This window comes from Calonectris borealis, chromosome 1 (genome assembly GCF_964195595.1).
Source record: "Calonectris borealis chromosome 1, bCalBor7.hap1.2, whole genome shotgun sequence".
Lineage (NCBI taxonomy): Eukaryota > Metazoa > Chordata > Aves > Procellariiformes > Procellariidae > Calonectris > Calonectris borealis.
In genome coordinates, this window is record NC_134312.1 from 119961414 (window position 1) to 120225759 (window position 264346).

Below are 264346 nucleotides of genomic sequence, written 5' to 3' on the forward strand. Positions count from 1 at the left end.
TCTCACTGAATTTTTGCCAGCCTGAAGAAATGTCTTCATTCATTAACCTATGTCCCACCTCTGCTATACGAAGCCGTGGAGAGTAAATGGAGTTTCTAATTTGGCAATATAAATTTTGCCCACTTTTCCTATGTATCAAACAGGTGAGCTTGAAAAACACCCTGATTCACCACATGAAAACATTTTCCAGGGAAAAGTTATCAAAACCTCAAATTCTGACAGGAGAGGACATGCTCAGTTGAGCTCCTCCCTCCATCACTCACAGCAGCAAGTTCTCGTCCTGGTGTGTTTCTCGTATCACTGCCATCTCTTAGACATTTCATGTCTTGCACAACCCTCACGTGCTGACCGACCCATTGCCCTGTAGCCAAAGCCACTTTATTGCGCTTCTCTCATGCTTTGTATCATAAGCATTTCGCTCCCTAGCATTTCTGCTTAGGCCATAAGTTTTGTAGTCACCCTAATTCACATCATTTTTTTTTCCACATTCCCTGCCTTTTTAGGTCTATCTGCCCATAGTGTTATGTTGGAACTATTATTATTTCTTACTTGCTACCACAACTGGAAATCCCTATTCTATCTTACTATTTTAAACCTGGGCTATTGCAACTTCCTTCTTTATTGTTATGTTCCTACACTTCTTCTGGCAAAACTTCAAGGAATCCCAAGTATTGGAAATGGCAAAGGGTCTGTCTCACTTTTATAGATTCTCTTCCTTTTTGTTTGGTCTTCTAGAGGAGACGCGCAGAAAAATTAGTTATGAAAACCAGCTGCTGCTTAGTCACAGGTGTGTACAGCGTGCTACAGTTTGAATCTAAACCAATCATGCTGGTCCTGTGGGTGGATAACAACTTACAAAAACTAACTTTTAAATGAGGTTGAGTAAAGGTACCAAGTCATCGCAATGAATAAACAAATACACCTTGGTATTCCACTTAAGGAGACTTTCTAAGGGAAAATTTCTTTCCTACGTCACATTTCTGAACTCCCTACTACAGCCCTTGAAGACAAATAAAAACCAGGAAATCTGGTCTTCTGACAGCAGGTACGGTGTTCTCCCCACTGAGGATGCTGGAAAAGGGATCCCTGTAAAAATGCACTTCAGTGTTGCTATAGTAAAATTATCTTTTAACAGAAAGAGGTAGATCCTGGATTCAGCAAAACATCCCAGCTAAGCCTGACAAGAGAGCATTAGTAGATACTTTTTGATGCCATTTCCCAGGCATTTCTTACCGCTGCTGGTACAAGTTGTGTGACCAATCCATCAGCGCCGAGCACACCGCATCAATCTCTGCTCACTGCGGGCCGGCACGAACAACGCTTTGGCAGCACAAGGCTATTTCACCCCTATTGGAAAAGCCCACAGCCGCGATTGAGCAGCTGCTGAGCAAGCGGTCAGCATGGTGTGGCGACGGTGCTGGCCAGCCGACGATGCCGGGCACACACACAGGTGACAAAGGCAGACGGGGCACGCACAGGTCCTCTGAATACAACTCAGGAGCCTCTGCTGTCACTCCCTTGGTCTTCAGAGGGCCACCACACACCAGCTTGTGGCTTCCACAGCTCCCACCCAAGCAAGGCGGGTGGGAAGATGTCTCCAGATTTGTTTCCCAGTGGCTGGTGGTGGGATTCCTCTCACCAGACTTTAGATGCCCAGCGGGTGTGACTCAGTGTGGAGATAAATCCCCTCTGCAGCCCTCTCAGGTCTGTTGTAGGTGCTCGCAACAGGATGGGGTGAATCTTGCTCTAGGAGGACACTGTCTCCTTCCATTGCCTATAAAGTGAGCCTGGGTGAGTAGGTGAGCTGGAGACACTTACAGTGTAAATGTCTAAGGTCAGGCAGGATGAATCCTCCCTCTTGTCCAAAAACAGGTGAGCCTAAAGGAAAAGGCTTGAATGCACATGTTTTTGTGTTAGGTATTATTATTTCTCTGTTAGTCACATATTTGCACATTTTAGGAATGCATGACTGAAATCAAGGTCTGGTTTTTTGACTGCAGAGCCAGCAGGCACCAAACCCAGCCTGAAGTTCTCCTCTTTTCAGAGTAAATATTTTCAGCATATGGAAGGAAAGGCTGCCAAGTGAGGGGAACATTAGCTAAACTGCCTCACTGAACGGGCTGACAAATACATACAGGTCCCTCGTTCCTCACCTCCTGGGGCCAGCTCTGGCAGCCTTCACTCGCCAGAGCAATCCTGAAGCCAAGGAAACCACGTGCCCGGGTAAGGTGAGCCCAAGGTTGGCTCTGTCAATCAGAGAGGAGGAACACGGTGCCAAACAGCACTCACACAATTATCTGGCTCAGGTTTTGAAACCTCTGCTCAACAACGATGATTCAGCAGTTGATTACTGTTCATTTACTGGAAACTGCTTCTCGTCACTCAGAAGGAAAAACAACTGGAAAAGGCTTATATCACTCAATTTTACATTAGACAAGATCATTATGGTCAATTGCAAGCTTACAAAAAAAACACGTACTGGAAAGTTCCAAAATCAAAACATTTTTTCTTTCAAGAACCTTTTAATTTTCATGTTAACGTAATGTTCCTTTTATTTGCCTTCTGTTTTTCTGGCCTTCTGGGTGTGCACTTCCCATTTTTCTCTGATCTCACGAAGACCAGAAACTTTACTGAATATATAACCCACCCCCACCCCTCACAGACACATACACACATGAAATTTCTTCTTATAACGGGGAGCTGAGCACTACAGGGGTGGAAAAAGGAAAAATAAATACACTTTTGCAAGCTCCAAGAGAAGTCACAAGAGTTTATGTTGTACCTGGCATCCCAGCCAACATGCCAAAGACTAATCTGGGACCCTCCAGAGAAAAAAGCATGAGTGGCTGGCACCTGTGGAAACAGTTTTTAACTGGAGCTGCCACACACATACTGCAACCCATGGGAATGCAGGAATATTCAACAGTCCAGTCCCGAGCTTGACTAAGTCAATGGCCACTCTGTAATTTCAGAAGGTCACGTCCCTGGAACTGTTGCTTCAACAAACAGTGGCATCTAGTCCTGAAGTACTGCACTGAAGAGCAGTGGCTTGATCTAGTATCTTCACTGCACTGTTTTGATGCATAATCTGTCCACTGAAAGACTGACACCTGCTAGGAGTCTGCCCACAATGTTTAACACTGTTTGCGCTTTGGGGACTTAACCGGGGGTTAGGAGCCCGGTGTGCCACAGGTACTTTTTACAGGTGGATGGATCTTCATCATTCAGTGTCACTGCAGTAATCTTCAAAATAACACAAGGCCCATTTGCTAACTCAGAAACAAAAGTATAGATAATATTTAACAAAAATTCTTTTGCTTTAATTCTCTCCTTTCTGGCCAGGTCATCTGAGTTCAGCACCAGCCACCAGGTACAAGTATCTTTCACAGTAGCTGGGAAAACTTACACCAACTATCCCATTCTCATCCATGCTTGCCCTGCCACTAGCACAATGATGTCCTGAGCCTTCACTTGGGCCCCTGGAGGCTGACACAATGCCAAGAAGGGGCCATCCCCTATAGCTGCTTGAATTCCACATTACTCTTATTTCCAGGGCAAGAATCTTCCCAACACCATGCACATACCTTCAGTTTGGCCATAGCCCCCTCCCCAGATCTAACAACTATGCTTATATTTACATAGCAAACTAAAGACTGTGTTGCTCATCACAACATCCCTTTCAACATATTGAGCAGTACTGTGGCTTCATCACGTTTGACATCCCATCAGTGCTGCCTACAAGTAATGGATAGACAGAGATTGCAACTCTCTGGATAGGCAGAGATTTTTCCAGAGCACGTGCCTACAAAACTTCCACTACACAGGGGTGTCCATGTAACCTGCCTCATTCGGTGACACTTAAGGCCACATCCTGCTACAGGCAGTATAAGATGTTTTTATCAGGTGTGTAATGGTTGCTAATGAAGAACTAACCAGTGGGAGTTGCACCAAACCATCCCACTCGCATGATATCATCTTTGCAAAGGGAGGCATCCCAGAGTTACGCCGAGCTCGCTCACAACGACTCTCAGCTTGTGGCTTTCAGTCTCTGTGGAACAAGATTGCTTTGTTTATACGTTCACCAAGATACCGGGACAGGTAACTCTCCTCAGCTCAGTTCTTCCAGGACTCGATGCTACGGTTTGTCAGGGCGAGTAAAGTGGCCAGTCCTAGGAACACAATCCTCTGAAGCTGTAGTATTTCCATGGGTTCAGTTATGGTTTCCACAACTTCATCCTGGTCCTTGGTTACCAGAGCATTATTTATGCACTCATGAAAAAGGTTAATTCACAAGTGCATATAACAAACCTGTGGATTTTGTCCGTGTAATGCATATTCTGAAATATTGCCACATATTCAATAGATGCAATAATAATAGTGATTTGTGCCTGAATCCTCGTCTTCTTTTACACACTTTCCCCACTGTCCTCATAACTGAAGAACTCTTCTCTGGCCAAGTCCATCCCATCCTCACATAAAGTTAATGTAATTGGCCAGGTATTCTCAATACCTGATGATGGGGCAGGGGAGAGTGGCCTGGGGGCTTCCGTTGCCTTTTGGGACCTGCCTTGTTGCTAATGGCTCCAGTAGTCCCACTTCCACCCCTGATATCCATCCCAAAAGGGAGCTCTGGGGAGTCCTAGCCCAGCCTCAGTGAGCATGAAATTAGCTGAAGTGATGGTGGCAACGTGTGCGTCAGCCCGCTCCCCTTGATGATGAGGAGGGAAGGTGTTTGGTTGGTTTATTTTCACTTGTGGGCAGAACAAACAATGCCAGACCCATCAGGTCCCAAACTGATAAATTTTTAACCTCCTGGAAATCTTTGTGAATCCTCTCAGTGGATTCCTCTCATGCACCCTCAGGAACCAAGCCGTTTCTAGGATGTAGATAATGAGCGTGAGCTGCCAGACCACCAGCTCCTGGAAAGGACCTTTATTATGGGACACCTGTCCTGCCTGGGGAAGGAATAAGCCCTCCCCAGCAGTCTCCCTCCAGCTCAACATCTCCTCTCACCCCAGCACATAGCCAGGACTTTGTTCCATCTTCCCTCTCGCTCAGGTTCTCCCATACCCTCTGTGGCTGTTGCGTCCCCATCACCACCACTGACCCTGAGCCTTGAGTTTGGATTATCCTTCCCCAGAGATATACATCTGCCTCCCTGCTCATCCCTACAGTTTAATCAAGCAAGGTGCTTCCTCCATTCCACCTCTCCTTGTCCAAAAACCTGCTCCATCCAGACCACCTCTCCTCGCTGCTGTTGCAACCTCCTTCTCCAGGAGACCAGCTCCCACACAGGCAGATGAACACCATCCTCCTCCCTGCACAAAGCAACCCCAGGTATAACATAACTAACTGCTGTCTCTCTCAAATATGGCTTTTTTCATTCCCCCTTCACTTCTCCCTCTGCACCACTGTAGGGGTCCTCTGCCTCCCTCCTATGGTATGTGATTTTGTATGGAATTTATCTCACCTAAATAATTTCATCATCTAAGAAGAGTCTAGTCTCAGCTAGGCGCCCCAGACCCTCCCTAAAATCAATAGATAGTCATCTAGGAGTGGTAGGATGCCCAGGCCCCTAGAGGTATCCATTTCATCCCTCGGTGGGAGGAACGTGGTATGGGCAGCTCGCTCAGTGACTGATAGTGTTAAGGGAAATGAAGCCCACCCAGGTTACTCAGTCCCCTTCTCCTCAACTCAATGCTTGCAAACATCTCCCCAGATCTCCGGACTTCACTCACACTGGACCTGCCTCCAAAGCTAACTTTTCTGTCTTGTCACTACCTTGTAATTTCTTTCTTCTCGTATCCTATTTTTCATGTCTTGCTCATCCCAGGCTGTAATTACATTACTCACGGTAGGTCAAGCAAATGTGATGTCACAGGGTTGGTAAAACCGCTGGTCAAATTTGCCCCTTGCTAAGCCAGTATGATCTGATTTTTGGCCTCAACCCTACAAGCACGCACATACTTGTTTAATCGTATGCATGAGTTGTGGTGCTACCTGCACTGGGGCTGTGCCCATGTGTGAAGGCAAGCACGTGCCCACAAGCCCAGAGGCTCATGGCCACAGAAAGGGAAGGGGCTGGTTAGACTCCTTTCAACTGCAGCTGGGTCTAGAGGTCTGCTGCATCCCACAGCGGGCTCTGTTGTCACAAACACGAAAAACAGGAAAATACGTAGGGTCTTGTGGCTGGCTCAGGGGACCAACCCTCAAAACAAGAAAGGAATGGAGAACACAGCTGTAAAACCAAGCAGCCAGATGTCGCCCAGTCTCATCCTGGTGCAAAAGAAGTGGCGTGCACAAGGCATGGGATCAAGCTATAAATAAATCCCAGTGCTTGTAGCCACATATTAACATTCATCCATCACCACAGCTATTAGCCAGGACTGAGCTGTAACATTTTATGGCGTTTAGGACAGACAACACTTTCTTCTGACTTAACAGTATCTACTGTGAACTAATTCACTCAGCTACAAACCATTACTATTACTATTGCTATTACTATTACTATTACTATTACTATATTACTATTATGATAAACTGTGCACATAGTGGGTTTAAGTATCAGGCACGGACAAAAGATTTGCACGCACTATATAAGGAATGTCAAGATCATGAGACAGGGTTAGAAACTGCTTAATGCAGGTGTCTACTTCAGGTGCTGCTGCCTCACTGAGGTCTGAGACAGCTGGGTGAGATTTAAGTGAAAGCTAAAGCATCTAATCCAACCATTCACTTCTCAGTGAATACTTCTTCCCATTTGCATAGAATGGCTCTTCCCATTTCTACAGCTACAAAGAGTTTCAAAGGTTTTTGCTTTTGCACGAGTCCAGTCCTGATCCAGTCTGTTGAATTCAAAGAAAGACCTCCCTCGGCTGAAATAAGTGTCGGATAAAGCCCCAGGAGAAGGTATTTTTGTGGACTGTTTTTGTGGATCCTTTTGTACAAGGACCCAAAGAAAGAGCTACAGGAATAGCACACCACAGACAATATTCCCCCATTACAATGCTTCTAGACGCTTTTATTTTGGGACAAAGATTCAGAAGTTCTCCAGCAGGTAACAATGACTTTTCTACGAAAAAGCTCACCAGATTCAGATCATTAGCCATACGCCCAAATTTTCTTTTTTTTCTTGTACACTTTGTTTGTTTTTAACTGAAGCGAAGCCGTGAATGCATGCCAGTCCTTTATCCTCCTCAAAAAGGGGGAGAAACTTAGTCATGATACATCCATCATTCCCAATTCTTCCAACAGCCTGAATACATCAACAAAAAGGCCCAGTCTAATGAAAAAAATTTATTTGGAAAAAAATAGTAAGTAAAACAAGTTTCCATATGTTTACCATAAAAATAACCTAGACTCCACCTTGGGGTGTATAAAAATACAGACTACAGATTGTATATTTTGGCATTAGTTAAAAAATGCCTTTGTAAACATACCCTATTAAAATTTAACTGCAGCTTTTATCATTTACTCGAGTAACATTTGAAAGGGCTAGAACACATTTATCACAGAAGCAGTCATTTTATCAGGGCTTAGTAATAGCAGTGATGTATTGTGCAATTTGCAGTGCATGCCTGGTTTACAATACATTACTGGTGAGTACTATCCATACACATCTGTAAAGTATCCTTTAAAGTGTATCCAGAAACATTAACACCTATTAAAAAAAAAAAAAAAATTATAGGAACAGCAGACTTTTCAGTCCTGTAGATAAGACTTAAGTTAACATATGTGGTTTGTGTCCAAACTGCTGGCCAAGAGAGGGACATGCAGGCAGTACTACTGCAGGAGGACAAGTTTAATTTATACCTTTTTTTAGTGGCCAGCAAGATGAAATTAGGACAAATATCCCCAAATAGCTCTAGATTGAAATTCGGCATCACTTTTTGGACATAGTTTTTATGGTATCAAAATAAATGTCGTAAGAATTCATACGACTCATTGAGCTGTCAGGTCTGGGTCCTTCCCATTCAGTTTTGATTTTAATGAGCCAGAGCCACTTGAAAGACTTCAGATCTCTTAAGAAGTAGCTTATATGACTCACTGAATTTTGCATTACCCCAGTGATTGCCTGGCTAAGCAAACATACCACCCATGGGCCAGTGGCAAACCCTCAGCATCCCTCAGTGCCAGTGGCAAACCGAGATCAAGTGGGAACAGCAATGAGCTCACTTGGGCCCTGCATTTCTGCAAGAAATTCCTTTAACAGACCAATTCTAAGCCTTTCAAAGTAGTCACTGTTTCTACTACGAACAGAGCAACAAAAGAGGGAGAGTTTAAATGAAAAAGTGATATTAAACCATCACAGCTACTAAAGTACAGCTGAGTAATTCCCCAGTTACTTTACCGAAGCAAGAACCATATGGGCACCATATATCATTGCTGCATCTCAGGCTTGATGAGCATACGGATAATAAGGTTTGTGTGTGAGCAACACGTTACAATGGCAGGAGGTGCACACAACCACGTAGTGTGGGCAAGAAGTGTTACACCCCGGTGTTACCACGCAGTGTCATATATTTGCATAGGAACTAGACACCGTAGGGTAGAGGCACTGGCTGATTTCCTTCTTCAGCTTTTCTGAGGTTACTCTGTTGTGTTAAAGAAAGGGGGCTCCTATTTATTTTTAGAATTGAAGGCCTTCTGTATCTTAACTGTATTGCTTGGAAATTCCACATATGAAGGTCTGCAATTAAGTGTAAAAACAATAAATGCCTTTCTGTCCTTTCAAGTGGGAAAGCTTTCATCATTACAAAAGAGGAGAAAGCAGGAGGAAAGTTAAGAAGATCTGCAGGTGGACAGCACAATACCTCTTTTGAGTTGAGGGGCAAAGACAGTTGCTCAATAAACACTCTGCTGTTTATTTTTTTTGAGTGTGTGTGAGATGGGGAATTCAAAGGATGATATTCAGCACAGCTTAGTCTTAGTAAAACACATATTCCAAGACCTGCACACATCGCCAAATGTTACAGTCCATTTCACGAGACTTGAATATATCACTTCTGTTGTTGTTTCTGTCACAGGAAAAATATCCTGAATGCAGTGCAGTGTTTGATTTTGTAGCAAAGTAGACACTGGCAGTATATGGATTAACTAATTATCTCCGTTCACATAAGGAAAAGTTTGTTTTGATGTAGGATGAAAATGACTGGAAAATACAAGTCAGATATTTCATCTTTTCTTTTCCATGTGCCAGGCACACGTGCTAACAATATCCCCCAGCCATTCATCACACGTTCTGTTTTCTGTGGCTTAACCCCATGGAAGAAGGTCGCTCCTTGCGCCAAGCTGAGAATATGCGTTTTACAAATTTGGGCACAACGCGTTGTCGTGCTCCAGCATGGTGGCTTTTTCTTGAAGTTTGGAGACTGGAAAAAGTGGGCATCGTGTTCGTGCCAGATTATTTTTGGAGGTAATTTATGTACAAATGAAAGGGAATATCTAGCAGGAGATGCTGATGAAAAGCATTCAAGTGACAAAGAGCCAGTGGCATTTCTCTGCTATCTGATTACAGGAGAGTTTCTCCAGTCAGCACAACGTCACTGAATCGATAGTAATTCTGCCCTGCAAGGCCACTTTGGGGAATGCTGTGCACGCATGTACGGAAACAGTGTTTGCACTTTAACATCTGTTCTGTTTTATCAGTGCATTTTACAGCCACTGCTGTTAACGGAATTATATTGCTGCCGTGAGGTACCTCTGAACCCCAAGCCTGTTGCCTTGCACGCAAAGAAAACCAGGGCCAGGCAGATGGACGAGAGGGCATGGGGCAGGCATGACAGCCTGTGGCCAGGGTGAGGGCCACCCCCTCCAAAAGGGAGTCGGAAATTATTCTACTTAGTCTAAAAAGCACCTAATGTAAAGCAGCAACCTGTTCAGGGATGCAAGAAACAAATCCAAGTGAGAGCCTTAACCAGTCCACAGGGTTGTTCCCTCATCTTCCAGGACTTTAAAGTCGAATGCAGGTGACACAGGGACCACCGGTGAGGGCATTTTTCTTGGGCACTTCTTTTCCCTGTCAGCAGTGACAAGTGACTCGGGAATGGGAGGCTGCTCCTGCCCAAGAAGACCTGGCCCCCAGCACTGCCCGCGGGGCTCTCTCCTCGTATTCACTGTTGGTTGCCCATGCCCTGGCCAGCTGTGGCCTGAGACAGCCCTTGATGATGGGAAGAGCACCGGCCAGGGACTCTCCCAGGACGCAGCAGAAACAAGGCAACCCTGTTTTGCAAGGGTGCATGGAAGACAGTTAAGCTGCGCAAGCAGAAGTCTTGCCCTGGGCACTGGAAAAGAAGCACCAGTCCATTTTTCTTTGCTGCTGTAGATGTAACCTCCAGCAGTATGTAGACAGCTCAGGTCTTGCTGTGGGTCTAGTCTATTCTGCCTATACATCTCCCGGCGCTACTCATTTGGGTACCACCTTCAGGCATTATTAACATTTCCTCTTATGCTGCTGTGCCAAATCACCAGCACCCTCAACAGGAGCAGGAGCAGGAGCAAGATGTTTTGGGCTTTTTTTTCTTTCTCCTTTTTTTTTCTAAAAGAGGCTGGGAAGTATTTTGGCACACTTTAACACAAGAGATACTGTAAATTCAAGGAACAAATAACACGTATTCATAAAGCTCCGATGACTGCAATGAAGACCTGAGACATCCATGCCTGCCTCTGCTCCCATTGCTACAGAGAGGACCCGTTGGCTTTGCTGGGAGCAGACAGGTCCCCGGCCAAGGGGGACTATGCAGCCAGCCAGCGGCCGAAAGATGTGCTTCAGCTGTGTGCTCTCACAGGTTCAGGGGAAAACGTGTTTTCCAGCATGGGCATCAGCCTGCCTGCAGGTCCTGGCAAGGCTGCTGCGCTGCAGCAAGTCATTCGGTCTCCCTGTGCTTCCTACGGCATCTCATCCCGGCTCCAGGCAGGGAGCTGCAGGGTCCCAGCCTTTGTCTCTCTGTCTGGGTTTGCATTTTTAAGCTCCGCAGTAATGCAGGTTATAAACAGGTAACAGGAGAGGAGCCAATCACTCGTACCACAGATCGCAGAGGTTAAGCAGCGACATCAGCTTGGAGAATGGCCATTTCGCCTGAAATCAGCCCAATTCCTGCCGGAAGGCCCTGGGGAGGTCCCTGGTCACCACCCGTGGTGGGGCCTGGGAAGATGCAATAATTGCTCATACCACCAGAAAGCCCATTGTCTGGGCAGCGTTTAAATGGCTGGAATGAATAATTGTTAAATTACCGTGAGCTAAACAAGGAAAACACCCACAACGAGCAGCAAGAGCATTAAGTGTACCATCTAATGTTTCTGTGGGTGACCACAATTATTCTTCCATCTTTTCTGGAAACAAATTGTCCAGCAAAGCCACACAGCTACAGACCGGTTTGTTCTGAGGGTAGCACCGAAATATCACAAAATAATTCACGGGGGATATTCCTTTCCTCTACCTACTGCGACTGCCTGGTGCAGCACCGAGCTTCGGGGAGACTATGTCACCTCACGACTTCAGCTGGTGCGAGTTACCCAGAGAAGGTCAGCACGCAGCTCGCCCTCCCAGTGGGCGATGGGGCTCAGCGTGGCAGCTGGGTCACCACCACGGCGCTGGCATTTATCTCCCCACTTGCATACGGCAGCGCTCAGCATCAGCGTCCTTCTGGTCACTGGCACCGGACAGCCCTAAAACGCCGCATTGCTGCGTCCCGGTGGCACCGGTCCAACCACCTAATGTGGTTTCCTGCACGCGGCTTTCAAATCACAAACCATGGAAATATTTTATCTCCAGTTGCAGAATTATATCGCTGTGAATAGCATATCCTTCCTAATTAATAATTGCGATATTGCCAAGAAAGTTATGAAAGCTTGGGTCCCTCTAATCGTCTAGTCAGCCTGACGTTTTCCCAAGTTTTCATAAGTCATATTTTAGCAAATAGCACTACTTCTCAACACCTTCTGGAATAATTTAGGGTAAAGTTCTTTAACTTATAATTCTAACTTCTTTATTCTATTTCCATTCTAGGTCTATCCAAAGATAACCTGTCAATAAATTGTAAAGGCATAATATTAAAATTCCAGTGAACTGAGTGAATATTGAAGAGGAAGGGGAAAACCAGTTTGCCACAAAAACTAATTATTTGCTCACATTAATGAATGATTTAATGTAGCCCAAACCTATTTGAAAATAAGAGTTGTCAATTAGAAGAAGAAGAAACACAGAAGTTTAATGTTATCAAACAAAGGCTAGGATGAGATTGCTTCATGTTTAATAAACTGTATGAACCCTGCCATGCATTTTTGGTATTATTTTGGCACTTTCTCTGTCCTGGGGAGTTGGAAATTAGAATGTGTTGGTTTCTTTGGTTAGGTTAATTTTTTTTAAAAAGCCTATAAAAAACCGAACTGAAGTAAACTAACTAATTTGGCAAAAAAAAATTCAAAAAAACGAAAGAAACCCCTAACCAAAAATGCATCACTATTAGAAAATGCTCCTCAGGCCAGCCTGAGCTCCGCTCCCTGCCCTGCAGTTGCAGCACTCACGCGGGGCACAGGGGATCCCCACTGGAAACATCCGACTCCCTGCCTGACTTAGGGAGCCGTGACCCGGGGCTTGCGGCACAGTTTTTTAGGGTTTTATTTTCTGAAGGCGAGTCATATTTGTATTTTCACAAAAAACAAATGGAAACAAGTATTAAACCCTCACAATTCTTCCCAAAATGGAAATCTCGCTCCCTGCCAGCCTTACTCACAGAGCAGTAGGTTGCCATGTCAGAAGCTCAACTATGACAGGCATCGGCAGCCTCTCCGGATGGCGAAGGCGCTCAATATTTAAGCAAGTAGGAGTAGAAATTAGAACCCACATACACTAGGTTTGGGATCAAAAGGGAAAAGTGTTCAGTGATGGAACAGCCTTTTAAATCACCATGTTTGGTGCACAGTGTCTGCAGCACTCCAGTATGGCTGTCAAAGCCCGGCAGATCCACTGCTCGTGTAAATCAGTGCAGCTCTACTCGTGCCGGTGGAGCCACACTGGTTTACGCTGGCTGAGGACCCAGTTCGAGGCACGTGGAATCATTGCAAAAAAATGCAGAGGGAGTGTGGGGGGGGCTGAAGCAGTTCACAAGTTTGGTTTTGTTTTTAAAGGATGCATGCAGCTGGTCAAGATGCACTAAATTGTAGGCTAGCTGCCTTCCCAAGCCCTGCCATCATCATCACAGCCGTGGGAAACAGCTACAAACAAACCCCACGAAATGACAAGGTAGGTGAATGCTGGCGAGATGGAGGTAAGTGTTATGGAAATAGCTCAGCTGTCTGTAGCTTCTCTTATGGGGAAGCTGAATAAGCATGCCTGGCCCAAAAGAGATCGTCTGTCCCCCTCTGTTTTCTGAACAGTGTTTCCATACTAACAGCTCGGAGTCTGCCTTGGGATATGGCACAATATATGCTGCCTATGGGCTTGATATCAGGGGTCAATATCTTACGATAGCTAATTGCGTGACTACTAAATGATAGAAGATGTGCTCTGAAAAGACAATGAAGGTCCTTAAGCTCCTTCTGAATCCTCTGCCTCCCTTCTGAATCCTGCCTTCTTCTCAAATGTCACCAGCAGTGAGTGACATTACCCGCCTGCAAAAATATCGCCCACTTCCTCCCTCAGCTAGAACTAAGCACCGTGTTCACAGTTATCTTGAGGGATCCTGGAGAAGGTAATTCAAGAGAAAACGCTGAGACAAAAAGTGAAACTAGAATTTCTGAACTAAGAAGTTGCTATTTTTCTCAGGACAGGCTGAAATTTCACCGAGGCATGCTGCGTGAAAACATGGCAAGGAGACAACCTTCGCTTTCACCTTTTGTAAATCTCTATTTGTACCTTGTTGGCAACGGAGCGCCTCCTAAGGCTTGGCATATGGTATCATCTGAAGCACAAAATAAAAATATTGCACCCATCTGTACTCCTACATGTTCCTGCTAGCCAATTTCTACACTCATGAAAGCAGATTATTTTAATACTACATTTAAAAAAAGATCCTTAAAGCAATGTCGCAAAGGTGTTTTCAGTTTTCTGTATCTAAAGTACTTAATCAGAAGAAACATTTCCAGAGAGAATCACATTTACTCTTGGGCTCTTATCCAAGATGTTGGTAGGATGAATGGGCCCTAACACAGACTTAAAGGCAATTAATGCCTATGGCAAGGTTCCTTTACATTCCCGTGAAATAAAGGAGAATCCATCTCTCATGTAATAAGCCTATTCAAGATCATTAACTGCATTAGTTACTAATACTCTTAGTCCTGTAGCATCTGTCAGCTCTTTTAATGGTCCAGAGTCCAGGCTAATTAGAGAATAAGACTGGAACAACTAGAGATAAACTTTCTTTGAAAGTCCCAGTTTCTCTCTGCTGTCGCCTTACCGTCAGAAAGTGCTTAACTGGAGCAGGCACGCAGCCAAATCCTATCTGGGGAAATTCCCCGCCTCACAAGTTATCTATTTAATTCCAATGGCACTATTTTATAATGGCCCTTCCTGTTCCTTTCTCTTTGCTTCTCAATCTAGCTGTGCTGAAAAAGCGCCAGCTTTTCTTGTTTGGATTTAACATCCTAGCATTTTTTTTTTCTAAATCACTGGACAGTCCCCAGCCTTTGAAAACTCTGGGTTATTTCTAGATGCGTAAGTCAACAACAACTTCTGGGGAAGGCTTATCTCGCCAGCTATAAACTCTTTTCCTACCTGACTCTTTTGAGAACAAGACGTATTGGCTGCTCATAATTCACGTAAATGTTCAATGTTTCATGACAAAGAGAAACATGCCGAATTATTTTTATCTCCTCTCCCGGAATAAATCCCCGCACAGTTCATTTCCAGGCATCCATCACTTCACACCAGAGGCAGGGCTTTAGTAACGAAGGGAGATCTAAGCGGAGAGGCCTCCGGAGCACTAACCTGCTCCGAGTGGGACAGAAGCAAAGCAGGACTGCATTCCACCTCCAGAAGTCAAACCTTGCCACGGTACCTTTAAAGCGCAAATTTACCAACACGTGCTCGCACCGTTCGCTTAATTAAAAAGGGCCATAAGCAATGCTGTTCTCTGCACTGGAACGGATCTGTCTGGAAGTGTTGGATACCAAGGACAGATAGGAAACACAGCACACATTGAAGGGAGCTATGGGAATAATGTGAAGCAAATATTTAAAATTCAATAAATTTTGCCTCTATCTCCTCAAGAATAGCCAGGAACTGAACTGCAATTTGCTTCGGCATGTCTAATTTTAATCATTTATCATTACATCAAACAATTCTTGGTCTGTAAATTACGACTGTAAACTGTAAACTCAGGTAAATAATGGAAACCCAGGCTGCGGTGACCAGCCCTTAGCAGGAAGTGATATATTGTTGTTGTAGCCCTCTGAAATGAAAGCCTAATCTCTTAAATGCTTTAAGAAAGTGTCCCTATAAAACCAAAAAGTTTTTTTCATTGCTGCAGAAGCAGTTTTCAGTATTTGGCGTTGTTGTAGGGGACACTTCTGTTTACCTGGCTCATCTTTGTATGGGCCATTAGCATGAGCCAGGGACACACAGTTAAAAATTAGCATTATTAGGTCTAAGAGACCAGAGCAAGGAGCAAGACTTGAATCAGGTTGGTCTTATCGTTGCTAAACTTTGAACCGTCAGACAGTGGGAAAGGAGTCATAACGAAATATTATTCAAACCGCACCATTTCATAGAAATAGGCCATGTCAAGGGTGTGCTTTTTGGCTATCAGCCTTCTTATTAATATTGCTCAAAGATTCAGAGGCAAACCTCGATAACATAATAACACGCAAGATAGACTGTTAAAATGTTAACAAGCCAATGAAAAGGGAAAAGTGTCTTTAGCTGGAACTGTGAGTTGAATTTGGGTGGATAAAAGCTTTCAATAGTGTTAGATTACAGAGGGTAACACAATTCTGTCAAAGTGCTATGAAATTTTAGCTCAGGGTTTTTATAAAAAGGCATTTGCTCTTGATCGTTCCAAGTCCCCATGGCGAGAGACCAATTGACACAACCAGTTAGGATGTCAAAATGCTTTTTCGAAGCTGAAATAAATGCACTGATTAGGGGGGGAATCTCTCCTCCCCTCTCAAGATGTTATAATTAAAATAAAAGCAAGGCAAGAGACAAAAATGAGATTGAAATTTGCCATAGGCTTTGCTGAGCTGTATTTGTACAACGTCACGAGCTGAACTACGCTGATTTTGATAAAAGACTGTTCCTGCAACCTGTTACGTGATTAAAAACAGAGCTGCCTTGGGTACAACAGGCAACAGACAACAACAAATCAAGGACTTGAGGACCCAAAGGGGTTCACTGGATGTAGCTCAGATTCGAGGCACTCAGTGCTGAGTCCCAGCAGGACCTTTCCCCTTGCAGAAATGCAACCCCGGCAGCCTGGGGTGGCCAGGGCTGGAGATGGTGATCCCACAGCCAAATGTGTGACTCGTCCAGCTTCCTTAAACCTGGCCAGCCCTGCAGGGACCAGGACCCAGGCTCCCACACTCAGGGGCAATCAGAGACACCAGGAGCCCCACACTTTCTGCCATCACACCCCAAACTCCCAACCCTAGAGAGATCTGGATCTATTTAGGGCTTGACTTTTTCTCCTACAGAACCTGGAAATCCTGAGTTTCAAGGTAAAGGCAGGGCATCAAGAGCTCCCAGGCTCCCCACTGCAGCACGCTGAGCTGGAGCCAGCGTCCGCCCTGACGGCCCCTCACCCCACGAGCGCTGGCAGCGGCCTTGCTCCGGAGCCACAGCTCCCCGTCGCCCTGGCAGCTACTTGTGCAATTGGCACTGTCCTCAGCCTCCCAGCTGCTATTATTTATTTCATTAGTAAACATCATGTTTCAGTACTTTTAAAAAGTAAATTTCCAGTTTCTGGGAAATAGGAATAAAATTAAATTAAATCAAAACTTTCACAAGATTTCCCATGAACCAGAAATCCTGCTTGCTTGCCATTTTTCATCAGTAGTTCAGAAAAAAAACAGGCCTTCTGTGCTAAGCTTAGACAAATGGAAGTGGAGCTTGTAAAGTCAGCGGTTGCACCTGAAAATTTAGACTCAGGTTTGAATTTCACTCTGAATCATTCCATCTTCTTAAATATTCTTAGATAACTTTTATAAGAATGAAAAGTCAAGATTCACAGGCCTTTTAGACATTTAGTGCACATTTTAAAGCAGCATTTTTTTTTTTTTTTTGAACCTGTGTGAATTCATCCTACCATCTGTCAGAAGTATCATAACAAATGTCTGTATGGGACTTTGGAGGTTCAGCACAAAGAAGTATGAAGTTTATTCTCTGGGGACATTCTCTGCTCCTCAAATACAGAATTTGCAAAACCCATGGAAACTGGAAAGAAAGGAAGAAGGAAAAAATATTAAATGAGCATTTAGTTAGGTTTTAAAGACAAACAGAAGTTGTCTAGGGTCCCAGAACCATGAGGAACCAGCCCTGCAAGGATGGGTCGCCCTGGTGGGTACCAGGCGGTGAGAGCAGAAAGACAAAAGGGACCAGACAGGCGAGTGACAAGGGGCATTTAGCCAGCTGGTTGTCCTGCTTTCAGTGGTCATATTTGAAAACTGAGATTGATAAGCACCCTCAGTGTAGAAACAAAGTGCATGCCAGAAAGAAAGAGATAGGCTGATGAAATTCAGAGGGTGGCCAAGCTCATCCTTGTGCTCAGCGTCCCCACTCAGAGGGCGATCGGGGTCTTCCAGTCAGCCTTGTAATCAGGAAAATCGGAAGAGTAATGCTGAACCGGCCTTTTACTCACACACAGATTTACACACCCCTTGGCGCAGGTGTTCCCACGTTGGTAGGGACAGAGGAAGAGTGAAGACGCTCAGCCGAAGAAAATATAGTTCCTACATGGCAAATACCTGCCAGAACACACCTAAATCAGCTGTGCCCCTGGCATACAGCAACGCCATGGCTGGGATGGCATGTGCACAAACAGCGCCATAAGCGCGGGGCAGACACTGTCACTTACCAGGTCGGCTGGCCCCAAGCTGCATCGATTTTGCCTTGTTCTGCAGGAGCGGCACCAGTCAGCCTGCCCCATGGCCGTGGCACAGCCTGGCTGAGCTGACAGCTGTTTTGCAGCTGGAATCATGCTTTAAAACTGCACCAGCCCCTCTGCCGGTTGCAGTCATCCTCCACCCAACCTCTACCAGGAACGGAGAGGGACCCAGACCTCAGTGAGCTGAAATCTACGGATGAGCTCCTCTGCTTACCCATCTCTGTGCATCCACACAGTTTTGATAAAGGTATCACAGTTTATACTCCTCTGTCTCACGGAGCCAAGTTCAGACTGAATTTAAGCTCTGACAACTTGCAGTGCTGTAGTGTGACGACATCAGCTTTGGCCTTGTATCTTGCACATGAGATGGTCATATGGAGTCTCCAGTATCACCAGTTTAAAATACTATTCTATGATCACTGCAATATTGTCTTTTTCTTAAGAGCGATATACATCCCCTCTCAAACAAACAGTTGAAGCCTAGTTTCTAAAACGTTCTTCTAAAGAGAAGAGCACTGAACACTGTCACTGTACGCTGATCAGTTGGTGAGACTGCCCTTGCCAATATTTCCTTCCACATTAATGTATCTAAACAGTATTTTATAGTCTTTGGACATTCAGTGGTACCTAACCCGTTATATGTGCAGATGCATTCATACCAGACGATCCATCAAGAGAGGAAATGCAACTCCCTAACCCCAGGCCAACACATTAACTTCTCTCATATCCTATTTTTCCTTTTTTGATTCAAAAAGTCACAACCTCTGGCAGAAAAAATGTGCGCGAGAAAAATGATAGCACAGCATTTTGACTCTCACCAAGAGTCAGGAATATGTTTTCAGAAGCATAAAAAGAGAGAAGGAAAATCAAATAAGAAACTAAACAACCGGAGAGCTAGAAGTGCAGGAAGCAAGGCGAGGAAGGGAACGGCAACATCAGCTACGAGGGCGAGTGAAGCCAAGCGAGCCGTACCCAAAGCCACGGAGGAGCAACTCCCCGGCCAGCCGCGAGCCTGGAGGCAAACCTCTCGAGGAAAGAAGAGGAAGGAAGACCAGACATCCCCAGCACAAGGAGTACCGGTGGGTGGAGAGGCAACGAGAAATTTTTAAATGCTGATTGTATTTCGTATTGAAGCGTAAAAGAACAGTGAGTTAATGAGAACGGCTGGCTGAGGCCTCTCCCATAAATCAATTTTCTCCTGGGGGGGGAAAGAAAAAGACACCCCTCCACAAAGAAACGCAACAACAACAAGAGATCAAGATTTTTCCCACACTTAATAATGTTTTACACAATTACAATAAAGGATCTCCAGGGAGTGCGGTTGCTTTGTAACGCCAAGACATGTACTTGAAAAGAGCAGTTAGATGAAACTGTAATAGAGCTCTAGCTTTTGTACTCTGGAAAAAAACACAAATATATGTATAGGAGAAGCTCTTAAAGAAACAATCCTTTAAAGAAAGAATGAGGAAAAACAAACAAAAGGGAAATGCTTTTTCAAGCATCAATGCCTCTGAGAAGGCTGCTACAGAATTAACTTATTTACATTATTATTGGGTTCAAATAGCTTGTAGGTCTTCAGCGTGATTATGCATGGTGAATTTTATTTAGTGAAATACATCAATTCTTATTCAGAAAAAAAAAAGACAAAAACCTAAATGATTTGACATCCACACCCAGCCTCCTTGGGGAGACAGACAGTAACAAAATACCTGCCTGCAGTGGATGGAGTTGAGAAGAAACTGTGACAATTAGAGGCAGCTCCAGACTTCAGAAGTTTGTAGTAGCCCAAGCAAAGACTTAAATTTAGGACCCAAATGTTAATCAGAGCTCTGAGAAGCAACTGATTGTCTTTTTGAGTAAATCAGATTTTAGTTTTACAGGTGTTTAAGACATGATTGTGATTAATATAACGGCCTGAATTTCACTAAAACTGGAGAGGGGCCGTTTCTTTCGGTTCCTGGCTCTGACCCAGATTTTCTGTGTAAACAGTATCTCAGAGGCTTGCTTTGCTTTGCTAAAATGGTGATAATAATGTTTCTTTTGTCTGTTTAGCTCTTAACCTTTTCGCAAGTGCTTTCTCCATGTGACCCCCTTGTGACACCAGGTACTGTAAATACACAGACTTACTAACAAGACGGAATCCTTATGATTAATGACAACTCATTAAATGCACTCCATATGAGTTCTGTATTGTTATTTAGACATTAAAACAATAACATAAACCAAAACACATTATGAGGCCACATTGCTTTCTGTTAAAATAAGTTATTTGTAATTTGCATTGAAAACACACTAGCCGAAATGGCAGCGCATGCCACCCTCGCGGGCCAGTGCAGAAACAAACGGGTGACCCTTCCTCTTCTGAAAAGCCACATTTCCACCCCAGTCCCACATCTCCCCAAGCCCCACAGCGGAGCAGCCCCGGGGGGCAAATGCTTTGAAGAGGGCAAGGGAGGGAGCCCTCCGAGCCGGCCTCAAGCGGCCCCCGTGTCCGTAGAGGAAGACGCCAAACCTCAGATGAGCTGCCCCACCACCCCTCCACGCGCAGACGCAAGGCATGGGGAGGAACCAGATGCTATCCCAGGTCTGCTAAGGTATTCGGAGATAGGAGTCAACACTCCTTACATTTCAGTCTTCAGTATAGCCAAGAAGCAGACAACTGCGGCTGATCTTTGAGTTCCCGTGCCCTATTTTGTAAAGCACGGCGTCTCGCTGGGAGTGTAAGCTGCTGGGTTTGATCTCCACTCTGTAATTGAATTTAATGGCAGAGCATCTTGCAGACACTCCAGAAGAGGGGAACTGCATCTTATTGGCATCTGTTTCTCTCCTGTAAAGGGGATTAAGGGTGACTAGTTCAGAGGAATCCTGCCTGATAAGTCTCCTGGTGCTACTCGATGGAAACACAGAGCACTCCCGTTCTGCATAAGAATTAGCAGGTTGTTGGCCCTGTGGGAGAAGATAATTTAAAAAAAAAAAACAAACCACAACACCCTGACTTACTTAGTGCTAGGATTTCATGCCTTGCTCTCTTATTTCTATTTCTAAGACACCAGTAACACACTGAGTCACAGCAGGCATGGGAAACTTTGCTCTTGGTTGCACAATGTCACTGCTCTCCTGCATCATGATCTTATGAAATTCAGAAGTATCGTTAAACTGAACCAACATTGTATTTCTGAAAGGCCATCTTATATTATGTAAACAAACAGCTTTTAGTCCCAGAACAAGAGAATGTTGTGTAAGATTATGCATCATCATTGCATAGTTCAGACACCACTGATCTGATGTGATAGAATTCCTGAGCAAGAAGCAAAGTCCTAATAATACTGTTTCATTTAAAGAAAAAAAAAAAAGAAATTAGCCTGATTTTCACAAAGAGCTCCACTGCTGGTGAAGTCTGGGATCCCACCGTCTCTCTCAGAAGTGGGACATAGGAAGGGGATTCAGGCTTGGATTACTTCCCATTCTTTCAAATGCATCTGCGGCAAGCATAGCGGGGCAATTGGGTATGAATCCCCTGGCCCTTACTTAAACCTCAGTGCTCTCGGGTGCTGGATGACCAGGCTTCGGCCAGGTCATCCCTAGAGGACCCATTTTTCAGAGGGACGCCTTGGTTTACCCCTTAGACAGGGCACTTTTTTTTGTTCGAGTGATCTGCTTCTCTCCAGAGTAAGCTGGGGGAAAGGAGAGAGGTGATGGCCCCGACGTTCACCCCTGGCAAGGAGGTGGCACTGCTTTCCTGGAGGCAGGGCTGTGGTGCAGCTGGAGGAGAAGAGCTGCAGCTTCCTCAAGCCTCCCACAGCCCCGCTGGCACAGGCTGTGCAGAAGACTTGCCAAGGAAGTGTCACCCTCTGGGCGTCCCAGCCAGCTCTCTCCACCTCGGGGGCTGGAGCTCAGCTCTTGGGTACAGCCAAATAAAGGTTGCTCCGGGTGCCAGCAGATTCCAGGCAATAAACCCGATATGTACAGAGGGCTGCCTTCACCCACCAGCTGAAGGGGAACACAGCAGCCATTGAAACTTATTATAAAGTATGTAGTATTTACCCAGAAAGCCTTTACGGCCTTTTGCTCAAACATGCGCTATTTGGGCTCACATTAATACACAGAGAGATACAGGTCTCTTGAGGCATGTGCATAATTTAAATAGTTGGCTCGAATTTTTCTTTCTAAAATACAGAAGTCCCCTGATCCACCTTGGGGACGAGTATCTGTAGTTTCAATTCAAAAGGCAAAGTGTCTTTTAGTCTTCAGCAGCAGCATCTAGCACTGCGGCCAGGTGGGGAGGGGGCTGGCTGCTCCCACTGGGTAAGCTTCCAGTCTGGACTTCAGAGGTCAATTAGCAACTGGGGAGGAAGGTAAAGGAGTTGGAAGGGATATGCATTGGGGAAGAGTGATTGCAGAGTTACAGGGCTCTACCAGGTGTACTTCTGACCAGAACCCATTCATTCACAGGCCCCTCATGGTTACCTTCATCCCTCTGCAGGTACACAGCTCTGCTCACTGGCCCTCCCTTTCTCACCTGCTTTCACCCTCATTCCAGAGGCTGCATCCCCACTCCTTCATCCCTCACCCTTGCTCCATTCCTGGCCCTCCGTCTACATCTCATCCTCCATCTCCTTCATCTCTCATTACTATCACACCCTACCCCTGGCTCTACTATCCCGTTTGCCCAAAGGCTGGTCACTTCACTTTGCCCTTTCCCATCTCTTTCCCCAGATCAGAAGCTTTCCATCTGTTCCCCAGTCTCTTTATGCACAATCTTTCAATCCTTGTCTTCACACCCAGTCACTGTACGTATGTGTTTTTACAGTTTCCACCCTGTCATCACTGACTACTTTTATTTTGCTGGGACCCACTCTCAGCTCCTTCCTCCCTTTAAATCAATGGCATAATATGATTCTTTCACACATGCCTCCAAACCATACTCTTGCTGGCTTCTCCTTCCCAACATGAGGTCTACCCTACCCACTATCAGCCCTTGCTCACATCTGACACCTACAAATCTCCTCCGTGGGCTTTCAATACCTCATGTCTGTGTTCAGACAGCATCTTTTTCTTTAGCCTTAATAAATAAAAACTTCTACTTTCACACATCCCAAATATTGCCGGAGAGATGGTTTTCCTCACCAGTGCTCTCACCTTGGTACACGCTGTCCCTGGTGAGTTCCCCCCACCTTCTCTGCCATATCAAACCATCAGCAGCTTGTCGCCACTTCACACATCATCCCTCATTCGCTGCTGAGCTTCCAGTCTACGCTGTGTTTGGCCGGCAATGTCCCTTCCATCTTCAGCTTGCCACGTTACGAACAAGCACTTCTGGGTTTTCTCCTAAGTTCCCCTTATTCTTCAGGGCAGATTTCCAGAAACAACAAAGAAACTCCCAGGAACTTCATTACCCTCTTCAAACTCTTCTTAAAAACCTCTTCTTTGTCAGGAAGGCTACAATAAATAAATGCAGAAATGAATACAACAATAAATGCTGGTGTGCCGAGAACACCAAATACCCTCCTAACTGGCAGTGTCCTCTTGCTTCCTTATTGCCCCCTCCTCTCACTCCTTCACCCACTGGCTGCTGTCCTGCACTTCTATCACACATTTTTTGGGAAGTGCCCTCTCTCTCCAATATGTAGTTGTACAAGACCTAGTCCTGTGGTGTCCCAGTTTCTGACTGGTGTCCTAGACACAATCTAACAACAAATACCTCTAAGTCATGGCAGACCCTACTGGAGAGTTAACCTTGATAGCAAGTGGCTGCAAGTTGTTTGCATTTGACCGCAACTTGGCACTCCCTAGATTAGCACGGTGATAATATCAGTTCATTTCCCAGTGAGCAAACCTGTTAAAAAGACACCAAAAGTAGCTCTCAAAGCAAGTTTCATGGTATTGGCTGCATGACCCCAAAGTGAAAGGAAAGCTCATTTTCTAAGGTGGTTCCGTTGTTTTAGAAGTAAAATACCTGTGGAGGGGAGTGGAGGGGAAGGGGCACTCTTGTTGAAGGGATAAAGAGAAAACTTCAGTTTTCAAAGCCATTGGACATGGTACTGTCAAGTAGAAAGCACATAAGGGAATACAGCAGTATATCATATATAACCCTTTTTTGATTTCAGCGTGAAACAGTCTGCATTGGTTAGTAACTTAACAATTTCAGAAAGTGTGAATACCTCCCTTCCTCTTGTAGGAGTTGTACTAGCCCTGCACACCTATACCTCTAAATAAAGGACAAAAAGCAAACACGTTTTGAAGAAGGACTTGGTTAATAAGAAAAAGCCCTCTGTATCTAGCAGACAGCTCATAGTAGTGGCAGCACTGGGGATGCTCAGAAGGGAGTGCTCTGTATTCGTGTTTACATATTGATTGTTTTGAAGCCTCTTTCAGTTCCAGGAATGGTAGACTATAAAAAATGATATATATTTGTGGTTTGGCACCCAAAGAGAGCTTCAACTCATGCACCATTGCCAGTTGCCAACATCTGCAAATTATTACATGTTGGTTTTGTTTTGGGGTTTTTTTAAGCCTCAAACTGCAAAACTAACGTCACTCGCTGGTTGCACCTATTGCCGAGTAACAGGGTGGAATTTTGGTATGGGAGTTTCGCCAATGCAGGTCACCGAGTTTACTAATAAACATGATTTTATGATAATACTTCCCCTCTCTGCTGCTGTGCTATAGAGTGAATTCTAACTAAATGAAACTCAGAAAGAAATTTCAGTTTCTTTTCAAAACCTACTAGTGAATAAAGAACACTGAGATTTATTTTTAAAACAATGTTCCACTGAAAATGTACCAGTACCATGGTATTGCTGACACTTGGCTTTGTCAAAGGAGGAAAATAATCTGCGCAGATGATTTTGGAACCATATGTGTGAGCAGTGGGGAACAGTCTGTCAAAGTGTAGAGTCCTCATTCTTGCTGAAATACTTGGCAATGATCTGTACATAGAAAATCCGATGCCAGAAGAGCTCACCACATGCTTACACAAGCCCAGCAGATCTCGTGACTGACACACAGCAGCGAGATGTGTATACAAGGAACCATCCTTAACCAACATCTGTCTCAGACACAAGTGAGAAAGAAAGCACCATCCTGAAGAATTAAGCCACGGCTGCCAGGCAGCAGCGAATACTTGCTCAAAATGCATCACATGGCATCAAGTCATGGGGGCAAACACTGTCAACTTCAGCAGTTGTAGCACACATTTTTTTCTTGCTTCTAAAGAGCAAAGAGGTAGGCAAACAGGAACGTCATGACACTAACTTTTCCCCCCTTCTTGCTGGTCTAATTTCAAGACCACAACAGCAAACCCCACCACTGCATGTGTGCTTCATGGAAAAACGGTACTTCGTGAGACTCAGTGTTTGTTTGCAGAGGGAATAGCCATGCTCGTAGCGCAGACGGATAGCCAGGATTTATTTAGATTGGAGTAGAAAGGAAGATTAAAAAACACTGGTTAATAAACTCAAGTTAAATCCCTTTATCTTAAACTGTTAAATTTCAGGCTCCTTTGTATTCACTGTCATTTTAGCTTTACTTCAAATTGAATCTGTGTGCAGCATAGGCATAATGTTAGTCTGGCATGCCCATGTGGTACACTGAAGCAAAAGCACTGTTGTATTAAACGTTCATGCCCTGGTTGATTTTGTAACTGCTTTCCAGTACAAATTAACCCTAAACCATCAACAGGTCCACAGCAATGAAGATTTTTGTTGCTGTACTGCCTGCATGCAACATGCCTATGGGAAACACCCAAGCCACAACAAAAGGTCCACAAATAAATTAGAAATGCAAGCTTGAAAAACCCATGCTTTGTAAGCCACAGTGGAACAGCTGAATCTGCTGTGGGTGAAGACAGATCTGCCAGAAATAAATATCCCTGCATGACCATGACTGAGCCAACAGAAGCCATAAAAGGTCTAAACATCAAGATGCAGCTCTCCTCTTCCCGAATACCGATTAATTAAACCTGGACCAGGACAGCAGAGCAGTGGTCCTCACCACACTTGCTCTGCAACTGACATTTTGTCCATCTAATTTCAGCGTGGATTTCCCTCTCACATGCAAAATGAATCACAGGTCAGCATGAACATTGTCAGATGCCTTCAAATCTCCCAATTTCTGACTGCTCTTTTTTAATGCTAACACAATGATTTTGCATAATAAGCTAAACTACTTTTCCCAGCTCCTGCTGAAGGTGAGGCTTTTTTCTTAGTCCACCAGTTACTGTGTACATGGCCAGCTTTGCTGCACAGGGCTCTGACTGGCACGCACTGGTCTCTCCACCGCCCACCCCAGGTCAGCACCCCTGTAAGAGAGCTGGCAGAGGCGAGCATGTGCTGCCTCTCAGCTGCACAGGTCAAAGTCCAGCTTATTATTTAATACATAAGCTTGAATGGGTGAGTCATAAGCCTGCATGCTTTTCTGCTATGGGAATAGTAACTTTTGGAGAAAGAGCAAACAACTCAGACTACTGCAGCTAGACTGAATGGAGCCCTTCATGTTTTAAGCATACCAGTAAGAAAATGCACACTCATGCTGAAATCCCGTGTGAGATGGATCGAGGGCATGGTGTAACTCAAAACCATCTTCCTCTCTTCAAAGAGAAGGGAGAAGAAAATAAAAGATCTCAGACCTGTTCATGCACCTTCCTGCTCTCACATGCATCTATTTCTCAATGCACTTGCTCATCTTCTGCAGCCTTGGGTTGCCTTTCCCTTCTTTATCTGCGATCTCAGCTTTAAAAACCACAGAAACTTTTTCCCTCTTAAAATTCCCCATCATTTAAATTCTCCCTCCCACACATGGTCTCTGTAAACAGATGGTAAAATAAGTTTGTATGAGGCTGTGTACAGTAAAATTACCTGTTTGTTGCACAGCTGAAGCCTACCAGAGGATCCCCATAAAAAATCACTTATAATCTGAAATGCAGTGCCAAGATCCAGCCCATGTTTGTGTGGCAAGAGGGTTAGCCCATGTCTCGGCCACGCTCTCTCGCACGGCACTGGGACTCGGGGTGAGCACGTGCGGTGATGGGTGACAACCCAGACCAAAGGGGAACGTTGCAGGCAACAGGAGGACCCCCGCACGGCCGTGGGGTGGGAAAAGGGTGTCGTGCCTGCCCTGTGCACGGCGCTGCGCCCCACAATGGCGAGAGGGGGCCTGGACAGAACCTGGCTCTGCCCGCTGGCCTGTCCGCCCTGCTCAGGGGCTGCTGCCTCTGTCTTTCAGGCAGGGATGGGGGGAAGGTGTCCCTGGGCAGCATTTGAAAAGCCCAGCTGGGACAGCCGAGGAGAGCTGGGGAATCCCGATTTCCCTGCTGAGACAACTTGGAGCTGGAACAGGACGCTCCCAAGGACGGAGAAACCAGAAAGAAACAAATGAAGAGTCAAGCGAAACCAAACCAAACCAAACCAGAACAAAAATAGTCCTACGCACATCTGATATGCTACAAATCCTGTTCCTCATTGAAGGATGGGTATTTTGCAAATCTGGCCTGGCTGTGAAGAACTTTCCCCAGTCAGATCTGGAGGCCAGCCTTGCTCACATAGTGTCCATCAAGAGGAAACCCCTCGAAAACTGGGTCACTGAGGTTCCAGCCTGGAGCCCGGCCACAAGGAAGGAACCCAAAGGCACGTCACCGAGCTTTGCAGTGTGCAGGCAGCCACTGACCTGGGTCACGCAGCGGCACCCACACGGTGACCTGACTCCCTGACACCTAACCAAGGGCCAAGCTGTAATTTAGACGAAGCTAGTGATTTTCTATCAGCTCCAGCAAGCTGAAGGTGTTGAACCCATGAGCTCACACCGCTTGGCGTCATCGAACTAAGCTGACAGCACCAAATCAATGAATTCATGGTACCCTGTGTTTCAGCTATGGCAAACAAAGCTGAAGAAATAGCACAGCAGCACTGTCCTTTAGCGGGGGGATGAGGTCAAGGTAGAGGTCTAGACTTCAAGGGGAGCACAGGTAGGCAGCTGAAGAAGTGTTCCTGTCTTCCGCTTCTTTCGGTTGTGGAGGAGAAAGCGCCTTTCCCTCAAAGAGTGCCCGCAAGCAAGGTTTTGCTCCCTACCGTCCCACTGCATTGACGGTTACGTTTTGGACCATCGTGCACTAGGGTCAAGGCAGATATGAAGTCACGGGGAAGACTGAGCTGCTGAAATACAGCAAAGGAGATGGAGCAGGAGAATGCAACAAGAGGAGAAGTAGCAGATGGGCAGAAAATAGGCTAGATGATCCTGGAAGGGAAGAAACCAGTGAGTTTAGAGCTCTTCCTCTGCTTCCTGGTCAACAATCGTGTTGCTGGGATCAGGTAGGATAATCCTGCTCCTGGGTCCATTTCTGCCAGATGTGCCTGGTCACATTCTCAAGTTCAGTGCACTTCCTTCAAGCAAGCACAAAATAAATTCTCACATTTCCCCCGTGCTACTTTTACACGCACACTCCATTCCATGTTTCCCCAGAGGCATTTTCCACTGGATCTGTTCTGTTGTAAAGGCAACAGATGGTTGCCAAAAAAAATCCAAAACAAAACAAAATAGCCCAAACAACATGGATGCAGTTCACGTAGTTCAGTTGTAGTGCAATGCAGTTCATTGACCGCTCTATCTTTCCCTGTCATTACTGGTAAATTATTCAATCTGTTATCAAGGAAAATGCTTTAAACATGCAATCATCTATTGTTTATCTTGTGTTCTAAAAGTGTGTGGTCATGTCAAATATGTCCTAAATTCTTTCATTTTATCTGCCCAGTTGTACATACACGCCAGCGTAAACAAATATGAGATATACACACCTACAAGTAATGTAATGGATTCAATCCACTTCTGATGCTTCTCTTTCATCTTCAAGGAAAAAGGGGAAAAAGACCCTGCTCCATCTCCACTGTGCTCATGCGATCCCATCACCACCAGCCTGCCCTGCTCCCATTCGAGCGGGCATTTTCCTGAACAATGTGGATCTGGCATGTTTTTTGGCACAGATTTACTGAGCCCACAGAGTGACCTTAGTGACCGAATGGCACTTACATGCTTCAAGGGGTGGGTTTGCAACTGAGTAGGTTTGCAGGGGAATTATTTGTGCGACTGCATCACTAAACCAGAAGGTAAGAGGTGTGTGAATATCTTGGACCTGAATGTGTGTGGCAATATCATCTCAAAACAGAGCATACGCAGAGTGAGCAAAGTCGATAATCCGGGAGTGCCACACGTGGAATAAACGCAGTGTCCTCTGCTCCTGCCACCATGTTCTCCACGCTGGAGACCAGGATACTTGGCTGGGAGTAAAACCAGGTTTCTACTGCTGCAGGAGGCCAGCGCAGGTGGCATTAGACCCTCTTTGTGTTCAGGCAGTTTTTTACCCTCCCTGACTGCTTTGAGCTGTAAACAGCCCAAGAGAGATGTCCTCTTAAGTAGCAGGCATTGCTATCACCCGGGAGCGGCTCCCAAACACTCCGCCATTTGAAATCATTACCTTACTTGCAAAGGTTAATAGGATGGGCCGATCTCCAAGTGGGAAGCTTTGTCCATAAGTGGGTTAGCAAGAGGGCGGGGAGGAGACAGGCCCTTACAAAAACAAAAATTCACTTACCCAGCAGTTGTAACTGGGCAAGGTCACTCACAGTATGCAAGAGGTAAAGCCCAGTGTAACAGATATTTATTTAATACGGGGAAGTGGACCAGGCCACTCATCTCCAGTGAGAATCTGCTGCCCAGGCCCAGTGCTGTTGGGCATCCTGCAGCATGGGATGTCCAAGACAAGACAGATCTTTATACCAAGGAGCAGGAGCGCCCACCAAACAGGAACACGCACTAGCAAATGCCAGGGCTCAATTTTGTTTGGTTTATGTCTGGTGTGAATAAAGTCACCCCATCTACCTTCCCCCCACCCCAAGACATCTTTTTTTCCCCCCTTTTTATTCCTTCTCATTCAACTGCATCAGGTCGCATGCATCAGAGTATATAGGATGGGGAAGCACTGCCATGACCTCTCTGCAGGTCCCTCGCCAGGGACAAACACAAGGAGAAAAAACCATCAGTTCTTGGAAAACAGGAACTGAAACTTTTCTTTTGTGACATGGACTAGCTTGGCAGCTCGCGCTATATATAAAATGAAACATAAAATGTCCTTCTCTCTTTTGACAAACACTGCTGCACATGTCTGCTCAGATCTATTTCAGGCATCAGTACTTATTCGAGGCAAATCACAGCTCTGTGTAGGTGTGTCAGGGATGATTCAGCAGAGAAACACGCATGGCTGAAAATGTACCATGCCTATGGAAAACAGAAATGTTGTATACCCCTTTCTAGCCAGATTACAGAAATCTCCCTTTTCATGCTTACATTAACACATAAGGGGGTTCTGCTCGTTGGTGTAACGAGCTCCTCCTTCCACTGGGGCAGAGGATCAATCATGCAGTCTGTATCAAGCAGAAAGTACCACACAACAGCATGAAAATACTGATGTCTATGTATGTTGTATTACTTTCATGAAAGAGCATCGAATTTTTCCACAGCTAAGAAGGGGGACAACAGCAGTTTGGTGACATATACAGGACAGCTAATGTTTCCTTAGGTGTAGATACATATTTACATAAAGAACATTTAATAGTAATAGGGAAATATACTTAAGTAATGCCTTTTATACTAGGAGACCAATCTGAGTTTGATCAATCTGTTAGATTTTTACAGCTTGATTATTAAACCAAATTAACTCCTACTGTTACACAGAGTTCTTGCATGAGACATATCACACACACCCACATATATACAAATATTTACTCTCAAGAAGAGCTGACCTCTCTTATGCACAAATATTCTGTACTACTCCAATTTAAATGTAAAATGTCACATTTTAAAAGAGCCTTGGGAGAACATACTGAAAATAGACATTATGTCCATGAAAACATCTCATTATCCAAAAGGGACTTATGTTTAAAAGTGTCCTGTTTATTTAAAGCTCAAGTTCTAAAAATAAATTCCACACACTTCTCATTCTGTTCAGATAAATACTTAATTATTTAACATGTTTATGGCACTGGCGCGTTTTGTTGGTTTTTTTTTTTTTAAAAAAAAGTGTTGTAATGACAACCAAAGATTTAGTAGCCATTTTAATTGCTGAAGTTAAGCTCATAGGAAGTGATCTTGGAGAAAGACAGGCTTTTAGCAGGGCAATGATTTAACACATTGAATTAACTGCAAAATAAATAAGCAAGAGTAATACTATTTTTAAATCTCTCTACTTTTGCCTATGTGAGGTCTCCACGAGGAGTATCATTAAATGGATCAAGAGGCATGCAGCTGACTTGTCACGGGGCACTGGAAGAGAAACATGCTCCCCCAGTTCAGTCCTCATTAGGAGATGCGGAGGGCTGATTCTTGCAGTATTTGGATGGAGTTGCGAGAGAAAGTTGCTTTTGCCATTAATTTCATGGGGTCCAGATGCGAGGAGATAAGAAGCAGCCTCCTTGCCACACTGGAGATCTGGCAGAGGCTTCCAGCTGACAAAAAGCCTAAAAGCACACTGTGATGTTTCCAGCATTTCAGGCCTAGCACATCAGGAACTCTACCGAACAGCTCCACGGGTCTTCTGGTCGAACTGGCAGGGAAACTATTGCCATCTTATCTGCCAGATCCTTTTCTGGAGGATTGATAGCACGACATCCCTTTTTCAGGGTTATAAAAGGGATTCTCCTCTGACTTAGATACCGACCTGCTGTAGCTATTTACCCATGCATAATAAAGACATAGCATCTTCCCTCAGGGGGATCGCAGAACTAAGGGTCAAATATACATATGACAATCTGGGCTCCAGAGTAGAGCGTCCCCAGAAGCAGAGAGGTATTTGAAGCCCGTCATATGGCGTATGCCTAAATGTGACGACGTCTCTGGGCAAATATGTTTACTATGAAATTGTGGGTTTTTTTCAGATCCATTTAAAAACCAAAATGCGCAAAAGCAACCAAAACCACCCAACAAAACCACTTACCCTCAGCCTCACATTCAGGAAACTAAATTGCCAGCCTAAGAGAACAGCAGCAGCCCAAAAAATTATCTATTATTCATTATTGTTGATGTTGCTGATAAGATCACAAGTGACCCTACCAGAGCCCCCTTGGGCAGCTGGCACTGAAGGAGCCGTGGAGCCCGGCCGGTGGCTCTGGCACACACGTGTGCAGAAGACGGTGCATCAGAAGTGCCATCGCCGGCCATGTCGCCGGCTGCCGGAAGAAGCAGCAAGTGAGCACAAACTATCTCCAGGCCGCCCTTCCCCTCACTTAAAATTCCAGATTAATGAGCACTTCACACAGAAGGGAAAATTTTTAACTCTGACTCACAGGATTATTATTTTTTGTTTATAAGACACACCTACTAATTTTACGTTGGGTACAGGCATACATCATGAACCACAGGCACGTGACAAACATTGGAAACACTAGCATTGCACATAACACAACTTGATTAATCCATCATACATACCCTTGGTGCTCTCAGGGACAGACCCTTAGCATGCTATTAGGCTGTAACTCAAAGCTGGAGAGAGAGCACGCATGAAAGTTTTCTAGCAGCTCTTTAATCGATGCAGAATCTGCTGCAGACGTGCAAGCGGGCACTACCCTCAGCCAGAGCACAGGGGCACCTCTCACATCTGTGGGAGTCCCACGGCAGATGGGAGCAGTCGGTGGGCCTAAGGCTTTAGCAACTGCAAAAATAAATCCCAGCTGACATTTTGAACCTAGCTTTTCATCCAGCAGGATCAGAGAGGACTCTGCAAGCTGACTCGAGACCAGAGAAATCACAGCCCGTATGACGGGGATGGCTGTCTCCTGGATCCATGCTTTGCAGAGACAAATCCTCCTTCCAACACTCCGGCAGAGGAAAAGGACCCTCAAGTGGGTGTGAAGGTTCATGCTGCCAGAGTGTAAATGAGAATCAGGCCTGACAGCCTTTAAACAGCACAGCCACCCCACGCAGCAGTGCAGAACCAAAGGAGAAGGCTGTCCAACTGAAATAACAGGGATTTAGGCAACCAGAAAGTTTGGAAGCAACAATACGAACAGTTGGACTGAGGCGAGGACTAATGCTAGCAGTTTTGCCAGCTCCAAGACACATAAAAAAAAATACAGTAATAACAAAAAAATCATGACCCACAGCTCAAATCTTGAGTTTTCTAAAACTTACTTAATACTATTCAGTTAATTTGGTTGATTAACTCTGCAGGCATATTCTGGTCATCAGTTTGAGCTTTCTCCCACAAATACAAGGTCTAGAAACAGGCTATGACATATTGAAGAGAGCAGCGGCTCCTGTGCGGTCAATCACCTGCCTGAGCTCCCGGCAAACAAGACCAGCTACGCCGTGGCTCCCAGGATGACCATGGGCGTTGGCCCCCTGGCCGTAGGACTCTTGTGCCGAGTCACTCACGGGCCCCTTTACAACCCCGCTCGCCCATGTTCCCACCGGCAGTCGGAGGGCAGACTGCCACCTAGTGAACCGCTCTTCCTCCTCCTCCTCCTCCTCCCCGCAGCACCCCAACCCTCCCGGCCCTGCCCCACTGCTGGGGCAGCTGTACGGTCTCCCCACGACTGTTACTGCTCTGGCAGCAGCTCTCAAAGTTTCCTGCTCATGAGCCAACTTCCAGGCTTGCATCGCTGCAGGGAGTCACTGCTGCTGGCCTGGGAGCTGCTCACGGCTCTGCGATGCTCATTTTGGCTCAGCTCGCCCACAGCACTGCTCTGCCTCCATCACACAGAGCAGGCAACCTCCCCGAGCAAGGCGGACCCAGGATGAAGGCGAAGGAAGCACACACAGCAGAGCAATTGAACCCCTTTAAAGTGGCATCCCCGTTCATTCAATTTTCATAGCAGGGTTTGGGCAGGTAGAAATAAGATTACTGAAGCGAATGCGAAAAAGTAGCAGAGGCCCACCACTGAAGATGGTGTTCACCTGAAGATGTTTAACGGAGGGCATTCAACAGAAGCAACCCCAGTGCGGAGCAGAGACCATGAAGGGCTGAAGACTCTGGTGCATCACTGGTGAGGGTCCCCGCTGAGATTGCTCCTCTAGCCAGGCCTTGGGACTGCCTCATCCTTGGCATTGACCTCTCTGTCAAGCCCAGAAGGCCCAAAGTAAGGAGGCAGCACATCAGTGCACTCAGTCCAGGCGGGGAGCAACCAGGCTGCAGGCTGTTAGCTCTGAGCACATGGAGGGATGCGGGCTGCTTGACGAGGCCCCATCTAATGTAATCACTGCATTCTTGATATGGATTCTTGATACTAATCACAGGCTGGCTATACTTGGAATAGATGGTGGTTGCCCGCTTTCCCCAAATCCAAATTCCTGCTGGTGATCCAAGGATCCCCCTGTTTTTCTTTCTTCTTTTTGTTCCAAACCCAGCACAAAGAGAACGGTCTCACTGTATTTTATTTCTGGAAGTCAGGGAGATTATTGAAGCCATCATTCACTGGGAAGAAACAAGTTCAGCCAAATTATAGGTATCCCTCCTCTCCTGAGAGGCCCGAGTATAACAGCAATGCAAAAAAGTGCCTCATTGAATATGTCCGAAAATAACGAACATCTCCTAACCAGTCGTTCACCCTTGTCCATTATGTGGCATCATAACGGAGCAAATAATAGCCTACCAGGGGAAGTAAAAACACCTCTGAACACCATTTAACACAGTGATTGGGTGTTATTCTTATAAAATATGCTGGTCAAGCCGAGAAAAGTGGCAGGGTGGAAGCTGCTTGGAAAACCAAGGACAGCCAAAGCAACAGGTCCAGGCTCGGCCAACCTTGCTCCTGTTATTGTAAAATAGGAGTGACACGTTGCACACTGCGTAGGTAATTACAGCCACTTAACCCTCATCTGCATTCCACATAATGCAGCCAAGGAATAAATATAATTACCTCCTTGTCTAGAGCTGTTCCTCAGGTTAACCTCCCACCAGCCAAGCAGCCACCACCCCAGTTAAAAAGATTAATATTTAAAAGCGCTAAATCCATGGCTAAATCCAGGGTTCAGATCTCTGGAGCAACTCCCCAGCGGACCCCCTGCATGCCCAGTTTTGTTGTGGAGGACCAGCAGATCATCCCACATCCCAAACATCCAAACAGCTCCAGCAACCGAGAAAAATGGGGTCAAACCAAGAGCAAAGCAAGGGAAAATACATGATGGATACAAGACAAAGCTTCCCGAGAGGAAACTAAGCTATGCCTTCCATTCCGTAAGAGAAAGCGAGCTTTCCAGTTTGCTTGGGATAGCTCTCTGACTCTTCCTAACTCTAGCCAGGACTGATGTACGGTAAGAGACCAGCTGGCAGTGGCTGGGATAGAGATTGGGCAAACTGATGGTAACTTTCCATCCCCAGTTTCTTGTGCTGATGTAAGTCTGTGCAAGACCACTGAAGCTGGTGGAGGCTATGTCTATTTATATCACCTGAGGATCTGGCTGGTGAATCACCGTATTGCTGTGGTTGGAAAATACTGCCTCACTGGGAAAATCCCACTTTCAGTGACACAAAATCTGAATGGCAAGGGAAAGAGCTCTCTTCCAGCTCCAAAGCAAACTTACTTAAAATTAGGTGGGGCGATGTCCCCGCAACAACGAGAACTCACACCAGTTCCTCAATGGCTGTTCAGCCCAATCGAGACTGTCAAAACATTTCTTGTTAGGTCTTTCCTACTGCTGTTTCTTTTCTTCTGAGATACCCTCTGCCTCTCCTTCCGCCAGGCTCTTATCTCCTTGCACATGTTCTGCCTCACAAGAGAATAACCATAACAAACCGTGATTTATGGCCAACTTGGAAAATGCGATGACGTCCAGGGTTCCATTTGAATTCCTTCATGTTTGCAAAGTTTAGATGCTGTCCTACGAGCTGCCAAAGCATTCAGAGCAGGAAGTCAGCAGAAAAAGAAAGATAAGGGGACTGCTGGGGCTAGGACAAATCCCTACCCATGTGTTTTGCTTTCTTGCCTTCTCATGCTTTAAAACTGAAGAAGAAAGGATCTTCCTCAGCTTCTTTCTCCCTTCTCCCTTTGCCCCAAAAAGATACCCTCAAGCAGAATTGATTATATTTTCTTAATGAAAATTAGGCCAAGGGAAGGGAGGCATCTGGGGAGCACAGACAGTTTGCATTTGATACAAAGTATATTTTTTTAAGTAAGTGATCATTAAACTCGCAAATGGCCTGGGAGCCCTGGTTACATCACATCTCCAACCAGGCTGAAAACTCCCAGGGGCTGGAAATTGCACCTACCTTCACACTTGCGAGGTGCAGCGGGGACCCAGTCCTGGCTGGGGTGGCTGCTCGGTGCTGCTCCAGCCCAGGGATCACCTTTGGCACCGGTACCTTTCACCCAAAACAGCAGAACTGTTTTGCACCGCACCATCTGTGCGAACTGGCCCCCACGCTGGGGAAATCAGCCCTGCACACATTTGGCCCCTCCGCAACGGGGACAGCTGACACACGGGGCACCCGCACCCCACAGTTTCCCCAACCGCAGCCTTGCCAGGCCAGAGGTCTTCTGCCAGGAGAAAGGGGTCACCCCTCAGGTACTGCAAGAGAGGGGAAGCAAAATGTCATTTTTGTCACTATTTTGCACTCAAATAGCAAAAGCTTCCACTCTGTACTCACCAGTAACTTGGTCCAGGCCGTTTTGCTGGTCTGGGACAGTCAAGTGGCTCTCATTTCACCTTGTGGTTGGGGTTTTTTAGGGGGTAGGGATCTTTTCTGAGGACAGAAATATATGGACACTGGGTCTTTTCCCAATGCAAACCAAATTATAACCTGACCTGAAGCAAGGATATCCAATGCAGTCATATTGAAGCACCTACGTGTCCTGCAACCAGATCTGATACCATACGACCCAAAACTTCCCACATCTACGCTGCTCTTGCAGCCTGCACCAAGGCCACCCAGCCCCACAGGTCTGCAAACCCGGCCATGCTAGAGCCTCTACCCCCCACGCCAGGAGCACAGCAGGGCAGCAAACCCTGCTGCAGCAACCCCAAGGGCAGAGAACCCTCAGGAGACCAAGACCATGTCAGGACAGTGTGTTGCTCAGGCTGAAGGCATGTCTGCAGCAATAAGGAAAAATAATGGATCCCACACGGAAGCACCTTGTGACTGAGGCTCAGGAACTTGTCCCAGGGAGCCAACACAGAGAACCATATAAGCATATTACTAGGTTGCACCCACTGTCATATACACCTTTCTGCCCTTGGCTGGCCACTTGCCACTTTACTCGATCTAAGATAGATTACTAGAGATATAGAGACAGCTGCAATTGGTTTCACGAAGTTTTCCATGACCATTTCCATTCCAAAAGTTACTAATTACAGAGTACTTTTTGGAACAAACAAGATTTTCTTTGGAAATACGATTGTTTGCAGAGAGATGAAAAGCATCACAAACATGCTTATAATTTGTGAATATGCATTCATATACATATTTCTAGTAATGCTCACGCAGCCCTCCTTACAGCTCTCTTGCAGGTCTGATGAATCACACTCTACAAACAACAACACTCAAGCAATAGTCATGCTGAATAGCGCATGACTAACCCACAAGCAGAAGTTTATTCACAAAGTGTATGCAAATAGCAAACACATCTGTAAGCAGCAGCCCTTACTTCAGGATAATTTCCAAACAAGAAAAGGGGTTAAGTCTGTCAAGCTGATTGCTTACAGAAAGTAGATCAGTCAGCCTTAGTCATTTGCATCTCTTTCTGGATTGCAAATCCTACTGGCACTGAATACAGCAGGCCCTTTCATTTGTTTTCCTACTCCTCGTCCTCCAGATGTTCAAGTCAGACTTGTTTTCTGCAGTATTTTTTTTGTGACTTCTCAGCCAGATAATGAAACCTACTAAGGTCACTACTTTGCAGTAGAGTAACTCTCCAAGCTCTGAAAACTCATAAATATACTCGATTTATTATTTCCAGCTATCAATCATATAAATACATCAAGCTTTTCCAAAGAAGAAGTTGCCCCATGAATATTCTGCTTCAGCATCAATGCGAGGTAAATACTGGGATTCAGCTGCAGAATGAAACAACAAAGCAAATGGTTTGTTTCTCGGCAACACGAGTGGAGCAGCACTATTCAACAGGCCCATGTCCAGTGGACTCAGTGAAAAGGCCTATGCTCAGACTTGAAAAAAAGAAATTATAAAACCAAGGAATTTGCAATGGGTCAGAAGAAAAACAGAGATATCCACTCCCCACCTCCCTTCAGTGAATAAGTGTTTAAATAACTTATTTGGTGTAATATTGCCCAGAGCACTCCACAACTGGACACACAAATTTCAGAAACACCAGCTCTAATTTAACTTCACCAAAAGGCAAACTCCCAAGAACCCCTTTCATTTGAGACTGGAATGGTAACACCTGCAGTACCTCAATAAGAGATTAATTTAGGCATCAATTCAACTCATTACCGCTGTGCTGAGCTCCCGGCAAATAGCTAGAAAGTGCAGTAGGATTTTTTTTTTCCCCCTCAGCAAGGGAGCAGGTGAGTGAGGAACAGACGCTAAATTTGTACTAGGTGTGGGTGAAATTGATAGACAGAGAGTTAGCAAGCTTTGAAGACTGAATGCATTATCATTTCTTAGTAGACTTTTGGCTGCCTCTCATAACTGCTGAGGTGCTATCTCTTGTTTTATAGCTTATGCAATGTCTTCAGATTATGTCATATAATGTCTGACTGGTAAGCATGCTAGTGTTACTGCTATATGACATCTTTCATGATGTTTTCTCAATGCTTAACTTAAGCATTGACTGAAGTACAGGCTACCTGCGTGCATGCTAACCAAATCAAGTCTCCATGTTCTCCCATACTATGAAAAATATTTTTTTAGGAGCAGAATTGCACTTTATTCTTTGATTTAAACCTGCACTCAGGAACATCAGTAGATAAAGGATGCCTCTAAATACTGCTGTAAATCCCACAATTTATTTTGCAGGAAGTTGCCCCTTTCCCTGGATTTAGGATGTTACCAGGAATAAGAAGTGAGCCACTTCTAAAAGAAGTTGCTGTGAATACTGAGTATCTCTCTTACTACAAGTGCCTCAGCGTACAATCAAAGCCTCGCAACTTGCCCATGTCGCAAATGAATAGCTATAAGCTTCCTCTGATGCTGACTTGGTTAACAATCCTAAAACAGGATGGGATAAATAGTTCCTGGCACATCTCACTCCATCCTCACTCACCATCCAAGGACTTGGGGTTGCAGGGGCCGGGGTCTCCACCTGGAAGAGGAGCGTGGAAAGTCTATATTCCTGATCCCTCGCACTGGATTTCCTTTTGGAAATTTGGGAATAGTAGGTTAATGCCTGACAGCCACAGCAGCCAGGGAATTATTCTTGCTATAGAGAGCAGTGATAAAGACTACTTGCTTTCAAGCCTTTGTATTTTGGGGGCTATGTCTTTCAAGCCGCCTCTCTCACATTGCCATCTTACTTTGGCACATACCATCATCATCAACACATCAGCATTCAAACCGCAGCAATACGCTGCCTTGGCAGAGCTGAGCCCGTGCGCGGTGCGGGCTGGGGTCCCAGGGGGTTATATCCCCCACGCCTGTGAACAAAGGTGCCTGGTGCTCCTCCCCGGGACCTCTGCCCAGCGCTCCTGGGGCTGGTGGGCTTCACCACAACAGGCAGCTTAGCCTGGCTTTTGGAGTCACTGTGCTTTCCATTAGCTGACTTGCACATTTAAATTTCAGTGTGCCCCAAAATCATTATAGCTGGTGTTAGCAAGAACTGCTGCCTCGTCTCACTGAACCTTTCCTAGTTGCATCTTTAAAAATAAGCAATGGTGCTCAAGGGAAGCCTCTTTCTCCTCAAAGAAAGACTCACTTTTAATTACCAACTACTAAATAAAGCAGTTCTCACTCCTTTCAGCTACTAGAACATGTACTGATTTAGTTAATACACCACATACTCATAAATAACCTGGTAATGGAGACACAAGAGGAGAGAGCCGCCAAGTGTAGACATAGATGTATTCCTTTGGAAAGGGTACTACATTCTTACGCATGAGGTAAATGCTACTTTATGTAGTCCAAAAGTGGTAATAAAAGGACTGTATACATACTAAATGTTTTTGTTTACGACAGGTTTATAAAAAATCAGCAAATTAAAAGTAACAGGAACAGAGTTTTTGTTTTCTGCCTCTCCTGATTGTTGATACTCCTGTTTCATTGACATAGGCAGCTTTTCCTACTTCTCTTCATTCCTGACTGATGTGAGTCTTTGGAAATTATTTTGGACTTGTATTATAGTGGCAGCTAGGCCTGATGATTTCATCATACGTACTTCCCTGCCCTTTTTCCTAACTAGACATCGAACAGCACTCCCTCTGGGTGAAGTCCCCCTATTTACCCTGATGTGAAGGTTTAAACAAGTTATGTCCCTCTTACCTGCCACTAATACTGGGCAATCAGGAGTAAGCGGTGCCGAAACAACTGGTTTTGCTTCAGTTCCTTTAATTGGGGATGTATTTATCTCTCAGTAAACGCTGATTATAGGAAAATGACATGCTGAGTGTGATTCGGCGAGCATTAATTTGGGTTCCCCACGCTGCTCAGGCATAGGTCTACAAGCAAAGGATGGGCGAGCAACCGCTCGCTCTGCGGGTTACCCACTGTTTCTCACAGCCAGCCGTCGGCAGAGCCGTGCCCGCTCGCAGCCCCGGCCGCCCCAGCCTGGTACCGTGCGGCTGCCCGGGCTGCCCGGGCTCTCCCTCTCCCCTTGCAGAGAGCAGCAGGCAGCACGCACGCACGGGCACACGCACGCCCAGGCGTGCAGAGGCCAACTCAGCCCCAAGCAAGCCAGAGGCATGGCGGGAAGTGCTCCTTGGGGATCAGCTTGAGCCAGGACAGCACAGCACGGCGCTGGGTTTGTGAGCAGGGAGGTGAAGGGTGGCGGTGGCGCGGAGCTCGTACATGCAGGGAAAGCGGTGTGCATGGCGTGCTGCGCCTGGACTGGCAGATCAGCCACACGCTGTTGCCACCGAGCATCAAGAAGATGCCAACCACTTGGAAAATGGCAAACCACATCTCCTCACTGTTTTACTACTAGTGGGTTTGGGGTTGGAAAGGCAACGGCCTCCACAGCTGTGCCGGGGGTGCAAGCCCCCAGTCACCAGGGCTTGGCTGGTGCCACCTCAGGGTGATGGTGGTGGGAGAAGAGAAGGTTTGTGTGCCCAGGGGACCCAGCAGTTGTTGGTGGTTGCCTGGAACCACCACAGGACTTCTTGGCACAGCTTGTCTGCACCTGAAAGTGTTTGTCAGCATAGCCAAGTATGGGTTCTCAAACAAGGCAGGTTATGCCTTAGGTATAGCTAGTTATACCCTATATAGCTACTATGGCTAAACTTGCATCTCAGCTGGCCTTTCATGGCTACCACTTCATTAAGCAAGAGAGTGACTTTGCTCCACGTTCCTGATAGCTATGCCAATGAAACTTTTACTCACTAACCATAACTTATCGGTATTCATTCTTTGTAAAGGGTAAAGCCATTCACAACTTCACCCACTGGGCAGGATGCGATGGGCATGCACCCAGATAACGGGGATGCTGCTCATGCAGCAGAATGACCTATAGCACTGGCGTCCCCATGCCAGCCCCCCAGCGATGCCCGTGGGCTGTTTTCCCTGGGCATAGTCCAACACAAATCCTGCGCAGCCACCATCCAGGTGACATCCTCACCCAGAAGCAGAGTTGCAACCGTGCTGTCTGACCAGGACCTCCTGCAATCCGGGGCAGTGCTACGGGGATGCAAGGGAAAGTGCAGGACCCCCCGGCTCCAAACCCCGCTTCGATCTCAGCCAGCCTGCTGTGTGCCAGGGAGTTTGCTGGGGCAGCCAGGCTGGCCGCGGCGGCACTCGTGTACGTGTACGTGAGTACCGCGGCGGTACTCGTGTGCATGCTCTGGGGTCTGTGCCGACCCTGTTCCACATCTGCTCCGACAGACAAGCAACCTGAGACTGTCACTGAGCAACAGGGTAATGCAGGTAATTTAGGAAATGGCAAAGCATTTGTGTGTGTCTGCATGCCGGAAAATACATCCAGGAAAGGTTAAATCTGTCTTTGCAGCAGCACGAAACAAATGGGAATGAACATCAAGATGGGTGCACTGCTGCTGGGAGGAGATTGGTGCCCCTGTTGTGGTAAAAGATGCTGCAGTGTAAAATCACATGTTGCAAGGAGACTTGCAATGTGCATGTTTGTCTTTATTTCATGTTACAGTGAAGACTGGGGCTGGGAGTTGTGTTTGGTCTTTTTTTTTTTTTTTAAATCAAAAGAATTCTGAAAGTAAATTTCCTCAGATTCTTCGCTTGATGGATTGCTTGTGATGAAAATTGATGCAGAAATAAAACACCGTGCTGGATGCTACCTGAAAAAGCTGTGGTTCTCTGTTTTCTGTGTCTTCTAGGAAATAATTGGCAGTTACTCATCTTAATTGTCTCATTTCTGCTTGTTTTTAAAAACTAAAAAGTCAGCTCTTACCTGAATTACCTGAAGTTTTCCTAGAAGACTCTCAGTAATAAAGGGAAAACGGTGCGGCTTGTGGTATTACAGGCACCAGCAAAGCACAGTTTCATACAAGCATTGCTTAAACTGTGGTTCTGAGTGTTTCAGTACGTATTTTGAGTATGCCCATCTAGCCAGGGATGGAGACGTATGATTAAACATGAGCGACTGAAGTCCTTTGTGAAGGACAGGGAGAAGGCGATGTGTGCAGCTGCAGGGTGGACCTCCGTGGGGAAGGCAGTGGCCACGCAGCTGCGTGACCACAGCCACAACCCAGAGCAGAGCCACGCAGGCAGCGGGACGCTGACGCCCAGGCTGTTGCCCATCCTCCCTCCTAGATAAAAATACACACGTGTCCAGCTGTGAGCCTGCTGGACTCATCTTCTTGCAAGCAAGTCCTCTGTCTGTGTTTTAAAGGAGGAAAACAAACACGGAGCTGAAGGCATGGAGGTGGAAGCGGTAAGATGCAAGACAGGTTCACCACAGGGTAGATTATTCTTGTCAAATCTGATATCTGATTTTCTAGATATCAGATCTGGGATAAACCTTTCCTCTCTCGCTTCCAAAAAGGCTGCAGGGTAAGGTATGAGTTTACCTGGAGAAGGAGGAGGTTGAGATGGGCAAAACCCTGGCTAAGGGGATAGGGCCCCAGGCATTGGGGAGAAGAGACGGAGCCACAGAGGCTCCTTCCCCAGGACTGTTTCCAAGCCTGATTTTACTCAATATTTTTTCTCATAACCTTGGCTCAGAACATCAGCATGTGCTAACAAAATTTGCTGATGACACAAAACTGGGAAGCAACATCAATTCAGAGGTTAGAACATGTTACAGGAGGACCTCGTGAACCAAAGTAACAGAAAAGGGAGGAAATTCAGTATCACAAAAAACAAGGTCATACATTTGGGAACTACTTATTTTTTGCTGTAAGCAAGGAACTCATCAGCTAGCAGCACCGGCGCTTTTTCCCCTGAGCACAGGGCAGTTATGAATGGTAACATGATGCAGCTGTGAAGAGGGAACTTCAGCTTTAAAATGCTTCTAAAGAGGTGTCTCTGTTGGTGATACCTCAGGAAGCATCAAACTAATGCCACTGTACAAGCCTTTGGTTAGCTCTCATTTGCAATAGCAGGTACAATTCTTGCTCCCAGTTCCCAACATGAATTCCCGAAGGACACAAAATAGGGATGGAGGAGAGTTACCAGGACAATCAGAAGAAAAAAGGCTGTATTACCAGAACACTTTTGTTAAAAGCTTTGGCTTGGGAAACTAGCAGAACAGAAGCTCAGAAGAAAGTCAGCTGCTGTCTGTAAATGTGCTGCGCACAAACACTTGGGAAGAAGACCTGTTTAAGCACCAGGACAATTTCATCATAAGAACATACAGATACACACTAACCATCAATATATTTAGACTATAAATTAGATGAAATGTTTAATCACTGGGAAAACCAGATTCTGGAAAAGGCTTCCTATGGGATCATGGAGTCAAATAATCCACCTACTCTTAATGTGGAGTTGGATAAGTTAGAAAAGGGAGCATATACCTGGACCAGGTGACTCAACAAGTCCTTTCTAATCACTTGTCCTATCCTAGCACGCTTCCTCAGTGCTATCGATCAATAACATAAGTGGTAAAACATAGAGGTGTATGGGTAGCTTTGAAGCTCCAACTTTTTCTCAGGTTTCGAAAGATAATTGAAGGCATTCACAAGCCTACACTCCATGCTCTGCCTGCAAAGGATTCCAGTCAGAGTGTGGACTCAGGTTTCTAAATATAAAGTAGCACACAGAATATGAAAGTGAGATTTCAATGTCCAAACCACTTATTCTGAAGAAAAAAAAAATTTGACTACATCAAGGTCTTTTAAAAACCCCATTGAAAGAAATGGAAGTAGTAAAGACTTCGAATACTTCTATTTTGCATGCTCTTTTTTGTCTTTTTCCAGAGCAAATTTTGAGCACAACATATTTTTCTTGTTTCCCATTCCCCATTGAGACACCTCAATGAGCAAGAGGCTCAGAAAAGACAGGCATTTCCCATCTGTCTGGTCACTGCAGTTCCACAGAGCCCTGCAGTGGTGATAATAAATACATAAACCTTTTGATTTTTAGAAATTTTTCCCCACCTGGACTCACAAAAGCTGAGGTTCTTGGGCTGGCAGACTTGGCAGGGAAGACATTTTTCCTTGCGCAGCTTTCATTTTTTGATGCCTATAGCACCGTCCGGCATGAGGGAATTGCACAGCTTTTCAGGACACATGTCTTTCTTTCACAGGCTTCTATTTAAAACATATAATCACAAAACCCATGAATTATTATCATTTAACAACTGGGACTTCCTGCCCTAAAAGCTCTTTGTTTATAAATCATCATCCATCTCTGTATTAGTGAATTTTCCAGTAACCCAATGTATTTGGGGACTACCTGGAAGGGTATGACTAATGCCTCCCTGTTCATATTTTCCCACTTTCCTAGTAAAGCAGGAATGAGAAGTAACCAGAGCATCTCCATGTGAACACTGTGCACCTCATGGGCTCCTCTTTTCTCTCATGTTTTCTGCATACGGTTCTGCTTCCCTGCATCACGCCGCACCCTGCCCCTGCACCTCTGGAGCCTTGCAAAAGTTCAACAGCGAGAGGCCAGCGGGTAGGTTTTGCACTCACCCTAGCCAAGGGCTGTTTCTGCATGACCCGCTCAGCCACACGACTCTCGTATCCACTTAAGTCCCGTTCACAGACCCACCCTGGAAATATGCCTCCTGTTACCTATATACTACTCCCATGCAAGCTGTTCGCCTTCCAGTCGTCTCTAGCCATAGGTCTCATTTTTCTTTCCCTCCCCCAAGACATCCTCTCTTTCACCCCAGGCTGTCTGAGTCTGGTTCTGACACGTCACCTCAGAAGACTTCCCTGCGCCCATACAATAGCCTCCAGGCCCGCTCTGTTAGGCTAGCAGCTCCCCAGCCTTTCTGGCACTCCAAGAGTGCAGCTTTTGAACGGATACGTCAATGACTTCTTGAAACACATTCTTATTCATGCTCTTCACTCAGCTCTCTTGGAAGCAAGCCCTTCCTTATCTCCACAGATCTTGTTGCTCGAGATCATAGCAGAGAACAATAAACAATTAACAAACTCCCGGGGAATACCTTAGGTGTATTTTCACATCGCGCCTTACATCGCATCCCAGCATGCCCGCACATGTCCATGGCTCCAAGTTCCAAGCTCAAACCCACACTTTCCCAAAAGATTTAGTTCAGATCTATTTTTTTTGCTGTGCCCCATCAACATCGCATGCAACCACCACTTTGCCGATCCTGTTGACTTTACACAAAGAACATTTCTATGTTATGCTGAGAGCCAGGGCTTATGTGGATAGACAGACAGAAGGATCCATCACTTTCCAGATATTAAACCAGCTTTTCTTACTCGTTCCAGTACTCCACAGAGCAGTAACTATGTCCTCGCTGCTTTTCTCCCTCTGAAACGCGCCTCTGTCTTTCTGCCACTGAAGAGAAATTTGCCCCAGGTGAGACTAGCTAGGAAAGCAAGAGCGCGCTGCAGTGACAGTACCAGGAGGAACATTGCCAGAGGTGTAAAGTTGTCTCATCCTTTGTGATCCTCTGCACAGATGGCTTTTGTGCCAGGGCAACACCACCGCGCCTTTCCCTGAAATACCACGGTGTGGGAAGGGCGGAGGGCAGACTTTTCTTGAATGGTTCTTCAGCTGACCCGTCTTATTAATGCTTTCCTTAAATACTACGCAGTGGCACTGAAAAAACAGCTTTTATTCCACACATAGCTTCCTTCAAAGAAAGATGGTTTGTGGAAAGAGGAAATGGCTTTTCTTAGGTTCCTTAACATAGCTGGAAAACACAGGTGAGGTTTTGGGCACACAGCCCTTTTTATGGCTTCTTTCTCCTATAATTGCTTTAGGATGTGTAACGGATGTGCAGCACACGTAAGGCAAAAAAAAAAATTCACTTCAACAATATTAGCATGAACGTGAGCTTTCCAGCAGGACCACCCTTTTCACTTCTGTGGCACTCTTCTGTTGCGATTAGGAACTGCTTAATTATAGCCTGCTTGAATGGTGCTGGGCGTCTGAACTGTGCCAAGGGGAGAGAGGGCAGGCGGTCTGCCCCAGCCTGGCCTACAGAGCAAAGGCTAATAGGCATATAGGGGTGGTTTTCCCCATCTGACTGCCTCAACCACTTTATAGACTCGCTAGGTTGAAATCATTAACAAATCATTTTCAGACATGTCTGACCAGGCAAACAAATCAGCCTAGAAAGCTTCCAGAGGTGGTTCCTAACACAAGCAGCGAAACAGAATTAGTATCTTAGCTTTCTCCTTGAATATTTCCACCTGAAATATTCTGAAAACAAGTAAATCCATTGAATTAAACAGAGGAAAGAAAGGCACTACAGCCCTTCAAAAACACTCTGGGAAAACAATGGCACTTGCAGTGACTTTCCTCCAGCACATCAAGGAGGAGAGAACAAAGGTCTGATTTATCAGACGTGTGAAGAATGGTGTTATTGTTCTTTGATTTCCTACACATACCCACCCAAATAGAAATGAGCCCTTCCTCCAAACAACACCAGCCTGCAGACACTCTGTGGTTGTCTCAGCTGATATGTCTCTGCCACGGCAGGCAGGAACGCAAAGCACGGATTGCTTAACAAGCACTGAGTAAGCAGCTATAACCCCTAGCAAGTATGTAGTTTTGGGTTTTTTTAAGCCAAATTTGCATATAGGTGTAAAGAAGTGGCTCTAACTTGTCTCCACGTTTGAAATCTCATTAATTTTTCTGTTGATTCATTCGTTCAGTTACCTAGCTAGCACGTAACATACTGCATGCTGAAACTTGACCTCCAAGCGTGTTACAAGCCCAGAGAGAAGTACCGCTTTGATTAGCATCTGCATAAACAAAAAATTTCCAGTAAGAAGAAAGATTTCTGCAAGATAATTGTGGCAGGAGCTGCTATGACATCCGTCACGCCAGCGATGGCTGTACAAACTTGGCTATAAATTACCACCCAGCGAAAGTTCCTTTCCAGGTCAGGGCTTCACATCTGTCCCCGATGGCTGCTTACCGAAGAAAGCTGTTGATCCTCTAGGAGTTTCCAGGAGAAAAATATCAAACGAATGATGACCACCAGCAACTGCTACTACTATTGTGATGAATTAGGATAGGAACCGTCTGTACGCTGCCTGACACAGTGGTGTCCTAGCCCAAGCTTACCGGATGGGAAACTACAGCTGCAGCACAAGTAAGCATGGATACCACCCTCATTTCTTTGTACTACAGCTATGACTTGCAGCCTCATGTTTAAAGCCAGTGGAAAAGTAAAAGCAATTGAAAGCAGAAGAATGGTAGCTACCTTTTAAGTAAATTCCTTCACTTTCCTTTGCATTTTTGTGATTTACTGTGAAACTCTTTGCACCAAAATACTTGAAGAATCTTTTAACAGAAAAATCAGATTAACAGGAGAAAGCATAGCAGCATTGTTTTCCTCACAGCTGGCCTTTGGTTTCTGAGCCACTGAATTTCTCCTCTCTTCACACTGAAATAAAAAAGAAGTTACCATAACTCAGGGTTCTCTACATGCTTTCTTGCAGTATGAGTAAAGCTAACTGAAATTACCTTACTTTTGCCCAGGCTAGGGGAGGGCACATCGGCAGCTAACGCTTAGTAACTAACTTGGGATGGCAATTCATCTGACCCACTGGAGGCATCAAGTTCATCTGAGCCAATTGTCCCTTTACAGCCAACGGAAAGGAAGGGGAAAATCCAGAGCAATTCACTTTACCCTAAGACAGAAAGCAAAAATAGACCAGTTGACTCATGCCTAAAACACCCCCATTTCTCCCGTTGACAGAAAAGAGAGCCTTGGAGACAGCCATAGCGTAGACATGTAAAGGTAGATGGGTCAAATCCCACCCCCGCGTGGAAGCCCTCAGCCTCGGGTGCCTGGTCCAACTCCTGCCCCCGAGCTGGGTGTGAAAAGGTGACCGATCTTTTTCCTTCTCACATTTCATAAATAGCAGCCAGCGGGTCTTCGTTTCTCAAAAAGAGCGTTTCCCTCACCTCCAGGAGTCGTGTGGAGAGGAGAGCTGTTTCCTACCCAGCTCTTGCTACTCATAACCCAGGCCATCATCGCTCTTCGTTGCTGAAGAAGACCTGTTTCACCGCAGGGTTTGCTGAGGTGCTCTCCAGTGCCTGCCTGCTGGCACAAGGTGCTGGGGCCCTGGAGCACCGGTCTTGCCACCGGGATTTCGGGTGCACCTGCTTGCAGCTGCCAGCTCGCACCTTCACCTCCCCAAACTGGCCATGGACCATTTGGTGCCCTCGCTTGAGTCCACGGGCTTGGTCTTCTCCAGCTTTCAGTGTCAATGGTTCATTGATCAGGGCTATTACACCTAATTGCTATTGCAACTGCTATCACGCTTACCAGCAACCCTTGTACCCCAGGTAAGCCGGCGCAGACACTGAGCGTCCTCTGGCCCACGCGGCTCGGAGGAGGGCAGGGCGATGGCCTTCCTTCCTCCCCTCTGCCACCCCCACCGCCTGCGTCCAAGCTTGGTCATGGGGAGAAGGCCTCCAAGGGGCAGAAGGACCAGAGATGTCCGAGATGGCACCTGGTGGCACGGAGCCACACGGGATCCCTTGCAGCCTGGGGGCCGTCAGACTGTGCTCCGTAACAAATGCCAGCCCTCGGAGGGATGTAGTAACCCCGGGAGGGTGCCCACACTCACCTCACGTGTGTCCCAGCTCTGCCGGGAGGCACCTGGCGGATACTGGGATGAGGGACAAATAGTACACACTTACACTATTAATTAATATGCACAGTAGGGAAACGAATATTACACGTGTGCACATAGACATGCATTCACTCATAAACTGTGAGGCTCTTCAGGCGAATAGGTGGGATTGCAGCTAAGAGAAAAGCAGAGAAAAGTGAAGGGATATCACCCAGCAAGCAATTGCACCACAATGAGAATTTAACATGCAAAAGTAAAAAATAGCTGCTGCGTAGTTCGGAAATATAAAAATAGTTTGGCTGTTCCCTTACCCTTTCCTTTCAGTCATCACTTCTCTGAAGCCCTGGGGTTTGTTTGTGTCAGTTGCTATGGGGAGGCCGAGCTGCCAAGCCCTGCTAGGGAAAAGCCGTTCCGCTAATGAACCGACCCAGGGCTAATGGCTCTGTAACAACATTAACTCAGACTTTCTCCCTCTCTCTTTGAACATCTGACCTAGCGTATCTTGATGCAATACAGCATCACCGCACCTCCCCTCCTCAGAAAGTATTTTCTGCCCTTTTAAAAGAGCCGCGGTGGTTGGGGTGAAGGCACGTACATATGAACGAGCTGCTGTTGGGGTACTCCCTGCAGCGAGCGCCATCCACCCCGTGAAGTTGCTGTTGACGCTACATTACCCCTCGCGAGAGGAGAACGTGCCCACAGCCATGCCCGACCCGGGTACCCTGCGAAATACCCCGGGTCAAATTCTGCTGCTTCAGGCTGTGCGTGTGCCGGTACCCCGACTCTGCAGAGCCGGCCCTGCCAGGGCAAGCAGGACAGGAGAACGGCGCCTGTCCCCCTCTGCACCCCTCGGGGCAGGCTGGAGATGCGGCGCGGAGGCCAGCGCACCCCACGGGAGCAGCGACATGCCCGCCCCGTAGGGCTCGGCGTTCGGCGGCGAAGTGGTGGCACTTCCAGCGTTCATCAGCCTTGCGGCAACACAAATGCTTCTTGCCTGTGCCTCATAACAGCGTTGACAGGTATCTGCAGGCAAGGGCTTGCAGCACCCGCTTTTACCGCTCTGGCTCTATTCATAGGCGACTTGTAGAAAACATCAGCCTCCTTTCCGCGCTCCTTCACCTTTGCCCGGCACCCTCCCAAACATTCGGTGCCTCAGATCACCGTGCTGGCCAGGTTACGGACGTGGCAGCCTGTGCAGGTTAACCATTCACCTCTCTGGGTCTGCCGCCGGGTGCACTGGTCAGCAGGGGCATGCTTTATGGAGTGCCTGCAGTCCATCACCTCCTAATAAATGCATTTTGGCACCCCCTGTATTTGCAAATTTAAACATTCCTGTCTGCAATAAACCTGTCTTGCTCGCCCTACAATGTCTGAGCGCTGTATTTCCCTTTCCTGCAATGTTCAAATATACTGTTTGGCACCTAGAGGCTTCACATTTTTATAACACCTTCTATGTTTGCAGCACTGTGCAGACATTCATTGCCGTCTCCCAACACCCCGGCGAGGTCGGCGAGCAAATATTATTCTCTTTTCTCAGGTGGGAAGACTGAAACAAAGTGAAAGCGGCTTGTTTCGGACCACAGGGCTAAGCCTCCCTACTATAGCAGCTAGCTCCTGAGCCTCCCTTCCCTTTGCCAGGGCGCTGTGCTCGCACGCAGCCCACGGACCTTCTCACACCTGGAGCCCATCCCTACGGCCGGCAAAGGCATTTGCTCACCGTGAGCTTGGCTGCCAGGGCAGAGTATCATGTGAGCAGAGCATGAGTAAGAAATGTTTCCTGCTGGGGACTTGGGCTAGGACTGCTTTTTCACATCCACGACGCCTGATGTGGAAACATCCAGCTCTTGAGAGCAAACCCGACCTTCTCTGCTGGCCAGGTTGCAAGTGCTGGAGCTTGGCTTTTTAAAAAGGCGAGTGTGAAAAATGCGAGAGCACTTTCCAGAGCTCGTGGGTGGTTGAGCTGCCATGCAGGCGCGGACAGTGAGGCCGAGCAACGGGAGCGGAGGGGGGATTTACAACCTCTCCATCTCCAGTCCTGTGCTCCTCCAGCCCTGCTTCAAAGCATTAGGTGGATCTAGTCCAAAAAAGCCAGGTCTTTGATTGATATTACACAGAATAGATGGGGTTTTGCACGTTGAGTTGCCTGCCCATTTGAATCTTTAATTCTCATTGCCGTAAGGATCAGGTACCAGGTGACTCAATGAAACGAGAAAAAAAGCTGCAGTTGCTGTCCCACCTATTCTTAGGCACTCGCATTTATTTCCGAGCTCTGTGATCTCAACGCTGGAGCCTCAAACACTAAACACGGAGTATTGCCAGCCGCTTCGCAGAGCTGTGCTGATAAGGAAGGTAGCCATCAAAGGGAAGCACAGCTTGAACAGCTGTAAAAGGAGTGCCTCTGACTTTCCCTAATGGCTCGCAGGTGGGGGAAAAAGCACAACTTTATTCTTTTTCTGTTGGGGTCAGCATTTATACAAGCTGGCAAAAGACTAAGGCTCCTATTTCTGGCAAACCCCCTTGGCTGTTGGTCTGGCGCAGGTGAGCAGAGCCCGGCTGGCGCGAGGTGTGCCATCCGACGGCACCGCGGCTCCGACGGCGGCACCGCCAATATTTTCAAGCCATGTCAGGCTCTGAACTCCAAGCGGTTTACAGACAGAAAGTCGGAATAGGCCACATTTCAATGACTTTCTAGGTTTTTTTTTCTCTTCACATGAGTTTTGACTCAACAAACTAACTGAGTTCATTTTCAATTCAAAAGCTTGCTCTGGATCTATGTTCAAGGGACTGGTTTTTTTTTAAAGTGCTTAATGAGCAACAGTCCCACCCTTCCTCACATCACTGCCCTGCAGCAGCCACCCCTGGGTCAGACACAAGTTTTGGACACGTTGCTGCAGCATTGCCACAGCCCTCTCCATTAAAACAAAACGGGAGAAAGAGGGGGATGGACCCAAGTGCATTAGAAAGTTTTTCAGGCATTTTAGTGGTTCAGCAGAAATTTGGTAGCATATCTACGCCAGCTACAAATTTACCTGCACTGAAGTTTAGCATTTCAGATTCCAGGGCATATTATCTAGGCTAGGGCACTGTTTCAAGTTATTAGTTTTATAGCCTGCTTGTAACTACAGAGAGCAATTTAAGTAATTACATCCTTGCCACAAAGAGCTTGAAAACCTAGCCGGCTGGGCGAAAGATGAATGGGAGGGTGTGACAACGCTGCTGAAAAAGCGATCAGCCGGGGAAGTGGGCCAGAAGCAGCTGGGAGACACCCTTGGGAGGTTGCTCGGCGACCTCTGCTGAAGGGGCACCTTGCTTCGGCTGCACTCACCGCAGCCCCCCAAATACCTCCCCACTGGTACCACCAGCAGCCAGGCAGCCTCAGCATTGAACCGGCACATCGAGGGTACTGTCCATGCAGAAACCCTTTTTGCACCTCCTTCCTCTCTAGGAAGTGTGCTCGGGGCTTGAAAAGGGGTGGTGAGAGCTCGGGCAGGGCTCTGCCCGTGCTGGGGAGGCTGAAGAGAGGGGGTCCCCCCACCAAGGATGTGAATCCGCAAGCATTAAGCTTGCTATGGAAAACTGGACACATCATAAGCAAAAGACAAAGATCTGAAAGCAAGAAAGATGGAAACTGTGAGGTGGACGTTGAAAAAACCTGGGATAAATACTAACTAAGGTGGCACAGGGGAGGGCATCAACCTCCCCCAGCAGCATGAGCTGTGCAGCGGCTGCTGCCCGCAGGCTGTGCACCGCACGTCAGGGGAGCCCCAGCGAGCCCCACCACCCCTTCCCCTCCCTCTCGCCAGCCTCTGAAGCAGGGAGCCACTCTTGCTCCGCACCATTTGGTACCCAAAAAATGCATGGGGGCAGAGGGAGGAAGCCAGGCTGTAGCCAGCTCACACAAGCACTGGCCACCTGGGGAGCCCCTGAGCAGGGAGGGTACCAGTAAATAATCCATGGAGAAGAGTAGTCGGTGTTGCGGCTGCTCGCCTGGCTGCCTGGCCGGCCGTGCTGCCCCAGGACAGGAGAGCTTTCCTCGTCTGGCCATTTCTCCTGCAGTGGTAGGGACGGGTGGGAGCCACCCGCCTGGCCAAGGTCACCTGCATTACGCCTCCAGGTACCGCCGGCACCACGTCTGCCAAGAGAAAAGCGCCAGATCCATTCAATGGAAATGATGAGGGTTTATACTACAAATCTCTGTTTAGGGCAGCGTTAGTCATCTGCTGTGGGTGTGATTCAAGACCAAAGTTAGCTGACCAAATTCCCTATATAGTCAAGAAAGAGACCAAGAAAGACAGGGGTGTGATCCAAAGTGCCTACGTTACATGCCTGAAGTAAAACAGCGTCAATACTGCCATTGTATACAGAGTGGTATTTTAGTTTCTGGCTGCACGGAATTTTCTGTGGAATCTGTAAAAGTAAAACAATCTTTTAATACTCTACCATCAAAGTGGTTTCCTTTTTTCTGCCACCAGCAGGAGGTATCGCACATGTTTTGCTGGTATGCACTCACTGCCAATAAACAGCACCATTTTGGATACACTCACCAGGTGTTCTTGAAGGTTTCATGCAGAACCAATCCAAAAAACACCCCGGGAGCGGCAGTTCTCTCCACCGCCTCCAAAGTAGGGCTGGCAAAGACTGCTGCGAGGCAGATCACAAAGAGGAGTTTTTAAAAGGCCTTAGAAATCCAATGCAAATACACAGAAGTGAAAGAAATGGAGTGAGGACAGAGAAAAAATCACAAGACCCCTATAAGAGTTCAGGCCATGGTAAATTATGGGCATGAGGGAAACCCTGGGCAGTTACAGTCACTGCACAGGTGAAGGGAGCAGGAGCCTGGGAGACAAACACACCTGGGAGATAATAAGAGTTAGGATTAGTGAAACACAAATGACAGAATAACTGAATCAAAAATGTATCTGCAGGACGTGGGTCATTTACTGCCAGCTGTCAAGGAACTGCGTAAGAAAGAGTTGCTATCTTTAGTTACCCATCGTCTGAGGAGGCAGAGAAAATGATGCAGCAATGCAGCAGAGCTGGAAAAGAGTAAACATCACAAAAAGTTCATCCATCAGGGAGGAAGGGGCAGGCCAGCTAGCCTAACACTAATATTGGCAAAATAACAAGCTATTCAATTTCTGAGCACTTCTAAGGTTATAAAGAGCACAGCCAAAACTCTGCTGCCAGTTTTCTTATCAGATTTCCCAATTCCCTTGTTTCTTTCCTCATCAACCACTTTGCCTTCACACCGTGCTTCAGATGCTGGTTCTTCTTTCCTCCACATCATCATTAAGCCCACTTCCCCCTAACTGAAGATGCTTGCACGTTTATATCAAACATCTTATCCAGTGACACCATGATTTTCTATCTTTGGAATAACCAACAACACGTCTATTTCCACACACATTTTCGTGATTCAAAGTCATGCAATCTCCCAGTTAGCATCCATCAATTGTTCTTAAACAGTTCCCTGGGACTATTTGTTATTGGCAATTAAGTTTTGTTGGTCACATAAAGTTGTATGCCATTGTTTCCATTTCCTGACTGGAGGACAAGGCAAGTCATTTCAGTGCTAATATTAACACGGCGTGATTTTCCGTTTGCTTTTGCAAATACTTGTACCTGCAGCTTTGAAATAATCATTCTTTGAACCACCATGATACAGTACGATTGAGTTGACCTAGCGGTCATAACAGGCGCGTGCAAATGGATGGCTAGAACAGTTAAGCCAATTTCCTTAATTATATGCACAAATAAGAGTGGGTTTTTGTTTTAATACTGTTTACCCAGTTCTCCATTACAATTGTTGGCCTGTTTTCCTGCATTTGTGTTCTCTTTCTTTCTTCAGCTTCATTTCATGGCCGTTTCCTTTTCTTCCCATATTCATAAGATCTCCTTCTCTATTCATTCCGCTACCTAGTGAGCCTTTCTCCTTCCTGAAATGACTTATCCTTGGCAACCCTTTAAGCAAATCTTCTCTATTATATACTCTGTTATTTCTTGAAATCTAATCTCCTCTTCAGCAAAGTTTGTTTGGGATGGGTCTTGCTTTTCCCTTGGGATTCATTTTGCACACTTTTTAGCAAAACATTTCAACTAGTTGTGAAAGACTTCAGCCGAAAGTTCTAAGTAGGACAGCTGCCACATTAATAAAATCAGAGGTTGCTAAGGAAGAAAACTGTTACTAAAAGTAACACAGCAAACCTGTGGCACTGTCCATTCTGCTTTTGCACGGTTTGGAAGCAGGGCAGAAGGGACGTCTGGTGTGTCACCAAATGACCTGTGCTGCCACCTGGTCAACCTCTGCACCGTCTGGCTGGCTCTTTACGGTGGACTTGACATCTGCCCTCAGGGTAGCAGCAGCAGTCACGCTGCTCTTTTGGTGCCTAGTAGCTGCTCGTCTGATGTGTCCACGCTTATGATCATTCTGACCTTTTCACAGGGGACAATTGTAAAGATAGGACGGAAAAATTTTCCCGGGTATTTTCAAGAAAAAATGCGGAGGGGAATATTAAGAGTTAAACATTACTACAGAGGAAATGTCTCTTTTTCTTAAGGGAAGAGGAGTGACTTGCAGAATGAATGCCCTTCAGATAAACGCCACTGTGATGAGCTATCAACAAGCACTGCCGTTTTTTCCTGGCATGCCCCACCCCAACAGAATTACATTTTCTGCCCATACAACAAGTGAGAGCTTGTGGCATACCCTTCTTCATTCAAATGAGACACTCTCAAAAAAAACTTTATGAGGCAAGCAAACCTCTGGTGTGGCACTATCAAAGGAGAAAGATCTGCACACACACCAGTAAAAAATTGCATTGTGAAATACTCGCTGTTGACATGCAGCTAAAGGAACACACAGCCACCAAATAGAAGGAAATAAAAATCAAATTACCCAACAGTATTTATCTCCCTGTTCATTCAGCCATGCTCCTAACCAATTTTCTACCAATTCCTTTACAGTGAAACTCAATGCATACATATACTGTAACCAGCTCCAGCTATAGCTCCTTTCTGGATTTTAGAGCTTGGCAAGGTAGATGTATTAAAATAATAGTCTAGTTTAAGCACAGTTTTCATACCCTTACTGTCACAGTCACATTGAAATAGTGTCTGGGGATACAACATTATCTCTTTATATCTTTTATTATCTCTCATTATGGCAAACTCAACACGAAGAAATATATAATAGACCTAATAATAGAAATCAGGAACTTGAGACAGCAATGCAAATCCCCGATCTCAGTAATACGATAGGCACTTAGAAGATGCAAATTTGCCTTTTCCTCCTTCAGGCAAGCAGTCAGCCGATGACTCGAGAGCCAGGCCAGGGCTCACAGGCCTGCACCGAAATTTCCAGTTCAACCACAGCTTCCTGCATGACCTTACTCTAGTCACTTAATTAATCCTGTAGATCTGTTTACAGTTGGCAGAAGGAGAGTGCATGCTCTCCCTATCAGAGGGTGATTATGAAGGTAAAATCCCTTAATTGCTGTAAGGATGAGAAGTTTTGAGGGCTCTGGCAACCTCTCGCTGGATTTTGAACACTGATTTCGCTACTGCATCTGCAGGCGCAGGTTAGACCAGCAGGCTTGTGGTCAGGCAGAGCCTCCTGTTTCAGGGCACAGTCGGACACGCTGTTTTGGTTGGAGCTGCTGTGGATTTAAAGGTGACCTTACTCCCCAGCTGCTTGCCACCGTTTTCAAACCGGGGTGGTTGTGCCTATGCAGACACTGAGCTTAAGGAGAGCAGCCTGCAGAGCTTTAGAGCCACAGCTTTAAAATTAACAGTTTAATGATTAGTTAAACTGTTGCGCCATCTATGTTTAGACATCTCCTGTGTTAATAATGTGCTTCCTGGCACTTCGGTTGTGTTCACGTTTGGGTTGGCAAACTTGCAAGTCTCATTGACACTGTGATTTCCATTCAGTTGCCAGGACCAACGTCAGGGAAGGTCCGCGAGGCTCCGTGTCTGGCCATCTGCAAGAGATAAACAACACAGCTCGGTCAGTGAAGGCAAAGCTCATAATAAAAGACCGAGGGAGCTCTGGCTGTAGCTGGCAGGAGAATCAGCTTGTCATTCCTCAAAAACAAGAGACACCCAAATGCGTCTTTTTCTTAAACCACTACCCTTCTCACCACTTGCTTTTTAAAGTAGTGTGGTTTCACGTTCCCTTTTCTAAAGTGCCAGGCGTTGCACGTCAGGTGTCCCTATTTTAGAAGCCCAGTTCTTTTCCTTACTGCTCCCTCTGCACTGTCCTTTTCATAGCTGAACTAATATCACTGCAATAAAGCCATGTCGAAGATAAAGGAGTCACGGCTGCATCACTGCTATCGGCAGAAGTACATGCTGTCCTTCCAACCAGATGACTGGGGAGGGGCGAAAGGGTTTCAGTAGAAGCATTTTGGATACTTCCTTCTTAGGAAAGCTTTCCACTGGGCTTTCACCCTAAAAAAGAGTTTATTCAGGTCATGCTACCTGTCAATGCCTTATTTTAAATGTGCGCAGTCTCTTACAGGCATATACCACCCAAATGCCAATTGCTGCATTTGCACTCGTCAGAGTAGCTCGTTGTCTCAGGCAAGCAAAGGGCTCTGCAAACACCCAGAAATGCCTGTAAACTCCGTGCACACAACTAGTTACCATTCTGCCTTCAAATTAGCAGGCTGAGTGTGAACCTGGCTCTGAATTCAGGGATTCTTTTGCTTTGCCTCCGATGCTGTGCCTTCAGCACTCAACCCTTTGCCTTGCACGCCCCTCCCCGCGCAGCGACAGCACCTCCTGGGAGCGCACGCAGAGCTCTTGCTTATGACCATGGAAGTCACGTCCCCCTCCCTATCACCCCACAGTCACACCAGGGCATTTTCAAGAGTAGTTACAAAAAGGAGAACAAAACGTAAACCAAATCAGCTTCAGCGTGCTTACTGTCACAATGCAGCCTATTCACCAGCTGGTGTCCAACATAGGCACCTCTTAGAAGAGCAGATAAGGGCCAGCTGAACCACTCACCCTTCACTCGCCTGCTCCGAGAAGAGCTCTCTACTCCCCTGTATCGCTCTCCTGGCAAATCCTTGTCTTGATTCCCAGCCACTTTTGCAACCAGCTTGATCCCACTACTTCTGCTTCTTTCTCCGTTTCCCAATGGTCAGGACAGTCATGAAGACAAAGGGAGACCTACTCCCAGATCTCAGCAGTGTCTCTGGTTTACATGCAACAGCCTCTGGATAAAATCCAGAGGAAACATTGGGGTCAGCACAGAGATCCCTGGACCACCTGTGAGCAGCAGCCACAGTGGCTCCCACGCAGGGCACTGCCCCACTCCTCGGGCCCCATGAATGGTGCACACCAGCTGCCTCCAGGCTGAGGCAGAAGCTGAACGGACATTTTCAAGACCACAGCTTCAAACTCAGTCCTTAAATGGATCTGGGCTCGTCTTCTTACCTCTCAGCTTTAGAGGCTGCTGCTGAAGCAATGCCCCTGCAGTCGAGAGCTCGAGTCGTAAACAAGGCAGATTTTCCAAGGGAGTTTCCCCGAGGTCCAAAAAGCTGTGAGATATCCAACCCGCGGTGGCTTTCAGCTCTGCCCATTACTCAAACGTGGCGCATTTCAAAGCATATTTCAAAGGCGGCTATCATCCTGGAAAGGTACTAAGTTGTTAATTATTTGACGTTGGTTGCAGGGCGCGGGGGGAGTTTGCAATCCATTAATGACTGCAGAATCACTCGGCAGCAACACATCCAAGGGAGCTTGGGAGATATACGAGCTGTTTATGAAAACTATTTTATTGTGAAAAGTGTTAAAGGCATCCTTTAAACGGCTCCTCCTTGGCAGCTTTTATTAGCAATTCATTTCTGTCACACCTCAGGTCAAGCTACTGTAGATCTTGCAGTGATTTTTTTTAAAAAACATGTTTTTATTTAATTGGTGTCTCTAAGATTGTTTTGAATCCTGTGCGTGCTCTGTGAGTGGCTGTCTGGGTCCTCTTCCAAGTTGGCCTCCACAGCGAAGCGTGCAACTTAACTGTGTTTCGCTTTGTGTGACTGCCAGTACTAAAGGACCACTGCCACACACTGGCAAACTTTGAAACATATATTTTCCTAAGGTCCCGCTGACGTTTTTTTCCATTTTCCATTTTTCCATCTCTGCTTCCCAAAGGATTTGTATGGAAACAAAATTTCGCTCTTTTCTTAACTGGATTTATCCCTCTGCCTGATTATATCAGAGATGATGCACAATCTGCTCCGCAGGTGACATCAAGATTCATCATCACAAAAGCTGCTGGTAGGAGGAGAGGGCTGGCCACAGCATGACAAACTGAGCATTTACACACAAATACTCCAGTAACAAATCAGCAATGACCAGGAAAGTCATAAGGGGAACGCTGTGACTATGGTGGGGCTCGACTCTGACTTTCTGAAGGTCTCTCTGGGTGAGCAGGTGAGGGTCTTCCATGTCCATGAGAAAGTCCTGGTGCCGTACCACAAGGATGGTACCAGTTCAAGGGTAGCTTGCTACAGAAATCTCCCCAGGCTTTCAGCGCTGTCTCTGCACGACTGTTCCTGGGAACATGATTAAACTTGTCTTAAAGAACGAGACGCTAACACAGATTGGCAAGAAAAACATCACTCAGGCTTCAGGTTCAGCTTGTGCTGACAGTTCTCAGGCATTAGAGAAGGCCAAATCCTGCAGAGATTAGTGGGTCAGACGGATAGGGCCATGATTTCTCTTCGGCGTCTCAGCTCCATCATTTTGTTCTTGCTCCAGCCGGGCATTATCAGTGACACTGTGGTCTAAAACACAGACCTGAAAGGATAATTCGGTTCTCTCTCTTACTAGCTTTGGCAAATGACTTACAGTCATGATTACAGAAGTTTGTTTTAATTGCTTTTGATACCCTGGAGTGTCCTAATGCGACTATTTCACTTTATCAGTTTTCTAGTTGGACTTTTTTCTTCCCTGAAACCTGAGAGGTTCATGACCATGCTTATGTTCCTCAAAGCTGCCTGCTGGCTGCCATGGTCTGCAGTAAAGCTTGGCCATACCTAGTAGAAGTTCACAGGACTGCAATGGACTTCAGATCCATTTTGAAATATTGTCACTTTGATATTTACTTTAAAACATTTTCAGGTGTATTCTGTAGTAGCCCTGGAATTATTTTCCTTCTCCTCAGTGATCTCTCTGAGGCTGAAGCCACTTCTTTGCCCTGATTGGGAGACATTTCGCCTGATTTTTAAAAGAATTTACAAGCTACAGTGCCTCTCCTTTTCTCTGCAAACATGACCAAACAGCACTGCTTAGAGCAGTGCCCCATGTCTGATTCAACTGCCTCTCAGGTAGAAAACATTTCTTCTGTAGCAGTACGTCAACAACTGTTCAAGGCTGTTACTGATGAAGAGGAAAGCTGATGGGAAGAGCAGTTTCAGAAGTCATTATTATGCCCCAACAATTCCAGCCCAGCTGAGTCAGATGCGGAGAAAGACCCCTCTCTGTGCCTGTGTGTCCTCCTGATTCAGTACAAGATATACCGAATTGCGAATGGAATGAGCTCCTAAAAAAAGCTAGGAGAGAAGGTTTCTATCAATCACTCCTAAAGCCTTGCAACGATGAAAATTTATTTCATTTGACTAAAAAGTTGGTGCTACCAGCATCGTTCCAGCCTTTCTTCTTTTTCATATTTCTCATCTCAAACCCTTGAGCTCTACCGACTTGCAACTCACCTGCCACAACCCTTTCATAAACACATCCCGAAAACTGATGCTGGGGCTGAGACATGTTTTTTTGAGCTAAACGGTCACATAAAACTTTTGCCTAATAATTGTGGTCAGTTATAGCTGCTGTGATTTTGTTGTTACAACATTTTTATGGCATCAAAAGCCTTAATATAGAATCAACCCTTCAAGCATCCACAAGATTTGCTTTTGTGTATCTTGTATTCCTCACCATGCCTGCAATATATATTATATATATATAATACATATATATAAAAAGCATTTTTGCCTGTGTGCGCTGCCTGCAACCAGAGGGCTGGACAGGGTAGTTACTCTGGCAGAACTTTTACATCTAAATGATGCCCAAACCCCTCAGCTCCCATAATCACTTGGTGGCGTCAACAGAGCTCATGTGCCTGAACTCTGCGGGTGGGTGCTTCAGAAAACAGGAGCAGATCGGAGGCTTCTTTTCCCCACTGAATTTAGTAATTTCAAGTGGATGCTCAATATTGTTCTGTGGCATGTATAAAAGACAAACAGCACTCCACTGCTGAAGACAGTAATTTTTCCTGCTTGGTTTTTCCCTTTTTTTTGCAAAGGTGGAGGTGGAAAGTAGCAGGCTCATCTTTTCTGAAGTGTCTAGCCTTCAGGGTTTATTGTACCAAGTGTCAGACACTCACTATAGCCCCTTCAACAGAGAGGCTCCTGTGCGCTTTTTTGCCATATCTTGTTTGTGCCATGATTTCTAGGAGTTCACTCTCTCTTTGTACTGAGGGACTGTATTCCTTACTTCTTTTTAGAAGTATTTCAGTTGAAAGATTTTCGTTCATTTGTCACCAGTTTGTGATAATACATGTTTGTATAATAGGTTGCTTAATAATTAATTAGAGCTGCGTAGTAATTTAAGTAGACAATATATGGCAAGTCCATTTATCTTAGAAATCCCTTTAACTTCAAAAGCCAGCAGATAGATAGGTGAGCAGTTTGTCATGGTCATCAACATGATGGGACCCGCTTTCCTTCAGTAGCACAGACTGCATTCAGAGCAGTCTGGATGCCAATGACAGACGTGCATAAAGACCCAAAAGACTTTGGCCCCCGAAACACTCTTAGACCAAGCCCAAGCAGCCTGACCTGTTGCACAGGTCCTGGCCACAAAAATGCCTTTGTTCACATGGCATCAGCACAGTTTTCTTGGCATCACTTTTACGCTCAGTTTGTTGAACTCCACCTGCCACGGCGATGTATAGCTGAAGATCCTTTTCCCAGCTCTTCTTGCTCAGTACCCTTGATGCATAGCAGGAGAGCGTAGACACAGCTCTCTGAAGAGACGTGGGTGTCAGCTTCCCTCAATAACCATGCCACGTGGCAGGAATAATCTCCTCCTAGTCTTCACACGTGAAGAGCCTATCTCCTTAGGTCCTTCGCAGTATGCACATTACTGATACAGGCCAGCTTTCACCGGCTTGGGTTAATTGTGCAACCCTTGGTGCAAAAGTCTTCTGCCCCCGGTGCCGCCTACCTACCCAGCCGCACAGGGTGAGATGGGAGACAGCTGCATCCTACCCAGCATGCGCACTTTTCCCATGTCCTGTGTAGCAACCTGAAACTGCTTACCCTGTTCCAGCTCTTCCTTAACACTTCACCTCTCTCCCCATTTCACTCCATTTTACTGTGGGATTTCTCACTCTGTCCTTGAAAGCATCTGAAATCACTTATCAGAGGAAGGTGCTGGAATAAGTGTTCTGACATGGCATATCTTATTGCAACATCATTATTGAACTTAGCAGTTGGTAAATCCTGCCTCAGTTCTGCGCTCTGCCTCTGCTGTCCGCTTGCCTGCTGTGATAATTTCTAGTCCTTTTTGTAGTTTCATCCTTCTTAGAGCATCCACTTTTCCTGCAAAGCTCAGAAATTCTCCTGTCTGTCTGTGCAGAAAACATTAAAATGCCACGTAACAAATTGTTGTTATGTGCTATGCTAGGACCATCTTTGGCATTTCCTGAGGCATTTTTATGTCTGGCTTTTAATTTACTATACTGAAAACTGCTTGAAGCAGAAAGCACATTTGCCCTCATTTCTCACCCTGGCACCCAACAAGCTCTTGTGTAACCATGAGGGGCCATGTGTGGTGGGAGCAGGATTTCTCGCCTCCTTGTTTTGCAGCGTGTGGCTCTCCGTACTCCACTCTCCCCACGGGTACTACCTAGCAGGCAGATGTAAGCCTCAAACTTCATTCAAAGAGGCCCCCTTTCTGCCCAAGGGAGATGGTATTTCCATAAAACTCTTCTTTGGAAGGGGCTTATTTCTGTAGTACTTTTAAAATTTTGATGCTTTGCAACGAGACGCGGTTTCCTGGAGGGCAACGTGACCGCGGGTCCACCTTTCATCCCGACGTGCCATTGTGCAATATTTGGAGGAGCCTCCTGCTTTTCATAACTCATCTGCAAAAGAGAGCTCTGCACAGCCAAACTCAATAAAAAATATTCTCCTGGGGAAACAGAAGTATTCTCTGGGCTTTGCGTATATTTACAGCAGGCAGATGAAATGCATAAATTAAAAGGATAGGTAGAGGCTCTGAAGAGTTCAAGCCAGCCAGGGTACTCACACACTACGTACATTTATCAAGGACAGTCTTTTTTTCACAGGGAGCATTACTGTTTCACGTCTTACTTTCACAGTTGTGGTAAAATACACGACGGTGTTTGAAGGCGGTGGGACCGCTGTGAAACCCCTCGCTTTGAGTGGTTCCCTGGTAGGAGACCTTGGCACTGGGAGATGGCAGAGAGAAATTCTGGAACAGACCGAGAGCACAGCTAAAGAAAGCGCAGCTAAACACCACAAGATTTAAGTGCTGTGAATAGGGAGTTTGTCTCCAAAAGAGTCACAGGGGCCTTTATCCGAAAGAGATAGGGTTGGAGGTGGTGGGGTTGTTTGGGTTTTCATCCTCTTTTGCCAGCACAAAGCTACTTTCTGCCTACAGGCGCCCCCGATGAGCACCCTGGGCTGCCGGCTGGAGGCCGATCAATAAATAAGTAATGCCTGTCAATACTGTCGCTCGCCCCTCGCCGCAGCAGGCTGGCAAGAGCGTGCCGAGCGCCGAGGTCCCAGCGCCGGGAGCCAGCCGTGCTTCCACACGCGGCCCGCGGGCGAAATGGAAACCAGACGGGAACCTCTCCAGCCCCACCGGGCTCGCCTTCCACCCCGTCTGCAATTAATTAAGACTGAAGGGGAGGTTTTGAATAACCCCTTTGTGGAACAAAATACACGCAGTCAAAACCCAGCTGACAAACACAACAAAACTGACTTCATGGTTTCTTATGAGAAAACCATTAATGGCTAGAGAAATGAAGAAACACTTTGTTCAAGTCACTGGTGTGAATGCAGCATATTCAGATTACAAAGCAGTCCTGCCCTGCTATAATAAATATCATATAGCTTTATCCACAGGTAACCAGGTATATAAAAGCCAGGAATAACACATTAGGTTTTAAGTTCGCGTACAGTACCCGCTATTACATTTTCACGGAGTTCACTCAGAAGGAGTCAGCGCTTCCACAGCAGCCGATGCCTCCGACGCAGCAAGCACCGACGGGGCGGTCACCCGACACCCGCCGCCATGGCTCTGGCTTGCTTTCAGCTCTTTGTCCATGCCCTCCTCTCGTGTCAGCACCCAAGGGAGAGGGGGCTGCGTGCTAAAAGGTTTAAAGAAAGGTCTCCTTTACCTCCGCGGCACGTCGTCTTCTTTTCCACAGTGGCTTACGTTAGAGCCTGCTGACGAACAGTGGCAGGTTGCTCAAACAGTCGGGCAGGAAGAAGTAGGGAAAAAAGATCGTATTTGGGGAAAACATTTACAGTCTCCAGACCCGAGCTGTGGTGAAGTTTAATGGCTGTGTTATGTGGCAGGTCAGAGCAAAGGCTGTAGCAGGCTCCTCTCCCTGTACAGGCTGTGAAAGCGGTACTCACCCTGTTTTACCGCTAGCACCCAAAAGCATCTCAGAGGTGTCCAAGCCTGGCTGTTTCCTACCACAGATGTCTCTTGCAAAGGCTTTGTGCGAAGGCTGGTTACCCACTCCCCATGATGCTTGTGAACCCACCACCCAGGGCCAACCATGAGATGGGGAGTGTCGGTCCGTGAAACACAGACCTAGCAGGTCCTGATCCGGTCTCATGTCGCCTTCTCCCTTTGGGCATTAGCACCTGAAGCCCCCGAAGTCAGCAAGCATCCTCCTGTCTGCACCAACCCCTCAGCTCTGTCTGGAGGCTCCTATCCTAACCTGCAGGTGAGAGATCTGGAGATGAGACTAAAAAACTCATTGAACTTTGAGGCCTAATCCAACCTGGGAACCCAAGCCCCTTGCTGGAAAAGGCAGCCACCATGCCAAATCAGTGTTTCAGGCACAAATCTGGATAATTTTTGGTAATACCATTGCTAACATCCAGAAACACAGCAATTTTTAAGCTTATGTCATAGTCCTAAAATGAAATAAATTCAGATCGACAAACCGTATCTTCATTAGGTTCTCAGAAAATCAGCACAGCACCTTATTGTCTCCCTAGTTTGACAGCAGTTATAATTGGCTGTCCACATTTGTCTCCATCATTCTGAAGACTTTCACACGTCAAGCATGCCAGGTGCATGTTTTACTTCCAGAACGCAAAAAGAACCCACTGCAAGATGAGAAAATCCTGTTTCTACACCTTTGCAAGCCCTCAGAAACCCGAAAGATTCAACTTGCTGAGGTGGTAAGCGTGCAAATTCAACAACAGTTTCTATGGGCTGTATTCCAAAGTACTTAGCCACTCCATAACAAGCTCTCTTTACAGACCTATGATCTGGAGTGATGGGTTACCTTTTGCAGTTGTTACTCAATAATTTTAAACATGAAGTTGGTCCTGTCTCTTCACATCGTCCTGTCATGTTACAAGACTAACTGTTCTCTTCAGGCCCATGAACAATGAGATGATTGTACCATCCTCTGGTAAGCAAGATGTGCTGAAAGCAACCATGACCACATGCTGTAAGCCTTCCAGTCACAAGAAACAGGCTCAACATCTCATACTTGACCCACTGAGATCAGGAGACCATGTCACAACTGTCCCTGGCCCTGCAGTTTGGTACTCACCTGCCCACAGGGCTTTGCTGTCTTTCCTAATGCATGCACAGAGCTCTTCCCTCCACACCTGGTAAGAGGTGTCTCCCTCCTCCCTCTCCCTCATTTCAAATGTGTGATCCTATGGTTTATAAGCAGGCTCAGGTCAGGTCCTCCATTAGGTGTTGTAGGGACAAGGATCTTTGTGTGGACTCCCTGGTCTCAAAACCAGCTAGGACTACTAATATCGCTTGATCAACCACCTTTGGATTTTCAACGCTAATGTCTCCTGGCCTCTCCGACTCTTCTCTTGAGAGACCATGTCAGTTTGATCTAAAAAGATGGCCTGGACAGAACAGATTGGGATCACTGTGGAGAACTGAAAGACCTGACTTTTCCCTCCCCCAAATCACTGCAAAATTAGCTGGTACACAGGTGGCCTTAGAAAGATTTATCACTACAAGCCCTTCATGACTTTAGATACACAGAAATGTTAGGGACGAAATCAAGCTTTTTCTGAAGACGAGATCTTAACTTGAAAGGGACCACTGAAAAGCTGGATGGGGTAATTACCCAGATAGAAAGGCGTATTTCCTAAGGAACACAGACACCATGGTTTCCACTCTTCTCCTCTCCCTAATGCAGGGTTGGTCTTTAGGTCATTTAACATGGATGGTTACAGCTGCCACTCGTGGGCTAGGTGGGACTGTGGCAGGGCCGTTATCCTCCTCTAAATATACAAGATACTTTATTTCAGTGACTTGCCTCTTCAAGCACTTGCTCAAATTGCAATTAACTTAATGCACAAATTTCCTTCTACTAAGGTTTCTCTCACGTCTTCATAACGTGTCACACCTCCGGTCAGAGCTCTCCTCCTTATTCCTCGTAACTTTGGGCCTGAGTTTCACGCTGTGACTTGCTGCTCTCACCCACAGGATGAGCAACCCCTTCTTCCAGTTCAGCTACTTCTTTAGGCTCTTCAGGAAAACTAAGGAACAGGTTGCTTCTTCGCACCTCACTTCGACCAAACCACAGGCTTTTTCTTAAATATCCGCTCTGGCAACCACAACACCACAGGAGCTGTCTCCTCCCTGGCTCTGACCCCAGCTCCTTTGGGCAGATCATTGCATCATCCTCTATTATAACCCACCGAACGGCAAGGACCTGCTCAGCGTTTTAGCTCGTGCTGTAATTTCTTGTGTATAGTGTGAGTCAACAGGACACATGCAGCCCCAAAGAACCTGCCACATTTACACACTCAAAACTTTAAAAAGTTTCTGAATAGATCTTCTTCCAGCTGGACCACATGTTTGATGATCTTCACAAGATAAGCCAAAAGTGATATTTGTGCCTAAGGTTTCTAAGTGATACCCGCACATAAAACTTCTCATCAAGCCCTCTTCAACACAACAGAAAGGATAAGCTGTGTCTGCTCTGCTCAAACTTCGCAGAGCAGAATTTCCCTTTTGCCAAGAGAGACCAGCACTGAGCATTTTGCTCAAAAAAATGAGATGGGCAGAGCTAGGAACAGATGGGGAAAGGGGGGTACGACTGGAAATTAAACCTCAAGCTCAATTACGTCCTCCAGTAACTATACTTAAGAGTCATTTGGACTTTTGTCTATCATAGATTTGTTAAAAGATCAACCGCTTCATTAAGAAGACAATAAAAATGTCTGTTCAAAAGTAAACCTCCACTGTTTTCTTTCTACAGCTCACTGTCCCCACAAACCAGGAGAACGAAATCAGAAGGAAAAGGAAGAATCTAATAAAAATGTGACAGATAGAAAAAGAGGAGAAAAATAAATGGTTCTTTAACTGAAAAAGCTATCATAAGACACAGTAACCTTTGCAAAAAATTAATAGTTTTACTCTGATCAATCATTATGCATAGGCAGCTGTTGAGCCAGGATAAAAACAGACTGTAACTTAATCACTTCGTGGAGAAAAGTGGTGGATAAGGACTACTTTTTAAAGTCACTGTTTTTGACGAGATCAGCATAAGATGCTTTAACAAAATCACTCTCAGAAAGTAAAAAGGTAATTAGAAGTTGCCAAAAATCAGGAGCTCTTCCAAACTCTCAAACACAAGATCATTTAAAATTAGTATTAGTACATGGGTTTATTTGCGACAGGCAAAGTTTTAGCCAACAGCTTGTTCTTTCTCTGTGTCGTGTTCTTCCTCCACTGTTATTTTTTTTAAACACAAGCCCACACATCGATTTTGTCCAAAGTACTACCAATAGCACATAAATACTGTTTACATTTCTATAAACGGAACAGTTTATTACAGCAATTTCTGCGTGATTGTTGCTCTGCGCAAGAATGTTTTCAATGTCAAAGCAAGAAGGTTGCTGAAATCCTGCTTGAAAGCATTTTCTATTGTCCGTGGAGTATAAAAAGAAAAAGCCCATGTTTCATAGCATTTTAACGATTTGATAGAGTACTGAAGCTTAGGTCTGAACGCACAGCAAAGTACGATGACTCTGCCCATTTGAAGCCACGTGAAACCGCGGGGTTGTTAAAGAAAGAGCTCCTGAAACCTCCGCATTAAAAGAGATTAACAAGGTCATGAAAGGGTCCAGCTGCCCATGTCAGGCCACTCCTCGGGCCTGGAGGCTCTGCATCGTACAAAGCGCCCATCCAGGGACAGCAGTCACGCACCTGACGTTTCATCTTGTTTTAGTTTCGGACGGCTGTAACAAACTCCCCTGCAACCTCCAGCAGTCTCCAACCTGCAGTGTCAAAACTCAACTGGACAAACGCTCGAGCAACCTGGCTTTGCAGTTACCCATGCTGGGATGTGCGGACAGAGGTCCCTTCCAAGCCAAATCTTTCCATGATTCCATGAAAACGTTGCATTTTTTCTATTGAATCAATTAACATTTGATCCCTATTCAAAGGGAGCTTCCACTATGCTCAGATGTTTGGGTTTTTTTTTTCCCAAATCAACCCTAGAAAATTGTCTCTCGGCCCTACCTGTAAAAAAGGGGAATACAACATTTGACAATTATCTAGTTTAACTGAACACCTGCTGCCTTATTATAATGGAGAGAGAAGTACTGTGAATTACATGCAACTCTAAAAATAGGAAGGGACTGAAGAAAACCCATAAGAAATCCTCCGTGTACAATTTCTGAGAAATGCACTCATTATCTGGCTAGAAACGTTAGCTGTCAACTAAATGCGACTTGGGTACATACAGGAAAAAACAATTCAGAACATATTCCTTCGAGTATCTAAAGATGAAATTTCCACACCTTTGAGAGCTGAATCATATTGTGCTTCCATTTACAAAGCTCCTATTCACTTCGGTAGTCAAGTATCCTCAGGAAGAGCATATTTAAAAAGAAAGGAACTTTTGCTAGACAGGCAAACAGCAGAATAAAACGCTATCGTCTTGCAACTTGCCAGCAGAGCAGAGTGAGGTGGACTAGAGACCATAATGAACATAGAATCAAATGAAAAAGCAACAGAGAACTTGAATCTTCTGCCACCATCTTCTGCTTTGGTGTTTTGGTTTTGGTTTTTTTTAAGAGCCCCTGCAACAGAAATGCATTCAGAGATATGTTATTTTGACCACTCTTGGTAAGTTAAGCGCACTGTAGTTATATTTCCACTTGGACATTACAGTAGACTATGGGCTGGTTTCCACCCCTCCGTAATCTACTCAATATTAAATCAAATTCATCTCATACACACAAAAGTAAAGAATTAAATCTCTCCCACAAGGTGTTAAATGTGGGTAAGTTGTTTTTGTTTTTAGCACAACTAACCTCACTGCTTCCTCACTGCTAGCATTCAGATTCCCTCTGAGGTGCTGCTAAAAGTGCCTCTTTCCAGCAGACACTGCCTCCCGCTTTGCCCTGGCCCGGGTGGGTGGCAGAACAGGAATCCTGTTCCTGGGGTTTGTTTCATAACTACAGATATGGTAGCAACAGCCTGCAAAAGGCTTCAGGCATAAATGCCATGGGACAGGTTAGGCACACGGTAGAATAAAAACAAGGGGAAAGGATCTCGTGCCTGGAAAGCCTCTGGGCTTTTCTCCTATTGTCCCTCTTCCTACTGAAAGGTATTACTTCTCCTTACCAGCGTCCCTGCGCCATGCCTACGGCACTGTTAGGATGACCAGATTATTCGTCACGTTGCTATTAAAGCGGGGGGTGCTGGCGCCGAGCGACTCGCAGAGCGGGGCGCAGCGCTGCGCCTGCTCCGAGGCTGTGCTCCGGGGATGCCGCCCCTACCCCCACGCCCCCGCTTCCTCACTGGAAAGAGGGAGCAGAGCATGGGTTTCCTCTGCAAAACGCTTGCAGGTCTCCGGACAGAGAATACTTTCAGTCGCCCTGAGCAGCAGCTGCTTAGCAGTCAGGTTTGAAATACGGTATTTTCAAGATTCAAGCAAACCTGGTTTTATAACACGCTCAGGGAGCAGGAATGACATACACTGTGTCACCTGCTGCAAAGACCTTCCTCAGCAGGTTAAACCAACAGACCAGATAAATGTATCTATTATTTAGTGCCGTTACTCATCTACAACACCAGATGAGAAAATTAATTAATTTACTAAACATCCCTTACAATTTTTCAAAGATGGGGGGGAAGAAAATCTGCCTCTACTTATGAGACTCTCTTGTCACCGTGTTACTGCCATCTAGCATTGAAACAGGAAGAAAAATCCCTTTTTACTGAATGGCAGTACAGCAAAGAGGAATCCCACGGCTCGCCATGGGTTCAAACGCAGTCGGAGAACTCTGCTGCTGAAGGCTAGGCACCGAGTCGGGCGACGTCCCGCCTTTGCCTCCACCCGATCACCCACACCAGGAGCGGGCTCAGCAGAGAAGCAGCAGAGCAGGACGCGGTGCCGTGCCGCTGCGGGACAGCCGACCTCGTGCCCTCCACTGCCGCCGTCACCCTGTGAGCAACGGGAGGACTGATGTCCCCAGGGTTGCCACCATGGGATGGCCGAGGCTTCCTGATGCCCAGGCCAAGCCCGCTGCTCCGTCACCCCTTTAAATACCCGTCAGGTCTCAACTTTCGCTCACCCCGCCATTAAGCAGCCAACCCTCGGCCAGGATCCGCACTGCCTTTCTGAAAGCAGCCGCAAAGACATCAGGTTTCTGACATCTTTTACAGACAAATTCTGCCTGGGCGCTGCGCGTTGCACTTAGACGTGCTCCGTGCAAACTGAAACGCTGAAGTAAAGCGGGCTGTTTACATCAGCCGGCCCGTGAGTAGAAAAGATCAGAGGGCACTGCAAGAAGAGAACCTGGCTTGCACAGTGCAGCTCTTCCCTCTTTCTCTGAAAGAAATGTTATGATCCTGGAGAACTGTGACGTCTCGGGTATTGAAACTCTCAAACAACACTTATCAAGCACTTGGATCAATTTTCTTCCATGTTATAAGAGGGAAGAAAAATGGAGATGTTGCCTTTTTTTCTCTCAAATCACAAAGTAACGTTTTAAAAACAGGTAGAATTACTTTCATATTTCCCTTAATTTTTCAGCATTCTTTACCTCCTTAAAAAAAAAAATCTATGTGAATTCTGCTAATCTGCACAAAAAAGGAACCCACCCTTCCCAGGTTTCTGTAATGGACTCGTTACCCATTTTAAGCCCAAATGTACCCTTCTGGAGGTACTTGCTGTCTCTATTTTCAGGAAGAATGATGAACAAAGACAGTTATTAAGATTTTGTTACTTATTCCACAAACATGGGACCAGATTCCCTTGAGGAGACAATAACCTTTCCATTGTACGTCCCACTGAGCAAATTACAACCTTGACATAAAAGAGGAAGACATAAAACCATCTCATAGAGGGAATGAGATCTTTCTGGTCCCACGTTTGTGGGATAAAGCAACCAATCTATCTCATCTCTTCTCATGTAAGCTGGAGATCTTGATGGCAGAGCCTTCAATGGAGAGAGATAAACAAATCATAGCAGATGAACCATCCCATCCTGAAGTCAGTGTCTAAAACAGCTGGGATTAATCACTCTCTGGAAGTTCCTGGCTCTCTCCACTGACTAGAGAGGGGTTTTCATGTGAGGCATGATAGTAAACAACGGCCTTTCGTTGCGACAGCACAGTCCCGTTCAAGACACTACCAAAACACCCCTTTACTGCAGCGACTAGAGGGTTTCACCCAGTGTTGCCAGGGAAACCGTGGGGTTTTTATCACAGCCGGTCCTGAAGGAGGGTTGGATGGCCGCACTTCTGAGGAACTCCTGCAGGGCTCCAGCTGAGTCAAAGAGTTGCTCATCAAGCGGTTCCCCCACACCCCGATGGCCAAAGAGGCACTTTCCTCATCCTTTTATGGGTATAATCTGCACTTCCCATCCCACTCTCCCCAGGCCTTCCTTTCTAGGCAGGCTGTGCGGTGCTCCCACCACCCACCAGCTCAGCGGCAGCGCTGTCTTTCAGCGTGCAGGGAAGAGAGAGAAATGCCAACCAGAAGAGTTCCTCCACCGTTGGGTAGAGATGCTGACGGAAGAAAAGCAAGAGGACTAGAAGAAACACTTACTCCATTCACACAGCCTGCACTTGCTGCCTTTTTCAGGCATACAGGGATAGGGTGATAGTTAATCAGAAGATCCGGGCAGGAATCCCTTCTTCTGGAGGGCAGATACCTCCCTCCGGTAAGGCAGTGGGAAAATTCCAGCAGGAGTAGGGTCACAGGTGGGATATTCCAGGTGCCCGAGCTCAGATGGCTGTGTCAGCCGCTTCGCAGAAGCTTATGCTTTGTATTTAGGGAAAAAATGCAAAAAGAAAAGGCATTTTCAAACAGAAACACCTGTTTCCCGCAGGACCACAAAATCCCCAGGGCCGTTCTCCTCACAGAAGCTGTAGCTCATTAGCAGGGACAGCCAGCCTTGCAAAGAGCATTTGAAAACACATTAGCAGATGTAACAGCAAGCTGTTAAGATATTTAAAAAACACATCCAGAAAGGTGCTGGTTATTTGAGATTGTTCATAGAGAAAAAAATAACTCGGCTCCTGAAGCCTGTGAGCTGCACCGCACATGCCAAACACCACCCTCTGCCTCCTCCAGGTGCACCACACCACACTCTGCAGGGAAACCAAAACACGCAGCACCCCGCAGCGTGCGGGGAAGCCCGAACCAGCGCCTTTGGCGGCACAGTATGTGTGCAGAGACAAGTAAAGAGAAGAGACGGGAAAAACGCCTCCCAGTTCCACCAGAAAGCAACTGGTAGCAGCACCTGTCCTGAACCTCCTCTTTTTTTTTCATGTTTGTTTGCTTTGCTTTTTAATGAAAGGTGTCACAGGCATGTCAGCAGAGCTTGGACTCCACCACAACCAAAGCAGCGGCACCCTGGAGGGATTTCACCAGGGCAATCGTCAAACCTGGTGAGGAAGAGCCCCTCCCCAGTGCCGGCGTTGGGGGACCCATTTCCCCAGCTTGCCTCTGGCAGTTTAGTCCCTCGTGCACTGCAATGTACATGGGGCTTCTGCCGGGCTGGTGGGGAAGGTGACCCACCTCTGTCTCCTCTGGAAATCCTGCCCGCGCTGACCTCTTCCCAGCCCAGGGCACACACCCCCAGTGCAGGGCCCCCATAGGCAGCCCTTACCCCTCCTCAGCCTAAACTCCCAAAGCTCCTCAACCCACGTCATGGTGGGGTTTCCCACTGCCTTGCCCCCAAGATAACGGGGTTTCCCCCGGCACACCTCCAGCTGGCTCCCTGCCCTCTCTCCACCACCCCGCTCTCCTCCCCGGTGACCCCGCACAGCCCGTCCAGCCCCCTCGCTGTAGCTGTAACCCCTGGGGCTTCTGCAAAGCCTCGTTAAGGACATCACGAAGTAGTACAGACCCTTTCCTGGGGTGCCCCAGCATCGGTCCCCCCTTGCTGGGACACAGCGCCTGCCTCGGGTGCTGAAAACTCCTGTGGTCCAACGGCCCGTGGAGGCACCGACCTGCGAACGAGCAGGGCCAGCCACCCGCCTTGCAGAGGAAAACCCTGGAAACGCCACCTCTTAGGGGGTCAGCCCAGGCAGTGAACTAAATATTCAGGGAAATTTTTTTTAAATACTATGATTTTTGAGGAGTGACACTATTGTATAATCCTGATCCCACTTCCCCACCAGGTATATTTTCATCTTGAAATCATATTATCCTTTGGGGGATCTCCCAGGAAGATTGTCCTTAAAGGAGAGAAATGTGCAGTGGAGAAAGACCAGACCCAGACCCACCCTCAGAGGAACAGCATATGCAGTACTTTATCAGCCTTTAAAAACAACACGTTTGAGAGAAACAAAAAATAAGGTATGCTTTTTGGGTTTTTTAAGAGCCAGAAGAATTGAGCAACAATTAAGTCAGCTCGGCTAATGCTTACACAGAAAGCATCTGAAAAGATATAAAACCAGAACACAAATAGACTCCTCTACCTCTAAACCTGCAAACACTTTCACACCAGTAACTTGAATTGGTACAAGTCTCACTCAAAGTTTCCAGCAAATGCAAAATATTATGTGCGTAAATTATCCAGTGTAAAACAAGTATACTATTAGATATCACACACTGAAACACAACACTTGTAATGCGAAACACGACATCAGAGAGCATCCCAGCACCGTACCCACTGACAGATGAGCTTTCACAACGGCTGTATTCTCTGGGAGACATGGGAATTGTATAATTGAATAATAATTCTATTCTATTCTGATTCCCATTCCAATTATGGGAATGACACGAAATTTTGCTATTTGTGTAAATAAAGGGAGAGTGCTAGAAGAAATAGTTTCTCAAGAAAGGGAAGCATGGCCTGATTTTGCAGAAGAAGATAAGAGTTTCTCTTTCAGCTGTAGCTTGATGATAAAGAAAGTAGATGTAGCAGAAAGAATAAGAGCCGAGCATCACACTGATTTGTGTCTCTCTCTTCGTACCTGCTCACTGGCAAGTAAGGAAAATATTACAATTTACCTCAACACAGGCACTTCAGTTTAGACATACAGTGGTAATCTGCAAAAAAAGGGCGAGTGACGTGTGTGCTCGTGAACTGCAGAAGAAGGAGCCGTTCAGCGAGACACGGGAGAAGCAGCCACGTTACGCGCCGGCATCGGATGCCAATTCGGTCACCGGGCTGGGGAGTGTGGAGCAAGAAATCACACCTGAGCCCTTACACTTCCACCAACAGCCAGAGGCTGTGCTCCTCCATTAGTGTTGCGTCCTGCACAATGCTCCATGCAAAAGAAAAAAAAAATTTTTTTCCCCTAAAGTTTGCCCAGCTGTGTACAGCATAAAACTTTCCAGGAAGACATTTGGTACCGAGGAATACTGTAGCCTCATTCACTTCTGTTGCTTTCCCGTCCAAATAATACGTGTACAGCTTTTAAATTGGTTAAAAGGAGTTAAATGGAAAAGAATAAAGGAAGGAAAAAACCTCACTCCCAAAACCCTGGGTGAAACTTCAGCAATCCAGCTAAGACGAAGACGTGCACGTCTTTGTTTCAAGCCATTGAAACCTGGGCCCATTGGGTTCTATGGATTACTGTAGCACCCAAATTTTTCCAAAAATGTCAGACAAGTTTACCACAGCAATTAAGCTGTCTACCATCTGTAAAAGATTTGCCCAAGAGTTTTCCTAATGTTTTTTCCCCCCCGAAATACATTTAACTTAATTCTTTCAACATTTTGCCTATCATTCAAGTCCATATACATTAAATATTGCAGAGTTGGCTAGATTTTTGAGGGCAACTTTTCCTTCTAAGGATTAGTTGTGCACTGGTGCACTGAAATTTTATATACAGAGTAACACTCTGAATATGAATTATTTCTTGAGGAACACTGCGCCTATTCTTGGGAATGAAGAAGTAAAAACTTTACTAGGAATTTCAGCCAAGGAGCTGAGATTAACACCCTTTATTCTCCTCCCAAATGGTGAGTTATTTCCAGAATACTAGACCAGGCTCAAGCTTAATGTCTCCATCACACTGTATTAAAAGTGCCCTACAAGTAAATATGTGCACTCAGCCAGTGACAATGAAAGACGTGGATCCGAATTCTTGAACACGTTGGAGAAAGTTTTAAGTTTTCTCAGCAACATTTAGTGTACCTTGCGGTCCAAGTAAAACAGCGGTTAGGAAAGCTGAAGGGTATTCTTTATGTTTCTCCTTCTAGCTTGCATATAAACTGTTTTTTCCCAACTGCCTAACACTGGTGGGTGTTCTCACTTTTCACTATGGAAACTATATTTTTTATGTAACTCTCTAAATACAGATTACTTATGTGACAAATAATCAACCAGTCTACAACACGTTATTTTCTCTCCCTGAGCATTTATGCTTTTATTGCGACTTTTGTTCTTCCATCCTATATCCAAATACTGAGTCTCCTAAAATAACCTCTGAAAAAGTGATCCATTAATGATTAAAAGGCAGGAGGGTTAGGGGCACAACCTTGTTCTTGTCACATAGATGTGGCGTCCCCTTTGGAGTCTGATTTTGACAGAGTTGGGAACAATTTTATGCTGCTTCTGTGTCTCTGCAGAAGCATAAGATAAGGTCAGGCCTTAGAAGAATTGAGAATAAGGACTGGAGTTTTAACGCCCAATAAATGACTACGTAACTGAGAAGAGTGGCAATTACGAAAAGAAATAGCTCAATCCCTCACCTGGGTTCAGCGTAGGGCCTTTGAAATCCTTGAATGACAAAATCTATCTGTAAAATACAAAATGCTCCTTCGCTGTCGAAAGCACATACTGAATTTTGGGACGGTGATTCTGCACGGTGCAAAACCATCCATCAACTTCAGTGATTTTATAGCTGATGCTTCATATTCATAAAAAAAGGTAACAATGTAACATTCCTGGTTTCTTCCTCCAGTTTCTTGTCGTGTGTTTTTTCTGTTTCTTTTTCTGAATTTCATCTGAATGACGAAACCCTTTGGAAATGTTGCCCATTTCCTAGGGAAGTACACGAAAGCACAGAAAGGGCTGATGACAGATGAGTACTGGTCCGCATGACCGGTCCCACCACGCTCGCTGGGAACACCGAGGCAGCAAAACGCCGTGCACAGCCCTCGAGCTGGGGCTAAAACCCCAAGCGCCATGCAGCAGCGCTCGCAAACCCTCCCAGCTGCAGGGCTCCTTACCCCTCCTTCCCCGTGTCCCCCTGTCCGTCACATGGCATCAGTCCGCACCTCGCTGCAAAGCACGTCCCGTCCTCCTCCTGCTCCGGGGCTGCCACCTCCCCTGTCCTCTGTAGCTGCAAGGTAGAGCCCCCCCGGCACCCTCCTGTGCCAGCCTGAGGGACTTGGCTCCAGGCTGGCCGTGCTCAGCTGCTGCGGGCTGGCACGGCCGTGGCCCTGCTAGCCAAGCCCGCCGGCCGCCAGGGTTGGGGCAGCCAGATTGCTCTCCCTTCGGAGCCATCACTCACCACGTCTCCGGCAGATTTACTGTCACTGACCCCTGTACCATGAGGTAGCGTCTCTGACTCGCAGGTCGTGTGCCACTGCCGTACAGGATGGCAAGCGGCGGGGTGGTTTTTTTTTACAGGCTGCTTTTCAATGCAGTGAAGAGAGAAGCACGACTGATGTTTATTTTTGGTTGGGATGTTGAAAGCCACCCAAACAATACATCGACCGCTATTCGGCTAAGCCTCAGTACTTGCTGTGTCAAATACAAATGCTTCATGTTACGCCTGTCCTCCGTTGCTGCATCCTAGGGTCGTAGTACAAATTCTGGTGGAAGAAGAGTCGACACAGATGCCATAAAGTTGCACTGATTTAAACCGGTGAAGAGTTTTGCTGTTTGTTCTTCTCTCTATACAGAAAGGCAAATTTACAGCATTAAAATGAGATGTCTCCCTGCCCACTTTACACACATTTTCAAAAATATTGCTGCTATTCAAAATAGCATGCGTTAGGCACTAAAAAATAATAATAATCAACAGTGTGGAACACATTCTTTCCATTAACATTTTTTTACAGCCCATGGGCCCAGCGCTGCTCACACCGAATAGGGGACACACAAAAATACAGCAAAACCATCAGAGAGGCCATAAGCCCCTCGCAGCCCTGCAGGGGAGCCCGGGCTCTGGAGATGAGACGATGGGGCAAGCACTGCCATTCTCCAGGCTTAGCAGCAGGGCTGAAAAAGACAAGACAAAAAGGGCAGCTGTAAGGATTGGGAATAGCACAGGGAACCAAGGAAGGGGATGGGGAAAAAGGTGGCCAGGAGTGTCACCGAGAGGAGGCCCGTACCCCGGGGCGGGCAGGGCCATGCACCCTCCCGCCCCCAGCGCCACCTGGTTCCCACTGCCAGGCGTCCCTCTGTCCTGGCAAGGTGCAAGGGGCACAAGTCGACGCCTGCACTGCCGGCCTCCCCCTTCCTGGGCTGAGGGCGGAGGGCTGACGATGCCGGCGTAACCTTTCCTGGGGCTGGGAGTCCACGCCCTCGCTTGGATGCCTACCCCTCGCCCTGGCAGCGTCCTCAAAGCTGGCGGCTACTCACAAAGCTGCGGGGACAAAAGCATCCCTCTGCTGCGTGCGTCCTCTTGGCTCTGCCCTCTCCTCTCTAAACTCTGTGGCTGTGGACTACAAAAGCCCAAGCAATTCCTTAGCAAGCCTCTCTAACACCCAAAACGTTCAGGGATAGTATTTCTGAGATAGTTTGGCCATAGCCTTCCACCAGGTCACTGCTAGAGTATTCAGTCCAGGCAGCAGGGACCGGATCAATTTTCACAGATCAGGCTCAGGCCCCTGGGGCTGCAGCCCCTGCGCACCCTCTTCTTTCATTCACTCCTTTATTTGTTCATTTGTTCATTCGTTCATTCGTTCAGTGAACACGGGGCTTCCTTTTCTTAGTCACTTTTCAGAAGTTACTTCTTAAAATTACCCCACAGCTCCCCAGGGGCCCATCGACATCAGACGGCAACCGCCTGCGTGCCACTGGCAGCCTCCCCAGCAAGCCCAGCCGCCCACCGCCGGAGGCGGCCGGCTCTGCCGGTCACCAGAGCCGCATCCACGAGCCCCCGGCTGCCTCCTTCGGGGCCCCAGGGACACCCACTGCTCCCAGCGTCCGCCCTACCACAGCCCTGCCAGGGCTCGGGGAAGTGGCCGGTCGTCCCCCACTCGTCTTCAGTGGCGCCAGGGACACCCGGCCTCTGCTGCTCGCTTGGCACTGGCGTAAATGCCTGCACAGGAGACAGTACATCACGATATTTGGTGTGATACGAGTCTATTAGGATCCCTTGGTGCTGTTTGTCCGGCTGTCCTAACAGCTGAAGACCCCTCAGAAAAAAAAAAGATCCATAACAGCCCTTTCATTAAAGCAGCTCCGGCTCATACATCACTTTCACTTGTGGGAGGAGGTGCTGTGACCAGAAGCCACAGGAACACAACCAAGAACAAAACAAAAGTTTGAAAAAAATAGATTCAGAACCTTTCTATGATTTCTCCTGTCCTTGTCGCACAAGGAAGGTGCTGAACACCGAGCCCCTCTGAGCGAGTTCAGCTCTTCTCCCCTGTCAGGACAGGCTACCAAACGCACCGTCTCTGCTGAAAACAGTTTGCGTTCTTAAGGATCCCCTTCAAATGCTTCCACCGAGGAGGCACGATGAGTACACTGCCAGGATCAGGTTTACCTTCTCCCAGGGGTGCCGATCCCCTTAGACGCTTTCTGCAGAAAAGACAAGAGCGAGCCCTCCCCGGTTTTCCAAAACTTTTCACTCGCTTGCAAATGTTAGAAGGAACGATTCAACAACCGTGCGACCGACTCACCCTTTTCTTACAGTTTGGGTTCACTAACAGTAAGTGCAACTGCTACATCCTTACATCCAGGGACAGACGACCCCTGAGTCACTTTCCTTCCCTTGCCCTTGCTCATGCTCACGCCATTTGTTGTTGGCCAGGCCCTCACGGAAGGAGACACATGATTTGTGCTTTACTCCAGCGTGCAGAAGAGGGAAGGGCTACACAAACGCGGAGTGCCGCCTGCCATACCTCAGACAGACCCTTTCTTGCAACAGTCGCTCCTTCAGCTCTGCGGAGCCACCCCTCATCTCCACCATGGCCGGGTCCCAGCTCACCAAAGCATCCGGACTGTGTTTATATCAAATAGCAGCCAGGGGAGACAGGGGGAGACGGCAGGACCCTAGGGGAGCAAGGAACCATGGGGTTACCATGAAGACTGTGCTCTTAAAAACAGAGGGGGACAATCGGGGGAAAATTAAGACAAACCATCTTGTCTGAGGGTCTGTAGGGAAAGGCGGTGCGTACAGCACAAGTGCCCGGTCAACAAAGGCTGGAGCTCAGCTGCTGATCCTGACCTTCCGATTAGACCTTCTTCTGGCTTGAAATGTCCCAGCCAGAAAACCCAACTGCCATGGCTGGCTCTCCCCCTCTCTCCTCCGCTCTGTCCGCACCTGTCATTTTAATGGACTTCTGGTCTCTCTCTATATATCCTGCATATAAATTTCCCGTTCCCCCAGACAGCTACGTTCTGCCACAGCCTTCATTGGCCCTGCTAACAGCCCCTGGCTGGTCACTCCAAAGTTCTCACCACACCTGCAAAAGCAACAACCAGAAGTCCTGAACTCAGGCAACCTCTGGAGTGCCAACACCCCCGCCAAGCCCAGAAGGACAGCACCCACGGGGGGAAAAGCTGGTGCTGAAAATTACCTTTTGCCACTTCAACTCAGAGTTGATTCTTTGTGCTCACCTCAAAATTTGCTCACCAGGTACGGGATTGGTTTGCCTGTGTGGCGTGAGCGCAGCGATTACATCCTCAAGCATTAAGACGCATCCTATCTCAGGGCTGGGCCCCAAGAAGGTTTGCTTGTTAGTTTTATATTTCTACTCAGTGTGCACCTTACACACTTGGAGGCACTAAATAAGCTGTAAAGGTTTCCCAGGTTTTACTGTTATCCCATTTGCATGTGTATTTTGCTCTGCATCTAAATTTGTGGGACATCCAGGTCAAATATCAAATATATCATGGACCCATTTGAAAAAGGAAAATATAACTAGAGTCAATGCGACCTTGAACGCCCAACCCTAGATCATTTGGTCAAACTCAAAGTTCTGACCGATTTCACCAGTACTGAAGGGAATTTAAGCAGGAAGACAACAACAATAATTTCAAATACTGGCTTTCTGTTTCTCTATGATGTGAATCATTGTAAAATTGACACTTTGCAGCAAGTAAAAAATAACAAAACAATTCTATAAATCAGTCTAATATGCCTTATCATAATAGGTATGCACAAGCGTGCTTAAGTATATGCTTGCGCACAGGCTGGAGGCCAGCTATTTGAATTCATATATTATTTTTAGCGTGAGTTAAAATGCTGTCACTGAACAGCAGGTTATTTATTTTTTCCCCCCAAATGAAATCTCTGGCAAAAGCATATAAATGACATAGGTCCTATTTCATTTTTTTTCTATTTTAAATGTATTTTCTGCAGGAACTCAACAAATTCATTTTGGTCACAATTAGAAATAGTGCATTTATGCTAATAGTGCACTTTGGAGCAGTGTTGCTCAAAAGCATAATCTGTAAAACCAAAAATCCAATGTGAACAAGATTGCTGGTGAGAACATCATTCTGTACTATAGACAAAAACAAAATACGGCTCCATCTTCAAATGCTGCCAGAAAGAAAAACGTTGACTCGTGGATGTGCGTCGTAAACCGCGATTTCATTTCACAAAGAAATGTCCCAGCAGGGACCCAAAGCTGAGGAACAGGGAGCAAACGCCAGGGCTCCATCGCATTAAATATCGCCACTTACAGAGATGTAGGGGTTTAAAGCAGCGAGTACCACAGCACTTAAACTCGTATGATGTGGCAACACTGCCCTCCTGCTTCCTAGCGATTCCTGCTCTTTTCTCATATTCAACATCTCTCGGGCCAAGAGATGTCCCGGGCAGTTCCTCCCACCACAAAAGTGTTGAGGGACGACTTCTGCCTTTCCTTCACTCTATTCAAATCTCCCTGTGCAGGCAGCAAAGATTTCTCACTAGGGAAAAGAGGATAATAAAAGCCCAAAACTTTAATTTCTTGGTTTTCTCAGGGAAATTACACACAGCCATAAAAATCATCTCAAAATCCACTTTGATTTCTGGGTTCAGCTTCAGGCTTTATAACTCAGCTTAATGCTTTATAACTGAATTAACAACAAATAATAAAATTATAATTAATTCATCTTAGAATTGAAAATGGTTTATATCTGTTCTTTTCACTAGGTTAAACACAATGGAAAAGATTAAAAAAATGGGGGAAATAGATTGTTGGACTGTATTATTAGACTGCTCTTTCTGCATGTATGCTCTGTATGTATCCTGCTCTTTCTGCATTCAGTGTTTGGGAGGGGAAGGGAGGGAAAGATGCAACACTCTCACCCTGGCCAGATTAAAATTTTAAAAATTAATTAAATTAAAACGCAATTAAAAATATTAAACCCTATGACCTGTTCCTATCTGCTCCTGTCGAAACAGCCATCCTCTACAGGCCAAGGGAGCAAACATCCTACTGAGGAAAGCAAGAAGAAGAAGAAGAGAGGAGACGTCCCACCCCCCGCACGGGCCGGGGACAGGCCCTGCAGGCAGCTGCAGCCGCTAACGCTGCTCCAGGAAACGGGTGAAGCTCGAAAGCATCAACGGGACGACTCAGAGGGTTAATTTAAGCATATGATGAAGCAGCTAACTACTGAACAATGATGGAAACCGTACCTTTTATTTTGTGTAATACTTCACGTGAGCCTCTGCATTTTTTTCCTTCCAGAAACAAAAACAAGCCGGGATGTGCAAATAAACCAAGAAAACTGGAGGGAAGGAAGGAACAGCTTGCAAGGCAATTGTGAAAAACAAATAACAGCGGTAATGAGGAAGGAACAGAAAATGCTTCACAAAGAGAGGACGTGGGTCGGGATTTAGAAAAGATTGGAAAGACTCAAAAAGTGCAGGAAAAAAAGCTTGAAAAGGCTTATTGAACCCAGGAGGTGAACAAGACTGAGTAACAAAATGAGAAAAAGGAGATTTATGAAGAAAAAAAAACCTTCTGTTTTATTTCCGAATTCTTGTAGAACTGGGTACTGCTGCTGACAGATCTGAGCCCCTGGTGTTCATGTGTCCCAAACTCCCCTGGACTTCTGTCCTCCCAAAGCTGGCTTTGCACTCCCCTCAGTTGTCACATGAACGCTCACACTTAAAAGGTGAAAGTTTACCTGGTAAAAATTGTCTGTACGCCTTAGGAAGGACGTTTCTGCTTCCAAAGGAAAAAAAAATTAGAAAAAGCCGATGTAGGCACTAGTCTTGCCTACTTTGTCGCCCCAAAGCCTTTATGGTTTTCTGATTTGAACCCAAAACATTACCAGTTTGAGGATACCCGAACTATCTGCTTGAGCCCTCTCCCCCGTATCTCCTTTACCCTGCCTCGTCATTGACCTGAACAAAGCTTTTTTTGGTCGTGAGCACACTCAGGAATCAACACAGCCACGCTCTCCGCCGCTGCAGCCCCCAGCCCTCCAGGAGCACTGTACAGGCATCACCCACCCCTCTCACCCCGTGTCGGTCTCCCCTCTCCGGAGGGGAGAGCTGCGTGCGCAGCACTCTGTTTTCCTTCCAGAGAGCCTGGGGAAGAGGAGGGGGTCCGGGAGTTTCGCTTGTGTGCTGCTTCTCTCATGCTCGCCGGCATTTTGTGCCGTCGAACGCTGCAGCTGAACAGTCCGACAGCTATTTTCACTGGAACATTACTACTCACTTGATTAGTGCTGATCTGCACATTTGCCTCACGCTGGCTATCACCTTCTAGGCTTTCCATACGTGTCGGGTTTTCCTGACATGTGGCATTACTTTGATGCCTGGGAGCTTGACTTTGTTCTGCACTCGAAGGTCACGCAGAGTGCTTTTTCAAAGCATCCTTCAAGCCAGCTCCCTGACAATGACAAATCTTGGTTTATTGCCTTTCCTAAGGCCTCACAGTGTTTCCTAACAGACATCCTAGTGGTATTCTCAAATCCGTCACTCTTGAAGCCAGATGTAAAGTAACCACGGAAAGCTGTATACAGCCATCAAACCATATGAACGGTTTTATAACTACTGGCAACCCACTGAACATTAAATATTGGATTAACATTCAACAGCTCTGCTGGTGCTTCCTGCACTTTGGCAGCGCTTCCCCACTCTGTTGTACGCTCGCAGAATGGGCTGCAACTCTCTTTCAGGAAAAATCTCAAAATGGAGGGCTTCACTTGCGCTACACCAGACTCGCAACACGCAGCCAGAGGGAAACAGAGCAACGCAACAGGGCCACACGCTGGGAAATGAGACTGCTGCTGCTTTTCAGCCTCTGTGAAATCAGTCTGCAACTCTTTACTTACCCTGCTGGCCCAGGGGAAAACATGTGCTTGAGTTGCTACCAACCCAAACCTACCCTCTCACTCTCCTCCTTGCATGCCCCTAAGTGAGAACTGTGACCCCTTTGGGATCAGGACTGGTTTTCCTGTGTGCAAGGTGAGTCTTCCTCATGTTTGCTCGACCTTTTCCCCTTACGCACCGTAACATGAGCACTTCTCCGAGCAGGAACAATTTGTTCTAAGTGCTGGTTCCTGGTCTCTGTGCTCCAGAGATGCAAGCACAAGTCCCAACGCCGCCTCGTACCTCCTGCCTGCTTTTAAGCAACATCCTTCCTCAGCTCCGCATCCCTCTTTGCTGCCTGCCGCTGCGTCTGGCGCCTTGCATAGGACCAAACCCACCTCTGATGCGGGGTGCTGCAAGACCGCAGCCACCAACCTGACCCTCCATAAAGCACGGGCAGGGGAGCTGCCCCGAACGTGGGCGATCCTGGCAACACAGGTCAGGCGCTGCAGTCGTCACTTGCCAACTATTTTAGGACACTTCAGGGCAAAATAAACAGACACAGCTCAAACTCGCGGGGAGAAGCCTGATCCCAGAGGGATGCCAGGCAACTACTGTTGCCTATGCACACGCATTCCTCCCGACATGCTATTTTACATCCAGACGCAGGCTGCCCCGTTTTTAGAGGCAGAAGGAGACTGACTTCTGGACTCCAGCACGCAGCCCAACATGCCCACGGACCCGTGACAGGGGTAATCACCGCATTTAAAACACCATTTAAAAAAAGGTAACCTGTCAAGTTTGCTTATGTTGTAACGCTCAGCCCCAGAGGACTCCGGCCTATTTCCAACACATCGAACTAATTGTAGTTTACATTCGTTTCATTCTCTATTAGAGGTGCTCCACTTTCCAGGAAAACTAATTTGATCTGCAGCACTTGGCCGGCCACAGCTTTCTGCACGAAACCCGAGCGCCTCTCTTCACTGAATGGGGCTTTGGGTAATAGTCAGCGGAAAACGTGCAGCGCGATCTGTGGCATGTCACCCCAAACATTGCTACACGCCGAAAATAGTTTCAGCTTCCTCCGCCTCGCGTAGTCTGGAAATAAAACATATGGAGTTAGCACGGCCGCTGATTGGATTTTGATTGTTCTGAAACGCTGCCAAGTTTAAAGTGGAGAGTGCGGCCTGAAAGGAAATACAGTAGACACTAGACAATTTATTTGTTTCTGAGCGGGGACCTGGCTGACGGGCCGCTTCGAAGGTGGCTAACAAGAGCAGCATGTTCCCATATGGAAACCATATGGGGAAATCGGCCAGGATCTAAAAACATGGCACAATATATGTTATCACGGCAACAGAAAACGCAGAGCGCTGTAAAATCGGTGCCAATCGCAACAGCAAATTGCTGATGGATGGTGCTGATAAATAACTAAAATAGTTAACATACCGGCAGGTTTTAGATAAAATACTGGAGGAGCTGGAGAGGGAAAACGCGCACGTGAGATGCACTTGGGATGGCGGCAGGGAGATGGCCGGCGTTACCAGTCAGATGTATCTGCAGAGCTCTCCTGGTTCAGCGTTGCAGCTGGCCCCGCAAAACCCAGGGCCCCCAAAACCCTGAAAAAGGGGGAAAAAAAATCCCCAACGGCTGGGACCTTGTTAAAGAAACCTGCGGCCGCTTTGCCTCCCGAGAGCAGTCACACACAACCCGCCCAAAGCGCAAATATTTACATTCGGGAAAAACCATTTCGAGCTCCGGAGCGTCCGGGCCTTACTCGGGGCTGAACCGCGGCCCCAGCGGCGGCGCCGGCTGAGGCGCAGCCCACTGAGGCGCCGCGGCCGGGCACGCCGTCCCGCGGGGAAACGGGGCGACCCGTTGCTGCGGGCGCACGCCCCGCGCTCGGCCGGAGCCTCAGGCGGCGCCGGCGAGACTCGCCGCCACCTCCCGCACCGGTTCCTGCCCAGCGGCCCGCGGCCCGACGCACCCGCCGGCCGCCCGCCCCGGGGCCGCCGCGCTGCCGGCAGCCCCGCAACAGCCGGGCGCGGCACCACGGCGCCGCCCCGCGGACGCACTGCGATCCGCACCGCCCGGCCGCACCGCCCCCCCCAGGCCTCGCCCCGCCCCCGGCCCCGCCCCCCGGCGCTGCGGAGAGGCCTGCCGCCATGTCACCCCGGGGGTCCCGCCCCGGGCGAAACAGCGGGGAGGGGGGGGAACAAACCGACAGGGGAATGAAATCGGAAGGATTCCCCGAATTTAGGACGAATTTATTCATCGTCTTGACAGAAGAACGAGAAGTTACCCACACACACACACATAGGACATTTTAACCTGGACTGCGTTGATGCCTTTGATTTTTTTTCTTTTTTTTTAAAACAAAAAATAATCGCAAATTTGTCTGGATTTAAAGAACGAAATTTGAAAAACCCACTGAAAACGAATACTTTCTCTCTAAACAAATTAAGCTTTTCAATTAAAAAAAACCTTTTAAATTCCTTTTTTCACTTTTTTGAGAAAGCAGAATTTTTTCATGCTTTTCATAGGCCCAAAATACTCATTTTTCCAAGGTTATTTTGCTTGAGTCAGTAAAGCAGAAAAACAGAAATACTCAGTTTCAATTCTGAGGGCAAAAGAAGGAGGAAATAATGGAACACGCCGAAGCACAGTCCATCCAGCAACCCGACAGTCACCAAGGCCACATTTCGTACTGCTGATTAGCTGCTGAAATGTTTCCAGAACAGAAGCATTTTGTGCAAAAGCAGTATCCAGAGAGATAAAGCACGTGATTATATATAGGTGATGCTACTATGGCCTTTTAGGAATAAGATCCCTTGTTTTCTCATCCCATGAGTTACTAACTGATTTTTCATTTCTTAATTTTATGATTTGAAAGATAGAGGGAACAGATTTTTTTTTAAACTTTTGTCTGTGGAAAAGGCATTAGCTTTTCCACATTAACGTTTCAAGATTTATAGCTTTCCTTTTTGCTGGTGACAGTTCAGGAACTGTTTCGCCGGTTCAGTAATATTAAGACCAAAGCAGTGATTTTGTGTTTATTAAATTCATATACGATTTACACACAAGGACGACTGTTCCAAAGTCCACAGAAGTCAGTGGCATTTACACTGACTCTGAGAAAAACCCTCTTGGGAAAATAATACATTTCATTACAGCTTTGACTAGCCCCAAACACTCCGTTCACTCTTCCTGGAAGACCCTTGCAGGAAGACTCCTGCGTGCTCCCACCCCGCTACCTTCCTGCTGCTAACACCAGGGCTGGCGCTGCTGGAAACACGAAGCCCCTGACAGCGCTGCCTTAGCCCGCAGGCATGCTGGGGGTGAGCTCCGGGCCCTGACCTTTTGGGTCCATGATTGCCCGGGTGCGGGTGCCTGCGCGTGTCCTGCTCAGAGGGTTTGAGCATAAGCGCCAAATCCAAAACGTTTGAGAAACATCAGAGGTAGAGAGGATAAGAGAGGTGTCCAGAGAAACCCGGACATGCCACACATCCATCAGAGATCCAAGACTACGCTAGGGTAGCTCCTGAATCCCGACTGAACAGGACGGAAGCCAGGCAGTTCTCAGTCAGGACAGGAATTGATGCTTGAATCACCCAGTTTCCCTTTTTTGTCCCTTCATTTTAAATGAGTAATAGTCCCGTGCATTTACTGGCCTTGTCTGTGTGCCATTTCCTTGGACCTTTGCTTTTTTTCTTTATAATCGCTGTTTGGGTTGGCTGGCTGGCGCTCTGGAGCTGAGGGAAGTGGATTATGCACAGTACTGACTTGAAGCTCATCAGTTGCCATTACAGCTCCCATTTATCAAGCCCTAAGAGGCATCTTTAATGCTAAACTATATAGCCAAGAAATCAAAACAGAGGTTTTGGCCATCAGTTGCTTGTGATGATCTACCTGATTAAATAACCCAGCCTTCAAAAGAAAAATAACACTTATTCAAGTCAAAGGATCAGAAGCGATAAGTGTCCAAAGGCTTCTCAATACAATCTCAGTAACTGTAAATTAATGTTTACATGTCAAAAATCCGTAAGTGAATATGTAAGTCCATATATACACATTTATGTTCACATTCACCATAATTTAAAACAAAAAAAAGCCTTTGAGATGAGTTTTAGCTTATTTCAAGATAAAGCAGAGGTTAGCACATATTTCAACATCACCTTGGCCACCACAAAGCTACTGCACGATGCATTTTTATTCTAATCGCGAAAAAAGTTTTGCACTGATTTATGATAAAAGAGGACAAGTTTGCCCTATCCCTGTCTCCAGCTGCAAACATTTTTTGCGTGCGTAACGCCCATGCCCCGGTCTCCTCCAGAAACAGAACGGTCACATCCAGGTTGACACTACACCTCCTGCAGGAAAAGCCAACCAGGCCTATCTTTATGAGCCCCAGCAGCAGTGGCACTCATACTTTTCACTCCCTAAGCCAGATTTTCAGTGGCAACCCCTAACCACACCAGTCAGCATAGTTCACTGACTGATGCTCCCATTTTCTTTGTAAACTCAGAAAATGCAGGAAAACTACTAGTTTTAATTAGTCAACAGGCTCTAGAGTATTCCATTCTGCTCTTTAAGCAAAACACATCAACTCTGGCCCGAGACTGAGCACCTGCCTGTTCATTCCTCACCCTGGATTAGTTCCTTGAGGTTGAAGCAGGTGAGACAACCCAGTTAGACCTGTGCACGCTCTGCTCTTCCAACAGTTATGGCCAAATTGTCTTTGGACAAATATATGCAAAACTGAAGCCTCTACAACCAGTGGTCTCTCTCCAAAATTTGGTTCTTTTTCCTAACCCTGTTAGGATCTCAAGCTGAGAGCCACAACACCATTTCTGTGACCGTACCACGCTTTCCTACTGTGGGAAATAGTAGTACCAGGCTGCAATAGGGCAGGGACGGCACTGCTCGGCTCCCACCTCAGAGGTGGTGCCCACCACTTGCTCCTCCAGCTCCACATCATTGGGAACATCAAAGGAGCTGAAGCTGGTCAAAGCGAGGTCCCAGTCAGCACCCCATCTCCCAGCAGCTGGTGGCAGATGATGAGGGAAAGAAAGAGCAGATGCTAACAGAAAGCCTGCAGCAACTCCCCCTGGGTCTGCCCTACCAGTTGCTGACAACCTAGCAGTTAATCTTTGCATTTAACAGCCCTCCATCAACTTTTTCTTTCCAGAATTTGCCCTTACTGCCATCGCTGCCAGCACAAATCAACTCGGCAGCACCAGGGGAAAGGCTGGGAGTCTTCCCACAGAATAACATAGTCTAGAGGTTGCCCCTACACCTGAGGCTGGAAAACGTCCGAAATGCAAGGATGGGCGAGGAGGGAGGAGGATGCCAGCAAAGAGTAGGCAGGCTGGGAGGTGGACAAGAAAGACAATTGCAGAAGGGAAAGTGGAAGAGTGGGGCAAGTGTATAAAGTGATATTTATTCCAAACTGAAGAAGCCAGAAGTGTTGTTTCCTACAGAGAAAGAGACAGTAGTTGAGGGAGTGAGTAGGGGCTTGCCATCCTTTTATTGCTGGGTTAGACACATTTAGTGATTTTCCGAAAGTCCTAGCTCCTGGAAACACGTGACTTTGGGATGAAAGTTAAGGTTCTTGCAAAGAAAGAAAGGAAAAGTCTAGCCCTCATAGTTATAGGGTAAACTCAAAACCTCAGGAGGCAAATAAAAACAACCCAAAACATACTCAGATTTTAGAAGGGGCATGGTTTCTGAAGCCAATTCAGAGCTTGCACACTTGAAGCTAGCGTTTGCTTGTCAACAATGCCTCTATCTTTAAAAGCAGCACTTCACTTTGCTACTAAAGAGACTTGTTACCCAGTCATGTCAGACTATAACGTTTGTGTCATGGTTTAACCCCAGCTGACAACTCAGCACCACACAGCTGCTCACTCACTCCCCCCACAGCGGGATGGGAGAGAGAATCGGAAGGGTAAAAGTGAGAAAACTCGTGGGTTGAGATAAAGGCAGTTTAATAGGGAAAGCAAAAGCTGCGCACTCAAGCAAAGCAAAACAAGGAATTCATTCACTACTTCCCATCGGCAGGCAGGTGTTCAGCCATCTCCAGGAAAGCAGGGCTCCATCACATGTAAGGGTGACTTGGGAAGACAAACGCCATCACTCTGAACATCCCCCCTTTCCTTTTTCTTCCCCAGCTTTATATGCTGAGCATGACGTCATATGGTATGGAATATCCCTGTGGTCAGTTGGGGTCAGCTGTCCCAGCTGTGTCCCCTCCCAGCTTCTTGTGCACCCCCAGCCTGCTCGCTGGTGGGGTGGGGTGAGGAGCAGAAAAGGCCTTGACTCTGTTCAAGCCCTGCTCAGCAGTAACTAAAACATCCCTGTGTTATCAACGCTCTTTTCAGCACAAATCCAAAACACAGCCCCATACTAGCTACTATGAAGAAAATTAACTCCACCCCAGCCAAAACCAGCACAGTTTGCCTCTTGCCAGCAAGTTTTTCATTTCTGGCTCTTAAGTTCTAACTGAGAAGGTAATTTTTCAATCATCAGAGAATGGGTTTGACATGTAGGATTTAGTGCCCCATAATTATATCTGTAAGGTCAGAGAGTTGAAGTGTACTAAAAAAAAAAAAACCTAGAAAGCTGGGCTAGAAAAATAACAGCTGAGGAAGTTGCTGGAACAAAATATAAATAAAGGCTTTTTATCTCTTAAACACTCAAATAATTTTGTCCAACTGCAGTAATGACTGAAACTTTTTTCCATCTCATTTTGAGCATACCTTTAAAACAAACCACAACAATGGACGAATCTTCCTGCACCCACTTCCTGGTATGAACCACTCTAATTCTTTGAAATAAATATGTTTTGGGTTATTTTTGTAAGGGTAATGTTTAATATCTGTCCCCCAGCGTGTAAATGTGTAGAATACACCAAAGATTTAACATCTGCTACAAATAATTTTACACAGGATCTCAAGTTCTCTATTTTAAGATTATTAGGATATTGTACAGGTGGCCAAATTATTAAAATATGTTTTAAATTCAACACTCATGCATTTTCATAACATGTATTGGATTTTAGAGTCTGGAAGCCACATGTCAACACTAGAAAACACAAGGCTGGCTTGCTGGAAGTTCAAACATTGAAGGCCACTTTCAAAACATTACAGACTTGCTACGCAGCATCACAGCTGTGGCAGCAGGCTGCTCTGCAGAAACACTTAGCAGCACCCCCTAGGTAGAGGTGGTGTAAAAAGTTAAGGCAAGCTACTTTCCTTTCAGACAAGAGACGGTTTCTATGAGCATTACAGCATTACTTTCTCGACCCCATACTGATTAAGTCAAGACCTTTACCAACCGACCTTAATTTTAACGTCTAACTTGAAGTGCACGCTGGAAGTGTAATGCAGAATGGAAACTGAGACATACAAAGTCAAACAACTGCTTTTGATCCTGTTTTTTTGTTCTCAAAGTACTGTGAAAGCGAAATGAGGGAAAGCTAAATAAATGTGATATTAAAGTGCTCTACTTACTTTTACTGAATAAGACTCAGTATATATTCCTATTTTGAGTGAGATGCTTCTTAATGAATGAACAGGAACCTCTTGCCTGATGCAGTGACGTGGTGCAGAGCTCTGGGGGCACGGCTGGGGAGTTTGGGTCCTGGCTGGAAGGAAGTACTTGATTCACACCAGTATGTGCAACATGGAAACCCACTTCTGCAGCCTGTGGTTTTACCGGGCTGCTCTGAAGACCACAGAAAGTGGGGTTTTTTTAGCGCAGGAACTTTTGCACCTTCTTTGGGGAAAGCACTAGCTATACTGCTGCGACAAAAAAGAGACGCCTTAGTCGATTCCCTCTGTCCCATGGTGTAGAAGTGGATGCCTTGAGAAGCACCCCACAGCACTACCTGAGCTCTTTGGGTCTGAGATCTCAGCTAGCACATCTGCTGCTTTACTTCCTAAGAGCCGGCGTACGTCTTTGTGCTTGCAGGTGAGCCCTGCGAAGGCACAATCCACAATCGGGAAAGGGAATAGCACATGTGCGAAGGGGAGCTGGGATGATACTCGGTGAAGGGGGAGCCTCATGCTGCGGGCCCACCTGCTGTGAGCCATCCCGTTCCTAAAAGTTTTATTTTCCAACATGCATAATTTTGAGCGCATTCAGGGAAACCACATCAAGTACGAGACTCTTACTGCTTGAAGTAGAATAACGTTAGACACAGCTGAGCCTGAATCAGAAAAGAGTCAACAACCATCTCAGAACTGAGCAGATACGAAATTTGATCTCCAGCATTGACTCGTAGAAATATTTCCATCCAGATTTTTTTTAAAGACAATTATTAAATTAATTGAAAAAGTTAGTGAAAAACTAAAATTTACATGAGCCTTAGAAAGCAGCGTCACCACAGAACAAACCAGCCTGCAGTTTTGATTATCTGACCTCTCAGTCACCTCCATATTGGGATACTCAGAAAAGCAAATAATAGGATCATTGTCCAGTAGGACACAAAACAGAGCATTCAGAGTTAGAGCCAACAAAACCTTCATTGAAAATTATGCTAGACAAACCTCCACCATCCAAAATTTCTTTACGTGCCAGACAGGGTGTCACCTGGGAACTGTGGGGATTCATACTTGGTTTTTACTTACAAGATCTCTGCAACAAGCCTTGTAGGAGACGAAGTTCACATTCATAAAGATAGAAAATGTGCTTCCCACAACACCTGGGTATAAGTCTATTTATAAAAACCCCACAGATTGAATTATTTTTTGTTAAAAAAACCCTCCTAAATTTCAATAGTTGTTAAAAGTAAATATTCCTCACATAGACTCTCATACAGCTCATAGAGAAGTGGAAGAACATAAAAAAGTAAAAACTGTAAGGGCAGGTGCTGAATCGCCTTTGCTACTGAATCGACTATTGCAGAGCATCTCCTCACACATGGCATTACTAGGTTAGCTCAAATGTGCTTGCTTCCTGCCACGCGGAAAAAAAAACCAACAAGCTGATGGAGCTACGTTGGGGACTCTTAATTCTGGTTTCAGGGTGAAGAGTTTTGCACCAGCACTTTCTTAGTAATGAACAAAAGAACTACTTGTTTCTGACAGCATCCGCAGGGCTTCTTGCAAGTGGCCTCCAGGATTTAAGGGTGGAAATAGCCAGCCACAGTATTTTGTACTTGCTCACTGTGCTTATTTTGCACAAAAAATATCTTCTCAATCGAATTTGGAAGAGAGTTAAGTTGAGCAGCACAAAGGCATTCTTTATGACCTGCAAGAACGTCACTCAGGCCAGCAGGGAATAGCTAACCCACCTTACAAGCTACTTTTATTTCACAACAACCGCCTCAAACCCTAATTTTGTAGGATGGTCAGTGCTAAGGTTTTCTCTACTGTGCTCTCACCTTTCCATGCTGGCTGCCGCTGTTCTCATACAACTTTCCAGCTACAACCTTTCTACTGACAGGTGTTTTGGTGTTTTTGTTTGTTTTTTTTTTGTTTTTTTTTTTTTTTAATCGAGGCTGTACATTCACCACTCATCTGTTCAGTAATCAAATTGCTGCCTTTAGTGATTGTGACTCTATTCCATTTATTCCCCCTTTTGTTAATTCCCTACGAAGCAGCAGATTGGCTTTAAAGTCTATAGAGCTGATGGAAAAAAGACTGTTTTCATTTCAGTAGACCATGAAAAGGGATCCAAGTCCAAATCAGACCTAACAGAAGAATTGAAGTATCAATCCAGAACATAAGAAATATAGCGGTGTTAGTGTATGAAAGCACGCTGTAATCATCTGATTGAGACACAGGGGAAGAACCCATGGTCTTTTGAGTAAATGCTTATGTTAAAAAACTGCCCTTTGAAGGTACATCACCATTCTTACAAAACATTTTTTACTTTAAAGCAATTACCCAGGCAAGTACATAACATCCCATACAAAGAACATTTAAACGTTTGGTTATACAATTATTTGAAAGTAAAAAACTTGGGACTAGAACCTGCCATTCAACCTTTTACTTTCTTCCACATACATACTGTTCGGGGTTTATGGTGTTCTTCCCTCACTGAAGACATCTCAGGATACCCTGCTATCAAAGTGAAAAAGTGCTTAGCATTTTTATCCCTGCGAGTTAATGGTTTCCCACAGTATTTATTGTATGGAATTCTCAAGTACTTTTGCTCATCAACTATTCTAGGGTACCTATCAACAGCATCTCTGTGTTTCCTATAAAGAAAGAAAGTCTTACCTCAAAGCTCTGATCTCACTCAGCTGGATAGAGGTGCCCATTAATGTTGGTTGCTGTTATGTGCAGCAGCTGTCAAAACTTAGTCTAAAATATTTAAAGGGTAAAAAAATGCAGATCTGATTGCACTGAAAAAAATCATTAATCTCTCCTACTTTCATTTCATTCTTAGCTCATTTAGATTTTTCAGTGTTTTAGACACAAAACAGAACATGTAAAGAAATCAGAAAGAACACCTGAGGTTGATCAAAATGCTTGCCTTTTTTAAAAATCTTGTTCATTACCTGCAACATTTCAAGCATTTTCAAGTTTCACTATAAGAATTCTATTTCTACTTTCAGCATCCTGATCCAGCTTTGTTCTTGCAACGCATCTTGCAAGCACTCAACACATCAGCAAGTCAGGTTACAGGCACCTCAGCTTGTTCACCCACAACATATACAGACACCAGCTGCATGTCAAAATTGTCATTTACAGGCCTTGCCCAGCATTACTAAAGAAACTCTTGCCTGAAGTTGAGGCACAAACAAATTCCTCCTTTACGGGCCATTAGAGTACTCACTTGCCTCAGTTATCACCCTCTCCAACACGGAGGAGAAATGAAACCAGCAATCTCATCCTGAGCTTCCTCCCCTCCGTGTTGTTGAAACTGAACACTGCCTTTTAGCAGGGTAGCTTCATCCAGGGAAAAAGCACCTAATGTTGCAATTAAAGATGCAAATGTCTTCAGACATTGGGTGGGGACTGAATTAAAGTTTATAGGGCAAACTTCCAGGATTTTCCTAAATTCTGCCTACTTGACTTCCCAAATGTTTCAGTACAGTTTTTGGCATAGAAATTGTTAAAATTACATGTCATAAGTGAGGTTCTTCCTCTGAGGCTTTGGCAACAAAGCAGTTTGCAGGGTGGAGCCCAAGATATTTGCTGCTAGTATGAGAAGGCTGGAGTCTAGGAGGAAGACTGAAATTGTTTGCTAGAGCCAAGCAGCAAGATGAGGAGACCTTCACATAGGAAGGGGGAAGAGATGTGCATCATGTGTTGGCGTCGAGGATGGATTGACGAAAGAATAAAGCTCTTTTCTACCTCATCTCTGCTGTGCAGTGGGAACACAGAGGTACACAAACAGGGTTCAGGGAGCACGTTACTGGACGGGAGGTAGGCAGAAAGCAACCTTCGGGACACGAGCTCTGACATCCCCTGCTTTAGTGCCACAAAAGGGCTCCAACAGGAACATTTGGGCTCATGCTTTTGTGCACAGTACCAGTGTTTCTGCTGATGGCACACAGGAAGGAGAAATTGCGCAGCAAGGAGAACTGGTACATTTGTCAAATTCAGAAGGAACATAATGGGATAGAGAAGTGCTCAGGAACCAGACCAGGACATAATGTTTTCATGCTGGATTTTCAAAAGACTGCAAGAATTTTATTACTGGAGAGTCACTGCACTGTATGTGACCACAACAACCACAGGGAAAATGAAAGCAGAATAGCAGCAATATTGCTGGTTTGGGCATTCAAACATGGAGGTTTTGTAACAAATTCAAATAAAACCCAGATTTCCTGGCTTGGACATTACCTTCTAACTATGTCTGTACAGTTCTGTACTCATACACCTGTGACCTGAACTGCACAGACACCAACACATTACAAGCCAAAAGCTAAGGAGCCTCACTAAAGAGCACCGCCATTCCAGGACTTAAGAACTAGGTCAGGCACATCACCTTTGAGTCAGAGCCTTCGAGCAAAGAACGAACACGTCTGCCTACCAAATATATTCTGCAGCATGATAAAGCAGATTAGACTTGAGAAGAAGCTGTGTCCTTGGTTTGGAAGACAACGTTCTTCAGCAGAAGACAGCTCGGTGTTATCTGAAAAAAAAAATGGGTAGCAAGTGGCTTGGATGATTTGAAAACTGGAAAAAGAAAACTCTTCCAGTCCAGTAGTTTACTCTGTCTGGTTTCATTATTTGCATTTAGCCCAATACCTTAAGGAAACAAGTCTTATACAATAGCATTTCAGACATGCAGGCAAGAATGCACTTCTTCCCCCAAAGCTTTTAAAGCCATCTGCCACGTTTGACAAAAGAGTTTTAAGGTTATACGCTCCTACAAGTATTACAAAAAACAGCAGCTGTTAGAAACAAAGAAAGCCTTATTGCAGGCTCTTACTAGATACTGGAGAGCACTGAAGAAAAAAAAAAGCTGAAACTTAGCAATGTTCAAACATGAAAAAATCTTCAGCCAATGCTCACATCTTATGACATACTCAGGCATCATTATGATGCTTCCAGAACTATTTAAGGGGGGAATATGAGCTACTTCATACATCAAATTACAGAAAAAGATAGAAGGAATTTTAAATTAAAATATCTTCTTTCACTGCCCTGTAGTACTTACTGTGTACTGGAAGAGGCTGACATTTCAAATTTACAAAGCATAATCCAGCTGACACTGATGAGGGAGAGTCTTACTGAGTATACGGTGCACACATGCCCTGGCCCGTATAGTTTCACGGCAGAGAGAATTACTGCTGCACAAAGCTTGGCCTCATCTGTAATGTGGATCACAGAAATATACCTGGATACACAGGGTGAAACCACTAGCTCAATAGTATCCAACAGAAAAAGCACCACATCCTACGTAAACATTTCCAGCTACGGAGAGCTATCACACCCTTTGAAGCCTCGGGAGCATTCTGCCAATACACCAGTTTTCAGTCTTTCTAATTTCATCTTCCAAGTTGCTAGTGTTTTGTTTGCCACTTTTATTCAAGGTGTTTAAGAATATCCTCACACCTCGGCATAAACCCAGGTAGTAAAAATTGAATTATACTTCAATGGACAACTGTTTTGAAACATTGCAAACTGCATGGGTGATAAAAACAATACTAGAAGTATATTTACAGTTCCTATAAAAGCCTGCGTATTTACTATTAAAGATATTTCTTGTTATGTACTTTATTATGAATCAAACATGTTCAGTACGCAAGCAAGAAAATGGCGCAGCCAACTGCAGCTTTTTCAGAGCAACAGAATTCTCAGCTCAGATCATGCATACAAACAGGTTTTAATTAAAATGCCGCACAGAAATGGAAAAAACAACCCAGAAGGAACCATGTCCTACACTTCATGCTTCAGAGTTTGTTCCAAAATACAGTACCACTTAAAGCAACAGTTGCTTGCTTATCTGTAATTACATCAACAGAAATTTAAATCAATGTCTTAACTGATACACAACTTGATATCCACATCACGAATACTCCACTACCGTTGAAATTGCGATACAGCGTGCAGTTAAAAATTTCCAAAACCAGAAGTTGTAGCAGGCCTGCTGAAGCCAGGGGTTACTTGCTTCAATGGGTGTTGACTAAGCCGACCACTTTCAAACCTGAAGGGATGACAGTTCTGTTAAAGGAACACACTGTTCAAAAATGTCCACTGGGCATCCAGTGTAAGTCAAAGTTAAACCTAGTACAGAACTTTGAAGCTATTTAAAGATCTCTGTACAGTGACACCACCAGCAAATTACCTGGTAGCAAGAGAAATACTATCTTCAACACCATTTTCTTAAACAAAATGTATATAGCCTCTGTTTAATTTAACAAGTCAGAACTGCATGCCAATCCTAATAAATATTTTAAATACACTGCTGAAACTGTTACCAACTTTCAGAGAATTTTTTAAGACACTTTAAAACTTGAACTTGTACTTTCCTCTAAAAATCACATACTCTGCATAAGAGATCTTGTACTATTCCTACTGTTGCCAGCAATTTGGAGTTTTAAAGTGGATATATTAGATCCGTTTGCCCTGGCAAATCCAGCTGAAGCCGCCTGCGAGCCTACCACCCCGTTTCACCGTGAGAGGTTCCCACCACTGTGAGAAATCTGACAGCAGGGAATGCTCCTGCGCCTCTACGGCGCCTGCTCAAGGTCTGAAGCTGAAACTGCCAACAAAGGCGAGCTCTCAGCAAGGCACTGCAAATGGGAGCGGCAGCATCTGGACGTGGGCACACCTCTCTTCCTGCCAGATCTGCGGGCGGCAGCATCCTAAACACCTCTGACAATCTACTCCGTGAATCCAAGTCACAGCCCTCCCAGGCAGTTCAAATCAGCTCCACATTCCTGCCTCCTACTAATCTGTAAGGCAAGCTTAAAATTATTTTCCACCAGTAAGTCTTTTGAAGGTATTTACCATACTTACTATATTTTGTATCAACACATATACAAAAAAAAGTATGTGCACAGTATGTATCATTCATACATACACACACAAAAAATTATACATTTATGTATGTGAAAAGATGCAGAGCGTAATTTCTCCATCACAGACAAATCTTTAAAGAGGATCGAACATTAGGAAAACTTTTGTGTCTCAAAATAAAGCAAAAATAGGTGTTTCATTAGATACAGACAGAATTCCTTAACTGCATTTCCTCTTTTACATATAAAAGGTATACATTTAGATAAGACAATCCCTGCAAGAGGAGAAAAAGAAGTTGCATTTCATACTCAAGATATCTTTCCTAAAATCGCTCCAGAAGAAAGTCTCCCAAGCCACGCAGAAGAAATATATGCGTTCGTAGTGATGAATTTGACAGTAATAAAAATGAGTGCAGAAGTAAAAATCTACTGGAATTTATTCCACTTTTAAGGAAACAACTACAATTCAAAATGTCCTCTACAGAAGAAACTGGAGTTTACGAAAGTGCAGTCTGCGTCACAAATGTCCTCTTTAGATATAGATATTATTGTGAGTTTCATTGGTTGTCAGCAACTTCTTCAAAATCTTTGTGCTTTCAGATACATCCTAGGAAAAGGAAGAGATGATCAGCATGAGCTACATTGCCGGTAACAAAACAAAACAAAACAGCCTCACTGTCCTCTATTCCAATTTTTATTACTCCGAGTATCAGTTTGATTAAAATGTTAACTGCGAGTAAAACTCAGGTCTTCCGAACGAAGGTATCCAGAGACCTGCTAAAGGCTCCAAATGAATTTGCAGTTCAACCACAGAATGGGATTTGCTAATTTGCACTCCTCCTCGATTGTATATGAGAGGAAGAGCCTGCATATTTGATGTTGTTTTCCTTCAGAGTTTAAACATTTACATACTAGTCTGTTAAGAGTTATTTAGCAGACCAGTAATGAAAACTAACTCGCAATTCCCACGTTTAAAGCTGAAATAAATACTTCAGTACACACAAACCTCTTGTCATTTAAATGTAAGTTCAATTTGCAAAACTGAAGAGAGTGTTTTGAACCAACCATACTTCAATTAAAAACGTTTCAGAAAGAAGCAAACCCTTCACTTTAGTAGCTAAGCAACTTATAAACAGATGTAAATAGTTACAGCAGGTACTATACCAGAAATCATTGTCCTCTGCCAATAAAGTCTGTACCTTTCTGTACACTACATGTATCAGCCTTTTCAGGTGGAATCCTCATAGGGGCACATTAACAGCAAAAAGCAAGAGATGAAAGACAGACCAAAATAGACCAAACCTCCCATTAATTTTTTAATATGCAATTTTACCTTGACTAAACTCTTTAGGATTTTAGAAGAAAGCAGAGGCTTGAACGCTTCAATTGTAACCGTGTCCAGTTTGATGACATCAGTGTAACACTGATACAACACTGCAGGAATCTGCCATACTTGACAATAACTCAAAACTAAATACAAGTCAAAAGAAAATGTGTGTTACATTCAGCAGAGAAGGAATCTCAGTTCTGTGTATAGAATCACATTTGATCTGGCCAGAACTTCAAAAGCATGAAAGTTTATAAACTAACCACTCAAGATCCTGACTGCTAGACCAGCCATCCCTCATTCCTCAGGTATGCAAGAAAATAAACCACCAAAAATTAGTAAAATGCAGTTGATATTTCTTCCTGGCAAATACCTTAACTGGAAACTCTGTATTATTAGTAAAAAAAAAAAATAATATGAGCCTCTTAAAAAAAAGAGACCAAAACAAACCCCCCAAAAACAACCAAACATAAAAACGCAAAACAAAGTGCAAACAAGATAAACTTTTTCTAGAAAAATCACCCAATTTTAGCTCCTGCCAGACAAGTTTTTCCTTATGATGCTACCACTAATTTGGTACTCTATAATGAAAAGCCTCGGGTTTTTATTACATTACATAATAAAACTGAATCTAACTTTTACATGAGGTTGATCAGTAGCACTGTGAAACGTACACTTTACCCGTAATATGCGGAAAGGACTTTATGAGCCTCAGTTTGGATGCTCAGATGAAAGTAACTCTTACTAAAACATATTTAGTTTGTAAATAAAATGCCCAAAAAACCCAATATACAATACACTTTGTGAGGCTATACTGAAGAATTTGCTAGTACTTATGTTCCACACATAAGCGATAAAAAGATTTGTGGGTGGTTTTGAAATTTGTCCCTATTTTACACGGCAACATGTAAGATGTCAAACTGTTAAGAATTATTTTTCAAAAACCTAACTTGTCAGCCGGTTCACACAATAAAGTAAAAATTCTAATTGCAATAGGATGCTCTTCAAAGTGAATTTTGCGTTGCCACCAGCAGCCTTGTAAATAATTAGAATTGCAAAATACCAGCAGCAGGAAGATCTCGCACAATGTTAGGTTGTTCCAGCAGTGGGCAGCAGACCTGCTCTTTGAATTCTTTTGTCTTCAAGGCTTTCAGGAACGGAGATGGAAGTGTTAAAGTGGATTCCTGAGTTTTATAATCAGCTACAGGACATGTTGAAAGAATGGTTACTTGCAAGCCCTCCTTTCGCATACAGCCGAAAACCTGAAATAAAAATGTTAATACATAAGCAGAATTTATCTTCTCACAATAACAGTGTAAAAACACAAAGATTCATTTCAGTTTCAGTGCAGATGCAAATGGCGGTTTCATTCAGGTTTGCAGGACTAACTAAAATTTGAATCACAACCTTCAGGCAGAATTTTCACATGCATTGTTCTTGGAATGGAGATAAAAAAACCCAAAAGAACAGCTAACATATTTACCGTGTCTATTGATTTTCTTGAGAGGCTTTAGGTTTTCAGCACTTTCTATTCACCTGCAAATATATTAAGACTTGCTATTTTTACTAATGGTGATTGTAGAAAGAAAAAGGACTCCAAATAAAACCAGGCTGCTTATGACAGGAAGGCAGCTTGCTAAGCTGTAAGACATTTGAAACTGAAATTGTGCTCCCCAGATGTTCTACAGTACTTAAAAAGTTAAAGACATTTTAAAGACTCAGATTTTATTTAATTATATTCAAGTTGAATTGAGAAAGAGAACCTTAATTTTTCCACAGTCCTCCTCAAATTCAAAGAAGAGGGTGTCAAAAACATTGTACAAAACGTACTTTTGGATCCATTGCGTGCTGTCACAAAACACCAACATGCTGCAGTGTTCCATTGTTTTTAAAGAACATATGTCAAAATGCGCAGAAGCATGATAAACCTGCACCTTCCCTTTACACTGTCCTCTTCAGATTTATGATCAGTAAGGAAATAGGGAATTTAGTAAACATTACAGAAACTCGCCTGTTTCTGTATATGGTACCAATCACGGAAGGGAAGCCGACTGTTCCCTCACATCAGTGCATTACCACTGTAATATAAAACTGGTATGACTTTTCAGAAGCACACATATTTTCAATTTACTTTGTTGGAAATACTGGCTGATATGCATTACTGCAAAACTTTAGTCTGTATGTTCTCATTCTGTCAGTGATCACTTACTGAGAAAACACATACAGAAGTAAAAATCTGACTCATGGAGACCAGGAAGGTGCTCAGTAAAACAGAATTTATGAAGCATACAGAACAGGTCTGTAACTCACACTAAAAGCAAAAGATTACCAGCACAATGTTTCTGCGTACATTTAAAAATACCAATAACCATGACGTCTAAAAATACTCAAGAACATTGACTTGGTAAAACTGTACATCCTACTGTTCATGAACACCCACATTTGAAATAACACATATGTGCAAACAGCTGGAAAAACACAAGTGGGAAAGAGAGCAAAACCGCAATCATCTTTCTTTTGTAATCCCAGTTTAAATGAAGTGCAAGAATGCGTGGAATACAGCAAAACCAAAATGTTTTAGGTCTTAGGGTTTCTAAACTTCAAAGTGAACCATTACCCCCCCACCAAAGCCAATTAAACTCTTCAACAAGCCAAGGAACCACAAAAGGCTAGTTTTCCACAAACTTGGGTCTGAAAATCCTGTATCATTCAGTGAAGTTACCCCAGTTTTCCATCCTCTTTGCTTTCCCATAATCTCTCTGGCTCCCTCACACCAAGATGCTCGCATGGTTCTCCCTCGCAAGCAAGAAATCCTTCTCATGCGCTGGCTGGGCCAGCTGGCAGGCTGGGCTGAGCAGGTACCACTCAGCTCAGGCTGAGGACTTGCTCTCCGTGGATGTACCGCTTTTTATCTCACTCTTTGTATCTCTAGCCACAGCCTGACACAACTTCAGCGTAACATAATAGCTTTAGAATCTCTGCTTGTTCATCAGATCAGCAGAGATTTAAAGGAAGGCAGGATAGCAGACGGACAGCAAGACAAAATAAGCCATACTTCCTTGAGGCTAAGCAGTGACCCAAATCCATGCAGAAAATCAACAGCCAGAACATTCCCCCCTGGGGCTTTATCTTATTAAAATCAACATGGTATTCGGAGGGACCTGAACAACCCAGCAGCGTTCGTGTACCTGAATGATGCTGGGGTAAGGCACTTAGCATACTAAGTCTGTGAACAAATGGGACAGATCCTGCTTTGGAGGCACCTTCCTTTAGAGTTCCTCCTTGTGAAAGGAACAAAACACACCCATTAGTAAAGCTCCATCCATCATGAGTTTCACAACAGGTTTGTCTGGTGATCCTTTGGCAGCCACACAAATGCAGTTATGTTGTTATTTTTTAAGGAAGAATTCTCCCAGAGGTGAAATGCAGCTGAAATAAGCCACAGAAAACTTAAGCCAAACAGGAAAAAGGTTTGGAAAGCAGTTAAGGGCAACAAAATTGAAACTGTCCAGAAGAAGTAATTGTACAAAGTTGGTAAGTTACAGCAGATACAACTGGCAGCATCTAGAAAGGAATTTCACAGAATCTGCAGATAGTAAATTTGTTCATTTGTTGAATATTTAAGAAAAGAAAGCCACAGGGAAAACAGTTATTTACAACGCTGTCATGTTTAGAATATCAGAGAGGAAGAGGCACTTACACTAAGTTGAAGATTCCCACCCCTAAGATTTCATTGCTCAATTTGTTGTCTTGCCAGCTTTACCTTTTCAAGCCACTGGAACTGTTGATCCTCAGCAACGTAGCAACTACACTGGCACAAAAAAACCTTAAAAAAGAAAAGTTGCGTAAGCAAGTGGTTTAAAGAACACAACAACAGCTCATAATCACGTGTAAAGATTAAGTGACTGTAGCCAACAACTTGTTCAGTTTTCTTGGGCTTCTTCAACTCTATTTCAACAAGAATTTTTCATTCACAACTGATGTGAAGCAATCAGGCTGTCATACATCTTCTTTGTACTGAACTTCACATGACAGAATTTCAAATAGTTTTAGTGAGCATAACGACCCTTCAGATTTTGGATGAGATTAATCCAGAATACTGCAGCCTTAATGCTTTATTCGCCCTGGGCAGGGTAGGGGTGGATGAAGGTTGCTCTCTTTTTCAGGAAGCTAAAATACAGAGGAATTCATGCATAAGTCACTCACTGTTGGATCTGATATTAGTCGGTAGAACAAACAGAAAGAATCTGTCGGGAGGACATTTGTTGTGTTGGATGTTCGACACCACTCATTCCACAGCTTCACAACTCCAACAACTTCCCAACATACAGAATCCAGAATAAAAGAAGACAGGAAAGCTGCAGAAAACAATAAATACTGTTAATTTATAAAGAATAAAATCTCTGTTCTACAAATAAATACCTGAACTGAATTAGATTATTTCTTTACAATCTCAAGTTAAAAAAAATCTAACAACTTATTTTTATCAACATACATTCATTGACCAAATCCAGCAAAGATCAAGAATGTGAGTAACCTCACCATATCAAGACTTAAAAGATAAAGAGCAGTTCTACATATAGAGATCCCTAACATCAAAACCAGGTATTCTTAGGAATTATATCACTACGGTCAACTTTGATTCCTTTAGTATACACTAGGATGTAAATGTTAAGTCTCTAATACTTCTTGACATACCAGATATAACAGATTTCTCAAAAAAAAAAAAAAAGTCACTGAACCAGCAAGGCAGAACTATTACACTGGCTCTAGGAAGCAGAGACAAGAGTATGCAAGACTTAGTGGCAAAAAGAGATCCTAAATCAAATGTTCATAAATCAAATTCCTGTCAAAAGTTACTGTTAAACAGAAGACAGATCTAAAAGATCCGTAACTATTTTTCAAGGAAAAACCTGAACAAAGAAAAAACAAGTTAGCAAAGTTAACTTAGATATCATCTAAGTGTCATCTAGATGTGACCTAAATGTAAAGAAGACTTAAAACTTCTTTATATCTACAGGGAAACAGCTACTAAAAAACTCAAGACCTTGGCAAGTGTGCGTGGGAAGGGGAGAGGGTGTTTCAAGACTCTAGGCCTAATAAGTAAGTAATCACCTAAAAAGAGGGCATTCTGAAGAACTGGGGAATTAGAATGTGAAAAAGGGACTGACTAATCAAGAAAAAAAAGTAAAAAAAAAACCAAAACCACTGTTCATTAGAAATTAAAGAAATTACTGCTTATTGACCCATAATTTTACGCCTTTGACAGATCCCTATTTCAAAACACTAGACTGCACTGAGCAACTTGCTACTATTAGAAGGAAACTTTTGCCAATTAACAAACAATCCAGGAAAGTCTACCAAACAAAAGTCAGATAAAGCAAAAGGGAGAATGTCCCAACTAAAATCCAAACCCAAAACATACATTGCTTCTGCCCTTCGACTGAAAATATGTAATATTACCATGATCTGACAGGAGGAAGACGCAGCTGTGACAGAAACTGTGTTTTACATGTACAGACTAACTTTGGCTTTCTCTGGACAGCTCAGCCGCCACAAGGTTAAAACTCCGCTCCCTAAATGAAGAGCTGGACACCCGTAAGGTCCGTTCTTACGGGTGAGACCAACGTTAAAGCAGGCTGTGGCAAAGGGAGCGTCCTGGCACATTTACACTTTCTTCCACCCCCCTGCCTTCTCAAATTTAGCCACCAGCAAAAGAACAAGAGCATTTTAGAGTCTCAGACGGTTTGTTTTTGCGGTCTGCACCACCTACCTGCAGCGTTATGTCCTATCGCTATTATAAATGTGGAGCACACAAACGGCTCGTCGGCAGAGCTTTCCGAGGACGCGCCCGACTTCAAGGTCCAGAGAACGTCGATCTCCCTGGCAAGAGAGGCGGAGGGAAGTGGAGCAGCGCTCACCCTACCCTACCCTACCCGGCCCAAGCCCAGAGCCCAAGCCCCGGCCCCGGCCGCCCCTGGAGGTCCGTCGGGCGGGACGTGGGGGAGGCCGCACCGCAGCGGCGAGGAGAGCGGCCGGGGTGCCCCGTGGGGCTGTGCCCGCCCCCCGGGCCGCTACCTTTTCTTCTCCAGCTCCCTGCGGATCTCCCGGTCTTCAGGCGTCTCCTCGCAGGCCTCCTCCGCCGACTCCTCATCGTCCACGCCGGCGCGGGACGGCGCCACCACCACCTCCCCGAAGAAGGTCGCCATCGCCGCCGCCCCGCCACTCACATCGCCGGGCAGCGCGCCTGCGCGCCGAGACGCTCTGGCTCGCCGGCACCACCGAGATCCGCTCCGCCTGGTGACGCTCTGGCCCCACAGACCACAGAGCGGGCCCTCGGAGCTTTCCCCGGTGGCTGCAGCCGCGGCCGGGCCGCCCGCAATGGCCGCTTCTACCGCAAGGCCCGCCCGGCGGGGGGCGGCCTGCTGCGCCCCCCCCCCTCCCGGCCTCAGTGCAGGCCTCGTCCCTCCGGCGCAGCCACCGGCGCCAGGAGGTTCCGCTTTACGGGGCAGCGGCGAAGCCTGGCAGCAAGAGCGGGGTGCAGGCGGGGACCCCCAGCAGGGAGGGCGCAGCCCTCACCCGCCGCCGGCCTCCCGCTGCCCCCGCTGGCGGAGGAGCGCCGGGTCCGGGACGAGCTGTGCCGCCTTAACACGGAGCGGCCCCAGGAAGGTCCCCTCCCGGCCCCGCCTGCGGTCCGGGCACGGGGCGGAGGGCTGGCGTGGGAGGCCGGGGGGTACCACAGCGCGTGTGGCCTACGTGGAGAGAAACCCACGTACGGCAAGGTTCAACATGCCAGACGTGTGCAAATAAGAGTACAGTGACGTTACAGTTTTATGTATAGCTTTACTTCGGTCCTCTTCCACAGGTACATCATAAAAGTCTTTAATACTAAAGAATTTGATCCTGCTACGCTTCTGTCCTGCACTTCAGTATTTTCCTCTGTTCATGCTGCCCGTTAGCATATTCCCTATCCCAGAGTCAGGTCCTGCTATAAAAAAAAAAACCACCACACCCTCCCCCCCAAAAAACCCCCAGCTTACAAATGCATCGCATTAAGGAGCTTTAAATGAAGATGCTACTTTTACAGGTCTACTAAATCACTTTACTTCCCTGAGTACAGCTAGACCAAATAAAGAATGCTGAAAGATTAAAGTTACCAGGAAGATGAAAGAACTGCTTTCTGCAAGGCTTAACAGAGCCAGTTCTGATAAGAGTAAACATGCTTATTTAAATAAATTGAAGAAAAATAAAATTCAAACGCTTAGAGGGTGAAAGAGTAAAACTCCCTTTTCCAGTTTAATCATTTCTCCTCCTACTGGGTCTTTGGAACCTGTTCTGTATGTATAAAATTAGGAAATACAAAACAGCATTAGCTTTGCTTATAAAATAAAGTGTTATGGGCCCCAAGCCAGTAATTCCCTCTTGGGATACATAAACAGAGAGGCCAGAACCTTCTCCCAGCTTTCAGGGGTCACCATGAACATGCAGTGCATGAGTGCGGCATGACAGAGAATACAGCATCCGAAAAAGGGCGAGAAAGAAAACCATCTTTTTAAATCTAAGCCTGAGTTAGAAATACAAATCTACCAGCCCAATTTTAGCTGTTTAAACTTAAGATTAATAAAAACTCTGACGTTCACTTAAGAGCTATACCAGTATTTATTCCTATACTGGAGGTTATACTCCATAGAACATTGATCATAAGCAGCTGCTGAACAATGCATTCAGTTTATGGATAATATAAAAATACCAGTTGACTTACTCTCTTTAAACAAAGTTGCCCCTAAAAGGTAAGATATATAAAGCCACCTCAAAGTTTCATCACTAAACACAACTGTGTTCATATTTTAGAAACCAACTTAAAGAATTCAGATAAACATGTATTTTGAATTTACAAAATTCTACTGTATCATATTAAGGACTACGCTCTAAAAAAAGAAAATTCCTGGGGCAAGAATTACATAAGCTATGTTATTTTTGGACTTCATACAGAAGTTTCAAGGGAAAAAAAAAGAAAAAAAAAAGTATTTCTCTATACCGAGGTAACATTCTAGATACCAAAATGATGTGATGGTAAATACACCTTTTGGCACATAATGTCAGCGACGTTGCTGGAGAAGTGGTTCTCACTGACCGCTGGTAGGCAGCATATGGGACTCCCTTTTCCATCACTTCCGTTTGTACAAGCAGTTCTGGCATTAATGACTGTGATTATGCAGCTGCACTAAGTTTTGGGTTTTGTGCCCCCCAAACCCTTCCATATACTACTACCAGTCCAATCTGCTGGAAAACTAATTCACAAACTTGCTATTTCAGTTAAAATGAGCTGGGTTAGGATAAATCTAGTACTGTAACAATATCTCCTATTGAACAACGAGATCGGGAATCACTAAGTCTTCCTAAATGTGAGAAAGGGAGCCAGCAGAGCAGAGGGAGGAAATGTATAGCAGAAAGTGGGGAAGGAGCAGAGATCAGCAAGGGCCTGGTGTTGGGCTGATGGCAGCGATGGTGGGGCTTCTGCCAGCACAGCTCCAGGGAAACGCCAAGGAAGAGTTGGGAGGTGCTACACCTTCTTGTAGTTGATACATGGCCAGCCAACAAGTTAAACATTTTTCCTGGAGAAATCTTCTACTATCTTCTACACAAGAATTATTTCTTGTCAGCAACAGCCACCTCAAACATTTCGAAAACAGGAGATGTACTGCAATAATCAGAAACTGATAAGGTTTAATCAATGAGAAGTCTAACATTAAAGCACTTCAGTTTAAATATGGAAGAACAACAGAAACGTAGCAAAAAGGTCTGGAATGTAAGAATCCTGCACCTCAAGCTTTTCACGCATAAAGAAAACAGAACAAGTGTTTTGTTTGTTTTTCTATTTTATAAAGAAAACACACAAAAACCCTTAGGCCCAAGAGTTCACCTGCATTTCATATTCTTAAGTTTACAGTATAGAAGTCACATTAATGATGATAGTACTACCTGTCAGCATAAACCCTCTCTTCACCAGCACCAACACGCCTTTTTAATTGGCAAATACACTTTTTCACTGGTAACTGGTTCTAGTTGCATGTTATCAATGATGAAAGTACAGAACATTTAACATCTGTACTAACACAAGTTGTAAAGTTATTAGCCTAGTGACCGTTCATTACTTTTTTGATGCAATGCCAGCATCTGCCAGATTTTTATAGTGTACAGTATTATTTGTAAGCCTGTTACTATTGTATATGATTTCATACAGCATTAGAGATGTTTGAAATCTGTTCTTGAACGTTGTATGACCTAGGTAGTATTCCATTGCAGCACCCATAACAATAATACTCAACATACTGCTATTAACCTGTTGCGCAGTGTTTTAACATTTTTTTAACTCTTGTTATATGTAATAAAATACCAGTAAAGACAAAAAATTGCCCCTATAATGAGGCACATTTTGGCATCTGTGCTAAATGCTGCTACATGGGCAGGCAAGTGCAAGTCAAAATATGAAAAGGAGAAAGTCATCATCTAATCACATTCATAACTTTTTCATAGAAAAATATAAATATATTCCCTGAAATGTAGGACAAAGAAGAGCCAGCATCCATCATGAGTTCTAGTGCTATTACCATAAAAAAAAAAAAACTGGGCTGGCTTTTCCTTTTAAGGTTACGTTTCGCAATCTACATCATCTAAACCTCTGTCATCGTCGTCGTCGTCACAATCATCGTATCTCACAGTCCGTCTACCGCCGTTCCGAGTTCTTATTTTAGAACGCCGATTAGCTCTTCTATATTTGGTGTAATCCAAGTCTTCAGAGTCATTTTCCTGGTTAGGTTTCCAACGTTTCCTTCGCTGGGGTCTTCTCGAAGGCTTAGGTGAGTTGGAATTGGTAATTTCTTTTCTAACGATTTCTGATTTCCTTTTCCTCTTTCTTGTTCCTGTGGCATCACTATAGATACTGTTATCAGTTCCAGACTCTGAATCAGAAGAACAATTGAAACTGGCTTTGGAACTTCCTGCAGTCCCAGGTGCTTCTGTATTCTCCGACAGTGAGCTTTTTTCATCTTTGTTCCCCCCTGTTTCAGATTCTGCTGTTTCTTTGAAGTCATCCAGTAATTTTGATCTTTTGAAAGAAGCTCTAGATTTTTTATTTGATACTTCTCTGATATTTTTAGTTTCGTGTTTAGCTAAGTCAGAATCTACCTCCTCTTCAGAGTTGCTCGTACGATGGTTGTGGGCTGAAGTTGACTGACTAGAACTTCTCCAGTTTCTCCCATTTTCCATCTTGTGGTTTGTGGAATTCTCCTCTGAAGAGCTGTATTCGAGATTTTTAAGAGCTGCAGCACAGACAACTTTGTGTGCCTGCTTGTGATTATCACCATTCTGCTTCTGAGTCACTTTTATCTCTGCCTCAGATTCTGTTTTTTCGTTCTCAGAGTCACTAATGTATCTTCTTTTAGGAGCAGATGATTCAGGGCAGGAAAGTTTTTTTCTGCCAGAAAGCTGTTCTTTCTCATTTTCAGGCTTTAAGCAAGCATCTATCTCCAAGCTGCCAATCAGTTTCTTCCTGGATGCTGCAGACACATTGCCATGAAGCTGCCTTCTGTTCTTTTTTACTTTGTAAACACTTTCGGAGCTTGACAATTCTTCCTTTGTATCGCTCATTATCTTAATCTTATTAGCTGCCAAAGTGGCACATCTGCGTGGATTTTTCTTCTCAGTCACATTAGACAGCTTTATGTGTTTCTTGTAGTTAATAATACATGTCCTGCTCCTGAGCACTTTTGCACTTTGTCCAGTCTCCTCAGATGTTGATTCTACAAAATAAAGATTTAAAAGTTTTTTAATTACTTACATTCCTGAAATAATTAGTTTATTAAGCACAAACACCACCACCTTTAATAAAATACACAAAAGCTTTTTTTTTTTTTAAAAAAATTTCAACTGTTACGTGGAATTTACCTTAAGCCTTTACTAAAAATACAGTCAGCCAGTCCCAGGCCTACTTTTAACTCTCAGGATTACTCTTTTGCTTTGAGATAATGAACGGGTTTGAAAGTAACATTCTTTAGCATCACTCTAGTAATGAGCTTAGAAATTACAAATTACTTAACTTAGTAATATGAAAACATTTGTTTGCTAATACTTCTATCATTAGAAGCTATCATTTTCTTAATAGAATGAACTTTCAAAATGAATTATTACACATTTTAGACCTTTTCATTCTAAAAAAAGAGATTATAGTATTTTATGTAGACACAAGCCCCGGATGGATTTCACAATTTTAGAACTGTTTCACATACATAGAAAACATTTAAACCATTCAGTTCCTTAGCAACTTAAACAGTAAGATTGCTTCTAAAAGAGAATCTTCCATTCAGTATTTTTATTTTTAATATAGCATTTGCTTGGTTGGGTTTTAAAACTAATATTCAATCTGTAAATAATGTGAACGATGCTACAAAGATCAATGGTTTAAACTTTTACCTTCTAAATAAAACAGAATTACTCACAGGTATCAATAAAAATTAAAAGCAGAAGTTCTTGAAGTAAATTTATTTGCAGACTTGATTAAAAAAACCCCAAATTTTGCTCTTTTAGCAGAAATGTGTTTTGCAAAGTTAGTTTTCCCAAGATTGTTGTTCACCTCGTATTTCTCTGTAGCTGATTTTATGAGCAAAATGGATAAACGTGCTCCATTAAAGCCCCTACATTATATTAGCCTATATATCTCCTGATAACAATTTTGTTCTAGCTGAAACGCATTACTTTTGATGATTCTCTACCTGTACTCAGCAAAAAGAGGAGAAAAATTATGGCAGCTCCTGTATATTTGCAGAATACTAGGCAATTAAATATTTTTTCAAGTAGAAGTTTTGGGAAATGAGGAGTTTATAGAGGACATGCTCCCTCATCTTCCTTTGCAGAGGGAAGAAACAAGCTTGTCTTCCTAACTTTGTTTCAACTGTCCGAACTGCTAACGGCCAAATGCCTTCTGAGAATGACAGCCACCCAGACACGGGAACACTAGCCTAAGACTTAACACCGAGTAAGGTTCAGTTCCTTGCTCCTTCTGGCCAGCTTAACCAGAAGTGTTAACACTGCAAGTCATTTGTACTCTCTTGTTCCCCAATTCCTCACCTGTGAGGTAAGGACAGGGCAACATTTTCCCTAAATCCTGACAAGAATAAATGCAATGAAGATGTACCATAGAAAATTTAAAAAAAAAAAAGTTGTGGGACACAAATCACAAATTCAAATGTCCAGCTTGAGTACCAATATTAAAAATCTCTTCAGATACCAAATCTGGTCATTATTTCAATGTACATCCTTTTATGTACTCCTCAAGTATATTCCTATTTTGACATTTCCAAAGGATAATTAATTTACCGTCTCTTCTAACAGTTTCCAGAAATTATACATGAATACTATTACTGTTACTATTTGTACTGGGTGATTTTATGTATCTTGGTGCCTGTCTTTCAAATGCTCTCCCAGTTTTTGTGGGTAGTGGAGTTTGTTTAATCCTCCCTCTTCCTGCCTATGCAATTTGTTTCTACCTTTGCAGCATTTAATTCAGGATGTTCATTGTGTAGTTTCATTAAGCTTTAATTAAAAAGTAAGATGAGCTTTATACAAATTTGCTCCCAATTTAAGATTTTGTGTACAAGTATAGATTTAATATTCTGGTAGTGTGTTGCAGAAAGGCTGAACTCCTTTATCCTTTAGTTTTGCATTCCATCTTATGATGGCATCAGCTTAAAAATTTTGGTAAAACAAAACTGACATTCTGCTGTGCGCGCACCTCAATATTTGGGTGGTTACACAGGGCAGGGGATGTTAAACATTTTGTATGAAGTAAGACTGTTCCATAATAAATGAGCCCCCCTTAAAGCAAAAAGGTGGATATCAAAGTAAAAAATATACCGTTTATTTCTTACTGATTCTCATTAAAATCTTTGGTAATGTTATTATGATCATTAAGCAAATGCAGCCTTTGGCAACTAACTAATAATACATATTGATACTTGCCAATGTTTGGCACCAACTGCACATGGAAAACAATGCTGAATTTGCTTTCATGATCGGCAGTTTTACCTAGTGGATGAACATTGATTACTAAAGAAGCTATGGCCAAAGTAAAAGGATGAGATTAACAAAAAAAAGAAATAATCCAAAAAGTTTAAGAGCCAAAATGTGAGTAAGAGGAGTTTTGCTCCAAGTTAGAGCTGGAAGACAAACTAACATTTCACACCCATGGGCATAAAAGGTACAATACAGCAAAAGTTGCAGTTTAACCAGAGTGTTAAAGAATTAGCAAGAAGAGAAACCAGATCTTCATTAAGCTTTAAAACACTACAATATAAACAGTTAAAACATCCACGTTACATTCAAAGGACAAGCTAAAGAGACCAAGCGCTCAGCGTTGGCTACCCAGTGTGTCAGCTTCTGCATATTCTGCATGGGAAATGTTTACACAAAAAGCGTAAGGGAAGTTTTTAAAACTAACCAGTCTTGTTTTCCCTTTAAAAATGGGGTGTTAGACAAGCTTGATAGGGAAAATGTTACCAATTGCCTAATCCAAAAGCTACAAATTCCCACTAGATGAAGCATTTGTACAAATATCTTCCCTTTTTGCCACATTAAAAGTCTCTTCAAATCTTCTCAAAGTAATGGTACAAGTCTCCAAAAAAAAAAAAAACCAACCAAAAAAAAACCAAAAAAAGTTTTATATTTGACTCACGAGTTTTGACATATAAAGCACATTCAAGTAAGATTTTCAATTCTATAAAGCTATTAAAAGATTTTTTTTCTCCCCGATTTCCTTAGATTTTAGAAAGTGACTATGGTCTAGAGTTCAATAGCCAATTACAGAACTCAGCAGCTCTTTATTGATGCTTCTTAGGTCCATCTAGTATCCTTTCACATTGCTAATGTTAAAACATTAAGAAACGTTTTCAATATGTTTAACAGCTATAAATACTAAGATCTTTTTAGTACAAAGGAAATAAGTATTCCTTGTGGAAAACTGTCAAGACAGATTCATCTTAAGAGACAATAATTTTCTTCTCAAGATTCTTGAACCGCTGCATTACAAGTGTGTATCAAAGCCACTACCTGAGAGGGCTCAAAAATGTGAAACAATCAAACTTACAAGGTTGTTAAAAATTTACTCAGTCTGGAAGAAAAAAAAATATATGCTGTCAAAAATAATCCTTTTCCCCACCTTATTTTTTGGCGAGGCAGCATTCAGTTGACACTGAACATTGGAAAGGAAGCAGCTTGGACACAGAAAGATTTTCATCTTTTATAATGCAGTACTGAAGATGGCTCTTGCTTTTCTCAATTGCCAAATTAAGTGATGTAGGAAGTTACTGAAAACACTGACAGGAATTTTTGCTCCACAACATGACAGTCTTCAACTCTGATTGAGTATTATGTGAACCAGAAAAGTTTAATTCTGTTTTGTATGCTTGGTATGGAAAACAACCAACCAACCCCTTTGAGCTTTGAGTACCTTTTTTTCTTTAATTCCCTTAAAGTCTTTTGATAACTATTTGTGGGGCACTAAATTCCTGTAAACCCATGTGTTAAGGCTAATGCAGACCACTTTGTTTGAGGGAGGTGGGTGAGGAAGTGCGACGGATGCGCTTGACCCCTTAAACCAAACGAGCAGTAGTTTGGTACAGGCTCCGGAAGAGGTAAAGGCCTGGGCCGTAGCTGGACCAAGAACTCCTCTAGTTTCAACCTGTTCTCCTGTCTAGACTTTTAGACACTGTCATCATCATAATCATCATCCCTTACAGTTCTCCTTCCCCCATTTATAGTTATTTTAGAACAACAAAGAACACTAGTACACTTTGTATAGTCCAAATCCTCCCAGTCATTACCCAGATATTAATCTTATGTTGCCTCCTTCATCTAGTCAGTATCAAGAGTTAGATGCATTAACTTTAAACATTTTACCTTTTCTAATGATTTTTGTTTTTCCTTTTCTCTTCCTCTTTTTTGTTTTTGGAGAAGTTTCACAATAATTACTGTTATTGGAATCTGTCTCAGATTCTGTATCAGAAGAGTGATCGAAGCTGGCACCAGGTCCAGATTTTGAACTCCCTGCAATTCTAGTTGGCACCAAGCTCTCAGAGACAAAATTTCTCCCATCCTCTCTGTCTTCTGTTTCAGATTCTGCTGTGTCCTCTAAATCACTCAAGACTTTTGCTTTTTTAAAAGGGGCAGCAAGCTGCAGACCAGTTGCTTTTCTGCCATTCCATCTATCCGATTCAGAATCCACTTCATCCTCAGAGTTGCTCACTGCAGGCTTATTATGTGCAGATGTTGACTGGTCAGAAACTTTTTGACTGCTCCCATCCTCTGAGTTACGGCTTTTGGAGTCCTCCTCTGAAAAGTCTAGGGTAGGACTTTTCATTTTGGGACATAGAGAATGGACTGTCCCACGTAACTGTTTATGACCATTGCTTTGCCAGTTTTTCTGCTTCATCTGTGTGTCTGTCTCAGAATCCGAAGTTCCATTTTCAGATTCACTAACAAATTTTCTTCGTGCAGCAGATAAACCAGGTTGAGAAAAAATTTTCCTTTTGCTAAGCTGCTCTTCTATTTCTTTTTCACTTTCAGACTTTAAGCCTACATCATCCTCAGACCCCTCCAGTAACATTCGCCTGGCTGCAGCTGAGGCATTCCGGTGAGGCAGTTTTCTATTCTTGCATCCAATGCCAATACTTTCTGAGCTGGAAACCTCCTCCTCCACATCACTCATTAGCCTTAACTTAGTAGCAGCCACAGCAGCACTTCTGCGTGGAGTTTTTCTATGTCTACCAGTACTATTACTGAGCGACTCAGATGTCACCACCAAAGTATTTTCAGAGTCACTTCCATATAACTTTTTCCTGACAGTTTTTCTTGCATTCCCATTCTCCTGAAGAAGGGTTCCTGTAAAGGAAAGGAGAGATTAATATCTTAAATATAAAAACAGCAGCTTAAGTCTTGTCAAATCTGGAACAGGTTCAACCCACAGACATGACAAATGAAATATACTCCCAGCAATAGTTATATGCTTTTGTTGTCTGCCAAGAGAAATTATTTAGCTATGTCATAAATTTCGGGTTCATTCTAGTTTTGTGAAAATTATAACTTCTTTACAAATTATTGCTTTTACTTTCACTAAGATATAAAATGTTGCAAGACATTGCCTCTCACTAGGCTCTTGGTTTCTGCCCTCCTGCCATAAGTACTGAAAAAAAATCTTTTAAAAAGTTGAGAGTAGTATTTTGAGAGCTTCAGAACTACTACTAATCAAAAAGTTAGTATCTTACATATACAACAATTTAGAAAATACTAATTACATTTAGTTATATGTATACACACTTGTGTTATTTGCCGTTCACAAGAAAACTACTCAAATCTTACCTATTTGTTTTCTCTGAGCAGCTCGATTTCTAGTTATCCTGCGATTGCTGTTCTTTCTTCTACATATACCATTGTGTAGTGGAGGTGACACAAGAGCCACAGAGCTTTCTTTGCTGTCTTCTGAGCTACTTGTAGAGGATGAAGATGAAGTAGATGAAGAAACCAAAGAACCTTCTATTTCACTTTCTATGAAAAAAAAAAATGTCAATTAGAATTCTACATATACAGTTAGCTTCCCGTTAAGAGCTACATTTTGCTGATTCAGGAAATCTTCAAAATTTCCTCATGGTATTATCTTACAATACACTATAATATCTTAATGTCTTACATGTATGAAATTGATAGCTCTACAAAATATACCACAGTGTTTACACACTGTTCAGTGATAGGAAGCTTCTTTAACCTGTATTTAAGTTTCGAGTAAAATAACACAGCTGTTTCCAAGTAACAGAATTAAGAGAAAAGTATGTTAAAAAACAACACAAAACATATTCTGACAGATCTCTTTTAGCAGGACTTGCATTCTTATTCTTTGAAAGAAGCTGAATTTTTGTCACGGTGAGGTGTAGGGGAAGAAGGAAAAGACAGGAAGGTTTTTATGTCTCGGGGAACTTCTGTCATTTGCTGATTTTGTATGACAATTTTTATGTAACATATATGGGTGTATAGCCTGTATTTTATATAGTATCATTTATCAAATACACTACATTTTCATCTCAAATAAGAGACATCCATTCACTACAACCACTTTCCTATAGCAGCTGCTTGAAATGAAGAAATTCTATTATTCTATTTGGTAAGACTTAAGAGCATCAAGTAACCATGTAGCTAGCAGGTTAACTTTTCCTTATCATCAATCTTACTCAATTCAGCTTTGTTGTGAATTCCCATATAAAAGCTGCAAAAAAAAAAACCATCATTTGACTGCAAAATGGATATACAACCAAGACAGCTCTGCCTCTAAAGAAGCAAACTGTCATACTGATAGATTTCCACTTGGGTGCAAGCTTTTCCATTAATAAAAGTTAAGTAAACTTACTGCATTCTATGGGATTTTGAAGTAGAAATTTGTATGTTTAGTACACAGATCATTGTGTACTAAAATGTAATGATCATTGTGTACTAAAATGTGTACTAAATGTATCAACATTCAATAATGTAGTAAATGTCCAAAATTCATTAAAATACACAGAATTCTGTATTACACAAAAAGCAAACTGCATAGAAATGTCTAAAAAATTTCACATTAAAAATGCAAACCTCGTTTAACAATTTAGAATGCAATTGCAAATTATGGCAATTATAAAGGAAAGGAAAGGAAACAATAGTGGACAATTCAGGTAAGACCAAGATGAAAATCCTCATCTGAAACAGATTCCATTTCTGACCTGATGATAATGCAGAACAATTTGTTAGTGTTGTGGATCTAGCTTTTCCATTCCTTTCAAAGGATGCCAGACATGCAGAATCAGAGGATTCACCAGAGGAACTATGGTTGTAATTGCTAGCATTCGTTTTATGGCTTGCAACACAGGCGGCTCTGCTTGAGGTAGGTTGAGTAAAAGAATCTTCCTGCTCAGATTCAATTTTTGCCTGAGACTTTAACGGTTTCTGCTTCAAATTTCTAGTGAAAGGGGAAAGAAGTAAAAGCAACACAGGTTGTAAAACTATGAGAAATAATGGCAATTATGTATTTTAACAATACTTCACTCTGAAAGCTTAACTAACTGTATGCTATACGAGTTTAGATTTATGGAAGGGTAGTTAAATTTGTGAGCTAACATGGTATTGGACAATTTTAACTTTGACAACGATAAGCATTAAGTACTTTCATTAAAATAATAGTCTACGCTCCTAGTGAAGTTATACAACAGGAGACATTCTTTCTCTGCTCTGAGAAACAAAGAAGTTAATACTGAATGCCTTCTAGACAACAATGTCCTCTTATTGTTTACCAGGAAATTGCAACAGCAGCCTCAATTTCTATTGAATTCCCAGTCTCTTGTTAATTGCATATAAGCCTCAAACTAAGTGCTATGCACACTAACATTATTCCACAATAAACCGAGTTCCAAAGACACAAAGAAGGTGTATCTTTAGAGAAAGTTTACTGTCTAAACTAAAGTGTTTGTAGAGAAACTCACTGACTCGATTCTTCCTTAATATACATGCTGGAGTGCTACACGCAGTCCTGGTAAGTCACTTATTTTCACATTTAGAACTACTATTTTGTCAGTTGCTTCCTTACAGTCACAGGTTTTCAGATATTCATCTAAGGCACACAAGATGTATATGCTCTTTTTGCTATCCAAACACTCTCCCACATAGTCCCAAACCTTAGTCCTGCTGAACACCACTGACTTGTAAACAAGTCACATACAATTCTTCAGATATGAGCAGAAGTGTCGTTTCAAAGGAAACTTTCTGCCTATCCTGATGTGTGGTTCTTTATTTCTCTGGGAAGAAATGAGAACCCAAGCAATACTCCCAATAAAGCTTAAAGTTCATTGCCAGGTATGCCTGTAGCATAATCCAACACGTATGCATAACAAAATTTGAAGATGTAGAAGTAATCCACTGAAATTTTAAGGGAAGAAAGGCAAACATGGCAAAGAAATGTATTCTAAGATTTTTTTTTTTCTTAAAACGTTTACTCCTATCCTTTTACTGCCAGAGAAGAAAGGCTGGACAGTAACAGAAAGGTATAAGCTCAGTTTCAACCATTTACCGTGTTTAGTTTTTGTATTCTGTCTCACTTCATCCCATATGAAAATTAAGAATGCATGAGTTAATCATGTCAACCAGCAGTTGTGTCAAAAGTCTGTTTTCCTTCAAAAGAGAAAAGGCCTATCTAGCTACCAACAGAATGCTAGAGTAAGTGAAAATTTCTATAAAACCCATAGGACTGACGTTCTTCTGTATGTGACAAAACACGTAATATATGCAGCTTTGTAGTCTTTGGAATATATACAGCAAGTAAGTATTTGTTTCACTCCCCTCATTATTTCGGTCAGATTAAATATTGATTTCCTCACTGACATGTTTAAAAAAAAAAAAGGCAAGAAACCCAACCTTTTCTACTCTTCAGTCCTGTTCTAGTTTCAGCTGGGACAGAGTTAATTTTCTTCCTAGTAGCTGGTATAGTGCTGTGTTTTGGATTTAGGATGAGAATGTTGTTGATAACACCCTGATGTTTCGTAGTGTTTACATAGTCAAGGACTTTTCAGCTTCCCATGCTCTGCCAGGTGCTCAAGAAGCTGGGAGGGGGCACAGCCAGGACACCTGACCCAAACTGGCCAACAGGGTATTCCATAACATATGACATCATGCTCAGTATATAAACTGGAGGGGAGTTGGCCGGGGGGCAGCGATTGCTGCTCTGGCACTGGCAGGGCATCAGTCATCGAGTGGTGATCAATTGCATTGTGCATCACTTGTTCTGTATATTCTTTTATCATTATTATTTTCTCTTCCTTTGCTGTCCTATTAAACCATCTTTATCTCAACCCACAGGTTTTACTTTTTTTTTCTCTGATTCTCTCCCCCATCCCACCAGGGAGAGGAGTGAGTGAGTGGCTATGTGGTGCTTAGTTGCCAGCCGGGGTTAAACCACAAGAAGTCCCTTTGCTGTTTCACAGCCAGTTTTATACTACAAAAAACCTGCTTTTTTTTACCTGTCTTTCCTACTGCAAGAGAAGTAATTAAAGTAAGTCTCACTGGAGTTAGCTAACCATTTAACTAACCAATTGTTCTCTTCTTCATAGACTAAATATGACAGTCAATATGAATATTAGTCAGCTGTGATGTAACTCTACATCTTCATAATTTGGTTACCTGAGCATTTTGGTAGGATGCTGCACTGAGCTTTGATTATGAAATCTTCTAGTATACCTCTGGTTTCTTCGTAGTTTTTCATTCTGTTTCTGACCATTTTTGAAATCTGAAACAATTCTTCTTATTTTCTCTTCAAATAGTGCTGACAATCTCAAGGTCATACTATAAATCTAGGTAAGGAAGTAGCTTATATTAAAAACAGAACCTTTCATCCAAGAATAACATCTCTAAAATTAAAAACTGTACAAAAAAGAAAAAGAAAAAGCATGGCACACAATCCTATGTAACACTAGATAAACAAGAAATGAACATATTAAATATTTTTGTCATACTTCTCCCCACTATCTTATCCAACCAGCAGCTTTATCAAAAGTACTGATAAACAAACTAATTACAAAATACCACCTCATTCCATTAAGACAAGCATAAAACCCCCAATATTAACAGCTACCTTTGACTTTTTGTTTGGAGTATAAGATTTCGCATTACTAAATATCAGTCTTATATCTTTGCACAGTTCCATTGGAGTGTCATAATTTCCAGCTTCCAGAGTTTCTTTCACTGTACCAAAGTCCATTGGAGTGTCTATAATATGTCTGTAATCCTAGATAAAACATATGAAAAAAGGATTCAAGAAGGTATAAAGGAAAAACAACACTTTTGAATTTTATTTCTGTAATTTAAGGGTAGCTAAGATGACCATAGATTATCTTAACCGTCAGCTGAAAACAGAAGCACCTACCACAGCAGACAGCAATGCTTTTGCTGAGACTAGTTGATTTAACGTCTCCACTACATTATCCCATACAAGCTCTTGCTCATTTTCAAGGTCGTCTTCAGAATTTCTGAAGGATCATGAGTTGATACAATGCCACATGCTTGCACATGCAGATTTCCAGTTTCAATTCTCCTGAGTTTCCTCAATAAAAACTATCCAGTAACAATAACATACAAGTTGACATTTTTATTGTTAATCAAAATGAGAAATGAGACTGCTGTAAATTGTCATGTAATCCTTTCCCTTATGCATTTTACTATGAGAAACAAACTGATCTGGTTTAAAAAAAAAAAAAAAACACAAACCAAACCAAATCAAAACACCACTATCTTTCTCTCCTGTAATGAGTTTTAGGGAACCCCAAGATGTTTTTAAAATCTGAAGTGAGACTCAAACTCTAGATGTGAAGTTCATAGGAAAACAGTTGCATGCTTGTTAAGAAGTTTTCTTCCTTGAAAGTTTGTTGGGTTTTTAGACAAAAAGAGACTGAAGAGTTAGCAAGAGACTGAAGAGCTAAGAGAAGGAACAAATCAAGGTCATAGCTCAGGCTTAGTAAACAGGTTTTGTAGATTGTCCCTCAAGAAACTAGTTTTAATTAAGAACATACAGATTTATCTGAAATTGTTTCCCTATAAGGGACAGTAAGAAAGCAAACAAAAAAAGATTGTGAGTGGTTTCAAACCATATTTAAAGTATCAGGATATTTGTAGACACCACCACTGCTCCACAATTGTTTTCTGTTCCGTCAGTATTTTGATGCATGTTACCTTGATGTGGTAGAGCATACAGCTCATAGTTCTAAGCACAGAGCAAAACAAATTTCTTTCAATGGTTTGAGACTAAAGCCATTAAGAGAACAAACAGCTCCAAGAGCAACATGGAGATCTTATTGTGGTACCAAATGCTAAGAGAAGAAAAACCAAATATTATTTATATCTTACAAGGTTAGTAAGAACAACTTACAGGATATTGATCCAAATCAACTGGCTGCCTGAAAGGTTCAGAATCTTCACATTGGAAAATTAAATTCACCAGTTCCATACACTGCTTCTTCCAACAGTTTTCATCATAGCCAGTTTTCACACTTTTTCCTTTTTTTAAGCCCCGTCCCTTGGAAAAAGAGTTAGAAAAAAGCATTGCTGAAATATAGGAAGAAAAACTAAACCGGATAATCTGTCTGGAATTATTTCTGTAGCAGAAAAATGCCCTTCCAAACATACTGTTTTATAACAAAAAGGGCACTATACTACTAGCAGATTTTTTCCTAATCTGACAAATTATACAATTTTCTTTTACTATCTTACAAGTTTGGCTTTTTATACTAAATAATTAAGGCACACAAAAATATACCTTCTGATACCAAATTATTCTCAAAAGATTTGAATAACATCCACCACTCAAAATATTTTTTCCCAAGCATCTCAGCTGAATAATGCTTTTATTTCAGTATCATATAGGTAACTGAAATCTTATGCTGAACAGCACTGGTATCAAACGCATAAGTAAGTTTTTCCTAGACAACTATACGGAATGAGTGTAGAAGGATTAAATCAGCAAAGACCTATTTAAGGAAAGCTTTTACTTCCTTAATACCCTCGGAAAAATTCTGTTCTATGATTGTTACAAAACCAAGCATCACTCGCACAATTTTTCAATACAGTGTGTTAACCAATTTTTCCTGCCAGACCTGATTTGCATATATATGGTAAAGATTAGCCAACTCACTTTTCTTCTTCTATATGATGTTCTTGGAAGACATTTTTCATCATCCTGCACAAAATAAAATCAATCGTCTCAAAAAATATGTACGAAGAAATAGGTAACAGGTGCTCAAAGTGTCATTAGATTTGATACTGTGGTAAAAATAATTTTTATTCTACTTTCTCTCAATAAGACAGAAGATAAACATACCAAAAATACAACACAGCATTTGACAGACTTGGAAAGCAAGATCCTAGATACCACCACTGAAGTTTCCTAACTCCAACTCTTGTCCTTAATACAAAGGAAGAACCACCACCAAATATTGCAATACCCATCAGAGAAGATACCCATCAGCTTTGAACCTCAATGACTAAAGATTATCAGTAATTCAATTCACTGATAATAAATGTTGCAAGACTTTCTGATTTTTGCTTGTCCTGAGTTTAGGAAAAGACATCTTGTGATCAAGTTACTTTTGGTAAAAAGAAAAACCTTACAATGTTGAAGTACTAAGGTGATGCTGAAGTAGCAAGATAAAGAACTACAACAACTCAATGTAATTTCTTCCCTACATATTAACCTGCAAGGGAGAGCAGTTGCTTTGCAACTTTATGAAGTCTTGTTAGTAAATGCCAAATTAGAAATCAAAATGTGAAAGACATCAGTTTGGGCAGTTTTGGGTACACTATTAATAAACGTATAGCACTGCAGATAGCATTCACTGCATAACAACAGTGCTTATTTACCTCTATCAGGTTTAAATAAATGCACTTTATTAAATTCTCAATGAGGCATGCAAATCTGATGCATGATTAATATTGTGGTATACAGAGAAATTGAGAGCCAAAGCATCACTGCAACAGTTCTACAACTTGTCAGCTTTTAGCATTTATAACTGTAAGAATGACAATTTTGACCTTAGAAATAACCAGACACATATAATTAAAAATATAATGAAAGATAGCTATTCATGTACTCTTGAAATATTTATATTACATTACTGCACATTAACATGCTTCAGAAATACAGTGCCACTCAAAACACGGAAGAATTGATCTAATTGATGGCACACAGTCATAATACAAAATGCATATTTGTTATACTTCTTCACGAATATTGACAACTCAAAATCATTTTAATAAACCATCTCCCCACATCATTCCCCACATTCATAATATATTCCATGTTTATATTATCTATGTAAATGTATAAATATACACAAATATCTCTATAAAAATAATTGAACAATTTTACAAAAAAATATTTGAAGGCTCGTGGTATTTTCTTACTACCATACCTTATTAGAAGTATCCACAAAAAACCTTACCAGATCAGCATCAAGACAATCTTGTTCATCATCTGTTGTGCTACATAGTTCAAAAATGTTTGTACAGTCCTGATCACTGTAATGCAATTAAATCTCTGTTACTGGAATAGGAAAAACATAGCCATCATTTCCTAGATTAAACCCAGCCACAATGAAAAGCTACACATAAACTGAAAGACAGTAACTAAGAATTAAATGAAGTATAAAAATCACAAGATGATTATAATATTAACAAAGTAATGTTACACCTAAAAAACTGCTATACTGTGCATTTCAGAAAAAGTGAGGGGAGGAGGGTGAAATTAGCATTAGGGATTTGAAAGGGGCCTTCAACACCTGATCTTCCTGCAGGAAGACTGCCTACACTAACTTCTTTCAAAAATAAACCTCTCAACTGACCTGAGTCAGACAAGCTGCAACAGGAACTTCTACACATGTGCGAGACAGCACAGAACTTACTTTATAGGTTGAGCTACTTTCATGCCAAGTGACATTTTGATACTATAAATACCAGTGAATGCTACTTAGGGAAAAAGTTAAAATGTCTCTATGCTGAACATTTAACTATTTCCCCGGTTAAGACAACCCTCAAAGAGAATTATACAACTGTCCTGCAGTGTATTGAAAAATAGTAAGAAATCAAAAGAAGCAGGACTCACAACAAAGGGATATTAAGATGCTTATACTCTCCCACCGTTTAAGAGAATGAGTATTGAAGCACTATTCAGATTAAAATGCCACTTACTTGATAAACTTTAAGAGCTGGGTAGTGATCTTTTTTGCAGCTCTAGCAATAGCACTCCCAGGTTCATTGAAGGTCCTAGCATTGCTTTCAATGTATCTTACTTCCCAAACCAATGCAGAGATTCTCCTTAAAATTAAAAAACGTTGCACCTTTAGTACTAAGCTGAAAAGCTTCAAAACTGCAAAAATGATATCTCAGTAATTTTCTGTCCACTTTAGATTAAGATAGATGTCCTTCGTTTTAAGTCTCATTAGACCAGTCTCAAACTTTTCATTCACATGGAAAACTGAAGTATGTGCGTGTGTATATGTACACACACACACAGACACACACTCACTCAAGGAAGCAAAACCAACAATGCACATCTTTGCTCACTCTTTTTCCAATCCGTTAGTGATAATTCATCTTCAGAAACTTTGTGAAATTCTAGCATGCTTTGGTTTCATTCTTAAAATTCAGTTAATACAACCAGCCAAGTAAGCACTAGCATTTGTTACCACTAAATTATAAAATTTCACTGAAAAAACACTGAAGATTGTGGATTCCCTGGATTCTTTAAAAACGCATGCATTTTTAAAAAAGCTTACATTTGACCTTATTCAAAAAGGAGGGAAAAAAGTACTATTTAATCACTGTAAATTACAACATTTATTCATGATATCAGAAGTTGCTTGTCACAAAGCCCTGTCAAATAGAACACAAGTTGTGTAGTATCTTAGTAATTCTTAACTAAGAAACACAAGGCACAAGCAATTTAAAAAAAGAGAGTGACTAGAAACTTAGTCTAAGTACATTTTTAAAGACATCTCAGCTATGATGTTCTTTTCTGTCTTCCCTCAAATACCTTGTTTTGAGGCCAAATGACCAAAGTAGTGCCCTCTCTAAGATGACAGATTTGTTACAAATTAAAATTGTAACTTGATAGAAATGAGCTAGCACAACTGTGTAATTTCATTTTTTTCATTCATTTATCCAATTCCTTGTAACTGTGAAGCAGAAATACCCCAAGTTTGCAGCTCTTCACCTATAGAATTTCAAACTATTTCCCAAGACATTATTTCAGTCTTATGTAGGAGGAAAACAACTATTAATGTCTCTTCACTGTATTTACAGACACACTGAATGCAAGTCCAGATGAAAAACACCCTTCAATTTCTTTTAGAGCTATGGATACCCAGCGCATCCAGCAAATCAGACTTTATCATCACTACACTTCAGTTTCTACCCTCTTTCTCTACCATAAGTTTTTATCATTTAAAATGCCGGTAGTAATATTTAAAATTTCACCTCTGTGTTTAAGCCCATTTCTGAAAGAAATATGCGCTTAAGAGCTTAACCCTCTCCAAGTTCAAAGTAAGTACAGCACTTCAAAATCTGAATTAAGTCTTCAGCACTGAACTAACTTCAATTTCTTTTAATATTTACTAATTTCAACAAGTAAATTTCTCAAAGAAAGAATGCCAGTGTTTATTGTAACTCTGAAAACAGTACCAATATAGGCTGAAATCAATTTCCTTAAGAACTAAGAAACTTAATAAAAACGAGTATAACGTTACAGTTATCAAGCATCAGAGCCCTGCTACAAAAACTAGTAATGCTGAATTCAGATACTGGACTATTGGTTTTCAGAATGTTTGTAGAAAGAATAATTGCTCTTCTTACTAAAAAAAGTTTAGATCTTCTCACAATGTACAAACTAGAGGCCACGTTCTCCCTTGTTTCTACTGCTAGTACTAACCTGTAAAATCGGTTAGCCAGTCTTGTCCGAATAGTGTTCAGGTCTGTTGGATAAGCAATCACGGTACAGTACTTGGGATATGTACACAGGTCAACTGGACCAGCAAAAGCTGCTGAAATATCTGTTAAGAAACAGTAAGATTAATTAAACTATTTCAAGGCTTGTATGCATATGACAATTGAACCAGGAGTTCAATTGCTTTGTAAAATTATTCTTGATAAAACCAATGATGCATAAAAATATAAAAATCTCAGTACAGACAAACAGAAAGAACTGCACATAAAAATGTATGAACATTTACAGTACTTTATCATAAGGAATTTTTAAAGGATGCCATGGATATTCCAGGGATCTGTTTATAAATGTAATGTTAGGAGAAAACTACCTAAAGCTTAGATTACATGCTCACCAAGAGTGAGAAGCTGATCAATACCACTGATAATCCGTTCACATGCTTCATCACGAGATCTCATCCCCCACTCCCCTTCTTGGGGTTTGTACAGTAGCTTCTCCACCTCTTCAAAAGTCACGGAAACACTGGCTCCTAATTCTTCAGGCTGATCAACTGAACAGTGATAACAAATAGGAAAGGGTAAGAAGTGAGAACACAAAACAACAAGATAAATTGTTAAGTACTCACACTTATTAAATACTCATATGCTCATAACTGACAAAAAAATTCTTGGCTTAAAGTGGAGTTTGATGCTAAGACTATGGGGAAAAGAAGTACATAAAATGCATACGACAGCAAAGATACCCTTTATTCACCTTTTCTGCAGTTCTGAATTTCCAGAAGACTCTTTCCTTTCTTCATCTAAGCACTAGACTTAAAAGAGGACTTAAAACTCAGAAGAGTTGTTTATATGCTTTTGTTTTAAATGCACGCCGTAAACTTCACAGGATTGTAACTTAGTTTAATGAGTCAATCTGTGCCCCCAACCTTTAAACACGTGCAAGATAGGCAATATACTTTGTGACATCCTTCCTGGTATTAAAAGCTGTGATCTTTTGGACATTTTAAAAAATATTTGTTTTGAACATGGCAGATGAATCGTTTCAAAGCAATAAGAACTAGCAGAAATATAAAGCTGTGATGTATGGTTCCGTGGAGAGTCATGCTTCCAAAGACTAATGCAATCTGGCCAATGCAGAATGATTGAGTAGATAATGTATTATTCCTGGATATCTTCCCCCCTCAACTCCACAGATTGTTTTTAGTACATCTGCAGTTTCTGCACTTTCATTGTTTTTGAAAAGCTAAGTTCCTCATTTCATTTGAGCACTTGAAAAGGAACAAGCATGTGAAGGTTCCTGATCAGACACTGTGGGTAGGCAAGATCACTTCTTTCTACTGATTACGACAACTGGAATTAGCAGATAAATTATTTTTTATTAGCAGATAAATTCAACAGTATAAAGCGTGTAGGATTATAGCTAGAAACTAACAGTAAGAACTTCCATTAGCATCTGAGAGTCTGTCCATTAAAAATGAAAGCAAGAAAGAGGATAGGGTCCTTGTCAGCGTTACGATGACTGTAATCCATGAATAAGTTGCATACAAATTCTAAAATACATTTCAGGCACAACTGCTGTAGAGAAAAAAACCCACGCTTTAGTGGGGGATCTTCTAAATTTACGAAAAGGACTATTTTTTCCTTCAGCTGAACAGGGTTAGTCTTAATAACCCGAAGTAATTTCTAGTTCTCTGTTCACTGTTGCATTGACAGAGCCCTAACAGTATTTGTTATCCACTGAAACAGTACTAAAGATGAAGCAGTTCTTCAAGAAACAAATGGATAAAATACAAGAAGGTGCTAGGAAAAGCCGAAGTGGCAGAGATGACTCACTTAGATGATCCTTCTAACTCATCTTCGAGCTGAAGCAAATTCTGCAACCAAACTTCCTGAAGACAACACTAAGAGAAAGCAGCAAGTAATGCTTCTACACTTACATAAAGTTGTGTCAAGAAGAACTCAACATGGTATCTGGTACTCCATTGCATAAGTGCTCGGGAGGGATTTTCTCCTGCAGTAGTAACAACTAAAGCAGAATGACAGACTAAACCAAACAAAACTGTCCTTCTCAACAAGCATGTAAAGATCTCTGCTTTGTGTTCTTTGCAGCACCCTGGTACATGTGACACAGAAGATTTGTCATGACTCCTGCCATGTTATATATATAGTATGACCATACGGTCTAATCTTCAGGAGTAAATGGGTCACAGAAAAATGAATGTCCAGAAGGAAGATTGCCGTGCTTACAGTACAGGTACAGACAGTTAATATATACAAAGCCTAAGCAGGCTGCTGAAAACTGAACTTTCAGGTCCATATGCACCAGCTTTTCCTCGTCTTGACAGCATTGTCCCTGACAAGACAAGAGTCTAACAGCTGATACTGTTTCTTGATAATCATGAGACAAAACTTATGCTTGCAGGATACAAAAGGTAACAAATTAAAGTTGTGACCTGCTAGTTAGTCCAACTTCAGTGTTGTTCTTCTCCCATACATCTATCTTAGTAAACTGAATGAAGAAGAAATATTTTGAGAGAAGAGTGGCAAACATGAGGTACAATTTCAATTTGATCTGTAAGTCATTCAGTTGAATAAAGGAAGAGAAAGCAAAGGAGGAGGAGTTTAAACCCTGTTTGATACTATATTGTTAACATAATAACACTTTCTATAAATGCACAAAACCTTTCTGTAAGAGCTTTACTTCCCTTCAGAGTGCCATTTTCTGCCTGGAAAGATAGGTAGAAAATAAGGAGTTCCAGACTGTCTTCAGACAATTTTTGTTCTTCCTCTAGCCTAGTGGCTGCTGTGGTACTTATCCTTTACCTGTTCAGAGGATGTTTTTCTCAACTCTCTGACCTTGCCCACAAAAGACACACTAGCTTTTAGCTTTTTTTTTTTTTTTTGTGTCCATTCCCAGTTTTCCTATGGTAAAGTCATAGCTCCTCAGATCGATCAAACCTTAAGCTCTTAACATGGCAAAGTAACAACTTATTAGATCAATGAAAGAAGTTACAATTTGCCTCTGATATAGCCAGTAATGACAACTTACACATGTAATACTATCCAGATTTAAATTAGCTTCTGTAGGATCTCTCTGTCATTACGTTGCCAGTGTAGCAATTTCAAGAATTCTACTTCCTTTATGCAATCGAACTTAAGTGGTTGAGAACACTACTCCTGCTGGTTACTTGTCTTCTATAAACTAAAATGTATAAAGATTTCAATTTCACATTTTGATTTCAGACTGTTTTGCAGAATTTGTCATCACAAGATATGACTGAAGCAGCCAGATAACACTTCGAAGATTAGACAGTCAGGTGGCTACTGAGAACATCCACATGTGTACAATATACTTGTATTTAAGAAAAAAATATAGTGTAAGCCTTTCTGGTGTCTGGGACACAAGCTAACTCCTAGCAAAGGTTATTAAGAAAATTAGTACCTTTTTGACAGCTTATTCAGTAACTACTCTCTCAGTATTTCACAAACTTTCCTCCCTCCGCCCAGCTGGTACTGACAAGCACTGGAAAACTGAATTGAGTAAGACAAACCAGGAATCCAACTGTTTCATTTACAGTTAATTTGGATTTGACCAGCAAACTTTACAAATTACTGGTTTTAAACTATATGCAGTAAGGATTTGCTGACTGGAAATTATTTTATACATATTCTTCCCCCACCCCCTTATACTATAATGTATTATAACAAACTAGTTTTTTGAAACTTGACATTTGGAAGTAGCAGGTTTTATTGCATAAGCCAGAGCTACATATTTAAAGTATTTCCTTCAAAATTCCTCTGGGAGATGCAAAGGGAAAAAATATAGGTATATTCAAAGTATTTCACCAAATCTGAAGCAAGACTGCCTTTAAGAACTTTCTTGCCTAAACGCACAAAAACACCCTGCTGACATTCTCCATAATTTAAAGGATAACTATTACAATATCAGTTCCACCTGTTAAGCAGATATGCACAACGGATACTGTACTCAGATGACTTGCAAGAGTCGCAAGAAAGACAGGAATCATCTAAGGTCCACTACCTGCATGAAATGAAGGAACTGGAAAGAGGGAGAAGCACATTAAACTGTTTTATTAAGTAAGTTTCTACCTACCATTATCAGGAACTGGTTCCATGTCCCACGGACTAAGCTTTTCAATTTCACCATTGTCCCATCTGATTCACCAAGTTAAAAAAAAACAGTAACAATTTAAATTTATCTTGAGTCAGAAGTATTCCCTCCAGGCATACTTAAATCACAGCTGTTTTTAGGTATTAATAAAATATACTGTATAAACATGCATATAAACAAAAGCATTAGCTAGCAATCAGCTGTCACAGTGCAAAAAGGAAAGATTCTTCATAATGAATTTCAAATTAAAATTGTGCTCCTGATTGTGGCTATACACAACTTACCCAACATAAAAATCAATTTTACAAAGCCTGTATCAAGAAGTTGCAGAAGAAAAAGAAGCCATACACTTGGAAAACGGCATAACAACATCACGGGGAAGATACAAGAAAAAACACACAGAAGAGAGGATTTTTTTTTGCTAACCACAACAGTAGTTGTGCAAGCCCATGGAATTTTTCAGAGAAAGGAAGAACATTATATGTTAACATTTTATAAGGCATACCACATTAAGATAAAAAAAGAGTAAGTATACAATGAGGAAATTGAAGTTAAGTAAGGACCAAGAGGAAGCAAAGGCAAACGCAGCTGATATTGATAGTGTATCTACATATTCACTCTGATACTTAACTATTAGGTATGAATATCACTTTGAGATCTCTCCAAATCCTACCACATTTGGGCAGATTTTCTCATGTTTTTAACAACACAAAAAATAGCCACAAATTTCGGTATTTCAAAGATGAGAAATGCCTGACTGCATCAGCCTAATGCCCCATTGGTCCAGCTAGACCAGTAATTTGTGTCTTTGAAACTATTATTGGCAGATGCTATTTGCAGAGACCATATGATCCTGGTACAAGTCCATTCTACTTGTACTTCCAGCATTCATGATCATTGTATTCCTCTAGGCATGTTTGTGAACACATCCCAACCTGTTTCCTTTAGTATCTGTTTATTTTTGTCTAATACCTTTCTGAATCTGCTAATGCTGTTTCCATAGCCTCCTGTGTAACTGTATTTCCAAAGTTCACTACCCCCAATGTTAAAAAAAACAAACCCAAACTCTTTTAAACAAATCCCCTACAGATTTCAACACACACCTCTAGTTCTGTCATTACAGAATTTGGTGAATAATAATTCTCTATTCACCTTGTCTATCACCTTTATGATTTTGTGAACTATGAACTTCACCCTTTCACCCTTCTTTTCCATGTAAGAGTCACTTTTTTTTTAGTCTTAACCCACAAAGCATCCGGTACGTACTCTTAATCATTCTAGTTGCCCTTCGCTCTACCTTTCCCAAAGTCATTACATCTTAGATGCTGAGACCCAAAATGCATCCAGACATCAGCACACCACAGTGCTAGAAAGCAGTGAGCAATACTTGTCCTTGATAACCTTTCTGATGGTGGCCAACACCTTATTGGTTTTTTGTAGCTGCCACTGCATACATAGCTGATGTTTTGAAAACTGTCGACGACTACCTTAACATTTCTGTCTTCAGCTGAATCTGCTAATGAGCTCAATGTCATATAAGCATAAAGACAACCATTGTTTCCTCAGATGTCCTACCTAACACACATCTGCGCTGAAAATTACCTGGCACTTTTTTACCCAGTCAGTTTTATGAGGTCCTTCCGGAAGTCCTCACCTTTAGGGTGATATTTGACTACTACCTGAAATGATTTGCTGTATTTACAGACCTTGGATATTTCACTGTGCACGCCCTCCAAGAGGCTTAGAAGAACACTGACTAAAGCTGGTCCCAGCACCGATTCCTGGGGGAGCCCACTACTCCAGCCTGGAATATGATTGTTAAGAACCACTCTTGCACCCTATCCTTTAACCAACTTTCAACACACAGAAGTATTTTCTCCAATCCTATGTCATCTTAGTTTCTTTAACATCTCTTTAAGAGAAATCCTGTCAAGGGTTTCTTAAAAAAAATCCAAATATATGCTGTCTGCTGTCCACTGTCCACTTCATTCATACCCTTACTAACAAAGTCACAGAACTTCAGGGGTAGAGAGGCAGAACTTCCCCGGACAGATGCAGTACTGGCTCTTTCCTACAGCTGGGTTTACCCTTATGCTCAATAATGTTATTCTTTATTATAGGCATGTACTAGAAGCTGAAGTCAAATATATCAGTCTACAGTTCACCAACTTCCCTCCAGAGCCTTTTTTGTTGGCAGGAGTTACAATAGCAATCTGCCAGTCCTCTAGTACAAGGTCCAACTGTAGGACAGTTTGCAACCTTGCCAGGAGTTTCATATCAGAGTTCTTCAAATGCCTGGGTGAATGCCATCTACTTCTTATGACTTAATAAACTTAGATATTTCATTTAATACCTCCTGTGTATTTATTTCAAACAAACTGAAAATTGAGATGATCATCCTCAGAGTATTTTATAACTAAAACTTTGCTCAGGCAAGAGCACCGCTCCGTTATTTTGGATTACCCATCGACTTAGGAAAACTTTGATCCATCCACATTCAGCCTGTTTGATGTTTATGAACTAACAGAGTTCTGAAGGCTCTGAACGTTCATCTGTCGAGTTCTCCTCACCAGTTAATGTACGATACTTCAGAAGTTGTTGGTATTCATAAATGTATATACTACTTCGTAATATTGCATGAAAGACTCTATCAATACAGTTTAGTACAGCTTAAGCCCCATTTAGTTCCGCTTGAGCTCCATTCATCCAAGTAACGCAACTTAATAATATATAAAGCTGTTTCTACACAAATACCTATTTTTGTCTGGCCAATAAAATAAAAAAACATTCAATTTACACATCTCCTATTTATTTATTATCTATACAACAGTGATTTATTTATTATTTATACAACAGTGACGGTGATAATTTGAGATGATTCCTAAGTGTGTGACAACCTGGTTACTGATAAGACTTTCAATTAAGTTACATGGCAGTTACTCCCCTTCATCTCATTCAAATGTGGTTTTCCACACTCTCCATCATTAAGTGTTTTGAAGCCAACTTTCAAAGGTTGTTTCTGGTACAAAATAAAAAGCACTTCTATTCCAATAAAGCTCTTTGTCTCAGAAGTGGCAAAGAACAACTGCAAATGCTCAAACTCAGCTGGATTAACAAAATTCTACGATCTAAAAAAGCACTATAAACCAAATCCTAAGTGAAGAAGAGAGACAGCATATTGCGGTTTTTCCAAGACAGAGTCACAACCATTTGTGTTTAGGTTGTTTCTTCCCATTTAAACAGATGTAAAATGAAATGTATTTAAAAATCTTTTTGCATCCAATGTATAAAGCATATGCATTCAAATTAGGAAGCTACTGCTGCTGAACCACATGCAGATTCTTGGGTAGACAAGACTTAAGATTCTCGAAAAAAGGACTGTATTTACAGAAAGAGCTAAGGACCCAGCCAAGTCACAAAACCTGACTATACCTGCAAAACACTCCAGACGTTTTCATATTATACATCTTAGGAATCTTCTCGAGAAGAGTTGTTTATGAGTCAATAAAGTAGACAAGTAGAACAGAGTCACATTCTCTACAAAACCAGCACATATCTTTAAAGAGCTCTCTTTCGAAAATGCTCTTTAAAGAGCACTGCATTCCTTACCTATTCAATTATTAAGCTAACTTCAAAGCAGCTCGAGACTTTCCTCTGTTAAAGGCTGGTACATTAAAATACTGAAATATCCTTTAGTGTTCGCAGAAGAAAGGAGTCTAGGAAATCAGCTATAGGCTCTTTTTCATAACTGGAAACTTGATTTTGAACTGGCCAAGAAAAAAACCAAAAACCCCATCTAAACTTACTCTTAAGGAACAACTGTGATAACGTAACAAAACATATGAAAGGTGTAACATATGTAAGATAACATATATTCCCCACGGTAGCATATCAAAGGGTTTGAGCTATCTAACAGATAAAATTTAGTACTTTGAAGTAAGATTTAGTTGTATTTTCATAGTGGTATCTAGACTCAATGGATTTTTACTCTGTACATCATTTTACAAAACAAGGGAAAATATACTAGCCTGTAACTTGAATGTTTTTACCCCTACATCACCTGCAGGAGATACGCTCCAAGTGTACTATCCCTCATGCCTGGGACATGAGTAAGACGTCAGTAAGCATCCAGTACCATTTTACTTTGTCAAGATCCTCTCTTTAGGTAAGAGAAGAATCTGATGGAGAATTAAATGAGGGCAAGAAATCCATGTACAGATAGTCTGGATTTCAGGTTTTCGTCTGTATGTACTTTATCATTGTGGGTGTTCAAACAACTGTGAGAAAGAAAAAACAAGTATTTGCACATACTGACAGATCCTTTATACGGGGAGCAGGCTTAGCTTTATCACTGTTAGGAACATGAAGAAGTCCTTTATAGTCAGATGATCTGTTGTAGAGACTTAACGTTGATGCCACTTTTATTTATGGCACATCAAGAGTGCCAATTTGCTAATTGTACCTGTAGAAGCAAAAGTGAAAATTCACTTGCCAAAAGCATACAGGCAAGAATTTCAATCTGGAAGTTACTTACACCTTCCCACTAAGGAAAATCAACAGCATAGATGACAAGTAAAGTAGATGAGACAAGGAACCAAAATACGTTACACAATCTTGGCAGTCTCACAGAATTGTCTATTAGCTACAAGTACTTCCTTTCTTTGGGAGGAGTGACAGGTTCAAAAGCCTCCGAGGGAAAAAAAAAAAAGCCCTCTAAAAATGAAACACTGAATATCAAATATACTGTAAAAGATGTGGGAAGAATCTCTGGTCATGATAGAAATAGGAATATTTTGTATTCGCTGATTATCCTCCTTACAGTCCTTCCTTGCTGGGGGAATCCAAAGCAAGATAGATCCCAGAACCATTCCAAACAACTTGGACAGGGTAGGACAAGGACAATATCCTGATTCTGAACACTGAGGTCCAGAGTTACCTTTGTTCACCTTTCTTCTCCTTTGTGTGCAGGACCTCTTTGTCGATATGAAAGAAGGTGCATTGGAACACCACTGATGTCAAACCATCATGGCGGGACGGCAGGGAGTCATTTCTCAGAACACGCCTTTGTAAAGAAGGTATGGGTCCGACTATCTTGTTACCAGTTTGACTCGGATGTTCCTGGCCTTTCCTTTTTAAGCAGTTATTTTTTTCTACCCTAATACCCTTGATTTGCACAATTTGCCATGTTTTGAACAATGCACTTGATATTATATGCCTTCATCTAGGACGTATTATCTCCTGACAAGTAGACTGGTGAAAGGGATTTGGCTGTTACAGGAACACAGGGCTACATTACCTGTCAGTTATCTAGCTAAATATGACCCAAAGAGGAAATCAAAAGGTAAAATTACAAGTGGGATCTACACTATAGGGAATATGGCAGAATACCACTAGGCAGTGAAGAGATTCAAGTTCTGTCTTCACATTCATGTGTCAAGCATGAAGAGAGAGCAACATTTGGAAACATCCTTTACAGGAATCTCAAGTGACAGCATAAGATCATCTTATACGTATACTTGCTCCTGTGGACTATAATGTGAAAGACAGAGGTGTGAGAACTTGCAGCATAAGGATCACGAGGTCAGCAACAAAAGAAGAGATTCAGCATGCCCCATCCAAAACCAATTATCCATGAAGAAGAATAATTAATGTACACTGGAAATTGCATTGTTTGCTTCGTGGAAGAGATTCAGCACTAGTCATTACAGAAAATGATTCGCAAATGTGAAAGAGGTCAGTAACTTCTTTTACCATATTACTATTCAGTAAAAAGTTGCCACAAGTTATTACATATTCACATTGTGCTAAATTAGCAACCTGAAACCATTAAGAAGTGATAATACAACCAGTAAAATCATTTGAACAACTTACACATTCTTATACCAATAAGCCAGCCATATAAGAGGCAACTCACAGTACTAACATTAGAAGCGTAAAATCTTTTTATACTTACTTAACACTGTAACACTGAAAGTGACTATCTGGATATTGAGGCTGATACGGTTCTTGACCCAACACTGTTCCAAACCACCATGCATCATCAATAATGGATCGGAACCTATCAGCTAGAGCAAAAAAAGTCTGCTCAGATATTCTACTAAGAAAAGTTATTTAACTATGCTGCTTCTACATGCAATTAGAAAAACTTTTGATCAATGTATTTCAGTTAAAAGTTCTAAACCCATTGATATTCAATAAAAGATGAGACAACTTCTTATGCCAAAAAAATACAAGTGCTAAAATCTAAGTAAGTTTGCTACTTAGCTATAAAATAAGAAAAGGGAATACTACAGTCTCAATATATGTTTTGAAGACTGTATCTTAGATCTATGGTAATCCCTCCAAAATACTTAGTACAGCAGTTAGTAGGCTCAAATTTCTAATGGGCAAAGGGACCTTACCTACTAAAGAGCCCTCTGAAGCTACAAGCAAGTAGCATCTAGCATATTCGGCAATTAGCCAAGGACAAATTTTTTATTTCAAAATCGTTTAGCCAAATACTTAGGAAACACACTTACAAGCTTGCCAGTTCCTTTGCCGTGCTTCATCATAGAACTGACGTAATATAAGGAAGTCAATAACATCTGGCATATCATGGTATCTAGATAAAAAAAATATATCCCTTTCATGTCTGTGCCGTAGGGCTTTAGGAAGAAGCTTAAAAAGAAATGTATTTTTAAATACTTTTCAGAAAAATAAACATGCACATACCTGATGGAAAATGATTTGTCTGTATGTTTTCCGGTGGCATGATCTATAAAGGCAAGCTTGAGGCAACACAATGTAGGAGGACCAACTTCATATCTAATTCCAACAATTTTTACCAATTCCTGATCCTACAGGTAAGAACAAACAGTTTCAGCAAGTATTACTTTCTGGACTATGCACAGAACTATTAATTAAACATTAGTTAACCAAGCACATGAATTGTACCTACATCCAAAAAGCCAAAAATATTGAAACTGTATTTGAGATTTCAATGGAAGACAGTCTGTCAGACTTGGCAATTTTAACACAGCTATTTATATTCGGGCTTCCCACAGGTAACTCTGAAGATACTCTGGTAACTGAAGACGCTTTCCCCTATTGTTCCCATAGGGAAACATTATGGGAAAGAGCATAACCTCACAACCCAATTTTCTGCAATCAGTGTGTCCTGGTTTCAGCTGGGATAAAGTTAATTTTCTTCCTAGTAGCTGGTATAGTGCCGTGTTTTGGATTTAGGATGAGAAAAATGTTGATAATGCACAGGTGTTTTAGTTGTTGCTAAGTAGTGCTTATGTAGTCAAGGACTTTTCAGCTTCCCATGTTCTGCCAGGTGCACAAGAAGCTGGGAGGGGGCACAGCCAGGACAGCTGACCCAAACTGACCGAAGGGATATTCCATACCATGTGACGCCACGCTCAGTATACAAACTGGGGGGAGTTGGTCAGGGGGCAGCAATCGCTGCTCGGGGACTGGCTGGACATTGGTCAGCGGGTGGTAAGCAGGTGCATCACTTGTTTTTCCTGGGTTTTGTTCCTCTCTCTCTCTTCTTGTTTTCCTCTTCATTATTATTATTATTATTGTTACTATTGTTATTATTATTAATTTTTTTCAAGTATTAAACTGTTCCTATCTCAACCCACAAGTTGTCTTATTTTTGCACTTCCAATTCATTCCCCCATCCCACTGGCGGGGGCTGAGGAGAGTGTGAGCGAGCGGCTGTGTGGTGCTTAGTCACCGACTGGTGTTAAACCACGACGCAGTGTAATACAGCTCTTCATTCACAGACTGCTAGTATTGAACCCACAGTATCTACAAGGCAGACCTACCCTCAGGACTACTTTTCTCCATGGCTCCTTGTGTGGATTCAGTTCATAAATGTTATTTCTTCTAACTGCTTCTATGTAAGCTTCATGTCCTTGTCGGAAATATATTACCTAAAACAAAACATAAAAACCCAAACAGTAGATGTTATCCTATATTTAGTAACTATAATAATGTTAGTTAACACAAGCATTTCAAGATTTTAATCAATATTCCTACCTCGTCGCCCATCTGAGGAACAAAAGGGGATCTTCGAAGAGCTGTGTCTGTTATCCAAATGGGAGGATGCCAATCATATGACAATTCCAAGTTTACTGGTTGTGTTGCAGCATTAGTCTTCACATTTAATAGACAGCAAAATTAGACATAATGGACATATTGCTCACATAACATCAGAACAACTCATTCCATTTTAATTTGGCAGACAAAAGCTTAACTTACAGAAGACTAACGTACATTTCCAAAACCTATTAGCAAAATTCCTCCAAGGCTTTGCTCGAGTTGTAACTGTATTTGTAGTACTAATACTAAGCATTCCTTTCCTATATAAAGATTTGAGTGAGCAACATTACTATTATGCAGGTCTTAAGAGAAACAAAGTTTTATAGTTTAGATGGCAGTTTCAGTGCACAATTAAAAAAAAAAAAATCTATCTGAAGATGAAAAACTATGAGGGATATTGCACATTAAATATCCATATTAAAACAGTTCCAAAAATATCACTTTGAGAATACTTGAAAGAAAGTGAAAGGATGGAGAGAAAAACATACCAAAATTATCCCAAGAATTAAAAAAAATCTGTTTGCCCCTTTAGGGTAGAAAATGGCAAATAAAAGCTATTGTAACTTAAAAAAGGATAATTATTTAAATTAACTTAAAAGTTTGGGTAACTTAAAAGAGAGTAATTATTGTAACTTACAAAAAAAAAATTCAACCCCACTACAAATAGCCACCATAAATACAGTGACTATATCCCCTAAGTTTTTAAAAAGATACGTTACTTAAAACCAGACAGTTTAACAGGGTTTTAGTCTAATATTCTGTACAGTTATTTAATAATCACATTTCCCCTTTGATACTAACAACCTTGAGAACCCTTTTTATTTGAAAAGTGAAAGTGACTTCACTTGGAATGCAGATTCTTCCATACAAATCAGCAGATACCTTGCAATTGGAATGGTCTCATATTAATTAAGGGTACACTTGTATGTAGTGATACCAATATCCTTGTCCAATGGCAATAACAATTACTTTAACAGTTTCCAGTGAAGAGGTCTAAAAACCTAAAAGAGAAATTTTTTAAAAAGTGAGTAGAAGAAATTAACTGGATACCTCCTCCTGCTTTTTTGGTTTGGGCTTTTTTCTCCTTTTTCTTCTTCTTCTCTTTGGAGGAGATGATTTCTCTCCTGATACTTCATCTTCTGAGGTACTGCAATATCTGATAGCTTTCCGTCGAGAAGTCCGTACGGGAGGTTGTAGGTTAATCCCTGCATCAGCGATCCAGTCAGAGTATCTACTTGAAGTATCACTGTCCATAATGGATAGGGTCAGGGAAAATACAAACATAGAACCAAGTTGTCAGTATTTCAGAATGCTAAATTTTCCCAGACAAATATCTGCAGATATAGATTGCTGTTGAAAGCACTATCAAAAGAACTAAAATTACTTTGACCTGTTGTAACAATTACTGCACTTGATGTTTAACATTATTTTTGGGAACACAGTAATTCAAAGCATGTTTTTTTAAAAAAACCTCAAGTTTGGTGAGTTCTAAAATCAGTAATTTTATTCAAGACAGTTGTGCAATGGAATTCTGGACTAGTTAAGAGCCCCCCCTGAAGAACACATGCCAAACACTACTTAAATTCTTTAAAGACAGTTATACAAATCTTACAAATCTGCTTTTTTTCCTCTCTCTCTCTCAGTGTTTTTTAGTTCTACTACTATAGAGTTCTAGAAAGAATACGTAATAAAGCCATAGTAAAGTGATTAAAAAGTTATCAATAACTTCAGTTCTAATTAAAATTATAACTTTATCAAAATTAAGTTTTCAACAAAACATTTTTGTAAGAGCAAGCAACTGACTGTTGCTGCATTATTAAAAAAAACAAAACCCAAAACCAAACAAAACCCCCTACACCTCAAAAATGCAACAGAACAAAACACACTATAAAAAACATTCCAAACTATCTTCTTTCTCCTTGCCATCTAGCAAAAAAGCAAAAGGATTTGAAAATACATTAGAAGACAGAAACACTTTGGTGAAATGGAACACTAAATAACAATGCAATGTGTCAGTCCAGTACAGCACCCTACAACATATTATTACATATGAAGCACAATAGAACTTCCATATAACTTTTAACTTGCCAAAATTCAAGTAAAACTCATTACAGTAAAAGCTGGGATTTGTTTGTTCGCTTTTACCTAGAACTATTACTGTTACTTTTCTTGTCACTTCTCCACTCTTCCTCTTCATCAGATGAGCCAGAGCCCTCACTTTCTTCAGCTTCCTGAATTTAAAAATATACAGTCAATCCAAAACTTTCTCACAGCACGTGTTTTAAGGGTTTGAAACATAAAACACATTCTCCATTCATGTCTGCATATTATCAGGTTAGAAAGAAATCTGGAAAAAAGAGTTGTTAAAATGGAAATGAAAGTAGTTCTTTTTTGTAGCCGATTTCATCTTACCCTATTAACCTCAGGAGTGCACTATTATCATGAACTTCTGTATATTCACTAACATTTTATTAGCCACATGTGGATCCACCTGCTGTAGCCACTCTTCACAAAGCAACACTTCTATCCCCCTACCATATGACAGTTATGTTTTTTTCTAGTCTAAGAATAAGTTCACATCGTTTATCAGAACAAAGTGGCGGGTGATTTTGATTCCTTCAAATTCCAGATTCATGATGCTGTAATTAGGTCATGTAAAGTACACTGTAAAATCTAGCTCACTAGAATGCAAAGGAAGAATTTAAAGATTGCAAAATGAACAAAACAAGGAAAACTATCGCATCTACCATCTGCATACAACATGGGTATATTCTGTTACAGGACTAACACTTCTATGATTTTTTTTTCATTAGTCATGCAAGTTAGAATCAGGTGATTTTTCTGATTTTAATATCAACTGATTGACCAAGTACTAATTGGGTGTATTCATGCATGTATTTAAATGTAAAACTAAATAGTCAAGATACATCAATATATATTACAACTTATTGTTCAATAATTTATGTGCATTTACTTCATGTTTTAAATGTGCTTTCCATAACTGAAATGACTACGTAGAATGTATTACTCATGTCTCAAGTTATATGTTGCCGGGGGAGGGGGGGGAAGTAAGAAAACAAGATTTAACTTGCAACTTCAAGTTTGATACTGTTTGAATTAGTCCAACTGATTATTTGTTTGTCATTTTCAGAGTAAAAAAGTTAACAGTCTTCCCCTAAGACCTGTTCATACAGTGTACTGGATGGACAATACTAAGTCAGTTCTTCTCTTTTATTCTACCATTTGTAGGATTAAAACAAACAAACAAACAAACAACAAAAAAAAAAAGAAAAAATCCACCATTTACATCAAAGCTCGGCTTCTTATAGTATTATTAGTTTTAGTATTATTAGATCTAACATCGGTTCTTCAAAAATATTTAAGCATATGAAGTATTTACAGGACAGCACACATAACTCTCCTATTTGCACTTTGTGTGCTTTGAATTTGTCAGGTGCCACAAGTCTCTTGTCAACTCCCATTCCACCCTATTTCCAAAACAAGGAAAACCTGAACCTTTCATTAAATTTAAGTGATTTATTGTTTTTAAACACACAGGAATTCTTTATTAAGAGGCGAGGAGAAGAGAGTCCATTTCCAAAGAATATCATTCTTCATCTTTCTTACAAAATTATCTTGTCTCCTGAACGTCCGCATTTTGTTCACTATTCTCCCTTAACAAAGTAAGTAACTAGTGCAACCAAGTCTGAGTCCAACCTTCTCTACTCCTTCCACTTCTTCCCCCTTTCCCAGTTTAAAACTATTTCCTTGTGTGCAAGGCAAGACAACTGTACTCCAGGCAGTCCTACCACAGATTTACAGCATCTGATAACACAACAGTCAAAAGCTCCAGCTACCCACAGTAAAGTCCTGTTTCACCCCACGCCAGGACTCAGCCAGGATAAACAGACTCTGTGGAAGAATCACATTACCAGGCCGTAACAATACTTTATCAAGAACCTTCAAAATTTCCAGTTTCAGGTGTGTGCACAAATGTAGAAGGTTTTTGCAGAGAAACAGCAAAAGACATCTAAAATCCAAACTTCACTTTAAGCCAACCTCAGCATTGTACATCAGTTTTTTGCCTTGGGCTGTGGATTTGGTTTAGAAGATTCTCAGCAAAAATAGTTCAGCCATTTATAAAATGACAGGAAAGACTGCCATTATTAAAGCAACACATAGTTAGGTTTGAGAAGTGCTAACAATAATGATGCTTCCAGAAACACTTTCCCTGGTAAACGAGGGGGGTTGTCTGTTTGCTTGTTTGTTTTAAGAGAGAAAAGGCACATTTACAGGAAACTTCACTTATTGAGGAACTCAATTTCAAAATATAGAACTCGGAAGAGAACTTACTTGCTCTATCAAGCCAAAGCAGTTCTCTCTTTCCTCATCAGAAGACTCCAGCTGTTCAATGTTATTCCGTGTTCGGTAATTCGGATATTTCCGTCTATGCAGTCTACGCTTAGATTGTATTAATGAAGACTCAGAGTCACTCTAATTTACACAGGAAGTGAAAAAAAGAAGTTACATAAAAGTATCTGTGGCAAACTTTCATGGGAGTGAAAGGGTAGCTAAAAGCACTGCTGAATGTAAAAACTGAAATGGCCTCATCACATCACAGCCTGATCACATCAAAACAACTTTTCACAAGAAATAGTTTTCTTGTAAGCCAATAGTTTTAAAGTTGCTGTTCCCAATTTAAGATTTAGTAGTTGTTCTAAGAAATTGCTCCTTATAAATTACTGTAAGTGACAGGCCCGTTCACATTACTCGATAAGTATATTTACAGAATCAAGACATTAATTGCCTACAATGTGCAATTCTGAGAGGACTAGAAATCCTCAACTCCCCCCGGTTAAGGGGATCATGCAGTAGAATTCTTGCGTCAAATTGTTTTGTACTACAAGACATAGCGAATCAGGCCACTATCTTACAAAAACAGTACAATAACCAATTTTTCCTTCTTACTGATCTCTTCCAAAAAATAGATAATGAAAAAAATCATTCAAAATGGGGCAAGTCTGAAAAAGTTGCCCCATACACAAAACATTGTCATCTAAAGTAAAATGACAAGGGAATAGCAATATAGCCTATAATTCTTCAAATATAGGACCTTGAACAGTCTCACTTGCACCTCAATGCTTTAGCATGGACCTGCAACAACTGTCTTTGAAACTTTAACTGCAGTAAAGCCAGAATGGCCTGAAATCAAGCCTGCCTTTAAAAATTACTACCAAATACCTTAGATGGAAGGAGGCAAGACTGAAAGAAAAAAGAATTCTAGATATTCATAAAAACAAAACAGACCTTGTCCTGCAATAAGTGGAGGGTGAATCAGCAGGAACCTTTGAAGACCATACCTTCAGAAATGCCTGCTTTCATTTTTTAAACCATGGCTTGTCCCTGGGCACAAAATGCCCATTTTCCTAGAAGCTGCTGTATACCTTTTCCAATGACTCGAATGATTTTTTCTTCTCTGTTGCATAAAGATCTCTCTCTTCTTCCCCTTTTGCAAGTCGATATTCTTCCTGCTTCCTACAAGAAAGTAATGAAAATCTAATTCTACATCTGTTTTGACAATGCTGAAAAATTAAGTGATCCGTGCTCTTTAAAGGATCTATCTAAAAAACCCTAACACCTAATTCCATTACATTATTAATTTCAGACATTATTATTGCTCAAACACCTATAACATATGTCCTCTCATTTCCAGATAGAGTAAAGGAGATGGATATTAAGAAAGTCTTCCTTGCAAATATCAGAATATAATGAACTTTTTCAACCCCATTTTTAATCCACATTTTTCCCTTTGCAATCATTCTACCTCCCAACACCAGGAAAGCTTTTTAAAAACTTCAGAGATGTGGCAGCACATATGGCTGTACCATTAAAAAGAAATATTTAGCTATCGATATTAATTCTCCTTTTCACAGATGCATACTGATAGTACTTTTGAAAGCAGCTAACTGTTTTAGCATTTCAAGTGCTCAGTGCTGCTTCTGGTCATAACACATCACCCCCAGAAAGTCCCACAAAAGCACAATCTCTCCAAACTCTTTCATGTAAATGAATTTAACCTATACCCCTTTATTTTGGAAAAAACAAGAACCTAGGTAATCTAGCTGTCTTTTAAGATGGCTTAAAATATTGAAGTATGGGAGAATCATTCTCAATTAAACTTGAGAAACTTCCATTTATTTTTGTTGAATGGACTTCACAATTAAAAGTTTTTAAGCACAGCTGACCATGACACTGAACTATTTCAATTTGTACCACGTATCTATTTTAGCGCAGGTCTAATAGCACTAGATTTACTAAAAACAACATGATGTGTTCTCTCCAGTCATATCTGCAGCCCAGTAAGCTGTCTACAGACCTGAGTAAGCTTGGTGGTATTTCTGGTACAACAACTCTTCGTCTCCAAGCTTGAAGGTCTCGCTCAGTAGCCATCTGACTTCGTGGAGCATTCTGATGCATCTGACGCACACCTTCAACTTGCCCACTACGTCGCAGACCAATATTGGGAGGAGACTGGATGTCAAAACTTGGTCTTCTAAAAGCTAAAATATACAAACAAAACCACATTTTTCAGACTGCATGGAATTAGAACCTTGTTCCTTCTTACTACAAGATAAAAAATTAACACTTTACATATTTTTATCTCCACGATCGTAAGTATATGACTAGTTATCACCTTCAGGAAATTATCTGTCATGTAAAAAATACAGTGAGATTACACATATACTTTTAAAATGGTTATTTCTACTACTATTTGAATACAATGAAAGGAATTATAATGTGACAGAGGTGTTTTTCTGAACTATTTCAGGTAGCTCTGAGACTAGTGAGGTTCTAACAGGCACTTTTCCTGGAGCTGAGCCTACATAATTAAAACTACATGGACACAGATCAGAAAAGTGACTGGTTTCAATCTGTAAAGAAGCGAGAGGTGAACTCAGTTTGAATTACAATGAAACACTTATTTTGCAAACTTTAGAGGAGAATAAATGTAGCTCCTACAAATGTTATTTGAGTACTTTACAAATATTATTAAATATGTAGCACTCTACAAGAAATACAATTAATCTCTTTAAAAGGAAAAGCAAAAGGCTTTGGTTTGTAATTTAATCACAGGAGTAGCAGTGTTTTAACGAATAAAAAGATCTTAACCGGATAGCACCATGTAAAGGGAATCTTAGTTCCCAAAACAACACTAAAGTTAAAATCTGTTTGAAATATCTCACACAGCGTAATAAAAATGGAGATGGAGCAATTACCTAAGAATTTATCAGCAAGTACTAACCTCTTCTAGGTGTTCCTTCCCCATTTTGTGGGCCACTTGAAGCAGATTCTTGATCAGCTCCAATTCTTTGATCTTGTTGTAGTTGTAACTGTCTAATCATGCCATCAAGAATGCTGGGCTCCAAGCCTTGTTCATCCTGATCAACTGTCTGTTGGCCTATAACTTGTTCAACCACTTCTCCATCACCTTGCAAATGTAATACAAATAAAATGAATGGGTTCAGTTAACTAACTGACCCTATAGCAGATGATTTAATCTCATGGTTCACATCACAGTGAGACATGTTCTACAACTAAACAAAATGAAAACCGTTCTTGAAACTATTCCAACTGCTTATTCCGAATGAGACATTTATGGAGTCTACAACTCAAACACAGTTTGTGCATGTTAGTGCCTGCAGAGAAGAATTCAGACATGCATTTGAACAACCGATTTTTTTTTTTTTTGCTTGTTTAAAATCGTGTTCACTGTGGAACCTTTCAGCATCTTTAGTGAACATAAATACACCATAATTAGCATGTGACACAGGCATTTTTAAATCACCTATGTCATATCTACTCTGTTCCCATTCAGAATTACTACAATAACTCTAACTTCTGGATGTAGGTCTTTAGTGATACTGTTCTTACTTGTTGCTACATATCCAAGTTGAGGAATCAAATGTTCATCTGCACAATTCTCTCTTCCTGGCACCAATCTTTGATACTTTGTTGGATGAGGGTTTCCATCCACATCTACTAAGAAGGGAGGGGGCATGAGATGAGGAGCCTGTTGAGTCTGCTCATCTAGGACGTAATTGTTAGAGTCTCGAATAAGTGGCCGATAGTCAGTGTGGAAGAACATCTGATCAGGAATCTAGAAAGAAATGAAGTTTTTATGTTATCAATTTGAAAAAAAGAATATGCTAAAGGACAGAGAAGAACAAGTGACACTAAAATATCTAAAATCTTTAAGGTAAAAGAAAGGCCAAGTTCCCAACAAGAAGAGTTATGCATACCTACAATTAACCTGTATGGGTGTTGCAGTACTCTCATTTTTGATAGTGCTTTTGCAGGCAACGAAATGCTTTTAGAAAACAACAAACTAAGGTAACTTAAAGCAGAAGCACTGCTTCATACTTAAAATTAAAAATATTTTACATCTCATTCTGATTTTTTTCCACACAATTAAGAAAAGTTTCCTTGGTTTCCATGCAAGGAAATCATTGTCTGAAGTTCAACATAAGCTCTCAAAGTGAAGTTCTTTCTTAATCATGCAATGTCCACCGGAATTTTTTTCTGCAACTGAAACAGTCTGTTAAATCCATGCAGCTGAAGGAAAATGGTTACACAAGTAATAGATCACAGTCAGAATCTTTGCTCCCAGCAATGATGAGCAAGACAAAGAGTAAGTTTCAATTTCAGCTAAGAATGTAGAGCAAGAAAAAAAATAATTCTTTAAGATGATAAACAGGGAATTACCATTGCAACTTTAAAAAAACTGAGGGGGAAGTGAAGAAAAGCATAGGCCAGAACTGCACTTTTGAGAGCTATTTCAAAAAAACAGAAACACATGTATTTATCAAAACAAAAAGGAAACGGGCTGATCGATTCAAAGAAGCAAAACATTTATCACATGCACATTTTTCTAACATTTCAAAATCCACCGTTTTGGATGAATATTTACTTTTGCTTATTTTAATCAAATTACTACAGTGAATTTGGGCTTGAATAAGGAAAGGTCTAATAACTGAAATCAAGCAGCAAATTATTCTTAACATACAAACAGTCTGCTTTTTTGTTAATTAGGTAGTAGTCCAATGAACTTTGTGATACATTCCAATCTTTACACATTAAGCTATTTTGAGAAACTAGAAATAAAAGTAATTTTGAGGCTGAACAATTAAGATGCAAATTAGCTGGCTGGAAGATGAAAATGTATTCCAGAAAAATTCTTGGGAGATACTCCCAAGGGAAATGTTAAGACACTGGTTGTTTCTACTGTGCCAGTATCATACGTACAAGAGAATTCACAGACATCAAGGAACCCATTATATTTAGATCCCGTACCCATACAAACCTCTTTTTTATATATGATGTTTTAGAGGAACGAATGCAACTAATCTAATTTCAGTTAGACACTTGAATAAACACTTCTAATAAAACGCTGAACTTACCTTTTCATAAGACCTGCTACAGCCAAAACCAAATATCAATAGATGCCCATGAGAATCTGTACATGCAAAATGCTGCCCATCCGGTGAAAATTTACAGTCAAAAACAGCACCGTGTCCTTGGCCTTCAATCTAGATTCAAGGAAAGAAACTCAAGACTATCTGACCAATTTTTTTTTTTAGCAAACAATAATGCAGCATCAAAAACTAATTACTCTATCAAAAGCAGTCATGCACCTCCTAAATACCTCCACTAAAGCAAAAATAATCTCATTACTTCAGTTTATTTCTTCTCCTCTTGACATGTGAATTTAAGTCTTGAATCACACAGTTTTAAAAGATGCACTCAATTTTAAACGATGCACTAAAGGGTATGGAAACTTACTGTTAAGGCAAAAAAAAAAAAAAAGAGCTTTTTGAGGATTTTTAGCTGTTAGTATACTGCTTAACAGTAAATTGTAGCTAATATATACCGATTTCTTTAAACCACTTTCAAGAAAAGCAGAGGGAATCTTAAAGCTAAAGAAAAAAAAAAACAACTTCGCTATTGATTATAACCAGAAAAAAAAAGATTAAAAAATTAATGTGAACATTGCATCATAACTTAAGTCTCAGAGAAAATAATCTATTTTAAAGTGTTTATCATGAGCTGTCAAATGGAGCGAATGTCGTGGGAGCATTTTTAAGACAGTTGAGAATACAAATATTTGTCCGTAAGACTCTTGAAATGATGGTCTAAGACAGGACCTTTCAGTCTTTTAGATGGCACCTCATCTCAATTAAGGAAAACAGTTACTATGAATGAGGTGCAAGAAGATCTTTAGTAAGAAAGAGTGGAAAAGCCCTGGTGTCAACTATTCACAACACCTCACAGACCGAGAAGTCCTGATCAACAGGTGAAACCTGAAGAGCTCAGACGTTGACCATGATGAAAGTAAAGTCCTGCTCTGCTCCCCCATACCTCACATTCCTCACACCCAACTGCAAATTCTCACAATTCATCTTCCTTGTCTCAGAAGCTTATTAAGACCTCCCTGACCGAATTCAACTCGGAAGCCCTACAGGAAAGTAGCAGTGGAAGGGAGTAGGGAATACTTTTGCAGAAGATCACTGAACTGACTCAGCTTACTAAAAAGTCCGGTGAGAGGCACCTGATTCAAGGTAGAGAATGGAAGTGGGCAGCTGGGAGCAGACACGGGAGGCAACCCCGGCCCTCCTTTTCTGCCACATTAAACTGTTAAAACTGGCTCCTGATCACTTTGCACGTACGGTTACAATAACCAAGAAATTCAAAGGTAAAAGCTCTAGTGAAAAAACGAACTCATAAATTTTGCTGTTTTGGGGTTTTTTGGTGGGTTTTGGTTGTTTGTTTTTTGGTGGGTTTTTTTTCCAAAAGGTGCAGAGGATGTGCGTGTTGGTGACAATTCCTTAAACTAGTATGTGAACACACTGCTTGGTGTTGAGAAAAAATGGAGTTTAAAAAAGGTCTTACCATGTTAAAATAATGCTTTGTTTTCATGCCTTTGGTAATATCCCATATAAAGATGTTGCCATCATGACCCGCAGACAGCATGATCCTGGAATCAAAAGGATGGGTCTCCAAGACAAATACTTCATCTGCATGCCCCTAGAATTTAAAATTGCACATCACGTGCAAACAAGAGGACATAAATCCACATGAATAGGATATTTACAGTAGAGCCTAAAGCACTGTACTATCCCCTCCTCACACTCAGACTTTTGGAACATTAGACCCCTATAAGCTGCTTCCAAAAATACATGGATTTCTACAAATTCCACGGTGTAACTACCTGGACTGCTACCTGTGGGACATAAGTAGGGCAAAACCCCAAGCAGACAGAAAGACTTTATCATTCTAAATTTAATAATTTTCTAAATTCAAGCAAGAACTCTAAAAATATGGAGCTTTTGCCAAAGGACAGTGAACTATTCAATGGGCAAGTATTTACTGCACAAAAACTTTTATTTATTCCACAGAAGAGGCAAGTTCAACACAGCAGCTAGGATTGTTCAAATGCAGGAGGAAGCAGGTAGTTTTGGTTAAAAAAAAAAATCCAAGAAACACTACACTTGCTTTATCATTCATATAGAGCTTTCAAGACAAATCAGATCTAATTATGAACTCAGCATGCACATGTCATTGCAATTCTAGGAAGACCATCTACTTCAAAAAGCAAGTAAAATGACATACCACCAAGTCATGAAGCAATTGCCCTGTACAGGAATTCCAAACTTTGAGCAGATGATTATTGACAGCCGTAACGACATAGTTATCATTTTGGTTCCAAGCTATCATGGTTACTTTAGGCTTCATAAATTTGTCTTCTTCTGAGCATGTGTCACTATTTTAAAGAGTTGAACAGGCATGAGATATTTTTAATTAGCCCTTTTCAATCTCAAAATACAAAAAAATAAACTGTTTTCCCATGTTAATAATCAGACAAGGGAAGGGAAGTTAAGAATTAAATTTGGTTTGAAACCTTTGTCCATAAACTTCATTCTTTTTGGAGCAATCAACTATAAAGCAAATCTGGATTTCTAGCATACTTATTTCATAGGACATGATAACCTCTTTCCCATTAAGATGCAAGGCAAAAAGGCTTTCCTTTCTTATGGAGTCTTGTCTCTTCTACAATTGGAGTCCTAACATAATTCTTCTAAAAATTTGGACTTTTTACAGTCAAGAACTTTCCAACTAACTCTGTTTCAGAAGCTAACCTCTACATTAACTAAGCATTTTTTTCTGATTCCCAACATATCAAAGATAATATTTTGTATTAATCTCAATCTATTTCTCACTTCTCTCCCCAAAATACATTTATAGGATACTGTAACATTCCCTCTCAGCATCTTAGTCAACTGAAGGAACAAGCTTTCTTTGAAACACACCTTCACACAGTATTATCTATATTCCACATCAACTAGTAGCCTTTCTTACAAAGACTCTCTCTCAATTACACACAACTACAATTGTCCATATTAACCCTGAAAGATGCCACAGTCAAATCTCAAATATTAATACCTCTTCCTTTCTTAGTAAAACCACTTTTTTTTTCCCATGGCTACATCACAAGAGCAGCTTGCAATCACCCTCCAATCAACTAGTATACCCAAGGTTTGTTTTCTGTGTTTGTTCCCCCCCCCCCCCATTTAATCACCTACAAATTCATTTCTGCTTAGTGTCTACAAAAGTTGACAAAGCATTCTGTACTAATGTAAATTATCCACCTTTCAGGTTTATCCAGTGCCATGTAATATCCTGATCTTCATCTGTAATGACAATATTCAAACTGTGTGCCACCAGCGTATTTCAATAATACACTTTTAAAAAGTACAAAAGAATCAATGAAAACAGTCAGCAAGATCAGTCCTTGATGAAACCCACCTATTACTGTCATGACCTCTCCTGGAAAGAGATTATCATGTACCCTATTTTTACTAATCTAAAAACGTTTCTCCTGTGACATGTCAGGTGTCTGATGGAAATCCAGGCAGAGAAGATCTACTGCACTTTCTGTTAACTTTTTTCCCTAACAACAGAAATGTAATTAATTTGGCACAGTGTACATTTGAGAGCTATATAAATATTTATGCATTTATTCAAGCACAGACTAAAATTTAGCAAGTTACTACATCACCAGAACACTCATTTCACCCCCCCAAAGACCACACCACTTGATCATAATATTGCTCTAGTTTGACGGTACGTAAGCGTGCTTGATGAGTTTTTCAAACTTTCTGATTTCACACAACAGATAAAAAAAAGTCAACACTTCACCTACCCTGGCAATCGATTGGACATATCCAACAAAATACTCCTCCATTCTGCTTGCTCAAAACGCCAGATTCGGGCTGTTCCATCTCTACTGCCACTTATGAACCTTGAAGAAGTTGTAAAAGATAGTTAATTCATCTTCAAAAGAATTTGATTTAAAGTATATTCAGAGTCACATGCCACCACAATTTAAAACATTACAATGAAAGACTGATAGACGCAAAATCTTCAATTTGTGTGCAAGAGAATTCTTTACAGTTACCTGTCCACTAACTTTCTTTCCAGAAGCCCAGTAAAGAGAGTTTTTCTGAACTGAAAAACTGAATAAAGTTGTCAAAATGCGTAGAACACAGAAGCAAGCTCCAAAGTTAAACTCCTTCTGAATTACAACACTTTAATGAAATATTTTAAGTAATCCACTCTGAAATTATAGAGTATCAGATCCTGAAGTAGAGGCAAGAACAGATCAGCACAGCAAAACCTGAGATGTTCCCACCCACAACTGTGCATAAAAGAGAAGACCACCAGTGGTTTACTTTAAGATACCAAGGTGTACACCACGGCAGTTCAGGCTTCCATTTCATGAACTGCTGAACAGAGCAGAATGGAAATGCCTGATGAGAGGAACTGAAACATTTTAAGACATCCAAAGATAATATCCCTAGTCCATGAATGACAACCCTGAGAAAGACAGTTGATGTACCTCCCACAAAAAAAGTTTGCGTGCTAGGTATGTCATGACTGTGCTCTAATTTGCTATGATTCATTTTAATAATAATTATAAACCTTAAACATCTTCCATAGAAAGTGTCACCAAGCAAAAAAGCAGAAGTTTTGCCTTTTTTTTTTTTGGTACTGCCTTGAAAAGTAATTCATGCAGGCAACATGGACGGACCAGTGCAACAGAATGGCCTCAAAGACAAGAAAAACACATTTAAAAGGAAGACAACTACAATTTCCAAACTGAATGTAGATTATTAGCGTTCCTAGTCACAATTATCTGGCTTTCAAGAAGAGAAAAAAACCAATAAAGCTGCAACTTATTGTTGCAGATGTAAGTCTACCCTGAAGGCTATCATTAGTGATAGGCCAATCAGAGATCAATTTTGACTCCATTCTGTACTGGAAGTATGGGTGAAGTTTTACAAATGGAATTTACACAATGCTTCCCCCCTCCCCAAACCAGCTGTAAAATTCTGTTAAATCCATCTCCTTAAAAAAATAATAGTAGGTTAGAAAAAAATGAAAAGGATTAAACTTATTTTAGACAATTTGCATTGCATTTTCCCATTTCCTATTTTGATCCAATATTTCCTGAAACTGAAAGGAAAAGAGGGGGAAGAGGAGGCAAAGACACTGTCTAACAAAGATTAACAGAAAGCTGAGACAGACAGCTGAAACTTAACTATGCTCTCCTGGATTAGTCCAAATTTCCCCTTTGAGTACTAAATAAGTAGAATTTTCTTACTGGAAACCTCCAGGTGAGAGCAATAATACATTCCTAATCCCAAAACAATGTATTGTTTGTTCACATTTGAGCATCTTTCAACATACCTATCACCACTGTTAGAAAACTGAATGCTGTCAACTTTGTCCTGTAAGAAAAAGTACAGTTTGTTAAAAATTATATTTTTAAATAGGAAATACGGTTTTGACAAATCTGAGCTTAGTAAAATCTGAAGCAATGAAAAAACTGCATATTGTATAATTTCTAACAGTTTTAACTGCAAGGTGAATCAAGTCCAACAAATACTTACCAGAAGTCACTAACCGTTAACGCATTTAAAACGCAAGTTTTAGAAAAAGTCCCAATTAAATGCGAAGGATTTACAGAAGAAATAACAATCCATTAATAACTTGGCAGCCAATTAACTCATATTTGAATATATATTTCCAGTATCCTAAGCCAACTACAACCGAGAGGAATCTATTGTTCCCACTCCTATTTACACATTCCTTAAAGAAATATACAATTAGTTATTCATTTGTATCACAACAAAAACTACAGGAAAAGTAGATAGCACACTCAGATCAGTTTATCTTCAGAGCTGAAAGTCTCCTCTACATACAAAATATGTATTGATCAAGCCTTATCAGTGTAACATAAACGGTTAAAGTCAGATTCAGTATTAGAGAAAACATATTAAGGCAAACAAAATGAAGATGATGAGTATTTCAAGAGCTGTCCTTGAAAGAGCTTTAAGGGTTCAACTAAATCTAAATTCTCCATAGTAAAACTACAGGTTCTTTGTGAATCAAGTGCTGAAAAAAAATGACTCAACCTTCAGCACATGAACGTAAGCCAAGTTTCCCTTAGATTCCTTAGAAGACAGAGTCCGCTAGACTAAGGTACACAGATAGGAGTATTTTATCTAGGAAGTTCTTTTCCTAACAAGTATCAGTTATATCAAGAAAGTAACTAAAGATAGACAGCACACATTATATAAAGCACATGGGGAAACAATGCTAAAGCAGTAAGCTGACTTATCACTTAGGAAGTATGAAGTAGCTTGCACAGCCAGTGAAGATGTGAATAAAGGTCAAAGTGAACAGAAGTAAAATTCTGGAAACTCAATCCCATTTAAAGATTTAACACAAAAGGTGTCAAATGGTAAATAACTTGAGTAATGACATCCACATTCTCAGCCTATTTACTTCCTGTATACAGCATATAATACGTGGGTGGCTAGTCACACTTGCATCAGAGTGAAGCAACTGAGGAAACCACATGCTTTAAAATTAGAGAAATGTATGACATCCAGTTGAAAAGACAGAATTCTAAATATCATCTTGATCATTCCAGCCTTTAAAATGGTCAAGTCACATTAAGACGACTAGCTGAAATTCTGCGTAAGTTCTAAAAATACTCAATAAAAGAACATCGCTACAAACCCACTAACAACATTAACTTGCAACTTCAATACTGCTTGAAGTGAATTATTAGATTATCTCTAATTATTAGATTTAACAATCTCACTTACAGCATGACTTTCCAATTCAGCTATCTTCTCAGGTGTTTCAGAGCCAAAAAAATACATCCTGATGACATGGTCAGTGCTGCCAGTTGCTAAAAACATACCACCTGTAAAAATCAAGCAATAATTAAACTACTGTATAAGAAATTAAAAACAGATCACGCACATTTCTCAGATGCCTAGTTTTAAAAAAACCTGAAGAGTGTCACATTTTTTATGTTTTTCCACTGACATCCAGGTGTGGAAGGAAATCCTCCCCTTACCCCAGAAAACTCTCTCAGCCATAGTAAAAATAAATAGTCATACTCGGTGTTACAAAGACTTTAAAATACATAACTAGGGGAATGCTGAAACATCTACCACTACTAATTGCGCACAGAAGCCCTCGATTATGGGGAATATGGCTAGCCATCAGAATTATCTAGATGACTCCTGCACTGTAGCGTATGTCTCATTTGTGGTATGTGAATTGCTTCAAAACTAGGTAGAAGCGTAAGTAAGCCAGTATAAGTACACCAGTATCTAGCTGTGGTGGCAGCAATACTAAGATCTGCCTCTTAGCACCTGTAAGTGCTGTCAAACAAACAAAACCTCAAAAAAACCCAAACCCAAACAGAACCAAGGTCTATATCCTGACAACGTTAACAAGCTACACTTTGATTTCTATTTTATTTCTGAAATTCCCAAGTTTCTTCCAATGTTTATGCTGTCTGGTACCAGTAAGCCTTCCCACAAGTCACCCACATGATTAGAACGAAAGAAGACTACAAGGCAGGAGTGAAGAACATTTACAGACACATTTGTGGATTCTTAAGGAAGAAGGGATCTTTAAGACCATCCCTGCATACAACTGGCACAGAATCAGGAGCTCCTACTATTGGCAGTAACCACTTCCACTGCTGTTGACTATGGTATCTTACAGAACTAATTTTGCAAATCCCTGACATTATACTAAGGGATTAAACAAAAATAAAAATCCAGTAAAGATGGATAAAAAGTAAACAAGCATCAGGTGACTTTTACTTCTGTAAAATCACCAATGGCAAAAGGAAAACAGCACTGCTTAGTTCAACAGCCTTTCACTGTTAGCTAAGGCAAGTCACATTATTTAATTATATCATAGGCTAACAATACACATATATACAATCACTTCCTACACCGCTGCTGGTTTTGTATATTTTAAAGCTGTCACAATCAGAGTATCGTAATAACTACTTATGAGGAAAGAAGAAAAATCACAATGCTAAGCTCAGTTTGTACATGACTTACCTACACTGAATGAAGAACAAAGCATCTGAACCCCTGGTCTAGGTTTCTCTGTGAATTTCACTGGCCGATTGCTTAAAAAGAAAAGATGCTTGAAACAGGACATGCCACACAAAACTTGGCTTTTATCAACGTTTCAAAACATAAAGGTATGTTTCTTCAAACACCTACATAAGAGGTACTTCTTAAATACATACAGTAACATCTGTATATCTTGTGCAGGAGGATGAGCAATAAGGTTTACTTTTCAAAATTACTATACACACATACACAAACGACATTTGAAGCCCACACAGCTTACAACTTTTTCTGCAAGATGCTATTACCTAGCAAGGATAACATGACATGCCAAAGAATGTTTATTCTCTCTCATCCTTCGGCAAGTATGATTTACCCCCTCCATAACACATCCACAAAGTACTGAATTCTTGCCCTCGCATTACAAACCACCAACAGTACATGAAATAAGGCCTACCAAATACCATTACTGCAGACTGCTGTGCAAAATCATAAAATTTTACAGAAGTAGATAAAAGTTTTGCAAGACTGTGCACATGGTGATTTAAAAGACGGGTTTCCTGTCCTGCAAGTCATGTACACACTCTTCCAGTTGACATGGCCATAATCTCACAGAAAGTAGCTACTAAGAACTACATTAAGGACAAATCCAGCAAACTGTGCCACTTATAAGGTTTCTATTCATTATTCTACTGCTTTTCTGTTCAAGTGTTTTCTGTTATCAAAGGAAAAGTTGAGACCTTCAGTATAAGACTATTTCTCATGTTTGCATGATAGACAGTACAGAGATTCAAATCCTAATTATGCTGCTTTGAGACCTACCAATGCTTAAACCAATTTAAGTCCATGCTTAAACTAATTTAAACAATGTTTACATCTCATACAGTCATGCAAATTAATTTTAGGAAAGTAATTAAGGATCCAGTTCAAACATTCTCCTCCTATAACTTACAGGCCTAAAAAGATTCTTCAGATGAAACTATGCCTTTGATAGTTTTTGGTGCAACTCTACTATCTTAAGATAACAAGTTTAAATTAAAAAGCAAAATAATCTTCTGCTTTCTAAAGTACTGATTTTTTTTTTAAATAGCTGCTCTAATGTAAAATGGATCATTTTATACCAACTACCATTATATGGCACAATACTAGATACAGACTGATCATCCCAGATCTCTTCTTTCTGGTAATAACTTTTTTTTTTGTACAAATAAACAGCAATCACATATAGAACATTTAAAAACTATCCCGAACATACTCTGCATGCAAGTTCTGTAAGAGACATCCTAACACCACAGGATTGCTGAAAACTCAACAGAAAACAAAAAGCTTTATTATACTGTTCCAATATATTTATGTTTCCAGCAATTCTAGTTGTCCTACAGTTGTACTTTCAGTGTAGTAAGAAGTTAATATATTTCCCAACTACTCTCCCAGGACAATGGAATAATACAAATTTGTAAAGGATATAGTTAGTGATGGTGCTTTAAAGTAATTGTGTAATAAGATTATTTCCACAATATTTTTATTATCACAAAAAATCAAATTTTTTTAGCCAGTTAAAAGCACTCAACTTATTTTAATTAAGCATAGTATGGCATAAAGTTAATCAGCAATCCATTTACATACTTGAATTTCATGGAATCTGTATCCCATTGCCAAAAACAAACAGTTCCATCTGCACCAGTAGAGACCATGTATCGCATGGAGCCTTTCACCATTGGACTAAACTAAAGAGAAGAAAGTAAAATCAGACACATACAAAAAGATATTTAAAAACTGTTTATGATTTTCTAAAAGTGTTCATGTAAAACCTTGATTTACTTTGGCTTTTTCAACTAAAACTGCTAAAGCAGTTGTTGATAACCATCATTTTTAATGTTTACAAAATAACATCTCCTATACTTTAAGTTTATGGTCTATGTTTTAATTATTGCATTATATAAAACCAATTCATTCACTGCTTTGTTTTTGACGTCTGAACTAACCACAATCATTCACTAAAAATTTTGTCAATGAATGAAGTAATGAGCAGACTGAAAAAAAAAAAGAGAGGAAGTTTCACTAGACAGGCTTACTTTTTAAATTCTATAATTAAGCAGAGCATCAGTTATGAGATAGTCCGAGTATGTGTAACCCAGCATCACATATGAATTTACAGGAAGTCCTCACACATACTTCTTTAAGACATGGATTTCTTGCTATGCACAGAGCTACCCTTCAGAAAACTTTACAGAATACAAGTTACACAAGTTGATTAAATTGTTCATCAATTACTACTACTATCGTTGGAAATGGCCATATAAATTGTACACATTGCAATTATAGTATTATTAAGAAAGCTTAAAAAAACCCCACCATACTACAATAAAAGAAACATCACGAATAAGTGCTTTGCCATTAAGAAAAAGAAAAAAATGCAATGAATGCTACAGAAACTCTGCAAATATGAAGATTACTCTCGGAGGCAGCATTTTTTGAGAAAACTGCAAAATTATTTTTTGTACTGAACTTCACAAGCTGGCAGGTAGCCACTCTTCACCCCTCAACATAAGCCTGTTTGTCTCATTGGAAAACACAGAAATCTGGATATTGAGCTACTAGTTTATCTGTTAAATAAGGAATTACAAAGGCCAAAACGAGGCTGAATCCAAAGGACTAACAATAGCACGTAAAGTATCACAATGCCTTCAAATTTAAATACACAACATATTACGCTGAACATCTTTGCACTTTTGAAATAACTTATATTTTTGAGATTAAGACCCGTATCACAGAAGTTGTAAGAATCACATACCGGATCAGAACACTCACCCACATAAACCAGCATATCACGTCTCCAGTAACAGACAATAGGTGGACACTATTTCCCAGAAATTCTCTTTAGTTCCAACAGCTCAAATATTACAGGTAGTGATCTTTTTTAGGTGAAGAAGGATTCCTGTCATTATCTTCAGTTAAATACCCAGGAGTTTCAGGGAGGTAAAGAACTTTTCCCCTTGCCCCCGCCTCCCCTTTTTTTTTTTTTTTTGGAAAAAAAGTTTTCTCCTGTGGTTTTGACTAATTTTTGACATCAGTATTTAAATGTTCAGATTTCAATATTCCCACAGGCAGTCACACAGAAATAATTTCAGTCATGTGAAAACCACAGTGACAGGCACAGTGAAAGTTATTTGCCATTCACGTGCCAGCCTTCGTGGGAAACAGAACATCACTTACTTTTTCATGTCCAAGTGCAAAGAAGATGTACGCTTGGCAAGTTCCTTCTTAACCTAGTAACAGCAACCACAAAGTACTTTTCTCCACAAAGAGAAAATGAGGTACTAATCTTCCTTTTCAAGAAGTTATAATACAAAGATAGAAGGCTCTATTGCTGTAGAGCATTCATGTAACTATGTTTCTCAATTTCAATAAGCAACCAAGGAAACTGGTTATTTCTTACCAATATGACAGCTAGCTAGTCTTAGGGTATCCCATCAATCTAAATCCTACTACTAAAGCAGACTCTAACTTTTCTAATCAATGCAACAGCATCCTTTTTTGCCCAAATTATTCCTTGTCTCCTACTAGTTGATTAAAATACCTTCAAACTTTTCATACCATGCTGTCAAGTGAAACTTATCTTTGAGTTTCATGGACTGCCTGCTTACAATCCATCTACATTATTTGTGCTTCAATACATAGAAACACTTAAAAAAAACCATACCTGTAATGAGGTAATGGACCCTGTGTGCCCATGGAGGACTGCAACTGGCGCGCAAGTTCTCAGACACCACACTCTGATCATTTTATCACAGCTTCCAGCTGCAATCATAGTGTTTTCGTAATTGACAGCCATATCAGAAATCTCTGCTGAATGTCCTCGTAATGTGGCAAATAACCTGCCATTATGAGTTGACCAAATCTTTACCAAACAGTCATCTGAGCCCTAGAAAGAAACATGTATTACAGTCAGCAAGGATTTTCAAAGACATTCAGGATAAAAGTTTTAGTTTTCCTTTAAAGAACCTAACTACATTTTTCCACAGCTTGGTACATTACACTTTTCTATTTAAAACTATGTATGCTACTTAAGCTGAAAGAAATAAAGTCATACGACCAAGATTAAAAAAAAAACAAAACGTTCACTTATGCTTCAGGATGACACTGCAATCGCCACAGATCTATACCATATAATGCAAAAAGTCTGGAATAAGTCTGAGGGGATTCCTTACAGTAATGGCAAAGGCCAATGAAAGTACTGTTCTGTAGAAGCAATCTCTCCTCTGCCACTTCATAAAGAATATGAAACATGCTTAACATCGAACTACATCACTGAATAAAGCTCCTACATCAATGTCAACACCTGACCAGATATTAAGTACAACAATTTCTTACATGCTTCTGACCTTTAATTACATCAAATTGTTCTACTTAAGCATGGCGATGGAGCTAATCAGCTACACTTTAACACTACTGATATCCACCTCCAGAAGTTTTAGCGTAACATGCATTTCAAAGTTCTTTTCCTTGCATCCATTTAGAAATATATTCAGATTCGGATCTATTTTGTAAACTCACAGTAAATATTCTATGTCCAGTCCTATCGAATGCAACACAATATACAGAAGAAAGATGGCCAAGAATCCGTCTGTGCATCTTGACATGCTGATACATACTTCCTGGAAATGAAGTACTGAACTTTGCATATCCAGTTAATTGTTTTGCTCGATGTACTTCCACTAGAACACAAAGAAATCAAAGAATGAACGTATTGATGTTTAAAATGGGTCTATTCTAAAACATGATTTTATTTAACTTCCATTAATATATTACTTAAGGACTTATTAGAAGTGACTTTCAGATTTCATAAGGTCAGGGGTTTTTTGTATTTGCAGTTTTTTCTATGTATAAAACCAAGACAGTATTTTAAACTCGCTCCAATCAAAACTTCAGTTCTAAATAAGAAGTGCTAAATGTTATCTTTATTTTCCATGGCTTTCTATACCTTAAATCATAGAAGAGTCCTTTTATTCAAAGGAAAATGATTTGTATTTTTTGTAGGTTTATCTACTTAATACATGGGCTTTATGAAAGAAAAAGATGTCACCTAGAGGCTACTGTCTCACCATGCTGTGAGCAGACCTTTGTACCCAATACATAACTCCAGCAAAGTCATATGAAGTTCTCCAGATAAGCCTCCAGATCCAGTTCTGAGGCACAATTTTCAGCGTCGTAACAAGGTCAGTATCAAGATATGCTCATATGCTCACAACAGCAGTGATGAGTCTTGAAAAGAGCTTACCAAGATTTGGTGGTGTGCCATAGTTGACAGGAATTTCAGGAGGTCTTCCTCTATGAAGAGCAGCAAATGCAGAGCCCTTCCAAACAGTGTTCCTGCAATCTTTAAAACCAATTGGTTGAAGTTCGTCATAAGTACATGTTAAAAATGCCAAGAGAGCTGCAGTTCCAAAACACGGTAAAGAACGTATCTATAGGTGGTCTCAAACACAGTATTGAAGCAACTAAAAAAATAGGAATACCAAATGCCCCAAAACTTTTCAAGAACAGCGTAGCATCAGAGGAGAGAAAAATTCATTTAATATAGTAACAGAAGGAGGGAAAAAACCCAACACAACAAACCACCAAACTCTGAAATTGCTCCTAAATGGTGATGCCCCTGCAGTTCACGTAACACAAAACAAACTTTTCAACTGAATTTTTCCTACTCGTTCTCAGTGCAAAGATTTTTAACATTTTCATTAATAATATTTATAATATTTATGAATAATAATGGAATATGTATTAGTATGAAATTATTTAACTAGATGATCTCAAAAGGTTCCTCCCAACCTGACAATTCTGCAATTCTTAAAAAAAAAAAAATTCCCATACTGACAGTTATTTTGACACACTCATGCTGAAATAATTGCAATCCTGATGTTCAGGACAGAACAGTCACCATCATTCAGTGTGCATCCTTTAATGCAGTTAGGACAGATAATTGAAAAACACAATAGTATCCCATAAACCTGTCCCACATCATAGCATCTAGCTGCCCAACAGAACTTCATACAAACACATGAACAACCCCCTCCCAGAAACATTCAAAGACATAAGTCTAAAGCTAAAATCTACTCTATCAAATAAAGTATGTGCTTATGCATTGCCAACCAGTGTCCCTAAGTTACGGGCAAGGACTTTCTTCCGGCATATGTACAGAATTCACAACGACTAATTTTGATGCCATTTGCATCAGCCAAGAAAACTTGCAGAAAACTGGTGTTACTGTTTCACATTTGCACTGAACAGAGCACAATAGCTACCGCATTCAAAACCAACATGGGCCAATACACTATTGGGAGTGTCAGGAGATGCTAGAGAAGTAGCACCTGTGTCCTGATGAATCATTATATTGCAGTAACACTGAAAACTGGCCATGTTCAGCAGTCTCAGCACTCAGAGTAACAATAATTCTTGTGATGCAACTCAAAACCTTCTCTTCACAACAATCAATATCTAGTTATACCATGAATACACAGATCGCTGGTGTTTTGGTTGATTAAACACAGTACAGAAGAAGTGGGGACCAATTTTGGTGAAAGCTCACCGCTTTTAAGTATTCCAAAAGTCTTCACCATATACTTATGAAAACATATCATACCCATTTCAAGTAACAAACAAACCATACCTTTTGCTGTACGTAACAATGACTGTCTCCCTGCACCAAGTAAGGAATTCACTCTCGAAATGCTGGGTGGTATCTCCTTATCCAGTATAGGGCCAATACGCTTGCAAATTTGTAACAAATGGTCTGGAGCCACATGTTTGTTGGACAGCACCTGACAGAAATTTAAGTTTTAAAAATATATATGGTACATCCAGAACAGATGAATCTAAAAGCATCAATATTCACAGGTATATTAAACATTGCTTAAATATTTTTAAATTTTTAACTTACAAAACAAAATCAATTCTATTAAGCTCTGATCTAGTAAATTTAGCAAGTATTCTCCAAGAATGGGAGAGCTGTAGTAAAAATAACTGCAGTAAAATTACTTACTGCACATCAGTATTTTACTGCTGAAAGCCTGCAATATTCACACGTATGGCACCCATTTGTGTGGCACCCTACAATGAGTGTCTCTGCTCAATTCACCCCATTATTTTTATTAAAAATAAAAAATAAAATTAAAACTCTCATAACGCAAGATCATGGAGAATTTTGTTGTAATCAAGCACAACAATTTATGCAACTAGTACTTCAGTCTCACAGTACTTGTTCAGTAAACTGCAAACTAGTAGGTTTGGGTACAATCTCTCTGGAAATAGTTTCCTTGAAGAACCAGTACTACATGGCATAAGACTGCCCAACTTCCTTAAACCAAAAGGATCAAAACAGTCATCCATCCATTCAGGAAGGATCCCATACTAACTACATCTAACAATCAAAAAAAATACACCCCCACACACACTCAGATGTCTCAGTCAGGAACAGATGTATGTGGTTTTTGATTATTTTTTCCCCCTCTTCTTTCTGGGAGTTCAATGAAAAAAAACCTTATCTAACTATAAAGTCAATCACAATAATGCAGAAGTTAAATATACAAAGTAGAGTTTACACAGACTCAAGTAAACCAAGCCCTCAAAATCATAAATTTAAACTATTGGTGAGGTCTGAATCAGCAGGCAGAAACAGCCCCATGCTTACTCCACTCTCTGAATCTGGCCACGTAAAAACCAGTTAGACCCAGAAGCCACACTGCTACTTCAGCAGCCAGCCTATTCCCAGCTAATACACCCAGGAGAGGCAGAGGGCCACACCAACACAGGTATGTGGCCTCTTGCCCACATAGCTCAGGACGCAGGCAGAACTAGCTTATGTTTATGATGCTATTCCCTTAGCCTACTGACTGAACTTAGATGAGAAAAGTCCTGACAAGGCTGATCTCGTCATCAGAACAGTGGGAATAAAAATACCACATGCTGTCATGTAAGATCTGTTCAACAAAAAGTTGCCCAAATGCACACTGAGTATTGAGAACGTACGATTTAAGCCACAACCTAATACTTGTTTTAGTAATAAAAACTCAAGTAATGTATAAAGCTTGCAGGGGTATAGGCTGTATTCCGGGGGGGGCGGGGAGGTGGTAATATCAGTAAAATAGTTAACATTACCACACAGCCAAATATATTCAAACAAATCAGCTCATCAGATGCGTAAGGTTGATTATGAGAAATATATCTGGTAGTCCAAAGATTAAAAAATGCACTTTTTCACCATTTCTTTGTAATTTTTCCCACTTGAATTAGTATAGAGCAGTACTAGCCACAACATTCAGGACAAAAAGCTCAGCATACTTTATGCCAAGCATTATAAAACATTTTGTTTGCGTGCCATCATCAGGAAGTATATATTCCAAATACAATCCCTGATAGAAGCATGCATGCAAAACCTTGCAATTCATTTCCTTTTTAAGTAGTCTTACTCCGGTTTTGGAAGGAACAGTTATTTTAAAGTCTTGCTCCAATTCCATGATGAACAAAGAGAAGAAATAATTGCACCACATGATTGCATTTGTCTGTGGCCTCTGCAAATTCAGAGTGAGACCAGTGGGACAAGAGGTTCCCAAAGCCCCTCAAAAGCAGAAACTAAAACCTACCTTCAGAAGATTAATTTGGATATTCTGAAATACTATTACCCTGTGTAGAGACTTCTTTTAAATTGTGTAGGAAAAAGAGGTAGAAGCAGCACATATTAAAGAATTCATCTGACAACTGTATATGCATAATAAACACAGTTAAAAAAACTGAACTGAAGTCAGAAGAATCCACATATGATATCTCCCAACACCACCACTTTTTGCCAGAAGAACTGGGGTCAAAAAAACCCCAACCAACAAAAAAACCCCAAACAATCCTTTTTAAACTTAATACTATTTTCCTGTTTGCTAAATTCAAGTCAGAGCTTGACAGCATTCCTGTTTAGCAAGACTAGGCTTTTTAGTGACTTAAAGCGTTTATTTAAAATCTCATTTGCTCAACTGACCACACTGACAAGTAGAAGAAATAGAATGCAGTTTATCATTTTAAGCAGCACTTAAATAATTAAGAAAATGTTTTAAACAAAATTTCATTCCTTCGCTATGAAAATATGATTCTAAGATCTTCAAGTGTTACACAAGAGGGACAAGGGTATTTAACTATAACAATACACAAACTGATGGATAAGGGAGAAGTCAGTCAATTAACCTGGAATGCCTGAATCTTAGGGGGAAAAAAGCGAGAATAAACATCTGTTCAAAGAAAACAAGATCAACTACAATAAAGCAGGATAAAACCACACTGGGCAGGCACCACCAGGCCATCACTTCACAAGATTCAACTGCCATTTAAGAAGCAGTAAAATAAAACACCAAGAGGAAGACAGCTTTCCATTCTGAAATGGATATAAATTAAAACATTTAGAGCAAACAACATCTGCTGTAGAAGGCATAAAGTACATGCTGTTGAGAGATCACTCGTATCTTTCTAATATTTAGAAACAAAGCTATGACCAGAGAGTAGCCAGAGATAAAGAGCATACTCATAGGCACCAGAACTGCCAACCCTTGATTTCTGAACAGCGATTTCATTTCCTAATCTGTTGAAGGGGACTGTTGAAGGAAGCCAACCAGAAAATAAATACTGTCAAATCAAAACGCGTGTAACAAACTTGCTCAGGAAACTCTGAAATGAAACCTTGCTTCAGATTGGCTCTTCCCTATATGTAGGCAGTGGCATGTACCAATGCACAACGCCAAGCTCCACCTCTGCTGTGTAAACAATATCCTCAATTTAAAACACCACTTGTGTTTTTGTTGGTCTAATGTAAAGAAATTAAAGGCCCTTTCCAAAATAACTCCAATGTCTTAACAGAGCCGGAATGAAACTGGAAGGTAAAGCTTTGGGCCTACTTTTAAAGGTAAAGGGTCTAACATCAACGTTATCACGTTATCATCCTAATTAAAAGTTTAAAAAAAAAAAGTCTCACCAATTCTTCGTAACTTCTATAATGCTCATTTCCTTGCCAATCCAACCTTTTAGGAAGCAACTAAATGGAGGGGGGGAAAAAAAAAAGAAAACTGAGTGGTTAAAGGGGAAGGAGGGATAGATCACATCCAAAACAATGTGTGTTGAGGGGAAAAAGTTGAGACAGTAGAGTGGAAAAAACTTGAATGACTTGTAAAGTAAAGGAAACTTTTGACTACAGCAAGCGAGATGATTTCATCAGAGCCCACACAGACCTGGTGCTGCTCCAGCTCCTGCACCAGCACCTGCAGAGAAAAGGAAAGAAATGCTGAGTTAAGGACGAGCAAGCCCCTGGCTTCTCAAGCGGCTGCTGCCGCGAAAGGGCTCGGGAAGGGGAGGGGGAATGGGGGGACCGGCTGTTCACACCTCCCCTTCAATCCTCTTTGCGGCAGCGAATGGCCGAGGGGTCTGAGCCAGTGCGCCCAGGTGAGTGTGCGGCGCCCCTGTACTCACCTTCAGCGCTCTCCTGCAGGGCCCGGTGGTCAGGAACCGAGCTATGAGGAAGTAAAGCTCTGCAAGAGACACGAGGAGAGACGGGGGATGAGTCCGGGGCTGGCTGGGGCGGGGGGGGGAGCCCCCGGGGTGACTGTAATTCATAATCACGGTCAGGAAGATGGCGGCAGGGAGCGGCGGCGGCACCGGCAGTAGCTCTCGCCCTGGCCCGCGGCCGCTCGCGCCCCAGCGATTTTACCTGATTCAAGGAGCGGCATGGACACGCCACCACCGCCGGAGTTGGAAGAGGCCGGGGGCTCAGCCATGGCGGCCCCGGCCCGGCGGCTGCCGCTCGCTCGCTCGGCACAATCGCTGCTGGCGGCGGCCGCTGCTGCCCGGGCAGGGATTAGGGCTCAGGCAGCGCCTGGCGCGGGCAGGGCCCGGCTCGGCATAGCCCTGTCAGCGCCGCCCCTCCCCCACCGCCAACCGCCAGCCAACCGCCCCCCCTCCCCTCCCCTCTCCTCTCCTCCGCGCGCGGGAGCGAGCCGCCCCCGCCCCCCGCCGGACGCCTCGCTCGGGCTCGCGCTCCGGCTCCCCTCCCCCTGCGCTGGCGCTAGCGCAGCCTCGGCGGCGCCGCCGCCATCGCCTCCGCGCGACCGGCCACGGCGCTACCACTGCCACCTGCGCCGGGCACGCCCGGAGGAGGGCGGAGGGAAAAAGTAGTCCCCGTCCCGGGCGCCCGGGGACGGGCGCGCGGCGGTGGGGGGAGTGGGTGGTGCGCGTGTGGCCGCGGAAAATGTGCGGGGAGCGGCGGGACAGGCGGCGGGGGGCGCGCTGTGCGGAGAAGGCGGCTGTGGGGAAACGAGAGGCCCGGGCGCGGAAGGTTTGCGCGAGGGAGGCGGTTGGTGACGGAGCGCTGGTGGGCGGGGCTGTTCTGTGAGGTGGGGGAGGTGTTACGGGGCGCGTTCGGGTGCGCGCGCGCCGCGGCCGTTCGTTTGCCGTTGAGGGGCCGGGGCCGCGCGGGCCCGTCGGGAACGGGGCGCGAGCCCCGCAGGTGCCGCCGGTCGGTCCGGGGGCCGTTGGCGCGGCCTCCGCCGCGGCCCGGCCAGCCCTCCCGCGGCCCGGCGCGGTCAGGCCGGGGACCGGCGGGGACAAGCTGCAGCCCACAGCAAGGCGGCGAGAGCAAGGCGGCCGGCGGTTCCTCGGGGCGATGCGGGGCTGGGGGGGGACGAAGCGGGTGCCGTATGCTGCGGGGCCCAGACCTTCGTCTTAAAGCACGTTCCCTTGCACGTTCCCTGGCGTGTCCTGGGCCGCCGGAGAGTTGAGAACAGTGGTGCTCCTCCCGTATCGGTGGAGCTCGGGAACAGCTCGGGCAGCAGCACGAGTGCGTTTGCAACCACCGCATCACCAAATACGGTGTTTTCAGACATGACCGATTGTCTTTTGGCTCCCGTTTGCCACTTCAGGTGGATCACCTCACTCCTCAGGCTCATCGGTCGTCTCCTATGCCTCCGAGGCTCCGTGGGTGTGATGCTCGGGGGCACCTCGACTATCCTCAACCTCAGTTTAGGGAGTGATATTTCCCCACCCCTGCCGAGAAAGGCATCCCTTCACTGGCATCACCTTTCCAAAACCAGCAGCTTTGCCCCAGTGCCGTGCAAACAGGTTTGCCTCTCTGCAAACAGGTGCCAGTGCCACTTCGGCTCCACCCCAGCTTTGGGAGCCTGTTTATGGGGGGTTTTATTTTTTTCCTTCTGACAGTTGTTTCTCACCTCTGCCCAGCATGAATTCTAATGTAAATGTAGCAATGGCTATACTCGTGCTGTATTTTAAATCTGAGCTGCTCCTTTCTTTTTCCATTCCCCACCTGTGGTGGCTTGGTATGCACTTCTGGAACCTTTGAAGTAAAATATTTTTATGTATCACTGTAGAAATATGTATGTATTTTATTAATCGCACTACCTCAGAAGCGCTTTCAGCTTTTGACAAATTGCTTTTGTACACCTGAGGTGCAGGCCCAGCAAGCAGGCAGTTTCCCCAGAGTGCTCCCTCTGCCTCCTGCTCTTCACCACCCCCTGCCTGGTTACTGCTCCTGCATCACAGTTCAGGTACAAGAAAAAAAAAGGTATCCTGTCCATTAAAAATCTCTCTTTGAAAGAGATCCATGGTTTTCTGCTTCCTGTATTATTGCAAGCTTCAGCCGCATCATTCTTAAAGGCCACTTGTGTTCCTCTAGATCTCGTTGCCAGGCAGATCAGTATTCATTAGCTGAACTTGGATGCACTTCAGCGTCCTGGCTGTGTTCGTGACTTAAAGAGCTGTGATCCAGTTGACACTAGAAAGTGAATTCCAGAATGGTGCAGCATGAGCATATATGAAACAGCAGTCTCTTAACCAGAACAACTAGTAGCAACATACAAATATGATTGAGTAACTTCAAAGAAATGTGTTTTGTTGTATTTTGAAACGGATGGTTCTCCGTTATGTATGTATTCCGTAGTGCTGTATGCAAACATGCATTAGCTGTCACTCCATTCGTTAGTTACACAGAGCAGATATATCTGGTACCGTACAGGATAGAATGCTTTTTCTGAAGCATGCCCATGGAAAGTCAGACGAATTTAAATGCCTTCCACTCCAATTCTCCACAGGCAGAACTGACCTCTAGTGCCAATATACACAATTCCTCATTTTCCCAGTAGCCACACTGGTGTTTTTTTATGGTTACACGTTGGCATTTCATGCTATGTGGAGAAATAGTATCTGTCTACTGCAGAATCAATCAAAATTCATAGCTGATTCACCTACGTATTTACTAGGCATGCTTTATGTAATTAGGAAAGCCTATTTCATTCTTTACCGCATCAGATGGGCTGCGCTGCCCAGAACAGATCTAGGGCTCCTGTGCTCCTGATGCAACTGCCCCTGTCCTTTCCTTTTTCCAGTGTGAAAATTCCTCTATCCTGCAAGAGAGAAGCTGTCACTGATGTACCCTTGCTGAGTCCTTTCATTTCCATAATAAAGTAAGAAATAACTTTTTGTCCCCAAGAGTAAATATTAGAGAGCAGTTACAATAAATTACACAGTGGATAACAGATGTTAGAAGATGTTGAAAGTCAACAGGATCTCAATGTCAAGAGACTCAACACACACGAAAAGTAGGCATTCAGTAAAAGGAGGTAAGAGAGGTTATTTGGGGGTATTTACCTGCAAGTTTATTAGTCATTTAACTGGTGGTTTCGACTTGCTAAGAACAGAAAGTAAAGAACGTCATGTAGCTATCTCATGCTACTACTAAATTAAACCAACAAAGGAGGGGGGTTAGGGGGAATGCAGGGTGGGTTAGAAAAAGTGGCATAAATTTACAGTTTTGGAATATCCAAGAACTGGAAGCCAAAGCCAGGTGCGCTCTGCTAGGAACACAGCTGTGGTGGAATTGGACCAGAAGCATATTATGGTCCAGTGTGGGAGGACATCCTATATATAAGCTAAAGAAAAGGTAAACGTTGCTTAAATATTGAAGAGGTAAAAATGGTAAAACGCTTTCTCAAATGGAAGCATTGTTTAAGAAAGTAAGTTAGAGGTGAAACTAACACGTTTTTTGGAAATAAGTGTATGATAATTTGAAAAAGGCACCAAAAATGTACAGGAAGCAGATACTGTGCTTGCAGATGTTACTTACGAGCATAAACAAGTTCTTGGTCAAGGGGGAAAAAAAGGAAACAACGAACGAACGTTACTTTTTGATCTTGACTCCTCCCAAGACAAGGTTGACAGTTGTCTGACTGGCATCAAATAGACTGGTAAGATAAAACCATGCTACTACCTGCTGCCATTCAGCAAAATAATGGGGGGGGAGGGGGCGGGGAAGAAAACACAAAACAACCCTGCACTCTGTGGGAGAACTGAAGTAATGCTGTACTAGATTTGATTTTTTATTTCAAGGTTAAGTAATATATACTTAATATGCCCCCTTCTGATGAAAGGCTGCTAAATCTTCAACAAGATTGATTTAATCTTCTCAAATACAGCAAGGAAGAATCAGGACAGTTTTGTACAACATGAATTAGCTCTCAGCACAGGTGTGTTTTATTTGAAACGATGCTCTGTCAACCTGCAGCCTTCTACAGCGGGTACACTTGCTCACAGCACGGGCAGCTCACTGAACAGGAAGTTTTCTTGTGCTTCCCTCCCTGCTCCGGCCCAGGCTGTTCCACGGCTCATCCTCTATGGGTTCCGTTACATCAACTCGGCTACACGGGGAAGTTCACAGCCTAGGTTCATTTTTCCCCAGACATCTGAAGCTTTATTGATTTTAAGGCAGGATTTGGGGAAATTCCAGTACAGTTCCAACACAACAGCAACACCATCTGATCAGTTAACATTCAAGAGGATTGCTTTGTGCATCTTCCTTAAAGCCGTTATTTACACAAGAGTGCATATGCAAACTCTTAGATGCCGAACAAATGAAAACATCTGATGCTTACTAATTATTGACTTTTTTTTTTTTTAAGGTAACAGAAGCAGCACTAGGCTATCAGCATGCAAACTGGCAGTCCAGATTAAGACTACAACTACAGTTTTCTACTTGCTACTCCCTCCCTGCACTACCACCTATCTCTTGAAAAGTACACTTTCAACAATATTAATGCGGTTAAGAATCAAAAACTACACCACTTAGATTGTGAGTTGTCATAGTCAATGCAGGAGCTACAGAAACATCCTTTCATAATCAAGATTTATTTTGGCTTCTGTTTGGTGATCACAGACACTATGAACAATTTCACAATTGTTTTTATTCACATAGTTTTTTAAATCTAAAAACTATTTATTCTGCTTTTTTCCTAAGACTGTTTCAAATATTTTTCGTTTGATCTTTGTAGACAAGCTGTCCTGCAAAACCAGATGTGAAGTTCCAGTGTCGCGAATACTGACATAACAAGTTACGTCTGCCAAGCAGAAACTTTTACTTAGTCAGTATTTAAAAATCTAAGAAAAGTTTCTGATCTTTCACATCGCACCTACAAGTTGTTGGAAAAAATAAAGCCGCAACTACCAAAGATAACTCTGTCACAGATATACATCACTCAGCAAGAACTCCAACACTAGGGAGCAGTTTTATTAGATAAGCAATTCTACTGATGGTACAACCATAGATAAAGATAAGTAACTAAAACGTTAAGACATTCTCAACATACCATTATGAATTCCAAAGTCTGATTTGTGTTATGCTTCATTTAATAGGATAGAAAAACTGTCCCTCACAGCCTTCAGAACGTCTTCAAAGCCCTCTCCTTAACGTAACATGCCATTAATTTCTGGTTTCATAGAAAACAGACAACCAGTACATGATTTTACCACTTAAAAAAAGCATTTACGCTTATCTAAATATGTAAAAAAAAGGGTTGAGTTGGGATTCTCTCCTTTTTAAAAATGTGTTTTCTAGAACTACTAAAAAACTTGCATTTACAAAATAGTTGATAAAAATATTCCTCTGAATTGTACAAGAAGAAAGGTCTAAGGACCACCAATTAAAGACTTGGTACCAGATGTTACTCAGACTTCGCTTCTTTCTCTACTGCTGCGTCAGATGGTGGGGTCTGAAAAGAAGACAAAAAACCAGAACACTTCAGTGCAGAAAGTTTCTGAGTGACTCAGCCTCTTTGTGCGTAGTATTTTTAATGCACAAGTTAGCTAACCTCACTGCCTTGTTTCTACATACCGTGCTCTAGTGTCTTAATAAATTGGTGTCACGATCTGCTTATTTCTCTTGGATAGTGACCTACTAAAAACAAGCTGTCTTGAAAAGGCTTCTATCTCCTCAGATGCATCAGTACGCATTTCAGAATGTTGCCATTGTTACTACTCAATACACACTGCAAAGCATTTTTTTTTTTTAAAAAGAACAAGGCCCATTTCAATAATTACTGCCTTTATAGCAGGAAAAGGGGGCTTTTTAACCTTCTGAACTAAAATCCCTGCATATAGGGTGTTTAGAAAAGACACTATAGATACATTTCATGCACTTAAATTTCAGTGCAGCACCATTAATATATTCTCAAATCTTACCATGTTTTAAAGTAACTAAGACTTAGAAACACAGTACTGCATTAAATTAAACATAATTTTGTAAAAATACATTCAGTGAAACTGAACTGCAGCAGGGGAGCTATACTGTTTTCAAGTCAAGTCTCTATATGCTGTACTTCCACTTCAGAACAAGTTTATACAAACTTAATTGATTAAAATTACAACTCCATTTAGATCGGAAAACTCGCTGCATTTGCAATGTAGGTTAAAGAAAGGAATGTAATGTATGTATTAACATAAAAATTATACTTGATTATTCCAAAGTTTTGCAGCACCAGCAGAATAGATTGTTTAATCACAGTAGTACCCGAACAGGACCCCTAACACCCATTCAGCCTTTACTGCTGCCTGCGGGAAGCTTTTGAAGGATGAAGTACGGAAGCCATTTCCATTTGCAGGCCTTAGTCTCTGTGAGTGTCACCAGAAGTCGTCACTGGCCCCTCACCAGGTCGTGGATTAACAACGGCATCACTGACACTATCGTCCTTACTGAAAACAGTAACGTCCAACAGGACAGACTCTACCTCTGCCTCTTCTAGACTCAGGTATTGCATTAAACCTGCAATCTTGGCTGGTGCGACCAACATGAGACCAGCATGAAGACGTGCCCCAGAAGTAATCATCCGTTCCCTGTAAATTTACATCATCTCTACACTAGTGTACTAAAGAGACCCCACTTGAGAAATACTGCTAGATTTAACTTTCGCTGGTATTCCTAAAAGACTACATGCACAAATTAAAAGGCCGAATTATGCGATAGTAGCACAGAGCCAGAGCTACACAGAAAGTTAAGCCAACTAAAGAATTCCTAGGTATAGCACAACTTTTTCACAAAGATCACACTGTAAGCTTGCAAATGAAAAACTGTTACCCCAAAGTAAGTTGTCTTGTACATTCAAGTACCATCCTGTACCTTCCTCACCCACCAAAACACATCATCTACCTGAAAACCAAATACTCTTTTCCTCTACTTGAAGATCTATCTGCACACTGATGGATCAGTGAGATAGAATTCAGATAAGACTTTTTCTTCTATCTTGAAAAAATTACTTTTCAATGCAACAACAAGACAGGAAGCATGAATCACATTTAAATTAAAAAATCATCTGACTATCTGATCAGCAAACTCCACTGAACTAATTAAAATGAGTGAGGCATTCAATATTGCAGAAACCCGAGACTAATTCTAGGCCTGTTACCACATGAAAACATGTGTTTCATCCAGTTGTTAACAGCTGCCCTAGTAAGAGGCACTGCTTCTCCCTACAGATCTTGTCCTAAATTTAAAACTAAACTATGTCCACATTCCAGAAAAAGAATACAGTGTGGAGGATATTTTAAGTTAGATGATCACAGACGCCAAAAACTTCAGCAACACAACCATTTTAGCACATTATTACAGCCAAGACTGATCTGGCATGTTCATTTCTTCAGCAATAAGAGCTACTGTAGTTCTTGCACTTTCTCTTCTACCCCTGCACCAACCTGTCTCTTCTACCAGCAGTGTTTGTATCTATGACTCCTATAAATGTTATCTCAATTTTGGTTAAACCATTTCAAGTTTGGGTTTTCAGTGAAAGCTGTTTCCAGTCCCAAGAAAATGAATATTGCATTTGTCAAAAAAACTTTTGTAGCAAGAAGGAACCTCTCTCCCAGCAACACCAAAGGCAGACTAAAACCCAAACCAAACCCTCTGAAGACAGACCCCCCCCACCCCCATCCAGAGCAATATCCCCTCTGTAAACCCTGTATGTATTATTTTGCCAAGATCTACCTGCAGAGAAAACAGCCCCTCTCTGAAGGACATTGTCCTTTGTTGGAACTCTGGTAAAATTCTCTCCTTTTTCCTTAATTTTAGGGACTGTTATCACTGCATCACTGCAACTCTTTTTGGGGCAACTAGAATTTTCCAGGTATATCTGGAAAATTGATGTTTGGAAAACTAATGTTTCAATAGCCTACACCTCTCTTTTGGCAGAAATAGATTCTATTATAAGAACTGCAAATGTTTCTGACAGATGTTTGGATAAACCAGTACAGTAAGTTATCCCGCTGCTTTGCACCAAAGAATATAGACAAGTTTACCTCCTCACTTTTAGCTTCCCCATTTTCTGCAGGCAGGTTGTCCTTTGTCTGTTCTTGGTTTGTCTCTTCTGTCTGTTTTCCTTTAGGCCCCTTTTTCCCCTTTGACTGAGCTTTCTTGTCCTCAGATTTATCCTACAATGAAATAAATTTCCAGTCAGTAAATTCCTATGACCTTCTAGGTAAATTTCAAAAATAATAAAAGACACACAAAACCAAGACAGACATGCTAAACAGCAAGAGCTACTACCAACAACCAATGAGCTAATACATAGTTCAACTGCCAGAAAAGTTTTCCAAACTATATGTAAACAAACAATCACAGTTTCAGATAGTCAGTAAAATGAGAGAATCAAACTGGGATGAGACAATAAGTAGATTCGAGTGGCTAAACAGAGCCATTTGTAATATATGATTTAACCTTGTGGCGCATAAAAAATAGCAATGTAGTCCTTCCACTTTGTAAATACAAAGCACTTCACTCTTTTTTCCTCTTACATTGATAGGCAGGTTTCAGTAACCTAACATAAATAAATGCATCACCTAGAAGTAGCATTTTCAGTGCTCCTTTGTTAGTATCTCAGCCACATCCTCTGTGCCTACATGACTGTTGTTAAATAGGCAGGGAAGAAATATTTGCTCAAGAGCTACTTTCATGTAAGTATCTAATACATCCTCCCAAGACATTCCTTACAGCAACCAAATGCCATGAAGTTTGCCTGTCCTCCAGCTGATCCCCCTACTTACAAAATATTTCTATCAATTCAGAATTACACAAATGCACTGGTTTTGACACTGTCTGTCAAACATGACTTCATGATGCCAACAAAAATTTTCAATAAATGACAAACTGTAACACTTTTTCTGGGCAGGTACAATATGCATAAGTGACAAAAAGGAAGTAATGCATTTATACCTCTAAGCAGAAGACCACTACCACTGATCTACCTTAAAACGTGTCTAATCTCATTAAAAATATTGTGTGCATTTCATAAATATGTTCTTCAATTTATGTCCTAATTTGTTGTCTCTGACCTAAAATTCACGTTTTAAAATTCAAGTTTTAAAAAGTTACAAAGTTGATGCAAAGAAGCATCTTTTGATGGATCAAATACAGAAAAAAGATGATAACTTTTAAAAAAATTAAAAATCTATCATTGGACTGGTATGTAACAGCGAAATATTTCTGCATTTAAAGAGAGTCCAGAGTTAGCTAAATGAGAGAAAGTACTGAAGCTGGAGAAGTAAAATGCAATCAGAACAAAAGAGATTTTCACATTAACAATAAGAAAGTTTCCAAATGACAAAAGATTTTAGTGACAGCATGAGTTTTAGGACAAAGAGGATCAAATGTAAAACAAGTTATACATTTATTTGAACTGCCAATGGTAATAACCATAAGGAAAAAATTGTTCACATATTCCCATCACAGCAGCATTCCATGGGGGCCTCATGTAAGGTGTTCTACTTAATATTCTGAGATGACAACTGCTTGTGATGCACTTGGTTTACATGAATATGTTCCCAGCTATGAACTGTGGAAAAGTTGCTTTCTAGAAGTAGTTATAGGCAGCAAGTCAGTATCATGTGTATCAGTCAGCGTCAACTAGCAGCATTAAGAATTAGATGCACCACACAAAGACACTGGAAAAAAAGAGAATTCAGAACTGAAGTAAAATCAGAAAGCTTCCCCAAATTCTTTAGGCTTAAAACTTTGATAATGGGAATGCACTGATATTCAAACCATTGGAATGAAGAAGCATTACTGATAAGTCACTGTTCAGTAGGATTAATAAAATGAAAACATCAAAAAGTCTGCAAAGCAGAGTTCTATATCAGTGTATTTGAAATGCTCTTCATCCATCCATTAAAAAGAAAAGCTTATAATCACAAAGAACACTTAAAAACACATATACCAACAAGCCAACAGATACACAGCCTCTTTTATTTCTCCCAAGAAACAAAGGATTTTACACCTCAGTTATTGGCACTGTGAAGGCTGTACTGAAAAACTAAAAGATCATTCTAAACCATGCTTACTTACACATACACACAAAGACCTGAAAGCTAGACTACATGAATGGAAACTCAGATCTTTTTCAGTGGCTGCTTAAGTAGTTCAAGTATTTTTTTTCCTGTCCTAACACACTGCTTAAAACTGTGAGTATATTTTATCCCCTTTTGTTACAGTGATGAAATACAACCCTATGTACAGTTGCTTCAACATTCAAGTAGTTCTGCTCAGTACCAAGCTACCATCTGACACCCCTGAATCAGTGCCCATGTTTCTACGCGGTACTTTGAGTGCTTAACAAGGACCTACTCAAACAGTGGTGGAAGGTACCTGTAGATACTGGCAGAAGCATCTGAAAATGACACTTCAGCTAAATGAGCGTTCCCACAAAGAACATGTGAAGACGAGCGACAACGTTCAGACACCGTGCATCAATGCCACAAAATGGGGCGCCACCAGGCACTTGCACAACGAACTCGACCACCTCCTCTCCCTCCCCTCTTCCTAGCGACTCTCACCTTTGCCGCTAACTTTTTTGGTTTCGGCTCTGCTTTGGCAGGAGCAGGTTTCTGAGAAGAAAGAACAAGTCAGGGAGAGATTCAGCCCTGCGTAATCCCCTTTTCGGCACGGGAAGACACACAGACACGGGCGCACACGCACAGACACGCGCACACGCACAGACACGCGCACACGCACAGACACAGCCCGGCAGGACGCTCCCCTCTCGCTCCCCTACTCACAGCGGACAGCCGCGCCGATCGCCTCTTCGGCTACAGACGGGGACAAGAGAAGAGAAAAGGCGTGAGCGAGCGGGCCGGCGGCGGGCCCCGCCCGGCCCGCCGCCGCCCCGCCCTGGGCACCTACCTCCTCGGGGGCCTCCCCGGCCGCCGCCGTCACCTGCCAACACAAACCGCGCGCGTCAGGCGGCGCAGGCGCCTCAGGACGGCGGCGGGGCGGGAGGGCGGGCAGGCAACGTGACGACGCCGCTCGCTCGCCCGCCCCCCCGCCCGCCCCTTCCCGCCGCCGCTTTCGGATTTCGAGTCCCGGAGAGGCGAGGCGCCCGGCGAGCCCCCGCCGAACCTTCCAGACACCGCCGCCGCCCCCAGCGGAGCCTCCGTCACGGGGTACGGAGCTGGCAAGGGGAAGGCGCCGGCCCCAGACAGCGAGCGCTGGCGGCCGCCGCACCGGTGCCCGCGGCGCGGCCGCTTCCCTCCGAGCTCCGTCCCCGCGCGGTCAGACCGCCCACACGCCCTCCCCCCCTCCACGCCCGCCCGTCCCTGCAGCGGTGGCGCGGGGCCGCCCCGGGCAGCGCGGCTCCCCGTCGGCGGCTCCGCTCGCTCCCGCCCGCTTCACCTTTCTCTTCGGCATGGCGAGGCTGCGCGGCGGCGGCTCCCGGCCGTGACCCCCGGAGCTGCGGCGGCGGCTCCCGCCCGGCTGCTACGCGCGCTGGGTGCCTCACGGCGAGCCGCTGCGGCTGCCTGCCTGCCAGCCCGGCTGCGCAGGGAAACCGCCCCCCCCCCATCCCAGCAGCGCCAGCGGCACCGCAACAGGATCCAGCCGGATTGGAGGCGGGAGGGGGCGACGGCGAGCGGACGCTCGCCGGCGGCGCCGCCCGCCCGAGGGGCGCCTCCGCGGGGCGGGCCCCACCGCGCGCGCCCCCTCCCCGTCTCGCGCGAGGCGGGCTCCCTCACCTAACCCCCGCCTCCCCCTTGCCGGGGGAAGGAGGGACGGCCTCTGGATTGGCCAGCCGCCGTCACGTGGCCGCACCTGTCCCCGTTTCCCCTCACGCAGGCACCCGCCCGCCGCCCCACGTGCGCGGGGGAGCCGTCCCGAGGCGATGCCGCCCGCCCGGCAGGCTCGTTAGTGCCGGGGGCGTGCCCGCCGGCGGGGGCGCGCGGCATGGCGGAGAGCGGCGCCTGGCTGCTGGTGCTGAGCGCCGTCTTCCTCTGCAACGCTCTCAAGATCCTCCTGCCCTCCTGCTCCTCCATCGTAAGTGACGTCACCGCGCCCGCCCCGCCCCCCTGCCGGCCGGGGAAGGGGGGAGCCGGGAGGGGGGCGGCGGCGGCCGTTGCTAAATCGGGGCCGCGGCTGAGCGCCCGCCGCCTTCCTCCCCTCTCCCCTGGTAGCCGGGCTGCGGGCCTCGCCCTGCCCGCCCGGGCTCTGCCGCCGTCCACCGAGACAAGGCGGTGTCGGGGCCGGGCGCCCGGCCCTCGGGTGGCTGAGGGGCGGCTCGAGGCCGTGGGGCAGGGCGTCACCGAGGCCCTTGCGGGGAGCCCGGTGTTTTGCGGGGGTGGCGTCACCCCCGCCTGACAGCCGAGAGATGAGGTGAAGTGGGGCGGTGGGGGGGAGCGGTGCCGTTTCGGGAGGGCTCCCGCTGCCCGGCGGGACCGGTCACGCATCCCCGGCCGTGACTAGCAGGGCCTGGTCCCGCTCCTTGCCTTAGGAGCAGCTCGAGAGGCGGATACTGGGAAGAACTGGAGGTGATGAAACCTAGCAGCGTGACCCTGGGCGACTCCAGCAGCCTCGGTTAAGCAGGTCTCTGAAGCAAAGTTCTGGGTAGCAAGTTATCAGTGTCTTAAATGATGCTCCTGAGGCTCCAGCCCTTAGGACATTGCAGGGAATATAAAGGACAGCTTTGCTCAGTCTTCCATGTTTTCCACAGATGGACATCTCTGTTGTTGAGGAGGGAGGTCAGTGGTTACAGAGATTAAGGAGTTAGGCATCATGGGAGAAAACCTTAAGTCGCAATCACTAATCAGGATGCCCCCTGGTCTGATCTTAAGCCTTTCAGTGGCAGCATGGATAACAGAATTATGGACCAATGAACTCTGACTGCCAAGTAAACCTACATGTGAGCAAGCATGCTAAAATACCTGTCATTCTGCTCTTTCACATAAATAACTTCACTGTCACACAGATCAGTGCACACTGTTCGATAATGGATAAAAATCCTTTAAAACATAAATTACTCTTAGCAATTTGGAAAGCTGAACTTGGTGAACTGTAGATGACTAATGAAAATCTTTGTTCAACGTTACGCTGTGGTCGTGACAAAGTAATGTTCTCATTGACTGCAGTACTGAGAACATCATTTGTGGGGAAAAAATTACATGTGTCTTGAGAAAGCTAGAAAGATTTGCTAAGGAACAGCAAGAAAAAGATTTTATGTTCTTTGTATCTTCATTTCTATGGTAAAGGGAGTTCATGAACCAACAAGCAGGTGGTGCCTCACGAAAAGAAAGTAGGAAAATAAAAGAAGGGGAGAAAATGTTTGCTAACACAACGTGTGATTATCTTTTTACATTTCTGTCAGTAGGAAATAATTTTAGCCAAGAAACCAGTAAGATGTTAGAAGAAAGTCGCATTTAAACGCATGAATAAGATGTGAGAAAAATAACTAATCCAAATTTGTGTTTCTGGTTCTGCTGCAGTGGTAAGATACTGCACTAGATGGATCACAACTCTCAGCCAGTATGGCAATTCGTGCGTTTCTAACAGCCCGGGCTAGGCAATCTGTAATCTAGAGGAGCGATTCCCGATTGGTGAGGTCTAAAATTGGGCTTCAGTGAATAAAGTTTCCACACTAATTAGTCTAGACCCTTGCTGAGGCTGCTGGAGCTGGAAATAGGAATGACGAATGAGTAAGGGGCATTGCTGGAGCTGGAAAGAGTAGTGATGAAAAGGAGTGCTTCCCCGGTCCTTCCTCTCCTGCAGGTATCCTTGTCATCCAAGCAGTGCATGATGAGAACTGCAAGGAGGGAGGACAGCAGTTCAGCTCAGGGTGCAGCGGCAGGCAGGGCCTGGGAGGTTTGGAGGGTCTCGGGAGGCAGCATCATCGGAAGTGGGGAGATGAAGAGATGAAAGCAGAAATAGAGAAGGAAAAGGCAGCTAACCACAGTTAGAAAAGTTGAAAATCACTTCCCTCCAGGGACGGTAAAGCCCTTTTTGGCTTGTTTCAGTCAGAACAAGAGAGTAAAAATTCTTTGGCTTTTAGAACATGTTGCAGATGTTAAGCCAAGGTTTTCCTGTGTCTTGATGAACGGGCCTTTTTTTATGTGAGGCTTTTGAGTATGTAAATTGGAGATCATACTTCATATGTATTAAAGAAAATCAATGGAATTTTGGATAAATAACTGATACTATTTCTTTACTTCTTAGATATCCAGATTGTTACAGAAGGATGCAGAGCAGGAGTCCCAAATGAGAGCTGAAATTCAGAACATGAAGCAAGAACTCTCAACCATTAGTATGATGGATGAGTTTGCTAGATATGCCCGTCTGGAAAGAAAGATTAACAAAATGACCGACAAGCTTAAAACTCATGGTAGAGTGCAATGTTTACTCCCTTTTCTAGTTTCTGAAAAACGTTTAGTCAAGAACGTTTTCAATTTTAAGTATATTTCTACTTCAACTTTTTTCCTCCTCCTCTTATCCATTTCCAGTGTTCCCTTCTTTTGTTCTTTCCTTCTGTTTTGTTTTTTTCTTTAAACTTTTTAGAGAGCTTGCTTTTGTCTTTCAGTTGTGCCTAGTTCGCCATACACCGATAAGGGAGTGATATAGATGTAAAATTTTTCTTACAAGGAATTTCCTGGGCTTCACTGTGTAATTATTTACTCTTTCTCAGTGATGCTCATCACTGAATCATGTTTTGAGTAAGTCGAGGAAGCCCTCTGCTGTGTATCTTCACTGCAAAAGGATGCATTGCTTGGTGGGGGTATTTGGTTGATGTACTACAAAATGCTAGAGAGAAAGTGTTGATGTATAAGATAACCAGATGAGATCTTTCCCGTCATTTTGCAATCCTGGTTGACCTTATGCAGCAGCTTTCGTGATAAAGCTGTAGTGCTTTGCCTCGATTAGTAGTTTTACAGTAGTATAGTCCATCATCTCGTGGTAAAAAGTACACGTAAACCTTTGGCACCAGAGCTTTTGCTCTTGTCTTTGCCCAAACTCACTAACTGATCCTAACAGGATAGGACACTGCTTGCTTTGTCTGCCTCCTCTGTGCAGAATGGATGGATGTTTATAGGCTCCTTGCTTGGAGAAAGGACAATATTTACAACTGGCAGTTTTGGATTGCTTTCAGTAGTATTGTTCTTAGCCCAATAATTTCAATTAAACCAGATTTGAGTAGTTTTCTTAGCAACCAAGTTTTTAGAAAACTTCAGGCCACCGTTACAGTTGAAGATGTGCTGTCTTCAATGGGCTTCTTTATATTGATCTGAGGTACTGTAACAGAAGAAAAAAAGGCATGAGAAGTTTTAATAGTGCACCTGACCAAGATTTATTCAGGGAAGGAATAGTCTTAACTGTGTTCCTGAATGAAATAAGGCAAAAAGCATCTGCTACTTTAGCAGATTCTCTCATCATTCTCCCCTTTTAGGAAAAGGAAAAATTTACTTTGTGCTTCATCTGAAGCAGGTTCTTAAATCAGTAACCACAGTGACTGTTCTCATTTGGGAACAGTGTTCTTGATTATGTGTGACATTTCTCTGTCTAGGATATCAGTGTTTTGCAACTTTTCATAGTAGCGTTAATAAGAAACTACGATGTGATACGGACCTAGCACTTTCTTGCAGAAGGGTACTTTCAATATAGCTATGAGTCATTTGAAAAGACATTTTTAAACAGTGTAATGTCCTGATTTGAAGAGTGAAATATTAACGGATTAATAGTTTTATGTAAGCATAATTCACTATCATAAATAATGCAGAGTAATTTTTTTTTTAACAGTGAAAGCACGAACTGCCCAATTAGCCAAAATAAAGTGGGTTATAAATATTGTGTTCTACATTTTACAAGTAAGTAAATATTTTATTATGAATACAAATTACTAAACCAAATCCTCAGTAGTGTTAGAATTCTCTCCTGCATTTATTGGCTGATGGTTAGTCACATAGGTGTTTGACATTCCAATGAGACAGCGCATGCCAAACTGAAACAGTTTCTTGAAATAGAAGGGAGAGATGTTGCTGATAAAGTCCGGTAATTGTGGATGGAAGGAGTTCTGATTTTCATTTTAGCTCTGTGTTTCTGGTTTTGAGATAACAAGATAGGAGTTTGTCTTAGCTCTTTCATCACTGTTTTTTTTTTTTCATGTATACATGGCACTGGATCCAGGAAAGTTCTGATACCTGTAAATATATTTTGCTTATGTTTTTGAAAACAAAATGTGCTTTTGATGAGGATGCAAATCTCCACTTACAGCTGCTGCACATTTTGCCACAGTGCCTCATCAGATTGTCTCTGTAGTTCAGACTTGGTGCCAAAGAATTGTCTGTTAATAAGGATGACAGTGGTCAACCTGAAGATATCTTTGGGGTAATGTTAAAGCTAGTTGGATTCCTAGCAGGCAAGGATTATGGCTAAAAACAGTCATCAGAACTTAACAGTTACTATGTTCGTCTATGCTAGACTTGAACCAGGGTCTCAAAAGCAAGCAGTATTTTCCGACATCTTACTGCTACCTCTTAATATTGTGTATAAAGTTAAGGTCATACTCAGTTTAAAAATATTTTGAACTTGCTTAAGAACAATGTAAAATAACAAAGAAACTATTCCCTTTAATTAGAATTTGTGATTTACTGCTTCAAAATAGCAGTGGAAACGTACTTTGGTGTGTATTATTACCCAAGCTAATAAAAATTTCAATTCTAGGCTGCCTTGATGATCTCTCTCATTTGGAAGTACTATTCTGAGCCAGTTACGGTGCTTCCAAGCAAATGGCTTGCTCCGCTGGAGCGCTTGGTAGCCTTTCCTACGGGGGTGGCAGGTAAGGACTGTACAGTAGAAAAAAATACATTTCCCAAGCCCATGCGGATGCTAACAATGTAGTGATGAAGAGCATCCATTGATTAAAAGCACTGCTTCTGTACGTTTCTTCTAACTCCCTAAACACAGGGAGGTGTTTCAAACATTTGATTAGCTGTTTCCTATGTATTCAATGAAATGGCCTATTTGTCATTTTTATTTCTTCTCAAACAGCGCAGCTTCATCTTAATATGAAACAGACTCTGGAGAAGATTTCAAATCAGAAATGTTTTTATATTAAGGAATCCACTGAAATAGTAGAATTGGGTTTAAAAGTGGGCAAATACTTCATAGGTTTGTATCGCTTACATGTGTTTCTTACAAACTGCTGGGGTTTCATAGTAATGTAACTCTGGAACGATTTAGGTATGCTCTCTCTTGGCATTTTGCCTTGTCCGTTCGACCCTTTTTCCCATTGCACTTCTGTTGCATTTTTACCTACTTAAATCCTTTTCTTTTGGGCAGCTTAACGAATTAATGATCAGAACGATATCACAGGCTGTAGATACTTGTTTCTGAGTGAAAAGCGTGCTGGCTTTATGCTAACGGGATAAGTAGACAGGCAGAATGACAGGACAATGTAGTGTGGAAATGCTGCTGGTGAATCTTCATGTTAGGCTTGTAAGTCCCCACTGCCTTAGAAGGAATTCCAAAATATGTTGTTGGAATTGTATGTTGTTGTGTCTTTACTAGCTGTCTAGAGAATGATTTGTATCCAGCAAGCTTACTGGACAAGGGAAGAGTCTGTTTCTGTGCAGGGTGGGGGAATAGTCCTTAAAAGACATTTATTTAAATAGCATTTGAAGGGATTTAAAAAGGTTCACATCCATGTCTGCCTTCAAATCTCCTTTTTTGTCTTGGCTGATAATCACAGTAAAAAGATCACTTTTGAATTCTAGGCGAAAAAATGTCTAAAAGTCACCAAAAAGGTAGTTTCTTCGCATGTGTGCTATGAATAGCTACGTATTCCGTGATACTATGTAGGATGATGTCGTCTGCAACATGGATGTGCTGTGTATTACAGTCAGGGCACACCCTCTCTTCCATCATACCAATGCAGATTTCTGTGCTGCTGGTTGGAATGACAGGAGCCTTTAAAGCAGCAGTGCAAGGCGTCTGGGTCAGTAGCGAAGGCCTCAGTAGCGTTTTTCTATAGAGCTGTGTGGGGAGCAAGGGGAAAGGAGAGAAGTATGGATTTCATACATTTAAAAAGCGTGATTTAAATTTCGGAGGAAATTTACTTTTTACCTATCTCAAATCTTGAATTTAGGTTCTAGCAAAGTATTCCATTACTTGCCATGCCTTAGACATTTTCTATTGGGTACATAACAAATGTTTTTAGAAGCTGTGGGTTGTATATGCTGGACTTTGGCTCATATTCGTGTTATTTGGTACTCTTTTCCACAGACAACCTTCAGGTTTTCTCGGTACCAGCATGGAGTTAGCTGCCATCCCTTGAAGGGAGACTTCTGTATACAAAAAGAAAGATGTTTTGTTCCTGTTCACCTCATAACTCTTTAAGTTTCATTTTTTACACTTCCAAAGTTGTTTTCAGAAGCTTGTGTGCTTCAGGGTTATTGATGCAATGACTTAAATCGTTTTTTCTATCTCTTTCAGGTGGTGTTGGAATTACATGTTGGCTTGTGGTTTGTAATAAAGTTGTAGCTATCATGCTACACCCTTTCAGCTGAAGGAATCCCAGTATTCCATGGAGTCCTCAACTACATTTTCATTATCACTGTTTTACATGAATTAAAAAAAAAAAAAAAAAAGGAACAGTTGTCTTTCATGAGACTAGGTCTGAGATAATCTTTGTTACTTCATTTGGATATCAGTCAGTATTTCTTTCGATTTATTTTATCTTACCTTAATTTGTTTTTCAGTTTGGTGGTCAGTTTTCAAAGAATAGCATTGCTGTTTGTAGAACCTCATTTTGTGTCTATGTCGACAAGTATGAACACTGATTCATGGCAGAACCGTAAGACTTTGTCATGGCATATATTCACCAAAATCTAAAAGTGTTGGATTTGTGTTCTTAAGTTGGAAATGCACTGGCATTAGGAATTAATTTGGGAGCTTTGCTGTTTCTTCGCTGTATAATATGGCAGTTTCACCCAAAGGTGGGATTATATTTGGTGACAAGTGGTACTAGAGGATAGAGGTAGGTGGTTTGGTTGGCTTAGCGTAAAACAGAATTAGTTTCCTCCTTGTTATTATTCACACGCAAAATGGTGTGTTCTCGGGCTGTCTTAGAAAATGTGTTACTGATATATACACAGAATCAACCCTTAAGAGACTCACTCAGTTGCCAAATACAAGATGGCTGGTTAGTTTTTTTCCCCTGACTTTTAAAATTCATTGAAAACGCTTGAATTTTTTCCTACTTTTATTGATAACTGACCTTTCCTTCTTTAACATTTTTTCCGCTTCCCAAGCAGAGTGAGGATCACTGAAACTATTTCCTTCCATGTTTTGGGAGGAAAGGTCTGGCCAACCTTCTCAAGCTCCACGTTAAGGAAGAGAAAGTAGAAGACAGTGCTGTTCCTTCAGAGGACTACATTTCTAAGGGCTTTAGCATATATTAATGACAGTCCAGGATAGCCTGAAACAGCTATGCAAATGTTAAAAGGCACATCAGTGATTTAAATGTCTAAAGTAGTAACAGGATGGTAGCAAGCAGGAGGAGGAGGGAAAACAATTTTCTCTTTTGGAGTAAATCCTTCTTGCTCTATTTAGGTACAGGAAACAGCCACAATATTTGGAATTTGAAGGCGGAATTCTTCCTAGTACCGTGCCTGTAGAACCGTGACAAAGTTGCGTTGTCGTCCATGTTACAGTGGCATCTGCAACCCTGCCATTGCCGCCCCTGAAGACAAATGGGTGGCTTACACAGTTCTCGTTTCACGCCGCCTTTTTTTTTTTTTTTGACATGAGCCTGAACAAAGCTGTAGGGGACACCTTTCCCTCTTCTGCTGGGCTTTGGCGACTCTGGTTCAGCTCCCCACTCTGTACAGTGGAATGTGTCTGTCAGGTTATTTCAGGCCCTTTGCCTTCCTGCAGAAAGGGGCTAGGGCCCCTCCATAATTAGCGCTGCCTTTAGAAATTAGCTCAAAAGGTCATGATACATCGTGTATGTCTATGTATATATGCATGAAATGTTTCTTTGGGTTTTTTTTAAATGTTAATTTAAAAAAAATTGGTTTTATATTAGGGATTACATTTAGCCAACGTGAAAATAGATGCATTAAATTTCATCAAGGAAAAAACGTTGTGATTGAATGTTATGTATAATTGTGGTTTTATTAATGAAATAAAGCTCTTCAACCCATCTCAAGTTTTCTAATCCATTTTTCAATGTTAATTACAGTTTTCCTAAAAAAACCAAAAAAACCCCCAAAACCCAGACCAACAACACCCCCCCATGTTCTTGCGTAAGGAGATACTGCTGGAATCAACAGGCCCAATTTACTTTATTTTTAAAGTATTCGGGACAGGTTATTTAACTATGTCATTGACATATTTCTGAATCTGAAGACGTGGTAAATGATATTTCTACTTAGCTTGTTGCGGAGTTTAACACAGCAAAGTCAAGAAAAGCAGCATCATTTAAAATCTTCGCAATGGCATTTGCTGCTTATCCACACTTGGCACGGGGTCGTCAGGTACGCAGTTTGTTGGCTGCTGCGGTCAAGCGTTTGGGTGAGTAAGGGCAAAAAGGCTTTTGGCCATCTAGTCAGCAGAAGCAGAGGAGTGTTGGATTATGCGTGCTAGTTGGCTCTCAGCTTTGGGACAGCAGTAAAGGCACTGTAGAAGCATTGGTTCATAGAGGAGAAACACCTACTCTCCTGACTACACAAACTCCTTCTTTGAAACCTGTCCGCTGTACAGCTTAAGCACCACTTCAAGAAAACCCTTCGAAATTTTGAAAAGAAATATGCTGCAAGTAGGTTCAGATCTGAATGTCTTAACCACCTTTTGCAGTATAATTTTTTGAAGGTTTTTTTTAAGTGCTGCTGTCTTTTAAAATTAATCGAATACACAGTTTTCCCTAACGTCTCATTTTAGCAAACGTTTCATGAATTACTACGAGGAACAAAACATAATCCTCCTACCCTCGCTTACATAACCTTAAACACGGGATTTTTAAAGGCTTTTTGAGAACTGGATATGCCTGACTTCTCCAAAACAATAGTTTACTCTTGCACATTCATCTTTGGATGTCAACTGTGGAAGTTACCAGGCAAACTGCTTTGATAAGTTCTAACTAGAAAAGAATGAAGCTTCAGAGCTTTATAATGCTAGTGAAAACAATGTAATAGCAAATTATTTTTATTGCGTGTGAATTCTGGAAGCTATTTCAGGAGTGAAGAAAACAAAAATTTTTTTTTTCATTGCATTGTTGGCACTAACCCAATAATGAACCTTATGAAAGCAGATTGCTCACTTCAGCTAGCTAACAAATAATCAGCTTCAAAATTCAAACTGCAGAGAGAATGCAAAAAACTGGAAATTACAAAACAAGGACTAACCTGGACACCTGGTAACAGGTAAAAATGTCACAATTGTTAAGGCACTCCTACTAAGAGGCATATGCACGCACATGCATGCACACGGACCAAGAACAGAAGAATGTTCTTTTGTGACAACTGATTTGACTACCATTTTGGAAAAATCATTGAAAGAAATTCTCAGCACTTGTAAGATTTAATGTGCATTTAATGAAGGTAAAACCACTTTTTTAAAAAATGTTTTAAATGATCCATATTTCTAGAGTAAAGAGAAGTTGATGTACTTAACTAAATATCAAAATAATTTGTGTATTCTCATGACGATTTCATTAGTGTTAGATGCTTTACAGTATGAACTAGTTAGTAGTGGTGGTTTGAAATTTGGCTTGTGTAATCCTGCATCCTTTCACTTCTCTTTCCTCATTCCCCTCATGTTAGAACTTGAATGGGTGTCTCTTCAAACACAGCCCGGTCCAAAGAGTTCTTTCATAAGACTGTTTTTCCTGTCAGCAAATGTAATATGAGCGCAGCCTTCCGCTTCAGTGGAACTGTCCTTCCGCCTTGTTTTGGTAACTTTACCAAAAGATGGTTCATATAGCCCAAAGGAATTTTTCACTTTTGATTCAGCTGTTTCACTGCAGTCCCAACCTGCACGTCTATGAGTGCAAAGGCTGCCTTTTCTGGATTTTGTACCTGATGTAGGAAGCCCATGATGCAAATTCTCAGTGGCTTCTGAGAATATGGGGGTTTTTTTCAGCCTAAGGAGTGTTTTGTTTCTTGGACCTGCAGTTACACATTTACTCCCTGTCCTCTCACTGTTATTCAGCTGTTCATCTGGCTTTTTTTCTTCTTTTGCATATTCTTTCACTGCATCTTCCTCTTTATTGTTCTCTTTTACACTGTCACTTAGAAGGGTTTGTTCAGTTTTCACCAGTTTTTTCAGCTCCTGTTTAAGCAAATCTGTCTCTCTTTCTTCTTCTTTCATAAATTCCAAGCAGGTGTATTCTTCCATCAGTAGTCTGCCTTCCCTTAAATACTCTAAAATGAAATATTGTGGTTTTTAGGAATGTTCTTAAATTGCCTAGGAACATAGAGAGTCATGAAGCATTAATGAGAGCAAGTTTTACTTCTTTATTTCATTGCTTAAGTCATTACTATTGATAGTATTTCAGTCTTGAGGGTTATGACAATACTATTTACTAATAAATATAACAGGATGGGGCAAGATTTAAACGAGATCATTGTGCCATTGAATCCAGGTAAATATCTTTATTTTTACCTTTTTCATTATGTTTAATTTTGTTAAATGGATTAGCATGCAAATATAATCATTAATGGCTAAATATAGGGCCAGAAAAGTCATGTACAACGCAACGGAGAAAACACATGAGATCTAAACTCTAATTGTAATTTCCTTGGTTTTAAATGGAACTTAGGTATACGTATGATTTTCTCTCCCTGAATTGACAACACAGTTGCTTGTTGCGTGGAGCAGAATATACTGCAACTCTCTGACCTATAAATGAGTTGGCTCCACTTTTTACTAGAAAAAGGTATGTGTATACTGAATGCTTACAGTAAATACATTTGTCTGCTGCAGGGGACAAATTATGATAGGTTCTGTGCTTTGGAGAGACTCAGAGTACCTCCAAAATGAGATAGAGTCTAAGCTTAAAGGAGAAGTATGAAGTTGCAATAATTAAAACAGCTAAATAAGACTTCAATAAATAAGTCTCATAATGGCAGTGGGAGAAAGCCAGAAGAGAGTCTGGCAAACCGTGAGGAGAGAGATTCACAGGCAGAATCAGAAGATCTGTGTTTTCTGTCAATTTTAAAAGGAGATTTCAAAGACAAATGGTGACTTCAGTTATCTGGTAAGGTCCGGAAAGGCTGCAGGCTGAAAAGGCGGAGTAAAAAATACAGGAGTTAATGCATTCCAGATTACTAGCTCTGTTACTGATCTAGTAAGTGACCTCAACAACCTGTAAATGCGTGTCCTTTAGGTCACCTACCATTTGTGAAGTATTTAGCATGATGGCATTCAGATCTTGGTTCTTTCTACAAGCCTCACTATAATGAAAATAACATGAATATTTTTGGCACGAAAAACTCAGATAAAGGAAAAGATGCATTGGTTTCTTCTGTTCTATAGAATCTCTTCAAAATAAAGGTGTTTATAGCCAAGTCCTTTGCATATAACCATTATATGAGAACACAATCAATGGCTAAGATTCACATAAAATCTATTTACAGTGGTCATTGTAATGAAGAGGTACTCCCAGCCCTTGAAGAAGTCCTTTTCCTTCCTCAGCAATAGATCCTGAGCCAGAAACATATATTGACATCAGCTATGATGAAGATTCACAACCAACAATTTCAGATCAGTATTTGATTAGTGTGGAATTAACAAGCTATTAACTGAAGTATACTTTTACAGATAAAGCACTTTTTACCAACGTGACCAGGAACTCCTTTTAAAAGTACAGCAGTATGAAGATGCCTTATGCTGTGGAGCTGCTCTGCTGTCAGTGCAGCACCGGCAGCAGCTGGATTTCAGTGATGCTTAATATATTATTTTGTTGAGCTAGTTCCTGTCAGTCAGGTGCCAGCTAATGGCTGTCAGACCCATGTAAATTACCAATACCATCGGTTCATTCAACTTTTGAAAAGATCAAATGAGTTTCTGAGAAAAATGATAAAATATACCTCTATGTGTTCTATTAAAAGTTTCTAGCTTTGGTATTTTCTTGGTTGATTCCTTTTCTGTTCTACATTGGGCATCTGTGTATGCTTCGTTTGCTTTAGCTTTTTGATTCTTATCTTCGGAAGATTTTTTCTCCTATAATTGGCAATTAAAAGTAAAAATAATGAGGGAATACTTGTTTAGTGACTTTTAAAAGTAGACAGTCAGTGCAATACTTATAAAAAGATTATTAATTTCTATCACTATTATATTCTTATTTTGTATCACAATATTTGTCCTACATATTTTCTGTAATATAATTACATTCACACAAAATCCACATCCTAGAAAGTTAAGATGACGGATCAGGCTATTCAGGCATATTACTGAAACTTAGGGAGTAACATATAACTTAGCTGAGAGTTTAAATAAGGATTGGATCCAGATCTTTCATACCTTTGTTAGCTGAATTGGACTTTTTTCTGTTTCCTGAGTTTGGTACTGTGACAGCAGCAGTGATCTAAAACTCTGTTTATCTACTTGCACTGATCTGTTTATACTAAAACCTATTGGAAAAGGACAATCGTTAATAATACAGTAGTTTCTGGAATTATATTGTTGGTATAAACAAAAGATATCTTTGATGACTGATAATACTGGTAGGTGGCGTAGGATTTAAACATTTTTTTGCTGCATGTCTTAATGCTCTTTAATAAAGAAATGTTGTGTTCTGCCCGATCTATAAATGCTAAAACTGGAACATAAACACAGCTACCTGGACTTTTGAGCGTTTTCATCCGTGCATCAGTACGTCATAAATATACGTAAGTTTTAGATCTACAAAGTCCTGTTCAGATAGAACATGTGAAGTAAGACAAACGTGTCTATACCCTAAAGCCCATGTGGGCTTAATTTGTGTGGTTACATTCTAATGCAAATTTAAGAGGTCTGGTATGAGGCCTCAGCTTTCAGGTTCCTAAATTCGGATCTTACAGAATATAATAAACATGCTTGCTTTTATGCCTTCTGACTTGGTTACTCGCCTTTCTCAAAGTTAAGCACTTATGTAAGGCTTTATGGAACCAAACTCTTCAGCGGAACTGCTTAACACTGTTTGAAGTAGCTCCAGTCTTTGAAAAGAGATTCCAAGGGAGCGATTGAATGAGACATTTAAAGAAAGAGCTGAATGGAGATGGGATGGGATGGGGAAGGTGAGTATATTGTTCTTTTATTCTATTTTTAGAATAATTTTGACACGAGTACAGTAGCTGAGAAATTTGCCAGCACAGCAGCAAAAATGTGATCTTACCTACATCAACATTCAACCTTATTCCCAGTTTTGATCTCTGAAATCAGAGGAAGACTATCCATAAAAATGGTGATTTTCAAATGTTTGCAGTTTGGTGGTAAAAAGGATGTTGATAACTAATTTGAGGATTACTCTTGAAGGAATGGCCCTGATGATATGGAGAGAATTAGTTTTCCCTTTGGAAAGGGAACCAGGAAGTAGTTCAGCAGCTTTTTCAGTAGAAATCAGCGGAGCGTTCCTCAGATTCAGAACTAGGGGGAGCTGTACCTCTAGATGAGCTGGTGTGACCTTCCCACAGCTGAGCAAACTTTGCCTTCACGGAGAGCTTATGAAATTAATGGCTTCATTCAATAAATCAATTTTATGTATGTACATAGAGCTTTCTGATCACCTAAGCAAGCCTACCTTCAGCTATTTATCAGGTATGTTAAAAAATGCAGCCCCACATTTCTTTTTTTCTTTCCTGCTGGGTAAAAATTTTTGCAAACGCAGATTAGAAAATAACTGCTTGAAGAAGTAGGTCTTTCTAAGTCTGTTACAGGAAAATTCAAGTCAATAGTGAAAAGGAAAAACAATTGTCAATAATTCCAGTTCTGGATTTTTAAATCATTTGTTTCCATTAACTGGCAGAGAATGAAACCTTTATTGGCCAAAAATACTAAAAGATCAGACAACTTTGCTTGGAACCTTTTCATTAAAAAATACCAGGTCTCTCTCCAACTAAGCTCCCTTCTCTTGCTTAAACAAAAGAAGAACTTAAATAGTAAACAGTGATTTAAGTACTGTAATTTAAATAACAACATTGTACAAATCCATCTGTGAGTAAAAATAAAAAAACCCACCGCTGGTTATGTGATGTAACTAAAATTAGAATTCAGGGCTTCATAAAAAAATGTGTCTGACTTGGAATGAGAAGTAGGAATTTGTGTTTCTTAATTTTACAACTTGAATTACCAACCTTCGCCCTGTAGTTCACTTGTAGTTAAGGCAGAGTAATGTATTTGTAAAGGCAACGAACAGGAAAGAAATAAGCAACTGACTATGATAAGACTTTGTACTGATGAAATAAGTCGAAGAATTCTGTGGACATGTGCAATATTTCCAGCAAATATGTTTGCTACCATGTAAATTTTAAGTGCTCTTCTGTACCCATATGAAGAAAGTTCCAAATCCTCCTTCAGTTTAGGAGCAGGAATATCTGACCAGTATTTTAAAGAGGTACTTAACCCAGGAAAGTCAATGTTCAGATCATTATCCAAAATTAACGGTGTAAGTTTGTTGTGCAGAAAGCTCTTCTTTAGAATATTGACAGAATGTTTATGATTCTGAGTAGGAGGCAAAATATTACTTTCAATTTGGGGAAAGTACTTGAAATCTGTTTATTAGTTTCTGTATAAAACACATTTATTGGTAAATTCTAGATACTACATCTAAAGCATAGGACAATTAGAAATCGATAAGTGCTTCAAGAAAACGATCTTCTTCAACATTTTTGTCCCTGATGAATATAGTGAGCATACGGGCAACATAACAGTTCTTGGCTTGTATGATTTGTAATTGTTTTTAGCTGTTGCTCCCTCAGTTCGAGGGGTGGAATCCACTTGTCTGAACACAGGCGCCTAATGCTATTTGAGATGCCCTCAAGTATTCAAGGTATCCACATAAGGCTGGCCAATATTACACAGGACCGATGGGACACCCATGTCCTTCTGGAACAACAACTACTGGGCCAGGCAGAATGTGCTAGGGCATCTCAAATGGCACTGGATGCCTATAATTAGGCAGCTGAATCCCACGCAAGGTAGCTGCTCTTAGAATGGTTGATAGACAAGATTGCATATAATAGGTATTTCTCTCTGATACCTGTCTGAGCATCCATGTGAAAGAAATACTCTTTACTAAAGAGCTCTTTCTTCCTTGATAGAATTAACTTTCTATTGTTCTTTTCTATCATTCTACTATATTATTCTAAATAACATCAATTCTGTGGATTGATTGAGAGAATTGATTGAGAGAATATACAATAATTGGGTTATTACGATCTCTGGTTGCCCATTTAAATTTACTGACACTAAAAACTAAAGGACAAACATCCTGTTCTCTCAGATAAGCTGACAGTATAATCATCAGACTGGCCTTTAAGCTTCCTAGACCTTGTATCTGAAAACTCCTCCTCTTCTTCACCCCAAGAAAATGCTAGTTGCAGAAGCTTCAATAATGGACATTGAAGCATCTCTGCTATTTATAAGATACAGGGTTTAAGTATTCTAAAGATGAGAAAATAGTTTTTAAAGACCCAGTTAAATTCATTATTTTTGCTCATATAAAAGCACTTTGAAAGTCTGTACTAAAATTAGGAACTTGCTACAGGAAGGTTGTTTATGAGGTGCTTTGAGTTAGTGAGCCACGTTGTGGGAATTCGAGATCGAGGGTGGCCACTTCTCCAGGGCAAGTCAAAGGGAACAGCCTGAACAAAAATTAGTCTGCAAAAGCTTTGTGGACCGATAGCTTCACCTTGTTAAAAAACAATAGGCAATCAGCTCTTGATGCAAATAGACACTTAAAATAGCAGCACTACTTCAGTGTCCCTGTTAGTATAGTAAAACTACGTACACTAAATGCTATTCATGATGAAATTTGGGTTAAATATTGAAAACAGGTAATGTATTTGTATTCACAAAATAAATGAGCCATACACCAAGCATTTCTTTTTATATTATATGTGCCAGAATATTTTTAGCCCATAAAAAAGTACCATATTGCCTTTTATTTTGGAATATATGTCCCAGTTATAAAACAATGTAAGTTTCACGTAACTACACAACAAAGGAAAATGAATATACACTTACTTTTTTCATGAGGTACTGAATCACCTTTGTCTTTTGGGATTCTAGGCATCCGATTTGCATAGATATTTTTCACATAAAGCTGCCGATCCTTTTCCTAAGAAGAAATAAACACTATTAAACTTCTAATATGCATTAAGAATTACTTTTTACCAACTTAATTTTCCCATATTAGGAGAAAACTGTCAGCAGTTTTACTTTGTGCCATGCCATGTGGTGATTTTGTCATATACATAAATAGGAATCTGTCATTTTCTTTCATGAGCCAAATCAAAATTCTTCCTTTTTAAGGCTAAGACCACACCTACATGATCTTTTTCGTAACACAATGGTCAAAAGATTAAGCCTTTGCTAATGATTTTTTTCATTTGTTGTTCTTAGTTATTTTTTTCAGACTGAGTAATTTTTGGCTTTACTTCCTTTTTTAATTTTTTTTTTATTTGCTCAGTGCCCTTGGTTACAAGGTGCTCAGTTCTGGTTTACAACCTATTGCTTGGGAGAGGACATAAACTTCAGAGGCACACTTTAAAAATTTATTTAGCAAGGGTCTTCTTTCCTTACTGAAATCTGTCTTAAACACAGAAGAGGGATTTCAGTAACACTCTCACCATATCAATTTTTAGTGTGAAAAATAGGACTGCATTTAATGCGGAGATACAGGTTGATCTGAAAGGGAATTGTGTGTCTGAATACCTTGAATGGTCTGACTAAGCCAGGTGCCCAAAACTATGACTGTGTAAAAATGAACTCTGTTCTGGCACAGAAATAAGGTTAATAACCATGTCTGGTCTTCTTTGTGCTAAAACAATAGAAGGTTTTCTGAATCTAAATATAACATTAAGAGAACTGGACACACATAGAAAACTGTGTGGAAAACAGGTGAAATAGAAGTATTTTGGAGAAGCGTTAAGGTGAGAACTGTACTTCAGAATAATTTGCATTTTGGAACAGTTTTACGATAGTGTTCCTGGGATTACAGTTGTTCCTGTCTCCCAGATCTGCACATATAGGAGGAGATCAGACTCTGGCAGGGAAGTAGCGCTGCCAGTGCTGCTTGGGGAACTTTGATACAAGGCCTGGGAAGAGCGCTGTACTTTTTTCCTTTCCCAACAGCTCACTGGGCTTTTGCAGCTGGGCAGCCTGGCTGCTGCCAAACATCAGGAGGAAAGTTTCTGCACCTGATACATAGGTAAGAGGGACAAATAGTGCGCAGTACAGAAATGCAGATCTCCATGAATCCTCAGTAGTTGCCTCTTCTGCCCTTCGCAATGTCTGAGAAAATTTCCCAGAACGACATCTTTCACAGACACTTGATTCCATTTAGAAAGAGAAAGCTCCCTACTGGAATCAACAGATGGATTGGTTGCTTCATATAGAAATTAAAAAACCCTATATTTTAACTGTGTTACAAACACAGTTTAAATTATTAAAAAGCCACAAGGTTTTTCATGTTTTCTGGAATATGTTCTGTTTTTCTTGTATGACATACCATTCATGGCAGTTTTGTTTCTATTTCTGTTTAGTGTCACTTTTAGGTTTTCCTGTATGTTTGGTTTACAAGCATTCAGTAAGTGTTGAACTGGGCATATTTGTCCTGAAAATATTTGTCTAAAAACCAAGCTGGAATTTGAAACAAACTATTGAAACATTTACGTAAGTCTTTTTGTTAAACTCTAGTTTTGCAGATTGTAATATTTGGCTCATTTTGATTTGAAAGTGTTTCTATAAGGGAACTCATTTAAAGTTAGTAGATTAATGTATTGACCTAGAGCTATCATCAAAATGGTAACAAGTTGGTGGGGATTATTTGTTCAAATTGTGATGCATTAATCTCCGTTTCGATTAGTTATTGAACTACTTTGAACTTTTGACAAATAGACCCTACGATAATTCATCATTTTATATTTTGAGTTTTTTTGGTAGACTATAGACTCAACTAGGAAACAAAAATTCCATTACTAAATAATATAAAAGAGGCAAAAGGAATTGATAACATTAAATATTTGAATCTTCTTGTAGGAACAGAAACCCGTTTAAAATTTTGAATACCTTAATTTTTTGGTGGAGAGACTTAATTTCCATTTGCAAGTTCTTTGTAATTATTCCAGCTTCCACAGCTTTTTTGTTCTCATTTGCCAACTGACGACTAAAGGTGCTATTGTTCAACTTCAGCTGCTTTTCTAGGCTCTTAAAGAAATTATATATTTTACAATGTGGATGTACTCAGTATGACTGTTGAAAATAATCAGTTTTTTCCAGGTCTAAAAAATAAGCATGTTAATAAAATGAAAAGTAAACTTCTAATAATTATATTCTATTTTAAACAATGCATGAAATTATGATGAAGTATCTGGAAAAAACTACTTTAAAAATGAGCAAAACCTGGTTTAAAACCTAATTTTACTAAACAAAAAAGTATATTTGGCATTCAAACATGAATAATAAGGCTGTACATTACCTTTCTGATGGATTAATGAATACAATAATCTTTGAAAGTTGTTAAGACATTTGTGTTCACACTGAGATCTATTAACTGTGGCAGCATAAGGAGGCTTAGTGTAAATGAAAACTAGGTAATTTATTGAGTACTTTGTCAAGTACTTCATCATCAGAACCCAGTGCCATGCACTGAAATTATAGTTACTTAAAATTGTAAGGTGGACACCCAATCCTGCAAGCTTTTTATAGCTTCTCACTAGGACTTCTGTAAATAGAAAGTTTTCAAAAAAGAGTCTGAATTCAGCTGTTTATATTTTCGTTTTCTTTTATGTAATAAATGTACTTCAGACAGTGAAATGCCATTAAGATTACCTGGCTCTTTATTTAATTTTATGCATAATGTACCCCGTAGAAAATAGAAATTAATTCCTGGAGGACAATGGAAATGTCACTCTTCCAGTTTTGTATTAAAAACTGTATCTCTGTCTTTTTGTGAAAGGTTCAATAAGAGTAAAGAAACATGAAATATTAAAAGGAGCTGAATTATATCCTCTTAAACTCCCACCAGGCTTTTACTACAGTTGCATAATAAAACAGTAGAACCAACCTTAAAATCTAGGACACCTGACTGCTCCCTAATTCAGCAGCCACCCTGCAGCCGAGTACAGTAAGTGATAGTAATTAGTGAATAGGAGATGTAGGTATGTCCATACTGCCTACCAGCACCACATAAAAATAACAGTGCTAGTTCCAGATCAGCCAGCTTTGGTTGTCCAAGGTAGGAGATCAGCAGCAGCCTGGTGGTCTCCATGTATGACTAATCCTGTGCTTTGCCAGGGTAAATTAGGGTCCGTGCTATTGCGGCTAGACGGCCCAAGCAAGCCTGGGTACCCCATGCTGCTAGCAGGGAGCAGAGTAGACACTCTGCTGAAGATTGCTCTCCAGCTGTATGCTACGCTTCTGACCTAACAAGGTTAAGGCATATGACTTAATTCCTAAAATATCTTTATTGCCAAACTTAATCCACTCATACATTTCTGCCAGATTTTAAAATATTGGAAGGGGATAGTACTGCCATTTTTAGTACCTTACACTCAGGACAGCTCTGGATTAAAAAGAAAGTTCAGTGTTACAGGATTGTATCATTAATGAGGCAAGAAGCACTAAAAACTTTCCACTACCTTTTCACAGAAACGTCTCCTATTATTGTTCCACAAATACAATGATATGCACATATTACCTGTATTCTCTTATTATTCACTTCCATTTTTTCTGTAAGGACTGATAATCTGTGATCAAGTTCCTCTCTCTCGGCAAGAGCTTTGTCTTCTGAAAGCATATGCAGGGCCTGCAAAGCATCTTTAGTTTTTAGCAGCTCTGCTTCAACTTTTCTGAGCTTCCTGGATGTATTTCTCTCGTCCTCCTGAGACATCCTCAGGAGTTTCCTGAAAGTTCTCACCTCATCATAATGACTTGCTAAAAGATCCGGCAAGTTACTTTCTGAATTTTCGTATCTACCTATTGCTTTTGAGTGTCGACACTGAAGCTGTTTCAAAACGTGGTTTTCTAAGTTTGATGCTTCTAATTTGTGTTGTAAATCAAATATTTCATTCTTCAGCTCTTTAATTTTGTGAAGTCTTGCTGATGATATTCGCTGAGCCACTGCATTTTTTTTCTGGGAAATCATACTACTATGCAGGCTTAAAAATGAAGAATTCTGATGTGGTATCTTCTCAATTGGCAATTTTTTTCCTCCTGCATTCAGACCAAAGTAAACTGACATTGATATATAGCAATCATTTGAGACAGCAAAATCACTGTATGTCTTTACTGCTCACATAAGCTTATATACTGCTCATCCAAGCTACTTAACTGTGGTATATTTGATAAAATGCCCAAGATCTATACTAAGACTCCAATGTTCAAGTATTTCACAGATAATTCCATTAAAGATTTTATATCTCTGTGTGTGCATTTATGTGGCTGCACTGGGCCATAGCTAACTAGGTCTATAGGAGGTCAAGGTTCCCCCCTTTCATTCTCTGAAGCCATTTTCATTTGAAACAGCCGTCATGTTCACTTTCCATTAACAAGGGTAACCTCGTAGGTGGTGTCTTCTGAGGCAAACAGCAATAATACTCTGGGAATAACTTAGTCAAGTATGTTTATTTTAACACATTACTCCAGTATCAATAGAAACAAATTTTCTCTCTGTAAATCATGCAGTTCACTAATGTACGCATGATGTGGTGACTGATGAACCAAATTCACCTCATCTAGAAAGATTCCCAAGAGGGAGGACCTACACCTCGAATAGGGGAGTGATAGGAAAAAAAAAACCATAGTAATCTACAGGTCTGCAAGAACTCAAAAAACAAGGTGTTCACAATAGCACATGGTTAATTTTTTCTGCAGCTAGGATTTTTAACCAGTTTTCTGGAATTTTCAAGTCAGCTTTTAATTGAACTACATTTTTAACCCTTACATGCTTATTAGAATAGAACAGTTACGCAGTTGTGTACACTGTTTGTATACAGCAATTGAAAAAAATCTTCATGGGCTAGCATTCTAAGTGTATTACTGCCACTGGCCTTTCTTTATGGCCAGCATTCTCAGTGAATTACTCTCATTTTCCTTTCCTGAAACATAATTAGAATTTGAAAATAGTCAAGGCTGTAAATCTGAGTGTGTTCCCCTTTTTCAGGCATATATTCAATTTCGCTATAGCTCTCAAGACATTTCAGGCGGTATTTTGCTAGAAGTTGATTATAATAATTTATAGATCGCATAACATTTTATAGATAAAATAGGCAAGGTCCTAACTAAAAAACACCAGAGGAAAAGGACAGATCTTTTCAAGCACTTCTGTTGAATCCAATGGGTGTTCTGCACACAGGCTCTTTACAGGAGCAGGCCCTAACCAGAACGCCCGTTGCAGACAGGAAGCAACATCAAATCAGCGGTAGGAGAAGTAAAGCAGGACACTGCCTAGGGCACCACCACGCCATGGCCTCGCTGCTTCCATGACCTAAGCCGGAATAGTGGAAAGCTACGGAAGGAGTGTTATCGAGGAAGACAGAGATGCCTGGGCAGTGGCTTCAGTGGAGAAACGGCTCTTCCCTGCCGCAGCAGCACCTATTCCTCTCTCTCCCCTTTCCTGCTGGCAGCAGCCACAGCAACCTTCCTGCTCTCCACAGCTTCAGCCCGGCTCTGCTCCTGCCCTTCCCATGGCAGGGCCTGGCGTCTGGCCCAGGCCCCGACACCCCTGCCTGGTGTGCGAGGCAGCAAGGCCGAGGAAAGCGTGAAGGGGGTCGGTTATACAGCTGGGCACAATAGGGTAGACGGATGATCATGGAGTTTGTCTGTCCTTTGCTCTTACTCCTGAAATACCCGATGTGCTCACCGTTTCAGGATACATACCAGACAGTCTTTGTTCTGATGGGCCTGCTGACAGAGGAGAGAAAGCCGGGGCGAGCTGGTAGGACCTCGCTCATGCAGAGCCACACAGGGAGAATGGACTATCAAATTCAATGTGATAGCAAAAGGAAAGGATAGAAAGAATCTGAGATTAGGAATCAAAAGGAGGCGAGACTGTGATTTGGGCAGGGCAGTTATTTTTTTTACATATGTTTTAAATGGATTAAGAAGGACTAACACGGAGGTTCAAGTAAACAGAGAAGAAATTATAGCAGTCAGTTGAGGTCAGACATGTTCAAGACCTTCTACAGTGTGCAAAATTAACAGGTGCTGTGAAAAAAACTCACCAGAGGTGAAAACCAAAGCAAATGGAAGGTATGCAAGCATCACACCTGCATGTTCTCTGTAATACGATTCCACTGCAGGAAGACTACAATATGACCACAAATGTCGTCACACAAATGTTTGCAAAATGAGAACAACCATTACATTACTATTTTATTTTGCCAGAATGGAATGAGAGGATGTAAAGAAAATGGAAAAATACCTCCCTGCAACAGCTGACAAAAATACTGTAAAATCTATACACGTCTATACAGGGTAAAAATGTAGGTTATAATTGTGTTCCTGGGAAATTGATCATTTCAAGTAGCCATGACCAAGCAAAAACCACCACTTAAAATATTCAACACAGCTAGTAGCCAATAATGATTCTTCTGCTAAATAGATTTTTAAAATGTGGTTATTCTTTCTGGTCTGCTAGTTTCATGCCAGTATGACTTCTTGACAGCAGCATATTACTTATATAATAGAAGAGATAATCAGTGGTTCTTCTCTCTTTTTTTCGTTGATTTGCATCTTGTAGATTTGGTAGATCTAGATGAAATTTTGAAGCTCAGCAGGAAAAGCGTCATTGGTTTTGCACTCACTTTTTGACGTGGCATGGTGGGATTTAAGAAAGTATGGGTCTAGATATGAAAACATGCAGATATGAAAAGATTCTTCACTGTTTATGTAAAGGGAAGATATTTGTGCTGTATGGTCATTCCATTGAAGCACAAACTTAATTTTACATGATACACCATGACTAAGCTGGCCAAAACATGGCTTTTTTTATCAAAACTGACACTTTTGTGCAGACACATAGTTTTTGAGTAACCTTCCTCAGGAAAGGCTTTTTCAGACTCATCATGTGATGCATGGTCAAAACCAGAAATTGCAGTATATGTGGGAGAGTAATTTTCAAATCCTCAGATTAAAACTGAGGAATAAGGATTGCAGAGGTACTCCAACATCTCAGGTGATTATCCTGCCTCTTGGATCGCCAAGTATTATGGGATAACACAACAGGGAATCTCTCTCTCTTCCCTCCCCTTCCTAGCATTTGAAACGTGATATATTATTTTTCTGCACTGAAAAACTATTGCCCCTGTCTTCGTAATTACTGAAAAAATGCCCAAGAAAGGGAACAGCTATATTTCTCAAGAGAGTCTCATTTTACTACTACCAGAAAACAAAGTACCTTTGTTATCATCTTGGGGGAAGATACGCTGTCCTTTTTTCTTCTTTTCCTTTTTCTTTTTTTCCTTTTTCTGTGTTTTCTTCTCTTCAGTTCCTGATATTTCTAAACATTTGCTGCTTCTGGCTGTTTCAGAGCAAGTCACTGACAAAGCCCTCAGAATAGTTAGCGTGAGAATTTTCACTTCTGTATTCTCTACTGCATCGCCTACAATCATTACCTCTGCTACAGCTGCTGCTTCTGATACTTCTGTGCTTTGGGGAATCTTTAGTATCCCTGCTTTTCGTGCCACGTTCTGACTTATTATCTTCTGTCACTAAAATATGGAGGAAACAGTCATCTGAGTTCACCACTGTGTTATGGTGGAAGGCTTAAAAGTTGACCTCCATAACCTATCGGGAATCAGAATGTTATTGAGTTGTTTATAGTTAACATAAACAATACTAAACAGTGTTCAACAATATTAAACGATGCTAAGAAATGCTAAGTTACCTTTAAAAAAACCCAGTCATTACTCTTTAACCCATTAAAATAATTGTGTGGTCTGTAGTAAGTGGGTAAATTTGTTTCCAGAATGAACTGTAATATGAAATATACTAGTTTTTATTGCAGAATTTACTATGATACTGGCATGTATTTTCTGAAGATTTACAAGGTACTACCATTTAAATGTAAATAGATACCATAGTTTGTTTCCTGTAATGCATACATTTTCTCCATGATTAATTTAATTTAAAAGAAGAGTAACTGTATTTATGCTCAATACCTACAAAGTGCTTTACAATATTAAAAAAATAATTGTTCAAGTCTCTAGAAACTGGATATTTCTATCTGTGTTTTTATAGTATTTTTAGCTTTCCATTCATGTCATAAAAATATCATTTAGTCATATTTTTCAATAATTAGATCACAAATCAGATCACAAAATTAACTTATGCATTAAAACAGAAAAAAAAATCTTAGCTGCCATATTAACATTATAGGTAGAGGATACAGCAGCACCTAAAGCTGCACAAGAAAGTGTCTGACTTAGAGACTGAAATAAAGGTTTTCTTAAACTTTTGGAATGTTGTTTATTTATTTTCAAATCAGAATTGTTTGTAAAAACAAAAAACCTCGCTAAATAAAACCTCACAATGTAATAAAAGTGTCTCTGCACAATTTCAGAAGAAACAGAAGGGAAAATGTCAATGTTTTTTTAACGAAAACAATTTCTTCACAGCCTAACAGTACTTAACACGTTTGTTTTTGAAAATGCTGCAAGACACTTATCTCCATGTCTATGCACACATATAGCTAGGAAAATATCACCTGTAACGCAGTGTTGTTGTCAGAGATGTGGTTCTCTGATGAGATGATGATCTCATTTTGTTTGACCAGGTTCTAAGTAACATTGCTGCTTCCTCTGGAATTGTCTTTTCTCAATAGTCCAATTTTCAAACAAAACGAACTCTCCTAATTGTTTGGCTTTTTAAAAAACATATATTTAGCATAAAATATAGAATGCTGATTAATTTTCTATGTCTTTGTGAATATCTGTTACATCTCAGGTTTTTTCCCTACTGAGGCTACTGGAGAGTAGAAGAACAGATTACTTCATACTCCTGGCAGCATTATTTAAACACCGTGGTTCTGGTAAAAATTATTTCTTGGGATATGGTTCAATCTGTTTCATTTTCTTAATATCACATGAAGACTACTCAGACCATAGTTTTATAGATGCAGAATTCTACCCAGTAGTAGAATAAGTTGTATATTTGGGGGGCTCTAAAAGGGGTATAGCAATTATGTAAAAGAAATTTGAAGGGAGTTTAAATGATTTTTTAGTTCAGATGGATTTTAACAGGTAGCCTTCACTAAAAAAATGAGAAGATATTTTTAGAATATTCTAACTCCTTTGTTGGCATTTTTGCTTTGTGGTGGCTTCTTTTTTTTTAAATTAAATTTCTTAAAGGGGAGAAAAGAATCACATAACTCCCAAAGAAAATTAAAAAGTGTAATTTAGAATTGCACAAAATGTTCTAGGTTGAATCAAAGCAGTTTCATTACTCTTCATTCCCTTACATGAACAACTCTTCCTTGTGGAAGACTGAGGAGTGCCCAGGGTCCTACTAAAGTTGAGCCAGTGCAATAACCCCTAAGAGATAAGAACTAGTATTTTAAGATGAGGATTAGGCAAAGGCCAACTTGGTACATAGACTTGTATTTCTGTTTAAATTTGATTTGGCACTGTCAACACTTTCTGGCCAAATTGTCTTTAAATCAGATTAGCTTAAACTAAACTTAAAACTGCTGCTTTCATTTGTTTTGACAAGAAGTGTGGGCTGAACCTCACCATCCAGCTTCAAGAACAGATGTTGAGAAATAAATAAAATGGAAAAGGAGAAGACAGAAAAACAAAAGGTGAAGGACAAGAAAGAGAGAAATGAAATGGAAGATATTACTATAGAAATGAAGAAAAAAAAGCAGTCGCTGAAGGAGGACTGAAATGGACAAACACTAGGAGAATGTATGTTGAAGGAAGAGATGCGAGAACCAAAATAATTAGGGCCAAATCTTATCTGTCAAAGATGAAAATGGCATTTCAAGCATCCAGAAACTGCAAAACTATTATGGGGAAGAATTAATTGTAGTCTGTGTGCAAAAACAGAGTAAGTAAATGAAGGGGGAGTCCTGGTGGGAGAACACTGTCTGCCTTCCCAGACCAGCACGGTGCAGCAGTCCCTTGGCCTCACAACCGCGCCCTGAGCCCCAGGGGAACCAAGCCGGGTACCAGGGCCCACCTGCTCACGCAGGAAGGGTGAAGGCGTATCCAGGGCCCTCCAGGGGCCCCAGACAGCTCCCTGGTGTGGTCCACACAAGCCAGAGCTCCCCCACCACCCTCACGAGTGCAGGGATCCCCGGGGTGCTGGTGGGGTCCAGCCACCACCCCACTCTCCTCAACCACCTCAGAGGCCTGGAAGCCCTGCAGCCCCCCCGATGCCCTGCAGCCACCCCTCCGACACCCTGACAGTCAGCACCCTGCCCAGCCAGCCAACTCAGCACCTCAACACCCAGCCCCAGGCCCTGACAGCCACCTCGAGGCGCTGGCACTCAGCCCCATGCCCTGCCACCCAGCCTGACACTGCCCTGCTCTGCTCTCCCTGTCCGGAGCGGAAGAGCAGCCCCTCGCCACTGGCACCCCCAGGCAGAGGATCCCACCTTTCCCTCTGCCCTCTGAAGAAATCTCCTCCATCCCTCCCCACCTCCGCCCTGTCCCAGCCCCACTGCCCACCCCGGCGTGCCCCGACCCTCCCGGCCTCCCGATCGCCTCCCCCACCGCCGCCCCCCACCGCCCCCGCCGCCATTACCGGCCGCCTCAGCCGACAGGCGCGTCGCCGTTGCCATGGGGACAGGCGGCGGCCGCGGTGCACCCTGGGAGCTGTAGTCGCAGCCGGCGCAGCGGCCTCGCCCCCCCGCGCCGCCCCCCTCGCCCCCTTCCCTCGCCCCGCACGCTGCAGAGATGTCTGCTTGTGTATTTCCACCCTCTTATTTCTGTACCCCACCGGGTTCTTAACGGGAATTTGACAAGGTGGTGTGCTGGCAGCGGGTCCCTCTGTGCCATGAGCTCTAGGCCGTGGAGCCTCATGGTGGCCGTGGAGGCACCTCACGTGGCGTCATGTCGTGTGGCGTGGCGTGGTGCGCGCCCTGAGAGCGCACAGGCTGAACCCAACAGGCTCCGCTCACGGTTCGGGTTTACACAAAACATTTTTATGCTGAAAAGGGGGAAAAATCCCATAGGAATGAAAGCGGCTGAGGAGTATTTTTCTTCAGGGCTGGATGCAATGGGAATCGTGCCCAAGTCCTCACCTGCCAAGCCCTAGGTGGGCACCGACTTTGGGCCGCATCCTGTTTTCTCCCTGTGTAGTTCAGTGGGCATTTCAGGTGTGAAGTAAAACAGGCAATTTTGTCCCAGTCCTGGCCGTGGATGTTTGATGGTGCAAATATTTACTGCTTTGAGTATTAATTATTAGTATCGCTATACTTGCAAGGCTAATCAGTATGCTTTGAAGCCAATGACCACTGCATCCTTTGTTTGTACTTCTTCAGAGCACTAGTAACCAAATAAATTAATTTGGAAATGTTATGTTCCAAATGGCAAGTCATTTCCGTTGAATTTACGAGGCTATACTTACATACAAAATTTTCTGAGAAACAGCATGTGTAATCACTTCTGGCAATAATTTATGTTTTTGCACTAAGGTGTGTTTTTTTTGTTTTACAGGAAAATACTCTGAAATACCCAATTCTAACAGGCTTTTCTTTTTGCTGGACCTCCTATTGCCTCTCAAAAGAAGAAAGAAATGACAGATGGTGAGCCACAATAAACAGTGCAAGTTATCCATACTGTTATTTTTTGTTTTCAGTGAGGTTTTTCAGAATCCCTATTCCATTCATGGAATTCTGCGTTTCCAGCTTCACATAACGGTTCCCACAGACAAAAAACTTACTTTCAAGAGCATCTTTACTATTGTGCATTCGGTCCTACCTAATCAATCCTGGAAAGATATTCCATTTCAAGTATTTTCAGGATTGTACACCGCTATATTCAATCTTAACATTTGAAATGTGTGTAAACACTTCCTAAAACTTAGGTCAGTTTCACCTCTGACATTGGGTCAGCTTTACTGAGCTCAGTGGCATGTTGCTCACTTACAGCAGAAACAAACTTGGCCCTTAAAATTTGAAAGTAATCTGTTACCATTTAACATTCTTAAAATACCTCTCATGCTTAGAGACCTCCTTAAGCAAATACGTGCAGGCAGCCACTGAATTGTGACCATCTCTGTGGTAGAAGGCGACAAACCAGATGGAAAAAGAGCATCCTGGATAACACAGTAGAATGGGATATTTTTTACCAAGTATTCTGGACCTCCTCTTACACCTTATGCCCTGGCAAAAAGAAGGAAAAAATACAACAATAGGTCCTGGATGCATAGAATCAGCCAAATCACCTTCCTCAGTATTCGGAAATGTACTGACACATATTTATTTCAGAGAAGTCCCTGAGCCCTGCAGTGTGGATGATGATCTGAATTCTTTAAAGCTGAGAGCGTTTGTAACCGAGCCTTATTTCAATATGATTTCTGCTATAATTACTTCTGCATCTATGCTCCCCTTGCCCTCCCCTTCCTCCTTCCCCTTTTATAATGTAAAATTTGCAGCTACAACTCCGAAGTGTCCTTGTTGTAGTCAGGGAGAAGGTACAAGCCTTTTTATGCAGGAGGTAGCTGTCACAGTGCCCATGCAACATTAAACATTACCCAACAGCTTTGTGATCGCCCCCAGTGCTAAGCTGCCTGCTCCCTGTCCCTTCTCCCTTCTCACTTGTCCCTTCCCCCTCTCCCAAATATTTCTCCAGCCCTGTCTCATTGGTGCACTACTCTTCTTTGCCTTTTTTGGACTGCCACCCTGTCAATCTAATGCAATTAGGCCAGGGGCAGGTGCAAACCCCTTGCTATGGCTCCTCTTACTAACCAATCCTCTACTGGCCCCTCGTCCCAAAATACCTAAGAGCCAATGGAGTGGGAAAACGCGGGACCCCAGAGAGAGGGAGAGGCCAAAGCTGCTGGATTGCTGGGGGGAGAGCACCATTTAGGACCCGGGTTAGCCCAGGAGCTGCCGAACGCTTGGATTCCTCTTGGGACTGTGGTGACTTGTGGAAAGCAGGCGTGCTCTGCTGATTCATTTTCATCACTGTCAACATGGTGATCAAAGTCTTTGTAGCCACATCTTCGGGGTCTACAGCGGTAGGTGTCTCATTTAACATACTCGTCTTTCTGCTGGGATCAGGTTGGTAAATTAGCCAACAGGCTAATCCCAGGACAACCTGAATTTGCGTGGAGAAAAAAACACTGGATTTCTTCTAGTCTGCATTGCGCACCTTATTCTTGAAAGCTGCAGAAGATGTAGAGAATTTCTATTAATGCAGGCTTGCTTGCACATGAGGTTTTACCACAGGTATAACATTTACATATAAATTATCTGTCATTTAATAGATTTACTTCTGTTTGAAAAAGTATATGCAATATATATTCTCATATATATTGCAAAAAGTATATGCAATACATATGCATATATATAAGAAGGAAAAAGTGGATATTGTATTTGCACAAAAGCTAAAGTAGATTGTTTACACTAGAAATTAATGTATCTATTTTTAAAAGAGACTTTAGGACACTGCTCCTGCAAAAGGGAAACTCTGTCTAAGAAAGAGCCTGGAGCCAAAGTAAGCTGAATAAAGTTATGCAGGAAAAAGTTCTTCCGCACCCCCCTCCCTTTCCCTAGGTTTTTGGTGGTTTTTTTGGTTTTCTTCTTTTTTTGTGTGTGTGCGTCTTGAAATGCTATACTGATGATTTTTAGTATAGAGATCTACTGCTGTAGCTGTCAGCGTAGTGTATCAGCTAAAGGGAAGGGCATGTGAATAGTAGGGAGGTTGGAAGTCCGTGGGAGGTGGGAACCGGGAAAGGACTGTTTCCTTTTATATCCAGTTCCCAGATGAGCTCAGATTGCAGTTTTCCTTTGGCAGTCACTCACTCCCAGTGACATGGCTAAACAAACTGGCTGGTGCTTGCACATAGCTGTAACTACATCTCTGTCTCTCTGACACCAGCTCTGTGTCTTTAAGAAGCTTCCAGAGTTGAAAAGCTCCAAAAAACACCCCTTGTTCACGGGGCCATCATCTCTAGAAAATGAACCGTGGGTCATTCACTGAAATTCAAATTGAAATACGACTGAGGAAGTTTGCAGTTCTCTCCTCAGCTTGTCTCACCAGCCTATCGCTAAGCCTGACATTCTACTATTGACATTTTAGCATTCCTTTTTCTATAAGAAACCTCAGATGCGTGGGAAAAAAAGAAGAGGGGGTTGGAAACTGCAGGTTTGGTAATTTGTAATCTAGCAGTTAATGTTCAAGTAGTTTTATAAATTGCCATACGCTGTGCATTGGCAGTCTTTTCGCTCCTGTTTGGTCTCCTGTTTTGGTCTCCTTTGGTTGACCAGAGTCGTCCCTACCTCCTTTGCCACTCATCCGTTTTCTGGGGAAAGTTGTGACCGTGACTGAAATCCCATTGCAGACGTTCAGTATGAGTGTGTTGGGGCCGTCAACATCTTGCGTGCCTCGTGTGTGCCACTCCAGCTATAGGATGGGGGCTGTAGTTCAGCAAGGCAGTTCGTTGTATGAGTGCTTTGATTAAACACTGACATTCAGAGATCATTTAGCCAATTAAAACTAAGCGTATCATATATTTAGCACTAGCTGAACTAAGATCTTTCCTCTGCTATACACATTCCTTGTATCTTCTCCCACCTAGCAGCTATAACTAACTCCTTTCCTCTTGGACTGCAGTGAAGGGATGTGTATGCTACACTGAACACTGAGCAACATGCAAGCTTTATCCAGCCATCTTGAGCTGTTAACCATTGCTACCGTGGTTTATTACCGCTAAGAAAGATAGCCAATGCCAGCGAACTGCAATAGGTTTTAAGCTTATTAATGCCAATCTCCACTGTATGTTAGCAGCCCACAAAAGCTGTTAGTGAGATCCCAGACATATGCTGGAAGGAAGGGTATGGCATCTTTACACAGCAATATGCCTCTGTATTTCCTCCTTTCCAGTGTGTTGGGTGTGCGTGTAGCTGTAGCATTCTCAGAAGGCGGCATGTGTTCAGATTACTGATACGTAATTGCAATGCCAAGTAAACATAATTTTCAGCTGGAGTAGTTTTCCACATTTACTGGTTAAAATGGATGGAAGGTATCCTTTCAATGAACCTTTAATGAGTTTTGGTATATATAAAATAAAACTCGCTCATGCAAGGAGCCAGCACAAACCCCAATATATCACTAAAATCCTATTAAAACCAAATTTTGTATCAGCCTTGTACAGCTTTTCCTGAGAAGAATGAATTTAATCCCTGAAGTGCTTAAATTGGAAGTCTAAATTGTCCTAGTAGCACTGGTGCTGTCTTCCATGTGGCTGATCTCCATCAAATCCATGTTGTTCATTTTGAATTTCAAAATAAGATGGGCCCAGGCTCCTCTGGTGTAAATCAGCAGAGGATCATTGGTAAAGAATGAAAAACGTTTCTATTCTATGTGCTACACAGTCACACTACTAATTGCAACTGGCTATCATGATAATAAATACTTTTTAGAAGTGAATGCAGTGAACCCAGTAACATTCTGGTGCTCTGGATCAGATGCTTGAATGATATAATTCACTGTGGCTCTAAAGCAAATCTGCACTCTGTATTTTTTCCCCTCAATGATTCAGAAATTTAGTTTAACTAACTTCAGCCTTATTATCTTTCTGATCCAAACTTAGCTGATATTGAACTATTCATTAACGCAAGCAGAAGTGGCGACATTTATAGCGCTAAAAAGTACTAAATGCTTGGCTTGAAGCAAGCAGTAAAAAAATAAAATAATTTTGTTACTAGCCACAGAGGTGTTTAGAAATGGATAACATCCTGCAAGGTTCTAAGGTACCATGAATCACGGGAGAAAGGAGGTTTGTGTCTTACACAGAGAAAGTCTTCCAAAGTCTTGCTTACTGCCGCTCATGGCTAGGGCACCTCTAAAATCCTTTTATTCCCAGCGTTTTTGGTGACATTTTATGAACTTGCCCACCTTCAAATCTGTAGGTCTCAGAAAGACTGAGGAAAATGTAGACTATTTCAATTACATCCTCTAAAATATAGGGTAGGGGTTTGTCATCCGTGACTGTGAATCTAGCCATATATAAACCTGAGCTCAAATTTCAAATCGGTTTCAAGTAAAATCAGAGATTAGAGTGTGATAAATAAGAATAATTATCAGGAATAGGTTGTCCATGCAGTGTTAGAACCAGCAGGTTCAGCAACTCCGCCTACCAACATTAATGTTCCTCTTGCTGTAAGTTGTTGACTATGTACCATTTGCTTCTGCCATAGGCAGCTGGTCAACATTACTGCTTTGGATTGTGAGGATATAGATGATAATATTTAATTATGCATCAGGTGAAACTAATACTATTTGTAGCTCTTACACTCTAGCTAGATAATATTTATTTAAAACAGTTTTTTCTTATTTTAAGGGACTAGCAGCTAGCGATGGTGGAACTTAAGCTTTGTTGAAAGGGAAAATGACATTGATGAAATAATGTCCTGCTCACCACCACTTTCCAGGGAATCTATGTCCAAGTAATCTGAATTCTTCGCATGCTATCAATCAGACACAAGTGAGGGCACAAACAAGCTCCTGCAATCTCATCCATTCTGGGAAGACCTTTGCATGTCCTCTGTGTTGTTACATTCTGGAAGATTTCCCTCTCTGAGTGCTGTTTGCTGGAGAGATTCTTTTGGTGTCCCAGCTACCTAGTGCCAGCCACAGCAGAGGCTTGCTTTATGGTTTCATACTTAGTGCATGTCCCAAGTCTTTTGCTCTGCCTAAACTCTAGTAATTGTAAGCCTTAAGACATAGTACATCTTCTGCATAGTTTGTTGTTGTTATCATAATGAGAAACATCTTGCCTTTTCCTTATGCAGGCATAACTGCATGTAACTTTTTATTTTTCCTCAGCATTATTTTTCACACAACCCTCTCCTAATTTTTGCTTTCAGTCCTGGTGCTCTCTGAGCCTCCTGTGTATTATGAACCTCAAGCTGAAGAAAAATTGTTTATCCAGATTTAATTCTAAAAGTTATAGCTACAGCCATAAGCAAGGGCGCACAGAATCTATAGCTCAGTTTCCATTATCTCCTCAGAGGCACTGTCCGTCTGGGGCACTAGCTATTCCAGGAGCCATATCTACTTCAGTGCCTCTGTCCAAGGAGACAAGCTGAGGCTGAAATTGCAGCTGACAGCACTTGAGTACACTGGCTTTCACAGCGTGTGGTGAAACTCTTAGTACTGGCTCATGCAGATTTTATTAACCATTGATACAAACATTAACCTGCCACTTCGTCCAATGAAGTGTCTCTCAAGCAATCCTTTCTGCCACCTGAATGTGTTCTGCAAATAACCGTGCAGCTAAATAGCCATCAAGAAAAATGACCTCTGTTTAAAAAGTGAAATAAGAATATAAATAAGCACCTTTGAAATCTGTCAACTGCATGGCTTTTGAACACTTTGGAATAGTGTTTCCATTCAAAGTGATCTACTTTTTTTAGCTCACCATAAACCTCTGTTGTTGTCATAAAAATGTACAGCATTTTATGTTTGTTATTTTTTAGAAGCAAGCATAGCTGTATAGATAGATAATTCCTTATTTAAACAAGAAAAAGAAATTTTATCCTTAATCATGAAAATTCGTTCTTCCAATATAATAGGCCATCACTCTACTTCAGCTTTTCAGGTTTATTAGATTATAGAAATACATAATCCATTAATTATTTCTCATCTCATTTTCTGTCTCAGACTGATTTACACTAGCTTGGTGTCACTTTAAATTCAGTTGTTCAGATGTCTGACTTGTGGAGGACATGGTTTTGAATCATATGATGGCTCGTATGTAAAAATTACTTTGATACATCATTCTAGCTACTGTCTATATAGGACACTAACTTGCTGCATGGAGTAGCATAACTGGGAGGAGAAGAGAGTCACGACTGTAACGTGATTATGCTAGATACTAATTTAGTTGTCTGTGACCGAAGAGCAGCGTGAGAGAATTTGTACGGGTCAGTCCAAAGAGTGCTTGCTTCAAATGCTGCAGTACTTGTAGGGCTAAAGTTTGGCCTCACAGCTCTTACAAAATTTAGACATACACAAAATGGGGAAGTTCTTTACATGTTGCTTAGGAATAGCATTCCTTTAGTAGAGAAGCATAGTCAGTATTACTTCTTCAAAGTAAAGGGAGAAGTTACAAGGTTGATGCCTGCATCCTAGGTGTATACAGTACTAGCATCAAAGGGAATAAGGGCCATCACTGAATTTTATCTGGCACAGAAGCTGTGTATAGCATGCTTTATTTGTATGTAATATGGTCTTCTTGCTCCAACTGGAACATCATTCTGTAATGTGGGAAATATTCAAGCAGAGGAGTTAAGCTGTACTGGATCTTCATCAAGCTTTCATTCATACTTAATTATGCCTAGCATTAAAGAACAGGGACAGAGAGAAAGATGTGACTCATGGAAAGCTAAATATCGTATGTCTTGAGTAGGAAAAAGGAGACTGTTACGTGTTGGGGAGAATATGTACATTCTCAGACCTGTGCTGACTTTAGGAAGGATTAGCTTAGGTATCTGTACACCACACTCACAGATCTGGGAAGAGAGTAGGAGGTTTCCTGCTGAGCCCCGTTTCTTAGACAGAGGTATCACTGCTTCCAGGGAGGAAAGAAAGAAGCTGGGAGTGTGTGTGGGGGAGTAATGGCAGCGGGTGCTGAGAAGCAGTGTTGAATCTCAGCTTCAAAAAGTTTGAGGGCTACTGGAGTAGTGGATCCAACTTGTCATACTTGCATTAGTTCTGCTTGTAATAGCAATTGCTTTTAGAAAATAATTTTCATTTTAAAGAAGGAATTTTGTTTTTCCTATTTTCTAACCAGATCAAAAAGAAACAGCAAGAAGTAGTGGGCTTTTTAGAGGCCAACAAGATTGACTTTCAGCAAATGGACATAGCAGGTGATGAAGACAACAGGAAATGGATGAGAGAGAATGTCCCAGGTGAAAAAAAGCCTCAAAATGGAATTCCCCTCCCTCCACAGATCTTCAATGAGGAGCGGTATTGTGGGGTAAGAAGCTGTTTGGAAATTTAAATACCTTCAGAGAGTCTTCTTTCACGGAAAGTGACTCTTTTCTATTAGTAGGAAGTCTCGTCAAACAAACTCCTTAAAATAATTTGAGATTCACTTTGGAAGAACAATTCTTAGAAAGCATTTTTTATGCACAGAAAGGCAATGAAACAAAAGATTATTCCTTTTTAAGAGAAAAATACACACGGAGGGAAAACTGACTAGAGAAACTCTGCTTAACAGGCTGTATGGATTATCCCCTGCAGACCCAGAGCCTAGGCAGGACCCAGGGCTCACTGCAAGGCGTGGAGTTTGCTGCCTGTGAGGAGCTCTGTGTTTTCCTCTGACATTCTCCTACCTCCTGCCGTGTAGATTACTCATAAGTTGTCCTACTGTTGGCTCTCTGCCTGCACTCTCACTTCACCTCCTGAAGACCAAAGGCAGTACTGTCTAGGTACTCTGGCTTCTTCACACAATATCTCAGGATAACCCGATGTAGACTATGAAGACAGGTCAGCTGCACTTGGAATAGTAAATGCTCGATTCTGTGGTTTGACAATACCGAGCTACTCAAGACTAGTGGGGTTCACAGCAAAGCTGATCTGCTTTCTCTAGTTGTATTGCACTTTGCTTCTTGAACTTTCAGTTAATTTTGCATGGTAAGTGTTGATATTTTGTTTGTTTGACATAGACTTATCTGGGCTGCTAGGAAGTCAAGTAGATGTCTGAGGCACCAGGGGCCATGAACAGGAATCTTTCTTCTCCATTATATTATAAAAATAAATAGGAATTATTGTTGACTGGAATAGTTCTAGTATGTGGTTTGAATTATTGAAATTATATTGCTTATTCAATAAATATCCAGCTCTTCATAACAGAAATTGTAACACTCATCAGATGCTTTTATATTTTCATATATGCTTGTAACAGGTTATTTCTCTTGAGAGAATTTGTTCAAATCAGTGGTCGATAATACTGTATGAGCATGAATATTAGGATCGTGAATCAAAAGAGATATCTGAGATAGTTTTTTTCTCATAGTCTGGATGGAAATACATAGTCTGGAAAGTACTCTGATATGACTGCTGAAATGAACTTGCAAAGTACTCTGAAACGCAGATCACATAGTGAGCCCAGTTTTAAGTTACTCCACAAATCCAGTGTGAACTACTGCAAAGGTTCTTTTGAGAGAGAAGGGATTTACATGCCACTAAGTTTTCAGAATTAACTTCAGTGCTCTCAGAGTAAAAGTTGCTAGTATGAATAAAGGAGTGCAATTGTTTCCTCATTTTCTCATAGAAATCTTAAAAGAGAACTTGGTAGATTAGAGTTCATGTGCATTTCAACATCCAGCCTGCCCCAATAAAAAGTATGATTACTCTGGATTTTGTGGCAGCCAATGTTGCAATAAATATTTCTGATATTCCCTGGAGAGGTTATATAGTGAATTAAAGAGTAATTGCCTTACAAAGTGTTGCGGCTGGTCAGCCTTGCCAGTAAATGATAAATATACAGTTTTTGCTCCATGTCTGAAGCTATCTCAGGAAGGCAAATAATCTACATCTTGAAATAAATTTAAGCTAAGAAAGAGTCCTTTGCAAAGACACGTCCATGTGGAAAGGGTCCAGAAAGCAGTTGCAGCTACTGATTTAAAAACTAAATCAAATTTACAATTAGTTTAAAAGTCTCCAGAATTCTAATCTACCTGGCTCTCAAAGCTCATAGCTAATGATCCCAGTGGGTGCATAAAAAAAGATTAATTTATGGCATCATTATTTCCAAATAAATAAGATAAGGAGATCTATATCAGTACATGAGCCTTACCCTTCTCCTCAGGGGAAGGTGCCTTAAGGGAGCTGCATAGTGACTGTGAAGTGGGATTATGTGGGCTGGTTGAGAACATGGCCAGGGGCTGGCAGACTGTGGCAAAATTCCTCCAAGTGACATGATGTCTTCTGCAACATGTCTACAATATAAAGATGGGGATTTGCATTCTACTTCCCTGCATAACCTGTGCAGGTCCAACAGACCCATCGTTCTGAAATCCAGAACTGCTTTATGCTGTTTAAGGTTTACATGATATATCTTAACTCTTGCCCTGTGTCCCACTTCCTTTGTCCTCAGCCACTTTATTAAAAATAGAGAATTGCAGAGGTCTGTCTGAGTCATGGACTGACTGAGTCCAGTATCCTGAATTCATGAAAGTCCCTTTAAAATATGTTGCTCTTGTTAGTACAGTCTTCAAGGGCCTCAATCTCATGGCATCTAGAAATCTTCGAATTTGTAGACTGGGTATATGCAGCCAGTTTATACCCATTTCCTGGTATACCAAAATCACCCTTTAGCTTAAAGAGCTCTAGTCCAATGTATTTGTAAATGGGAATCATATCCTCTTTTAATCTTCATTTTGCTACGTTAAACAAGTCAAGCTCTTTACACCTCTTTTTTGTAAGACTTTTTTTTTCTCTTTCTCCTTCCTTCTAATTCTTTTCTTTCTTCATTCCCAGGTATCCTTTGGTTTTAGTCAAACTTGTTACATTTCATTTCTGCTCATTCTCCTTTCACTCTTTTCCCTCGCTTCCCTTCCTATCAATTGTCCTGTATGTTTGGTTCCCATTCACACATGTGCATGTGTATACACATTAGCAGCATGCTGGCCTGGGAGCACTGGCCTGGGGAGATGAAAATTCAAGATAAAATGTTTCCTTCCTCACACTGAGAAAGAGGGATTTGGAGAGAGAGACATGACAATCTTCAAATATTTTAAGGGCTGCAGCAAAGAGGAATTCGTTATTGGTCTGAATTTGAGCAGGAGGTTGGACTAGATGGTCTCCTGAGGTCTCTTACCACCTGAATTATCCTGTGGTTCTAGGATTTTGTAAAATATGTTCTGCTCCACACCCAGTGGGGATGGGGCAAGATGTAATGAGCAAAAAATGAAGCAAAGGAAGTTTAAGTCAGACATCAGAAAAAAATATGTAGTGTTCAGGAGATTGTCTCATTTTCTCATTAAAGGTCATTACCAATGGATTGGAGAAACACCTATCAGGAGTAGTGTAGTGGTTCTTGCCTTGGAGAAACAGTCCTTTGAGATCTTCTCCAATCTCCTCTTCTGCAGTTCAGTGAAATTTTGGGGGTGGGGGTAAGGAAAGAGGGGGTACTGGGGACATGTGAGGAGGCTTCCTTTTTGTGCTGGAATAGACTGACATAATGAGCAAGTAAATGCAGTCCTGTTGCTAATCTGCTTTTCTGCTGATACATAAAATTATCTGCATCTTCTGGCTGGTCCCCAAGAGCTGCTTCACTTCCTAACTTGTACTGTAAAATAGAGGTTTCTTACGGATGCATTTATGAAAATACACCAGCTGTGAGCAGCTTTTCCGTGAAGCCAGAGAAGCTTAAGGCTGTCTTATAAATAGCTTGTATCTTATTTTTCTTTCAGATCTTTGGTATTGCCACTTGAAGAAACAGATTAGAAATGGATTCGTTTTGTATGCCTGGCTATAGCACCAATTTCAAGTATCCATTCTAATCCATCAGTGTTGGCAATCATGTTCTTATTTGATCTTTTTCTTAAGCTGCTTTTTTGCTCATGTCTAGACAGACGTCTGCATCTGTGTCATTTTCTAAATATATTGAGCTCTCTGTTGCTCTTGTCTTTGCTTTTGCTTAACAAAAAGCCCCTAGAAAACTAGGAAAGAAATGGAATGTAAACTTCTGGTTTTCTCTGTAAGCTGAAATTTATGCTTTTCTCGGTAAACTGAAATCCATAGAATAAAATACCCATGTACTTTTTTTGTTTTTTGAAGAATCTCTGAATTATTAGGTAAGACTTTTATTTGATGCTTCCTATAACTGCTAAAGTCAAATATACGTAAATCATAGGGACCATTGGAGGTCTGTAGTCCAGCCTGCTGCTCAAAGCAGGGATAGCTTTAAGCTATGTTGCTTGGGGCCTTGGCCACCTGAGTTTCAAAGGTCTCCAAGGATGGCATTTCCATGCCCTCTCTGTGTGCTCTGACCTGGTGCTGTACCGCTCATGTGGGGAAGAACTTTCTGCTGACGTCCAATTGGAGTTTGCTGTTTTGCTGTCTGGCATTGTCACAGTGGTCATACAAAGGGTGATAGCATAGAGTGTATATGTGCATATGCACTCATATCATAAAGAAAAACTCATGGAGTATTTTTTTTTTAAATACATTTCACTGTATTTTTCAAAGACTAGTTCCCAAGACAAATGAGACCACTACCCTCCTCCTAGACCATTTATGTCTTCTCATACAGATATAATATTATTGCTTACCTGAAATGAATTGTTACTGCTCATTTTTCTTTCTGCCTGCCTTGGGAACAATTATCTTTGGTCATTCAGTGAATGGAGATGTGAACAAGTCACCATTAGGAAAGTAAGAGTGCAAATATACAATACAAAAACTATGCCATGATCACTCTAGTCATGCTTTTACCCCATGCTACATACCTAATAGCTTACTCCTCAGTGTAAGGAAGGTAAGTGACCTTCCATTTACTGCAAGATACCACATTTACTGTGGGATGTCATTGTACACTACCAGTTGCCAAGGAATACCTGATATGATAGAAGGTTGTATCCTCTTCTGATAAGGAGTTCATCTGGTCGTTCACACGCCTTGCTTGTGCCTTTCAGGTCTGGTTATCTACAAGGCTAAATGTCTCTGGAGATTTTTAGTACACTTGCCATCTGCTGCCTTTCCTCTGTGGAGGAACTAACACGATATATAAAATATCAAGTCCACTTCATGGCCCTTCCTTGTAATAGTCTTCTCTTAGTTTCCCAGCTATTGACACGTTGTGCCATAGTTTGCTTAGACTGTTTTATGAGTATGTGGTATGCAGGGGGACACAAGTTTCTTGTGTTTATATGGCCTGTCAAAGGCCCATGTCAAATTCCAGCCCTTCGAATTGCAGAAAATCCTGCTCCTTGTGTTTGCTGTATTGCTCCTAAGTTTATGGGTTAGACTTCAGACACTGGCTTTCTTAAATACTTAGGGCAGACCTGGGTTAGGTAAGAAGGAGAACCCCACAGCAACGTGAAACAGCAAAGAGATGGTTTGAGAAATTGGTGGCCTGGAGCAGCAGCAGTATTCTGCCTGGTCAGGGCAAAATGTGCTCTGGGGCTTCTCCCAGACTGAGCAGCTCCCGCTGCCTGTAGCTAGGTCTGTGTGAAAGCCATTCTGTCCCTTAGATAAATCAGTGAAATGGGCTGTCATTTATCCGGTCTGTTAAGCTATGTTGCCTCTTCCAAACTGGACTGAAATGTCATTGATTCCAGTCTTGTTGACATTAAGGTGACTTCTAAACCATCCACTCCAGCCTTTCCCTAGGATTACCCTTGGCCAATAATTTATTCTCTGGAAGTACTGAAACAGCCCAATAAAACAACTCAGGTCCTAACCCAGCTTTACAAACAAGTCTCAAGGATGAGTCAGTGCCTTACTATTTACAGGCTTCTATTTTTGGAGTTATTCGGGATGAGAGGGAGGATGATAACATGGTCAAGGCAGTAGTCTAGGGCTCAGCAGACATGCGTTCAGTCCCCTGTCCTACACAGAGCTGCTGTGTGATTGTGGGCCAGTCACTTAGGACAGAGTTTCCGCTGGGATCTTAAATACATGTTGATTTTTACCTGTGTAAGATGCGAGTCATGAACTTCCCAGTAACAAACTAGTGATAGCAGAGCTTCCTTAATTGATAGGAAAGTTTTACAGGTGAATACAGTAAAGACCATGCAAGTTCTAGATGGTAGGATAGGAGCTATCCCTCACGTCTTTTCAGTTATATTAGCACTGAAGAGAAAACGGGCATTTACCATAATGATTTATAACTTCAGTTCACATGTGGACAAAACATTTTGGCTTGTGCATATATGTCAGAGAGAACAAACAGTCCTTTGCTAAGTTTGTCTGAAAAGCAACTGCATTTTCTAACCAGAGTGCTTTCCTTTAAAACAAACAGTTTCCTCATTATCATTTTACTCGTGCTGTTATGGTGACTGTTGCCTTTTACTTGCCGTAAAACTGTCCAGGGTTTTGAGGGCCTATTTTGTGTTCTTACTTACAGCAAGTTTTACTTTAACATTTAAATGGGAATAACTTTGCTTTGGTGTATACAGCTGAAGCACATTAAAATGAGATGTTTAATTTTATCTCATTCTGACATAGATGTGATAATTAAAGTGTAAGTCTCTGGAGAGATTTGCGCATTTGTTCATTTTGCCAGCCAGCGTGAAACTCCCTTTATCTGAGTTTTCTCCCTGGGGCTTAGATAATGCAGGCGCTTGTACAAATGCACAGTCATTCTCATCAATATGAGAAAGATTTGCCTGGACTAGTCTCTTCCTCCTGTGCTTTTTGTTTGATTTTTGTTACCAATTCTCTGTTGTTTGTTTGTTCCTTTTTTAGGATTTTGAATCCTTTTTCTCTGCTAAAGAAGAAAATATTATTTATTCATTCCTGGGTCTTGCTCCTCCTCCAGGCACAAAGGTATGCACTGCTGTCCTTCCATGGGGGCCATTTATTTGATTTTAATAAAAGATGAAGATAACCAGTGACTCAGCACGCCAAATAAGGGGCAGTGACAAGCTGGTGGAGCAAAGTGTTCTTAAGGGAAAAAAAAAGTGGCTGGTCCAGTAAATACTAGAAAATACTTCTCTCCTCCCTTCTTTCACTGCAGGCTTGTTACCATGACCCCAGCTGAAGACTTTTTTTGTTGTTGTCACAAAGCAATATTTTATCATGTTCAGATTTTAAATGATACGGAATTTCCTAATGCAATTTATAGGTTGTGTTAATTACAAGAAACCTTCACTTCTCCCGGACTGCATCAAACCTTGAGCAAACAGGGTTTGTACTGGCCACCAACAGAGGGGCTGGGGTGTGAACCCCTTTCATCTTCTGTGTGTACACACAGACTGACACTATGGGGTTTGCCTTGAGGAGATAACACCCAAGACATCGCTATCCTGGTTCTGGCTGGGACAGAGTTAACTTTCTTCCCAGTAGCTGGGGGACGTGTGCTGTGTTTTTGGTTTGGTATGAGAGGAGCGTTGATGGCCCCATTGATGCTTTGGTTGTTGCTGCGTGGTGCTTGCACCAGGGACTTTTTTGGCCCCCCCATGCTCTGCCAAGTGCAGGGGAAGCTGGGGAGGGGGAGCATAACCGGGGTGGTAGCCGGGGGTGTATTCCATACCATGTGATGTCATGCTCAGTATAAAAACTAGGGAGTCAGCGGTCGGTGAGCAGTTGCATTGTGCATTGCCTGCTTTATATATTTTGTTATTGTTGTTGTTCTCATTGTTATTACTGTTCTACTTTGTTTTATTTCCATTCTTAAACTGTTTTTATCTCAACCCGTGAGTTTTTCTACTAGTGCCCTCCCGAATCTCTCCCCCATCCTACTGGAGGCGGGGGGTGAGCGAGCAGCTGTGTGGGGTTTATTTGCTGACTGGTATTTTTGGCACCCAATGTGAGGCACGAAGGGTTGAGATAACAACAGATTAACTAGAGCGTATTAAGGAATTTATATCTGTTAACAGTTGCTGATCACATTATTGATTCATCTGTTCTCGATATTAATTTATCTGATCTGCACCATGCTCTTGTTTTTACTGTACCTGTTAAAGATTGGTGTTGGGTTTTGTAGTCTGCTGTGCTCTGCAGTGATTAATGATGTTTTGCCTGGGAGATTTGTTATTAAAACGCTGGCGTTGGGGGTTATTTGGTATTTGGGATTCGTAATGAAGCCGTTTCTGCATTTCAGGTACCACCTCATGGAGATCATTAGCAATTATACCTCTTCCTCTGAGAGGTTTTTTATGGAGGAAATAGAGAATAGCACCTTCACTACCTTCCTCTATGATGTCATCTCCTTCGTTAAAATAACTTGCCAGGATCTTGAACATCCCTGGGTAGTTAAGATACATCTATTGGTATTCCTTGGGAATATTGTTTCGGTTTTGTCCACGGTTAATAAGCAATTTAAGAATGTCATCCAGAGATCTGCCCCGAGGCTGGATACTTATGAGTGGCAGGGTGAGTGGGATAGCATGGGCAAATGCCTAGGATGGTGGGCACCTCCGGTGTTTTGGAACTTCACCCCTGAAAAAGTGCAGAATCCTGAAAAATTAGTAGAATATTTGGGAAAAGTATGCTGTCACCCTGGCACTTCCAGAGAGACACAAATTACTGCAATGTGCTGGGGCCTCGCCCACGCCTACCAAGCCCTGTTTAACACCACTCAGAACCCCCAAGGGGAAGGAAACATCTCTGCAGCTGATGACAAAGCAACAGGCCCTGTGGCTACCCCACCCCCCAGGGCAGGCCCTGCGGCGACCCCACCCCCTGCGACAGAGAACCAACCCGTGCCGGTATCATTCGCCCCTATACAAAAAAGAAAATGCACAAGAAAATCAGCTTGTCTAGTAAGGGATGAAAATGAACCAGGGCCATCAGGAGAACAGGAGGAGGAGGAGGCAGAGAGACGGTAGCCATCTGATCCCTATCCCTGGATGAGCTGTGAGATATGCGAAAAGACTTCAGCCGTAGTCCAGGTGAGCACATTGTCACCTGGCTGGGATAACGGGGCCAGTAGCCTGGAATTGGAGGGTAGGGAAGCCAAGCAGCTGGGATCCCTTTCTAGGAAAGGGGGCACTGACAAAGCAATTGGACAAGGGGCACAAGTCCTCAGCCTCTGGAGGTGAATCCTGTCAGGCGTGAAGGAAAGGTATCCCTTCAAGGAAGACGTCATATGTCACCCAGGCAAGCGGACCACCATGGAGAGAAGTATCCAGTACCTGAGGGAATTAGCCGTGCTGGAAGTGATTTATGATGAGCTGAACAAAAAGCAGTTACCCAGAGATCCAGCTGCAGTCAAATGCACCTGCCCCATGTGGCAGAAGTTGGTATGGAGTGCACCAGCATCACATGCAAACTCATTGGCAGTAATGACCTGGAAAGATGGAGAGGAACAAACGGTCATGAATTGGCTGGCCAACTCCAGCAATATGAAGAAAGTCTCTCTTCCTTCCTATGGGCCCGCGTCTCGGCTGTGGAGAAACTGTCTCGGGAGGTCCAGCAACTCAAAGAGGCTATGTCCTGCTCCCCACCTGCAGGGGCCAGTATCTCAGCCATTAGGAATAAGCGTCCTTCTGCTCAAGAGAGGAGATATCGTGGGTAGGCAGCCCGAGGCACCCTGTGGTTTTACCTGCGTGACCACGGAGAGGACATGAGGAAGTGGGATGGAAAATATACCTCAACCCTAGAGGCATGGGTACATGAGTTGCAAGAAAAAACAACCACAAAAGGGGGTTCTTCCAGGAAAACTGCTGCTCCAGTCTCCAGTGAGCAGTTCCCCAGACAGAGCAGAAGGGCTGATTCCACTTCCGATCTTAATAAAGGGACTTCTGATTCATACTTACAAGAAGTGGGTAGCAAATACGATTGACCAGAACTAGAAGGGCCCTGCCTCCAGCCAGGTGGAGGAAAGGGACAGCTGGGTTTACTGGACTGTGTGGATTCGATGGCCTGGCACATCAGACAAACGGGAGTATAAGGCTCTCATAGACACCGGCGCACAGTGTGCCCTGATGCCATCAAGCTGTAAAGGGGCAGAACCCATCTGTATTTCTGGAGTGACAGGGGGATCCCAAGAGTTAACTGTGTTGGAGGCCGAAGAGAGCCTAACCGGGAATGAGTGGCAGAAGCACCCCGTTGTGACTGGCCCAGAGGCTCCGTGCTTCCTTGGCATAGACTATCTCAGGAGAGGGTATTTCAAGGACCCAAAAGGGTACCGGTGGGCTTTTGGTATAGCTGCCCTGGAGATGGAGGAAATTAAACAGCTGTCCACCTTGCCTGGTCTCTCAGAGGACCCTTCTGTTGTGGGGTTGTTGAGGGTCAAAGAACAACAGGTGCCGATTGCTACCACAACAGTGCACCAGCGACAATACCGCACCAACCGAGACTCCCTGATCCCCATCCATGAGCTGATTCGTCGACTGGAGAGCCAAGGAGTGATCAGCAAGACTCGCTCACCCTTCAACAGTCCCATATGGCCAGTGCGAAAGTCCAATGGAGAGTGGAGACTAACAGTAGACTACCGTGGCCTGAACGAAGTCACGCTGCCGCTGAGTGCTGCCGTGCTGGACACGCTAGAACTCCAAGATGAACTGGAGTCAAAGGCAGCCAAGTGGTACGCCACAATTGACATCGCTAATGCGTTCTTCTCAATCCCTTTGGCGGCAGAGTGCAGGCCACAGTTTGCTTTCACTTGGAGGGGCGTCCAGTACACCTGGAACCGACTGCCCCAGGAGTGGAAACACAGCCCTACCATTTGCCATGGACTAATCCACACCGCACTGGAACAGGGTGAGGCTCCAGAACACCTGCAATACATGGATGACATCATCGTGTGGGGCAACACAGCAGAAGAAGTTTTTGAGAAAGGGGAGAGAATAGTCCAAATCCTTCTGAAGGCCGGTTTTGCCATAAAACGAAGGAAGGTCAAGGGACCTGCACAGGATATCCAGTTTTTAGAAATAAAATGGCAAGATGGACGTCATGAGATCCCAATGGATGTGATCAACAAAATAAAAGCCATGTCTCCACCGACTAGGAAAAAGTAAACACAAGCCTTTTTAGGCATTGTGGGCTTTTGGAGAATGCATATTCCAAATTACAGTCAGGTCGTAAGCCCTCCCTATCAAATGACCAGGAAAAAGAACGATTTCAAATGGGGCTCTGAGCAACAACAAGCTTTTGAACAAACTAAACAGGAGATAGCTCATGCAGTAGCCCTTGGGCCAGTCCAGGCAGGATAAGATGTAAAGAATGTGCTCTGCACCGCAGCCAGGGAGAACGGCCCTACCTGGAGCCTCTGGCAGAAAGCACCAGGGGAGACTTGAGGTCGACCCCTGGGGTTTTGGAGTCAGGGATACAGAGGATGCGAGGCCCGCTATATCTCCCCTGAGGAGATATTGGCAGCATATAAAGGGGTTCGAGCTGCTTCGGAAGTGGTTGGCACTGAAGCACAGCTCCTCCTGGCACCCCGACTGCCGGTGCTGGGCTGGATGTTCAAAGGGAGCGTCCCCTCTACACATCATGCAACCGATGCTACGTGGAGTAAGTGGGTCACACTGATCACACAATGAGCCCGAACAGCAAACCCCAGTTGCCCAGGAATCTTGGAAGTGATCATGAACTGGCCAGAAGGCGAAGATTTTGGAATATCCCCAGAGGAGGAGGTGACGCGTGCTGAAGAGGCCCCACTGTATAACAAACTACCAGAAAACGAGAAGCAATATGCCCTGTTCACTGATGGGTCCTATCGCCTTGTGGGAAAGCATCGGAGGTGGAAAGCTGCTGTATGGAGTCCTATACAACAAGTCACAGAAACTGCTGAAGGAGAAGGTGAATCGAGCCAGTTTGCAGAGGTAAAAGCCATCCAGCTGGCTTTGGACATTGCTGAATGAGAAAAATGGCCAGTACTTTATCTTTATACTGACTCATGGATGGTGGCAAATGCCCTGTGGGGGTGGTTGCAGCAGTGGAAGCAGAACAACTGGCAGCGCAGAGGTAAACCCACCTGGGCTGCCGCGTTGTGGCAAGGTATTGCTGCCTGGGTAGAGAACCTGGTTGTAAAAGTACATCACATAGGTGCTCACGTACCCAAGAGTCAGGCCACTGAAGAACATCAAAACAACCAGCAGGTGGACCAGGCTGCTAAGATCGAAGTGGCTCAGGTGGATCTGGACTGGCAACATAAGGGTGAACTGTTTACAGCTCGGTGGGCCCGTGACACCTCAGGCCATCAAGGAAGAGATGCAACATATAGATGGGCTCGTCATTGAGAGGTAGACTTGACCATGGACACTATTGCACAGGTTATCCATGAATGTGAAACGTGCGCTACCATCAAGCAAGCCAAGCGAGTAAAGCCTCTCTGGTATGGAGGACGATGGTTGAAATATAAATATGGGGAAGCTTGGCAGATTGATTATATCACACTCCCACAAACCCGCCAAGGCAAGCGCTATGTGCTCACCAGGGTGGAAGCAACCACTGGGTGGCTGGAAACATATCCCGTGCCCCATGCTACCGCCCGGAACACCATCCTGGGCCTTGAAAAGCAAGTCCTGTGGCGACATGGCACCCCAGAAAGAATTGAGTCAGACAACGGGACTCATTTCCGAAACACCCTCATAGACACCTGGGCCAAAGAGCATGGCATTGAGTGGGTCTATCACATCCCCTACCATGCACCAGCCTCTGGGAAAATCGAACGATACAACAGACTGCTAAAGACTACTCTGAGAGTAATGGGTGGTGGGACATTCAAACGTTGGGATGGACATTTAGCAAAAGCCACCTGGTTAGTCAACACCAGGGGATCTGTCACTTGAGCTGGCCCTGCCCGATCAAAACCCTTATGTACTGTTCAGGGGGATAAAGTCCCTGTTGTGCACATAAGAAATATGCTGGGGAAGACAGTCTGGGTTATTCCTGCCTCTGGCAAGGGCAAACCCATCCGTGGGATTGCTTTTGCTCAAAGACCTGAGTGCATTTGGTGGGTAATGCAAAAGGATGGGGAAGTCCGATGTGTACCTCAAGGGGATTTGATTTTGGGTGAAAATAGCCAATGAACTGAATTGTATGACGTTTATTGCTATATAATACTGTATGTCATCACTTCTATGGTTGCTATACACCATATCAACGGTATTGCAGTAAGAATCACCCAGATTAATGAAGAATGAAACTGAGCAAAGTGCAACGATGATAGAACCAGATGAGTGCAGTGATGATGGAATCAGAACTGGCTTTAGGATGCAACAATCCAACACGACACACCATCTCTCCCGCCTTGAAAGACTGTTATGACAGATGGAGCCCAAAGTCATGGACTAAATGAACTCAGTGGACATTCTAGAGGGATGGCCCATAGGCTAAGGGAATGATATCTGTGTGTATATATCAAAAGGCAGGAAAAGTGGTGATGATTAATTGGAATGTATTGGAAAGTGTAGGACCTGGGCATGACACAGATGGTATAGAATAAGGGGTGGATACTGTCCTGGTTCCGCCTGGGACAGAGTTAACTTTCTTCCCAGTAGCTGGGAGGGGGTGTGCTGTGTTTTGGGTTTGGTATGAGAGGATCATTGATGGCCCCATTGATGCTTTGGTTGTTGCTGCGTGGTGCTTGTACCGGGGACTTTTTCAGCCTCCCATGCTTTGCCAAGTGCTGGGGAAGCTGTGGGGGTGAGCACAGCTGGGGCGGTTGACCCAGCTGGCCAATGGGGTATTCCATACCATGTGACGTCATGCTCACTATAAAAACTAGGGGGGGGAGCTCGCCCCCCCGTTCATGACACGCAGTCAGCGGTTGGTGAGCAGTTGCATTGTGCATCGCCTGCTTTGTATATTCTATTATTGTTGTTGTTCTCGTTGTTATTACTGTTCTACTTTGTTTTATTTCCATTCTTAAACTGTTTTTATCTCAACCCGTGAGTTTTCATACTTGTGCCCTCCTGATTCTCTCCTCCATGCTACTGGAGGCGGGGGGTGAGCGAGCAGCTATGTGGGGTTTATTTGCTGGCTGGGGTTAAACCACGACAGTCACAAAGTCCCTTTGGCAAGTCTACCTGTTGTTCTCCATCCACTGTATTTTGACAATGTTCTAATGTATTTTTGGCAAAAGAAAAAGATGTTTCTTTGTTGTTTTTTTTTCTTTTTTCTTTTTCTTCTTTTTACAGAAAGCAATGTGTTTTATCTTTAAGAGAGTCTTCTAATTAGAAGTTTTATAACCGAGAGCATTACAGCTCTCTCATCCTGAGATCATGTCAGATGATACTCACATGTTGCCATCTTTAATGTGAGTGATTCAACAAAAGAAATGAATCAAGAGAGTGATGAGCCAGAGTGATAGCAGAGAACTCTGCTGCATTGTGGTGACCTGGCTGAACTACTGCCCTGGAGCATGAGATCTGCCTTCTGGTCCAACTCTGCTGCCGACTGTGTAGCAACTTTAAGTGAAACACTGTTGTAAATGTCTCTGGTTTTCCTCTTCTGTAAAAGCAGAGAGAAAAAGGAGCCTTTGCTAAGTGCTTTGAGAACTGCAGATGAAGAGATACCCAGGGGAGAGCCACAGTTGCTATAAATGTCTTTGACACTGAGTCCCTGTGTGATAAGGAGCAAGTGATTTAAACTTTCTGCTTTAGCTGTGCCATCTCCCACCAAGGGAAATAAAAATTACTTGCCTACCTCACAAGGGTCTTGTGAGAATTCATTTAATTAACATCCACAAAGCCATGAAAGGCTTAAAGGACTGCAGGTATTACATATTATAATCGTTATAAAAGATACGTGGAGAATCAATGAGATAAAGAAAATTGCATTTTTCCATCTTCCCACTTCACATATTATCTGCTCCTTCATGCAAGGTTCTGTTAGATAGCGTGTCTATGAAGCAAAGTAGCAATTTTTTAGAATTTGTTCATTCCCAGCTGTCAGCAGAGGCTATTACAGTTTCTACTTCGTGACAGTTTTGTAAATATTGAAAATAATATGTTTGGTACATTCTGCTGGGCAGATAAATGTTAGTGCTATTGGTAGAAGCAAGTTTGGTTTACGCTGATTAACTGCTGCATTGGTAGTGGTGGTGATTGTTTCAGTCCAGGAAGTGGAAATAAATGAGAGTGTGTTTAAAAAACCCATGTAAAGAGTGGAAGTATATTTACATCCTCTCCCTTTTAGAATCTGTTCCTGAATTTGAGAGAGACATATACAAGTGTTAGCATTTATTGCAGAGGTGTTTCTCAGCATCTTCACTGCATGACAGTCTGGCTGTGCTTTGTCATACAAATAACCTTGCTGCACTGCTTCTGCTTTCTTTCATTAGGCTGTCAATTCAACCTTAGCATGAAGTACAATGGATGGCTCGTGACATTGATTTCCAGCAGCATGAATCTGGAATAACTAGTCAGGTGTGGAAGAGATGGTGATGATGACATGTATGACAGGATTGCCTACTAATATCTTCTTAAATAATTGTATTTTTTTTCTGGAAATGGTGATCATTTATAAAAGAAGCAAACTATAAAGCATGGAAACACCACGAAACAGTCAGTAAGCATTTGCTTTCTAGGGGTTTTTACCTCAGTGAGACATTACAAAGATTAATATGAAGCTGATACATGTTTTATACTCTTGCCCCAGAAGATTCTCTTTCCTTTTCCATCCATCTTTTGTCGCATATTGCACCAGCAGTAGAGAAACTCTTTAATGACCATGATGCTGTTTCACAGAGTCCACTAGGATCCTCACCCAGGACTGTTTTGAGCCTATTTTCTAGAGCAAGCAGAGGAAATTTTTGCTACTCTCTCAACAACTTATAATTTCCCAACAAAATACTTGTAGTTAAATTCATTGCCATGTCAGCCTGCTGAGTGCAAAATACATGTTTCAGTTCTGGAGATTCTCATTTTTGTAGCTCTGACTTCTCTGTGGGTTAGGTAGCTACATCTTGTCACCAGACCTACTTGTCCAGCATTTACATGGAACTGTTACTGCTAGGTATTGGAGCTCTGATGGTGCCAGAGCCTAATGTGCAAGCTGATCTACACTTACAGGGTGAGTCTGATATGTCTAGGACACACCAAAGTTGTCACCAAGGTGCAGACTGACTCTAAGTCACATGTAAAGAAGCTCTGAGTACACACAGATATAAAGGAGATCTTTCTCAGATCTGCAGCACACAGGCAAAGTAGTCTTTAAACACTTATTTAAGTATCCTCTTACTTACAAAAAAGCTGTAATTGTTTCAGTAGGAAATAGCAAATCAACTTCAAAGTTAACCAGGCTGGCTGGAAAGCAGGCTGGGGGGCAGCTCTCTAAGTAGGCACCTACACCTCTCTGTGGCCAGCTGTGTTGGGACCTCTGCTAAGGGTTCTGGTCAGGTACCGCTGGACAAATGGCCAGGTGCTGTGTCCATCACCGTGTTCCCAGATCCAATACAATCAACTATTTAGATACCTGGATAGCATATGGAAACTTCTGCAGATCTTGGTGGAAAGGCCAAAGCTCTAAATGCTAACTATTTGCTTAGATCTCTGTGGGAGTCAGGCAAAGATTTTCACACTTTTTTTCCTATATACCAGGTACATTTTTATCCTTAAAAGGTGCTATGCGGCCATAAAACTCAGTGACATTACAGGAAATCAATACATATTTTTGGTAGTTCAGAAAGGGTCAATTAGCTCATATTATCCTCTCTCCCGTTGCCTCCCCATCACACTGGTTATCATGTTTTCTAAAGCATCATTTAACAGTGATGAGTAGCACAGTTTCATGTGCCTAAGAGAAGAAGCAGGCATAGTGTTTGTGTTAATAAATTCTTTAGTCTGTTAATATGAAATACCTTCTCACTTGAAGGAATACCTATCTAGAATACTTCTAACTTCTAAACATGTTTCGTGGTGGGCTGGGATTTAGAGGACAGCTGTGCTTTATGCCTGACCCAAAGATCACTCAAGTTAGTGATAGATTTCTGAATGATCCCATTTAATCTTGGATTAGTGGCATGAACAGTGTTGTGCTAGTAGTATACATGTGTACATTTGAGCTATAATCAATGTAGTTTGTATATCTAGAGTCAGGTGTGTCAGTCTCAGCTGCCCTCAAAGTTGGGTATGTTTCTTTTTAAAGCTCCCATCATTTTTATGCTTAGTCTGAGACTGTTCTCAATATTCTTGAAAATGCTCTGAAATATTGGTAATGTGTGAACAAGCCCATTAAAAGCTCCAGCTGCACCGCCTGTTTTCTAAAATGGCACATGTGAATTGTTTTGTCAATGAGATGCCTATTACTTAAACTGAGATGACAAACAGTATGCTGCATTACTACACCTTCTGAGTATCTTAGGAAGGTTTGAATGCAGGTAATTAATCAGGTTTTTTGAGAACTTTATTAACGGCCGTGGAATACTGCTTCCGTTTCCCAGAAGTCCAGAGAGCCAGTAGCTTGTAGCAAGGTCATTGAGGTTTGCAATTGCTCTGTGAACTCAGTGAAGCTGATTTACTTGAGCTGAGAGTCTGTTTTCAAATCTTGTATATACTTAAGTCCTTAATCTTAGTACTCCTGTTCTTAATATCCCTAATCTTGATATCCCAGCATCCATAGATACTTAAGCTTTAGTCTTTTAGTTGAAGACGACTTCTACTAAGACTGCTTTGAATTACAAATTTATAGTATGTGCATTTTATTTAAAGAGAAAATGACCTGTCAGCCAATCTTTATAAATGGTACTTCATTTTAAATTAGTTAAAAATTAAATTTTGTGTTTCTATGGAGAGCTAGAGTAATGATGATATTCCAAACATCACAGTTCTCCATATAATTAACAAGAACTCTGTGTGTGCGTGTCTGCATGCACGTGTGTTCTGGCTGATAACACACTGCTGCTAGCATTTAGTTCTTTCAGCTACAACTTTTGTTTGCCTCTGAGTAAGTATATGATTCATCCGAGATAGTTTTACACAATAGGTTCATTTTAATTAGAATGCCATCTTCAGTCTTTATGTATTTCATGTATCTGCCAAAAAATATTGGGTACATAGATTTTAAAATTAAATGTTAATATACATGCTGAAAATAAATATCTAACCAATTTAGTTTTCATTAACACTATCCTTTTCATTTTAGGAACTGCTACAAAGAAAGTATCTGTAAGGAATTTATCATATGCTTAAGAAAAGAATACATTAACACAATGTTGCACAAGAGAATGTCAACGTATGTCTGTGTTACTACATATTTTAATCGTCAAATATTTTGTTACCTTGTGGGGGAAAAGTAAAAGATAAATTAAGCCAAACAAATGTCTCTGTAGATCTGTTTTTAATAACAATGCCACTAGCATCAGAGTGCAGTGAGCCCACAGTTTTATGTGTACTTGAAATGAGACAATATTGCCAGAAAAAGAAGTAGTCTTTTCTATTTCCTCCTTCCTCTGGCTCCTTCTGCTTACTCCCAGCTGCTCCTTCCTCTCCCCAAGCATCCCCCACATGCTGGCAACAACATTCATGCAGCTGCGTAACGGAGTGTGCAAATTGTGTGAGATAGATAGAAATGTTTTTCTTTTTAAAGCTTTAATCTTGATCAGCCTCCTGCTCCAGTTCACCATGCAGCCCTGGAAAGGCTTTTGCTGCCAGGAGGGCAGGGGCAGTGCAGTGTTGGGAAGGACTGCAGGGAGGGCAATGCTTGCTGCTTATACCTTTTTTTGCTGTTGTTTTTCTCTGCAGAGAGGAAGGGGAACTTATGAGCCTATGTGCCTACTCTCGTTTCATTACAAGCTCCTTACATATAGAACATATTTCCCATGATTCAGGAGAAAACTGCCAAAAGGGCACCAAATCTTACAGACAGTGAAGTTTCAGAAAAAAGATAAAACTGCACAAGTATTTTGTCCATCTTCACTCTGTCATGATATCTGCTTCCAAACATTCCTGGCCTCCTTTCTATCATTTTTGTCCCCATCCAGCAGAGCATCTCAGCAGGAGGGCATATATTGCTCACCACATCATGGGACAAAGATCCCCAAGTCAGCACTCACCCAGGTCTGCTCTGGGGCTAAAAGCCAGATAGCTATGCTAGTGTCACGCTTCTGCAGGCTAAGTACACTGGCTGAAGAAATCATATATGATGAGGACACTAGAGGAGGACTTGTGAACCTTAAAGGACAGGGGATCATGACTGGGGCTTTTGTTTAACTGTTTTTGTAGAGACAAATGAAATTATGGAAAAGCAGAAAAACCCAAACAGACCAGGTGGATGAGTTGTAAGGGCTTGGTCACAGGGATGAGAAAGGACCTCAATTTCTGATCAGGGATGTGCTGCTCTGCCCAAAGTGCCTAAGACTTAGGATGACACAGGACAGGACCTCCCCTGAGCCCAATTCTCTGTTGCTGGAGGCAACCATACCAGATAACACCGCTCAGAAGTGGTCAAATTCCCTTTTAATGAATTAGGTCCTTTGCCTCCGCTTCTCTAGTAGAAAGCTCTTCCACTGCTGGTGATTAGAATTTTTATTTACAGCGGCTTTGTACTCATTTTGCATCGACCTCATTGTGCTTCCTTATCCTATCCCTGATGTTTACTCTGATCTATTTTTAGAGAGCCATCATATCCCCTCACAGCATTACATTAAATAGATTAAAGTAATGAAGCTTTTTTTGTCACCCTTTCATAAGACAGGCTCTCCATTCCCTCAAATATTCCTGTAGCCCCCCTCTGCACCTGTTCCAGTCTGAATTTCTCTTTCTTGAGCCTGACTGTAATGGTACAGAGAGATCCAGAGGAGGTTTCACCTTGGCCTTATACAATGACATTAATATTCTCTTTCAGCTCCATCAGCTGTACCTCACCTGATACATCTGAGGATCACATTTATTACCTCTTTCACTGTCGCATCACATCCGTGGCTCAGTTATTCTGTGATTATTTAAATAAATCCATCTTTTTCTTCTTTGATGATCATCAACTAACAAGCTCCCAAAGTGCAGTAGAAACATCTGTTTCTAATCTCTGTCCCAGAACCACCTGTCCCAATAATGTGACTTTGCACTTCATGCTATTGCATTTCATCCTATTTCTGTTGTTCCACTCGAGGCCGTACAGGTCTCCTTTTATCCGACACAGCGTGTGATCCGGTGTGACCTTTCACAGCTACCTAGCTGAAAGTACAACAGAACTTAAAATAAAGAGCCTTCTGGGAGGTGCTTGTTCGTGGTGCTGGAAAAAATAGATTTGATAGATTGGTGTGTGAATTGAGGAACGGTTTCCTGGTGATTTTAAACAAGAAAGTTACGAGACTATATATGAAATCCTTTATTACTTCTGTTTTTCTGTAGCTTCTTGATGAAGTTTAATTGGAATGCATGCTGGTGAAAAAGGCCTTTTTTTCCTGAAGCTAGAATGTGCCATCAGGGTGAGCATCGGTTTCTATTAAACTTCCCACACAAAAGTTAGAGAAGCTACTATGCTCTGAAGAAGAAGAAGTGCTTGAATTCATATTTTACCTACACAAACCCCATGCCTTTACCAACAGATCAACATGCCAACAAGTGTTCCTTTCATAGGAAAATGTCCAAAAGGATATATTTTCATTTGAGTGCTGAAGCAAAATTAGAAAAACTCCTTCCAAAACTGTGAAGTCAAGAGTTTTATAGAAATGAATTGTTGGTTATGTGCCCTGAGGCTAACAATGACTTCTCCTTTGCTGCCAGGAGACTGAAAAGTCTGATGCCACGGACGAAACTGAGGCACACACAGAAGACAAGGCAGATGAAGGGGCTCGTGAAGAGGCTCAGTCTGCTCAGTCACCATCAGAAGATCAACAGGTAATTTTTCCCTTTTCCCTTTGTGATATGAGGGTTTTACCTGTGCTAAGCGCATGAAACATAAACCCACAGGCTCTCCTAATGTGCCTCAGAGTGGGAAGACTGATTACAGAGTGGCCCTGCTTGTCTTTTGGATGCATTTTCTTTGACACCATGGTGATATGAAACCTAGATAAAACTCCAGGGAACTTTGCTCTGAACCTTGAATAACAGCAGTTGTCTTTATTTAACAGTTTCCTTTTGCCACTTGTTACCATAAGCTTTTTTTTTTTAACATTCATTTGGAACCAGGCTCTAGTTATGGAGAATAATTTAGGACTAGACATCTGAGTCCTATCTGTGTGGAAAAATTTGCTGCTATCAATGCCCAACATCTGTAGTGCTCGTAAATCTAGTTGTTAATGTTTGTTGTTGTGTACCAGCATTGACTGCTGTTGCAGCAAGCCAGATCTGACAGTGTCTTCTCCAGGCCATGCAGAAACCCCTGGGCGGTGCAGAAATGGAGACCGTTGTTATCCTTTCTGCCTGCATCACGGTCTGATATTACAGTCACATGGGCAGATCTCAAACTGCAGTGATAGATGTTCTTGGAAGAAGCCATCTGAGTTCCTTCAATTCCCTAGTATAATATCCTGCAGTTAGCTAACATCAGTAAAGTACTTGTAGTTGAAAAGTAGATGGATCCCACAAAAAGTGACCATTCTGTTGTGTGCCGGTGTCTTCCTCGGTGGGGTGTTTATGTTACTGGCCAGGTTCTACACCCAGTAGAGACTATGCGGAAATGGATCCTGTGTCTGGAGATAGGGATCCAGCTGCTTTATATCTCCTGCTGCTCTGACAGTTTGGCATTTAAGGATGGGTTTATTTTGATGTTGCAGTGTCAGGTGACTCTCTTCCCAAAGAGGCAGGCCTACTGCTGGATCAAGTACTTACACTTGTTGGGTTTTTTTGTGGTTTGGAGATCAGGCAGTCCCAATGACACATCTGTCACAAATGCATCATCTCTTTCACTTAAGACCAAAACAAATGTGTTTCCTTTTTTTTCCGTCTAGCTGCAATGTTTTTCCAGAGGAAGCATCTCTCTGAAAGCCTTTCCCCATTACCCTTTTTAACAATGACTGAACCAGTCATTGTTAGGCTGGAGAAGCACCCTTTTACACAGCCTCATGCAAGCCTCAGGCACTGGGAAGTCCCATTTAAAATTTCAAAATGGAGATGAGGAGAGACAGTCCTCAGTGGGAACTGAAACTTCTCCTTAAATTGTATGCAGGCACTTTTCATGTCTCTGAATTTCGGCTGGCACATGAGTGCCGTCAAATATCTTCTTCCTCAGCTCTTAAGAGAAGCCTAGCATAGAACTGCAGTGTATCCCCTGGCTGGAGTAGGTTACTTGTCATTCTGGCTGGCAGTCTACTCTAATGTTTTTCAAATGAGAACAGAATGCTGGAACACGTCTGCAAATGTGTCAGGCAGCTGTGTATGAGAGGTTTTGTAATGACATAATGCAATACCGCTCCTACACAACAAGCACCTTGCTCCATTTCTCACAGAATGGATAGGAGCTGTAAGTGGAAAATTTATTCTCCTTTAGTTTTACAGGGAGGAGAGTGGCAGAGGAGAGAGCACCAAGCAAGATAGTGTGTTTGAACAGATCTTTTTGCGGTTTTAAGGGCATAAAATATGGTTAGTCTTACAAATCCTCCCCTTTCACCTGCACAGTCTTGGCAGTGTCGAAATGTTCTTACATAGTCTTACATAAGGAGGAGGAAAAGTCTTCCTGAAATTGTCCAACTCTGATACCCACCTTCATCATGCCAGGTGTATATTAGCTCCTAGGGGAAGAAAAAAAGCACTGTTTCTGTTCCTGTCTTACTTGTTTTTAGAAAGAGTACTCACCGCTGCAGGCAGCAAGGTACCAGTGACTCCTGCCGGGGTCGCACAAACCCCATTTTTCACCCTGTTCCACGACCCACTTCCCATCTCACCTAGGACAAATCACTGCAGTGATGTGGCATCTGTCCGCCTTGCCACAGTTCATCCCAATTATCACTTCTGTTAGGATAGCATGAATCATTCTGTAGAAATTCTGGTATTCTCATTCACTACAGACAGCACACAGAGGATGAGTTTAGATGAGAAGAATAACTTTGAGGCAGCTACAGTGAGATGAATTCCACCTTTTGTCTCTGTATCTCATTTTACCCTCATAAAAGAAAGCTAGAATAACATTTCCTTACCTGGCCAGGGTTTTAGGAAGTTAAATACATTTAAAGACTGTCAGATTGCAGTTGGAGTATCTCCACTGGATATTAGGTCCTAAAGGATACATATAGTATCAACACAGTATTTTCAGTATTTCCCTCTCTTTCTCTCATTCTGCAGCCCAGCACATCTTGTTTGACTGCTTGACCACATTGAATGGATGTTTTCCGTGTGTTCTCTCCACCCATGTCTTGTTTTCTTCTAGGTTATTAGGAGCTGGTCTCTGCATACTGAGTTCTGAAAGGGTGACCTTTTTATCAGCGGCCCACTGTGTTTTGCAGCCAAACTGTTGCATCTTTTGAACAGTAGTCAGGTCCCTTTTGGAGTGTCAACTTACTCTTTTGACAAACCCTCAAATCAAAATGCTGTAATTTAAACATCGCAGTTTTATGTTCTGCTTCTGAATTAATATAGCAGTGGCAATCTAGTTTTGGCATTTTAGCCTTATTTAGCACTCAGTTTCAAACCAGCTTAAAAATGACTCTCTGATGCGGGGTGTAACCCAGCTGGCTTTTCTCCAGTGGCTTTGCAGGACAAATGCCAGTGCTATGGAAAAATTCTGGAAGAGTCTTGGCGAGGTAAAGATATCTCAGTCTTTGCCAATGAGCATAAGAGAGATAACAAAATAAACTGTGACTGTCTCAATTGTGGACCCGCATGGAGGGTCCCAGATTTCAGAAGGCTCCTCCAATGCCTCAGTAGCAGGAATGGCAGCTGACGGTCAATGTGGGTATGTATGGAGGCTGCAGCCCTCCCCTACTGCTTCTGCTGCCCTTGCTGGGAGATGCAGAAGTCCACAAGCTCCAGCTTTTTGTCTCAGGCTGGTATGACCCTGAGGAAACCAGTGAGAGACCCCAACCCTCTGAAAAACAAATCTCTTAATTCAGCAGCTGCCTCCTGAAAGCGGCAGGGATAAGTGCACAGTGCGACAGGTTGTTCTTCGCACACCTCACATTAGACTGCCTAGGCTTCAGCAGCTCCAGCCCCTCATTCACACAAGCATCCAGGAAAGCCCAGAGCAGATGTCGAAATAGAAAGTCCCTTACACAGATCCAGTAGTAACAGGAGCAGCTTTCAGCCTGGATCACCAAGGGACAGCTGCACTAGGATTTCTTTAGATTATGAAGATTTTTTTCACCTTAAACCTGTTGCATACTTTCCTTCCCTAATCACTTCATCAAGCTTATCCTTGACTTCTTCCTAATCTTTTTTTCATTCCTAATCCCCATCTTCTGAAGGAGAAGGTTGAGGAACCATTTTGTTTGGTTTGTCTGTCCCTTTGAGTTTTTGAGGTTTTTGAGGAAAAGACTGTGACCTCCTATGCACGTGGCACAGGAAGGGCTCTGCTGGTCACTAGATGCGACAGTAATAATTTTTCTTTATTTTTACTATCTGATTTTAACTTTAGATTTTAGCTTGGGCATTAGAATATTTTTAAGTGGTGTCCCAGTTAAATCAGTTTGCAGTACAGATTAGGCTCACTTCAGGGCAGAATTATTTTAGAAACATGTTCAAAAATCATATTATAATGCAAGTCTGTATCCTGTCTCAGCAATTCCCTAGGCCATATATAAACCCTGGCACTGCAGCTCACTTCCTTATCTCAACTCATTCTATGCAAACTCATATCAACCGCTCATGCCTTCTGCATGGTGCTATTCCATTTGTCCTTTCTCTTTGGGATTTAGTGTAAATTAGCTCTTCTCTTCAATAACCAGCTTGGTATCTAACATTAAATTCTATTCACTCTACATTTATATTTTTTCCTCTTTTATCTCTCTTGTCTTCAGCACTTTTGCTCTCTTCTCTTCATCGCTTTTGCTCAGTCTAAAACCAGCTTGTATTATTTCTTATTCCCCAGTACTGTTGAGCAAAGGCATCTGTTCCAGCCTACAACAGTTAATAGAATTGCAAGTCAGATTCTGAGTGATCATATATAACATAGATAAGACTCTGTATAATTCTGATTTAACTTTCATTTTGCAGACCAGCTAATTACCAAAAAAAAACCCCACCTGAAAAAGCAAACAAAACCTCAGCTCTAATGCTTTGCTTGTCAATGATTTGATTGGAAATAACTGAGAAAAGGGAGCTGTATTTAATGATTTTATAGCCCTTTTTCAAAGTAGAAGCTTAGCTTAAATGTGCTTTGTGAGTTAATCTGGAGGACATTCTCTCTGAATTCCGCATAATTTTCCTAAATTCAGTGTTTAATTTCTGCTGTGTTTTGCCTGTATGACCTCTGATATTCTTTCTTTGATCTATCATCTTCTAAACATGTTCTTTTGTATCTCTTATGTAGGAAAACAAGGAAGAACATGCAGCAACAGGGGTATAGTATATGTGGACATTTTGCTTTCATCTTTTGTTTGTGTGCATTTAATTCCTTTTCGGTCTCATCGCTTCACTCAAAAGACAGTAAATTCTTATTCATGAAACTAAATATACTAGTATTATATTCTGCTAGAGAAAATTATTGGTCGTATCATAGTCTTATTGTTTGGGAATAAAGGTAGGCCTTTAATCATTAAAAACTGCAAATGGAAGAGAAATTGTCTTTCACAAATTCTTTAATAAAATTTGCCAAAGACTCCCGAGACAACTATATCTTTGACAATCCTAACTGACACCATGCTGATTACATTTTCAGTGTTGTGAGTGAGAAAGAGTCATTCTGACAATTTAGACAGTTCTGCCTATAAAGGAAATATTTTCCTGCCAGAATTTGTAAGAGCCAGGTGCAAATCCTTATACGCTTTTCTGCTTTGCCCAGCATTGCAAATTTATGCCTTGAATATTTCTTTAGTGTTCCCAGTAAAAGTAATGATTACTTTCCACTACGAACCTGCAATTAATAAGAGGACATGTTCACATCTTCCCACTTTCAAACTGCAATACATGCGTACATACATGTGTACATATACACATGCTCACTGTCAGAATTGTGCATTGTGGACCTGGCAGCTGAAATGGAGCTCCTCGGTCCATGTGCAAAGCGTGGGGGCTCCTGGTGAGGCTGTTCAGGCTGGTTCGTGCACCCTGGCACTACTAACTAATGCTTCAAGCAAGAAAAATATCCATTTTTTCTGTAAAAGGTAATTGACTTGAATTTTGAATTGAAGTCGTTAATATCTGAAAGATGTTGCTTGTCTGTGGGCTTGCCTGGCCCTGTTTCAAAGAGTGCTAATTTCCTGGGGGAAGATGCCGAAAGAGGCAATATTCCTTTGGCACGAGAACTTCTAATCCAGCTGACCTGTGCGGACATTCGTGTTACGTTTCTGGTTTTGCAGGGATGATCCCTCAGTGCAATGGTTTTCCCTGAAAAACAATGATTCAGACCAGGAATCTGCTTACAACAGGTCCATTCCCAAGCACATTTTTAAGCAGGTTTTTACTTCAGTGACTCAGGTGTGACTCTCTTACAGACAGTATGTGTCTGAGAGGAAAATCTAAGGTCTGTGCTGCTCATATACTACCTGCAGTCCTGACTGAAAACTAATTATGTATTCTTCGATTGATTACGCCAGAAAGAAATTCCCATAATTTTTGTAGTCTAGATAGTATATGAAAGCATTTTGAGATAAAGCTTGTTTATACACACGGAGTGCTTTTGAGCAAGAGTTTGCTGGAAGAGAAGGAGCAGAGAAGCCTACAATGCCATTTTCTGTTGTTTTTCAGACAGGACTACACTTTAAAGCTTCATTTACTGGCTCTTAAAAGACAATAAACACAGATTGTTGTCCGTTTTACATAAATGCTAGCTTTCAGATAACTGTTCATTTGGTTGACTGAAGGAAAGGGCTATTGCCTTTAAATTATGCCATTTCTCCCTTATAAAAGAGAGAAATAAGAACTTTTGAAACAGAAACAAGGCTGTATTATCTGACTCTGAATGATTTTTAGATTACTTGACTTGTTTACTGCTCCAAAAAAGCATATAATGAAAAATAGTAAACTTTTTGTCATATTTACACATATTTCATATTCCCATTTTGATCTTGAACATCTATTTACAGCTTAACCATGTACCGTGTTCTAACCTCTCTAAGAAGAGGGTTCTTACACTCCAGCACTTGTCTATTAACTCCACAAAGCTAGAGCCCTGGCATGTTAAGATTAAAAGCTCGATACATTACTCCTCTGTTCTATTTTGAAGCTCTAATAATATTGCATTTACTAGAAACATAACAGTTTTCAAGACTGTTTATTTTTCCTTCATTGCCTAAATGATTACTAAAACGACTTTCTATAAAAAAGGAAGAAGAAGAAAAGCAGGAAGAGGGAGAAGAAAAGCAGGAAGATGGAGAAGGGAAGGAAGAGATGGAGAAGCAAGAAGAGTCTTAGTAAACTTCCCTATGAAACATTCTTTCTTGAACAGGTTTTCAGGTAACTGTTAAGATATCCCACACAGTTTCTAAATGTTCTTAAAGTAACATAAACTTGAAAATTTTGTACATATTGTTATTATATGCAATGACAAGAATGGAAAGAATGTCCCAAAACCAAAAAAGGTGTTATGCGTCTGACACATAACGGTTAGTCAGAACTATTGCCCTTAACGAGTCTGTTAGTTTTCCCCATTTCTGTGGCACCAATGAAGCTGACTTTCTTACACAGCTGTCTCTGTGATCCCTAATATCCACCCAATACCGCAGGCCCTTCGATCCGTTCCCTATCGCTCTTACAACCTTCACCTCCCTGCCAGGCTTCTGACATCTACTTTGGGTTTATTCCTTAGCATCTTCCCACAGTATCCCCTAGCTCTCTGCTGTGACCCCTAAGTATGAGCAATGCAGAGTGCAGCATGCCAGGTGTGTACTGCGTGAGTGGTCAGTATATATGTGCAAGAAGTCCCCAGCTGATGGGCCAAAAGTACTCTTAACTGTTGGATTCATTGCAGCTTCTCTTTCATCTGGGATAAGAATTCGACTCTCTCCTCTCTTACTCAGCTACTGATTTCACTGAAACTTTTAAGAGCTTCATGTCTCAAATGAAGCCCTCTCTCAAATTTAGTTGAAACATTAAAAAAATAATTACTGGGGAAGGGAGAGGAGCCTGACCAGAAATATGACACACTATAAAATTACTCTGATTGCCTTAGAAGCTAGGCCAAATGTGACTTTAAAACCTCAAAACAGGAAGCATCTGGGAGGCAGAATTTGTGCCTGTATAGATGTATGAGCATCTAGCATTGCTTAAGTTTTGTCAGCACGTGGTTTCAGATTTAATTTTCAGGTTTTCTTCTTCCTCCTACTGTCTCTTCTCCTCCACACAGAAATAAAGATCAAACAATCACTTACTAGGGAAAAACTGTGAACCTACAAGGAAGCTGGAATTTCCAGCAGATTTTTCCTTGGGTGGTGGGACTCCCTCCTGATTGCAGACACAGAATGTGATATGCTTTTTCTAGAACGAGTGGGATTCGCACCTAACTCTGCCTCTGAGGTAGCTGTCATAGGTTTCACCAACCGTATGCTGATGTGGAGACCCAGTGCCTCAACAGGACAGAAAATCCATCATTTCTTTCACGCTACCTCTCCCAAATCTGGGTTCCTCTGTCGCATGGGAATTAATTCATCCCAATGTTGTCCAGTGTTCAGACATGTAAAATCACAGAAGGAGTGCTAAGTTCTAATCTAATTTTCCTTATTTTTGTTCAGAAAGCACAAGCTGGAGCAGCCCCACCAAAGAAAATAAGCAAACCATCGCTACCTTTCATGCCTGTAGACATATGAACATATAAATACATAGCAGAACAAAGACACCACTCTGTCCTACCTTTGGCCTTTATATATATATTTGGTATTCCAATTGCTTGTTAAAATGAGTCTTCTTATATCTGACTGATGATATTTCAGTCGATTGTTATATGTTGGAATAGTATTGTCCATGTCACATTTTAGATTGTAAGCTCCTCAGGGCAGGAACCATGTCTTTCTCCATGTTTATCTACTGCCAAACACATTGCTGCTGCTCAGCAGATAACTGCACTCACACAGGTGATGTATTCAGAGGAAAATTCACCACTGAAAACTGCAAAGAGGCTTCCTGTATACAAGCTATGTGAGTCACTTCTCCCTCAGCTGGCTTTTGAAAATGATTGAGGTTTCCATTTTACAGCAGTTTAAATAAATGCGTTTTCTGTCATATCTGTTCTTTGTCTGCAAAAGCATTACTTTAACTCTAGCAAGCTGCGCTAAGATCTGTAAAGCTAAGTTTTCTCCATCGTTACAACTGTAGACTATAAAGTCTTTCACCTTGCCTTACATTCCTGCTGATGTTTCTGGTGTTGCGTGTAAGACCCCAACCACGAGGATACACAATTTGCATTGAAGGGAAGAGATGTCCCAGTCCCTTCTGCTGAAGCCTCGGCAGTCTTCATGGATACATCCGTATTCACTGGGCCAGGGAGGCAGAGAAAATTAATCCACGTTCACACTGTAACTGTTGGTTAGAAGTTCACTGAGGAAGATGGAGCTTGGATTTCAGTCCCTTGTCCAATTACTTTTTATGAGATTTATAAAAACTGCTTATAGAGGAAGGGAGGGGATGAGAAATGCTTATATGAGTAGCCCATAGGTTCATAGACAAAACAATCTCCAAAGAAATCACAAGTTTATGTTTAACTCTGATGAAGAAGAGGCTGGCTTTTCAAGCTGAGATCTCCTATACTGCAAGTGCTTGAACAATAACCGAACAAATAAAGTGGAAGAAAAATCTGTGGAGGTTTCCTGAATGTCCTGAGTGGGTACATTTTTTTGTTCAGGATACATCTAAAGTTGCAGTTGTTGGGAGGGGATGGATGGGGAAGCAGTGCTCTCTGTCTGCACTCTACTTAGGCTTGTAGGTGATGCTGAGCTCAGAGCTGGCAGCTCCAGCTGAGGGAAGGACCTTGGAGTCCTCACTTACAGCTCACCAAAATCATCAGCTCAACGTGCAGCAGTGGCCAAGACCCAGGAAAATGCTGGGCACCGCCAGGAGGACGGCATGACTTTGCTGCCATATAAAGCCTTGCTGAGTTGACATCTTGAGCACTTTGTGCAGTCTGGTCTCTGCATTTCAGGGAAGACGTAGTGGCGTAAGAAGAGGTACAGGGAAAACAACAATTAGAGAGGATGAAACAGCTGCTCCATGAGGAGACTGAAAAGACTTTTCAATGTGGAGAGGAAGTCAAGGCATTTACAAAAAATCATAAAGGCAGTGAATAAGATGAATGCAGAACTGTTAGCCAAAAACTTCTGCAATACTATAATGAAAATTAGTATACACAGTTAGTATACACAATGAAAGTAGTAGATCAGCTTAAAAGAGATAAAAGAGAGCACCTTTTATACCGTGGGTCGGGAACTTCTGGAATTTGTTGTCACAGGACGTTATGGAGACTGACAATGTCAACAGGCCCAAGAAAGTATTAGGCAATGTCAGGAACAGGAGGCTCGTAAGTGGATACTACAGCCTGGGATGTGTCCACCAATATCCCTCATCCAATGAATTGTGGATGCTGGGGGCTGGGGGCAGAAGAAATTGGATACAGCAGACTTGGTCTCCCTAAATAGCATTGCCCATTTCCACTTTCAAAGACTCAGTACTGGCTTGGGTGAGCCACTGATCTGACCATTTCTTATGTTCCTGCAGGTGATTACTCTTCCTAGGGAAAATGCCCCCCATCTTGCCAGCAGCAGAATCGAAGTGCCAGTCATCGCTGCAGTATTTTCGAGCAAAAGGCTGGTCTTTTGGGAGTATGGTAGACAAAATGGAAACAGAACCGTTATTAATCACTTTGGAAATGCAGTAAATCTGACACAGTGTGTTGTGCAACAGCCAGAGTGTTTGTGATAGCTTTGATGTATCCCTGGGCTCTCTGAGCTTTGTATGGCTGATGAACCACGGGTGCCACTTTTCCCCTCACCGAAGTACAGAACAAAGAGCCTGAGCGTACTCGATACGTCAAGCAGGCCCAAAGGCTTTGGGTTTGAAACAAAACCACCACACCTTGCATATTCAGGTACTACTTGTTAAGGCAGAAATATGGCAACCATCTTCTCGAGAGGGTATAATCTGGAAAGCCTGTCAGGGAATGTGAGGAATGCTAAGCCTCCCGTGCAGGAGTGACGCACTCCCCTGGTCTCCAGCTGGCGACTGAGGTTACGCTCAGTGTGTAATGAAAAGGCAAACGGGATAGCGGATGGTCGGACTCACAACACAGCTCTGTGGTGCGTTCCTTGGGATAATGCTCTGCAGCACGTGCTGATCATCTTTTCTGCCAGATGAAAAGGAGGTTGTGAGTATGCAAAGGATAAACTGAAAGCTGACTGTGGCTCGGTGATTTTAGCCATAACGCTAATTCTGCTTACATAAGCTTAATACTTTCTGCAGTAATTTAGTGCGACTAGGAAAAGAATTAAGTCTCTTCTAACTACAGCACAGTAGCAAAAATGTGTGAACAATTGACTTAAATGCATTTGAAAGCATACTGTCTGCATTTTCATATCATTTATATTTTACTGGGAGAAAGCAACTGCACTTGGTTAATGGGGCGTGCCTGGTACACGGCGTTTCACGTGCTTCAGGAAACTGTGGACGCAAAATCATCCCAGTGCACCACAGTTAAACACAAAACAGCACGCTGCTTTTTGTGACACTTTGGTATGTAAAGTATTTTCCTTGGATGATTGATGCTAGAAACTTCTAGTATACTGAAACAAGCTAAAATTAGAAAGGCTTCAAGCTATGCTTTTACAGATCCATATATGTCATAGGATGGTGGCTGTTTGCACTTTAAAACGATTGATTGTCAAGTTTAACAGACTGCTGAAGCATAAAAGAAGAGACTAGAAGTATCATCACGAAGCAACTAAGTAGATAGGGCTAATCAATGACTTGTTTTCTAGGAAAATAAATATTAGGAGCTTCATTCTGTTGCTAGTAATAAAGGGTTTTGAATAACACGTCCAGAAGGCACCTGGGCCATGTTGTCTCTCGCGTGAGAGCACTTCTGAGCCAACAAATTGTGTAAGAGGTTTTCTTCTAAGAAAACTCTAAGGGAAATTCATTGGAGAGAAATTAAACTGTTCAGTAATTTTGCCAATCCAGCACTAGCCCCCCGTCAGTGTTTCTGGTCACCTTTCCAGTCACCTCATCTATTCATCTGCCTTCCAAATAATAAGACTTGTTAACAGTCTTCTGTTTACAGTGTTAAGTGAGATAAGACTATTTATCTGCATCCTTTGACAAGTTCAGAAGGCTGGAAATACACTTGACAAACAATCTGGGAAGCTGAAAATTCAAGATAGTAATTTCTTCAGAAGGCAGATTGGAAGTTTGTGGTTTGATGTCAAATATCTTGAAGAATGCTTGCTGTTCCTCCAGTTGCAAAGCCATTGCCATGCATACAGCAAACAGAGGAAACGGCGATTCTCAGCTGAGACTCTCATTCTTAATGAGTTTCTGTCTCCATTTTGCTCGTGGGGAAGTAAGGTGCAGAGGTAGGATGACATGCTTAATACCACAGGTCAAGGGCACTAGAGTCCAAACTAGATGTGAACTACCTGCTGTGCATTGCCCTGCTTCAGAACATACCAACCACAGTTTTGCATGTGGTGATGACTTTCTGTCACTAAATATTTTGAATCATTTAGGTTGGAAAGGACCCTTAAGACCATCGAATCCAACCGTAAACCTAACACTGCCAACTCCGCCACTAAACCATGTTCCTAAGCGCCACCTCTACACGTCTTTTAAATACCTCCAGGGATAAACGTAGGAGGGAACTGTGGAGTCCTTATCTCAGAGGGACGAAGCATGAATCTCTGAGAACACCTGGAACTGCTTTACAGTGACCTCAGTTTCTTTGAGGAACGGTACCTTTATGTTTCAGGATGTTTGATTTGTGAGGGATAAAGTTGTCACCAGGTTTAAGAAAAGTGGAGTTTTGATACCAGCCCATCCAAAACCATTTTTGACCATAGACTATTCAGTTAACTTCCTTGCATCTTACTTTCCCTATGAAAGTGAGAAAATACTTGTAGAAAATTTATGAGAATAAAATCAAAGTATCAATGCACTGATGGAAAGATTAAAGTATAACTGCATCTTCTTTCTTTGATAAGGTTTTGCTTCTGTGTTGTCAATTCCACATTAAAAAATGGTAATTTCTACTTTTTTTCCCATCATATTGATATCTGACAGCTATCAAAACCACCTTCTGCTTTACTTCTCTTCACTGCTTTCTTACCTAACTCTACTGTTAAGCAGCCTGCAGAAGAAAAGGCTGAAAAAATGGTCGCCTTTCCCTCTTTGTTGCTCACTGGCCTAGATCAGAATTGCACTTGCAAAACGGCTTTTTGGGGATTCCTCTTAAAAAATATCAACTATGTCAGTGTCTCCATTCTCTCAGAGTTTAACAAGCGTGTATTTACACGCATCTATGTCATAAGCTGCCCTCCAAAATATGTACATGTTTATAGCCGTTTGATTGAAGGCAGATTCATACGGCTTACACATTTACTAAGCAATGTATTTTGAAGCTGAACAGAACTTATCTGGGTTTTCTACTTCATTGAAAAAGTTTAGAACATATTTCTGAAATAGCAGAAGCTACTTCTTTATGTAAGTAGAAAAGGATGTCACACAGAGTGCCTTCCTGTTAGCTAGCTGTGATTTTGCTGATAGGTGTGGAAAAAAGGCGTTAGCATTTCTACTTTTTCAGCAGTGTAGTCCTTCAGGGAAAGGTAAACACAGAAAAGGAAGCCTGGAGGCAAACAATGCAAGAACGTAGAAGAACTTTTTTTCTTTTTTCTTAACTGTTTAGCACCCAAGTGGGGCTCGGCAGATCAAAGAGAAACCTTGCCTGGGAGGGTGGGCCCATCGACAACCCACCTCATGCTGACGTACGCCCCGTGCAGAAGCCCTGTAGCTGCGTGCTGCCGTGGGTGCTTTCCCCTCTCCCGAGTCACTAGCTCAGCGCCCGGCTGACGAGATGGGGCAAGTCTCCATGCACCCCCCAGGTCTGCTGTCCCTACCTTGGTGCAGCTGAAGGGGACCCCAACCTCCTCGGTCCCGTCAGATGGCTGGGAGTTACCCACGGCTGGAGGGGAGCCCGAGGAAGCTTTCCTCCCATGGCGGACACTATGCACTGGCAGCTGGTGAAGCGGCATTAGAATAAAAACTATGCTGTCGCTCCTGCAAACTGCTCTGGATAGCAACGCTCGGTAGTTTAAGCTGACTTGATAGTGGCCCAAGCTGGGCGTTCGAGACCTGTTCTCCTCTTTGGGCTGGGAGGACTTCATCTCTCCCGCTGCAATCAGGTGCTGCCTGTCCTGCAAAAGCAGCCTTGGAGGGGTTGTTGCGGCAGGGGAGCCCCGGTGAGCACGGGAGATGACTTCAGAGATAGATACTGGGATACAGCAGAGCTGGGAGTGCACAAAGGTAGGGGTGAGGGTAGCTGTCAAAGCCAGAGCACCCGGCTCCCAGCTGACTGCCCACGGGGAGTGATGGCTGCGGAGCTGGTAGCAAAGCACGGCGGTTTCTGCTCCGCTGACTTTAAGGATGGTATGCTGGACGGATGCCATTTTTCTGTCAGTTCCAATTTCCAGCGTTCTGCGAAAATTTTTTATTTCTTTTTGACCTTCAAGCTTTACAATGTTTGAGCAGTAAGGCTAGAAGAGAGTTTATATAGTTTATCTTAATAGCAGTTTACCGTGCCGGAGGAGCGTTTGTGTGTGAGAGCATGACAAAGTCTGCGCCCCAGCACCCACCAGCTCCTGCTGGGGCAGAGCAGAGGCTGCAGGTGAGCGCAGAGCCAGAGGAGCACACTGAGCAATGCCTGCTATTGCTGCCCTTAGCCTTCAAAATGACAGTACCCTGATAAAGTTAGCAGTCCCAGGGCTTGCCAGGCAGCACAAAGCACACGAGCTGCCTTCTTTCTTGCTCCCCAGCCTGTATTTCCCCCCCCCCACCATGGGGATTTTTCTTCCTTTTTTTTTATTTTTAATTTTAACAAAAGTGAATCGCCTCTACAATAAGCTCCAAAGAAACAAATAAAGCAGATGCATCCTCTTCCAGCATCCCACTGGGCAGGGAGAGAATAATCCCCGCAGCAGCAGCCCCGGCTGATGTGCTGGGCACAGCAAGTAGCAGGCAACAGGGCTGTGGTGGGGCTGGGGGGAGAGCAGCTGGAAAGGGCCGGGCTGCTGGTGGTGCTTCTTCTGGGCTCCCAAAAAAGGGGTGCTTTTCCAGCCCTTACAGCTAACTTAACAGCAGCACCTCCGGTGTGAAAGCTTGGCACTAACTCAGTGATGTTTCTTACCTGGTCTGGGGTGGAGGGGAGGAAAAGCAAGAAAATTGAGAAAGAAAATGGGGGCAAAAATCGCCTAAGAAGCATCTTCTCATCGTTGCACATGAGCGATTCCCAGCAGTCAATGATGGAGCATGGTGTTTTAGAGGAGTTTTGGCTTTCTATGTGCTCCAGTACTTTTCCATAAGGGTTCTAGCATTTTAATGATGTGGTGTGCTGCATTAATATTGGCTACATCCAACTTAAATGGGTCTGGGACTGGCGTCCATGTGCTCCTAATCAGATTTTGATGAAAGCCAGAGGCAGTAAAAGAAAATTATATTCAGCTTCTGGCCAGCCTCGGGCTGGTTTCAGGGCAGCCGCCGGTGTGGCCCATCATGGACAAATGCAGGAGCCGGAGGAAGCGGCTCTGGCAGGACCTCGGGGGCCAGGTGGACAAAATCTGGATGGGGAGTCACCCTGCTGTGCCAACCATGGCGGGGCGGGTGATGTAGCGCCCGGCTGTTGCTGGAGGTGAGGAGGACGCCTCCGCCTGATGCCCAGCACTGGGAGAGGAGAAGGCGGTGGGGAAGGGGAGGTAGGGCAGCCACCCACGGAGCTGGCAGGGACGTGCCTAGGGTAGCGAAGGCCTCCAAGGATGGGTCCTGGGGACCGTGTTTAACCAGCGGCCCCAGCACAGGATGCGTGTGCTGATGAAGTCCAGCACTGGCGAGGAGCTGGGGAGCATTGCTGGTGTGGAGGAGAACAGGACGGTGGCCCAGAAAGAAGCGAAAGGTCCCGAAGGACAGAAATGAGACAAAAGTTGGCGATATGGAGTACCAGCATCAAGAGCTTTGTGGGCAAATAAGAATTTCTGCTGCAAGGTGGAAGCCCATCCTCCTGGGATTGGCACAGGAGGAGAAAAACTTGTGTGCATGGGTTCGTCTCCAAGCCATGGGGAGCTGTAATGTGATGCAGTGGTGGTAAAGAGAAATGTGATGAGTAGATGTGCTAAGGAGCTATTTTCAGAAGTGAAGGGAATACCGAGTAATGTTGCAAAGCACTGCAGTGGCACCTCCTTTGGGGCAGGTACTGTGTAATGTTTGAACCCCTGGTCAGAAAGGATGAATTCACACTGAGAGGTCGAGGAAAAGCTATTCCACGTATCAGGGGCCTGCACTGTCTAATTTACAAGAGGAGGTGACAGGACCTTGGTTGGTGTAGCCCAGCAAAATTTCCAAATTTCCAAATTTGGAATTCCAAAAAATGGTGGATATTGATAGTTGTCTTGTGCTTGGGAATAAAAGAAAACATAAAGCTGGAGAAGGAACTTCCTTCAGAGGAAGGGAAAATAATGTTTCTTCAGCAGATGCACGTTGCACATCATACATTACACGTCATGAGGAACTGCGTGAAAAATAAAGCAAGGAGAGAGTATGGCTGACCCTATGACAGCGTATACTGAACGTACAGGACGGGCTGCCCAACATGCTGAGAAACAGGATTGCAGCAGGATTATTTCCAGGATTTAGAAACGTCTCTCACCTGAAGAGAGGAAGCGGCTGGTGAGGCAGGGAATGGCAGGTCCCCTTCACACTGCTGCGTGGCTTTTCCCTGTGGTGACACTGCCGAGACTTTGCGGGACTTTGCAAGGAAGCTGGGAACTTCCCTGGAGAAACTGGCTGCTGTTAGCAACCAGGGTTTCACTGGTGGAAATCTGCTACCTAGGGATGTCTGTAGCATATTAGGGGTAGCTGAAGAGAGTGAATTCAACCAGTGCTATATATCCTTAGCAAAGTATTCTGCGCTCCTGCTCTTAGCAGTACATTTTTAACCTGTAGTGATCTTTGCCTGACTGTTACTATTCCCAATGTCAGCATCAACATCTTCTCTCAAGTGACTCATGCTAAAAACGCAGGTATTTTGGTGCATGGTGTCTTAAGGGTGCATGTTGAAGTCTTGTCTGCTACTATTCAAACATCACGAGGGCCTGGCAGACACTTGATCCCCATCGGCGTCAGCAGCCGGGACTCAGAAATGCGTGCTGAGATAATCCCCTGGGAGGTGACGAAGCCTCTTTGGGTTACAGACAGGTCCACCCGATAGTCACCCGTGGGGTGCATCCGAGTCCCAAAAGCTGGCAGCAGGGCTTACCGACATGCCACAGATGAAGGTCAGAGACTTCTAAAGGGTGGTCTGTCAGGCTGTATTTTTCATTTCCAAATTAGATGCAAAGCCGACAGTAGAAACTCAGCAAGTGCTTCTTCCTCGCTTGGTGCCATCACCCAGTGGGTGGCACCTGGGGAGCAGGTCCTGCCCCAGAATGGTGAGAAGCAGCCCCAGGGACAATAGCTGCCGAGTCCCTTTCTCAGCCTCCTGCGCCAAAACAGCGAGTGCCTCTGCGAATGTAAAGCAGTCTTCTGCTCACTTGCAAGAAGTCAACGGTACTTCCTATAAACCAAGGTTTTATGCTTATTTTCCTATATTTTACCCACTGAGGAGGGGTCATGGGGTGCAATGGGAAGGAAGCCGGCTCGTTCGTCACCTGTTGAAATTAGGCGCTGTTGCAGATGTGTGCATGGAAGGAAACAGCCTTGGAAATATTGGTGCAACGCGGCAGTAAGAGATGACTTATCAGACAGATGGCTTCACTCTTGAACAGTGGCTTATCCTTTATGTTTGATTAAGCCTTTGCCAAGGAAATAGCTTTTGCAGAATGAGGCTGGTGGCCCATGACCGCTTGCTTTCACACGACGCCGTCTGACCTCGAAGGCGGCAGGGGAAGGTTACGCTCACCAAACGCTCATCAGACGCTGCTATTGAGGGTGGTCGGTTGCTAATGCCTCAAATTGGGCTAATGGAAAATCACTCATGAACTGCGTGTTGCCCGGTAAACTCTCCCTAACCTTAGTGAGACTAGTAAAGATAAAAGTTCAATAAGACGCTGTACTTGTTGACATAGTAAAACACCCCACCCCACTGGCGTGCCAGTTAGGTTGCGATCAAAGAGGGCATCAGAGGGCAAGAGCCCGGCAGCAGAAATTGTCTGCAAATGGCGTACCCAAGGGAGCAGGGGGAAGCTTTTGTCTCTCGGTGACATGGCTTGCTCGCAGAAAAAAACCCAGCTGCCTTTTGGGCAAAAGTAATGACTCCAGCAATTCTTTTCCATGAGTCAGTGAATTTTTTTGTACAAGTCATTTCCTCTAAAGAAGTTTGATTTAAAAAAAAAAAAAAACACAAAAGCAAAGCTCAGTGACCTCCTCGAATTTTGCCTGAAATTTTGTTAAAAGGAACTGTTTCCTCTCTTCTTTGCTTTGTGTGCAGGGGCCTGGAGACACCCTCTGCAGCAGGACGCTGCCAAAAAGGGAACTTCCAACCCCACAAGAGGCGTGGGGTGGGTTTTGCCTTGTGGGATATTTCAGGCCACCTGCGCAGCCCAGACAGAGCGGGGAGCAGAGCTGGGGCGTGAGAGCTGCCAGACGTGGCCCCGTGGTGCTTCTGCAGCTCAGCAGTGGAGGAGGACCGTCCGACAGAGAATTCGGGATTCCCTGAGCCTGTCGGCTGCTCCGAGCCACCCGACCTGCCCTGCCCTGCCCTGCCCTGCCGCCTGCCCGCTGCCTGCTGGCCACCCCAGGTAAGTCTTTGTGCGCCCAGATGCAAAGCCCAGTGTTGGTGAGTTACTGGATTTGCTGTCATTTCAGCCTGGATGATAGCGCTACTGATCTGTATTTGTCATGGTACCATTACTTAGAGATAGATAAATTATCTCTGAAGCTGTTGGTCTGGTGCCCGTTGCTGTATCCTGAACCCATAACTCTCTGGGGCTGCCCTGAGCCCTTGTTCTGTCCGTCTTGATTTTGTGGCTGACCATAACGTTGTCAAAGCTTGCTGCCTAATGTGTGAAATTTTGAGGGGGGACAAGGGAAATAAGAAAGTAGACGGATTGTTGTTGTTTCGTATAGGGTAGGCATGGATGGTGAGACAGCTGGCTTGCAGAGTGGGGTGGAAAGTGATAGATGGTTCTAAAAAGTCACTTCATATTAATGTGCTGAGTATAAGTACATTGCAGAAGGCATGGGTTAGTGTTCAAAATACAGCAGAAAAATGCAGTATGTACCTATTTAAAGCTGCAGAGCTATCTAGTTTTGAAATGTTCGGTCATTAAAAATCGTCTTAGACATCTAAGAAAATGCATCAGCTGCTTTTTTTTTCTTACCCCAGGTGTCTTTTTCTATAGTAACGAGTAGCAAGGCTTCACGATTACCTCCAGGAGCACAAGTAGTGCAACACTATGTACTTAGAAATTTGGGGGAGGCTGAAAATGCAAGCATCCCAGTTCGATGCTTTAAGTGGAACCCTGACGTTAACTGAGCTAGAGATACTTCAGTCTCCAATTGCTTCGAGATTTGATGGTTTAATATTTGAAGCCCAATACTGACAATTTGGATGTACACATTTCTCTCAGGCATTCATCACGCACTGCTATACCACCGTACGTTTTTGTTGCATTTTATTCGGTTTTAATTTCCCTGCGATGACTGCGCAGACCCTGGGGCGCGGAGGCCGCGAGGCTGCTGTGGGTACCCCACGGCAGAAGTGTGGGTTCACCTGCCCGGCCACAGCTTTTCTGTGCTCGACTGGGTGCCAGAAAGGAGGCCGGTGGTAATCCTAGTGTTGTCACATTTTTGAGCCTTGGGACCACAGTGGGAAAACATGAGTTTGACGTACTTAATTACGCTGAGACTTCTAAATAACACTGGCAGAAGGGGTCTGTGTGCTCAGCGGCTGTGCACAGGTGAATGCCCCTGATGGGCAGAGCTGCGTTTTGTGGAGCTGCGGGCTGAACCAAACGGGCAACATTCGTTTGCTCAGTAAAATGCTATGGGATATGTTTTGCAGTGGTTAGCACGAGGACTGCTTCCAGATAGAAAGATTTTTTCCTTTCTTAATTACAATTCCTTTTCCTGAATCCCAAAAAGCAGGGAGTTGATTTAATGGGCAAGAGGAAACAAGGACAGGTACATTTATTGCTCATCTACGTTTTGCTGTGCTGTATTAAAGATTAATAAGTTTCGAACTTGCGCGCAGCCAGTTTTCCTGGTCTGACCCGTGCAAAAGAGGTGCTTGTGGGGGTGCTGACACCCCCATGTCTGGGTGCGCACAACATGTCCTGATCTGGGACAGATCACAGTTTCGTTCTCTTGGAAAAAGGAGAATTGAGAGGGGGAATATAAACTAGAGATAAGATAAAATGCTTGTAAGCAGAGCAAGTTGAAAATAGCTGTTTTCTTTTTTTTAAATATCCTTTCCATGATTAAAAAAAGGCCATTCGTAAAAAGTTGTCTGGCAAGCGAGCAATGAGAAATAAGTGTATAAATACTCAGCTGGACACCGTGTACACTCCCACAATGTCTGCGTCTTCAAGCTCGTCTTTCATGGGGCAGAGTGGCAGAGGGCTAAAGCTAAACACGCAAGTTGTGACAGCCCTGGCTGCGGAGAGACCCGAGCTCTGCGGCTGCCGTCAGGCAGAGCCAAGCCGCAGCTGCCGAGGGGGCAGCGGGTGAGGACCGGGGCTTTTCAGCTTGGCGTTTGAGCGGGGTCTGCTCCCCGTCCCACTGACTACTTACTTTATTTAGTGACTCTTAAATACGCTCGGGGTGCCCTTTATCAAAGGGGAGTGCTGCGAGCGCCAGCCCAGCGAACAAAACCAAGGGAGATCCCCACCCGAAGCAGGCACGCCTTCAGAGAGAGGAGTGCTTTAGCGGCAGGCCAAGGACAGACCGAGGGCACCCGTTGGCACGGGGGGCTTCAGCGCTGCGGCTCCCGGCGGTCCCGGGGGAGCTGCCTCCCACCGGCCGGGAGCAGGGAGTCGCACCCCCTGCTCCGCAGGCTGGGTTCTCATCCATGAGTTCCCCTCCTCACGTGCCGGACAACCCTCAAGCAACAAAGAAGAGAAGTTGGAAGCTGTCCATATAGGAGACTCCAAGTGTGAATGATCTAATTCACCCAGGAAATCATGGGGAAGATGGACATCTGGCTACCAATATTCATCACCATTCACCTGAAGAAAAAGCACCCCAAAACCCAACATGGAAAAAACCCTGTACATTTTCTAAAGGATAAATATTTAAAAGGCATTGATAAATATTTGTGGAGCTGGTGGTTTTGCTCAATTTACTAAATTACTGCAAATAATACTCTTAGGTAACAGAAAGTAGAGCACAGTTGCAGGCAGGTGGATGGAAGACTGTACTGATAAACAAGGTTTCCCTGAAAAAAAAGGTAAAATAGTTATCTTTTTATTTCAGATGCTGACATGGCAATGCATTATAGATCAGTTCCAGGTTTTTAAAGAAATAAATGTTCACTGAATGGCCTTTTCTTCTTTTGTGAAAAACATGTTTCACTTCTTGGAATTCCTCTTGAAACATTTCAAAGTGGAATGATGTAAAAAATTGTTTCATTTCTGTTGAGCTTTTTTCAATTTTCAACCTCTTTGAAGGTAATATTGCATCAGATTTCCCTTGCGTCCCATTTTATACCAACGCCACGCCCAACAGCACATTAGCTTGTTGTGTTCAGCTGGATTCAGAGCCTTCTGCTCCAGGAAAAAGCAGTGGAGGAGCCATTCCTGCTGGTGTTGTAGTGCCGCAAATGCTTCTTTAAAAATCATGGGTACGGGCTAGCGCCATTGAAGAACAGGTGAAAAGTCTGAAGACTTAAGCTGGGCTTGGCTTTCATTTCTGTTGGGCTTGTGCAATTCTGCTGGCAGGTGCGGTCTCACGTGGGGTGGTGAAATCAGGCCGCCCATCGTACCAGCACTTACAACCCCAGGCTTGAGTCAAAGCCATGTGTGCTTTACCCATCAGGACGGGCATTTAACAACGCACCTGATGTATCAGTGAACTTTAAACTTGTTTAACAACATTATTTTACTGGCTCCATGCAGGACTCGGCAGACCACATGCAGGGCAGGGTGGGCAACTCTCCACGAGACAGGCTCATCCCGCGTCCCAGGCTGTCGCCGAGGCTGCGTTTGCAAGCCGGACCTCCCATTGCTCCCGACGGCGCGTCTGCCAGCCCGGGTCCCGCCGAGGCGGGGTGCAGCCCTGCTGCCGGCACCTGCTGCCACGCCGGGCGGCGCGGCCCCCTCCCTTGCCCTGGTCCTCACTGGCCTCGCAGAGGTGGCACCTGGGCTGAGCGCTCGCTGGCAAATTCGGGTTGGTGGCTCTGGATCTCTCCTTTGCTGATGCTCTGGGGAAAAGCATCCTGCAAGCTTTCTAGAAACGTGCTGGAAGTGTGTCGGGAACTATTTTCCCTCTAAGAAATACTGGTGTTTCTTTAAAACAGAGGAGAATACAGTAGTTTGTTTTTTACATTTGGAAGCTTTGGTGTACTTAGTTTTAACCCAAATGACCTGAAACTTTCCTGTTGACAGCCCTTCTTTTGAGCCAGATCAAAAATATGTTATTTGGATACCTTCAGCTTGGCTTTTGCTCTTTCACCGGCCCAGAACGGGAACATGCTGATAATAAATACTAAAAAAAAAAACATTAAACTCAGCAGCTCAGAGGGATCCATTTGTCAGAGCCATAACTGAGTGAATGGTTTTCTGGCACTGCAATCAAGCTCCATCAAAACCTTAATCTCAAGCTATGTACCAGATAACAGCGCTCAGATCAATCAGCACTGAGAAAACATTTGTAGGCAGATAAGGCTGGAAGGGAAGGAGTGGGAGTTATATTAAAGCTGGTTTTCAATCATTATTTCCCGGAGATAGCATCCTTGTCTGGCTAGTGCCATTCCCTCGGGAGATAAGGAGACGTGTGCTCTGCCCCGGCTCGCCTCCTGCGTAGCACGTCCCCGCGGGGAGGCTGCAGGAGCTTTCCATCCAGCGAGGGGTCTCGGGCACCAGCTGCCCCACGCTGAGCCTACAACCAGCATCCCAACGGCTGGGCTCCATCCCCCTGACCTGCACAGCTCCATGGTGCCTCCTGCCCATCTCCTGGGCTTTTCATGACTGCCTCGCTACTGATGGGTAGAAGATAACATGGTGCCACACAGGGAGAAGAAGAAGTGCCTTTCTGTGAGGCTCCGCATTTTCCTGCAGAGTGGATGTGCCCCACGAGCTGTCATTCAGTTTTTCCTTCAAGGGGGGAATAACGAACTGCACAGGATGGGATCACTGAGGATGGGGCCAGAAGGCAGGTGGTGGGCACGCAGAAGGTCAGGTGGCCGAGCCATAACCCCTGGTGCAGGACAAAAGCAAACCCTTTGTGTCTGCCCCATCCGTTCCCTGCCCCCAGGTCAGACCGTGGGGTCGGGGGCAGAAACCCCTTCCTGAAGGGAAATCAGGGCACGCGAGCAGGGCGCACGCTTTATGCCTTTGCAGCCGTTGTGGCCCAGGGTCCTGCACCCAGTTGTGAGTGGGTTTTTTTCTTTTTCTTTTTTTTTTTTTCTTTAAAATGGGGGACAAGGCAAAGAGACACAAACAAATGAAAAGCCTCTGCGTACTTCCAGTTAATTGTGCAGTGGGCAGGCGCCAAAAAAAACTGCTTTCCTTATTGCTGAGGGCCAAAGCCCTGGAGCATGTGATTTGATTATCATCGTTGTTGTAAGGCAGTGCTTGGTGTCTGCTGCGAGAGAGGACATTTCTGGGGGGATCGGGGGGTCACTGACGTGACGTGGTCACCCCCGGTCGTGCCCAGCCCCTGCCGCTTCAGACTCCTCCCCACAGAGATGTGCCGAAGGCTCCTTCCAGGAGGGATCCGAAACGCCACAGGCAGCGAGGGGGAGGCTGTGCTGTACTTTTCTGATGGCTCCGGCATTTCATAACCTCGGGCTATTTATTTAAATAAGCCACGTGCCTCAGTTAAAGGCAAAATGGCTCGAAGCCCAACCTCCAGATGCTGTACCAGGAGGGACGTGGGAAGGTCCGGTGGCACCTGAGAGCACCAGTGGTACGCTTTTGTCCAGGGTACTCTGACAGACTCTGGTCTCATGCTCGAGAAGGGACGTGGAAGTGACGGGAAGAGTTAATGGGACCCAGACCCTGGAAAACAGCTCGGCAAACGGGGGATGTAATCAGCTCAGGTCGCTCAGCCTAGCAAGGGGGATCCGAGGAGCGAGCTGGCTGCTCTATGTAGGTCATCTTCGTAGGCCAAACCTTTGAGCTCTGGCCAGCCGTGAGGCTGGCGGGGATGCAGACAACCGGTGGCCAAAACCCACAGTGTCATGGCCGGCAGTGCCGGGTCCTTCCTCGGAGGGCAGGGAGGGCTGAGAGCCATGCGGAGCCAGGGTTCACCTCACCCTTGCGGCGGTGAGACAGCTTCAGCGTCTTCAGGAAGAAACCTGGGAGAGTTGGAAAGAGCCCGGGAGAGAAATGCAGCACCTTGTTAATGGAGGTTACGGCTAACGAGTCCTGGTGGCAGCGGCAAGGAAACCTCCAGTGCCCAAAGCCCCCGCACCCAGGCAGCCTTGTGCGCTGCGCCGATGCAGAAGACGTGAGGTCCTTGTCTTCTCCTGCTCACAATTTCAGGTAACTGCAGGGAAATTTTTGGGCAGCTTATTCAGAAGAAACTCAAAAGGCAGCTCGATGGCAGTCTGTGTCTGCTGACAGAGGGACAAGGCAACTCCCCTGGGCAGGATGCAAAACCCAGCCAACAAAAGCATAGCAAGAATAAGACAAAACACCCCTACAGTTTGGATGGTTAGCTATTCGGGCAGTTTATCAGTAGAAGCAAAAGATTTTTGTGTGGCTCACAGGCCCTAAGCCAAGCTGGGTTTCCTTGTCTGAAAGCTAGTCTGTCGTTCAGTCAGACCCCTCGGAGCGCAGGCGAGAGCTGTGGGGTGGTGGCCGCTGGCACGTGCCGGCCAGGAGACGGATGGTGGCCGGAGCTGGCAGCCTGTCGGCCCTGCCGGCTGCAGGTCTGTGTTCCCCCAACGAAACGCGCGCTGCAGAGGGGTGCCCCTAACCCGGGCACGGCCACGTTGCTTCCCACAGGTGCCAGCCACGACTGGGGCCGTGGGTTCATCCCAGCTCTGCCCTCCACCGGGCGCAGCCAGCACCCACCCAGCCCGCAGTGTCCACTGTCCGAGGAAGAAGCAAACCAGGAGCCTGTTGCTACGATCACATTTCTGCTCCCATCCTTAGGAGACCACGCTGTAAGGGGCAGCATCGGCTCTTCTCAGCAGATGCATTGCTCTAGGCTCCACTAGTAATTAGCACTGGAAATAAAAACAACTGGAATGACAAAAGGCTGAGGATAGATTGGAGGTTTTACACAAAACGAAATGAAAAAGTTGCAGTTCATACATCTCAGGTCTTGCACTGAGTTAGTGCTGCTGTAATTGGTTAAGGAATAAATGCACAGCTTCAGCAGGAGGTGGAGACGCTCCTGGACTCAATGAAGTTCTTCTTCGCAGTTTGCAAGGCCTATTCATAGTCCCATACAGAAACAATTAGACTGTAACAGTTTGGCTTAACTAGCAAAAAATCGTTAGCGATGTACGTTAAAGAAAATCAGAACACTTTACTTCGTAGCTCTGAATAAAATTTTATGCACGTATTACTAGCATGCTTTCGTATGAATAAAGGGTAGAAGCTAGTATTAGGCATGCATAAGCAAAAATAATATTAAGAACACCATATCCTTTGTGAAGATCAATTGAAGAAGCTTTTAAGACCCGATCAGTGTATTTAAGCAGTTCCATTAACTGACTTTTTTATGGCCTTTTACTGATTAGCTTTATTCATGTATGCAAGGTTAGGGTTTGAACGGCTATGGGCAGCTGTCCCGATCCGATGTCGGGAATATCCCGATGTCGGGGGAGGTTTCGATATGATCCCAAGAGCGAGATTAAGACACAAAATGAGGTCAAATGCCATATACCCAAACCAGCAACTTTTAATATCAAAAGTAGAAAATTAGTAGCGATAGGATAGAATAGAGTAAAAAGACAGAAGTCAAGCAGGCATTCAGGATAGACTTGCAAGAATAGTCACCACCATGGATCCGCGGTGTCCCGGGGGTCCAAGTCTCTCGGTGTTCCGGCGGTGGGCGGCCATTCCGGGGTCCGCGGTGTTTCAGCGGGGTCGGCAATCACACCGGGGTCCTCTTGGCAGTCCCTGTTATTCTCATTCGAGGGCTGCAGTTTCCATGGCAATGACACGTCTCCGCATTCCTGAGTCTTGACCGTCCAAGCACGTGCCGGCCAGAGATCTTTCACACCTTGCAGCAGTTCTTAGTAGCCAAAGGAATCCTCGCCCAGATCTACAGTTCAGTCTTTCACACCTTGCCAGCCGGAGATCTCTGTGGCCTTGCACCCATTCTTATCATATTCAGCAGCCAAAGGAACCCTCGCCCAGATAAGCAGTCTTTGAGCCAAAAGTTCTACAATTCAGTCTTTCACAGCAGCTTAAGATTTTTCCTTCCACGTGAAGTTCTTATGGAAAACTACTTGTCAAAGAGTTTTTTGCATGACTGTTTGGTCTCCAGAATTTTCATGAGTGGCTGCTTCTTGGGATGTAGTGTGCTACAACTGAGGTTCGCCAACCAGCTGCAATCTGCTGTGAAGAAGAATACAAAGCAACTGAATGAGTAGAACACTTTTCTATGACTATGAGTCATATTAACAGCGTGCATGCGTTTTTTGAATGGGAGCATTGCTTTCCGTAAGCCTCCTTTAAAATGCACTTCATACTTTTTGTGGTGTGCAATAGACTGGTAGTGCCGTTGCTGCTGCAGCGCTGAACCCAACCCTGCCAAGGGAGGAAACAGCCTCCTTCCTCCCTGACCCCATCCCTGTCCTTGTCCCAACCCTCTGCAGGTGCCACCACACACGACTGTACCCATCAGCGCGCTGTGGAAGTGAGTGGAAATGGGATATGAAGACAGGCGAGCTCAGCTTCCTTTGCTCCTTAGGCAGTGGTTAGACAAGCATATCTAGATTAAAAAAATGTTAATAAGTTTACCTATACACAGCTTAAAACCCCAGCTGCTGATTCATTTAAGCACAACAGAGAAGCGGGTAGGGTGAGGTAAGGTAAGGAGGAAACGCGGGACACAGCGTGGGTGCAGGTCAGCAGGAGAAACCCTTCTGTGCTCTGAGGGATTAAAGTAGGGCGAGACGCAGCCCCAGGAGCATTGACCGGTACAGGAGTCAGCTGTGGGCTATAGTACACAACAGTGGCTACCCACTTACTTTGTTAGCTGCTGATGCTGAGAGGAATTTAAGCCTTGTTTGCCCAAGCTATTGTAGAACTTTACATATTTTGATATAATGAAGTAAGCACTGTTCCCACCTTCCCCCTAGAAGGGGTGCTGTTATATAGATAAAGCTTCATGCGTAGTGAGGTATCATCTGGTGTGCCTAGTTTACCAATAGAGCTTGCACTGTCTGCCAAAGGTATGGTTTTGCATCAGTAGAATTATAATACTGTAAATCTTAGGGTAGAAACCATTTTGCTACTATACAAGTAGGTTTTATTGGTAACGATTTTCCTTATATTAGATGAATCTGCACTGCTATTAATGCCTCTATAGGATAAACTGTGCCCATTGAAGGGATAATGCTGTTATTTCAACAAAAGTCCTCCTCCTGACTGCAATAAATCTGTGTAGATTCACTGTAGAAAAACCTTGAAAACTTCTATATGAAAATTGGATTTAATTTTGCGTTAAAGTGAACAGCCTCGAAACTTCCAATACAGTCAGGTAATAAAGCCGTTAGAACATCCCATGCCCACACCAAGTATGCAGCCTGTAAATCACTTACCCTCTTCAGCTGCAAGTGCTTCTCTGCCCTCCCCCACAGCTGTCTTATCAGCGCGCGCATTCAGAAAAACCCAAGGACAGAGCTCCTATTCACATTTTTCATAGTGTTACAAAACAAAACACAACAAACCTAAACCCAAACCAAACAATGGCATCTTTTGATGGGTGTTTGCAGGCTGACCTTATCTCTGCCTGGCTTACGCTTAAACAAGCTCGTATGTGGAAATACTAACTGTCACTTAGCGGGGCCCCATCCAGCCAACGTTACTTGTCAGGGGAGATGACAATAGAGAGCCACCAACGCAATCGGTGTTTCAAGCTGCCAGTTTTCTGCTTGAAGGAGAAAGGAGGGACGTGGATGGGGGTGCTGGGGGAGCTGAGTTTGGGGGTGGCTCTGGTTTGGAAGGCAGAAATACCCCTCGGTTCAAGCCAAATATCCTGCTCTGTGAGCCCCACCTCCTCCTCAGCCAGCTGAGCAGCATCCACAGCCTCTTTTTTTAATTTGATCTAGCCTCTTTTGGTGACTAAGGGAACAGGAAGATTATAGTTTAAGTATATAATTTTCATTTGATGTGACAGGTTAAAGCTATGTGCATTTAGAGAAGGCTTAGATTATTTTAGTTTAGTTGCAACACTAATTTAGGCCCTGACTCACTCTTTGAGGCCTGACTTCATGCAGACATATGTTGATTTAAATTTACTGCTAATGAAATATAGGCATATGTTTACGTTACACTGCTTAAATGCTTTGCTGGCGTAGGGGTGGACTTACACAGCGGGAGCTGTGCGGGTGGAGGCGCGAGCCCCGGCCCTCCGTTGGTTTCCCGTTTTCCATGGGAAAATGCCCCATGACCAGATGGAGGGCAGGAAATTTTCTTGCAGAAGCTTTTGTGTGTCTGGTATCTCTTGGACTTTGTAGGTCAGAGTGTGACAAAGAAAGCATTAGCAGTTTCCCAAAAGTAAAGGAAGGGTTTTTTGAGGAGCACAGAAGAGAGAGTCATGCACGCAGAGGAAGGCACAGGCATTTCAGGTGCCTTAGCTAATGCTTCCTCCTTAGAGGAAACTCAGGCTACCTGGGCTTGGCTTTACGCCTTAAAAAAAAAAAACACGCAACCACCCCCAAACCCCCATGCTTTTTGGAGCAGCCGTCTCTGCAGCAAATCTGGATGTGGATCTGAACCTCTCCTCTTGTATTTCTCCCACAAAGTAGAAGCAGCAAACAGCATTTTGTATGTCTCCTTCACTACATCTATCCATCTCTAGCCTTGGAGCAGAGCGGGAGGAGAAAGGGAGCTGCCAGCAGCCCACAGTGATTGATTCGTCTCTTGCTTTTTATTCTGCGCTAGAACAACCTGTTTCAAAAATGACAATGACAAATCAAAGTGAATGCTTCTTGCTACAAATTCAAACTCCCGGAATTGTTAGTGGGTATGTTACTATTAAATGAGCTACTTTATCCATAACATTTATTTGGAAGTATTCTTTTCTGCTTCAGCTTGCAGCCCTTAGGAGAGAAATACATTTCCCTGAAGCCATTTGCCTCAATAGTGGTTGTCATGTGAAACTTTCTGTCATTGATTGCTATCACGGGGGGACAGTTTGTATATATACAAAGGTAAAAATGCTGCACTTCTCCGCTTGCACCAAGAAGTATCGAAAATGGAAAGGGATCAGGCTTCTCGCCTGGACTTGGACCAGCCCTAACGCAAAGGCTCGACTGGGCCTGGGGCCGAGCACTGTCCTGAACAGCCGAGTGTTGGGGGGTCAAGCAAACATGGGGATCCGAGGAGAGGGGCGATGCAGTGACGGGGCAGAGAGCGGAGACCGAGGACCCCGAGCACCGAGACGGGTGCTGCTGCCCAGGGGCGCGCGCAGGGCGGTGTTTGCTCCCCTTTGCCCTTTTCACCAGGTTGTCGTTCCTCGTCAGGGAAAATCCCGTGACTCCGAGGGTGCCTCCATGCTGCCTTTTTAGCAGAGGGAGATTTCTCTCCCACTGTGCGAATCAAGGCAGTATCGCTCGTAATCGGGGGCGCGGAGCCGAAGTTTCCCAGCGCCGGGAAGGGCTGGCTCTGCTCTGACACCATTTCCAGCTCCGTGAGCACCGCTCCCGCGCCGGGGAGGCCGTCGCCTCCCCCCTCCCATCCAAAATATCCACAATAAAAACATTTGCAGACAGTTCCTAACTTTC

At 42.6% G+C, this 264346-nt stretch overlaps 6 protein-coding genes across 17 annotated transcripts; 2 read left to right on the forward strand and 4 right to left on the reverse strand.

Moving 5' to 3' along the window:
* Positions 1-64687: 64687 nt before the first annotated feature.
* PSMG1 (proteasome assembly chaperone 1) lies at positions 64688-106854 on the reverse strand. Of its 5 annotated transcripts, none has more exons than XM_075172758.1 (7): positions 106265-106854; positions 105960-106069; positions 104393-104544; positions 103950-104012; positions 101250-101448; positions 96426-96527; positions 64688-64731 (listed from the first exon to the last, which is right to left on the reverse strand). In XM_075172758.1, exons 1-7 carry the CDS (start codon positions 106393-106395, stop codon positions 64703-64705), a joined length of 786 nt encoding a protein of 261 aa, XP_075028859.1. In that variant the 5' UTR covers positions 106396-106854; the 3' UTR covers positions 64688-64702. The 5 variants fall into 5 exon arrangements, with proteins under 5 accessions (XP_075028859.1, XP_075028849.1, XP_075028867.1 ...); XM_075172748.1 differs by lacking the exon at positions 64688-64731 and adding an exon at positions 65965-66032; XM_075172766.1 differs by lacking the exon at positions 64688-64731 and adding an exon at positions 86683-96071.
* Positions 106855-108896: 2042 nt separating this feature from the next.
* BRWD1 (bromodomain and WD repeat domain containing 1) lies at positions 108897-167446 on the reverse strand. 4 transcript variants are annotated; one of them, XM_075172706.1, is made up of 41 exons: positions 167208-167446; positions 166970-167028; positions 166732-166761; positions 166479-166538; positions 163137-163287; positions 161751-161849; positions 161027-161187; positions 160173-160394; positions 158096-158196; positions 156455-156525; positions 155192-155292; positions 153765-153805; positions 152218-152316; positions 150627-150777; positions 149907-150041; positions 148418-148546; positions 146892-147117; positions 146263-146448; positions 145336-145519; positions 144404-144494; positions 143313-143453; positions 141105-141190; positions 140010-140205; positions 138897-139013; positions 138683-138790; positions 137580-137704; positions 137387-137469; positions 136822-136933; positions 130851-130912; positions 127132-127287; positions 126723-126843; positions 124985-125110; positions 124240-124315; positions 122934-122978; positions 122172-122318; positions 120882-121034; positions 120431-120600; positions 117985-118220; positions 116597-116782; positions 115139-116119; positions 108897-110988 (listed from the first exon to the last, which is right to left on the reverse strand). In XM_075172706.1, the coding sequence occupies exons 1-41, from the start codon at positions 167272-167274 to the stop codon at positions 109838-109840; spliced, it is 6942 nt and encodes a 2313-aa protein (XP_075028807.1). In that variant the 5' UTR covers positions 167275-167446; the 3' UTR covers positions 108897-109837. The 4 variants fall into 4 exon arrangements, 3 of the variants coding, with proteins under 3 accessions (XP_075028807.1, XP_075028801.1, XP_075028815.1); XM_075172700.1 differs by having other exon boundaries at positions 124210-124315; XR_012677123.1 differs by lacking the exons at positions 108897-110988; positions 115139-116119; positions 116597-116782; positions 117985-118220; positions 130851-130912 and having other exon boundaries at positions 120564-120600.
* A 1414-nt stretch (positions 167447-168860) lies between these two features.
* On the reverse strand, positions 168861-178795 carry HMGN1 (high mobility group nucleosome binding domain 1). 5 transcript variants are annotated; one of them, XM_075172816.1, is made up of 7 exons: positions 178488-178767; positions 177999-178031; positions 177875-177904; positions 177653-177703; positions 175124-175255; positions 169809-169911; positions 168861-169283 (listed from the first exon to the last, which is right to left on the reverse strand). In XM_075172816.1, the coding sequence occupies exons 1-6, from the start codon at positions 178500-178502 to the stop codon at positions 169813-169815; spliced, it is 360 nt and encodes a 119-aa protein (XP_075028917.1). In that variant the 5' UTR covers positions 178503-178767; the 3' UTR covers positions 168861-169283; positions 169809-169812. The 5 variants fall into 5 exon arrangements, with proteins under 5 accessions (XP_075028917.1, XP_075028945.1, XP_075028926.1 ...); XM_075172844.1 differs by lacking the exon at positions 177653-177703 and having other exon boundaries at positions 178488-178795; XM_075172825.1 differs by lacking the exon at positions 177875-177904 and having other exon boundaries at positions 178488-178667.
* GET1 (guided entry of tail-anchored proteins factor 1) lies at positions 178148-187273 on the forward strand. The gene is made up of 6 exons (XM_075172805.1): positions 178148-178258; positions 178926-179123; positions 181293-181458; positions 182868-182935; positions 183792-183906; positions 185562-187273. The coding sequence occupies exons 2-6, from the start codon at positions 179034-179036 to the stop codon at positions 185633-185635; spliced, it is 513 nt and encodes a 170-aa protein (XP_075028906.1). The 5' UTR covers positions 178148-178258; positions 178926-179033; the 3' UTR covers positions 185636-187273.
* A 1375-nt stretch (positions 187274-188648) lies between these two features.
* Positions 188649-203600, reverse strand: LCA5L (lebercilin LCA5 like). Its single transcript, XM_075172778.1, has 7 exons — positions 202669-203600; positions 198970-199484; positions 197340-197477; positions 195294-195387; positions 191592-191701; positions 191159-191291; positions 188649-189490 (listed from the first exon to the last, which is right to left on the reverse strand). The coding sequence occupies exons 1-7, from the start codon at positions 202880-202882 to the stop codon at positions 188910-188912; spliced, it is 1785 nt and encodes a 594-aa protein (XP_075028879.1). The 5' UTR covers positions 202883-203600; the 3' UTR covers positions 188649-188909.
* Positions 203601-204889: 1289 nt separating this feature from the next.
* Positions 204890-243259, forward strand: SH3BGR (SH3 domain binding glutamate rich protein). Its single transcript, XM_075172792.1, has 8 exons — positions 204890-205174; positions 206930-208454; positions 214236-214421; positions 220862-220942; positions 234733-234846; positions 239411-239440; positions 241366-241494; positions 242769-243259. The coding sequence occupies exons 2-7, from the start codon at positions 208410-208412 to the stop codon at positions 241450-241452; spliced, it is 543 nt and encodes a 180-aa protein (XP_075028893.1). The 5' UTR covers positions 204890-205174; positions 206930-208409; the 3' UTR covers positions 241453-241494; positions 242769-243259.
* The last annotated feature ends 21087 nt before the right edge of the window (positions 243260-264346 follow it).

Coding starts and splice junctions, on each gene's coding strand:
- LCA5L (XM_075172778.1), bottom strand. CDS start 202,882: ATGATTGTAGGCGATGCAGTAGAGAATACAGAAGTGAAAATTCTCACG. Junction 195,388..197,339: donor CTCTCCACCAAAAAATTAAG/GTATTCAAAATT, acceptor ATTTCTTCTTAG/GAAAAGGATCGGCAGCTTTA. Junction 191,702..195,293: donor TTCAGTACCTCATGAAAAAA/GTAAGTGTATAT, acceptor CTTTTCCAATAG/GTTTTAGTATAAACAGATCA.
- HMGN1 (XM_075172816.1), bottom strand. Junction 177,704..177,874: donor GATCGGCGCGGCTGTCCGCT/GTGAGTAGGGGA, acceptor CTTTCTTCTCAG/AAACCTGCTCCTGCCAAAGC. Junction 175,256..177,652: donor CAAAAAAGTTAGCGGCAAAG/GTGAGAGTCGCT, acceptor ATTTCATTGTAG/GATAAATCTGAGGACAAGAA.
- BRWD1 (XM_075172700.1), bottom strand. CDS start 167,274: ATGGCTGAGCCCCCGGCCTCTTCCAACTCCGGCGGTGGTGGCGTGTCC. Junction 150,042..150,626: donor AATTGCTTCATGACTTGGTG/GTATGTCATTTT, acceptor TTTAAATTCTAG/GGGCATGCAGATGAAGTATT. Junction 120,601..120,881: donor CTCCAAACAAAAAGTCAAAG/GTAGCTGTTAAT, acceptor TTCCTTACCTAG/ATTTATAGTATGACCTTGAG.
- GET1 (XM_075172805.1), top strand. CDS start 179,034: ATGGCGGAGAGCGGCGCCTGGCTGCTGGTGCTGAGCGCCGTCTTCCTC. Junction 181,459..182,867: donor CGACAAGCTTAAAACTCATG/GTAGAGTGCAAT, acceptor TTTTTTTAACAG/TGAAAGCACGAACTGCCCAA. Junction 182,936..183,791: donor TTGTGTTCTACATTTTACAA/GTAAGTAAATAT, acceptor TTTCAATTCTAG/GCTGCCTTGATGATCTCTCT.
- PSMG1 (XM_075172729.1), bottom strand. CDS start 106,395: ATGGCGACCTTCTTCGGGGAGGTGGTGGTGGCGCCGTCCCGCGCCGGC. Junction 104,545..105,959: donor GATAGGACATAACGCTGCAG/GTAGGTGGTGCA, acceptor TGTTTTCTGCAG/CTTTCCTGTCTTCTTTTATT. Junction 104,013..104,392: donor GACTAATATCAGATCCAACA/GTGAGTGACTTA, acceptor TTCTTTTTTAAG/GTTTTTTTGTGCCAGTGTAG.
- SH3BGR (XM_075172792.1), top strand. CDS start 208,410: ATGGTGATCAAAGTCTTTGTAGCCACATCTTCGGGGTCTACAGCG. Junction 214,422..220,861: donor ATGAGGAGCGGTATTGTGGG/GTAAGAAGCTGT, acceptor TTCCTTTTTTAG/GATTTTGAATCCTTTTTCTC. Junction 220,943..234,732: donor CTCCTCCTCCAGGCACAAAG/GTATGCACTGCT, acceptor CTTTGCTGCCAG/GAGACTGAAAAGTCTGATGC.